Source organism: Lolium perenne, chromosome 3 (assembly GCF_019359855.2).
Source record: "Lolium perenne isolate Kyuss_39 chromosome 3, Kyuss_2.0, whole genome shotgun sequence".
NCBI lineage: Eukaryota > Viridiplantae > Streptophyta > Magnoliopsida > Poales > Poaceae > Lolium > Lolium perenne.
In genome coordinates, this window is record NC_067246.2 from 41,970,758 (window position 1) to 42,247,360 (window position 276,603).

Genomic DNA, 276,603 nt, shown 5'->3' on the forward strand with positions numbered 1-276,603 from the left:
ACCGCTTCTGGACGAGCAGAACTAAGCTTGGGGATGCTGATACGTCTCCGACGTATCGATAATTTCTTATGTTCCATGCCACATTATTGATGTTATCTACATGTTTTATGCACACTTTATGTCATATTCGTGCATTTTCTGGAACTAACCTATTAACAAGATGCCGAAGTGCCAGTTCCTGTTTTCTGCTGTTTTTGGTTTCAGAAATCCTAGTAACGAAATATTCTCGGAATTGGACGAAATCAACGCCCAGGTTCCTATTTTCACCGGAAGCATCCAGAACACACGAGAAGGACCAGAGGGGGGGCACTGGGCCCCCAGACCATAGGCCGGCGCGGCCCAGGCCCTGGCCGCGCCGCCATATGGTGTGGCCACCCCTTCGACCCTCCTGTGCCGCCTCTTCGCCTATTTAAAGCCTCCGTCATGAAAACCCTGATGCGTTCGACGAAACCCACAGAAACCTTCCAGAGCCGCCGCCATCGCGAAGCCAAGATCTGGGGGACAGGAGTCTCTGTTCCGGCACGCCGCCGGAACGGGGAAGTGCCCCCGGAAGGCTTCTCCATCGACACCGCTGCCATCTCCACCGCCATCTTCATCACCGCTGCTGCTCCCATGAGGAGGGAGTAGTTCTCCATCGAGGCTCGGGGCTGTACCGGTAGCTATGTGGTTCATCTCTCCCATGTACCTCAATACAATAATCTCATGAGCTGCTTTACATGATTGAGAGTCATATGAGTTTTGTATCACAATTTATCTATGTGCTACTCTAGTGATGTTATTAAAGTAGTTTTATTCCTCCTGCACGATGTAATGGTGACAGTGTGTGCATCCGTGTTAGTACTTGGTTTATGCTATGATCATGATCTCTTGTAGATTGCGAAGTTAACTATTGCTATGATAGTATTGATGTGATCTATTCCTCCTACATATGCATGAAGGTGACAGTGTGCATGCTATGTTAGTACTTGGTTTAGTCTTTTGATCTATCTTACACTATAAGGTTACTAAAATATGAACATTAATTGTGGAGCTTGTTAACTCCGGCATTGAGGGTTCGTGTAATCCTACGCAATGTGTTCATCATCCAACAAGAGTGTAGAGTATGCATTTATCTATTCTGTTATGTGATCAATGTTGAGAGTGTCCACTAGTGAAAGTGTAATCCCTAGGCCTTGTTCCTAAATACTGCTATCGCTGCTTGTTTATCGTTTCTTTGCGTTACTACGCTGCAATACTACCACCATCAACTACACTTGACAAGCTATTTTCTGGCACCGTTGCTACTGCTCATATATATTCATACCACCTGTATTTCACTATCTCTTCGCCGAACTAGTGCACCTATTAGGTGTGTTGGGGACACAAGAGACTTCTTGCTTTGTGGTTGCAGGGTTGCATGAGAGGGATATCTTTGACCTCTTCCTCCCTGAGTTCGATAAACCTTGGGTGATCCACTTAAGGGAAACTTGCTGCTGTTCTACAAACCTCTGCTCTTGGAGGCCCAACACTGTCTACAGGAAAGGAGGGGGAAAGTAGACATCAGTGCACTAGTTCGGCGAAGAGATAGTGAAATACAAGTAATATGGATGATTGTAAGTTGTAATTGCAATCTGAAATAAAGATGGCAGCAAGCAAACATGTAACAGAACTTGTTGGAAACGGTGTTTCAATGCTTAGAAACAAGGCCTAGGGATCATACTTTCACTAGTGGACACTCTCAACCTTGATCACATAACTGAATAAATAAATGCTACTTTCTACACTCTCTTGTTGGATAACAAACACCATTCATTGTGTATGGCTACAAAAGCACACCTCAAGCCGGAGTAAACAAGCTCCACAACATCCGGAGTTCATATTAGAGTAACCTCTAGAGTGCATAACAGACCGTTGCAATTTAGACCGGGTACTAACATAGCATACACACTGTCAACAATAGCTATGAAAAGGGGAATAGATTGCATCAATACTATCATAGTAATAGTTAACTTCATAATCTACAAGAGATTACAATCATAACCTACGCCAAGTACTACATGATGCACACACTGTCAACATTACATCATGGAGGAGGAATAGACTACTTTAATAACATCACTAGAGTAGCACATAGATTAATAGTGATACAAAGCTCATGATCACATAAAGATCACACCATGGGAGAGAGAGATGAACCACATAGCTACCGGTAGAGCCCTCAGCCTCGGGGGAGAACTACTCCCTCCTCATCATAGGAGACAACAACGGCGATGAAGATGGCGGTGGTGTCGATGGAGATGACTCCGGGGGCAATTCCCCGTCCCGGTGGCATGCCGGAACAGAGATTCTGTCCCCCGAAACTTGTCTTCGCGATGGCGGCGGCTACGGAACTCTTCGTGGAATATGACTTGATTTTTTAGGGTTTTCGCGACGGGGAGAATATATAGGCGAAGGGGCGATGTCGGTGGAGCCAGGGGGCTCCCTCCCCATAGGTCGGCGCGGCCAGGGGGCCACCCGCGCCGCCATATGGTGTGGGTCCCCTGCTGCCCTTCCTCGACTCCTCTTCGGTGTTCTGGAAGACTCCGTGGAAAATAGGGCCGTGGGCTTTTGTTTCGTCCAATTCCGAGAATATTTCCTGTGTAGGATTTCTGAAACCAAAAACAGCAGAAAACAGGAACTGGCGCTTCGGCATCTTGTTAATAGGTTAGTACCGGAAAATGCATCAAAACATTATAAAGTGTGAATAAAACATGTAGGTATTGTCATAAAACTAGCATGAAACATCAGAAATTATAGATACGTTGGAGACGTATCAAGCATCCCCAAGCTTAGTTCCTACTCGCCCTCGAGTAGGTAAACGATAAAAAGAATAATTTCTGAAGTGACATGCTACCAACATAATCTTGATCAATACTATTGTAAAGCATATGAGATGAATGAAGTGATTCAAAGCAATGGTAAAGATGATGATTAAACAACTAAATCATATAGCAAAGACTTTTCATGAATAGTACTTTCAAGACAAGCATCAATAAGACTTGCATAGGAGTTAACTCATAAAGCAATAAATTCTTAGTAGAAAGTTTTGAAGCAACACAAAGGAAGATATAAGTTTCAGCAGTTGCTTTCAACTTCAACATGTATATCTCATGGATAATTGTCAACACAAAGTAATATGATGAATGCAAATAAGCAAGTATGTAGGAATCAACGCACACAGTTGACACAAGTGTTTGCTTCTAAGATAGAAAGAAGTAGGTAAACTGACTCAACCTAAAGTAAAAGAAAGGCCCTTCGCAGAGGGAAGCATGGATTACTATTTTTGTGCTAGAGCTTTTATTTTGAAAACATAGAAACAATTTTGTCAACGGTAGTAATAATTCATATGTGTTATGCATAAGACATCCTATAAGTTGCAAGCCTCATGCATAGAATACCAATAGTGCTCGCACCTTGTCCTAATTAGCTTGGATTTCCATGGATTATCATTGCATTACATATGTTTCAACCAAGTGTCACAAAGGGGTACCTCTATGCCGCCTGTACAAAAGTCCAAGGAGATAGATCGCATTTGATTTCTCGTTTTTGATAGATCTCAACTAAGGACATCCATACCGGGACAACATAGAAAACAGATAATGGACTCCTCTTTAATGCATAAGCATTCAACAACAGATAATATTCTCATAAGAGATTGAGGATTAATGTCCAAACTGAAACTTCCACCATGATACATGGCTTCGGTTAGCGGCCCAACGTTCTTCTCTAACAATATGCATACTCAAACCATTTGATCATGATAAATCACCCTTACTTCAGACAAGACGAACATGCATAGCAACTCACATGATATTCAACAAAGGTGTAACAGTTCATGGCGTCCCCAGAAACATGGTTACCGCTCAACAAGCAACTTATAAGAAATAAGATACATAAGCTACATATTCTTTACCGCAATAGTTTTTAAGGCTATTTTCCCATGAGCTATATATTGCAAAGACAAGGAATGAAATTTTAAAGGTTGCACTCAAGTAATTTTCTTTGGAATGGCAGAGAAATACCACATAGTAGGTAGGTATGGTGGACACAAATGGCATAGGTTTTGGCTCAAGGATTTGGATGCACGAGAAGTATTCCCTCTCAGTACAAGTCTTTGGCTAGCAAGGTTGTTTGAAGCAAACACAAGTATGAACCGGTACAACAAAACTTACATAAGAACATATTGCAAGCATTATAAGACTCTACACTATCTCCTTGTTGCTCAAACACTTTTACCAGAAAATATCTAGACCTTAGAGAGACCAATCATGCAAACCAAATTTCAACAAGCTCTACAGTAGTTCTCCACTAATAGGTTTAAACTACATGATGCAAGAGCTTAAACATGATCTATGAGAGCTCAAAACAATTGCCAAGTATCAAATTATTCAAGACCATATACCATTTACCACATGAAGCATTTTCTGTTTCCAACCAAATAGCAATCAACGAAGCGGTTTTCAACTCCGCCATTGAACATTAAAAGTAAAAGCGAAGAACACTAGTGTTCATATGAAAAAGCGGAGCGTGTCTCTCTCCCACACAAGGTATGATCCAATTTATTCAGAGAACTAAGATAACAAAAAGAAAATAAAAGCACACAGACGCTCCAAGTAAAGTACATAAGATGTGACGGAATAAAAATATAGTTTCACTAGAGGTGACCTGATAAGTTGTCGATGAGAAGGGGATGCCTTGGGCATCCCCAAGCTTAGATGCTTGAGTCTTTTTGAAATATGCAGGGATGAACCACGGGGGCATCCCCCAGCTTAGACCTTTCACTCTTCTTGATCATATATCATCCTCCTCTCTTGATCCTTGAAAACTTCCTCCACACCAAACTCAAAACAAACTCATTAGAGGGTTAGTGAATAATCAAAAATTCACATATTCAGAGGTGACATAATCATTCTTAACACTTCTGGACATTGCCCAAAGTTACTGAAAGTTAATGGAACAAAGAAATCGATTCAACATAGCAAAAGAGGCAATGCGAAATAAAAGGCAGAATCTATCAAAACAGAACAGTCCGTTAAGACGAATTTTTCAGAGGCCCTTAACAGGCTCAGATGACAACTCTGAAAACTAATGAAAGTTGCGTACATATCTGAGGATCACGCATGTAAATTGGCAGATTTTTTTGATTCTTCTACAGAGAGATCTACTCAAATTCGTGACATGTAGAAATCTGTTTCTCCGCAGCAATCCAAATCTAATATCAGCTTTACTATTAGAGACTTTACTTGGCACAACAATGCAATAAAGTAAAGATAAGGAGAGGTTGCTACAGTAGTAACAACTTCCAAGACGCAACAAAACAGTAGCAAAATAAAACATGGGTTATCTCCCAAGAAGTGCTTTCTTTATAGCCATTAAGATGGGCTCGGTAATTTTAATGATGCTCGCGCAAGAAATAAGAGTTGAAGCAAAAGAGAGCATCAAAAGCAAATAAGAAACACTTTTAAGTCTAACCCACTTCCTATGAAAAGGAATCTTGTAAGTAAACAAGTCATGTAAGCATAATGCAACAAGCATAGAAAGGCAACACAAGCGCAACTTCAAGATTCTCAACATAAAGAGGGGAAACTTAATATTATTAAGATGCATATAACCATGTTTCCCTCTCTCATAATAACTTTCAGTAGCATCATTGATGAAATCCACAATATACCCATCACTTAAAACATTCTTATCATGGTTCATATGCATAAAAGTATCATTAATTTTGGCATAAGAAAAACTCTTCTCATTAATAATAATTGAAACAGGATCATTATCAAGAATTTGAACATTGTAAACAAGTTGCATACTAAGGGAATGGTTTTTGGCAATCCCAACATAACTATTACAAGTTTCATAAGGATAATTATAACTTGTGTCATAGCATTCTTTATAATAATTGTCAAATATTGGAGGCATAGTGTCATCATAAGAAATAGAATAGTTATCTTCCACAGTATGTTCATCTGTAACTATACCATCATTGTTACTAGAAGGAGATGTATCAAACATATAATCATCAGTAGCAAAAGGATTTTCAAACACCTCATCCCCAAGCTTAGAGCTTTCTACATCATTATGGGAAGAAGCATGGATAGTACTAATATTATGGCAATTATTAACATCATCATTTTCAGAATTAGTTTCCCAGAGATTTTCAATATCAAAAGTAGTGTGCCCTTTCAAATCATGATCACTAATGTAGGTAAAGGGCATAGGAAGATCATTGTACTCAGATTCATTATCATAATAATCATTAGGAGCAACATACTTACGGTTACCTATCATTATCTCATACACGCGGGGATATGATGTTACCTCTTTCTTTTTATTCCCCCTCTTATTCTTCTTCGTTCCCTTCTTCTTCTTCTTCTTCTCCTTCTCCTCGTTCCCTTCTTTAGGAGGGAGAGGCTTGATGGGAGGCTTCTCCACATAACCTGATTTATTTCCAGAAACAATAGAAGAAACTTGGGAGGATTCCTCCTTTTCATTAATAAGTTCAAAACACACAGCGGTCCTATCATATTTTGGCAAAGTGTCATCTTCTAAAATATTTTGTATGTAAGTGTTTGTATGGCAATTATCAATGCAATAAGAAAGACACCCATGCAGGACACTATTAATATCAAGATCATTCATATCTAACAAAGAAAATTTTCTTGATAACTCTTCACACCACAAAAATAAAGTAAGTTCATCATGCTGATTAGGAGTAATTTCATCATCACAATACAAATTTGCAGCACTCATGAGGTTCGAATTATCATTGGAGGAGCATTGAAAATTAAAATGACCCACTCTATGGCAAAGTTCACAAATAAAAGGATAGAGGGCACAAAATTTTTCACCAAGATCATCTAGAGCCCTAGACCACTTTCTAGTTCTTTCATTCCTATGATGGATACAATATTCATCTTCAATTTGATTAATTGCACAAGGTCTATGCATTCCACAAAAATTAACATGCTTATAAGAAATAGTATTTTCAGAAGTTTGGGCATGTTTATTGCAATCATTAACAACAATTTCATTTTCCATGCAAGTGTCTTTAAAAGGTTCATGATACATGTACCCATTTTCTTTAGGAACATTAATATGAGAAGAAAAGGCTTTATAGCAATCGACCATAATTTGAGGATCAAGACCATATTTAGCACTAAGCTCTTGAAAATCAACAGTTTCAATGAAAGACTTAATGCATTCATATTCATAGTTTATACCTGATTCTCTACCTTTGTCGTTCTCCCAATCTTCAGCGTTCTCCTGAATCCGATCAAGAAGGTCCCATTTAAACTCTTCTTTGTTGCACGTGAATGATCCAGAACAAGTAGTATCCAGCAAGGTTTTATCTTGAAAAGAAAGTCTTGCATAGAAATTATCAATGATGATATTACCAGGAAGCTCATGAACGGGGCATTTGAGCATTAAAGACTTCAATCTCTCCCAAGCTTGGGCAATACTCTCTCCATCATGAGGCCAGAAATTATATATGCGGTTTCGGTCTTTGTGAATTTCACTTGGAGGATAGAATTTAGAATAAAATAGAGGCACAATATCCTTCCAATCAAGAGAATGCCCATCCTTCAGCAGTTTATACCAATGCGCCGCTTTACCGGACAATGACATAGAGAATAATTTCTTCCTAACTTCATCCATAGAAATACCTGCACACTTGAATAACCCGCATAATTCATGTAGAAACAGTAAATGATCTCCAGGATGAACAGTTTCATCCCCTTCATAGCGGTTATCCACAACAAGTTCAATAATTTTCATAGGTATCTTGAAAGGAATATTTTCAGTAGGTGGATTTAAAATATCACAAGCATCATTAGAGTTATCACATATGGGAGATAAAGTATTATCAGAGCAAATTTTCTCCCCTAAAGCTGGAAAGCTACAAAGATCATAAAATCTAGCTTCCCCAAGCTTAGCTTTTCCATAGCATTAGCAGTAATTGCGTTCATACTAATAACATTGCTACTAGCATGCAAATAAGGTTCCATAGGTTTTTTTAATTTTCGCATCACATAATTCATGTCTTATTTCAGGAAATAGATTAAAAAGCTCACTGTTGTTTTCCATTATGCCTAACTAGTGAAAAATAAAAAGAAGAAACAAAAAGATATAATTGCAGGATCTAAAGGAAATAGCTTCGAGCACTCACACACCGGCAACAGTGCTAGGAAATAGCTTAGTAGTCAGAGGATGTGAATACCTTTTACCTTACCTCCCCGGCAACGGCACCAGAAAATAGCATGCTGGCGTGCAGTTGACGTGGGAGATAGAAATCTTTGTGGTGTAACTTTTCTTCAGGTCCCCGGCAACGGCGCCAGAAAATAGCTTGATGTCTACGCACGCTTCTATTCTTGTAGACAGTGTTGGGCCTCCAAGAGTAGAGGTTTGTAGAACAGCAGCAAGTTTCCCTTAAGTGAATCACCCAAGGTTTATCAAACTCAGGGAGGTAGAGGTCAGAGATATCCCTCTCAAGCAACCCTGCAATTAAGATACAAGAAGTCTCTTGTGTCCCCAACACACCTAATACATTTGTCAGATGTATAGGTGCACTAGTTCGGCGAAGAGATAGTGAAATACAAGTAATATGGATGATTGTAAGTTGTAATTGCAATCTGAAATAAAGATGGCAGCAAGCAAACATGTAACAGAACTTGTTGGAAACGGTGTTTCAATGCTTAGAAACAAGGCCTAGGGATCATACTTTCACTAGTGGACACTCTCAACATTGATCACATAACTGAATAAATAAATGCTGCTTTCTACACTCTCTTGTTGGATAACAAACACCATTCATTGTGTAGGGCTAGAAAAGCACACATCAAGCCGGAGTAAACAAGCTCCACAACATCCGGAGTTCATATTAGAGTAACCTCTAGAGTGCATAATAGACCGTTGCAATTTAGACCGAGTACTAACATAGCATACACACTGTCAACAATAGATATGAAAGGGGGAATAGATCGCATCAATACTATCATAGTAATAGTTAACTTCATAATCTACAAGAGATTACAATCATAACCTACGCCAAGTACTACATGATGCATACACTGTCAACATTACATCATGGAGGAGGAATAGACTACTTTAATAACATCACTAGAGTAGCACATAGATTAATAGTGATACAAAGCTCATGATCACATAAAGATCACACCATGGGAGAGAGAGATGAACCACATAGCTACCGGTAGAGCCCTCAGCCTCGGGGGAGAACTACTCCCTCCTCATCATAGGAGACAGCAACGGCGATGAAGATGGCGGTGGTGTCGATGGATATGACTCCAGGGGCAATTCCCCGTCCTGGCGGCGTGCCGGAACAGAGATTCTGTCCCCCGAAACTTGTCTTCGCGATGGCGGCGGCTACGGAACTCTTCGTGGAATATGACTTGATTTTTTAGGGTTTTCACGATGGGGAGAATATATAGGCGAAGGGGCGATGTCGGTGGAGCCAGGGGGCTCCCTCCCCATAGGTCGGCGCGGCCAGGGGGCCACCCGCGCCGCCATATGGTGTGGGTCCCCTGCTGCCCTTCCTCGACTCCTCTTCGGTGTTCTGGAAGACTCCGTGGAAAATAGGGCCGTGGGCTTTTGTTTCGTCCAATTCCGAGAATATTTCCTGTGTAGGATTTCTGAAACCAAAAACAGCAGAAAACAGGAACTGGCGCTTCGGCATCTTGTTAATAGGTTAGTACCGGAAAATGCATCAAAACATTATAAAGTGTGAATAAAACATGTAGGTATTGTCATAAAACTAGCATGAAACATCAGAAATTATAGATACGTTGGAGACGTATCACATACCTAAGGCTTCAGGTAGTTGGAGTCCTACTCTACACTTTGCTAGTACCGTACCATCATAGTACATGTACTTCATCACTCGGATCTGGGGATCACACCCAAATTCGAGTAATATAGCACGAAGTATGTCCGCAAGTCCTCCGTCCTAGTCATCCAAAGTGGATTCCTTCACCTTAACGTTGCGTACGGAACGTGAACTGGCCATAGTTGGCTGTAGATAAGAATGCATAGAATCTTAGTAATAATGCATCATAATAGTTATAATAAAGAATTATCACACTAAAAGATATGAATGTATTATTCTCAAGTGAATAGACATCATATTTTTAGAGAATCCTTTACTACTCATATTTGACTCCTACAGGTTCTCCCATTAACTAGGTTCCAACCTAAGGTCAAAACTTTTGCTCTGATACCAACTGTGGTGACCCTGCATACCACTGCATGTTGTAGTATGCCAGTCGTTGACATAAGATATGTGAAGTACCAATCTGCAAATATTACATCCCTTAGAGTAGTACAATAGAAGCATAGCTAGTCTTTATTTCAGTCACATAAGATTACAAACCATATATATACATCACATTGGAGCTCCTCCTGGGTCCATAGAGGATCACTCCTAGGTTCTAGGTGAACCCTACTTAAATTACACCATATAAGTCTTAGAAGGCTTAACACCATTCTACTCGAGCAGCTAAATGCTATAGAGTTCGTGCTGCTCGACTACTACTACTACTCGTGTTTCTTAAGCGTGGTCTTCTTCTGGAACCTCCCCGGTTCCGTACACGATCAGGTAATCAACCCCCTCTACTCCTCCAGAGAGGTCTGGTTCTTCATAGCAGATCCTATCTGCTCCTTCTTGTCCTTCAATAGCCTCCTCCAGGTGATTCAGACAATCTAAGCATGGGATTATAAGAGGTATGAGTACGAGCGTACTCAACAAGTTCATTATAGGAAAGAGGTGTTTAATGCACTAACTATAGTATTAGATCAGGAAATCTAATACCAATGCAGGATTTCATAAGCATTTCTTCAAAAGGTTGCTTTTATTCCGAAGATCTATGTCCGCCAGCCTTCACCGGGTGTCTAGAACTTCATGGAGTTCCTTTCCGGCCGCATTCGTAGTTCCAAAACCCGGAACAGAGAGTGATAGGTCACGATTCATTACACTCTGCAGAGGTGTGTTGCTTTACCCATAAGATATCTTAACCTTGGTGCCAACCGGGCAGCTTTCTCGTCCACACTTCCATGGTGTGAGGCCCAGTATAAGGTCCTAGTCCAACATTGCATTCCTCCACAACCTCGCACACCCACCCTTTGTTGCAATTCCGACCTTGGGTCCTCGCCGGTCAGCGTATCCACTGGATACCATCCGACCTCGACTACTATCAGGTTTCGCGACCTTGATACCTTCGCCGGTCGTTGCAACCCCTCATAGATCGCATTACCGTGGGGAATCAGAATGGGATCCCCACCCACCGGTTGTTCTCGCAATACGCAACTGCTATGGTAAGCGCATCCGTTGATGTACGAGAGGAAGAAATACAACCGACTACTCCATCCCACTCTAGATCTTATGGTTAACACGGGTATTACGACACAAGAATCACTGGACGACATTTGTTGTTAATCCTAGATGGATACAAACCCTTTGGCATGGAACCTCCACCATACTCATACCATGGTGTCATTGCCCACCACATAGTCATATTCATAGTTATGAAAGTAGCATTCTTGCTTTTCATGTAAGAGTGATAAGTATAGTACTTTGCAAGTAATTTGGTAAAAATACTCAAATTGACATGAGCAAGCGATGAACTTGCCTGGTGACTGCAAGGTAGTGCAGTTGGATTGTTTGGACTGACCCTGGTCCTCTGTTTCTGAAAGATAGCACCATTGTCCGATAAGGGCAATGTTTAAAGATTCAAATATGCATGTTTTTGAATTTTAGGGTTAGTTTCCCCCCTTCCCGATGCTTAATTATTTAATGTCAGAGGTGTCGAATAAGAACAATTAATTATACTCCTTAAGAGTGAAAATAATTTCTTGGAATAACTCCAAGATTTATTTTACTCCAAAATAATTTATGGACTTATTTAATTGTAAAAAAATATGAAGTTTATTTTAGTATTTTTTATTAATGCATTATTCTTTGGATTTAATAATGATTAATATTCACTTGGTTCAAATATTCTATTCAATATTTATTTACGATAGAGAATCAAGTTTTAAGTGATTTTCATATTTTACTCTATTTTTTAGAGTCATTTACAATTTATGGATTTACGTCAAAGTTGTTGTTTAAATTAAATTGTGAAAAGACTATTTTGCCCCTGGGCCCACCTGTCAGGTGCACCCAGAGGGTTAGGTCGGACCAGCTCGGCCTGGTCTGGCCCACTCGGTCACACACACCCACCTCCCTCGCTCGCGTCTAACCCTAACCTCTCTCTCTCTCTCTTCCGCGACGCTGTGGTCGCCATTGCCGTCGTAGATTTACTCCGGCCATCTCCGGCGGTCTCCGGCGATGAGATCGGTCGGATTCGTCTCGCCTCTCGATGGCGCACCCGTTGGTCCGCGTCGATCTTGGCAGCCTCCTCCGCTCGCCCCCAACCCTTCTGCTCCTAGGGTTTGCGCGGTGCGGGCGGCGAGTTGCTGCACGGCGGCGTTCCTGGACGCCGTGGTGCTGCCGTGCGCCTCTCTGGTGCGATGCTGGAGCTCCCGTGCCCGGTGAACACCTTGCTTGGCTGCGGCTTGGCGTTGTCGTGGCCAGGCTGTGCCACCGTGCCACCACGGTGACGCTGTGGTGCTTCTGCTCCAGGTAGGTGCTTGTGTTGTGCCATGGCTACCGCTCTTGTGCTAATGTTGTGTTGGTGCTCTAGTGCTTGGCCCACTGCTGCTGTTCATGCTAACCTAGTACTGCTATACTTGCTCTAGTTCTTGACCTACTGCTGCTGTTCATGCTATGCTCTTACTGCTACTGTAATACTCATGTCCTTGCTATTCTAGTGTTACTACTGAGATTCTCATGCTCATGAGCATGCTGTGATGCTCATGGCCATGCCATGTTGCTCCAGTTGCTGCTGTTTACTGTATCTGCATGTATATCTAGGTTTTACCTCTCTGGCTTGATTGCCTTCAGCAATCCTTGCATGTGCAAGTGCCAGGGATGTGTGCTAGCTGCTGATGTGCCCTCCTTGTGTGGTTTGATTCAGTGGTACATCATTTCCTTGATGTGCTTCTGGATATAATTATAAATTTATATACTTTATCTCTGCGTATTCAGTTATGGCTTGGTTACATTAATTCAATAACTAGCATGAGTTACTGATGCTATGCTTGGCCCTAGCAGGCTCTAGCAAGCTCTGATGATCATGTGATCATCAGTTTCTTGATGGTTGCTTACTGTACTCCTGTTTATGCTTTGATGGTGATGATCATGTGCTTGTGTAGCACCTCACCATGTGCTGGTGGTTGCTAGTGCTTGATAAAGCACAAGCTATGCTTGCAGTGATCTACTGGATCGTTTGCAAGTGTTTCTGTTTCTGGTTGCTTGCTTACTTCATTTATCTGAATATCTTAACATGTATTTGTTGGATAAATGAGATGAACTGCTTGCAGTGATGAATCTTATGAGTTAAATGATTGAGCTAGAGGGATGCCAACTGTTGTTGGGTACCCTAGCTCCTCTTTGAACCCTCCTGGTTGATGATACAAGTATTTGGCTTGATGGTTTTGTGGTTGAGGTGACCTTAGCAGTAATCATCTGTTGTTTTGGTAGCTCCCATCTCTGTTGGCTTGCTGTGTATGGATAGATGCTTGCTGGGTGATCAAATTTGATTGCCAGCAGTTTTTGATGTTGAAATCAAATGCAACAGGACTTGTGATTCTCTTGCTTGTTATTAAACACCATATCGTTGCGGATAAGCCACAAACCCCAGCAAGCTGCAAATCTTCTAATCAATGGTGGGCCAATAATGATTTTTTTTGCATATGTATTAAGACGCTCGGCCTGATGAGAGATTTCTTAAGCCCCCTACCTTTGCTTTATGACTGGAAGATCTCCCATATTTTATGTCCCAGGTTGGAATAGGGATTCAGTATCCAATCTAATAGGAACTGGGCGCAACTTATTAAGTAGTTTGTATATCTATCTAATGGTTTAACTAACCATCTATTGCTAGGTGAGTTTGGCTAGGCTAGTTGTAGATCAAATCCTTGTTGGATTCATTTGGTTGATTTAGTGGTGATTCACTTGGCTTGACCAATATTCCCTACGATTGATTTCTACTGGCTTATCCCATATTTTGCCAGCATCACATGGTTTAGCACCAAATGATGATTCAAACAGGGTAACCTTACCCTATGGCTTGTGTGTGTGACACACATGCTTGTATTATGAGTAAAACCAGTGCTTGCTCATGGATTTGGGGTATACCTCACTCCATCTCCTAGAATTTGTGTTGCTATAGAGGTTTTGCTTAAGCTATGTGCTCTTAGTGTTGTGATTTCCCTTCTCCTCCTCTGGCCAGTGATCAACTGTGAGCTTCTACACCACTTTCTTGATCAACAGCTATCTATTCCTGGTGGAATGGATGCTGGTAGGTTCTGGCTACTGTGTGTTCTTCCTGTTCTTGTTGTTCTTACAGTTCTTACCTTGCTGGTGGTTGTGTCGATGGATTCTAGGGTTTTGGTGGCTGAAAAGGTTATATACCACCCCCTGGTTACTTCCTTGCTCGACAGCAAGGTGTTGTGTTGTGGTGACTCCCCCTTGTGTGTGTGTTGGTGAGCATGCACCTCACCTTGTGAGGTGCTTGCACTGCTCATGGTTGGTACTTGTGTGAGCTGAGGATCAGCTCGGCCTGGTTGATATTATCCTCTATTTACCAATTTTCTTACTGATCTGCCAAGTGGCTTTGCCACTTGGCATAATGTGGTGTTTTCTGTTTTGTTTTTGGTTTATGCAGGGTTCAAGATGATCAAGGATGACTCCCTCAACTTGTTGATCATGAAGATCAAGAAGATGAAGAATTCTAGTTTAGCTAGTTCTTTTATACTTTGTAATTTTCCTTTTCTTTTTCATTTATCAATTTCTGAAATGTGTTATGTAATAATTATTTCATCTGAATATTGTAAAGACAATGTATTTATTGTGTGATGATCAATAAAGCTCAAGTTTTCTCTAATGAGCATTTTGTGTTGTTTTTGTATTCTTTTCTTATTCATATAATCCAATTATACTATTATTATATGAATTATTAATTGTTTAAATTAAATATTGTCTTAGTGTTGTTTGAGTTTGAATTTCCAATTCAAACTTGTTTCAAATTCAATCATACAACTTAAAATATGAGATGCAATTGTTTCCCTCTTCTCAAAACCCTAATTTCAGAAGAGATCGTGTCCAAGTTTGTCGCACTCTCGAAACCCTAACCCTAGCTGGTGTCGAGAGAGAAACTTGTTCCCTCTTAGGTTTTACGCAATTAAGCGCGAAATTTTCCCTTGTTTTGCGATGCAATGCACAACCCTTTTCTAATTCTACCCCGCAATCGTCTCGAATCCTGTGATATTACAGGTGAGCTCACCCACGGCCTACTGGAGCAGTTGCCTCCTTCATCCGAGCGTCGGGGATGGAACCGCCGCGTCGCCCACATCCTCCGGTTCTAGTAGTAGATTGTGGGGTGCATTTGTGGTCTCCGGTTCTTGGGGGGCTACCATCCCCCACAAGCGGACAAACGCTCCGGTAGCCCCAATCGTGTACGGACACGATTTGGACAATGCGACTAGAGATGGGCTCACCATGCCATTGCTTCGGGTGCAGCCACGGCCTAACCAACCCCAGGTGCCTAGTTAGGTAGGCTCTGTTGGCGACATCGATCACCCCATCTGCAGATCACAATCGGCGATCACCCCATCTGCAGATCACAATCGGCGTGCGGACTTAATCGACTAAGTCCCCTTGTGTCGCCCTTGAGGTGATAGGATGGGGTGTCGTTGCCCTTATAACCATTCAATTACAGGTTGGTTCTTTGTTAAGCTCTTCTTTATACGTAGGATTATATGACTTAAGTCGAGGAAGAAGCCCGATGTAACTCTACTCCAGCTGTGGTAATGTGGTGGCCGGTCAATCAGGTTGAAAGTTAAAGTTGCAAAATTCAAAATAAAATCTGAAATTCAAAAGAAAAGTTAAGGTTGATCAAAAGTTCCAGAATGCTCTGTGGTACTTTGTGTGTGAGCGTTAAATAAACTGTGCTGGCCTTTGCAAATCTTTCGAGCCTGGTGTACAACGTATTATAGCCATGAACTCATCAAGGTTCAGGTATAAACCATGTGGCATTAGCCATTTATAGAGTTCCACAAGCCCACGTACACACCCAGTCAAGTCTGAAAATGGCATGCTACACCACCTTTGAATCACCTTTATCCTCTTCAGGTAGACTTTTGTGGCCTAAACCACACATGACCCAAGTGTAGTCTGGTGTAAAGGAAACATGAAGAGCATGGTATTGGGATTGTTCATCATTTGGCCCATCACATAACAGCTAAGAGAAGTAACTTCATTTCTACTAAGATGTATTTACAATGATGAAGCACTCTTTGCTATTTTTACAACTCCCAGCGCACCAGGTTCTTCAATGTTCGAATACAGAAAATTCGTGTGGGGGTCTCTACAGGAAATACGACAGCAGACAGTACGGCACACCTATCAGGATATCACCATGACGCATGTTATGCGCACTCTAAAGAATAGATACAGATGAATATACATTAGCTAGAACGATCTACTTGAAGAAGAGGCCCTTTTTCCTTCCTCTCCTCTTCTCCACAGCCTGCAAAATGCACACGCTCCACATTAGGGTTGAAGGAACAGAGCATAGAGATGACAAATAATAGAATATTGACAGCAATGTATTCCTTCAAACCATTTGTGGCTACTAAAATCACACTTTCTTCGAATAGGGTTGTAGCTGGTAGTACTAGATAAGATACCACTCTAACAGGCAGAGTCATCAACAATATGCGCTATGATGCAGGCTCTACGACCTTAACCATGAATTTGGTAACCAAGCTTAATATCAATCTAGCTACCTTGAATATCAGCATAGCAGTAGTGGGAAGAATCAAGAGCTTTACAGTTAACTTCAAAGAAAAAGATGCTAAGACTATCAGTGGGAAGATGACAGTAAAATTAAGATTAAAAATACCAGCTAATGTGGTCCATCAAACATGCTAAATGTCACATAGTGCTCAGTTATGAACTTGAGTAAAGTGGGACCATCACTTCATGATGACCCACTGGATGTTGTCATGGAAATATCAGATAATTAAAGGGATGGTCATATGTAATGTCTTCGCAGAAGATAAAGAGATCATACCATACTTCTGAACAATCTTAACACTAGAACAATCGTATCCCGAGGTCTGCAAAATTGGAATAGACAGTAAAATAAGCGGTATATAGTATATGTTCAGCATGACAGTGTATAACCTCGTCAGTAATAAATATAAACACGACGGCACCAGTCATACTGGCAGATAATTCTCAAAGCCAAGGATGCGGTGTTCAATTCAAGTTTAGTTTAAATTTCCAGACAGATAAGGAATTCGATCATACTTCTGATTGTATTAGACAAGTATTTTTTGTTTAAAGAAGTGATATCTAGGATGGTTTACTAAGGACAACCAGTACTAGACTACTAGTCCATGCTGCAAAAATATATGAAGGGATTTTTAGTTTAACTTTGCACCAAATCTATAATGAAGCAAAAAAGTAACTCAGTTTGGTACTTACGGCGTGTTTTCTGCTGGCTGGAGATTATATTCATTACCATCAGCAGACACAATCACAAATTCTGTTGCACGCTCGTCTCCCCAAGGAATATTAATCTGGAAAACGCAGTGTAAACAAAAGAATGATTACAGGACCAAATAAATTACTCCCTCCGATCCATAATAAGTGTAGGAGTTTTAGTTCAAATTTGGACTAAACTGAACTTAAGCCCCAACGTACTCCCTCCGATCCATGATAAGTGTCGGAAACTTAGTACAAGTGTCGGAAACTTAGTACAGAAGATCACTTACTATGGATCGGAGGAAGTAGTTAATTTGTCCACAAACATAATTCTGTACAGTTAAATAGCCTACCAGTTTGATAGGAATGAAGTGCTATGGGAAGGTTTCAAAACTCATCAGTCGTCACAACTAGGGAACTAATACTACTGTCAAGCGTAACTTGAAGAGAAATCCTATAAGCTAGAACAGAACTCACTACCTACCAGAAAAGTTCCAGAAACAGCCAGTTTGCAGTGGAATCTATAGAGTTGCTTTCTTCATAGTTTACATGTATAGTAAGAGACATACCTAAGTCTGTACAGATTGAATGTAACATGGTCATATCTTTGGATTTTGGACTGATTAGTCTGAAATACTGAAGCATCTGGGATTCGAAATCATTTTGCTTGCCAGATTTATTTCAAAGTAATTACTGGTGACACCTACATACCACTGGTTTACCTTCACCCCATTTTCGGGAAAATGAACGTGCTACTTAGGTATCGAAGGAACTAACAGAATCCATTGTTAGTCTTGTTAGTTCACAGGCAGTGTGTGAGAAGTGGTCTGTTTGTGTGATGCTGCCAAAAGCTACTGCAGCTTGTATTGCATAGTGCTATTTATAGGATACAAGCTAGGTACAACAGCTAGGTTTCTAAAGTCTTTTGGAGCTTTCTACTGTTCACCTTCTACGGCTTTCTATTGCTAACCAGAGTTTGCTATGCCTAAGGATTACATATGAATAGTACAACTGAAACATACTAGAACATACTAACACCTAAGCAAGGATTACTCTCACAGTTATCCATCTAATCCTTGCTCTTCATGCTTGACTTGATCTGGACCATTCCAATTCTAGCACGCAGCTCCTGAGACTTTACTCGCCCAAGCGATTTTGTCAAAATGTCAGCGAGCTGATCTGAAGTGTTAATGAAGCTGGCGCTGATGCTTCCATCTTCCAAGCAGCCTCTGATGAAGTGGTACCGAATATCGATATATTTGCTGCGCTCATGGAAGACGATTTTGCCTAATGCCAGGGCAGACTTGCTGTCCACCATAGCTCAACTGTCTCAGCTATTCTTCCTTGAAATTCTCCAAGAAGTCGAGCCAGCCAAATTCCTTGAGTTGCTGCAGTTGTGGCTGCGACATACTCTGCCTCACAAGAAGACTGAGCAACCACCCTCTGCTTGAGAGATTGCCAACTCACCAAGCAGTTGCTGAAGAAGAATAGAGTGCCGCTCATGCTCTTCCTGGTGTCGATGTCGCCAGCTAGGTCACCATCACTGTGACCAATCAGCCGTGCCTCCTTTGTCTTCCGCCGGTAGTGAAGACCATAGTGGGTCCTGCCAACGACGTAGCGAAGAATTCTCTTCACAGCCATCATGTGCTCCTCCGTGGGTCGTTTCATGAGAGGAGGACGAGCAGGCACGCAGGTGGTCAGCGATGCGGCCGCCCAGGGAGGGCAACGATTCAGGCCTCACGCACACCACCAGGCGGGCCCAAGTTTGAAGAATGCGGACGCTCGGCGCGTCCGTGCTGTGTCAGCGCCGACGCGTCCGCGGCAAAATTTGGGCCACGAATGTGTCGGCACGGACAGACCGGTCACTTTGCGTCGGGCCGTTGACCTGGGGGCAAAATTGCGTCGGGCCGCTGGAGATGCCCTAAGGCTATGAATAGTACAACTGGAACATACTAGAACATACTAACACCTAAGCAAAGATTACTCTCACATCCATTGCCAATCCTATATTTAGATCCCCTTTCTGAAAAGAAAAAAATACTGCTAAAGAAAGAGTAGGGACATACAGCAGATGCTTGCTGGAATTTTTCAGTGAGGACAACACCACGCTGCCCGTTACATTTAATGCTGTAACCTTCCCTCTTTATTGCCAAAACAGCTGGTTCCCACATGTCTAAGAATCTCACCTGCTGTTACAAGATTTAACGTTTTAAATAGTTGTGTGGTATCACAAAGAAGTAGCAAGAATGCTATTGATGGATAATTGTAAAGTACAGTAAACATACAGGTAGCAGGACTTGATAAGACACATGCCCAGCTTCAAGAGTTTTCTTAATAAGTTCCTTTGTTTCAGGATCTGCAACAAAGATGGTTATCAAGTTATGAAGCGTTTCAAATTGTGCAAAGCACTACTACAGTACAATTTATCAGTATTGCAGTCACACAATCACATGTCTTGCACCAAAACAACAGTTGTACCGAGGTTTGGGTTTTTGGGAGTTAAGGATATGTAGAGAGGTCAAATATAGAAATGTTGAACCACACTTAAAAGTTCCTTCAAGTCGCACCAGATTTCAAGCTGGTTCAACCTGTCTATGGGATTCTTCATTGCAAAATGTGGTACAGTGTTGCCATACTTAATTTGGTTTCAACAGGTCATTATTTTACTAATGCATGGTGCATAGTGGAATTTAACATCGTGGGATACATCATATAACCCATCATCAGAGTGATTTTGGATAAACCATTCTACACACTTTCTATTGTAAAGGCCTTCCGTTTTGCACACTGGCTAATATAATGTTAGTTTGGCATACAAATTTAATGCTGATAAACTGTATGAGCATACTGACTCGATACACATAAGTTGTCCACAGCAGGTGTGTATGTCTATTCAAATTGTGTTTTAATATCACTGATCCTCTGCAACAGTTAACTGGATTTTTATCTTTGAAAGTTCTCTTGCAATATAGCACTCTTCTGCTAGGGTAGTAACTCAACATTCTATGCAAACTATGATGCTCATAAGTGAAAGCAGTATGTGGCTTTGGACCTGACATTAGCCTATATTGATTTAGCATTTCACAGTTCCTATTTTCTGAACTATTTTTGATTTGCAAGCATACTTTTCCTGTTTTGCAGTTAGGAATATGCTGACCTCTCATTCACATGTAAACTGGTGAGTTATCAGCTATTTTACAAGCACAAACTGTCTACTATTAGCCCAGCTATATTTTGGACAATAGATACACTTAGAACCAACAAAAAATTAAAACAAGAAGATACAGGTAAGAAAAGGCTAAAATGAAAATGCAAGAGCATGTTAACAATTTCAATACTCACCGCAAGTAATTTTTGCTTGGTCGTTAGCATAAACCTTGACAACCTCACCCTATAATAGGAAACAGGAAGGTTTCAAAACAAAACCAAACATTTTAACAGTGTAAGTAATAGTACCAACTAGCAAATCATTTCTGACAGAAATTTAACGATGTAGCAGATCTCATCCATCTAAGATTATACTAACATCGCAACTAGTTGATTTCAATATTTCATCATTTGAAGAAAGACTTAAGAAAAAAAAAGGGTCGGATTTTGTCTCAAGCTGACGAGACTGTCTGGGCATTCTGAATCTCTACAAAAAAATATAAGAAAAGAAAGAAGAGTATCTGTATTATTTAATGGAAACTATCTAGTTATCTAGTAACCGATCTGAGATCTAAGAAATCAGAACAGGGAAATGATAATTAATCATTAAAAAACCTGTGTCATTCCAAAAGGAGTAGAAAAATAGATAGCCCCAAGATTCCCCAGAGTGTTAGAAAAATACAGCAGTATAGCATAAAGATCAGCACATGGAAAACTGATTACCTTTCTTTTTCTTTCATCTAGGGGTTGGACTTCAATGACTAGTAAAGTGTCCACATCATCGGCAGTAACTAAATAGTTAGGTTGCCTTGCTCCTATCCCAAAAAAATTAACCCATAGTAGTGACATCATGATATGAGTAACAAGGGCCCAAACCTTAAATTCATTTATTATGCATCACACACAAAAAAAATAGTACCTTCTATGAATCTTACAGAGCCATCTTCTAAATGCCGCACCCACTGAACATGCATAAAGAGTTGCAAAACTGAAAGTCTGAACTAAACAGATATAATGTGATAGAAAAGTATTTTTAAAATTCAAAATATGTATCTATCAAGCGCACCTCAAAATTACAAGTTGTTGTTCCATCAATGGAGAACCCACTTGCTTGAAGTTCTCTCCCAGGAAAAGCTTCACCCGTAATTCGAAGGTCTTTTATGCCTGGCAATGGATCATCCTCTGCAGCTGCATATCCACAAAAAGCGTCTACTTTGAAATTAAATGAAATGGTAAATATGATTATAGGAACTTAACCCTATAGTAACTACCTTCAGAGAAAGAGGAACCAGGCTCCTCAGGAACGGTAGGAAGATAGGGATATGAAGGAGTTGCTTCCTCGAGGCCAGATGCTAAATTAGGTGAGTCTCCAGGACCCCATTGATCAGAAGTTTCTCGCACATGTTGGGGTTCAGCACCCACAGAACCATCCAAGACATCGCTTCTACTAAGGCCCTTGAATGGTGGGTTTTGGCTCTGGGTATCGAAATCAAACTGGACAGGATGAGAATCATATTGAGATGCTTCAGCAGAAACGTCGTTCCTAAATTGGTTGCTGCGAACATAAATTGATAGTCATATTTAGTACTCTAGTTATGCCTAAATAATTAAATATAGTAGGAACAATTACAGACGAACAGGCATAGTTTGCTAATCTTTCCACGACAACAATTTGAGTATACAAAAATAATGAAATGGTGATATGAACGAGAAAGAAAAATCTGCAAAAATACATAAACATTTATACGTTACCCAACAAATTGAATAACTCTTTTATGTCTCTTTTTTGCTTATTTGCCCCCTTTGGTTGCCTCCAAATTTATAGCCACAAAAAAAAACATTGCTAACTTAAGCATGCAAAATAACACTGTTAAAGAGCAAAAGGTAACTTAGGAAGGTAAACTGTCAAGCTCCAAAACGATAGGCACTACCTGCTTGAAAGAGATGTCCTTTCTCTGTAATCATGATCAATATTTCTTGCAGGAACCTCACTTGGAATTACATGACGGTTTTTGTTTGCTAATACCCTCCAATCACCTCTACCTTGAACAGGGGAAGACATTGGAGATTGTACATGAGGATATGGTGTCTGGGGCACGATATCAAGACTGTTTTTGCTCTGGGGAAGTAAAGAGTTAGAGAAAGTATTTGTCACAAGAGTAATCAAAAAAGTATAGAGCTATAGCAAAGTCACCAATGCTTTTCCAAGAGGATTGTTAGGTGACTGTACAGGAAGACTGGACTTATTTGGCAATTCAGTTTGCCATGGGGTTATCTGGTACTGGGACTCCTGAACTTTCTCCTGCATCATCCAAGATTGCATGAAAGGCAACTTCAAAGTTCTGTAAGAAGAATATCAGCAGTAAGCTCTGCAAGCATGACAAGCTTACTACTGACTATAGAATGCGCGCACTGCAGTTCTAAAGTTAATGCACATTTACTGTAGCTTCATGTTGCTTACCTCGCTAATCATAAGTTGCTCCTGCAAATGCCTAAACAAAACCTACAGGGCAAGGAAGACACATTCAGCAAAAGGTTCACTCAGATCCCGGCCACTTCAAACTCAGTTCAGAACATAAACAGAAGCAGCTTGATCACATGTTCTGAATTTAAACTGTGTTATGTTGCTTTTCTCCATCAAAAGTTATTTCATGTTCCCTAGTCACACTAATATCATTGCATTTTACCCTTTGGCCCGTGTACTGCAAAAAAATATTTAGGTCCTAGCTACTTAATGATGGTGCCCTACCAAAACGTCAGGAAACAGGACATACCTTCAAATTACTAACAATGGACTGAGCATCGAGGACAGGCGGTCGCAGGTTTTCATATTCTGACAGAAGAGGCACCAAAGAAGATATGAAAGTTGATCTTTCTTGATGTGCAGCCTATACAGTAACACAAGAAAGATCAGTATCATTTCAATTTCTTCAATACTACAGTACTGCATCTAACAATGAACGCCCGATAAAAAAAACTTATATCAACAGTTTGTACAGAAGAATTGACTAAGATACACAGAAAAGCTAACATAACAAAACAAATGTAAGTCATATCTAACTCCAAGAAGTGAAATATCTTACGATAAAACCTTCATCTCTCCAAATGTTAAATGTATTCCAACAGAACCAATTGGTAGTCTGGTTACCTTACCCTCAGTCAAGTAGTCTCATCAAGTAGCTGTTTCTAAATGGCATGTTCATAAGTCATAACTATATCCAACTAATAAAACTGAGCTGCATACATTTTTTAAGGCGAAAAGATTCCATCGGTTATAGAAATTACGGTTATGTGTTGCATTCCCACATCAAATTTGAAATTTTCTTAAGGCACAAGCTGAAGTAAGCATAACAGACATACTCATAAACTTAATGCAGGATATGATCACCTATAGATGATTGTACACACACTTGGATCTTCTACAGTAAGATGGTAAAGTGATATGAATGGAAAGCTGCATATGAAACTTCAGCTTCATAGAATACAAATAACCAAATTAAATTTGAAAGGGTGTATGGGTATCAAAATCATAACCAATTTGAAATGATTTCAACCTGAGGATGCAAAGATAGAACATCTGATAAGTGGTAACCATTCAGAACAAGCATATATAAGCCATGAACGTTCCAATAATAGAAAACTACCTGCAATGCATATGTTAGACGGACGTTTTCCTCAACAATATCTTGTCTATACGATAAAGCCTTTGATGCTGCGTCAATTAAGTCTTGTTGCTGTTGATCAAATGCCTGAAAAAGAAAATCATCTTAAAGATAATTCGGTATACTCAATCCAAGGGACTAAAGAATCTTTGATAAGCAATATCTTACCGCGCGCATATAAGAGATGCGTTTTTCCAACGTACATTTCTCATTGAGTATTTTTGCTTCCTGTGAGCAATAGTTCGCTGTCAGGTACAAGATAGAAAGGGAATAGACAGCAGGAATGAAATGCCTTTTCTTTGTATAAAGTAGTCACCTTCACTGCGTAATTACCAAGATGCTCTCTTAACCGTGTGATCTCTTCTTCGCGCTCTTTGACCTTAACGGCAAGGTCCTGTGTAGGGACAAAACTTTTGTCAGGAAAAATAGGTCATATAATAAGCATTACATATGGTGTTGCAAGGAAATCAAGCTGACCTGCTTCCAGGATACGTTTGAGTTCATCTCCGAAACAGGCAGTAACCCCTGTCCAGCTAAGTTGATTCTTGTATCATAATCACCTTTTCTAGGCCTGCAGGGAAGGGACTTTTAGTTTATATATCCGGTTCTGCTACCAAAACGCGTTTCCAGGGCAGGTTACTTAGCTGACACCAATTGTGCTTTGTTACCTGGTGGGAGAAAGTGAACGAGATGACGGAGTGGAGAACTGTGACGGTCCGCCATTGTCCACAGCAGCCGGTTCCCCTGACGATCTTCTAAACGCTCCATTAGCGTGGCCGCTGTCAGGGTAGTTTTGGTTGATTCGATCATGCGTCTGAGGCTCTCCTCCACTTCCCGAGATCCCGTTCTGATGAAGGATAGAGGTGCCCTGGGCATTTGTCGAAGAAGCGTGGGGTTCTTGACTCACTCCACCGAAGGAACCTTGGGAGGTAGCGTCCTCGCTCTGGAACCAAATAAAAACGAAAAAATAAACTGAGTACATCAAAAAAAAGAGTATGCATTCCTCTAGCTGTACTGTACTGTACTAGCAAGTAGCAACACCACAGCAACAAGTTCTGCCACGCCCAGCCACGAAGAGGGATGCGAATTAACCCACAATCATCTGCAGCTGCCGCGTCTTGCGCATCAGCTCGTCCTTGAGGCGGTTGTTCTCTTCCAGCTAAGATCAGATACAAGGAACCGGAATCAGCTGCGTTTACATGGAGCAAATCACGTGCCTGCCTAGCTTGTTATGAAGTGCAGCTTGTGCAAAGTTTTTTTTTTTTTTTTTTGCCTAACTGACAAAGAGGAGCTCACAGTAAGAAGCTAAATTAAAACAAAATCATGTGGACATATCAACTGCTAGTAATATAAATTTGGAAGCTCATACGGGAGAGAACAGGACATAGACGGCCTTGCTGGTTTGGCCATTTCTACCTTATATAGGTGAGTGATTCAGCGGCACGGAAGAGCAGCCGAGAGGGGTCGCGGCAGCGAATGAATTCCAACAGACGACAGGACGACTAGGGGTAGGGAGGAGGGGGCTGACCTGGTCGCGGATGGTGCCCTCGGCGCGCTCGACGGCGCGTATGACGTCGATGAGGTTGCCGTCGCCGCCCCTCCCCGCAGCGGCGGCGGAGGGGTCGTCGGAGGAGAGGGAGGCCGCGGCGAGCCTGCCGGCGAGGTGGTCCATGCGCGTGGCGTAGGGTTCGGGGCGGGGACTGACCGGAGCGGGGGAGGAGACTGACTGGAGTCCACCTGGCCGGGAGCTGAGCAGCGAGTGGAATTGGAAATTTGGGAAGCGAATCGTGGAATTGGTCAGTCACGGGGTGGGGGATGGAAATGAAGGCGACGGGTAGGTGGCGCGGGCCGCCACCGCCACGGCGTGGGGCAGGAAATTATGAATCCAATCGAATGCATCCTATTCGATTTGAATCGCACTTACTAGCGCATAGGTGTACATATATGTAAACCCATGTTTTTATCTGGCTCCGCCCATGTATACATTGTAGAACCCTCGGGTAAGATTCTTGAAGATACTAAATTGGCAACAATGAGATATAAAGAAACTATAGTGCATCTAAGCGGTACAAATTAGTATGCATGATGTCAAAATCTCTATGATTTTCTTAGATTTAGGGTGAAACTAGTTTAGCATGCCGAAAGTTTCAGCATTAGCATAATCTCCCAGGGTTCTACTTTTGTGGCGGTGGATATGTGCAACAATGGACTCTAAAAATGATGCTACCACTACACTTGTTCAAGCTAATATTTCTGTATACAGCACACACAAATACTACTTGAGTTTGTGTATAAAAAATATAAATTTGCAAATACTACTTAATTAAGATTTAATAATGATATAATGTAAACAAGTAAGAACGTTTAATATAAATACTCGTTTGTGTTGTTTTGTCTTGTCTTGGCAAACAATAATACAGAGGACAAGCTACGTCAAAACTGTTGTTGTTACCACTCTTTAGATATTCTTTCGAAAAGATCTATAGTATGTTTTGTTTGAGGCGGACAATATGCCTGCGTAAAGGTACTTCCTGGACCATGCCTGAAATGTTTGCACAACTTTATTTGGTCAGGCTAGCTTGGTCATATGGGTTTAGTTACTATTAGCTCACTTTTTCGTAAGGTTATACTGCATATATTTATCAATTGTCGTTTCATCAACACCTTTTCACATTATCGAATCAATCATGAAATTATGATTTCATATTGCACGCATTTGATATGGGAAATGATTATGTTTCCTCAGAGGTTGCGTAGCTCGCAACCTTTGGGTGGAGCACCGCCAAATGGGGCCCTAATCATGTGGAGGTGTACGTTCACTTCCGGCAGTGTGGGTCTAGATGTTTTATCTCTCTCATGGACATTCCCGTCCACAAAATAGTTCCCAAATCACACGTCATGGCTAGCCAGTGAAGCTCGTCGTGACGAAAAGCGTTGCTACCTTCGTCCTCCCGTGACGGCTGGCCTCGATGGAGCGCTCCATCCCCTGCCACACCCTCCTTTCCCCGCGACAGCTGGCCTCGACGGAGCGGGCCGTTGCCTCCTTACCCGGCGACGGCCGCAGGCCTCCATCCCGCGCCGCCGCATCCTTTCCCCGCGATGGCTAGCCTCGATGGAGCGTGTCGGCGTCTCTTTCTCTCAGGACAGACACAGGCCTCCATCCCGTCTACCGCCGCCATCGTTCGCCTCGATGGTCGATACCTCCATCCCGTGCGCCTCTCCCTCCGCCCCCTATGATGTATGAACACCTCCCTCCCAAACGCCGTCGAGGCTCGACTCCATCCCGTAACGCATGGATGTTGCCCCCATGGCATGCATCGATCCGCTTGCCACGGCGTGGGGCACGAAATTATGAATCGAATCGAATGCATCTATCCTAGTATTTTATTTGAATCGCACTTACTAGCGCCAGGTTGTTTTTCATTTTGAGATAAGATTGGTTTATTACCTAATTTTTTTGTAAGGTTATGCTCCTAAAAAATTGAGACACTTATTTTCAGATGGAGTTAGTACTGCACATATTTATCGATTTTCGTTTCATCAGGACATTTTCAAATTATCGAAGCAATCATGAAATTATAATTTCGTATTGCACGCACTTGATACTGTAGGACCTTAACGTATCCTTTTATCTATTTGCTCAACCAAATCTGATGTATGGAGTAATTTGAAGTATGGGAGTATATTCTTGAGCCGTGATGCTTGAACATGTTGTTGAAGTTTAGTTTAAATTTTGCAATTATTATTGTCGATATTATATTTGGCTGATTACGTTGCCCGTGTTACATGTTCATGGTATGGGTGTGATCTCACCACCTCAACGAAAAAAGGTCATCACAATACTATCCATCTCTCAAGCCGGTTGTCTTTCCAACCAAAAGCAAAATTGGCCCATCCAAACTGAACCGAATATGAAACGTGGCTAGTCAGGCCGTTGGATGCCCGCAACAAATCCACCCTATCACCCAAAGCAATCACATTCTTAGTATACACACGTTCACGGGTGGAGCCAGATTTTATAATACCTCTGTCCTAGTTTATAGGGCTTGCGTATATCTTTAAGTTCTCAATTTAGCCAACATAATATTAATTGTACAACCAAAAATTATATCATTAGAAAGTAGAATATATAAGCTTTCTAATGATATATATTTTTTAATACATGTTTCATATTATTATTGTCAAATTTACGATGTAGGGATACGCGCGAGCCCTATGGACCGGGTGATGCGATTCGTAGCATAGAAAACAAAAAAATTCCTAGCGCGAGAACGCAATCGAAGCCAAGATGCAATCTAGAAGATGGTAGCAATGAGAGGATGAACGAGACTAACCCTTGAAGATTTCCAAAGCCTACGAGATTAGATCTCGTTGTTGCAGAAGATGATCACTTGTCGCTTTCAAAAGCGCGTAGAAGATCTTGATGGTGCCACAATCGGGCAGCACCTCCGTACTCGGTCACACGTACGGTGTTGATGAAGACGACGTCATTCTCCCCGTTCCAGCGGGCAGCGGAAGTAGTAGATCCTCCTTGGAATTCCGGCAGCACGACGGCGTGGTGGCGGTGGTGGTGGAGAACTCCGGCAGGGCTTCGCCTATGCGCTGCAGGAGTAGTATGTGGAGGAGGGGCGCTAGGGTTTGGGAAGAGAGAGGGGAGTAGGGCGCCGGCCATGGGCAGCCCTAGGTGGTGCGGCCAAGAGTGGCTGCCCCCCTCCCTCTTCTCCTCATTATATAGGTGGAAATTCCCAAGAATTGTAGTCCAAGTCTTCGAATAAGACCCCAACAACAAAACCTCACATAGGTGGGAAACCTACTCAAGGAGGGAGTCCTACCCAAGGTGGGACTCCCACCTTTCCTTTAGGTGGGGTGGCCGGCCACCTATGGTGGAGTCCACCTGGGACTCCACCCTTTAGGGTTTGGCTGGCCATGCAAGGTGGAGTCCCTCCGGGACTCCACTTTCCATGGTGATTTCTTCCGGACTTTTCTAGAACTTTCTAGAACCTGCCATAAATGCACCGGATCATTTCCAAACTTGGAATATGACTTCCTATATATGAATCTTATTCTCCGGACCATTCCGGACCTTCTCGTGATGTCCTGGATCCCATCCGAGACTCCGAACAAAACTTCGAACTCCATTCCATATTCCATATCTACTTAAACGACATCAAACCTTAAGTGTGTCACCCTACGGTTCGCGAACTATGTAGACATGGTTGAGACCTCTCTCTGACCAATAACCAATAGCGGGATCTGGAGATCCATAATGGCTCCCACATATTCAACGATGACTTTAGTGATCGACTGAACCATTCACATACGATACTGATTCCCTTTGTCACGCGATATTTTACTTGTCCGAGGTTTGATCATCGGTATCTCTATACCTCGTTCAACCTCGTCTCCTAACAAGTACTCTTTACTCGTACCGTGGTATGTGGTCTCTTATGAACCATTCATATGCTTGCAAGCTAATTAGACGACATTCCACCGAGAGGGCCCAGAGTATATCTATCCGTCATCGGGATGGACAAATCCCACTGTTGATCCATATGCCTCAACTCATACTTTCCGGATACTTAGTCCCACCTTTATAACCACCCATTTACGCAGTGGCGTTTGATGTAATCAAAGTAACCTTCCGACATAAGTGATTTACATGATCTCATGGTCGAAAGGACTAGGGAACTATGTATCGAAAGCTTATAGCAAATAACTTAATGACGTGATCTTATGCTACGCTTAATTTGGGTGTGTCCATTACATCATTCATTAATGACATAACCTTGTTATTAATAACATCCAATGTTCATGATCACGAAACCATGATCATCTATTAATCAACAAGCTAGGTATACAAGAGGCTTTACTAGGGACTCCTTGTTGTTTACATAACACACATGTATCAATGTTTCGGTTAATACAATTATAGCATGGTATGTAAACATTATCATAAACACAAAGATATATTATAATAACCATTTATTATTGCCTCTTGGGCATATTTCCAACAGTCTCCCACTTGCACTAGAGTCAATAATATAGTTTACATATGCAAAGATATAACACCTTGGCCTTCCGGTGCTTTACCATGTTTTGCTCACGGGAGAAGTTTTAGTCAATGGATCTGACACGCTCATAAACGTATGTATTTTGCAATTCATTTGCGTCTTAACGCATCACTCATTTTCCAAATTATTCGGCATTAAATATGTTTGGTCTTCTGGTGGAACCTTAATTCCGCGGTCTGAAATATGTCACTAATATTGTCATACACAATATAGCTTCAAAGTTCTGACACTATCGGAACTACACCAAGTTCTCCAAGAACTCTTCGACTTAAACATCCTCAGTTATTGTCAAAACAATGACATACTATGCCTTCGTTTGTAGAATCCGTTACAATATTTAGAACTCTTCTAAATCTAGCATTGTGTTACCTTTTAAACAACACTTAGCCTAATTGAGATTTGAATTTCATTTTTATATGTGACCAAACAAATATCGGTGCAACACCTTACAGCAATTTGTTTGTCATTACCCCATATAAAAATATGTATGTATCCTCGGTTCTTCTAAAGCACACAGGGATATTCTTACTGTTTGTCCAATGATCATTGATAACCCACAAGTATAGGGGATCGCAGCAGTCTTCGCGGGTAGTAAAACCCAATTTATTGATTCGACACAAGGGGAGACAAAGAATACTTGAAAGCCTTAACAGCGGAGTTGTCAATTCAGCTGCACCTAGAAACAGACTTGCTCGCAAGAGTTTATCAGTAGTAACAGTTTTATAGCAGTAGCAGTAGTGAAATAACAGCAGCAGAGTAACAGAGACAGCAGTGGTGATTATAGTAAACAGCAGGATTAAAATACTGTAGGCACGGGGACGGATAACGGGCGTTGCATGGATGAGAGAAACTCATGTAACAATCAAGCAGGGCATTTGCAGATAATAATAAAATGGTGTCTAAGTACAAAGCAATCAATAGGCATGTGTTCCAATTACAGTCGTACGTGCTCGCAATGAGAAACTTGCACAACATCTTTTGTCCTACCAGCCGGTGGCAGCCGGGCCTCAAGGGAATCTACTGGATATTAAGGTACTCCTTTTAATAGAGTACTGGAGCAAAGCATTAACACTCCGTGAACACATGTGATCCTCACATCACTACCATCCCCTCCGGTTGTCCCGATTTCTGTCACTTCGGGGCCATTGGTTCCAGGACAATGACATGTGTATACAACTTGCAGGTAAGACCATAAACAATGAATATCATGATGAAATAATAACATGTTCAGATCTGAGATCATGGCACTCGGGCCCTAGTGACAAGCATTAAGCATAACAAGTTGCAACAATATCATCAAAGTACCAATTACGGACACTAGGCACTATGCCCTAACAATCTTATACTATTACATGACCAATCTCATCCAATCCCTACCATCCCCTTCAGCCTACAGCGGGGGAATTACTCACACATGGATGGGGGAAACATGGCTGGTCGATGGAGAGGCGTCGGTGGTGATGGTGGCGATGATCTCCTCCAATTCCCCGTCCCGGCGGAGTGCCAGAACGGAGACTTCTGGCTCCCGAGACGGATTTTCGCGATGTGGCGGCGTTCTGGAGGGTTTCTGGCGACTTCGACTTCTCCCCGTGCGTTTTTAGGTCGAGGGCGATAAGTGGTCCGAAGGAGGGCGTCGGAGGCTGATGTCTACGTTCCCCCTCCTTTCCTGTAGACAGTGTTGGGCCTCCAAGAGCAGAGGTTTGTAGAACAGCAGCAAGTTTCCCTTAAGTGGATACCCAAGGTTTATCGAACTCAGGGAGGAAGAGGTCAAAGATATCCCTCTCATGCAACCCTGCAACCACAAAGCAAGAAGTCTCTTGTGTCCCCAACACACCAAATAGGTGCACTAGTTCGGCGAAGAGATAGTGAAATACAGGTGGTATGAATAAGTATGAGCAGTAGCAACGGTGCGTAAAAATAGCTCGGGCGTGTAGTCGATGGTGGTAGAATTGCAGCAGTAGTAACACAAGAAACAAGAAACAAGCAGCGATAGCAGTATTTAGGAACAAGGCCTAGGGATTACACTTTCACTAGTGGACACTCTCAACATTGATCACATAACAGAATAGATAAATGCATACTCTACACTTTTGTTGGATGATGAACACATTGCGTAGGATTACACGAACCCTCAATGCCGGAGTTAACAAGCTCCACAATTTGTTCATATTTAAGTAACCTTATAGTGTAAGATAGACCAACGCTACTAAACCAAGTACTAACATAGCATGCACACTGTCACCTTCATGCATATGTAGGAGGAATAGATCACATCAATATTATCATAGCAATAGTTAACTTCGCAATCTACAAGAGATCATGATCATAGCATAAACCAAGTACTAACACGGTGCACACACTGTCACCTTTACACACGTGCAGGAGGAATAGAACTACTTTAATAACTTTGCTAGAGTAGCACATAGATAGTAGTGATACAAAACTCATATGAATCTCAATCATGTAAAGCAGCTCATGAGATCATTGTATTGAGGTACATGGGAGAGAGATGAACCACATAGCTACAGCGGAGCCCTCAGCCTCGGGGGTGGATTACTCCCTCCTCATCATGGAGGCAGCGATGGCGGTGAAGATGGCGGTGAAGACGGCGGTGGAGATGGCTCCGGGGGCAATTCCCCGTCCGGCAGGGTGCCGGAACAGAGAGTTCTGTCCCCCGAATTGGAGTTTCGCGATGGCGGCAGCGCCCCTGGAGTCTTTCTGGAGTTTCGTCAATCGGTACTGCGTTTTTCTGATCCAGGGGCTTCTTATAGGCGAAGAGGCGGTGCAGGAAGGTCGAAGGGGGGCCCACACCCTAGGGGGGCGCGCCCCCCCCCTAGGCCGCGCCGGGGTGTGGTGTGGTGGCCCTGCCTCCCTTCTCTGGCGGTTCTCGTGTGTTCTGGATGCTTCCGGGTAAAATAGGAACACGGGCGTTGATTTCGTCCGATTCCGAGAATATTTCGTTACTAGGATTTACGAAACCAAAAACAGCAGAAACAGAACGGCACTTCGGCATCTTGTTAATAGGTTAGTTCCAGAAAATGCTCGAATATGACATAAAGTGTGCATAAAACATGTAGATAACATCAATAATGTGGCATGGAACATAAGAAATTATCGATACGTCGGAGACGTATCAGCATCCCCAAGCTTAGTTCTGCTCGTCCCGAGCAGGTAAAACGATAACACAGATAATTTCTGGAGTGACATGCCATCATAATCTTGATCATACTATTTGTAAAGCATATGTAGTGAATGCAGCGATCAAAACAATGTGTATGACATGAGTAAACAAGTGAATCATATAGCAAAGACTTTTCATGAATAGCACTTCAAGACAAGCATCAATAAGTCTTGCATAAGAGTTAACTCATAAAGCAATAATTCAAAGTAAAGGCATTGAAACAACACAAAGGAAGATTAAGTTTTAGCGGTTGCTTTCAACTTATAACATGTATATCTCATGGATAGTTGTCAATGCAAAGCAATATAACAAGTGCAATATGCAAGTATGTAAGAATCAATGCACAGTTCACACAAGTGTTTGCTTCTTAAGGTGGAGAGAAATAGGTGAACTGACTCAACATTGAAAAGTAGAAGAATGGTCCTCCATAGAGGAAAAGCATCAATTGCTATATTTGTGCTAGAGCTTTGATTTTGAAAACATGAAACAATTTTGTCAACGGTAGTAATAAAGCATATGCATCATGTAAATTATATCTTATAAGTTGCAAGCCTCATGCATAGTGTACCAATAGTGCCCGCACCTTGTCCTAATTAGCTTGGACTACCTGGATTATCACCGCAATACATATGCTTTAACCAAGTATCACAAAGGGGTACCTCTATGCCGCCTGTACAAAGGTCTAAGGAGAAAGCTCGCATTTGGATTTCTCGCTTTTGATTATTCTCAACTTAGACATCCATACCGGGACAACATAGACAACAGATAATGGACTCCTCTTTTAATGCTTTAAGCATTCAACAACAATTAATTCTTTTCTCATTAGAGATTTGAGGATGTTTGTCCAAAACTGAAACTTCCACCATGGATCATGGCTTTAGTTAGCGGCCCAATGTTCTTCTCTCACAATATGCATGCTCAAACCATTCAACTCAGTGTAGATCGCCCTTACTTCAGACAAGACGAACATGCATAGCAACTCACATGAAATTCAACAATGAATAGTTGATGGCGTCCCCAGTGAACATGGTTATCGCACAACAAGCAACTTAATAAGAGATAAAGTGCATAATTACATATTCAATACCACAATAGTTTTTAAGCTATTTGTCCCATGAGCTATATATTGCAAAGGTGAATGATGGAATTTTAAAGGTAGCACTCAAGCAATTTACTTTGGAATGGCGGAAAATACCATGTAGTAGGTAGGTATGGTGGACACAAATGGCATAGTGTTGTTTGGCTCAAGGATTTGGATGCATGAGAAGTAATCCCTCTCGATACAAGGTTTAGGCTAGCAAGGTTGTTTGAAACAAACACAAGGATGAACCGGTGCAGCAAAACTCACATAAAAGACATATTGAAAACATTATAAGACTCTACACCGTCTTCCTTGTTGTTCAAACTCAATACTAGAAATTATCTAGACCTTAGAGAAACCAAATATGCAAACCAAATTTTAGCATGCTCTATGTATTTCTTCATTAATAGGTGCAAAGTATATGATGCAAGAGCTTAAACATGAGCACAACAATTGCCAAGTATCACATTACCCAAGACATTATAGCAAATTACTACATGTATCATTTTCCAATTCCAACCATATAACAATTTAACGAAGAAGAAAACTTCGCCATGAATATTATGAGCTAAGAACACATGTGTTCATACGAACCAGCGGAGCATGTCTCTCTCCCACACAAGCATTTATTCAAACAAAAACAAAAAATAGAAACAAACAAACAGACGCTCCAAGAAAAGCACATAAGATGTGATGGAATAAAAATATAGTTTCAGGGGAGGAACCTGATAATTTGTCGATGAAGAAGGGGATGCCTTGGGCATCCCCAAGCTTAGATGCTTGAGTCTTCTTGAAATATGCAGGGATGAACCACCGGGTGCATCCCCAAGCTTAGAGCTTTCACTCTTCTTGATCATAGTATATCATCCTCCTCTCTTGACCCTTGAAAACTTCCTCCACACCAAACTCGAAACAACTCATTAGAGGGTTAGTGCACAATAAAAATTAACATATTCAGAGGTGACACAATCATTCTTAACACTTCTGGACATTGCATAATGCTACTGGACATTAGTGAATCAAAGAAATTCATCCAACATAGCAAAAGAGGCAATGCGAAATAAAAGGCAGAATCTGTCAAAACAGAACAGTTCGTATTGACGAATTTTAAAATGGCACCAGACTTGCTCAAATGAAAATGCTCAAATTGAATGAAAGTTGCGTACATATCTGAGAATCATGCACGTAAATTGGCTTAATTTTCTGAGCTACCTACAGGGAGGTGGACCCAGATTCGTGACAGCAAAGAAATCTGGAACTGCGCAGTAATCCAAATCTAGTACTTACTTTTCTATCAACGGCTTTACTTGGCACAACAAAACACAAAACTAAGGTAAGGAGAGGTTGCTACAGTAGTAAACAACTTCCAAGACACAAAATAAAAACAAAGTACTGTAGGTAAAATAACACATGGGTTATCTCCCAAGAAGTTCTTTCTTTATAGCCATTAAGATGGGCTCAGCAGTTTTAATGATGCACTCGCAAGAAATAGTATTTGAAGCAAAAGAGGGCATCAAGAGGCAAATACAAAACACATTTAAGTCTAACATGCTTCCTATGCATAGGAATCTTGTAAATAAACAAGTTCATGAAGAGCAAAGTAACAAGCATAGGAAGATAAAACAAGTGTAGCTTCAAAAATTTCAGCACATAGAGAGGTGTTTTAGTAACATGAAAATTTCTACAACCATATTTTCCTCTCTCATAATAACTTTCAGTAGCAACATGAGCAAACTCAACAATATAACTATCACATAAAGCATTCTTATCATGAGTCTCATGCATAAAATTATTACTCTCCACATAAGCATAATCAATTTTATTAGTTGTAGTGGGAGCAAATTCAACAAAGTAGCTATCATCATTATTCTCATCAAGTGTAGGAGGCATAGTATAATCACAACAAAATTTACTCTCCGTAGGAGGTGGCATCAAAAGACCACTATCATTATCATCATAAATAGGAGGCAAAGTATCATCAAAGAAAATTTTCTCCTCAATGCTTGGGGGACTAAAAATATCATGAAAACCAACTTCCCCAAGCTTAGAACTTTCTATATCATTATCAACAATGGTGTTCAAAGCGTTCATACTAATATTACTACCAGCATGCAAACAAGATTTCATAGGTTTTTTAATTTTCGCATCAAACAATCCATGTTTTAAATCAGGAAATAGAATAAGAAGCTCACTGTTGTCCATTATGCCAAACTAGTGTAAACAAGAAACAACAAGATGCAATTGCAGGATCTAAAGGAAATAGCTTCGAGCACACACACGACGGCGCCAGAAAAATACTTTACCTGGAACCGGAGTATGAGTGCCTTTTACCTTTCCTCCTGCAAGAACGGCGCCTTTAAAAGTGCTTGATGTCTACGTTCCCCCTCCTTTCCTGTAGACAGTGTTGGGCCTCCAAGAGCAGAGGTTTGTAGAACAGCAGCAAGTTTCCCTTAAGTGGATACCCAAGGTTTATCGAACTCAGGGAGGAAGAGGTCAAAGATATCCCTCTCATGCAACCCTGCAACCACAAAGCAAGAAGTCTCTTGTGTCCCCAACACACCAAATAGGTGCACTAGTTCGGCGAAGAGATAGTGAAATACAGGTGGTATGAATAAGTATGAGCAGTAGCAACGGTGCCAGAAAATAGCTCGCTGGCGTGTAGTCGATGGTGGTAGAATTGCAGCAGTAGTAACACAAGAAACAAAGAAACAAGCAGCGATAGCAGTATTTAGGAACAAGGCCTAGGGATTACACTTTCACTAGTGGACACTCTCAACATTGATCACATAACAGAATAGATAAATGCATACTCTACACTTTTGTTGGATGATGAACACATTGCGTAGGATTACACGAACCCTCAATGCCGGAGTTAACAAGCTCCACAATTTGTTCATATTTAAGTAACCTTATAGTGTAAGATAGACCAACGCTACTAAACCAAGTACTAACATAGCATGCACACTGTCACCTTCATGCATATGTAGGAGGAATAGATCACATCAATATTATCATAGCAATAGTTAACTTCGCAATCTACAAGAGATCATGATCATAGCATAAACCAAGTACTAACACGGTGCACACACTGTCACCTTTACACACGTGCAGGAGGAATAGAACTACTTTAATAACTTTGCTAGAGTAGCACATAGATAGTAGTGATACAAAACTCATATGAATCTCAATCATGTAAAGCAGCTCATGAGATCATTGTATTGAGGTACATGGGAGAGAGATGAACCACATAGCTACAGCGGAGCCCTCAGCCTCGGGGGTGGATTACTCCCTCCTCATCATGGAGGCAGCGATGGCGGTGAAGATGGCGGTGAAGACGGCGGTGGAGATGGCTCCGGGGGCAATTCCCCGTCCGGCAGGGTGCCGGAACAGAGAGTTCTGTCCCCCGAATTGGAGTTTCGCGATGGCGGCAGCGCCCCTGGAGTCTTTCTGGAGTTTCGTCAATCGGTACTGCGTTTTTCTGATCCAGGGGCTTCTTATAGGCGAAGAGGCGGTGCAGGAAGGTCGAAGGGGGGCCCACACCCTAGGGGGGCGCGCCCCCCCCCCTAGGCCGCGCCGGGGTGTGGTGTGGTGGCCCTGCCTCCCTTCTCTGGCGGTTCTCGTGTGTTCTGGATGCTTCCGGGTAAAATAGGAACCTGGGCGTTGATTTCGTCCGATTCCGAGAATATTTCGTTACTAGGATTTCTGAAACCAAAAACAGCAGAAAACAGGAACTGGCACTTCGGCATCTTGTTAATAGGTTAGTTCCAGAAAATGCTCGAATATGACATAAAGTGTGCATAAAACATGTAGATAACATCAATAATGTGGCATGGAACATAAGAAATTATCGATACGTCGGAGACGTATCAGAGGCCTACCGAGGGGGCCACACGCTAGGGCCGCGCGCCCCCCTCCTGGGCCGCGCCGCCCTAGGGTGTGGGGCCCTCGGGCCTCCACCTGACTTGCCCTTCTGGCTCCGTGAGTCTTCTGGGAAAATAGGGCCTTTTGTCTAAATTCCGAGGTTTTTCCTGAAAGTTGGATTTCTGCACAAAAACGAGACACCAGAACAGTTCTGCTGAAAATAGCGTTAGTCCATGTTAGTTGCATCCAAAACACACAAATTAGAGGCAAAACAATAGCAAAAGTGTTCGGGAAAGTAGATACGTTTTGGACGTATCAACTCCCCCCAAGCTTAGCTTATTGTTTGTCCTCAAGAAATTCAGTTAACAACTGAGCGATAAAAGAACTTTCATGAACACATTTGTTCATATGATGTAAATATTCTCATGATATGGCAAGCACTTAAGCAGTTCATAATAAGATACATGCAAATAAAATCATCTAATAGCTATGTCAATCATGGAAAGGTACCAACAATTAATAATAAGCATCATGAATCATGTATATAAGCAGGATTGCAATGTTCATAAAAGAGTATAATAGAGTGGTATCTCGCTTGCCCATATTTGATCAGCAAAACATAAATGCTCAGGCACCTCTAAAGTTCATAGAAAGACTAGAAATAGTGATTGTCAAAGATAAAAGCATCAAAGTTATACTACAATCAATCATATTTTGAGACAAGCATATTACACTAAGAATGACAGTTGTGCTCTCAAGAAAGTGCTTAAAGAAAGGATGGAGACTCAATATAAAAGTAAAAGATTGACCCTTCGCAGAGGGAAGCAGGGATTAACATGCGCTAGAGCTTTTCATTTGTAAAGCAGGAGTAAAATTGTTTTGAGAGGTGTTTGTTGTTGTCAACGAATGGTAATGGGTACACCAACTACCTCGCCAACCGGACTTCCAAGAGCGGCTACCATGAAGGACGTTATCTCTATCAGTAAGGTAGATCATCCCTCTTCTCTTTTGTTTACACACGTATTTTAGTTTTATTATGGATGACACTCCCCCCCCCCAACCTTTGCTTACACAAGCCATGGCTAACCGAATCCTCGGGTGCCTTCCATCAATCACATACCATGGAGGAGTGTCTTTTTGCAAAATTAAGTTGCTTACTGATGAATCAGAGCAAAACATGTGAAGAGAATTATTGGTGTAAGTTGATTAATTGGGGCTGGGAACCCCATTGCCAGCTCTTTTTGCAAAATTATTGGATAAGCGGATGTGCCACTAGTCCATATGAAAGTCCGTCAAGAGTAAATGACAAGGTTGAAAGTTAAACACCACATACTTCCTCATGAGCTATGAAACATTAACACAAATTGAGAAGCATTTTGAAGGTTTAAAGGTAGCGCATGAGAATTTACTTGGAATGGTTTGAAATGCCATGCATAGGTATTTATGGTGGACACTCTGGAATAACTTGGTTTTCATGTGTTTGGAAGCACGAGCAGCGTTCCCGCTCAGTACAAGTGAAGGCTAGCAAAAGACTAGGGAGCGACAAATCAAGAGAGCAGTAACTGTCATAATCATGCTTGCGGCAAAATAAATTAACTGAGGCATAAAAGTGATACCAGAACTCTGAAGCAATGTAAATCATTGAGGATTAATTGACTCTTGTTCAGTCATATGCATACGTGAGCATGTGCCAAGTTAATTCAAATGAATTATTCAGAGGGGGATACCACAATATCATACCTATCTATGAATAAAACAATGCAAGCAAACATCCATGACATGCTACTCATATTAATAAATTGGAGCTAAACATGAGAGATCATGAACTACTAGACTTTCTTAAATGACATATACCTCACATGAACCAACTAAGCATGCTCACATGGATGAGTATATGTACAAAAATGAAAACAAATAGAGTTCATACCAGCCTCTCACCACAATCAGATTGTCGTAGATCGTCATTATTGCCTTTTCACTTGTGTAGCTTGGATAATATGAAATGAAAACAACGCTCCAGCCACCGAAGACCATTGAACGCATAATGAACCTTACAAACCAAAGAAGAACAGCAAATATTTTTGGTGTTTTCGAATTTGAGAACAAGAACAAAAGGAAACAAGCAAACAAAGCAAAATCTTTTTGGGTTTTCTTATAGCAAACTAGCAATAGCAAATAAAGCGAAACAAATGCAAGAAACCAAAGTAAACAAGTGGTGAAGAGAAACAACAGAAATATTTTTGGTATTTTTGTGTTTTAGGAAAGAAACAAAGCAAAAGCAAGAAATGGCAAACTAAAAGAAACACAGAAAAGCGAGATGGCAGAAATCTGCCAAAACCTGACAGCAGTACAGAAATCGATTTTTACAAAAATCTTCCGTTGCTCAGATCGAAAAGTGTTCAACTAATGGAAGTTAGATAACAACCCGGGGAACATGCACAAAAATTGGCAGCTCAAAATAACGTTCTGGCTGTGTGCACGAATTTTTCTAGTGACAGTCCAGAATCTGTTTTTCAGGCAGCACTTCCCCAAATATCATCTCCCTCTAATTAGAAAACCACTCAAAGAAACTAAACAAGTATGTACAAGTATCCAGCAACCATAATATGCAAAGAATGAGTGATGCCGGTATACCTCCCCCCAAGCTTAGGCTTTTGGCCTAAGTGGAGATCAACCCCATCGAGGATCTGGGTTCCATGCCGGTGGATCGTACATGGAGTAGTCATAATAAGGCACCGATGCAGAAGAAAAGCGTGGAGGCTCCTCATGCCCAACTTGTTGATGCGAAGAACTTGCTGCATCTGATGACGAGTCGAGGTGTTCCTCGACCTCATCCGTGTTGTCTCTTGCATGATGGCCATCTCTCTCTATGTATGCCTTCAGTTCACCTTCCGTGATTGACCAATCCTCCCTGGAATCAAGGTTAAACGGAGCAGGTGCAGGCAATCCTACTAATTTTTCAGTTTTCTTAGTTATTGTCCAAGATTTCTTGTAAAATGTTATTCTGTAGGACAGGTTGCTCAAATTAGACGAATCAGAAACAAATTCATGCTTAATCATGGAGACTATGTCAAGTTTCTCTATGGGGAGCTGAATATCAAGATGGTGAGGTTCTACATTATGCATAGCTAATAAGCGAGAGGCGATGAGACCTCCACAAATTTCTCCCTTCTCACGGTTAGTAGCAAGTCTGTTGGCTATCAAAGCACCCAAGTTATAAGTCCTATTACCTTGTAATGCAGCAGCTAGAAAGGCTAGATCCTGGATAGATATTTTACTTCCATTCTTTCTTGCTAGAACGCACTTGGTAATGAAATAAGCAAAGTAACGAATAGCTGGGAAATGAATGCTACTGATTTTACCACCATCCTCTGAGAAGCTTCTTCCATGACAAATCATCTTGAAGAGGTCCAAGAACTCTTGCGGCGATCCCTTTATCTTCTCGCATGATCCCCATTGCGGTACTTTGATTGCTGCACAAAAATCATTGAATGGCAAGTTGATAGTTTTATTATAAATTTTGTATTGGACCATGGGGTTAGATCGTGACCAATTGAATTTAAAATCCTGCACTACTGACATAGTCAGTTTTGCATATTGGCATGGTTCACCATCAACAAAATCACCCAACCCTGCACGAGAGATTAGACTTTGAACATCCTGCAAGATCCCTGCATTTCTCATAAAATCCACGCACGGGTAGTAAGTGGGGTATACTCTTTCTTCTCGGTGAACTCTCATGACCTGTTGCACCTCCAATTCCTGTTGGTTGAGTTGGTGCCTACCTCCTTCCATTTTCCGAAATTTTTCAACAAACAATATAAAACTTGATTTGGTGACATATAATTGAGGGAAACTACCATAGGAACTTGCTAGAGTACTAATCATGCATCAAAACTAGTTTCTACCACTTAGAACAAGCATGCAAGCTCACTAAACATGTTACCTACAGCAGTAAAATATGCAAGATATACTCCACCAAACAAAATTCTACTTGGATAATCGAAGGAGTCACATACCGAAGAGAAAATGTGCCAAATTTCAGACAGAAATCTGGGCTGAGCAAAGAGATCGAGAAATCTGGAGTTCTTGAGCAAAAACACGAGTGAGAGGAAGCTGGTGTCGATTTTTTCGGGAGAGAGAAGAGTGTGGGAGGAAGAGATGCTAAAGTGGGGTAAAGGGGGGCCCACACACCAGGGTGGCGCGCCCCCCTTGCTGGCCGCGCCAGCCTGTGGGGTGCCACCCTGGGGTGCCCCACTGGTCATCCCCAGGTGCTCCCAGGTGCCTCGTCGAAAAATAGGACCAACGGTATAATTTTTGCGAATTTTTGAAAACTTTGAAAAATGCACATTTCTGGGTATTAAGTTTATTATTACTGGCCAGGAAAAATTTTGAAATCTCTAATTAACTAAGGAACTTTGAAAAATAAAAGTGCTACAGCAACTAGAGCAAGTGGAGGAAGAAAGAGATGTTGTTTACCTCCTCTATGCATATAAAAAAGTATTTGTTAACAAGGTTGATCAAGTCTTGCCACCAAATAAATTTTACATAGCATAAGAAGAAATAAACCTCAAATCAATCATGTTACCTTGAATTGTATTGATATGGATCCAATCACAAGAGTTTGATATTCTTCTTTAGGCTCATATATAGGACAATCGATAGTTCCAACTTTGATAGTTCTCACATTAGAAATAGTATTAACTCCGCATGCTTTTTCAATCCTCTTGGGGAAATAGACGGTGTGCTCCCCATCATCAACATTGAAAGTAACCTTTCCTTTATTGCAATCAATAACAGCCCCTGCGGTGTTAAGAAAAGGTCTCCCAAGAATAATAGACATATTATCATCTTCAGGCATTTCCAACACAACAAAATCCGTTAATATCAAGCAGTTATTAGTAACTTGAACAGGAACATCCTCACATATACCAACAGGAATAGCAGTAGATTTATCAGCCATTTGCAAAGATATATCAGTAGGTATCAACTTATCTAAGTAAAGTCTCTTATAAAGAGAAAAAGGCATAACACTAACACCGGCTCCCAAGTCACATAGAGCAGTTTTAACATAATTATTCTTAATAGAACAAGGAATAGTAGGTATACCTGGGTTGCCAAGCTTCTTTGGAACCTTACCATTAAAAGAGTAATTAGCAAGCATAGTGGAAATTTCCTCATTGGGGATTCTCCTTTTGTTAGTAACAATATCTTTCATATACTTTGAATAAGGAGGCAATTTAATAGCATCAGTCAAAGGGATTTGCAAGAATAAAGGTTTCATCCAATCACAAAATTTATTATAGTGTTCTTCTTCCTTCGATTTTAGTTTCTTAGCAGGAAAAGGCATTTGCTTTTGCACCCAAGGTTCTCTTTCATTACCATGTTTCTTAGCAATAAAATCTTCTTTAGTATACTTTTTATTTTTATCTTGCTTTTCAGGTTCATCTTCAACTTCTTCTTTATCAGAAACATCATTCTTATCATTATCATTATTATTATCATGTTCATTACCACTTTCAGTTTTAGCATCAGAAATAGAAATACTATTAGGATCATTAGCAGGTTCAGAGGATTCTACAACATTTTTATGTTTCTTCTTCTTTTTCTTAGAAGGAGCACTAGGTTCAATGCGTTGAGAATCTTGTTCAATTCTTTTGGGATGCCCTTCAGGATATAGAGGATCCTGGGTAGAGACACCACCTCTAGTTGTTACTTCATAAGCATGTTTCTCTTTAGAATTATTTTGTAATAAGTCATTTTGCACTTTAGTGAGTTGATCAATTTGAGTTTGAACCATTTGAAAATGTTTAACAAGCATCTTAACATCATTGGAGGTTCTCTCCACAATATCATGCAAATTGCTAATAGCTTGAGAATTTTCCATTAGATGATTCTCTACTCTCATATTAAAATTTTCTTGCTTAACAATATAATTATCAAACTCATCTAAGCATTGCGCAGGAGGTTTTGAATACGGAATATCTTCCCTAGTAAAGCGCTAAAGGGAGTTTACCTCAATCATGGATGAAGGGGGAATTATCTCACATATATCTTCTATGGGAGGTAGATTCTTCACATCTTCAGATTTAATACCTTTCTCCTTGAGAGACTTCTTGGCTTCCCTCATATCTTCATCATTCAATTTAATTAAACCCCTCTTCTTCAATATTGGCGTTGTAGTTGGTTCAGGCGTAGTCCAATCATCATGATTCCGGCCTATTTTAGCCAATAATTCTTCAGCTTCATCTGGAGTTCTTTTCCTGAAAACACAACCAGCACAACTATCCAGGTATACCCTAGACTCAATGGTTAGTCCACTATAAAATATATCAAGTAGATCATTCTTTTCTAAATCATGCCCAGGTCGAGCTCTGATAAGAGAACAAAATCTTGCCCAAGCCTCAGGCAATTTCTCTTCATCTCCCTGGTCAAATCTATAAATTCTCTGTAAAGCAATATGTTGAGCACTAGTAGGAAAAGTATTTTCGAAAGAAAACATCACGCAAATCAGTTGGATTTTTAATAGAACCAGGAGGCAAATTATTATACCAAGTTTTAGCATCATCCTTTAATGAGAAAGGAAAAATTTTAGCGACAAAATAAGTATGCATCTTGATATCATCAGAAAACAAGCTACTCATAGAAGAAAGTTCAATCATGTGTTCTACAGCACTTTCTTTTTCAGTACCACAAAAGGGTGCTTTCTCTACAATAGCTATATGGGATAGATCAAGAGAAAATCATAATCTTTATCCTTAATGCATATAGGAGATGTGGCAAATTTAGGATCAGGAGATAACTTATGTCTAACAGTATATTGTGTGAGAAACTTTTTAATTTTACTTGCATCAGCAGTAGCATTGCATCTATTAATAAGATCATCATTAAGCTCCACATAATCTTCATCAGGATCATCACTAGAATAATCAAGTTCAGGTGAATTAACAGGTGTAGTAGCATTTTCATTAGGAGTTTTAGCATTTTCAATTTGTCTAGACCTAGCAATTGTAGCATCTAGAAAGGATCCCAATGAACCACTATCATCAAGCACAGCAGAAACGTTATCAATATTATGAGAATTTTCAGATTCAGCAGAAGTACCAGTAAATGAAGCTTGCGGCGGTGAAACAAGTTGACTTATCACAGATGGTGAATCAAGAGTAGCAGAGGTACTCAGAGTTGTACCTTTTCTTGTAGTGGATGGTAATATGGCGACTTTAGGATCGCGAGTTTTACCCATGGTGGAGAATTTGCAGCGAACAATATCAATCCAAGTGAATCTGGGCTTGATAACCCACAAGTATAGGGGATTGCAGCAGTCTTCGCGGGTAGTAAAACCCAATTTATTGTTTCGACACAAGGGGAGACAAAGAATACTTGAAAGCCTTAACAGCGGAGTTGTCAATTCAGCTGCACCTGGAAACAGACTTGCTCGCAAGAGTTTATCAGTAATGCTTTTATAGCAAGATAGCAGTAGTGAAATAACAAAGAAGAGTAACAGAGACAGCAGTAGTGATTATAGTAAACAGCAGGATTAAAATACTGTAGGCACGGGGACGGATAACGGGCGTTGCATGGATGAGAGAAACTCATGTAACAATCAAGCAGGGCATTTGCAGATAATAATAAAATGGTGTCTAAGTACAAAGCAATCAATAGGCATGTGTTCCAATTATAGTCGTACGTGCTCGCAATGAGAAACTTGCACAACATCTTTTGTCCTACCAGCCGGTGGCAGCCGGGCCTCAAGGGAATCTACTGGATATTAAGGTACTCCTTTTAATAGAGTACCGGAGCAAAGCATTTACACTCCGTGAACACATGTGATCCTCACATCACTACCATCCCCTCCGGTTGTCCCGATTTCTGTCACTTCGGGGCCATTGGTTCCGGACAGCGACATATGTATACAACTTGCAGGTAAGACTGATACGTCTCCGACGTATCGATAATTTCTTATGTTCCATGCCACATTATTGATGTTATCTACATGTTTTATGCACACTTTATGTCATATTCGTGCATTTTCTGGAACTAACCTATTAACAAGATGCCGAAGTGCCGATTCTTTGTTTTCATTGTTTTTGGTTTCAGAAATCCTAGTAAGGAAATATTCTCGGAATTGGACGAAATCAACGCCCAGGGGCCTATTTTTCCACGAAGCTTCCAGAAGTCCGAAGACGAAACGAAGTGGGGCCACAGGGTGCCCAAACCCTAGGGCGGCGCGGCCCACCCCCTGGCCGCGCCGGCCTGTGGTGTGGGGCCCCTGTGCCCCCTCCTGACTTGCCCTTCCGCCTACTTAAAGCCTCCGTGACGAAACCCCCAGTACCGAGAACCACGATACGGAAAACCTTCCAGAGACACCGCCAACGCCGATCCCATCTCGGGGGATCCAGGAGATCACCTCCGGCACCCTGCCGGAGAGGGGAATCATCTCCCGGAGGACTCTACGCCGCCATGGTCGCCTCCGGTGTGATGTGTGAGTAGTCTACCCCTGGACTATGGGTCCATAGCAGTAGCTAGATGGTTGTCTTCTCCCCATTGTGCTATCATTGTCGGATCTTGTGAGCTGCCTAACATGATCAAGATCATCTATCTGTAATTCTATATGTTGCGTTTGTTGGGATCCGATGAATAGAGAATACTTGTTATGTTGATTATCAAAGTTATATCTATGTGTTGTTTATGATCTTGCATGCTTTCCGTTACTAGTAGATGCTCTGGCCAAGTAGATGCTTGTAACTTCAAGAGGGAGTATTTATGCTCGATAGTGGGTTCATGCCTGCATTGACACCTGGGATAGTGACAGAAAGTTCTAAGGTTGTGTTGTGCTGTTGCCACTAGGGATAAAACATTGATGCTATGTCTAAGGATGTAGTTGTTGATTACATTACGCACCATACTTAATGCAATTGTCTGTTGCTTTGCAACTTAATACTGGAAGGGGTTCGGATGATAACCTGAAGGTGGACTTTTTAGGCATAGATGCAGTTGGATGGCGGTCTATGTACTTTGTCGTAATGCCCAATTAAATCTCACTATACTCATCATGATATGTATGTGCATGGTCATGCCCTCTTTATTTGTCAATTTCCCAACTGTAATTTGTTCACCCAACATGCTGTTTATCTTATGGGAGAGACACCTCTAGTGAACTGTGGACCCCGGTCCAATTCTCTTTACTGAAATACAATCTACTGCAATACTTGTTCTACTGTTTTCTGCAAACAATCATCTTCCACACAATACGGTTAATCCTTTGTTACAGCAAGCCGGTGAGATTGACAACCTCACTGTTTCGTTGGGGCAAAGTACTTTGGTTGTGTTGTGCAGGTTCCACGTTGGCGCCGGAATCCCTGGTGTTGCGCCGCACTACATCCCGCCGCCATCAACCTTCAACGTGCTTCTTGACTCCTACTGGTTCGATAAACCTTGGTTTCTTACTGAGGGAAACTTGCTGCTGTACGCATCACACCTTCCACTTGGGGTTCCCAACGAGCGTGTGCTTTACGCGTCATCAAAGACCATAAACAATGAATATCATGATGAAATAATAACATGTTCAGATCTGAGATCATGGCACTCGGGCCCTAGTGACAAGCATTAAGCATAACAAGTTGCAACAATATCATCAAAGTACCAATTACGGACACTAGGCACTATGCCCTAACAATCTTATACTATTACATGACCAATCTCATCCAATACCTACCATCCCCTTCAGCCTACAGCGGGGGAATTACTCACACATGGATGGGGGAAACATGGCTGGTCGATGGAGAGGCGTCGGTGGTGATGGTGGCGATGATCTCCTCCAATTCCCCATCCTGGCGGAGTGCCAGAACGGAGACTTCTGGCTCCCGAGACGGAGTTTCACGATGTGGCGGCGTTCTGGAGGGTTTCTGGCGACTTCGACTTCTCCCCGTGCGTTTTTAGGTCGAGGGCGATAAGTAGTCCGAAGGAGGGCGTCGGAGGCCTACCGAGGGGGCCACACGCTAGGGCCGCGCGCCCCCCTCCTGGGCCGCGCCGCCCTAGGGTGTGGGGCCCTCGGGCCTCCACCTGACTTGCCCTTCTGGCTCCGTGAGTCTTCTGGGAAAATAGGGCCTTCTGTCTAAATTCCGAGGTTTTTCCTGAAAGTTGGATTTCTGCACAAAAACGAGACACCAGAACAGTTCTGCTGAAAACAGCGTTAGTCCGTGTTAGTTGCATCCAAAACACACAAATTAGAGGCAAAACAATAGCAAAAGTGTTCGGGAAAGTAGATACGTTTTGGACGTATCAATCATCACATGAATCATTCTGGTATATGCTCCTAACTTTTTAGAGCATATGACATCTGATTTTGTACATATTATTCGTGATCTAAAATCACTCATGTGTTTTTACTCATCGAGTGTCAATTACACTCAAGTCTTGTTAAACCTTCGCATGAAAAAGAACACCTTCTTAATATTTCTATATTGAACTACTTCAATATCCATTCTATGTACTTTGACTTAAACTTATTGTGTGTTTTAATCTATCTTCATAGATCTTGACACTAAATATGTTTCAGTCCATATCCTTTCATTAAAGTTAATTCTCAATGAAACCTTTTAATCAAGTATATATAATTACATCATTTATAACCAACTATATGTCATCTACATAAAGTATTATAAATATGTCTCAGCGCTCCCACTTAATTTCTTGCAAATGCAAGCCTCTTCATCGTCTCTGATGAAATCAAAAACTCTTTGACTATTTCATCTGGTGAAGATTCCAACTCCGCGATACTCACTTCTTCCAATTGAAATTTGTATACCTATCTAGTATTCCACGGACTAGCAAAACTCTTGGTTGTATCTTGCATACACCTTTAATACACACTTCTGATAAGTAATGTATTTTGCCATCCTACTATCATATCTCATAAAAGAAATATGTAGTGATTAATAGAATAATCCACATAGACTATAAGCATTGCTACGGAAGATCTAATCTTATCGTAGTCAACTCTTTGAACTTTGTCGTAAACAACTTTTCGACAAGTCGAGCTTCTTCAAGGATATTCCATCCAAGTCCATCAATTTTATAGATCCATTTACTTTCAAAAAATATTCATCTATCATGGATTTCATGGCGCATGGCCATTTTAACGGAGTCGGGGCCCATCATAACTTCTTTGTTTGTAGTTGGTTTATCATTGTTCAAAATCAATCCTTTGTCCACAAATCATTTATTTGATCACAAAGTAAACCATACCTACAAGGTTCAATAAGTACTTCGATCTCCATGGCTAAAACACTTTGTAGTCATGGAAGCCATGATCGTCGTGGCCGCTTCCGGAACCAATTTCTGATGCTGCGCTACTTTGTGTTCATAAACCTTATCAAGTTCTATTGTCCTCCCACTCAAATACTTCGCTAGAAAACAATTTCTTGGAATAAGCAAGTAACATTAACAAACACTTTTGTCTTTTACTTCATAGTGGAAAGAATTCCCAATCAATTCTTTGGGATAACCAGCAAAGACATTTATCTGATTTTGGTTGTAAATTCTTAGACCAAATTTTAAAGAAAGGACTATTAGGGTTTATACCCATGCCATAACTTGTATGGTGTCATTTCAACGGATCATGATGATGCTCTATTTAGTGTAAAAGCGGTAGTCTCTAAAGAATAATCCACAAAAACATAATGGCATCATTAATATTTTATCTCATCATTAATCCAACAAGATTTGGATACATCTCTCGGATACTATATCATCATTATGATACTCCAAAAAAATGTGAGTTGTAGAACAATTTCATGACTCTCTTAGATGTTCGCTAAAACTCGTAATTCAAATATTTCCACCATGATCCAATCATAGATATTTGACTTTTCTATTACGATGATATCCACTTCATGCTGAAATTTATTTGAATCTATTCAAATATTTCAAACTTCTTCCTTATCGAATATATCCACATATATATATACTCAATTCATTGTTGAAAGTTTTTTGCACAAGAATGTTGGGACTACATATGTCCACAGAGAACAAGAAATCTTTCAGTACATGAAGCTTTTTATGACATCAGAGACAAACTAAATCTTCCTTTCTCAATGGATATCATCATTTTAGCAGCCTGGGGTATATGGAATATCAGGAATAACAAGATTTTCAAGAATCAAAGACCTACATTTCAATCCTGGAAATTCTTATTTCATCAAGAGCTACACATGCTACAATACAGAATGAAGAAAAAAAATGTTCAATCCTTCAAAGAGTGGTTGCAATCTCAAGTGGCTTAGTTTGGTTATTTTTTTTAGCTTTGTTTTTTTCTTTCTTTTTAGTTTTTGATAGCCGAGGCTATCTTCTGTTGTATAAACTATGTACCTTTTTTTAATTATATAAAAATTGCAGTGGGGTTTTACCCCACTGTTTCACCCTTCAAAAAAAATTGTTGAAAGTTTTCATGAAGTAGAAGAATCTCCCGCACACAACTATGCCCAGTGAACCAGATACATCATTATGCATGTTTCCACTAAGTTAGTTTCCCGTTCAACTCTTGGCCTATGAACGGTATTTCAGTCATTACTTTTAGAAAAGATTTTGCAAGCGCCTAAATGATTCAAAAATCAAATGACTCCAAAAATCCATTTGCATGGAGTTCCTTCATGCGTTCCTTTCTAACATGACCTAAATGGCGGTTCCACAAAAAAGTGGAATTCAAATCATTTTCCTTATGGCATTTTAGCGTCAGTGTTATGTTTGTGTGTTTCACCATTAAGATTTATAATAACTTATCCATCGTACATGGAGTAATGTCATAATTTGAACAACTTATTGTTTTCATTTGACTAGAGCATAATAACAATTATTAAGTTCTTTATTATAAATTCTAAGGGCTAGATACAATGCCAACGATGAACATAATAACACTTTATTTTTGTTCCAGACGTGCATTCCTATCATATTCCTTGTTAGTCACTCAGGCCATTGTATTCTTGTATTGTGTTGTTTTGTATGACACTTCATACCAACCAATATGGTACAAATACCCAAGAATTTCATTATGTGACCAAACGAGGAATACATCCATAACATGTATATCATTTATATACACCTGAGCTAGACTTTCTAGTCTTTTCTTTCTTTCTGCCAATAATCTTTTTGTAGTTTCTCTGTTAGCTTTCCTCATTATTCAGAAAAACACTTCAACATCAATAACTTCTAGGTTTGTTGGTCAAATACCAATAACTTTGAGGTTCTTACTTTGAAGTTGATCATCATATGACAAGTGTTCTGGATTTCACTATTAGTATCCTTGTAATATGATGAACAATTTCACTCATAATTTTATCCATTGTATCATGATGACTTTCCGAGACCATGTCTGTACATGCTAGGCTCGTAAAGTTTAACCTCAGTATTCGCATGTGCAAATCTGACTTGCACCCGTTGCATACACTCGTAGAATCTATAACACCCGATCATCATGAGATGCTTCGAAACGACGAGTCTTAGCAACGGTGCATACTAAGGACGATCACTTCATAGATATGCGAATATCTTTAGTGTCCAACTTAGTTGGAGGATTGGGACGTCGGGCGTCTTCAACCTTCGTACATTCCCATAAAACTTATGAGTTTATGTAGTCTCACTAGATTATATTCTATCATCTTGCAATAAGGTCTTAGATATCACATATATCTTATACCTTGCTTATTTCTGAAAACTAAATTTCCAGCTCCTTACTTTTTCAAACAGATTTGAACTTCAAGTTTCATGGAGACAAGATAACTTTAGGTACTAATTGAAACCACAACTCTTTGAATCAACAATGTGAGGTTTACTAAAAGTTTGCAATAGGACTTAATCAATTCTTGATTCTTTAACAATACGGTACCAATCCGTAAAGTTTCTTGTCAGACTTAACAGTATTTCTATCTCAATTACAAGACTAGCGCATCGTAGAAAACGGATGCCAATACTACAAAATTAATTCAAAATACTACTCAGACTATGTTCATGATAATTAGTTCATGTTTTAATCTAATTACTAATGAACTCCCACTTAATACAACATCCCTCATAGTTGTTAAGTGGTACACGATCCAAATCCACTACACCAAAACCGATCATCACGTGAGATAATGTAGCTTCAATGGTGAACATCAACATGTTGATCATATCATCCATATGACTCGTGCTCAACCTTTCGATTTCCTGTGTTCCGAGGCCATGTCTGTACATGCTAGGCTCGTCAATCAAACCCAAGAATTCCGCGTGTGCAACATGGCTTACACCCGTTGTATGTAATCGTTGAGTCTATCACATCCGATCATCACGAGATGCTTTGAAACAACGAACTATATCAACGGTGCATACGAGGGGAGAACACTTTATTATCTTGATATTAATGTGAGGGATCATCTTATAATGCTACCGTCGCGTTCTAAGCAAAATAAGATGCATAAAGGATTAACATCACATGCAATTCATATGTGATATGATATGGCCCTTTAGTCTTTGCGCCTTCAATCTTCATCTCCAAAGCACGGACATGATCTCCATCATCAACGGGCATAATCTCCATCATCGTCGGCTTAGCGTCAAGGTCCATGGCGCCGTCTTCATGGTTGTTCACCTCATGTAGCAACTATTACAACTACTTTGAAATACTACTCAACATGAAATTTAAAGACAACCATAAGGCTCCTGCCGGTTGCCACAATACAATAATGATCATCTCATACATATTCATCATCACATCATGGCCATATCACATCACCAAACCCTGCAAAAACAAGTTAGACGTCTCTAATTTGGTTTTCATATTTTACGTGGTTTAGGGTTTTCGAGTAAGATCCAATCTACCTACGAACATGAACCACAACGGTGATACTAGTGTTGTCAATAGAAAGAGTAAATTGAATCTTCACTATGGTGGGAGAGACAGACACCCGCAAAGCCACTTATGCAATACAACTTGCATGTCGAACGTGGAGCAAGTCTCATGAACACGGTCATGTAAAGTTAGCCCGAGCCGCTTCATCCCACCATACCACAAAGATGCAAAGTACTCAAACTAAAGACAACAAAGCATCAACGCCCACAAAACAATTGTGTTCTACTCGTGCATGCATCTATGCATAGACACGGCTCTGATACCACTGATGGGATTCGTAGCATAGAAAACAAAAAAATTCCTACCGCGATAACGCAATCCAAGACAAGATGCAATTTAGAAGATGGTAGCAACGAGAGGATGAACGAGACTAACCCTTGAAGATTTCCAAAGCCTACGAGATTAGATCTCGTTGTTGCAGAAGATGATCACTTGCCGCTTTCAAAAGCGCGTAGAAGATCTTGACGGTGCCACAATCGGGCAGCACCTTGATACGTCTCAAATGTATCTATAATTTCTTATGTTCCATGCTACTTTTATGATAATACTCACATGTTTTATACACATTATATGTCATATTTATGCATTTTCTGGCACTAACCTATTGACGAGATGCCGAAGAGCCAGTTGTTGTTTTCTGTTGTTTTTGGTTTCAGAAATCCTAGTAAGGAAATATTCTCAGAATTGGACGAAATCAACGCCCAGGGTCCTATTTTTGCACGAAGCTTCCAGAAGTCCGGAGAGGAAATGAAGTGGGGCCACGGGGCGCCGCCACAGTAGGGCGGCACGGCCAACAGGGGGCCCGCGCGGCCCTATTGTGTGGGGCCCCCGTGACGCGCCTTGACCTGCCCTTCCGCCTACTTAAGGTCTTCATCGCGAAACCCCCAGTACCGAGAGCCACGATACGGAAAACCTTCCAGAGACGCCGCCGCCGCCAATCCCATCTCGGGGGGATTCAGGAGATCGCCTCTGGCACCCTGTCGGAGAGGGGAATCATCTCCCGGAGGTCTCTTCGTCGCCATGATCGCCTCCGGATCGATGTGTGAGTAGTTCACCCCTGGACTATGGGTCCATAGCAGTAGCTAGATGGTTGTCTTCTCCTCATTGTGCTATCATGTTAGATCTTGTGAGCTGCCTATCATGATCAAGATCATCTATTTGTAATCCTTCATGTTGTGTTTGTTAGGATCCGATGAATATTGAATACTATGTCAAGTTGATTATCAATCTATCATATATGTTATTTATGTTCTTGCATGCTCTCCGTTGCTAGTAGAGGCTCTGGCCAAGTTGATACTTGTGACTCCAAGAGGGGGTATTTATGCTCGATAGTGGGTTCATGCCTCCATTAAATCTGGGACAGTGACAGAAAGTTCTAAGGTTGTGGATGTGCTGTTGCCACTAGGGATAAAACATCGATGCTTTGTCTAAGGATATTTGTGTTGATTACATTACGCACCATACTTAATGCAATTGTCTGTTGTTTGCAACTTAATACTGGAGGGGGTTCGGATGATAACCTGAAGGTGGACTTTTTAGGCATAGATGCATGCTGGATAGCGGTCTATGTACTTTGTCGTAATGCCCTGATTAAATCTCATATTACTCATCATGATATATGTATGTGCATTGTTATGCCTTCTTTATTTGTCAATTGCCCAACTGTAATTTGTTCACCCAACATCTGCTTATCTTATGGGAGAGACACCACTAGTGAACTGTGGACCCCGGTCCAATTCTTTACATCTGAAATACAATCTACTGCAATTGTTCTTTACTGTTCTTCGCAAACAATCATCATCTTCCACACAATACGTTTAATCCTTTGTTTATAGCAAGCCGGTGAGATTGACAACCTCACTGTTACGTTGGGGCAAAGTTCTGTGATTGTGTTGTGAAGGTTCCACGTTGGCGCCGGAATCCCTGGTGTTGCGCCGCACTACACTCCGCCGCCATCAACCTTCAACGTGCTTCTTGGCTCCTACTGGTTCGATAAACCTTGGTTTCTTTCTGAGGGAAAACTTGCTACTGTACGCATCACACCTTCCTCTTGGGATTTCCAACGGACGTGTGTTAACTGCACGCATCAAGCTCTTTTTCTGACGTCGTTGCCGGGGAGATCAAGACACGCTGCAAGGATTGAATTTTTCTTCGCGGAACCTATTGGATTCAGCTGCTGGAGGTACCTTTATGTCCATTACTTTGGGGGCGGCAACAAAGCTTCTTGATGATATGATGATAAATTACTCTGAATGGCACACGGAAAGAGCTCCACAAGGTAAGAAGGTAAATTCTGTTGAAGAAACCTCCTCCTTGAGTGATAAGATTGATGCTATTATGTCTATGCTTGTGAATGGTAGATCTAATGTTGATCCTAATAATGTTCCTTTAGCTTCATTGGTTGCCCAAGAAGAACATGTTGATGTGAACTTCATTAAAAATAATAATTTCAACAACAATGCTTATAGGAATAATTCTAATAACAACTATAGGCCATATCCTGCTGCTAATGGTAATTCTTATGGGAATTCTTACAACAATAATAGGAGTGTACCCCCTGGTCTTGAAGCCATGCTTAAAGAATTTATTAGTACACAAACTGCTTTTAACAAATCTGTTGAGGAAAAGCTCAATAAAATTGATACTCTTGCTTCTAAGGTTGATAGACTAGCCTCTGATGTTGATCTTTTAAAATTAAAAGTTATGCCTAATAAGGATAATGAAAATAAAATTGTTACTACAGCAAATGCCATCCAAGTTCGAATTAATGAGAATATTAGATTGATGGCTGAATTGCATGCTAGGTGGGAAAGAGAAGAAAACGAAAAACTAGCTAAAGAGAATAATGTAGCTAAAGTTTGGACTATTACCACCACTAGTAATGTTAATGATTCACATGTTGCTACACCTCCTACTATCAATGGTAAAATAATTGGTGTTAGCAATGTTACTACTCCTAGTGCAAAGCGTGCAAAATTGCCTGAAACTGCTAAAACTGCTGAAATTGATAAAACTGCTGAAATTTTTCAAAATATTGGGGACAATGATCCCATTGCTGTAGATCATAATGGTTTAGATTTTGATGATTGTCACATCTCTGAAGTCATAAAGTTCTTACAAAAACTTGCTAAAAGTCCCAATGCTAGCGCTATAAATTTGGCCTTTACAAAACATATTACAAATGCTCTCATAAAAGCTAGAGAAGAGAAACTAAAACTTGAAACCTCTATTCCTAGGAAGTTGGAAGATGGTTGGGAGCCCATCATTAAGATGAGGGTCAATGATTTTGATTGTAATGCTTTATGTGATCTTGGTGCAAGTATTTCTGTTATGCCTAAGAAAATTTATGATATGCTTGACTTGCCACCATTGAAAAATTGTTATTTGGATGTTAATCTTGTTGATAATGCTATAAAGAAACCTTTGGGGAGGATTGATAATGTTCGTATTATGGTTAACAATAACCTTGTCCCCGTTGATTTTGTTGTCTTGGATATTGAATGCAATGCATCTTGTCCCATTATATTGGGAAGACCTTTTCTTCGAATTGTTGGTGCCACCATTGGTATGGAGGAAGGTAATATTAAATATCAATTTCCTCTCAATAAAGGTATGGAACACTTCCCTAGAAAGAGAATGAAGTTACCTTATGATTCTATTATTAGAACAAATTATGATGCTGATGCTTCATCTCTCGACAGTACTTGATGCACACTTTCTGCGCCTAGCTGAAAGGCGTTAAAGAAAGGGTCCTTAGTTGTGCTCAGTTTTCCCCAGCTCCTTAGTTTTTCCTCAGTTTTACCCAAGCGTTTGTCTGAAACCATCACACGTGATGTAACGCCCGGTTGCCCGACGGTTGACCGTTATCTTCTGACTAGTGGGGCCACGTAGAGCCTGCAAAGACACGTTAGACCATCCATCTTTGTTTGACCGTAAGCATCGCTGTATCCCTGACCAAAACGCGAACGAGTGGGGCTTCGCTATATCAAATGACAAGTGGGGCCATGGCGCTGATACAAGGGGCAATACACGGGTAGGATTAGATTTTTAAACGGAGCTCTACAGCGATGGCACGGAGGAGGTGGCCTGCGGAGTGCCGAGATGAGATCGACGTCCACAAAGAACTGCATGAGGCGAGACCAGACGCATTAGATAGATATGAACTAGACGCGTTTAACCATGCAAAGAAGAGAAGAAATGGTCAACGACATCGACGACTACCTCAAAACTTTGACTGACCGTGTCCGACACGAACGCGAGCAATGTAGAGAAAACTAGTGTCTCTCCTTTCTGGCGTGTATAGATGGGTGCTAGAAGAGTGTGGTGGCGAAGGGAAAGACCTCGCGGTGGTCTGTGGCGTCCAACATAGCGGGGCGGCGTGGCCGTGCCCACATCGGCGTGGATGCATGTTCGGCATTGGCATCAGCATGTACGTTCGGCATTGGCCTCGGTGGTATCTCTGGTGTGTCAGTGATCGAATGAGGGGACGGGATTGAGGGTGCATCCCGACGGTGACCTAGCAGTGGCGTCGAGCATAGCCGTTCTGACCATGCCGATATCGGCATCGGCAAAGTTTGGAGGCTGTGGTGCTCGAATCAAGGAGGGATTTGTTTCTTGTACGCCAAAAGTGATTTGAAACAAGTTTCGTGTTGAAGGTTAGGTAACGAAAGTTTGTAAGTAAGCCCAAAATTATACTAGCGCCATGGTGAGGTTCTTTTTGATAGAGCTATACGGTTGGGCAAACTTTTTTGACACTTTTTAGATAGGGTTCCTTGTTGTTACACGTATGGCATCATGTATGGCAAATTTGGGATCATTTGGAGATGTTCGAAAAAATCACTTTGCTTAAACGCATGCCGTTTCGTCTCACTTTGAAACCAGCTTTTCTAACAAGGTGATTTATTCTACCTCCTCTAAATGACCTCAAATTTCATACAGCTGATCTTCTATACATAGATAGATAGAGTGTTTCGTTTTTATATTTTTTGAACTTTTTATTTCCCTTTATAATATCCATTTGATTTTCGGTCAAAACCTCGAAAAATGGCATCATGTATGGCATCATTTTCGCCATAAATTTCAAATTTTGTGAAACTTTCCCTTTTAGATATTCCTTGTTGTTATAGATATGGCATAATGTATGCCAAATTTGGTTAGGTCTCACTGAAACCAGCTTTTGTAACAAGTTAGGTTTTTTCGACCTTCTCAAAAGGGATTTTTTTCTACCTTCTCTAAATGACCTCAAAATCATACAGACGATCTTCTATACAAAGATAGGTAGATTGTTTTGTTTTTACATTTTTTTGAACTTTTATTTCACTTTATAATACACATTTGTTTTCAGATCAAAACCTCGAAAGTTAACATAACTAGATGGTGAACCCTTCCAAATTTCAAATACGAGAGATAGATAGATTGGTTCGTTTATCATTTTTACCGTGAATAGTAATGGCTACAAGAAATCGGTGATGGTCTATCATTTTTTGCGTGAAAAGTAATGGCTACAACAAATCGGTGATGGTTTATCATTTGGGATTTTCGTGAAAATTAATGGCTACAACAAATCGGTGACGGTTTATCATTTTTTGCGTGAAAATTTATGGCTACAACAAATCGGTGATGGTTTATCATTTTTTGCGTGAAAAGTAATGCCTAAAAGAGTTTATAATTTTTAGCGCGTGAAAATAAATACGAGAAAACCGCCATTTAGCAAACTTAGAGAGTGGAAGGTAACCGCCGACGAGAGAGAGGGAGGGGTTATCCTGCCCGTTAGATCATACGATCAACGGTCGGCGGGCACGATCCGCGTGACATGGGCTAGACCAATCAGGGCAATGTTGCACGTGTGAGAGAATTTGTGGAGGGAGAGGGCAAAGCGAGTAGTATCAAGAAACCAAGGGCACCTATGTAATAAACAGACTAAGGGATTCAAATATGAGATTTAAAAAATGAAAAATGCGTGTTTTGTAGAATAAAACCCATCTTGGCCTATCTCAAACTATTTGCAATACAAATATACATGAGTGTGAGAATTGTGGCCTCATTTAGACAAAGTATGTTTTGGGGAAAGCTGTTTTGGGAAGGGCTTATTGTGGAAAACCATGCACCTTCATAGCTACTAGGTGATTTGAGAAGGCCTTTGAGAAGTGGCAATTTGTGGTAAAACTTGATTTATCTATGACTTATCTATGTTTTGAGAACTGGAAATTTGTGGTAAAGACTCCATGAGTATGTGCCACTATTTTTCGGAATTTTTTGCACATTAAATGACTCATTTAACTAGTTAATCCCATTTGTTGACCTGTCTGTTGACCAGCTACTTGAGGGTAAAACTGAGCATATTGCACTAGCCGGTACTAGCACTCAAGGGGAAAACTGAGCACACAAAAAATGCTAGTATAATGCTCGAGGTTATAACCGAGTATATCTAAATTTTCAGGGTTAGACTCGAGGACGCGTGTTGCGGTGCAGAAATGAAAGACGTGCAATATTTGACGCGTAGACGCGGTCGCGGTGCAGAAGTCGAAGACGTGCAATCGTGGACGCGTGGCGCATTGCGAAGTCCAAGACGTGCAGACGTGCAGCGGTGGACGCGTAGGACGCGGGTCGCATTAACCACCACTAGCCTTTATAGACGCCTCCTCCCACTATCTCTGTCACTCTCACTCGCCTACGCAACGCCGCCACTCTCACGTCCCATCATCTTCTCCAAAGCAAAAAACCCTCTCCCTCTCCCTCTCCTCTGCCGGCGAGATGGACAAGGAGAATGCCAATCCCATCGTCCACGGCGCCGTCGGCTCCAAGCGCGACGCCTCCTCTTCGACGCCGTCCCTCAACGGACGTCGCCGCCGTCCCCTCAACGGACGTCGCCGCCGCCTCCGCCGGTGCATCGGAGGCTGCCGCCGCCGGTCGCGGTCAGATCCCACCGGGATGGGACCCCTACGAGCCGGTGCCGTACGTCCCGCCCCCGAACCGCTACGACACCTCCATAGAGGACCCATGGAACGAGGTAATAACTACGGTTTGCTTCCTTTTTGTTCCCCATTCCTTTTTGAACCCTATTTGTGCTGGTGTAGATGGATCTGTGGATGGATGAGTATTGGGCTAATATTTGCGCCGATTTTATTCCATTTTGCTTTGATCCCTCCTTGATTTCGTTCAAGATTTGGGTTTCGGCCGTTCGGTTAATTTATGCAAGTAATAATGGGATCTCAATCAGTTAATTTATGCAAGTAATCATAGGATCTCAATCAGTTATTTTATGCACGAATCAAAAGATATCAACTGTTTAATTTTGCAAATAATCTGGAATGTGTTCAAGTTCAGATCTGGAATCTGTTTCTTTGCCTATGATGAATCGGTGGGCATGATTTTTACAGGGAGGGTTCAGCGAACCATTTTACGTGTACAAATCTGTTGTGCATGAGCTTTGGTTCGCTTACACCGTCCCTGTAGACATATAATCGTGTCCACTCTAACCGAGGCTGCCTCTGTTTTTCCTAACTTTGTTATCATGCACGTTTGCAACTCATTCACTAATAAATTCCCGTTTGATATGGATCAGGCTGTTCGGCAGCGACGTCGGCGGCGACGAGCACCATGACGTCAAGACTCGCCAGTCTTTGCGGAGGCTGCAGGTCGGCCAGTATGTCTCCTACCTCGACGTCGCCAAGGGTGTCTACAGGTGCCCCTTCGCACTAGGAGGCTCGGCGGCACGACTTCAGCTGCGTCCTCACGCATGCCGAGAACATCGGCCACACCAACCCCAAGGTCGGCGCGTCGGTGAACCCCAACTCCTTCCGCGCCAAGCACTTGGCGCTCGGCATGCACCTCCGCAGCATCCAGCGGGTGGAGATCTCCGGCGGGCGCATGCCTCCGCTCAAGCCCAAGGCTCCCAAGGGGAGCAACAAGTGGAGGCAGAGGCGAGATGGGGTAGGCGGAGTCTGGACGTGTCTTTGCCGCCTCCTCCATTTTGTTGTTGGGATCCCTTTGTTGTTAGTTAGGGATCCCTCGTTGTTATGTTGTTAGTATGATGGTCTTTGTCTTGCTGTGAAGAACCTCGAACCCTACTATGTTTGGCTGCTGAATGCAGCTTATTATCTATATTATCTATCCCTATTCTACTATATGACCTTGTGAATTTATCGTACATTCCCTGTAGATTTGCTTCTAGATTTAACTACATACATATGGACCAGATGGAGTACTAGATTGGGCTCCCTACTAGATTTGCTGCCATATTGGGAAAACAACCAGGGCCAAAAGGCACAAATAATAATTGAAGAAAGACAGAAATGCAAGCTTCTCTAGATTTGATACTAATTATGTGAAAAAAGGCAGAGAGAAGGAGGCAGAAAAGGTACTCTTAAAAGGGAAATGCCAATGGCCGAGAGAGACAAAACCCAGCTCCTGCTCACGTGCAACCAAACGCAATCTCGTCCTGTCCCACGCGGTCCCTTTCTACCAGCCCCACGCGACGCGGGCCCACACGACGCGGCCCCACACGTCAGAACGGAGCGGTCAACTTAACGGGAATCCTGCCGTCTGAGCTGCCTTCTGCGGGTTTCAAACAAGGACTTGGGGAAAAGTGAGGAAAAACTAAGGGGCTGGGGAAAACTGAGTACAACTAAGGAACCGAGGGCACGAAAATAGAAATCCCTTAAAGAAAAGCGCTTATGGGAGACAACCCATTATTTTATTTCTGCACTTTATTTTATATTTGAGTCTTGGAAGTTGTTACTACTGTAGCAACCTCTCCTTATCTTTATTTTATTGTATTGTTGTGCCAAGTAAAGTTTTGATAGTAAAGCCAATACTAGATTTGGATCGCTGCGCAGGAACAGATTTCTTGCTATCACGAATTTGAGCAGTAGTCTCTGTATAAAAATTAAAAAAATCTGCCAATTTACGTGTGTGATCCTCAGATATGTACGCAACTTTCATTCAATTTGGGCATTTTCATATGAGCAAGTCTGGTGCCTCTTTAAAATTCGTCTTTACGAACTGTTCCGTTTTCACAGATTCTGCCTTTTATTTCGCATTGCATGTTTTGCTATGATTGATGGATTTCTTTGTTCCATTAACTTTCAGTAGCTTTGTGCAATGTCCAGAAGTGTTAAGAATGATTATGTCACCTCTGAATATATGAATTATGCACTGGCCCTCTAATGAGTTTGTTTCGAGTTTGGTGTGGAGGAAGTTTTCAAGGGTAAAGAGAGGAGGATGATACAATATGATCAAGAAGAGTGAAAAGTCAAAGCTTGGGGATGCCCCCGTGGTTCATCCCTGCATATTTTAAGAAGACTCAAGCGTCTAAGCTTGGGGATGCCCAAGGCATTCCTTCTTCATTGACAACTTATCAGGTTCCTCTAGTGAAACTATATTTTTATTCCGTCACATCTTATGTGCTTTACTTGGAGCGTCTGTTTGTTTTTGTTTTTGTTTTTGTTTGAATAAAATCGGTGTTATCACCAGAATTTGACCAAGTCAGAGGTGGGCCACGATCAAGATGGGCTTAAAGATTATATACGGAAGAAATACGTGGATCGGCCTTATATGCAAAGTTGGGCTAGATTGCCCATATATCTGTAATATAGTAGATCGTATCTTAGAGAGAGTTTTACCCGTGCACGGTTAGGTGCACGCCTAAGTTAGAAAGTCCCCTGGACTATAAATATGTATCTAGGGTTTATGGAATAAACAACAACCAACGTTCAACCAACAAATCAATCTCGGCGCATCGCCAACTCCTTCGTCTCGAGGGTTTCTACCGGTAAGCATCATGCTGCCTAGATCGCATCTTGCGATCTAGGCAGCAGAAGCTTCATGTTGTTCATGCGTTGCTCGTACTGAAGCCTTTTTGATAGCGAGCAACGTAGTTATCATAGATGTGTTAGGGTTAGCATTGTTCTTCGTGTTACATGCTATCGTAGTGCAACCCTTGCATATCTAGCCGCCCTTACACCTATCTTAGGTGTAGGGGCGGCACCCCGCTTGATCATTATTTAGTGGATCCGATCTGTTACGGTTGCTCCTTGTTTTCCAAGGATTAGTTTAATATCTGCAATAGTTAGGCCTTACAAAGGGTTGGAGGATCCAGCGGCACGTAGGGTGTCGTTTGCTAGTCCTAGACAGGATGTTCCGGGGATCAAGCTCGTGTTGGTTTTTAGGCCTTGTCTAGGAGCGGCTTACGATCACCGTGCGTGGCCGCGAGGCCCAATCGTGAGTAGGATGATCCGATTATGCGGTGAAAACCCTAAATCGTCGTAGATCGCTTTAGCTTTATCTTGATCAAGCAGGACCACCATATATTCGTGCACCTCGTACGAATCATGGGTGGATCGGCTCCTTGAGCCGATTCACAGGATAACCTGAGAGCCGATCGAGGCTCGTATTTAATGTTTACGTGTATGCCATGCAGGAAACTAAGCGAGGCATCTCCATCACCTTCCTGACCAGGTATAGGTCAGGTGGCACGCCCTTGCATCAGCATCGGACGTGTGTACCAGAGGCTTTGCGGGCCGTCGCTCGGAGGGACCAGGGCCAGCCGCAGCCCTAAGTTGTTCCCGGCTCTACTGTGTTGCCCGTCGCTGCTCGCCGGTGGGTTTTGACCACAACACATTCTGGCACGCTCGGTGGGACAAGCTTCTACATCAACCACATCGCCATCTACATCTGAGATGGCGGACGGCACTCCAGTCACGTACGAGGATCTGACCAACGAGCTCAAGAAGAAGTATGACGAGGTCAAAGCCATCCTCGAAGCCAACCTCATCGGCTCTTTTCACAGAACCCGTTCACATGGCATCAGGTGGAAGGGGTTCTCGCCTGATGGTGCACTCGATGGGATAGACCTCTCTGCCCCGTCAGAAGAACGCACCAGGTCCCTGCGGCAGGAGATCAACTACTTGGTGGCTCACTCGCTACACCGCCACTCTGAGAACCTGGTAAACACGTTGGAGCGTGTCGCTCTTCGGGTGATCCAGGAGATCATGGGGCACCAGTACTCGCCGTCAGGACCAGCTCTTGGGACGCATCAAGGAGAGTTGCCACTCCAGTCCCGTCCACCGCTGCCATTTGCATTGGCAGCACCAGAAGTGCCGTATTCACCGGCATTCGTCGTCTACAAGATCGGTGGTGACCCTAGTGACTGCCAGTTCTTGCACGAGGTGCCTAAGGAGATCCCTCACGGGTACACGTGCACATATGTGCCAGATTGCGGTAACTGGGCGCTCACAAACCAGGCCACAACATCAGGGACTTCTGGGAAAACAGGAGGGACGTCAGCGACAGATCTTGAGAAGCAGACGTGGCTAACTAAGTACGCCACCCCGACGAACCTCCAGAGCTCAGCTCCTGCAGTTGGCTCAGAGCTGGAAAAGCAAACATGGCTGGCTAAGTACGCTACCCCGGCGAATCTTCAGAGTTCAACTCCTGCAGCCAGCACAGCGGATCAGATCAGTACCATACTGAGAGACCAGTTCGGCATGGTGCCGAAAAGGAGGGCAATTGGCTATTCCAAGCCGTACCCCGACGACTACGAATTGATCCCGCTACCACCTAAATATCGGCTCCCTGATTTCTCCAAATTCAGTGGATCAGATGGTTCCAGCTCCATCGAGCATGTGGGCCGATATTTGGCACAGCTAGGAACGGCCTCAGTTTCGGATTCACTACGCGTGAGGTTCTTCTCACAGTCCCTCACGGGATCGGCTTTCGGGTGGTACACCTCGTTGCCACCAGACTCGATCCGGACTTGGAAGCAGTTGGAAGAACAGTTCCATATGCAGTACCACTCAGAGGCTTCCGAGTCTGGCATTGCCGATCTAGCACAAATACGTCAGAAGCGTGGAGAAACTGTGACAGAATACATCCAGCGCTTCAGGAATCTTAGGAACCGATGTTATTCGGTTCGTGTGACTGAAAAGGAAGCAGTCGAGTTGGCAGTGGTGGGCCTCGAAACACCGCTCAAGGACATGGCCTCCCAAGCAGACTACCCCTCACTGGCGCACATGGTTCAGAAACTGTCGGCATATGAACAGCGCCACCCGGACCTGTACCAGGATAAATTCAAGCGTGCAGTAGTCCTGGTCGAGGCAGAGGAAGACGAAGTTTCTGCGGGAGATCAAGAGGTAGCAGTGGCTGAATGGACTCGGGGGGCAAACCCCGTGTCCTGCAAATGGGTAAAGCCACCAGGCCCGCCCAGGGGGTTTGATTTTGACGTGACCAAAACTGAGCAAATCTTCGACCTCCTGCTCAAGGAGAAGCAGTTGACGATTCCCGAAGGTCTCAAATTCCCCACGGTACAAGAGCTGAACGGAAAGCCATACTGCAAATGGCATAACTCGCTCTCCCATGCCACCAACGACTGCAGGGTGTGGCGTCAGCAGATCCAAATGGCGATAGCACAAGGACGTCTGATTTTCAACCAGTACGCCATGAAGGTCGACACCCAACCTTTCCCCGCCGTTAACATGGTGGAATGCACTTACCCTGAAGGTTGCCAGCCAGGATCATCGTTCAGCATCAACATGGTAGGACTTGGACACCACGCTGGCAAGGATGGAGACGAGGGCAGCTGCTCTCGTAGCAAGGACACAGAGGAGGCCGCTCCACGCGATCGGCTCCGTCATGATGGCAAGCGCTACGTCACAGAGGGAGAAGTGAAAAACATAAGATATCAGCGACCCCTCTCCGATCACCTCCTCAACAAGTATGTGAGTCAGTATGACCAACGCCAACGATCCAGCGATGATGATGAAAGAGGTTGTCTGGCTAGAGAAGCCAGAAGACATCGTCGGCATGATCGCGATGAGGAGGAGCACGAGTGCTGTACCATAGGAAAATCAAGGGAGCAAGACGACAACGATAGGCACTGGGACTGCCCCTTCTTCAGACACTGCTGGGATTCAGGAATGAGCCGATTGCCCACAATCGGCAATTGCCCAGAATGCAACCAGAAGAAGAAGGAGGCAGCCAACGTGTCCGTGTTCAAGCGCCTAGGGCCTCTCCCACAAAGCAAACACGCTGAGTCCCCTCGGTGGGAAGATCTCGAGGATTCAGAAGACGAGGGACAAGAAGAAGAAGAAGACAGGTACCACCGGCCAAGGTGGTGCCCTGATGGACTCAGCCGTTCCCAAAAGCGTAGGGTTCAGCGATTGCGCGGCTTAGAGGAAGCCGAAAGGTTATACTTGCATACGCTAAGGAAGGCGCGGCCTGATCTGGCCGCGAAAATTCAGCGAACCCTGGACGAAGAGGGTCATCCACGGAAAATGGAGTGGCGCCCCAAGCAAAGGAAAGCCGATGATGAAACATCGGCTGGCACAAACATGGTGTTCATCCTTCCTTCGGAGTTCAGTGCTCCAGGATTAGACGAGGCACCTGTGGCACAACTTGACTGCGGCCCATGGCCGGTTATCTTTGAGAAGCCACGAGAAAGAAGCTATAGACATCTGAAGGCCCTGTACTTGCGAGGTTATATCGATGGGAGGCCTGTCAATAAGATGCTAGTGGACACCGGAGCGGCAGTCAACATTATGCCATACTCTATGCTACGTCGGTTAGGACGCTCTAGCTCAGATCTCATCAAGACCAACGTGACATTGAGCGATTTCAACGGCCGGCATGAACGCTTGGGAAGCAGCAGGCCAAGAGCCACTCTCAGGTATCAATTTGGACGACTGCGAGCGCATCGACGTGACGAAGGGAAGGGTTAAGCTGGTTTTATGCACTGGCCTGACCATGTAGCTGAAGCACAGCAATGAGCAAAGGTGGCAAGGCTGATCCTTGTGATCGGCCCCAAAAATCTATGAAGGGGCATTACAGAACCTTCAGTCAGCTCTTCAATCGATATGGAGGCCGATTCCAGCAATCGGCCAAAATTATCTTCACCACATGTTCTGCTTGTGTTCAACACCAATCTACTGGGCAGCGGTCACGTCGGCGGATGAAGGTCAACACGAATCCTCGCGGAGCTGACGTGCAAGTACAGTGCCTTGGCTAACCACAAAGCCGATATCTGCAGTCACCTGGCAGATTCGGCTCGGGGGGCATATAGTCAGATGAGCATGCGCAGATAAACATGTGTAAACATGTGTGCAGTAAAACATTGGGAGCCGATTAGAAAAAATCGGCCAGTAAAAAAAAAATTACATGGCTTACAGCCGATGCAAGGGCATCGACTTTAGAGCTGAGAGACGAAGCCGATGCGCAGCCATCGACTCTAGTGCAATTATACGAGGTTTACCGGATCTCCACCAAATCCAGTTCAGCTGTGGGGCCCTCTGCTTCTTCGCGGGAGTAAAACAATGAGAACTTCTTCAGCTGCTTTGAGCCGATCCGGGTTCCTGAACCTTCTTGTCGAGGATTTTCAACCCTTGGTACTAGTTCAGCAGTATTGACAGAAGGGGTATATCGGCTTTCTAAGGAAGAAAGGTGATCGGCTTTGGTGCATCTTCTCTGACATTCTCGCCTCGAGTAAGGCTCGGGGGGCAGCAGGCCTGGTGGATGTTCTGTTCAGGAGCCGATTGGGGTACCATCGGCTGATCTTTCGTCGCAACCTTCTTCACAAAATGATGAGTGTTTAAAGAAGACCATTAGGTTTGGTTGGAAGAATTCAAAGGCTTCCCTGAAGATTTTACATTATCCACCAGATTTCAAAATCATCAGTTGAAGAATGGAAGGGTGAATTTTAAGGGACCGATGCGTTGCTATCGGCCCATTACGCATTGGCAAAGGGGACAAATCGGCAAGATCAGTATGAGAGGAAATCGGCTAAATTAAGCTCAAAGGAAATCGGCAAAATCAAATTGGGAAAAGTTCTTCATTGATAGGCGAGATTTCTTACATAAAGAGCTGATTACTCTCAAAAGGAAGTACTAGGGTATACATTGCCCCATCTACTGCTACTGGTCCTATACTAAAGGTCCTATCTACGGGCCGTCGCTGCCCTCGTCGTCGCCGTCGTCGCCGCTGTCGGCGCTGCTCCCGGCGGGCTCGTCGTCGCTCCAATGGCCGCCGACCGGGCCCTCATTGTCCTCGTCCTCTTCGTCAGCGTCATCGTCGTCGCTGTCGAAGTCACTGAGGTTCCCCGGCCAGGGGCAGAACCGCTTGGCCGGCGGCTCGTCGGAGGAGGTGTCGTCCTCCTCCTCCTCCTCCTCTTCTTCCTCCTCCTCCTCCTCGGGAGAGGTGAAGTCACAGGAGAAGCGGTCGTCGTCGCTCTCCTCCTCCGTTTCCCCGTCGGCGAGGAAGCGGAGGTCGCTTTCCCCGTCGGTCAGGGACTTGTCGTCCTCCGACCAGATGGAGAAGTCATGGCTAGGCTCCTCCCCGGCCTCAATGGCGCGGCGGGTATTGGCTGCGTGGACCTCCGCCGGGTTCGGCTCCGGCGTCGGCTCGCGAGAGAAAGAGGACTGGGTGGAAAGATCCGATGAAGCAGAGGAGGAAGAAGACATGGTGGCGCAGGAGGGCTTTTGGAGTGCTAATGCGAAGAAGATGCGGAAATAAACTGTGCGGAGCGGTTAAATAAAAGGGGATATAGTGGAAATTCAATGCCACAACAGTTTCCGAGGAGGCGGTACCCAAAGACAACGGTCAAATCACGCGGAATAGTTGAGAAGACAGGGCATCAGGATGAAGAATGCTGCGACGGTTCTGCTCTGCCATGACATGACCCGACGAAGAAAAAACGGAGTGATTTTGGAATTATCAATTCCAAAACCAGGGGGGCATGTGTTATCACCAGAATTTGACCAAGTCAGAGGTGGGCCACGATCAAGATGGGCTTAAAGATTATATACGGAAGAAATACGTGGATCGGCCTTATATGCAAAGTTGGGCTAGATTGCCCATATATATGTAATATAGTAGATCGTATCTTAGAGAGAGTTTTACCCGTGCACGGTTAGGTGCACGCCTAAGTTAGAAAGTCCCCTGGACTATAAATATGTATCTAGGGTTTATGGAATAAACAACAACCAACGTTCAACCAACAAATCAATCTCGGCGCATCGCCAACTCCTTCTTCTCGAGGGTTTCTACCGGTAAGCATCATGCTGCCTAGATCGCATCTTGCGATCTAGGCAGCAGAAGCTTCATGTTGTTCATGCGTTGCTCGTACTGAAGCCTTTTTGATGGCGAGCAACGTAGTTATCATAGATGTGTTAGGGTTAGCATTGTTCTTCGTGTTACATGCTATCGTAGTGCAACCCTTGCATATCTAGCCACCCTTACACCTATCTTAGGTGTAGGGGCGGCACCCCGCTTGATCATTATTTAGTGGATCCGATCCGTTACGGTTGCTCCTTGTTTTCCAAGGATTAGTTTAATATCTGCAATAGTTAGGCCTTACAAAGGGTTGGAGGATCCAGCGGCACGTAGGGTGTCGTTTGCTAGTCCTAGACAGGATGTTCCGGGGATCAACCTCGTGTTGGTTTTTAGGCCTTGTCTAGGAGCGGCTTACGATCACCGTGCGTGGCCGCGAGGCCCAATCGTGAGTAGGATGATCCGATTATGCGGTGAAAACCCTAAATCGTCGTAGATCGCTTTAGCTTTATCTTGATCAAGCAGGACCACCATATATTCGTGCACCTCGTACGAATCATGGGTGGATCGGCTCCTTGAGCCGATTCACAGGATAACCTGAGAGCCGATCGAGGCTCGTATTTAATGTTTACGTGTATGCCATGCAGGAAACTAAGCGAGGCATCTCCATCACCTTCCTGACCAGGTATAGGTCAGGTGGCACGCCCTTGCATCAGCATCGAACGTGTGTACCAGAGGCTTTGCGGGCCGTCGCTCGGAGGGACCAGGGCCAGCCGCAGCCCTAAGTTGTTCCCGGCTCTACTGTGTTGCCCGTCGCGCCCGCCGGTGGGTTTTGACCGCAACAATCGGATCCTAGCATTCTTTGTTTGGGAGAGAGACACGCTCCGCTATTTCGTATGAACAAATATGTTCTTAGCTTTATCTTTAATGTTCATTGCGAAAGTTGAACTACTTCATTCATTGTTATATGGTTGGAAACGGAAAATGCCGCATGTGGTAAATGGTATAATGTCTTGAATAATTTGATACTCGGCAATTGTTGTGCTCATATAGATCTTGTTTAAGCTCTTGCATCATGTACCTTGTACCCATTAATGAAGAACTACATAGAGCTTGTTAAAATTTGGTTTGCATGATTGATCTCTAGAGTCTAGATATTTTCTGGTTGAGGTGTTTGAACAACAAGGAGACAATGTAAAGTCTTATAATAGTTACAATATGTTCATATGTGAGCTTTGCTGCACCTTTTATACTTGAGTTTGCTTCAAACAACCTTGCTAGCCTAGCCTTGTATTGAGAGGAATTCTTCTCGTGCATCCAAATCCTTGAGCCAAAAACTATGCCATTTGTGTCCACCATACCTACCTACTACATGGTATTTCTCCGCCATTCCAAAGTAAATTACTTGAGTGCTACCTTTAAAAATTCTATTCTTTGTCTTTGCAATATATAGCTCATGGGACAAAATAGCCTTAAAAATTATTGTGGTGAAGAATATGTACTTATGTGTCTTATTTCTTAATAAGTTGCTTGTTGAGCGGTAACCATGTTTTCTGGGGACGCCATCAACTTTACCTTTGTTGAATATCATGTGAGTTGCTATGCATGTTCGTCTTGTCTGAAGTAAGAGCGATTTTCATGATCAAATGGTTTGAGTATGCATACTGTTAGAGAAGAACATTGGGCCGCTAACTAAAGCCATGATTCATGGTGGAAGTTTCAGTGTGGACAACTAATCCTCAATCTCTTATGAGAATTTTAATTGTTGTTGAATGCTTATGCATTAAAGAGGAGTCCATTATCTGTTGTCTATGTTGTCCCGGTATGGATGTCTAAGTTGAGAATAATCAAAAGCGAGAAATCCAATGCGAGCTTTCTCCTTAGACCTTTGTACAGGCGGCATAGAGGTACCCCTTTGTGACACTTGGTTGAAACATATGCAATGCAATGATAATCCGTGTTAATCCAAGCTAATTAGGACAAGGTGCGAGCACTATTGGTATACTATGCATGAGGCTTGCAACTTATAGGATATCTTATACATAACACATATGCTTTATTACTACCGTTGACAAAATTGTTTCTTGTTTTCAAAATGAAAAGCTCTAGCATAAATATAGTAATCAATGCTTCCCTCTGCGAAGGGCCTATCTTCTACTTTATTGTTGAGTCAGTTTGCCTATTCCTTCTATCCTAGAAGCAAACACTTGTATCAACTGTGTGCATTGATTCTTACATGTTTACCTATTGCACTTGTTATATTACTTTGTGTTGACAATTATCCATGAGATATACATGTTAAAGTTGAAAGCAACCGCTGAAACTTATATCTTCCTTTGTGTTGCTTCAATGCCTTTACTTTGAATCTATTGATTTATGAGTAACTCTTATGCAAGTCTTATTGATGCTTGTCTTGAAAGTATTATTCATGAAAAGTCTTTGCTATATGATTCATTTGTTTACTCATTATCTTCATCATTGCTTCAAATCGCTGCATTCATCTCACATGCTTTACAATAGTATGATCAAGATTATGATAGCATGTCACTTCAGAAATTATCTTTGTTATCGTTTACCTACTCGAGGGCGAGTAGGAACTAAGCTTGGGGATGCTTGATACGTCTCAAACGTATCTATAATTTCTTATGTTCCATGCTACTTTTATGATGATACTCACATGTTTTATACACATTATATGTCATATTTATGCATTTTCCGGTACTAACCTATTGACGAGATGCCGAAGAGCCAGTTGCTGTTTTCTGTTGTTTTTGGTTTCAGAAATCCTAGTAAGGAAATATTCTCGGAATTGGACGAAATCAACGCCCAGGGTCCTATTTTTGCACGAAGCTTCCAGAATTCCGGAGAGGAAACGAAGTGGGGCCACGGGGCGCCGCCACAGTAGGGCGGCGCGGCCAACAGGGGGCCCGCGCGGCCCTGTTGTGTGGGCCCCCCGTGACGCCCCTTGACCTGCCCTTCCGCCTACTTAAGGTCTTCGTCGCGAAACCCCCAGTACCGAGAGCCACGATACGGAAAACCTTCCAGAGATGCCGCCGCTGCCAATCCCATCTCGGGGGATTCAGGAGATCGCCTCCGGCACCCTGCCGGAGCGGGGAATCATCTCCCGGAGGTCTCTTCATCGCCATGATCGCCTCCGGATCGATGTGTGAGTAGTTCACCCCTGGACTATGGGTCCATAGCAGTAGCTAGATGGTTGTCTTCTCCTCATTGTGCTATCATGTTAGATCTTGTGAGCTGCCTATCATGATCAAGATCATCTATTTGTAATCCTTCATGTTGTGTGTGTTGGGATCCGATGAATATTGAATACTATGTCAAGTTGATTATCAATCTATCATATATGTTATTTATGTTCTTGCATGCTCTCCGTTGCTAGTAGAGGCTCTGGCCAAGTTGATACTTGTGACTCCAAGAGGGGGTATTTATGCTCGATAGTGGGTTCATGCCTCCATTAAATGCAGGACGATGACAAAAAGTTCTAAGGTTGTGGATGTGCTGTTGCCACTAGGGATAAAACATCGATGCTTTGTCTAAGGATATTTGTGTTGATTACATTACGCACCATACTTAATGCAATTGTCTGTTGTTTGCAACTTAATACTGGAGGGGGTTCGGATGATAACCTGAAGGTGGACTTTTTAGGCATAGATGCATGCTGGATAGCGGTCTATGTACTTTGTCGTAATGCCCTGATTAAATCTCATAGTACTCATCATGATATATGTATGTGCATTGTTATGCCTTCTTTATTTGTCAATTGCCCAACTGTAATTTGTTCACCCAACATCTGCTTATCTTATGGGAGAGACACCACTAGTGAACTGTGGACCCAGGTCCAATTCTTTACATCTGAAATACAATCTACTGCAATTGTTCTTTACTGTTCTTCGCAAACAATCATCATCTTCCATACAATACGTTTAATCCTTTGTTTACAGCAAGCCGGTGAGATTGACAACCTCACTGTTACGTTGGGGCAAAGTTCTGTGATTGTGTTGTGCAGGTTCCACGTTGGCGCCGGAATCCCTGGTGTTGCGCCGCACTACACTCCGCCGCCATCAACCTTCAACGTGCTTCTTGGCTCCTACTGGTTCGATAAACCTTGGTTTCTTTTCTGAGGGAAAACTTGCAACTGTACGCATCACACCTTCCTCTTGGGGTTCCCAACGGACGTGTGTTAACTGCACGCATCACACCTCCGTACTCGGTCACACGTACGGTGTTGATGAAGACGACGTCCTTCTCCCCGTTCCAGCGGGCAGCGGAAGTAGTAGATCCTCCTTGGAATCCCGGCAGCACGACGGCGTGGTGGTGGTGGTGGTGGTGGAGAACTCCGGCAGGGCTTCGCCTATGCGCTGCGGGAGTAATATGTAGAGGAGGGGCGCTAGGGTTTGGGAGAGAGAGAGGGGAGTAGGGTGCCGGCCATGGGCAGCCCTAGGTGGTGCGGCCAAGAGTGGCTGCCCCTCCCTCTTCTCCTCATTATATAGGTGGAAATCCCCAAGAGTTGTAGTCCAAGTCTTCGAATAAGACCCCAACAACAAAACCTCCCATAGGTGGGAAACCTACTCAAGGAGGGAGTCCTACCCAAGGTGGGACTCCCACCTTTCCTTTAGGTGGGGTGGCCGGCCACCTATGGTGGAGTCCACCTGGGACTCCACCCTTTAGGGTTTGGATGGCCATGCAAGGTGGAGTCCCTCCGGGACTCCACTTTCCATGGTGATTTCTTCCGGACTTTTCTAGAACTTTCTAGAACCTGCCATAAATGCACCGGATCATTTCCAAACTTGGAATATGACTTCCTATATATGAATCTTATTCTCTGGACCATTCCGGACCTCCTCGTGATGTCCTGGATCCCATCCGAGACTCCGAACAAAACTTCGAACTCCATTCCATATTTCATATCTACTTAAACGACATCAAACCTTAAGTGTGTCACCCTACGGTTCGCGAACTATGCAGATATGGTTGAGACCTCTCTCTGACCAATAACCAATAGCGGGATCTAGAGATCCATAATGGCTCCCACATATTCAACGATGACTTTAGTGATCGACTGAACCATTCACATACGATACCGATTCCCTTTGCCACGCGATATTTTACTTGTCCGAGGTTTGATCATCGGTATCTCTATACCTCGTTCAACCTCGTCTCCTGACAAGTACTCTTTACTCGTACCGTGGTATGTGGTCTCTTATGAACCATTCATATGCTTGCAAGCTAATTAGACGACATTCCACCGAGAGTGCCCAGAGTATATCTATCCGTCATCGGGATGGACAAATCCCACTGTTGATCCATATGCCTCAACTCATACTTTCCGGATACTTAATCCCACCTTTATAACCACCCATTTACGCAGTGGCGTTTGATGTAATCAAAGTAACCTTCCGACATAAGTGATTTACATGATCTCATGGTCGAAAGGACTAGGTAACTATGTATCAAAAGCTTATAGCAAATAACTTAATGACGTGATCTTATGCTACGCTTAATTTGGGTGTGTCCATTACATCATTCATTAATGACATAACCTTATTATTAATAACATCCACGAAACCATGATCATCTATTAATCAACAAGCTAGTTATACAAGAGGCTTTACTAGGGACTCCTTGTTGTTTACATAACACACATGTATCAATGTTTCGGTTAATACAATTATAGCATGGTATGTAAACATTATCATAAACACAAAGATATATTATAATAACCATTTATTATTGCCTCTTGGGCATATCTCCAACACCGGGACGGGGGAATATAACCAGTCTACATAGATACAAAAATAGTCAAAGTTCGGATTTATCATAAATATATTGTAAGTACATACTTAATATAGAGGTAAAGCTTTTCCCCAAAAATAATAAGGTGTACACATGTAAACCCATGTACATATCTGGCTCCATCCATGCATACATTGTAGAACCCTCGAGTAAGATTCTTGAAGATACTAAATTGACAACAAGGAATTTATAAAGAAACTATAGTGCATCTAAGCGGTACAAATTAGTATCTATGATGTCAAAATTTCTATGATTTTCTTAGATTTAGGGTGAAACTAGTTTAGCATGCCGAAAGTTTCAACATTAGCATAATCTCTCAGGGTTCTACTTTTGTAACGTTGTATATGCCGCAACAATGGACTCTAGAAATGATGTTACCACTACACTTGTTCGGCTAATATTTTTGTATACAACACAAACAGATACTACTTGAATTTGTGTGTAAAACATATAAATTTGTAAATACTCCTTAATTAAGATTTAATAACTATATAATGTAAACAAGTAAGGATGTTTAATATAAATATTTGAGAATCATTTGTGTTGTTTTGTCGTGACTTACTAAATGATAATGCCGAGGACAAGTTACATCAAAGAAACCGTGTAGGGATGAGGTGAAGATGAATATTGATGAGGCATTCACTTCTGATCCGCTGAATAAGTGTTGGGGTTTCGTTGTGCGTGACCATGACGGTAAGGCTGTAGGAGCACGGGCAGGCCTTTTGCAGTTCCCGCAGAGTGCGATTTATACAGAGGCGGAAGCCTGCATTCAGAGGCTGACGACAGCGATGAACTGGGGCATGTCCCGCAAAGTCATAGAGTCGGACTGCCAAGGACTGGTGCAGGCTCTCAACAGCAATGGCTACAACCGTTCGCCAATTGGTGTACTCATGAGGGATGCTAAGATGCTCGCTACACTGAATTTCACGTCAGTTTCATTTGTTTTATGTCGTTGTGTGTGTAATAAAGCAGCACAAGCTATGGCAGCACTGGGAGCCTTGGGTAATGCTGGTAATGGCCTCCTATGGATGTACCAAACAATGTAAGTGTGATTGTGGCTAGAGATTTGGCTATGCCTCTAGTTTAATGGAATGCAGGGTTCCATGTCAAGTTGTTGTTACCACTACTCAGATTTCTTCGAAAAGATCTAGTTACTCGTAGTATATTTCTTCTCCTTTGGGTTCTTCGGCAGTTTCCTCTTCGGACTTCACATACTTCGGAAAGTGGAATTGGAAATTTTGGAAGCGAATCATGGAATTGGTGGGAGGTCACGAGGTGGGGGATGGAAATGAAGGCGACAGGTAGGTGGCGTGGCGCTGGCCGCCACTGCCACGGCGTGGGGCATGAATCCAATCGAATGCATCCTATTTGATTTGAATCGCACTTACTAGCGCCAGGTTGTTTTTTCGGGTAAAAGAGCAAGATTAGTTCAATTAGCTCACTTTTTCGGAAGGTTAGTACGAAGTACCTCCATTCAAAGTTTAAAATAAGCATCTTAACCCGCAAAAAAATGTGTTTTAGTTTTGTCTAGGTTTGGATGTCTCTACACAAATTTCAGTTGTAACATTTATATCTATGAAAAAATAAAACACTTATCTTTGGATGATGGGAGTAGTACATATACTCGCTCTATCCATAAATAGATGTCGGAGGTTTATCTAAAATCGGATGTATCTATATACTACATCAAAAAATTAAATAAACTTGTGACATCTTTTTTTTATTACGACATTTTCTCATATCAAGTCGATATTATCAATTCAATTATGAAAATTATTTTCATATTGCACGCATTTGGTATTGTAGATTTGCGTATTTTTTCCTATATACCTAACCAAATCTGTTATATGGAAATATTGTAGACTTACATTTTTTTCCTACATACCTAAACAAGTCTAGCATATGGGAATATGTTCGGACATGATTTTTGAAGTTTAGCTTAAATTTCGTATCTAGCTGGTTACTTTGTCAATGTTACATGCTATTGGTGTGATCTCACCACGTCAACAAAAAGGTCACCACACCACAACACTATCCATCTCTCAAGCAACAACCAAATACAGTGGTGGTCAACCTCTTAGAGCACGTGGATGTCATGAAGATAAAGATATACTTTTAGTACTAGATTCAAAATCATCGATTTAAGAGAACAATATTATATGATCAAGATCTTGATATTTTGATTTCAAGAGATGAATTCAAGTTATGGCTCTAAGCCGGTGTCATGATAGTCTCATGAGTTGAGCTATGATTGACTAAGGTTTAGTGCATGCAATCAAATTAAGAGTTCTTTATGTGCCTCAAGATATTATGATAGAGCATGGGGAGATACAAGGTTGACCAAAACTAAGAGTGAAGATTGAATTCAAGTTGGTCAACACATGAAGAAGAAAGGTTGTACCACTTTTGATCATGTGATCTTGTGGTAGGGTAAGCTTTGTCATTTATGCTTTATGAACTAACCTATTATATATGTGTGTTTGTGTTGTCTATGTGGGTTAGGTATTTCGTAAACTTATTGATGAGTTCATATTTGAAGAATATTTACCTCTTGTTTTTGCTTAAGTAGACATATGATTTTGGTATACACTACATCAAAATTTAGACAAACTCGCGACATCTTTTTTTATAGATAGAGCTATTATTACGACTTTTTTATCATATCAAGTCGATATTATTAAATCGATTATGAAAATTATTTCACATTGCACGCATTTGGTATTGTACACTTGCATATTTTTTTTCCTATATACCTAACCAAATCTGTCATATGGAAATATTGTAGACTTACATTTTTTCTATATACCTAACAAATCTGATATATGGGAATATTTTCGGACATGATGTTGAAGTTTAGCTTAAATTTCACATGTGGTTGGTTACTTTGTCAATGTTACATGCTATGGGTGTGATCTCACCAGGTTAACAAAAAGGTCACACAACACTATTCATCTCTCAAGCCACACCCAAATATGGTGGTCAACCTCTTATTGTCTTCCCAATCAAACAAAAAATTGGCTCATCGAGCACCAACCAAATATAAAACGTTCACATCGAGTGGTGAAGCCAGATTTTATAAAATGAGTTTACATGGATCCAAGAAAAAAACTTAAACATTCTGATTATCATAAATATATTGTCAAGTATATACGTAATATAGAGGTAAACTTGTTCAAAGAAGTAGTAGGTGTACATATATATGTAAACCCATGTATATATCTGGCTCCGCCTATGAATACATTGTAGAACCACCGAGTAAGATTCTTGAAGATACTAAATTGACATTTTTTTTATATAAAAAGACACTATAGTGCCCCTAATTAAGTGGTAGAAATTAGTATGTATGATGCCAAAATTTCTATGATTTTCTTAGATTTAGTGTGAAACTAGTTTAGCATACCAAAAAAAGTTAACATTAGCATAATATCCGAGGGTTCTACTTTTGTAACGAATGTATTTGGGCAACAATGGACTCTAGGAATGATGCTACCATGGCACTTTTGCAATTAATATTTTTTGATACAACACAAACAAATACTACTTGAGATCGTGTGTAAGGATATAAAATCTCCACATACTAGTCATCTAAGATCTAGTGACAATACAATTAAATAAGTAATAATATTTAATATAAATAGTTGAGAGTCATTTGTGTTGGTTCGTCTTATCTCGCTAAACGATAATACCGGGGACAGGATACATCAAAGCCCTCGTTGTTGCCACTATGAAGAAATTAATGTGGAATCATCAGGATTGGGTTGCTCACCTTCTACGAAATAAAACGAAATAAATTAATCGAAACAAAATTGTGTCCACCTCTCACTTGAAAATTGAAGGACAAAATAAGATAGCTTTTATGGGATGTCCCATAAGCCCCATAATATTTTTTCTAATTAGTCCAACTAGTTTTAATACAACAAGTAGTCATTTATACATTACATCAATGATTCATTACGTTGTTGCATGAAGCATCTTCAAACTACGCCTGATCACGACGTCTGCACCCTATCACGATCCCATGAACTAGCTCCTCGCATTCACTCTCTCGACCCTGCATCCATCCTCTATGCACCATGTGAACTCACATGTTCTTACACTCTCATTTGTACCTGATTGTGGCGCATGTATACGCGAGCTCCCCACCACATCTACGCCTTATTGCATCATCTACTTCTAAGCATAACCCACCTTCCTTCCACAATATGGTTCAATATGGTCGGTTGCCGCTACTAGCTACCACTAGTGTCACATGCTATGTGCTCTCCTCTAATCTTGGGGGAGATCCTAGTGTTACTCGCACTATACCCTGGTAAGCCCCAGTCCAATGTGGGGGAGGTCATGACAAGCGTGATAGACCATCCCAATCAACCACCCTCTCCCGTATTCTGCTCCTTATCTCGTCATGGTCGTTCAAATCGTTTTAGTAACAGTGAAGACAAGCACAAGATTTCGGTGTCGTGCCCACTCGATTCTTGTGTGATTGGATTCATATTGAATTGTGTCTGATTGCACCAAACACAAGGAATTATTTTCGAAAAGCTTTGTGTAGATGGAAAAGTTTATTTTAAATTACAGTGCAAAGTAATCTTTCGAAAAATTCCTATGGACTCCAACTTATAATTAAATAGATAACAAATAAAAGTTTCAAAAAGGTTAGTTTCCTACATATGGGAAATTCAAAACTCAAAACGGAGGTCGAACTAAATGTGGCCATTTATTTTCAATCACTCGGAAATATTTTAAATTTTTAAAAAATATGACACAAAATTCTAGAGGTAGCCATTTATGTAGACTACAAACATGCAAAATCTCAATACAAAATACTTTGTATTCTAAACTACATAAAAATAATAAAATCTGACAAATTTTATAGTGAACAATGCACATTTCAACGGTATAACATTTCAACACTATAATTTGTCATAATTTGTCATTTTTGTGTAGACTAAAATATTGAAAAGTTCATATTGAGATTTCGTAGTTTTGTAGTGTACATCATTAGCTACTTAAAGTTCATATTGAGATTTCGTAGTTTTGTAGTGTACATCATTAGCTACTTATAATTTTTTCCTAGATTTTTTTAAAACTTTAAAATATGAATTTTGAATGTTTGATAATAAAGAGCTACATGTAGCTCAATCTCCATTTGTCCACTCCCTCCTACATATCTCATACTAAAATATTTTGAATCAAAGAGACCTCGGCATCTTACTAGATGGCATTCAGGCATTCGACCATTTATTTTGAAAAACAAGAGGACGGATATGTCCTAACTAGTCAAAATAGTTGTGAAAATCGCTTTAGTCAAAATTTTCGATTTTTTTTTCTGTGATGAAGTCACCGTGCTGTCCAAGCCTATCAAACCAACAAGAAACGAATGTTAGATCAAATATTGTTGTACACATCATGTATGGACCAGGTACAACATATGGTGTAATACACCAACAACTATATTCCAACGGTCACATATATGATTGTCTCCTTTCCTTTCCTTGCCTTACCATATGTAATCTGCTTCCTTGTATATGCCACAGATGGAGCTTTTCCATCTCTATATAACATGCAACCGATGTTCCCAAAGGGGTAAGATCGTTTTCCTCCAAACGTCAACAACGAAACGTTTGGATAGCCCACGACCAAACTACCACGAGTGAGAATAGCTCACGTGGACTTTGTGCAAAATGGCATCGCTCCTTTATCTGATCGGTATGACTGACTAACTCAAGCGAGCTTCGGATTGAAGGTTACTCATCTTCTCGTCTCAATTGCCAATGACCATATGAGTCTTTTTATGAGCTGGAAATAAAGGTTTCTAGAGCATAATGTTGCATGGCTTTCATGGAAACGTGAAACCTACGCCATACCAATTAGTCATGCAGCGTCCCTACGAGCTACACGTACCAGCTTTCGATCTGTACGTAGCAAGCGTATGCAGGCATGGCAAAGGAGATGATCCTTCATGCATTGTGGCCTCGTGGGCATGGGCCAACATCATCAAAGATCTCACCAAAAGGCATCACGTACTATTCACTATCTTCCGTTAGTGCAAGAATGGAGGAAGAGGAAGCAACGGTGAGGCGGGACGCAACGTTGCCGGATTAAGGCTGCGTCGGCGGGTCTGATTTCAAACTTAAAAATCTATGAACTTCATGTGAAATGATTAAATGAATCATGTACACCGGTTGTTAGTTTGTTACAATATTCTTCCTGGAGTTAAGTACTACATTTATTACATTTATTATGAAAAAGCTTTTGTTTTGCGAGGAGTATTATAACTTTTTAATAAAAATATCATCTCACTTGCGATTTAGGCTCAAATTGAGGTTGTTGAACTATATGTTTGGCTACGATTATAATTTATTATTTAACAATATACGCAAAATAAGCGAAAGCAGGTCAAACAAACACTACAATAGGCAAAAACAAGAGTAACCGTAATATGCCAAACGCACCCTTAAACTTGCACAAATTTGCAGCCCAACCGGTAAGCAAATCCTAGCGGCTGCCACTCGCCTTCCCATCTTAGAACTCTCCTTGGCACTGATGATGCTAGTGAACCGTTGGGCAAAGCCCGTGTCGTTGCGGCAGTCGGCCACCCTCCTTGGCGGTTTCGATGGGAATTCGATGAGCGGTAAAGGAAGGTGCTTCCAGGCCATTGTATATGTTTCATACAACTCACTGCTAGCACCGCCCTCCCCCTTTGGCATCGCCAACATCAGTCGGTGGAGAACATCTCTCACAATCTGTTTTGTGTGTTTGATGTCAATGTATGTGATACACTAATGTTTGATGAAGTGGTGCAGGGATTATATAGATACATGTATACGAGTGACTTGTGTGGAAAAACGAGTCAAAAGGAAGCTGAAACAGAATCACCAGGCCGGATAATCCGGGCCGGATATTTCCCAAAATTTGGCTAAGGACCAGAGGCGTCGCGGCTCAGTACTTCCCTGGCATGGGGCCGGACTTTTGGCCGGACATTTGGCCGGTTTTTCTCCAGGGCCGGATTTTTCCGGGGGGCCGGATTAGCCGGCCCCAACTCAGGCCGGATTATCCGGCCCTCGAAAGTCACCAACGGCTGGATTTTGAGAGGGGGTATTTATACCCCCCTTCTTCTACCTTCCTCTTTGCTCAATCATTGCACAAAATTCTGCCAAGTCTCACCACCATTAGAGCCACCTCAAGAACTCAAGATTTGCAAGATCTCCTCCCTCATCCAACCAAAGCTCTTGATCTTTGGAGATTCGAAGGAGAAGACACCGATCTACATCCTCACCGAAGCGATTTACATTTCACCCTCATATGCTTGAGGGCCCTCTTGCTAGTGTTCCCCTTTGGATCCCTAGTTGATTGTTGTTGATGTATTGTTGTTGATTGTTGTGTTGTTACAGATTTGGGAGCCTCCAATTTGGTTGTGGATGTGTGCCCCAAGAACCTTGTAAAGGCCCGGTTTCCGCCTCGAGGAAATCCCTTAGTGGAAGTGGGCTAGGCCTTCGTGGCGTTGCTCACAGGAGATCACATGAGATCTGAGTGAAGCCTTCGTGGTTGTTGGTTTTGTTGAAATATTGGGCCCACTTTTAGTGGCCCAAATTAGATTTCAGTTTTTCCTATAAATCTCAAAGCCCACATAGTGGCAGCCTTGTGAGTTTGAGCCCAAGTTGGTGGCAGCTCACTAGGGAGTGGCAAGAGGTGGGAAGTTTAGTCCCACATGGAAAGTTGGGAGGAAGTTAGACCACCTTATAAGGTGGGTTGTTCCACCACTAGTAAGTGAGTGAGAATAGGAGTGCTACACGCGCGCTCCTCCTCCTCCTCGCTCGCTCGTCTCGTCTCGACTCGACTCGACTCGACACGTCACGACGCGCGCCGCGCTCGTGGTGAGTGGATTGAGCCTCGAGCCGAGACTTTCCTTACTTTTTGCAGCTCAGGAAAACGAACAGAGTCCTAGACGGACGCGTCGCAGTTAGTCGGTTCGGGTCGCTCCCGGATCGTGGGCTATCTGTAACCGACTCGAAACGTTCGTGCGACGTGGGCGTGGCCCACGTTGCCTAGGGTTTCCCGAGCCTATATAATCTCCTGCCCGGCTACCGCAGAAAGACATCCAATACACGAGTTAGGGTTTCCACCTCTCTCTGCTTGCGCCGCCATCGTAGCCTACTCCATCCCGCGCGCCGACGTGCATCGGCGAACGGGAGAGCAGGTCTCCGGAACCGCTCGTCCTTGCGATCCTGTACGGGAGAGGGCGAATTAGGTTTTTGGGAAGCGCTCTGCGCGACTGCTCAAGCTCTCCATCACGGGTCGCCTTCCGTCCAAGTCGGGCGGTGCTGCCTACCGTCGTCTTCAGCGCCATCTACTTCGACCCGTCGTCCCCGTCGTCAACAACGTTGTCATCAACAACGTTACTGCTGCGACATCATCTGCTACACCTCCACCGCCACCTCCACCAGATCGGTACGTGCGACATATCTCGATCTGTTTAGCGATGGATGCTTTACCGTTTGCGCTGCTGCTACTCATGTTGATTAATGCATCTAGTATGTTTGAGTTTCACATGTTAGTACTTGCTGCCATCATGTTTTATATTCTGGAATTAATCATGGAAATTGTGCCTAATTATCCAACAATCCAAAAACCTAATTGTAGGCAATTTCCTGAGTTAACAATGGCTGGTTTTTCCGATGCACTGAGGCCGGATAAGTTTACCGGTGTGCACTTTAAGAGATGGCAGTATAAGGCCATGCTCTGGCTTACTCATCTGAAAGTGTTCGATGTTACTGATGGTTTACCTGAAGGAACTATATCTGATCAAGATCAGAACAAGTTCAAGGAAAACAATACTCTCTTTGTCGGATGCGTTCTGAGCATTCTTGCTGATCGTCTGTGTGATGTGTACATGCACATAACAGATGGTAAAGAGCTCTGGGAGGCACTGAATGCTAAGTTCGGTGCAACCGATGCAGGCAGTGAACTGTACATCATGGAGAACTTCCATGACATCAGGATGGTTAACAACCGTTCTGTAGTCGAACAAGCTCATGAGATACAGTGCATTGCGAAAGAGCTTGAGCTCCTTAAGTGTGCCCTACCTGACAAGTTTGTGGCTGGATGCATCATCGCTAAGTTGCCCCCTTCATGGAGGAACTTTGCCACAACTCTCAAACACAAGAGACAGGAGATATTAGTTGAAAATCTGATAGCATCTCTTGATGTTGAGGAGAAAGCTCGGGCTAAGGATAATACTGAGAAAGGAGAGGGTCAGTCTAGCGCCAACATGGTGCAGAAGAAACCCTACAGCAAGAACAAAGGGAATAACAAGCCCTCCTTCAATAAGCCTATGAAGACTACAACCTTCAAGAAGAAGAAGATGATAAACAAAGCAGATCTGAGCTGCTTTACATGTGGAGAGACTGGCCACTTTTCTAAGGACTGTCCAGAGGGCAGACCGCAAGAAAAAGGCGAGGCAAGTCAACACGGTGACCGCTAGCAATGCTGATGGGTACGGTAATCTCTTTCTTGTTCTTTCGGTACTTCAATCTCCATGTTGGTGGATTGATACAGGTGCTAATGTTCATGTGTGTGCTTGACATATCCATGTTCACTTCTTACCAGGTCGCCCGGGATTCTTCCGTCTTGATGGGGAATGGGTCACATGCTTCGTTCGTGGTGTTGGCACGGTAGATGCGAAGTTCACTTCGGGAAGATCGTGCGGTGAAGAACGTGCAGCATGTCCCTACTATGAACAAGAATCTCGTTAGCGGATCCCTTCTATGCAGAGATGGATTTAAGGTTGTTTTAGAGTCGAATAAAGTAGTTGTTTCCAAGTTTGGACAATTTATTGGTAAAGGCTATGAGTGCGGAGGCTTGTTCCGCTTTTTGCTTTCTGATTTCAGTAATAAGTCTGTGAACCATATATGTGGCAATGTTAGTGATGATACCAGTGTTTGGCATTCTCGTTTATGTCACATTAATTTTGGTTTAATGTCTCGGCTATCAGGTTTAAGTTTAATTCCGAATTTCACCATTGCCCAAGGTTCTACGTTCCCTGGTTGTGTGCAATCAAAGCGACCTCGGAAGCCTCTCTAGGGGGCCGAGGAGAGAAACCCGGCACCTCTAGAACTCATACATTACGATCTATGCGAGATGAATGGTGTGTTGACAAAAGGTGGAAAGAGATATTTCATGACATTGATTGATGATGCGACTAGATTTTGCTATGTTTATTTGTTGCGAACTAAAGATGAAGCTTTAGACTACTTTAAAATTTATAAGGCTGAAGTTGAAAATCAACTAGAGAGAAAGATCAAGCGTCTTAGGTCGGATCGTGGTGGCGAATATTTTCCTAAAATCTTTGATGAATTCTGTGAGGAACATGGCATTATTCATGAGAGGACGCCTCCCTATTCGCCCCAATCAAACGGGGTTGCCGAGAGGAAAAACCGCACGCTGACTGACTTGGTGAATTCCATGTTAGCCACTGCTGGTTTATCAAAGGCATGGTGGGGGGAGGCTTTATTGACTTCATGTCATGTCCTGAATAGAGTTCCTAACAAGAATAAAGATAAAACCCCTTACGAGGAGTGGTCTGGGAGAAAACCATCACTTTCGTATTTGCGCACATGGGGATGTTTGGCGAAAGTCAATATTCCAATTACTAAGAAGCGCAAACTCGGACCAAAGACAGTGGATTGTATCTTTCTAGGTTATGCTCCGCGGAGTGTAGGCTATAGATTTTTAGTAGTTCAATCTGAAGTACCTGATATGCATGTTGATACTATTATGGAATCTCGTGATGCAACATTTTTTGAGAATATGTTTCCTATGAAAGATATGCATAGCATTGCTAGAATTTCTACTGAGATAATTCCTGAGTCCAGTACATCTAATGAGTATTTTGAACAATCACATGAGAATGTTACTGAGAAGAATAACAATGAAGCTCCTAAACGGAGCAAGAGACGAAGGATTGAAAAATCCTTTGGTGATGATTTCATTGTGTACCTTGTGGATGATACTCCCACGTCCATTGCAGAGGCATATGCATCTCCGTGATGCAGATGACTGGAAAGAAGCTGTCCATAATGAGATGGACTCGATTCTTTCTAATGGAACTTGGGAGTTGTCAGAACGACCCCACGGATGCAAGCCTGTAGGCTGCAAATGGGTGTTCAAGAAGAAGCTAAGACCTGATGGTACTATTGAAAAGTACAAGGCGCGGCTTGTAGCGAAAGGCTACACACAGAGAGAAGGCGAAGATTACTTCGACACCTATTCAATTGTCGCTAGACTTACCACCATTCGAGTACTACTATCCATGGCTGCCTCCTATGGTCTTATCGTTCATCAAATGGACGTAAAGACAGCTTTCCTTAATGGAGAGTTGGAAGAGGAAATCTATATGGATCAGCCTGATGGGTTTGTAGTAAAAGGTGCAGAAAGAAAGGTGTGCAAGTTGCTGAAATCTTTATATGGCACGAAACAAGCACCTAAGCAATGGCATGAGAAGTTTGTGAACTTTGACTTCGTAGGCTTTGTTGTCAATGAGGCTGACAAGTGCGTTTACTATCGCCATGGTGGGGGCGAAGGTGTTATACTATGTTTGTATGTGGATGATATTCTGATCTTTGGTACAAACATGAAAGTAATACACGAGGTCAAGTCTTTCTTGTCAAAGAGCTTTGATATGAAAGATCTGGGAGAAGTCGATGTGATTACGAACATCAAGCTGATTAAGAACGAGTGGGATTACTCTAACGCAATCCCATTATGTTGAGAAGATCTTGAGCCGGTTCGGCTATATTGATAGCAAGCCTTCCTCAACACCTTATGATCCTGGGTGACAAAGACGCAAGAACCGGAGGATTGCCATAGATCAATTGAGATATTCTCAGATCGTTGGCTCACTCATGTACTTAGCGAGCGCGACTAGACCCGACATCTCTTTTGCTGTTAGCAAGTTGAGTAGGTTCATGTCAAACCCGGGTACTGATCATTGGCATGCACTTGATAGGGTCATGCGCTACCTATGTGGTGCAATGAGTTATGGGATTCACTATTCAGGGCACCCAGCTGTGCTTGAAGGATATAGTGATTCGAATTGGATCTCAGATGTAGCTGATCTGTATGCCACAAGTGGGTATGTATTTACTTTTGGAGGTGGCGCAGTGTCATGGAGATCTTGTAAGCAAACCATATTGACGAGGTCAACTATGGAAGCAGAACTTACTGCTTTGGACACAACCACTGTTGAATCAGAATGGTTGCGTGAGCTCTTGATGGACTTGCCTGTGGTTGAAAAACTTGTTCCGGCAATCCTTTTGAATTGTGACAATCAAACTGTAATTGTCAAAGTGAACAATTCTAAGGCTAACGCGAAGTCATCAAGACACGTCAAGAGACGTTTGAAGTCACAATCGGGGAAATTGCGAAACTCCGGAGTAATAACTGTTACATATATTCAAACAGACAAAAACCTGGCAGATCCCTTTACAAAGGGACTATCACGTAATGTGATAGAAAGTGCATCGAGGGAGATGGGTTTAAGACCCGTTGATGTTACGCCATAGTGGTAACCCAACCTTTGTGATCGGAGATCCCGTGAATTAGGACCTGGGAAGAACAAACTATTGGTTTAATTGAGGAGAGTATTATGTAACCCTCTCTATGTGAAGATGCACAACTCTCAGTTGCTGTAAGGCAGGTTGGCAACAAGCCTTAATGTGTTTATGTTGGCTATTTTAGCAAAGATCTTTGTCCTCTGAGCATTCTTGAAATAACACACCTATATGAGTCCGATTGTTAAACGTCGCAATCTATGAGATTTGGGTGATCTCTAGTAAACTCATGAAGAGACCATGAAGTATGACGCATATGCTTCACCCGCGGGTAGGCTACCGGCAGCCATGTCTTGGTCATGGCTTTGAGTGAAACCCTGTTCACGCCACACGTGCAATTCACCGCTTCGTCCAATGGTCAAGTGTGAGTGGAGGTCGCTTACGGTTCGAGGCGGAAGTTCAACTTAACAGTCTCACTGAAACACCGGTATATAAACAAGCAATGAGTATTGGTAAATCTCTAAATGGGGATTTGAGATCTGGTGGGGGATTGTTGAAATATTGGGCCCACTTTTAGTGGCCCAAATTAGATTTCAGTTTTTCCTATAAATCTCAAAGCCCACATAGTGGCAGCCTTGTGAGTTTGAGCCCAAGTTGGTGGCAGCTCACTAGGGAGTGGCAAGAGGTGGGAAGTTTAGTCCCATATGGAAAGTTGGGAGGAAGTTAGACCACCTTATAAGGTGGGTTGTTCCACCACTAGTAAGTGAGTGAGAATAGGAGTGCTACACGCGCGCTCCTCCTCCTCCTCGCTCGCTCGTCTCGTCTCGACTCGACTCGACACGTCACGTCACGTCACGACGCGCGCCGCGCTCGTGGTGAGTGGATTGAGCCTCGAGCCGAGACTTTCCTTACTTTTTGCAGCTCAGGAAAACGAACAGAGTCCTAGACGGACGCGTCGCAGTTAGTCGGTTCGGGTCGCTCCCGGATCGTGGGCTATCTGTAACCGACTCGAAACGTTCGTGCGACGTGGGCGTGGCCCACGTTGCCTAGGGTTTCCCGAGCCTATATAATCTCCTGCCCGGCTACCGCAGAAAGACATCCAATACACGAGTTAGGGTTTCCACCTCTCTCTGCTTGCGCCGCCATCGTAGCCTACTCCATCCCGCGCGCCGACGTGCATCGGCGAACGGGAGAGCAGGTCTCCGGAACCGCTCGTCCTTGCGATCCTGTACGGGAGAGGGCGAATTAGGTTTTTGGGAAGCGCTCTGCGCGACTGCTCAAGCTCTCCATCACGGGTCGCCTTCCGTCCAAGTCGGGCGGTGCTGCCTACCGTCGTCTTCAGCGCCATCTACTTCGACCCGTCGTCCCCGTCGTCAACAACGTTGTCATCAACAACGTTACTGCTGCGACATCATCTGCTACACCTCCACCGCCACCTCCACCAGATCGGTACGTGCGACATATCTCGATCTGTTTAGCGATGGATGCTTTACCGTTTGCGCTGCAGCTACTCATGTTGATTAATGCATCTAGTATGTTTGAGTTTCACATGTTAGTACTTGCTGCCATCATGTTTTATATTCTGGAATTAATCATGGAAATTGTGCCTAATTATCCAACAGGTTTGGCTTTCGTAGCAACCACACTCCTCCAAACGTAGACGTACCTTCTTGCAAAGGAAGGGAACTACGGGAATCATCTCCGTGTCTCCGCGTGCTCCACTCTCGGTTACCTCTATCCTATTCTATCTCCTATATATTGCGTAGCTATATCGTGCTTAGTTGTTAGCTTTGTTATATAGGTAAATTCACTTAGTTGCATATCTAGAGAATTTACCTTTGTGTCAAGCCTAAATTGAAAAAGAACTAAAAATTGGTTAGCACCTATTCACCCCCCTCTAGGTGCGACATACGATCCTTTCAGTGGGCCACTCTTCTATTGGAGGCGGTCAGCTTGGTGGTTTTTTTCATCTTTGGATGATCTCTCGAAGGTGATGTGGCGATGCGGCTCATGTGTTTTCATCACTCATCAAAGACATTCCCACGAGGCTATCCATATCGAAGTGGCGTCACCCTCTACGCTTCGATGATCGAGCAAGAATCATCTTATGAGAAGACTATCAATCTTGCTTGATCTATGATCTAGGCTAGGTTTGGGAACCTTCTTGTGTGCGCTTTGCGGCTATCTCTGGATGACATCACGAATGTTCTGGGAAGAGTGGTAGCACAACTCTCGGAAGATCGATGGTCAAAATGGTGACAAGTACACCACCTCACGTGTTAGGTGAAAACTCGTGATCTGACCTAAACTAGTTGGATCAAACAACAACACACTTATATCGTCACCTTGGTGAAGATGTCGTCTTTGTGACGTTTTGTTCTAGCCGTGGTTGATTAGACCAACACCATAGATGAAAATTTATGTTCCACGGCGGGAGTTGACAACGTCGACTTAGGTCTGTTCTTCGTTCTTAAAGTGTTGCATCGAAAGAATGGCGACTTAGTTGTAGTTTTTTTTCTTTGTTTTTTTGGAGGGGCTTGATTTTCTTTCATTGAAAACAAAAAGTACACAGTATTATCACATACAATATCTTTTTGATGGCTGCCAGTGAGCAACTGGTAAAAAAAACTAGAAGTCCATGCTTGTAGTTCGCGAGTTAGTTTTTCGAGGATTTAAATGAATTTTGAACCATCGGTTGCGTCAGTTGTACTATTCTTCGACAAAAATTGTCTCGGATATATACTTCTATCGTGTCTTACCTAGATCACATCTTAACGGTCTTGCTAAATTCTCGGACAATTTTTAGCAGCTGAAGATATTGATTTCCCAAAAAAAAAAAAGCTTGAGACATCGACTTAAATACAAATTTGAACTAAACTTAACTACACTTTATTTATTTTTGAGATGCACTTAACCACACTTTTGTCTTTTGTTGCAGTAACTACACTTGTTTCTTTCTCACCTTTCTCACCAGCAAAGCAAGCAAAGCTACCTGTGTCCCGCAGCGGCCGGCCGACTACCTCAGCCTCAGGGGAGGAGGAGGCTCACCGGCCCCTCCCGATCGCCACTTCCCAATCAAATCGCGCGACCTTATCTATCCCCTCTCTCTCCTCTTTCTCTCTCTCTACCCCGCGCCCCCACCACACCAATCCCCATGCCCGCCGCCTGCGCCACGCCGGCGGCGGCGCGGCCGCCCCTCCCGGTCTCCCGCCGCCTCCCGCCGCCCTCCGCCGCGCACGTGCTCTCCCGCCGCGCCGTCTCCTCCTCCACCACCGCCTGCCGCTGCACCACCGCCTCCGCGTCCCCCTCCGCCTGGGACTGGACCCGCTGGAGCCGCCACTTCGCCGAGGTCGACCAGGCCGAGAGCTACGCCTCCGTCCTCAGCTTCCAGCTCGAGGAGGCCGTCGACACCGAGGACTTCGCCGAGGCCGCCACCCTCAAGCGCGCCATCCTCGAGGCCTCCGCCGACGACGCCGTCGCGCACGTCATGGCAGAGCTCAAGGTTACCCACCGAACCTACCTCCCCCTCGCCCTTACCTCCTGCTTACCTCGATTCCGCGATCGCACCCGCCGATTTCGGGTTCAGATGCGTATCGGCTCCCATCTTCTATTGCTACCTAGGTTTATTCTTCCCCTATTTTATTTTGTCTCCCTCACTCGTTTCGGTCCTCGTAGAGCGCTATAGAGGAACAGCGCTACCAGGACGCGTCCAGGCTGACGAAGCTCGCCGGAACCAGCTTGGTAAGTCACACTATTGCATCTCCATACTTTTTGTTACTCCATGGATTAGAGGAATCATGTGTACGACCTGTCATACTGAAAAACAGCTAATACGCATGGCAAATCACCATCCCCGACTAGCAAGCTATTGGTCCTAATAACAGTCATGGCTAATGATAGCACCCTTGCTTGCCGATTCTTATACATACAAAAAGGGACCGAGATGGCTGCTCCAAAATTAGCCAAATACTGATTTTCGACAATCCTTAAAGGGGTTGTTGGTCAAAGGTCATTCTGATTCCATCCAACTAAAAGTGTTGTGGTCGCCTGGTAGGGACAGATTCTAATATACATGGTAGGGCCTGTCATGTACTCATGTTGAAAAAAAAAACTAATATACATAACAAATCACCATCGCCAAGTAGCAAGTTGTTGGTCCTAATTAATCATGGCTAAGATGATTTTCTTGCCCGACGATTATTTTATGCAAAAGGAACCAAGTTGATTCCAAAATTAGCCAAAAACTTCAGTATATTCAGTAGTCTGTTAAGGGATTGTTGGTCAAGGCCCTTTTGATTCCATCGGACACCATGTGCAGTGGTTGCCCTGGTCGGCACCGGTTCTAACAATTTCTTTTTCAGGTAGGTTGGTGGGTGGGATATGCCAAGGACACTGATGACTCGATTGGGAGAATTGTGCGGATAAGCCCTGGTGTTGGGAGATATGTTGCTAAGAGCTACAGCCCAAGGTCCGCTTCTTCCATTTTGCAACTTTTGTTACAATCCAGCAAGTCTCCCGATAATCTTCAACTGTTATTCAATACTTAATATGTTGCAGGCAATTGGTCACTGCATCTTCAGGGTCTCCATTATTTGAGATATTCCTTGTCAGAGACGAAGACGAGACGTATACAATGAAGGTGCGCTGATATATTATGATCTTTAGGCAGTTAAGAGAAACAACCTCTGTTGTGTCCAGATGTGATATTTGTATTTACAAAAAATTAGACAGGTAGTACACTTGCGACCAACAAAAGGAACTTCAAGTACATCGTCCATATCATCCACAGCTACAGAAGACCCAGTTAAGGTGGAGAGTGGAAGTTCACTGGAAAGTAGTGCTTTACCTGAAGGTATTACAGAGGAAGCAAATACAGATACTACGCTAAAAGGAACTGAAGACGTCGAGGAGAAAGTACAAGATGTTGGAAGAACCAAGGAAAGTGGCGTTGAAGGGTTGAAAAGTGTTCTGAATTTTTTCAAGTCTCGAATCCCCGAGTTCAAAGTTCAAGTAATAAATGTAGATGTGCCTGAGGAAACTGAATTAGTCGCAGATTCATCAGAAGAATTAGTGCAAGATGATGTGAAGAGCACATCAGAGAGTTCATTGGAAGAGCCTAGCACTGAGGAATTTCAGGAGGAAGATGCTTCTGATGAAGATTCAGACTCGAATGATGACAAGAGTCCAGAAGTGAAGCTTTTCATTAGTGGAGTAGTTCACAATAAAGATGATGCTGGAGCAAAATCCTATGTTCGAGTTCCTGCTGAAATTAATAACTTGGAAAGGGACTCCTTTGAACTGTACATTCCTGGAAAAGGTTCTGATCGGGATCTGGCTGAAACAAAGGCTGCAAAACAGAAAGTCGCGGATATGGCTGCTAAATTAGCATCAGAGCTCATGCCCTCTGATGTTGCAAAGGCGTTATGGGGTACCACCAAGAGTTCTTCAAAGGTAAGAATGGCACTAATTTAGCTGTACATGGCAGGTACTTATAGAGTGAACTTGAGATATGCTTGAAAAGTTTGTTCAGTTTCATGAAATCACATAATATTAATATTTTGTTAAAGCATTAATGGGACATCTGTCATTTGCTATTTGTTTTGTACTTTGTATTTACTACATCTGCTTATTTAGGAACTAGGAAAAAGTCGCTGATACAATGGACTGCTATGTCAGTATGTTGTATACCTCCTTGCTTTCAGTCAAAGCGAATTGTGCCCTTTCCCTGGTGGAAAAAGGTCAGGTGGGAAGATATTTAGCTTGGGGGCTCCAAGGACTTGTACTAGCCTAGCGCTGCCAAACTGGTGGTCTCTGGATTTTGACTTTTTTTTTTGCAAAATAAATAAAATATGGAGTTCTAGTTAATTCTGTCTGCATCGTTTAGGGCTTAACATATTTTTCTCCTTGGATAGCGGCGGTACTGTCAGAGGTTATTTGCTTCAGAATGGGTCATTACTCAGGAAACTGTTCAGTTTCATCCATTCTATCCCAAATTTGACTTGTCTGGCCCATGTTCATGTGTGCTGTGGTAGTAGCTGTCTATTGCCCACCAGTTCTGTAAACCATATTCCTGCTCAACTAGTCATGTCAATTGAGAAATGATGTACTCACTGCAGATAAATAAAGAAGTTCAGGAGCTTTTAAAGCTTACGTTGAGCAAGGCCAGAGTCAAGCTGACTGAAAATACCATTTTTAATCGGATCACTACGGACTCAAATGGCTCAGATCCATTTAATGGTAAAGTTTGCTCAGTTAAGTTGATGTCCTGCTGCTTCTTAGACTGACAGGTGGATTCCTTGTCTACATTTAGGTCTCTATGTAGGAGCATTTAGTCCATATGGACCTGAAGTTGTGCAGCTCCGTCGAAAGTTCGGTCACTGGAATAGTACTGATGAAGTGGGGTTTTTCGAGTATGTTGAAGCAGTTAAGTTGACTGGTGATCTTAGTGTCCCTGCTGGACAGGTTAGCAACCATTCATTTGGTTTATACTTTTGTAAACAGTCTTGCGTTGTTATTTAACTCATCAAATGTGTTACAGATAACGTTCCGTGCTAAGGTTGGGAAGGGCAGCCGCCTTGAGAATCGTGGTGCATATCCAGAAGAGTTTGGTGTGGTAAGCCTAGTTATGCAATTAATGTGTCTATTTTGGATGTTTGTCTATATGACATGTATTCTATGATGATTCAGCTTGGATTCTGTCAAGTGAAACTCATTTTCTTTAGGTTTAATTTTCAGATCCGTCCAAGCACATTAGCATAGTGCTCCTGAGCATAGATGTATATATGTTGCATGCAATATATTTTTTTTTTGCGAAATATATGTTGCATGCAATATATTTTTATTCTAAATCCATTTGTAAAATTTCAGACTGCCAGTTATAAAGGCCAAGGGAGAATAGCACAACCTGGATTCAAAAACCCGCGATGGGTGGATGGTGAGCTATTGGTGCTCAATGGGAAGGTAAAATAAATACCTGACACTTTCGTTTTGTATGTGCAGCACCACGCTGAAATAATTGTACTATTTAGAAGCTGTCAAAATACTGATGTTTTAATGAGTTATATCACCAGCAAACAAGCTTGTTTGCTGAGTGAAGAGCATTTTTTCCGAAGTAAGATTCATTTCATGAACAGTATTTGATTATTTTGGGCTCAGCTTTGGATCCGTTGAATTTTCTATTCAACTGGAGGAAAATGAACAAGTCATAAGAACACTATACCTTTTGAAAAGATAAGATTAGTCCATCTGTGATTGCAAAACATTGTTTTTCTTGCTGATGGAACAAAATGTGCTAGCCTTGAATGGTTAGAACTGACTAACTCCAAGTACCCAGAATTTTATCTGGTGTTACCGTCAAGTCCAATTTGCATAGGCTAAGGTGTTCGGATAGTCATATGAAGGAGGGTACAGCTCCCTGCCAGTGCGTTTTACTTTCTTTTCTTGAACCACTAGTGCAGCTCTTGTCCAACTTAGTTCACAACAATGATTTTGTTATGGAATAACATCGCCCTTGACATTTTGTTTGGCTTCCTTTGCAGAGTGCGATCCCACATCTCGGTGGCGCAGAGCTCGGTTTCCTGTACAGCGTGCCTGAGCAGAGCTTCTTGGTTCTGTTTGACCGCCTTACACTTCCAGAGTGATGAGATTGTGTCGAAATGAACCGATTGTCACATGCAGATTGCGTGAACACAAGTCGGAGAGGCTCGTCCGATTTCGGGCGATCAAATAGGGCACATGCGGCTTTCTCTGTCATCATAAGCGCTCCCTGGGACAGTTGGATCCTCGTCCTACCTGACAGGAACCAATCGGTTAGACATTCTTGAGGTTATAGAGAAAGCTGACATGTTCGTTCCTGGGAATGTGGTGTATTGAGCTGTCATATGATATACACAACCTTAGGCTCCAAATGATGTGGTATAGATACAACCTGGCATGACCTTTTCATGGGTTTCTTTGTTTGTTCATTTGAATGATAGGTTGGAAACCAGTTTTGGTATTGTCCTGATGCTACAACAAATAAAGTTTATATTCATCGAATAATAAATCTGTGATCAACAATGGCTCAAGGGTTGTCCAAGTGTTGATCTTGTCCATTCAAATGATGTGGTATAGATACAACCTGGCATGACCTTTTCATGGGTTTCTTTGTTTGTTCATTTGAATGATAGGTTGGAAACCAGTTTTGGTATTGTCCTGATGCTACAACAAATAAAGTTTATATTCATCGAATAATAAATCTGTGATCAACAATGGCTCAAGGGTTGTCCAAATGTTGATCTTGTGCTGTGCAGAAGACCATCGAGTTACTTATCTAAAGAGATCATGCATTTCTCTTGACAAAAAGAAGATAGTGCATAGGCTGCGACGTTAAAAAAATGGCAAAAATTCCGTCGCCGGGACTTGAACCCGGGTCTCTCGGGTGAGAGCCGAGTATCCTAACCACCTAGACTACGACGGAGTTGTTATCCATCTCGGTAGGAATTTTAACTACCCACATAAATACGAAAAAAACTGGTCAGTGCAGTGATAAAATAGGAAAATTTTGGCTATACAAACAGGATTATCATTGGTCAGCTCACATTTATACTATGGATGGATCATACTCCAGTACTAGCTAATTAGCTATCAAGCTGGTCCCTCGTCTTGAGCATAACCTACGCAAATGTCAATGTTCTATTTTCTGATCAATAACCATGTTAAGGTCCCCTGTCTGATTCGACCTTTTCTTAAAAAAAAAAGGATTCGACCTATGCACATGTCAAATGTCCTGTTGCCTTATCAGATCTCAACTCGGTTTCTCTTTCCTTTTCTTTGAAGACAAGGATCTGAATTCAGCGCCTTCTCTCAGGTACTAGACTAGCATCCTAACAAAACCCTTATCAGAAAGTGTATGTCTAGCTACTCCTAAATAGCATCTAGATATATCTAAAATTTAACAAATCTTAGCCAACTTTCGTGGAATGGAGGGAGTACTATATTTGGTCCTGATTTACCCTGCTAAACCAAACCTAACCTAGCCTAGCTAGTAGTTTTCTTGTAGGTGTAAACTTGGAAGTAATCGTGCTTCATCCTTTGTATCGATGTGCCCACTTTTTTGCTTGTCAATTTAGGTACCTGAATTCTAGTCCTATGTTCTAAAGATACCAAGTCAGTGTCCTCCCTGCACCGTGTCTGTAAGCATACTTGTACTATCTTTCGTCCCGAATAACTACCACTTTATCATGGTAAATTTAGGTGTGTGCTATGTGATGTGAGTAATAAATTGTGGCAAGCCACCACTATGACAACTAACGAAGCACTCGCTGCAAACCTAAACTTAGGTATGGCAAACTTAGGGCCTCTTTGTTTCTAGGAATTCTATAGAAATATTGGAGGATTCCATTCCTTTTTTTTTTTTCCTTTAGAGTTTTTTTAGGTTTGTAAGATTGAATCACTATGGTCTATGTATGCAATTCAAAATAAAAAAAAATTCATCGAGTCAAGCCTCTTTTAAATTTTCTTTGTTTTTATGCTAACTATGTATGCATCTAAATCCTTTAGGAGAAATTCCAACATATAACCAAATAACTTTTATTATAGATGATTTTTTAAAATTTATTTCCGGTTCAATGTAGCCCGATATTCACTAATGAGCAACACGATTTAAATAAGCATAGATAAACATAACACATTTCACATTCCACATTCTTTTGTCTACCTGTTACGATGTCAAACATAAGATGTTGCCGAACAGAGTTACTTACTGAGACTGCACAAATTGCACATCTAGATCGCTACACGATGGTTGTCCAACGGCAAGTGCCTGGGCTGATCAGCGACCAATCCATCACCAAAACAACAAGAATACATCGAAGCCATCACCCCCGCAAAAGCTGACTATTGGAGTGAGTACCCTCTGACGTTCACAATCTCTAAACTGTAACCACCCCCTCTCCCCAGGACCTATGCAGGCTAACCCCAAAAATCCCTACTAACAGGGCCAAAAACTAGTTCTGCCTAAAGCGCAGATTTCAAGTAGATATCCGTTCCAGGATCCGCACATCATAAGCCGCGATAGCGCCATACAGACTCCACTCGCTGATCACCTGCGCTCCTGAGTCCTGGTACTTGACGGCCTCCTCCATCTCCTTGCCAAGATCAAGGCAATAAGTGGAAGCATAGACGAAGTATACCTTGGCTGGATTTCGGTCCAAATTCTCCTGTAATGAACATGGGCTCATTTCATCTAGTACCTGCCCTTCGGCGGCTACTATGAGATCTTTTATGTTTCCGGTGTCTTCTGGCTTCATGTAGGCGCTGAGTAAGAAATGAAGTCCTGAGAACAGCTTTGGTGCCTGCAAGCACCATTTTCTCATCATGCAGGTGTAATGATACACTTCTCAGGAGATGAGTAGCAGCTATAATTGGGAAGACATATAGCAGTAGAAATGCATTCGATATATTACTTTTATTAGATAATTGAAGTGCACTCATAATAATGATTTTTTAAGATAAATGAAGTGGGCACAAAATAAACACTAACACATTATGATTTGTCGTACTCTAGTACACAACATTTGGGATGTCACTCCGAAATAGAATTTGTAAATTATTTTGCTGGATGTAGATGCAACCAAAATATGTAAATCTGTTTAGCACCCAACTTATAAAAAAGGTTGTTGGTAATATATCGTGCATAAACACCTTTTTTTTTTTTTGCTAGAGATCCACTTTAAGCCTTCGACATTAAAAAAGCCTCTCTATAAACACTTCAATAGATTTTGCCCAAAAAATGATAAACCAATTCCCCGAACTTATGCATATGGCAAACTGCAATCTGTTTTCACTTTTTAGTAATATATTCGTCTCTATACTGATGACAGAAACAGAGATCTACACATACCATTTCAGTTGCTTCAGCTCTTCCTTTCTTTGGTCCATCAATCGATGTCACCTCGTAAGAAATTTCTGGACCTGGAATTGGCTCTGCCAAGCAAGTTTTTGGACGTGGAATCGGCTCCACTAAGCAATCCACAATCCCTGACACAGGAACATGACCCAAACTGCTTCAGTGAAGGGATAAATAATATTCTATGCGGAGCTACAATAAGTGTGATTAGACCAGCATCTTATTACAGATGTAAGATAGATTAACACTAACATCCAGCTGTAACAACCCATTTCCCAGAGAGTGTTGCCATCAGGACCTCATATGATTCATTTAGAGATTTACTATCAGCACCTCTACCCACAATAACATGAGTCACATTTTTGTCCCATTCCTCAACCAAGGTTGAATTGGTCAAGGAAGCAAATTCCTTGAGGGAATCCTGCGACAAACATAAACAATTTTTTCACAACATGGTATAGAACAGAAATTATTTCGAAAACTAGCAAATCATCTATAATTTAAATTTGACCATAAAGTAGGATTGCTCCCAGAAACATTATTTTTCCATGAACATGTTTGCCAGTGATCTTCAGATATATCAAAATGCTCCAAGAAGCAGGTATGGTTTGCTGTTATATCATCTATGCTACCTTCTCCGATGCACTTAAAACTGAACCGAGTAGGACCCATTGATTCACAGGGGTTCTAGAGTGCTTCGTTTGTTTTTCTTCTCTCTGGTAATCGGCAGAAATTCCTTCTATGTCCGAATATTGACTGTAATGATGAAAAACAATGCAAATTATAGAAGAAAATTAAATAATAACGGTAATAGGCAGAAAATATTTCTTTGTCTGGACATTGACTGTAATGGAGAAATACAATGCAAATTTAGAAGAATATATTAATGAACATTTGTTTCATATCTGATCAGTATCCTCTGCACATCTCCCAAGAAAGCTAATAAAGACAGCATACCCCTGAGGCAAGGAAGAACTCGAAGTGTTCAGCTGATCTACTTGTTGATCTTCCCTTCTATAAATGACATGCATTACTTGTTTATCTAAATATTGACTAGAACAACAAAATAAAAGGAATCAATGAGAAGATGAAAGATTGATGGTTAATCAAACAAACAGGCCCATCTCCAATATGGGTAAAGAAAGATAACCTACCCGAGCAAAGAAGAATATAATATAACAAGTGGATTTATTTGTTTATCATCCATATGGCGATTGATGAAAATTTGTTCTTTCGCTAGACAGTGTCTTGAATGACTAAATATACATCACTTAATTATAAATGAAGAATTATTCAATTAAGATGGAGACTGAAAAAAAATCACATACTTCCGAAGGATGGGCGAAGAAATGTTACTTTCCATTATTGGTGAGCTCTCATCACCTGGTAATGGATCGGATTTATGCTTGGGGCACAGAACATTGAGATATTTCTTCAACATGAAAGATAGACATGTCAAAATATCACGATTTATATAAATGGACCAATGACAAAGTATACTCAGAAGCTTACAACATCCCAACGGCATTTTGGTACCATCATCCTTGCACATGGAACATGATAAGTTTGACCGCACGGTTCATTATAACAACCAAGAGCTGCTCCTGGGAGGTTGCATCTGCTGCATTTCAATCTTGAAGCACGACTGATTTCCTTCTCCATGTTAACAATAATATCACCATTGAGATATACTCTTGGGGCCCTTCACAAGTATAAGTAGTGAAGGCAAAATATTAAATATTATATCAAACAAAAAGTATACTGTGAGATTAATAATATCATGCGAAGAATGAGAATGATTGATGAAAACTGTGTGATGATTCTAAATAGATAAAATTTAAATAGTTAAATATTTCCCATAAAGAAACTTACCAGTACATGCACTTTTTATGGACATAAATGGTATTGGTTGGGTTGCCCTCATTGGTAGACACAATCCTTCCATTCTGATATTGTACCATCGGACCATGAAACTAAATAAGGAAAAGTGAATATTTTGGGGCCAGTAAGAAATAAGAAGACTTCAAAGGATACTTTTACTTGAGATATGCATATGGTGTGCAGCACATTACCTCCTCACTAGTTCTAAATGAATGGCAGAAAACACATTCATCTTCAAATAAGTTGATTGGTGTTGGCGGTCTCAATCCAGTAGTACCTTCATTGACTTCAAACTTGCCATCTTTCCCCAAACTATTGCGTATTTTAGTGTTACTTGCATTAACACCTGGTGACGCATTGTTCTATAACAAAAAAGCTATTCGCTCAGAATGTTGAATGCAAAATTTTACTCTATGTAATTTATCAATGAATGGACTGTCAATTCTATTAAATGGTAGCTATCTCCAGCCCTTATATATGTGTAATAGCATAAAAATGCACCAGCCACTAGCGTGAAAGCTATGTTATACTTTTCTATGCATAAGTAATGCTAGAACCTGCCAGGATTTGGGCAAAGAACTATGTTGAAAAAAGAACATATTTGTTTCAAAAAAATAAAAGAATGAACAAAGTACCCCAGCAAGACTTGGTTTGGTCTGACAGCTGCTTTGACTAGCCATTGCCTCGTTCTGCATCTGTCTTTGTTGCAGGACCTCAAGATTGCCATCGTCAGTTTCTGTTTTTATGTTGACCATTGTGCTGGTACGAGTAGCTGACTTGGTATCTACAAGCATGGAAGTGGTGACTAAGATGAAGCTGAAAGAAACTACTGAACAGCCGAACAGGGCTTGTTTGATCATAATTGTAAGTAATAACTATCTAAAGGAACTGAATAATGACATGATATTTTTGCAAACAACAGTTCGTTGACCAAACTAAACTTAGGTTGCTAGTAGACGGGTTGTTGTGTTTGTACAAGTGTTATTTTTTTTTTTTCCTTCCTTTTTTTTAGTCATCCGGCCACATCATGGCATTGTTCTTAATAAAAAGATACACAAGCTTACACATGTTCTAGGAACAACAAAGAAAGAAAAAAGATGACTCGAGCTCTAAGACGGGTTACATGTCATCAAGGCCATTTGAAAAAAAAAAATACTTCGGCAGATATAATGAACGCTAGTACTACTCGGACTCGGACACGGGTGTCCGAATCACACTCTGATTCGGATGTACGATTCTACAAAGCTATTGGGACATGTCAAACAACACTCTGGATTTAGGGTGTTTGATGCGGCAGAAAATTCCAGCACTAGCTAGCTAATAACACGCGCATTCCTTAGTAGAAAAATCCAGCTGTGTCGTTACAATGCAGCCTGTATTTATACACAGATCAGTAGGAAACTAGCAATCATGCTTTACCATTCTCAGCGAGAGTTTTGCACACATCGAATTCCGGAGAAAACCTAGCGCTCTCGCGCCGCTCCCGCGAGCGGCCGGGAGCCCGTGGCGTCGCCCCTCCCCGAGGCCCCCCTTCCCCTTCCCCTCCGTCTCGCCGCCGCCAGAGGGCGTCGCCGGGCAAAGCCCGTGCGGCGCCGGCGGCGGCGGGGCCCCTTCCCCTCGCGCGGTGGTGGCGGCGCGGGCCACCCACGGCCGGTGAGGGCGCCGCGCTAGGCGTCGGGCGCGGCGGCGCGGATCCTCGGCGTCGGCGTGGAGACGGCGCATCCCTGGCGTGCTCGTGGCGGCGGTCGCCTGGCGGAGCGGCCCCGGCAGCTCCGGCGGCTGCTGGTTTCGGGCGGCACGAGCTCCTCTCTCGGCGGGCTCAGGAGGACGAACGTGGTCGCCCCGTCGGCGTGCTGGTGGCCCCCTTGGCCGGCGACGACCCTGTGTGCCGCCCCAGGATGGGATCTGGCGCCTCGCCCAGATCCAGCCCCGATTCGTTCGGGATCTCCGTTTCGGTGGGTGCGTGCAGTGGTCAGGTGCGGTGTGCTGCCGTGGTTGCAGGCTTGGCCGGCGGCGGTGGCCTGCCGGTGTTGGTGAGGGTGCTTAGAGGCGTGTTGGCTTTCCCACGGACCGGCAGGGGCCTGGTGCCATGTGAAGCCATCGCCTTTCGTCCAGATCTGGTGTTGCCGGCAGCCACGGGGGCTGTTGGTCTACCGATCCTCCAGAAGGGCTCTCTCCAGTCAGGTTCGATGCTTCCAGGCAGGGGGTCCGGTGTTCGCGCTGCGAAGGTCTACTCGTTCTCTTCCTTTTCTCCGTTGAGCTCTGAGCTGGGACGCCGGGGCGGCGGCCCTGGAAGGTGGGAGTCATGTTGGTTGGCGGGCGAGCCAATGACTCTGGTGCTGGCTGGTTACCACGGCCGTGAGGGCGGCGTGGTGGTCGGCGAGTCGAGTGCTGTGGGGTGTAGTTGGTGGTGATGTTGCCAAAGGGAAACCTTTGCCCCTCGGGCCACGGCGGCGGCGTCCGCGGACGGCGTTCCCTTGTTGAAGGCGCCGTGAGGCCAATATCCGATCCTCTACTGCGTCCGGGTGAAAACCCAAGATCCTCGGATCGGGCGGTGGCGGCACTCCGGTGTCGTGCTCTTCTTGAAGACACCGTCTTGGAACCCACAACGCGAGGCTCACCGATGGTTGTGACGGAGGTGATTCTTCGGCGATCTTCGGCAAGGCTTGCTCCGTGCCCCTTCCCTTGTCGAGCTTCCTTGGCGCTGCTGTTCGGTTTGTGCGCAACGAGGGTTGGCCCCCGGTGGTGGTCGGCTTCCGGTGGCGTTTCTGCGACGGAGGAGGTCTGTTGAGGCGCGCGTGAAAATGGCTCGCTCTCGAGTGAGCTTTGGCTGAGCTCGCTGTTCACGCTTCCGGGTGTAGCTTCTTCGGTAGTTCGTGTGGGTGTGTGGTGTCGTTCTGTAAGCTGGGTTCAACACTTTGTACCGTTCTCGCCGTTGGTGGCTTTGTTAATTCAAAGTTGGGCACTCGAGTGCCTTTTATCTAAAAAAAAAAAAAACCATTCTCAGCGAATAATTTACCTGCCTTGGAATTCGTCGAGGGATAGAAACAACAGGTAAACTGTGACGAGGGCGGCAAGTTTGGCGCCTCAAACCGATCTTCGGCGAGTAAATACTATATAATAAAGGCTGCCTATAATAATAAGTTGGGTAAAACGAAGATGTTGAAAAGAACTTGGTTCAAACGAGGAGCACTCAAGGCAATACTCAGGATCACGCCGCCGAGGCCAAGAGACTAGAGAGCTTGTGTAGTCTAGTCGGATGCATAATGTGGTAGCGGCGTACCGCATCTGAAAGTAGCAGTCTGAGGGGTTTGGGGAGAACTGGGAACACGGCTTTCAGCGGAGGAAGGAATAGGAGACCGATAACGTACTCTGCCACCGCAACAGACGCGAGAGCCGGCCGGAAGCAAGAAACTAGATCGAGGCGGGGAGGAGAGAGCAAACCTCGGAAATCTGCGCCAAGTGGCCGCCAGCCGGCCGCGGCCGGACCGAACCCCGGGGGTGGCCTCCCTCCGCCGCAGCTCATCACGTCTCCGTCGGTCTGCACGTACGCCCCGCGGCTACGACGACGACAGTCTCATCGGGATGCTGCGACGAGGGGAGAGGCAGTAAATGGTGAACTGGAGGCGGGTACGGCGAGGAGGAAGAGAGCGCGGCGCTGGGTCGTGGGCGCGCGGGGAGCGAGGCGACGAGTGATTTGACACCTGACAGAGGAGGGGGATGAGAGGGGCAGACGCGCAATGTCAAAAAGCTTTGCATCTTTGCTTGCGAGAGGATGCCTCTCCTTGGTACGTCTCCTACGGGTACTATTTTTTTACTCCCTCTCCCATAAAAAGTATCTTAATTTTCGTTTCAAAAAAAAGTATCTTAATTTTATGTATTAAAATTTGGATATAACTATTTAATAGGTAGATACATCTAAATTTTGATAGATTTGAGACACTTTTGGTGAAATGGAGGGAGTACTACAATTTAGTGAAGGTAAGTGAGGATGATTCTCAAAAACTCTAAATCTCTAATTATTACTAAAAGCATGTTTGACACTAAAGTATAACGAAGTTTAATCTCCGCTTATATCCATTTTTTTCTAAATTTTAGTGAATTTTTCTCGATTCCAATACTCTACCCCTAACTAGTGGACCGTGGATGTGATTTTGTGGGGTTGAGGGAAGGTAGAAATTTTCACCCAATACTCTAAGCAATTATCCCCACTAATCCGCACAAAAAATCTAGTACCAAACAAGGTCTTAGTGGAGATAATTTGAGTATTAGGTGAAACCCATACCTTCATCTAATCTTCAGAAAATAATATCTCAAATTCACTAGGTACGGATAGCGTATTGAAATTGAGAAAAATACACTAACATTTAGAGAAAAATAGAAATTAAACTCGCTCAAAACTCTAGTACCAAACATATTTTTAGAAAAGATTGCGGATTTGGAGTTCGGAGTTTGGTGGGGATTATTCCCACTAATCCCCATAAAAAACTGTAGTGCCAAACAAGCCCTATGAGGGTGTCTCCAGCGGCCCACATATGTGTGTCCGTTTCGGTCTGTGTGGACAAAAATGGGAAAACTCTAGCCTAGGTGTTCGACGCAAAGTGACCGACACGTTGGCTTCCTGATGTCGATGATGGTCTTGATCTTTTTGTGTTGACTTCAATACCACGATGCAAAACAATGAAGCCAAGGAGTTTTCTGATTGAAACTCAAAGACGCACTTCGTTGGATTCAACATCATCTTGTATTTCTAGAGATTTGTGAAAGTTTCCTCCACGTCGCTTATAAGGTCGTTTCCTTTCCGGCTCGTTACCACAATATCGTCGACTAGGTAGGGAGATAATAACATACACTAAGATTTAGAAAAAAGTGAAAATTAAACTTGCTCAATACTCTAGTACTAAAGGTGCTTTTAGAAAAGAGTGGAGATTTGGAGTTTGGTGGGGATTATTTCCACTAATCCCCATAAACACTGTAGTGCCAAGCAAGCCCTACGAGGGCATCTCCGGCGGCCCACAGTCCAGTGTCCGTTTCGGGCCGTGTGGACAAAAAATGGGAAAACTCTAGCCTAGGTGTTCCACGAGTCATGTCCGTATCGACGCATTTGTGAACCAAATTTTGGCTCGAAATGCGTCGGTGTGGCAGCAAGAGCGTCCCCGTTCGTCCCCTCCTCTACTTACATGGCTCGTCCACCAGTCATACAGAAACCACTTCTCTCATGCCACGCAAACTTTGAAATTCGTCGGCGCCAAACCCTTCTTGCTAAGGACGTCGTCACCGCCATGGACGTTGACCATGCCGCCCCAAACCCACCCGCAAATCGCGTCGTTGGAGGTAAACAGAAGGCCATGGTGCCAAATAAAGAGATGGTTGCGATGGAGAGGGTGCTGCAGACCAAGAAACTCACTGACCGGCACACTGTGGTGAGGGCGAGAAAAGCCTAGTCCGTTATCGGTGTCGTAGCAAGGACAGATGCTCAAATGGCCACGGGCAGGCCAAAGCCAACGCCCAAGTTGGGTTCTCTCACGCCATCACGTCCTCATGTTAAAGGAGGAGGCGCTCGACGGCCATGTCGCATTGTCGGTGAGCTCTATAAGTTTCCAGGCCGCACGAGCAACTCTACAACGACGACCATAACATTTGCTGCTACATGGATGCCGCCTAGAGAGGGCATTGCCTTTTCGCCAAGGCGGCTAACAAACCGGCTAACAGCTGCTGCGTAACATGTGAGCCGTTGAATGTCCTTCAAGCATGTTGGCTTGCTGATGTCGAGGATGGCCTTGATCTTTTCAGGTTGACTTCAATGCGGCGATGCAAAACAATGAAACCAAGGAGATTTTTGGCTAGAACCCCGAAGATGCACTTCGTTGGATTCAACATCATCTTGTATTTCTAGAGATTTGTGAAGGTTTCCTCCACGTCGCTTATACGGTTGTTTCCTTTTCGGCTCATCACCACTATGTCGTCGAAGTACGCGTGTACGTTCCGGCCAATTTGGTCGTGGAGGCAGGGCTACATTGTGCTCTGATAAGTGGCAGTTGCGGTTTTCAAACCAAAGGGCATGGTGATATAGCAGTATGATTCGTAGTGCGTGATGAACAAAGTCGCCAATTGGTCGGACTTTCGCATCTTAATCTGGTGGTACCTAAAATATGCATGTAAGAAAACATATAAATTCCGACCCAGCCGTCGAGTCAATGACTTTATCAGTGTGAGGCAAAAGCGAACGTATCCTTCAGACAATGCTTGTTCAAGTCGGTGTAATCCACGCACATTCTTAATATCTTAGTATTCTTTTTGGGTACAAGCACTTGATTAGCTACCTAGTTGGTATGAATCACTTCTTTTGTAAAACCTGCTTCTAAAGTTTAGCTAGTTCCTTTTCTATGACGCGACGTTTCTCATCTCCAAAGCGTTGTAGAGGTTGTTTTAGTGCTTGGCTCCTAGGTTGATGTTGAGTGTGCTTGGCGACTTCTCTAGGTACCTCGGTTCCATGTCAGAGGGCTTCCATGCGAAGATATCATTATTTTTTCGAAGAAACTCGACGAACGCGCTTTCCTATTTAGGATCAAGGCGAGCTCCAATGACAATGGTCTGGGAGGCATCGCCATCAAATAGGCCCACTGTCTTTGTGGCATCTGCAACTTTGAAGGCAGGGACGGAGGCGGAAACCTGCTCCTTAGTCGGGGGCATCACAGTCGGATAGCTTTCCTAGCAACAAACTCTACAAGTTCATACAGAGAACCATCATGGTCCAGCAAGGGAGGATATAAGCAAATGGTGAAAGGTTTAACCTATCTATAAAAGATAAACTGGTAAAACCTCCAACCTCGAAAATGCAACAATTTTTTCATGCAAAATTCGTTTTCAAGAAACTAGAGCTTGTCATGAGAATAAACACAAGCTCTAAAATATCACATGGATAAGAACTAACTAACAACTAAGAAAGATGATGCAAGTATGCAAATGTTTGAGCTTTCTTTGAACGGTACGCTCGAGTTACTCACTCAAGAGCCCTCTTGATAGTACGGCCAACTATCTTATAAACCGATCTCCCAAATACACCACGAGACCGGTAGAAAAGAAAAACCTTTCAAAAGCAAACCTCTTCCTTGCGCATTTCACTTAGACTAGATTTGCAACCTTTTCCACACATGTGAGCTAATATACAATCATAAAGAAGTTGCAGTTCCATGTTTAAGCAGATAAGTTAATCAGACATCTATCCAACTACATTTTCATACTAACGTTCCTGAAAGTGACGGTACAAACAAACATTGGAAAATCAACCATATGTATACATTATTATTGCTCGATCGGTCCAAAAACCTATGAAACAAAGGAAATAAAAAGCAACAGAAACGAAATATGCAACTACACGTGCTCAATCAAACATCTCCCGGATAAATTTATAGAACTCACGTTTCTCAACATAACAATACAAAAGAACATTGGAAATTAACAATTATTATTATCACTAGTTGGCGAGTTTGATCCAGATATAGGATATTAATGTTTGTGTCTGTTGCAATATACTTTTACGACGGTGTATTTTGGTTGTAATCTAGTGATTTTTTCGCTTCATATCTGTAGGATTCCATGGAAAAGTTTAGCCACTTCATTTCTAATTGTTTGCTTAGAGAGTATTGTTCCCTCTTCATCTTATTTTTATTCTCATATCCTGGATACCATAATCTTTAATTATCCGATTTAAGAACATAGTTCTTGCCTGCTGGTGCTATACTTGTTTTTTTTCTATAGAGCAAAGTGATTTGTCCCTAGTCCTAGTGTATTGTTTCCTGGACCCTGTAGGAATCTTAACGGCTTAGGATGGTCTGAACAATGTAACACTATGGACAGTAACCATATCATATAAGTTTGTTTGATGATTGATTTTTTTAGTGCCCTATTAGGAGTCATATAACACATATTTGTTTACTGATCGATTTGGTAGTGACCTCTTAGCCCATAACATCATAGTCTTAAATCTTGTTTGAAATAACAGGGATTATTTTTTTTATTTTCAGGTGAAGAACCAAAAACTGAGAGACATATAAGTGATGAAGAAGATGCCATTGGTGCTCCAACAGCGGAGCACGCTGATTTTAAGGCTCCAACAACAAATCACACTACTTATTCCATCCCTGCCAACCAGATGGTAAGAAAAGGTATGTACATTTCGCATGGAGGAGGAGGGGGGGGGGGGCAATTGTCCCCCCACACCCCCACCACCGCCCCGAAGATCCGTCCGAGCTTCTCTTATTTACCGCTTATTGCACAAAATATAATGCCTCCCCTAACCCTCCATGGCTTCACCTATTATGCTAGACCAACCTATTCCTCCATTTTGGGACAATGATACATTTAGTTGCTATTGAATCTATCGATACTAAACCCATCCATATTTCTCACTTATCTCTGGAGTAACTTGTGGAGAGCTATTTTATGATGCTTCATTTATTGTAGGCTCGCCCTTCTGCTACTACTTTCTTTAAATAAATCATTGCTAGAGTGCAAGTCAAGAGGATCTTGCTATTTTTGGACTATGATGGGACCCTCGCGCGGATCGTGGAAGATCCTATGAAAGCGATCATAACTCCAGAGGTAAATAAACACACTCAGTATTACATGTTACGTTGATATTCATTTGGCATTGCTTAACCACACTGACTCATGGTAATGTATATAATAATTAGATGCGCCGAACCCTTGGAGCCGCTGCCGAGCAGTTCTCCACGTCAATCGTGACTGAGAGAGATGTTCCTAAGGTATTATCGTATTTTCCAGCCTTTTTATTTGAGCATTTATTATCATCCTTGAGTGTTATTAGGTTGTGCTGCTATACGCTGTTTATTAGCCATGATTTTGTTGCGATCTGATGATAAATCAACGACTAGAATGAACTGACATTCTTCTTGAGAAAAATAAAGAATACCGGTGCACTGTATATGCAAGCTGGGTTACTGCATTTGTTAAACTTAGGTGTGATTCATCAAAGCAAGCCAAACAGATATTGACGCCCAAGGAGCTCGTAAAAACTCACAAAAAGAAAGATCGCAAGAATCCAAATTTGCTGAGCCACTAGCAGAGTGACCAACATGACGAATGTTCATATCTGTACCATTAGCAGTGTGGGTTTGCTCGTTTCCATTGTAGCGGTCCCTCACGTGCAGCTTGTCAAGCTCACTCGTAATGTCATTAGTAGCTCTAGAGTCGGAGTATCAATTGGTGTCAACACCAGATGATCAGCTACGCCCGCTGTTTTTTCAGTACCTTGATAGATTTTCTGGAACCTTTTCCAACAATTCATCGCAATATGTCCTTCCTTGCCGCACACTTGATAGGTGGGCCTTGGACGTTGATTACCACCGCCATAGTTTGGCCGACGGTACCCACCATGACCATCGTTGCCGCGGTCGTTTCCACGATAGTCATTGCCACGGTCATATCCACCACGGGAATCATAGTTGCGCTGATCATAGCCGCGCTGCTCGTAGTTGCGCTCGTCTAAGTAACCACCACGGCCACCATTGCGCCCACCACGGTATCCTCCGCGCCCGCTGCGCGTGGCAGTATTCATCGACGACCCGTCGGTGGAGTTCTGATCCTCTAACCAAGCTTCATAGGATATGAGTTGGGTGTATAGATCAGTCAAACTGATGAACTTCTCAATTTTTATCAAGGCAGTGACTGCAGTAATGAATCCGTTGTAGGTTTCATCATTCAGACCAGAGAGAACATATGATATGACATCTTCATTGTACAGAGGCTTGCCCACGGTTGCCATCTCATCTGCCGGCGTCTTGATCTGGTTGAAAAACACCGCAGCGCTCTTGTTCTCCTTCGTATGGTTGATTTGTGTGCGGAGGTGCACCACACGAGCTCTGGACTGGGACGAGAACATCTCAGTAATCGTTATCCAGGCACCGGTTGAGCTAGTCTCCATCGATTGATCATTGGCGATCCACCGTGCATACTTAGGGTTCGGGACTTTCACGTCTTTACCGATGGTGTCCTTGCCCTTCACTTTCTTCTCGGGCGCCGGCGTAGATCCGTCCAGGTACCCGTACAGTTGGGCACCATGGATGTCTGGCAAAATCTGCACTTGCCACATGAGGAAATTGTCCCTCGTGAGCTTCTCGGAGACCGATGCATTGAGCGATGACTTGTCCTTCATCTAGGAAGAGGATGATCCTAGCAACATGGCGTCTAGGATTGGCGACAGCGGGGGCTGGAGTTTTTAGGCTAGATGCGATTTGGAAAGTACATGCTCTGATACCATATCAAAATGTTATGGGAGCGATACCCTAAACCAGATAGCTGATCTTGCTTATATATGGAAGGAACTTACATATGGTTACAATACGGTGATACACCCATATATAAGAAAAACTCTACACAAGAGCTATACAGCTAGATTACAATGTTTAACAATCTTGACCTTTGATGTCTACGCCCCCCTCCTTTTCCTGTAGACAGTGTTGGGCCTCCAAGAGCAGAGGTTTGTAGAACAGCAGCAAATTTCCCTTAAGTGGGTCACCCAAGGTTTATCGAACTCATGGAGGAAGAGGTCAAGATATCCCTCTCATGCAACCCTGCAACCACAAAGCAAGAAGTCTCTTGTGTCCCCAACACACCTAATAGGTGCACTAGTTCGGCGAAGAGATAGTGAAATACAGGTGGTATGAATATATATGAGCAGTGACAACGGCACCAGAAAAGTGCTTTGCCCAGGACAGTAAACAAGCAGTAGTAACGCAGCAGTAGTAACGCAGTAAAACAGTAAACAAGCAGCGATAGCAGTATTTAGGAACAAGGCCTAGGGATTACACTTTCACTAGTGGACACTCTCAACTTTGATCACATAACAGAATAGATAAATGCATACCCTACACTCTTTTGTTGGATGATGAACACATTGCGTAGGATTACACGAACCCTCAATGCCGGAGTTAACAAGCTCCACAATTCAATGTTCATATTTAAATAACCTTAGAGTGCATGAAAGATCAACACAACTAAACCAAGTACTAACGTAGCATGCACACTGTCACCTTCATGCTAAGAAAGGAGGCATAGATCACATCAATACCATCATAGCAATAGTTAACTTCATAATCTACAAGAGATCATAATCATAGCCTACGCCAAGTACTAACACGGATGCACACACTGTCACCATTACACCGTGCAGGAGGAATAAAACTATTTTAATAACATCACTAGAGTAGCACATAGATAAATTGTGATACAAAACACATTGCAATCATAAAGAGATATAAATAAGCACTTCACTATGCCATTCATAACAGTGAATAAGTATTCTGTGAAATATAGCCTAAGAGACCCACACGGTGCACACACTGTCACCTTTACACACGTGAGACAAGGAGTCTCCGGAGATCACATAAGTAAAATTCACTTGACTAGCATAACGACATCTAGATTACAAGCATCATCATATGAATCTCAATCATGTAAGGCAACTCATGAGATTATTGTATTGAAGTACATAGGAGAGAGATGAACCACATAGCTACCGGTACAGCCCCGAGCCTCGATGGAGAACTACTCCCTCCTCATGGGAGACAGCAGCGTTGATGAAGATGGCGGTGGTGTTGATGGAGAAGCCTTCCGGGGGCACTTCCCCGTCCCGGCGGCGTGCCGGAACAGACTCTGTCCCCAGATCTTGGCTTCGCGATGGCGGCGGCTCTGGAAGGTTTTCTCTGGTTTCGTCGAACGTGGTAGGGTTTTCGCGACGGAGACTTTAAGTAGGCGAAAGGGCAAGGTCGGTGGAGTCCTGGTGGGGCCACACACTAGGCCGGCGCGGCCAGGGCTTGGGCCGCGCCGCCCTACTGTGTCCCCACCTCGTGGCCCCACTTCGTTTCCCCTTCGGACTTCTGGAAGCTTCGTGGAAAAATAGGACCCTGGGCGTTGATTTCGTCCGATTCCGAGAATATTTCCTTAATAGGATTTCTGAAACCAAAAACAGCAGAAAACAGGAACTGGCACTTCGGCATCTCGTCAATAGGTTAGTTCCAGAAAACGCATAAATATGACATATAATGTGTATAAAACATGTAGATATCATCAATAATGTGGCATGGAACATAAGAAATTATCGATACGTCGGAGACGTATCAGCATCCCCAAGCTTAGTTCCTGCTCGTCCCGAGCAGGTAAACGATAACAAAGATAATTTCTGGAGTGACATGCCATCATAACCTTGATCATACTATTGTAAGCATATGTAATGAATGCAGCGATCAAAACAATAGTAATGACATGAGTAAACAAATGAATCATAAAGCAAAGACTTTTCATGAATAGTACTTTCAAGACAAGCATCAATAAGTCTTGAATAAGAGTTAACTCATAAAGCAATAATTCAAAGTAGAGGTATTGAAGCAACACAAAGGAAGATTAAGTTTCAGCGGTTGCTTTCAACTTATAACATGTATATCTCATGGATATTGTCAATGTAAAGTAATATAACAAGTGCAATATGCAAGTATGTAGGAATCAATGCACAGTTCACACAAGTGTTTGCTTCTTGAGGTGGAAAGAGATAGGTGAACTGACTCAACATAAAAGTAAAAGAAAGGCCTGATACGTCCAAAACGTATCTACTTTCCCGAACACTTTTGCTATTGTTTTGCCTCTAATTTGTGTATTTTGGATGCAACTAACACGGACTAACGCTGTTTTCAGCAGAACTGCTCTGGTGTCTCGTTTTTGTGCAGAAATCCAACTTTCGGGAAAAACCTCGGAATTTATGCAGAAGGCCCTATTTTCCCAGGAAACTAACGGAGCCAGAAGGGCAATTGAAGTGGAGGCCCGAGGGCCCCACACCATGGGGCGGCGCGGCCCAGGGGGGGCCCGCGTGGCCCTGTGGTGTGGCCCCCTCGGCCGGCCTCCGACGCCCTCTTTCGGACTACTTATTCGCTTCGACCTAAAAACACCAGGGGAGAAGTCGAAGTCGCCAGAAACCCTCCAGAACGCCGCCACATCGCGAAACTCCGTCGCGGGAGCCAGAAGTCTCCGTTCTGGCACTCCGCCGGGACGGGGAATTGGAGGAGATCATCGCCGCCATCACCGCCATCACCTCTACATCAACCAGCCATGTTTCCCCCATCCATGTGTGAGTAATTCCCCCGCTGTAGGCCGAAGGGGATGGTAGGGATTGGATGAGATTGGTCATGTAATAGCATAAGATTGTTAGGGCATAGTGCCTAGTGTCCGTTATTGGTACTTTGATGATATTGTTGCAACTTGTTATGCTTAATGCTTGTCACTAGGGCCCGAGTGCCATGATCTCAGATCTGAACATGTTATTGTTTCATGAAGATAATCATTGTTTATGGTCTTATCTATAAGTTGTATACACATGTCGCTGTCCGGAACCGATGGCCCCGAAGTGACAGAAATCGGGACAACCGGAGGGAATGGTAGCGATGTGAGGATCACATGTGTTCACGGAGTGTTAATGCTTTGCTCCGGTACTTTATTAAAAGGAGTACCTTAATATCCAGTAGTTTCCCTTGAGGCCGGCTGCCACCGGCTGGTAGGACAAAAGATGTTGTGCAAGTTTCTCATTGCGAGCACGCACGACTATATATGGAACACATGCCTATTGATTGCTTTGTACTTGGACACCGTTTTATTATTATCTGCAAATGCCCTGCTATGATTGTTACATGAGTTTCTCTCATTCATGCAACGCCCGTCATCCGTCCCCGTGCCTACAGTATTTTAATCCTGCTGTTTACTATAATCACTACTGCTTGTCTCTGTTACTCGCTGTTATTTCACTATCTATCGCTATAAAACTGTTACTGCGATAAACTCTTGCGAGCAAGTCTGTTTCAGGTGCAACTGAATTGACAACTCCGTTGTTAAGGCTTCCAAGTGTTCTTTGTCTCCCTTGTGTCGAATCAATAAATTGGGTTTTACTTCCTCGAAGATCATTGCGATCCCCTATACTTGTGGGTCATCAAGACTATTTTCTGGCGTCGTTGCCGGGGAGCATAGCTTTATTTGGAAGTTCACTTGGATTAATATTGTTCGCTGCAAATTCTCCATCATGGGTAAACCTCGCGATACTAAGATCGCCATATTACCATCCACTACAAGAAAAGGTACAATTCAGTACCTCCGCTACACTTGATTCACCATCTGTGATTGATAAACTTGTTTCACCGCCACATGCTTCGCATGTGGGTACATCTCGCTGAATCTGAACACTCTCATAATATTGATAATGTTTCGCCGTGCTTGATGATAGTGGTTCATTGGGATCCTTTCTAGATGCTACAATTGCTAGGTCTAGACAAATTGAAAATCTTGAAACTCCTAATGCTACTACACCTGTTAGTTCACCTGAACTTGGTTATTTTAGTGATGATCCTGAGGAAGATTATGTGGAGCTTGATGATGATTTTATTGAAAAATGCAATGCTACTACTGATGCAAGAAAAATTAAAAAGTTGCTTGCAGAACATACTGTTAGATATAAACTGTCTCCGATCCTAAATTTGCCACATCTCCTATAAACATTAGGGATAAAGATTATGATTTTTCTCTTGATCTATCTCATATAGCTATTGTTGAGAAAACACCTTTCGTGGTACTGAAAAAGAAAGTGCTGTTGAACACATGACTGAGTTATCTACTTTGAGTAGCTTGTTTTCTCGATGACGTTAAGAAGCGTACTTACTTTGTTGCTAAAATATTTCCATTCTCATTGAAGGATGACGCTAAAACTTGGTATAATAATTTGCCACCTAGTTCTATTAAAAGTCCAAAAGAATTGCTTGCTGTTTTCTTTCGGAAATATTTTCCTGCTAGTGCTCAACATGTCGCTTTGCAGAGAGTTTATAGTTTTGATCAGGGAGATGAAGAGAAATTGCCTGAGGCTTGGGCGAGATTTTGCTCTCTTATTAGAGCTTTGCCTGACCATGATTTAGAAAAGCATGAATTACTTGATATATTTTATAGTGGACTAACCATTGATTCTAGGGCATACCTGGATAGTTGTGCTGGTTGTGTTTTCAGGAAAAGAACTCAGCAATATTTGAAGAATTATTGGCTAAAATAGGCCTGAATTATGATGATTTGAATACGCTGAACCAACTCCAACGCCAATAGTGAAGAAGAGGGGTTTAATTAAATTGAATGATGAAGATATGAGGGAAGCCAAGAAGTCTCTCAAGGAGAAAGGTATTAAATCTGAAGATGTGAAGAATCTACCTCCTATTGAAGATATATGTGAGATAATTCCCCCTTCGCCATGATTGAGGTAAACTCCTTCAACGCTTTACTAGGGAAGATATTCCGTATTCGAAACCTCCTGCACAATGCTTAGATGAGTTTGATAATTATATTGTTAAGCAAGAAAATTTTAATATGAGGGTAGAGAATCATTTAATGGAAAATTCTCAAGCTATTAGTGAATTGCATGGTATTGTGGAGAGAACCTCCAATGATGTTAAGATGCTTGTTAAACATTTTCAAATGATTCAAACTCAAATTGATCAACTCACTAAAGTGCAAAATGACTTGTTAGGGAATAATTCTAAAGAGAAACATGCTTATGAAGTAACAACTAGAGGTGGTGTCTCTACCCAGGATCCTCTATATCCTGAAGGGCATCCCAAAAGAGTTGAACAAGATTCTCAACGCATTGAACCTAGTGCTCATTCTAGGAAGAAAAAGAAGAAGAAACATAAAAATGTTGTAGAATCCTCTGAACCTGCTAATGATCCTAATAGTATTTCTATTTACGATGCTGAAACTGAAAGTGGTAATGAACATGATAATGATAAAGATAATGATAAGAATGATACTCCTGATAAAGAAGAGGCTGAAGAAGAACCTGAGAAGCATGCTAAAAATAAAAAGTATACTAAAGAAGACTTTATTGCTGAGAAACATGGTAATGAAAGAGAACCTTGGGTGCAAAAGCAAATGCCTTTTCCTGCTAAGAAACTAAAATCAAAGGAAGAAGAACACTATAATAAATTTTGCGAATGGATGAAACCTTTATTCTTGCAAATCCCTTTGACTGATGCCATTAAATTGCCTCCTTATTCAAAGTATATGAAAGATATTGTTACTAACAAAAGGAAAATCCCCAATGAGGAAATTTCCACTATGCTTGCTAATTACTCTTTCAATGGCAAAATTCCAAAGAAGTTGGGCGACCTGTATACCTACTATTCCTTGTTCTATTAAGAATAATTATGTTAAAACTGCTCTATGTGACTTGGGAGCCGGTGTTAGTGTTATGCCTTTTTCTCTTTATAAGAGACTTTACCTAGATAAGTTGATACCTACTGATATATCTTTGCAAATGGCTGATAAATCTACTGCTATTCCTGTTGGTATATGTGAGAATGTTCCTGTTCAAGTTACTACTAACTGCTTGATATTAACTGATTTTGTTGTGTTGGAAATGCCTGAAGATGATAATATGTCTATTATTCTTGGGAGACCTTTTCTTAACACCGCAGTTGCTTTTATTGATTGCAATAAAGGAAAGGTTACTTTCAATGTTGATGATAGGGAGCATACCGTTTATTTTCCCAAGAGGATTGAGAAGGCATGTGGAGTTAATACTATTTCTAATGTGAGAACTATCAAAGTGGGAACTATTGATTGTCCTATATATGAGCCTAAGGAAGAATATCACACTCTCGTGATTGGATCCATATCAATACAATTCAAGGTAACATGATTGATTTGAGGTTTATTTCTTCTTATGCTATGAAAAAGTTATTTGGTGACAAGACTTGATCAACCTTGTTAACGGATACTTTTTATATGCATGGAGAGGGTAAACAACATCTCTTTCTTCCTCCACTTGCTCTAGTTGCTGTAGCACTTTTAATTTGCAAAGTTTTTGAGTTATTCGAAGATTTCAAAATTTTTCCTGGCCAGTAATAATAAACTTAATACCCAGAAAATATGCATTTTTCAAAGTTTTCAAAAATTCGCGAAAATTATACCGTTGGTCCTATTTTTCGACGAGGCACCTGGGAGTACCAGAGGATGACCTGTGGGGCACCAGAGGGCGCCACACCACTGGCCGGCGCGGCCAAGGAGGTGGCCGCGCCACCATGTGGTGTGGGACCCCCTCTGCCCCACTTTGTCATCTCTTTCGCCTAACAGTCTCTCTCCCGAAAAAACTCGTACCAAGTTCCTCTCACTCGCGTTTTTGCTCCAGAACTCCAGATTTTTCGATCTCTTTACTCAGCCCAGATTTCTGTCTGAAATTTGGCACATTTGCTCTTCGGTATGTGACTCCTCCACCCATCCAAGTAGAATTTCGTTTGGTTGAGTATATCTTGAATATTTTGCTGCTGTAGGTAACATGTTTAGTGAGTTTGCATGCTTGTTCTAAGTGGTAGAAACTAGTTTTGATGCATGATTAGTACTCTAGCAAGTTCCTATGGTAGTTTCCCCCAATTATTTGTCACCAAATCAAATTTCTATATTGGTTGTTGAAATTTCAGAAAATGGAGTGGAATAGATATCACTTGAACCAGCAAGAATTGGAAGTCCAACAAGTTATGATGGTCAATCGTGAAGAGGGAGTATACCCCTCTTACTACCCATGTGCGGATTTCATGAGAAGCGCAGGGATATTTGAAGATGTTCAAACTCTAATTTCTCATGCAGGGCTGAGTGACTTTGTTGAAGGAGAGCCAAGACAATATGTAAAATTAACTATGGCTTTTGTGCAGGACTTCAAGTTTAATTGGTCGCAATCTAACCCCACGGTCCAGTATAAAATTTACAATAAAACTGTCAACTTGCCATTTAGTGCTTTTTGTGCAGCGATTAGAGTACCGCAATGGGGATCATGTGAGAAGATAAAGGGATCGCCGCAAGAACTCTCGGATCTCTACAAGATGATTTGCGATGGAAGGAGTTTCTCAGGTGAAAGTGGTAAAATCACTAGTATTCAGCTCCCGGCTATCCGCTACTTTGCCTATTTTATTACCAAGTGCGTTCTCGCTAAAAGGATTGGTGGTAAACTTTCTATCCCGGATTTGGCTTTTCTAGCTGCAGCACTGCAAAATAATAGGTCTTATAATTTGGGGGCATTAATAGCTTATAGACTTGCTACTAACCGTGAGAAAGGTGGAATTTGTGGAGGTCTCATCGCCTCCCGTTTACTAGCTTTTCATGATGTAGAACCTCATCATTTTGATATTCCGTTCCCCATAGAAAAACTTGATATAGCCTCTATGATTAAACATGAATTTGTTTCAGATTCCTCCAACTTGGGTAACCTGTATTATAAGATGATATTTTATAACAAAGTTTGGAGAATAACTAAGAAAACTGAGAAACTAGTAAGATTGCCTGCGCCTGTTTTGTCTAACCTTGATTCCAGGGGAGATTGGTCGGTTACAGAAGGTGCACTGGATGCACACATAGAGAGAGGAGGTCAACATGCAAGAGACGACATGGAGGTCGAGGAGCACCTCGACTCATCATCCGATGCAGCAAGTTCCTCGCATCAACACGGTGGTTATGCGGAGCCTCCACGCTTTTCTTCTGCGCAGGAGCTTTATTACGACTACTCCATGGACTACCCACCGGCAAGAAACAATGACCCTCGTTGGGGTTGAACTCCACTTAGGCCAAAAGCCTAAGCTTGGGGGGAGGTATACCGGCATCACTCATTCTTTGCATATTATGATTGCTGGATACTTGCACATACTTGTTTTGTTCGTTTGAGTGGTTTTCTAATGAGAGGAAGATGATATTTGGGGAAGTGCTGCCTGAAAACAGATTCTGGAACGTTACTGTAAAAATCGTCAAAAATAGCCAGAGCGTCATTTTGAGCTGCAAATTTTTGTGTAGGTTCCCCAGGTTGTTATCTAACTTTCATTAGTTGAACACTTTTCGATCTGAGCAACGTAAGATTTTTGTAAAAATCGATTTCTGTACTGCTGTCAGGTTTTGGCAGATTTCTGTCATCCTGCTTTTCTGTGTTTCTTTTAGTTCGCTATTTCTTGTTTTTGTTTTGTTTCCTTCCCAAAACACAAAAAGACCAAAAATATTTCTGTTGTTTCTCTTCACCATTTGTTTGCTTTGGTTTCTTGCATTTGTTTCACTTTATTTGCTATTGCTAGTTTGCTATAAGAAAACCCAAAAAGATTTTGCTTTGTTTGTTTGTTTCCTCTTGTTCTTATTTGCAAATTGAAAACACCAAAAATATTTGCTGTTCTTCTTTGGTTTGTAAAGTTCTTTTTGAGTTCAATGGTCTTCGGTGGCTGGAGCGTGGTTTTCATTTCATATTATCCAAGCTGCACAAGTGAAAAGGCAATAATGACGATCTACGACAATCTGATTGTGGTGAGAGGCTGGTATGAACTCTATTTGTTTTCATTTTTGTACATATACTCATCCATGTGAGCATGCTTAGTTGGTTCATGTGAGGTATATGTTATTTGAGAAAGTCTAGTAGTTCATGATCTCTCATGTTTAGCTTCAATTTATTAATATGAGTAGCATGTCATGTATGTTTGTCTGCATTTTTTTTATTCATAAGTAAGTATGGCATTGTGGTATCCTCCTCTGAATAATTCATTTATATCGACTTGGCACATGCTCACGCATGCATATGACTGAACAAAAAGTCAATTAAGCCTCGATGATCTATATTGCTTCAGAGTTCTTGTATCACTTTTATGCCTCCGTTAATTTATTTTGCCGCCAGCATGATTATGATGATTCTTTGCTCTCTTGATTTGTCGCTCCCTAGTCTTTTGCTAGCCTTCACTTGTACTGAGCGGGAACGCTGCTCGTGCTTCCAAACACATGAAAACCAAGTTATTCCAGAGTGTCCACCATAAATACCTATGCATGGCATTTCAAACCATTCCAAGTAAATTCTCATGCGCTACCTTTAAAACCTTCAAAATGCTTCTCAATTTGTGTTTATGTTTCATAGCTCATGAGGAAGTATGTGGTGTTTAGCTTTCAACCTTGTCATTTACTTTTGACGGACTCTCATATGGACTAGTGGCACATCCGCTTATCCAATAATTTTGCAAAAAGAGCTGGCAATGGGATTCCCAGTCCCGAATTAATTAACTTAAATAGACACTCCTCCATGGTTTGTGATTGTTGGACGGCACCCGAAGGATTCGGTTAGCCATGGCTTGTGTAAGCAAAGGTTGGGGGGAGTGTCATCATCATAATAAAAATAAAATAAAAAGGCACTCCTTCATGGTATGAGATTGTTGGCAGGCACCCGAGGATTCGGTTAGCCATGGTTTGTGAAAGAAAGGTTGGAAGGAGTGCCAAATAAATATGCAATAATTCATGGGAGCCGCTCTTGAAAGTCCGGTTGGCGAGGTAGTTAGTGTACCCATTACCATTCGTTGACAACAACAAACACCTCTCAAAATAATTTTACTCCTGACTTTATAAAAATGAAAAGCTCTAGCGCATGTTAATCCCTCGCTTCCCTCTCGCGAAGGGTCAATCTTTTACTTTTATGTTGTGTCTCCATTATTTCTTTGAGCACTATCTTGAGAGCACAACTGTCATTCTTAGTATAATATGCTTGTCTCAAAATATGATTGATTGTGGTATAACTTTGATGCATTTATCTTTTGACAATCACTACTTCTAGTCTTTCTATGAACTCCCGAGGTGCCCGGGCATTTATGTTTTGCCAACCAAATACAGGCAAGCGAGATACCACTTTATCATGCTCTCTTATGAACATTACAATTCTGCTTATATACATGATTCATGATGCTTATTATTAATTGTTGGTGCTTCTCCATGATTGACATAGCTGTTAGATGATCTTATTTGCATGTATCTCATTATGAACTGCTTAAGTATTAGCCATACCATGAGAATATATACATCATATGAGCAAATGTGTTCGTGAAAGTTCTTTTATCGCTCAGTTGTTAACTGAATTGCTTGAGGACAAGCAATAAGCTAAGCTTGGGGGGAGTTGATACGTCCAAAACGTATCTACTTTCCCGAACACTTTTGCTATTGTTTTGCCTCTAATTTGTGTATTTTGGATGCAACTAACACGGACTAACGCTGTTTTCAGCAGAACTGCTCTGGTGTCTCGTTTTTGTGCAGAAATCCAACTTTCGGGAAAAACCTCGGAATTTATGCGAAGGCCCTATTTTCCCAGAAACTAACGGAGCCGTAAGGGCAATTGAAGTGGAGGCCCGAGGGCCCCACACCATGGGGCGGCGCGGCCCTGGGGGGCCCGCGCGGCCCCGTGGTGTGCCCCCTCGGCCGGCCTCCGACGCCCTCGTTCGGACTACTTATTCGCTTCGACCTAAAAACACCGGGGGAGAAGTCGAAGTCGCCGAGAAACCCTCCGAACGCCGCCACATCGCGAAACTCCGTCGCGGGAGCCGAAGTCTCCGTTACGGCACTCCGCCGGGACGGGGAATTGGAGGAGATCATCGCCGCCATCACCGCCATCACCTCTACATCAACCAGCCATGTTTCCCCCATCCATGTGTGAGTAATTCCCCCGCTGTAGGCCGAAGGGGATGGTAGGGATTGGATGAGATTGGTCATGTAATAGCATAAGATTGTTAGGGCATAGTGCCTAGTGTCCGTTATTGGTACTTTGATGATATTGTTGCAACTTGTTATGCTTAATGCTTGTCACTAGGGCCCGAGTGCCATGATCTCAGATCTGAACATGTTATTGTTTCATGAAGATAATCATTGTTTATGGTCTTATCTATAAGTTGTATACACATGTCGCTGTCCGGAACCGATGGCCCCGAAGTGACAGAAATCGGGACAACCGGAGGGAATGGTAGCGATGTGAGGATCACATGTGTTCACGGAGTGTTAATGCTTTGCTCCGGTACTTTATTAAAAGGAGTACCTTAATATCCAGTAGTTTCCCTTGAGGCCCGGCTGCCACCGGCTGGTAGGACAAAAGATGTTGTGCAAGTTTCTCATTGCGAGCACGCACGACTATATATGGAACACATGCCTATTGATTGCTTTGTACTTGGACACCGTTTTATTATTATCTGCAAATGCCCTGCTATGATTGTTACATGAGTTTCTCTCATCCATGCAACGCCCGTCATCCGTCCCCGTGCCTACAGTATTTTAATCCTGCTGTTTACTATAATCACTACTGCTGTCTCTGTTACTCTGCTGCTGTTATTTCACTACTGCTATTGCTATAAAACTGTTACTACTGATAAACTCTTGCGAGCAAGTCTGTTTCCAGGTGCAACTGAATTGACAACTCCGTTGTTAAGGCTTCCAAGTGTTCTTTGTCTCCCCTTGTGTCGAATCAATAAATTGGGTTTTACTTCCCTCGAAGACTGTTGCGATCCCCTATACTTGTGGGTCATCAAGGCCCTTCAAAGAGGAAAGCATTGATTGCTATATTTGTGCTAGAGCTTTTATTTTGAAAACATGAAACAATTTTGTCAACGGTAGTAATAAAGCATATGTATCATGTAAATTATATCTTACAAGTTGCAAGCCTCATGCATAGTATACTAGTAGTGCCCGCACCTTGTCCTAATTAGGTTGGGTTAACACTGATTATCATTGCATAACATATGTTTCAACCAAGTGTCACAAATGTTGGAGATATGCCCAAGAGGCAATAATAAAGTAGTTATTATATATCTTTATGTTTATGATAAATGTTTATATATCATGCTATAATTGTATTAACCGAAACATTAGTACATGTGTGATATGTAGACAAACAAGAAGTCCCTAGTATGCCTCTTAAACTAGCTTGTTGATTAATGGATGATTAGTTTCATAATCATGAACATTGGATGTTATTAATAACAAGGTTATATCATTATATGAATGATGTAATGGACACACCCAATTAAGCGTAGCATAAGATCTCGTCATTAAGTTATTTGCTATAAGCTTTCGATACATAGTTACCTAGTCCTTATGACCATGAGATCATGTAAATCACTTATACCGGAAAGGTACTTTGATTACATCAAACGCCACTGCGTAAATGGGTGGTTATAAAGGTGGGATTAAGTATCCAGAAAGTATGAGTTGAGGCATATGGATCAACAGTGGGATTTGTCCATCCCGATGACGGATAGATATACTCTGGGCCCTCTCGGTGGAATGTCGTCTAATGTCTTGCAAGCATATGAATAAGTTCACAAGAGACCACATACCACGGTATGAGTAAAGAGTACTTGTCAGGAGACGAGGTTGAACAAGGTATAAAGTGATACCGAAGATCAAACCTCGGACAAGTAAAATATCGTGTGACAAAGGGAATTGGTATTGTATGTGAATGGTTCATTCGATCACTAAAGTCATCGTTGAATATGTGGGAGCCATTATGGATCTCCAGATCCCGCTATTGGTTATTGGTCGGAGTGAGTACTCAACCATGTCCGCATAGTTCACGAACCGTAGGGTGACACACTTAAAGTTGGATGTTGAAATGGTAGAACTTGAATATGGAATGGAGTTCGAATATTTGTTTGGAGTCCCGGATGAGATCCCGGACATCACGAGGAGTTCCGGAATGGTCCGGAGAATAAGATTCATATATAGGATGTCATTTTATGTGAATTAAAATGTCGCGGAAGGTTCTATGGAAGGTTCTAGAAGGTTCTAGAAAAGTCCGGAAGAAACCACCAAGGAAGGTGGAGTCCACATGGGACTCCACCTCCATGGCCGGCCAACCCTAGTGGGGGTGGAGTCCCAAGTGGACTCCCCCTTAGGGGGCCGGCCACCCCCCCATATGGGAGGTGGAACTCCCACCTCTAGTGGAGTCCTAACTTGGGTAGGTTTTCCCACCATATGGAAGGTTTTTGGTTCGGGTCTTATTCGAAGACTTGGAGACCAACTCTTGGGAATCCACCTATATAATGAGGGGCCAAGGGAGGGGGCCGGCCACACCAAGACCACAAGCTGGCCGCCCCATTGAAGTGGCCGGCCACCCCCTCCCAAACCCTAGCCGCCCCCCTTCTCCTCCATATCTCCCGCGTAGCTTTAGCGAAGCTCCGCCGGAGTTCTCCACCACCACCGACACCACGCCGTCGTGCTGTCGGATTCAAGAGGAGCTACTACTTCCGCTGCCCGCTGGAACGGGGAGGTGGACATCGTCTTCATCAACAACCGAACGTGTGACCGAGTACGGAGGTGCTGCCCGTTCGTGGCGCCGGAACCGATCGTGATCAAGATCTTCTACACGCTTTTGCAAGCGGCAAGTGAACGTCTACCGCAGCAACAAGAGCCTCCTCTTGTAGGCTTTGGAATCTCTTCAAGGGTGAGACTCGATAATCCCCTCGTTGCTACCGTCTTCTAGATTGCATCTTGGCTTGGATTTCGTGTTCGCGGTAGGAAATTTTTTTATTTTCTATGCAACATTATCCTACAGTGGTATCAGAGCCGTGTCTATGCATAGATGGTTGCACGAGTAGAACACAATGGTTTGTGGGCGTTGATGCTTTTGTTATCTTTAGTTGAGTACTTTGCATCTTTATGGCATAGTGGGATGAAGCGGCTCGGGCTAACTTTACATGACCGCGTTCATGAGATTTGCTCCACGCTCGACATGCAACTTGTATTGCATAAGTGGCTTTGCGGGTGTCTGTCTCTCCTACTATAGTAAAGATTCAATTTACTCTTCTATTGACAACACTAGTATCACCGTTGTGGTTCATGTTCGTAGGTAGATTGGATCTTACTCGAAAACCCTAAACCACGTAAAATATGCAAACCAAATTAGAGGACGTCTAACTTGTTTTTGCAGGGTTTGGTGATGTGATATGGCCATAATGTGATGATGACTATGTATGAGATGATCATTATTGTATTGTGGCAACCGGCAGGAGCCTTATGGTTGTTTTTAAATTTCATGTTGAGTAGTATTTCAAAGTAGTTGTAATAGTTGCTACATGGAGGACAATCATGAAGACGGCGCCATTGACCTTGGTGCTTCACCGACGATGATGGAGATCATGCCTGTTGATGATGGAGATCATGTCCGTGCTTTGGAGATGAAGATCAAAGGCGCAAAGACAAAAGGGCCATATCATATCACATATGAACTGCATGTGATGTTAATCCTTTTATGCATCTTATTTTGCTTAGATCGCGACGGTAGCATTATAAGATGATCCCTCTCACTAAAATATCAAGATAATAAAGTGTTCATCCTTAGTAGCACCGTTGCCAAGACTTGTCGTTTCGAAGCATCTCGTGATGATCGGGTGAGATAGAATCAACAAGTGCATACAACGGGTGCAAGACAGTTTTGCACATGCGGATACTAAGGTGGCCTTGACGAGCCTAGCATGTACAGACATGGTCTCGGAACACGTGATACCGAAAGGTAGAGCATGAATCATATGATTGATATGATGAACACTTTGAATGTTCGCCATTGAAATCACACCTTGTCTCGTGATGATCGGACTTAGGTGCGGTGGATTTGGTTCGTGTGATCACTAAGACAATGCGAGGGATATTGTTTTGAGTGGGAGTTCACCTAGTTTTTAATTATATTGAATTAAAATTTGAACTCAATTTGTCATAAACATTAGTCTAAACTATTGCAAATATGTTGTAGATATGGCGTCCCCAATCAATTTTAACCAGTTCCTAGAGAAAGAAAAGCTTAAGAGCAACGGTAGCAACTTCACCGACTGGTTCCGTCATGTGAGGATTTTCCTCAATGGCGGAAATCTGCAATATGTACTTGATGCACCGCTAGGTGACCCTCTATGAAACTGAAACCGATGAAGTAAAAGCTGTTTACGCAACTCGGAAAACTCGGTACTCTCAAGTTCAGTGTGCCATCTTATGCAGTCTAGAAGCCGATCTTCAAAAACATTTTGAGCACCACGATCCACATGATTTAATCAATGAGTTGAAGACTATATTTGAGACTCATGCGGCCGTGGAATGATATGAAGCATCGAAACACTTCTTCAGCTGCATGATGGAAGAAGGCAGCTCCATTAGTGAGCACATGCTCGCCATGACCGGGCATGCGAAGAAACTCAGTGACTTGGGAATAGTGATTCCTAATAGACTGAGGATTAATCGTGTCCTTCAATCACTGCCACCTAGTTACAAGAACTTTGTGATGAACTACAATATGCAGAACATGAACAAAGAGTTACCTGAACTCTTCTCCATGCTGAAATCTGCTGAGATTGAGATCAAGAAAGAGCACCAAGTGTTGATGGTCAACAAGACCACCAGCTTCAAGAAACAGGGCAAGTCTAAAGGCAAGAACAAGAAGAGTGGCAAGAAAGCTGCCACGCCTCCTGTGAAACCTAAGACTGGCCCTAAGCCTGATGCTGAGTGCTATTACTGCAAGGAGAAGGGACACTGGAAGCGTAATTGCTCCAAGTATTAGGCGTATCTGAAGAGCGGCCTTGTCAAGAAGAAGAAAGAAGGTATATCAGATATACATGTTATAGATGTTTATCTTCTTGGTTCTCGTACTAGTACTGGTATTTGATACTGGTTCGGTTGCTCATATTTGTAACTCGAAACAGGAACTAAAGAATAAACGAAGACTACTAAAGGATGAAGTGACCATGCGCGTTGGAAATGGATCCAAAGTCGATGTGATCGCTGTCGGCACACTTCCTCTACATCTACCTTCGGGATTAGTTTTAAGCCTCAATAATTGTTATTTTGTACCCGCGTTGAGCATGAACATTATATCTGGATCTTGTTTAATGCAAGACGGTTATTCATTCAAGTCTGAGAATAATGGTTGTTCTATTTTTATGAATAATATCTTTTATGGTCGAGCACCACAAAAGAATGGCTTATTTCTGTTAGATCTCGATAGTAGTGATACACATATACATAACATTGATGCTAAGCGAATTAAATTGAATGATAATTCTACTTATATGTGGCACTGTCGTCTTGGTCATATTGGAGTGAAACGCATGAAGAAACTCCATACCGATGGATTACTTGAATCACTTGACTTTGAGTCACTTGATAGATGCGAAGCATGTCTAATGGGAAAAATGACTAAGACTCCATTCTCTGGTATTATGGAGCGAGCTACTGACTTATTGGAAATCATACATACCGATGTGTGCGGACCAATGAGTGTAGCATCGCGCGGTGGTTATCGTTATGTTCTAACCTTCACAGATGATCTGAGTAGATATGGGTATATCTATTTCATGAAACATAAATCCGAAACTTTTGAGAAGTTTAAAGAATTCCAAAGTGAAGTAGAAAATCAACGTAACAAGAAGATTAAATTTCTACGATCTGATCGCGGAGGTGAATATCTGAGTTATGAGTTTGGCATGCATTTAAAGAAATGCGGAATACTTTCACAATTGACACCTGGAACACCACAACGAAACGGTGTGTCCGAACGTCGTAATCGAACTCTCTTAGATATGGTTCGTTCTATGATGTCTCTTACTGATTTGCCGTTATCATTTTGGAGTTATGCATTAGAGACAGCCGCATTCACTTTAAATAGAGCACCATCAAAATCTGTTGAAACGACGCCGTATGAATTATGGTTTAATAAGAAACCTAAGCTGTCGTTCCTGAAAGTTTGGGGTTGCGAAGCCTATGTAAAAAAGTTACAACCGGACAAGCTAGAACCCAAAGCGGAGAAATGCGTCTTCATAGGATACCCTAAGGAAACTATAGGGTACACCTTCTATCACAGATCCGAAGGCAAGATCTTTGTTGCTAAGAATGGAACCTTTCTTGAGAAAGAATTTCTCACTAAAGAAGTGACTGGAAGAAAAGTAGAACTCGATGAGATTGAAGAATCTCTGCTCGTTGATCAGAGTAGCGCAGTACCGGAAGATGTTTCTGTACCGCCTACACCAGCAACAGAGGAAGCTAATGATAATGATCATGAAACTTCAAACGAGATAGCTACTGAACCTCGCAGATCGACAAGGGAACGTGCCACTCCAGACTGGTATGATCCTTGTCTAAATGTCATGATTGTGGACAACAATGATGAAGACCCTGCGACATATGAAGAAGCGATGATGAGCCCAGATTCCAACAAATGGCAAGAAGCCATGAAATCCGAAATGGGATCCATGTATGATAACAAAGTATGGACTTTGGTAGACTTACCTGATAGCCGCAAGGCTGTCGAGAATAAATGGATCTTCAAGAGAAAAACAGATGCTGATGGTAATATTACTGTCTATAAAGCTCGACTTGTCGCAAAGGGTTTCCGACAAATTCAAGGTGTTGACTACGATGAGACTTTCTCACCTGTAGCGAAGCTAAAATCTGTAAGGATTTTGTTAGCAATAGCTGCATTTTTCGATTATGAGATTTGGCAGATGGATGTCAAAACGGCGTTCCTTAATGGAGACATTGAGGAAGAGTTGTATATGGTACAACCCAAAGGTTTTGTCGATCCTAAAAATGCTGACAAAGTATGCAAACTTCAGCGTTCAATTTATGGACTGAAGCAAGCATCAAGAAGTTGGAACCGACGCTTTGATAAGGTGATCAAAGACTTCGAGTTTATACAGTGTCATGGAGAGGCCCGTATTTACAAGAAAGTGAGTGGGAGCTCTGTAGCATTCCTGATATTATATGTAGATGACATATTATTGATTGGGAATGATATAGAACTATTAAGTAGTGTAAAGGGTTATTTGAATAATAGTTTTTCAATGAAAGACCTTGGTGAAGCATCATATATATTATGCATCAAGATTTATAGAGATAGATCAAGACGTCTAATAGGGCTATCACAGAGTACATACCTGGACAAGATTCTAAAGAAGTTTAGAATGGACGAAAGTAAGAAAGGATTCTTACCTATGTTACCAGGCAAGGTCTTGAGTAAGACTCAAGGTCCGGCTACGGCAGAAGAAAGAGAAAGGATGAGTCAGATCCCCTATGCCTCGGCAGTAGGCTCTATCATGTATGCCATGCTATGTACAAGACCGGATATAGCACATGCTGTTAGTTTGACTAGCAGATATCAAAGTGATCCAGGAATGGAACACTGGACAGCGGTCAAGAATATCCTGAAGTACTTGAAAAGAACTAAGGATATGTTTCTTTGTTATGGAGGTGACCAAGAGCTCGTTGTAACAAGTTACACTGATGCAAGTTGGAACACTGATCCTGATGACTCTAAGTCACAATCTGGGTACGTGTTTATATTGAATGGTGCTGCAGTAAGCTGGGCAAGCTCGAAGCAGTGCACGGTGGCGAAATCCTCAACAGAATCGGAGTACATAGCGGCTTCAGAGGCTTCATCAGAAGCGGTATGGATGAAGAGGTTCATTATAGAGCTCGGTGTGGTTCCTAGTGCATTGGACCCACTAGTCATCTATTGTGACAACATGGGTGCCATCGCCAATGCACAAGAACCAAGGTCACACAAGAGGCTAAAGCATATCAAGCTGCGTTACCACTCGATTCGCGAGTACATCGAAGATGGAGAAGTAAAGATTTGCAAAGTACACACTGATCTGAATGTAGCAGATCCGTTGACTAAAGCTCTCCCTAGGGCAAAGCATGATCAACACCAGAATGCCATGGGTGTTAGGTATATTACAATGTAATCTAGATTATTGACTCTAGTGCAAGTGGGAGACTGTTGGAGATATGCCCAAGAGGCAATAATAAAGTAGTTATTATATATCTTTATGTTTATGATAAATTTTTATATATCATGCTATAATTGTATTAACCGAAACATTAGTACATGTGTGATATGTAGACAAACAAGAAGTCCCTAGTATGCCTCTTAAACTAGCTTGTTGATTAATGGATGATTAGTTTCATAATCATGAACATTGGATGTTATTAATAACAAGGTTATATCATTATATGAATGATGTAATGGACACACCCAATTAAGCGTAGCATAAGATCTCGTCATTAAGTTATTTGCTATAAGCTTTCGATACATAGTTACCTAGTCCTTATGACCATGAGATCATGTAAATCACTTATACCGGAAAGGTACTTTGATTACATCAAACGCCACTGCGTAAATGGGTGGTTATAAAGGTGGGATTAAGTATCCGGAAAGTATGAGTTGAGGCATATGGATCAACAGTGGGATTTGTCCATCCCGATGACGGATAGATATACTCTGGGCCCTCTCGGTGGAATGTCGTCTAATGTCTTGCAAGCATATGAATAAGTTCATAAGAGACCACATACCACGGTACGAGTAAAGAGTACTTGTCAGGAGACGAGGTTGAACAAGGTATAAAGTGATACCGAAGATCAAACCTCGGACAAGTAAAATATCGCGTGACAAAGGGAATTGGTATTGTATGTGAATGGTTCATTCGATCACTAAAGTCATCGTTGAATATGTGGGAGCCATTATGGATCTCCAGATCCCGCTATTGGTTATTGGTCGGAGTGAGTACTCAACCATGTCCGCATAGTTCACGAACCGTAGGGTGACACACTTAAAGTTGGATGTTGAAATGGTAGAACTTGAATATGGAATGGAGTTCGAATATTTGTTTGGAGTCCCGGATGAGATCCCGGACATCACGAGGAGTTCCGGAATGGTCCGGAGAATAAGATTCATATATAGGATGTCATTTTATGTGAATTAAAATGTCGCGGAAGGTTCTATGGAAGGTTCTAGAAGGTTCTAGAAAAGTCCGGAAGAAACCACCAAGGAAGGTGGAGTCCACATGGGACTCCACCTCCATGGCCGGCCAACCCTAGTGGGGGTGGAGTCCCAAGTGGACTCCCCTTTAGGGGGCCGGCCACCCCCCCCCCCCATATGGGAGGTGGAACTCCCACCTCTAGTGGAGTCCTAACTTGGGTAGGTTTTCCCACCATATGGAAGGTTTTGGTTCGGGTCTTATTCGAAGACTTGGAGACCAACTCTTGGGAATCCACCTATATAATGAGGGGCCAAGGGAGGGGGCCGGCCACACCAAGACCACAAGCTGGCCGCCCCATTGAAGTGGCCGGCCACCCCCTCCCAAACCCTAGCCGCCCCCCTTCTCCTCCATATCTCCCGCGTAGCTTTAGCGAAGCTCCGCCGGAGTTCTCCACCACCACCGACACCACGCCGTCGTGCTGTCGGATTCAAGAGGAGCTACTACTTCCGCTGCCCGCTGGAACGGGGAGGTGGACGTCGTCTTCATCAACAACCGAACGTGTGACCGAGTACGGAGGTGCTGCCCGTTCGTGGCGCCAGAACCGATCGTGATCAAGATCTTCTACGCGCTTTTGCAAGCGGCAAGTGAACGTCTACCGCAGCAACAAGAGCCTCCTCTTGTAGGCTTTGGAATCTTTTCAAGGGTGAGACTCGATAATCCTCTCGTTGCTACCGTCTTCTAGATTGCATCTTGGCTTGGATTTCGTGTTCGCGGTAGGAATTTTTTTGTTTTCTATGCAACGTTATCCTACAACAAAGGGGTACCTCTATGCCGCCTGTACAAGGGTCTAAGGAGAAATTTCGCATTGGATTTCTCGCTTTTGATCATTCTTCAACTTAGACACCCATACCGGGACAACATAGACAACAGATAATGGACTCCTCTTTTAATGCTTAAGCATTCAACAACAGTTAATATTCTCATAAGAGATTGAGGTTTTATGTCCAAACTGAAACTTCCACCATGATTCATGGCTTTAGTTAGCGGCCCAATGTTCTTCTCTAACAGTATGCATACTCAAACCATTTGATTGTGAAAACCGCCCTTACTTCAGACAAGACGAACATGCATAGCAACTCACATGATATTCAACAAAGAGTTGATGGCGTCCCCAGGAACATGGTTATCGCTCAACAAACAACTTAATAAGAGATAAAGTGCATAAGTACATATTCAATACCACAATAGTTTTTAAGGCTATTTTGTCCCATGAGCTATATATTGCAAAGGCGAATGATGGAAATTTAAAGGTAGCACTCAAGCAATTTACTTTGGAATGGCGGAGAAATACCATGTAGTAGGTAGATATGGTGGACACAAATGGCATAGTGGTTGGCTCAAGGATTTTGGATGCATGAGAAGTATTCCCTCTCGATACAAGGTTTAGGCTAGCAAGGTTTATTTGAAACAAACACAAGGATGAAACGGTGCAGCAAAACTCACATAAAAGACATATTGTAAACATTATAAGACTCTACACCGTCTTCCTTGTTGTTCAAACTCTTTACTAGAAATTATCTAGACCTTAGAGAGACCAATTATGCAAACCAAATTTTAGCAAGCTCTATGTATTTCTTCATTAATGGGTGCAAAGTATATGATGCAAGAGCTTAAACATGAGCACAACAATTGCCAAGTATCAAATTATCCAAGACATTTTATCAATTACTACATGTAGCATTTCCCGTTTCCAACCATATAACAATTAACGAAGCAGTTTCAACCTTCGCCATGAACATTAAAAGCTAAGAACACATGTGTTCATATGAACCAGCGGAGCGTGTCTCTCTCCCATGATACGTCTCCGACGTATCGATAATTTCTTATGTTCCATGCCACATTATTGATGTTATCTACATGTTTTATGCACACTTTATGTCATATTCGTGCATTTTCTGGAACTAACCTATTAACAAGATGCCGAAGTGCCGATTCTTTGTTTCTGCTGTTTTTGGTTTCAGAAATCCTAGTAAGGAAATATTCTCGGAATTGGACGAAATCAAAGCCCAGGGGCCTATTTTCTCACGAAGCTTCCAGAAGTCCGAAGGAGAGACGAAGAGGGGCCACGGAGGGGCCACACTATAGGGCGGCGCGGCCCCCCCCTTGGCCGCGCGGCCCTGTGGTGTGGGGCCCCCGTGCCGCCTCTTGACCTGCCCTTCCGCCTACAAATAGCCTCCGTGACGAAACCCCCAGTACCGAGAGCCACGATACGGAAAACCTTCCAGAGACGCCGCCGCCGCCGATCCCATCTCGGGGGATCCAGGAGATCGCCTCCGGCACCCTGCCGGAGAGGGGAATCATCTCCCGGAGGACTCTACGCCGCCATGGTCGCCTCCGGTGTGATGTGTGAGTAGTCTACCCCTGGACTATGGGTCCGTAGCAGTAGCTAGATGGTTGTCTTCTCCCCATTGTGCTATCATTGTCGGATCTTGTGAGCTGCCTAACATGATCAAGATCATCTATCTGTAATTCTATATGTTGCGTTTGTTGGGATCCGATGAATAGAGAATACTTGTTATGTTGATTATCAAAGTTATATCTATGTGTTGTTTATGATCTTGCATGCTCTCCGTTATTAGTAGATGCTCTGGCCAAGTTGATGCTAGTAACTCCAAGAGGGAGTATTTATGCTCGATAGTGGGTTCATGTCTCTGTGAATCTGGAGGGGTGACAAGAACCTCTAAGGTTATGGATGTGCTGTTGCCACTAGGGATAAAACATTAGTGCTATGTTCAAGGATGTAGTCACTAGTTACATTACGCGCAATACTTAATGCAATTGTCTGTTGTTAGCAACTTAATACTGGAGGGGGTTCGGATGATAACCTGAAGGTGGACTTTTTAGGCATAGATGCAGTTGGATGGCGGTCTATGTACTTTGTCGTAATGCCCAATTAAATCTCACTATACTCATCATGATATGTATGTGCATTGTCATGCTCTCTTTATTTGTCAATTGCCCAACTGTAATTTGTTCACCCAACATGCTGTTCGTCTTATGGGAGAGACACCTCTAGTGAACTGTGGACCCCGGTCCAATTCTCTTTACTGAAATACAATCTACTGCAATACTTGTTCTCTTGTTTTACGCAAACAATCATCTTCCACACAATACGGTTAATCCTTTGTTACAGCAAGCCGGTGAGATTGACAACCTCACTGTTTCATTGGGGCAAAGTACTTTGGTTGTGTTGTGCAGGTTCCACGTTGGCGCCGGAATCCCTGGTGTTGCGCCGCACTACATCTCGCCACCATCAACCTTCAACGTGCTTCTTGACTCCTACTGGTCCGATTAAACCTTGGTTTCTTACTGAGGGAAACTTGCCGCTGTGCGCATCACACCTTCCTCTTGGGGTTCCCAACGGACGTGCTGACCACACGCATCAAGCAAATTTCTGGCGCCGTTGCCGGGGAGATCAAGACACGCTGCAAGGGGAGTCTCCACTTCTCAATCTCTTTACTTTGTTTTTGTCTTGCTTAGTTTTATTTACTACTTTGTTTGCTGCACTAAATCAAAATACAAAAAAAATTAGTTGCTAGTTTTACTTTACTTGTTATCTTGTTTGCTATATCAAAAACACAAAAAAATTAGTTACTTGCATTTACTTTACTTATTTCATCATGTTTCCTTTTAATTTTACCACAAAAGACATACCGGTAGGACGTGGGTCAATAGTTGGGAGAAATAATATAGAAGAATTCTTCAACCATGTTAGTACTATTGAAAATTTTGAAGATAGACACTTGGTAGACCTTGCGCCTACTTATGAAATTGCTGCTGCGCATTTAGTTCGCCTGTTGGAAACTAAATTTGTTAATCTTAATCCTATAATCCAACACATGTTTTTCACACTTGGCGATATGGAAGAAGGGGAAAAGAAAGATTTTGTATTAGAAACCCTTCTTAGAGAATTTGGTGGTCTAGCAAGAGAAGCTAGAAAGGTGTTTGCTAAATTTAATATGCTTGGTTCTCCTACTAATTTTGTTAGTCTTCTTGAAAAGATGGATATAGATAGAATAAGATACACTAATAATATTGACGATGGAGGGGAGATCAAAGCACCAATACCCTGTAAGCTCCTAGCTATGAATGATGCACTAGAAAATAACTATGCTTGGCTTGTTCCTGAAAATTTGTTTGATGAGAGTAGCACGCCTAAGACTAATGAAAAGGGAGATGCTAAAACTTATGTATCTAATATACTATGCCTGGTTGAGAAAAGCTCACACCCCGCTGTAGAAGTACCACCCTCCGATAATACTTGATATACACTTTCTGCGCCTAGCTGAAAGGCGTTAAAGAAAAGCGCTTATGGGAGACAACCCATGTTTTTACCTATAGTACTTTGTTTTTATTTTGTGTCTTGGAAGTTGTTTACTACTGTAGCAACCTCTCCTTATCTTAGTTTTGTGTTTTGTTGTGCCAAGTTAAGCCGTTGATAGAAAAGTAAGTACTAGATTTGGATTACTGCACAGTTCCAGATTTCTTTGCTGTCACGAATCTGGGTCCACCTCCCTGTAGGAAGCTCAGAAAATTAAGCCAATTTACGTGCATGATCCTCAGATATGTACGCAACTTTCATTCAATTTGAGCATTTTCATTTGAGCAAGTCTGGTGCCATTTTAAAATTCGTCAATACGAACTGTTCTGTTTTGACAGATTCTGCCTTTTATTTCGCATTGCCTCTTTCGCTATGTTGGATGAATTTCTTTGATCCATTAATGTCCAGTAGCATTATGCAATGTCCAGAAGTGTTAAGAATGATTGTGTCACCTCTGAATATGTCAATTTATATTGTGCACTAACCCTCTAATGAGTTGTTTCGAGTTTGGTGTGGAGGAAGTTTTCAAGGATCAAGAGAGGAGTATGATGCAACATGATCAAGGAGAGTGAAAGCTCTAAGCTTGGGGATGCACCCGGTGGTTCACCCCTGCATATATCAAGAAGACTCAAGCGTCTAAGCTTGGGGATGCCCAAGGCATCCCCTTCTTCATCGACAACATTATCAGGTTCCTCCCCTGAAACTATATTTTTATTCCATCACATCTTATGTGCTTTTTCTTGGAGCGTTGGTTTGTTTTTGTTTTTGTTTTGTTTGAATAAAATGGATCCTAGCATTCACTATATGGGAGAGAGACACGCTCCGCTGTAGCATATGGACAAGTATGTCCTTGGTTTCTACTCATAGTATTCATGGCGAAGTTTCTCCTTCGTTAAATTGTTATATGGTTGGAATTGGAAAATGATACATGTAGTAATTGCTATAAATGTCTTGGGTAATGTGATACTTGGCAATTGTTGTGCTCATGTTTAAGCTCTTGCATCATATGCTTTGCACCCATTAATGAAGAAATACATAGAGCATGCTATAATTTGGTTTGCATATTTGGTTTCTCTAAGGTCTAGATAATTTCTAGTATTGAGTTTGAACAACAAGGAAGACGGTGTAGAGTCTTATAATGTTTTCAATATGTCTTTTATGTGAGTTTTGCTGCACCGGTTCATCCTTGTGTTTGTTTCAAATAAGCCTTGCTAGCCTAAACCTTGTATCGAGAGGGAATACTTCTCATGCATCCAAAATACTTGAGCCAACCACTATGCCATTTGTGTCCACCATACCTACCTATACTACATGGTATTTTCCCGCCATTCCAAAGTAAATTGCTTGAGTGCTACCTTTAAAATTCCATCATTCACCTTTGCAATATATAGCTCATGGGACAAATAGCTTAAAAACTATTGTGGTATTGAATATGTAATTATGCACTTTATCTCTTATTAAGTTGCTTGTTGTGCGATAACCATGTTCACTGGGGACGCCATCAACTATTCATTGTTGAATTTCATGTGAGTTGCTATGCATGTTCGTCTTGTCTGAAGCAAGAGAGATCTACCACCATATGGTTAAGCATGCATATGTTAGAGAAGAACATTGGGCCGCTAACTAAAGCCATGCTCCATGGTGGAAGTTTCAGTTTTGGACAACAATCCTCAAATCTCAAATGATAAAATTATTAATTGTTGCTACATGCTTATGCATAAAAGAGGAGTCCATTATCTGTTGTCTATGTTGTCCCGGTATGGATGTCTAAGTTGAAGAATAATCAATAGCGAGAAATCCAATGCGAGCTTTCTCCTTAGACCTTTGTACAAAGCGGCATAGAGGTACCCCTTTGTGACACTTGGTAAAAACAATGCATTGTGATGATCCGGTAGTCCAAGCTAATTAGGACAAGGTGCGGGCACTATTAGTACACTATGCATGAGGCTTGCAACTTATAAGATATAATTTACATGATGCATATGCTTTATTACTACCGTTGACAAAATTGTTTCATGTTTTCAAAATCAAAGCTCTAGCACAAATATAGCAATCGATGCTTTTCCTCTATGGAGGACCATTCTTTTACTTTCAATGTTGAGTCAGTTCACCTATTTCTCTCCACCTCAAGAAGCAAACACTTGTGTGAATTGTGCATTGATTCCTACATACTTGCTTATTGCACTTATTATATTACTCTATGTTGACAATATCCATGAGATATACATGTTACAAGTTGAAAGCAACCGCTGAAACTTAATCTTCTTTTGTGTTGTTTCAATGCCTTTACTTTGAATTATTGCTTTATGAGTTAACTCTTATGCAAGACTTATTGATGCTTGTCTTGAAGTGCTATTCATGAAAAGTCTTTGCTATATGATTCACTTGTTTACTCATGTCATATACATTGTTTTGATCGCTGCATTCACTACATATGCTTTACAAATAGTATGATCAAGATTATGATGGCATGTCACTCCAGAAATTATCTGTGTTATCGTTTTACCTGCTCGGGACGAGCAGAACTAAGCTTGGGGATGCTGATACGTCTCCGACGTATCGATAATTTCTTATGTTCCATGCCACATTATTGATGTTATCTACATGTTTTATGCACACTTTATGTCATATTCGTGCATTTTACGGAACTAACCTATTAACAAGATGCCGAAGTGCCGATTCTTTGTTTTCTGCTGTTTTTGGTTTCAGAAATCCTAGTAAGGAAATATTCTCGGAATTGGACGAAATCAAAGCCCAGGGGCCTATTTTCTCACGAAGCTTCCAGAAGTCCGAAGGAGAGACGAAGAGGGGCCACGGAGGGGCCACACTATAGGGCGGCGCGGCCCCCCTTGGCCGCGCGGCCTGTGGTGTGGGGCCCCGTGCCGCCTCTTGACCTGCCCTTCCGCCTACAAATAGCCTCCGTGACGAAACCTCCGCATCCGAGAGCCACGATACGGAAAACCTTCCGAGAGACGCCGCCGCCGCCGATCCCATCTCGGGGGATCCAGGAGATCGCCTCCGGCACCTGCCGGAGAGGGGAATCATCTCCGGAGGACTCTACGCCGCCATGGTCGCCTCCGGTGTGATGTGTGAGTAGTCTACCCCTGGACTATGGGTCCATAGCAGTAGCTAGATGGTTGTCTTCTCCCCATTGTGCTATCATTGTCGGATCTTGTGAGCTGCCTAACATGATCAAGATCATCTATCTGTAATTCTATATGTTGCGTTTGTTGGGATCCGATGAATAGAGAATACTTGTTATGTTGATTATCAAAGTTATATCTATGTGTTGTTTATGATCTTGCATGCTCTCCGTTATTAGTAGATGCTCTGGCCAAGTTGATGCTAGTAACTCCAAGAGGGAGTATTTATGCTCGATAGTGGGTTCATGTCTCTGTGAATCTGGAGGGGTGACAAGAACCTCTAAGGTTATGGATGTGCTGTTGCCACTAGGGATAAAACATTAGTGCTATGTTCAAGGATGTAGTCACTAGTTACATTACGCGCAATACTTAATGCAATTGTCTGTTGTTAGCAACTTAATACTGGAGGGGGTTCGGATGATAACCTGAAGGTGGACTTTTTAGGCATAGATGCAGTTGGATGGCGGTCTATGTACTTTGTCGTAATGCCCAATTAAATCTCACTATACTCATCATGATATGTATGTGCATTGTCATGCTCTCTTTATTTGTCAATTGCCCAACTGTAATTTGTTCACCCAACATGCTGTTCGTCTTATGGGAGAGACACCTCTAGTGAACTGTGGACCCCGGTCCAATTCTCTTTACTGAAATACAATCTACTGCAATACTTGTTCTCTTGTTTTCGCAAACAATCATCTTCCACACAATACGGTTAATCCTTTGTTACAGCAAGCCGGTGAGATTGACAACCTCACTGTTTCGTTGGGGCAAAGTACTTTGGTTGTGTTGTGCAGGTTCCACGTTGGCGCCGGAATCCCTGGTGTTGCGCCGCACTACATCTCGCCGCCATCAACCTTCAACGTGCTTCTTGACTCCTACTGGTCCGATTAAACCTTGGTTTCTTACTGAGGGAAACTTGCCGCTGTGCGCATCACACCTTCCTCTTGGGGTTCCCAACGGACGTGCTGACCACACGCATCATCCCACACAAGCATTTATTCAAACAAAAACAAAAACAAAAACAAACAGACGCTCCAAGTAAAGTACATAAGATGTGACGGAATAAAAATATAGTTTCAGGGGAGGAACCTGATAATGTTGTTGATGAAGAAGGGGATGCCTTGGGCATCCCCAAGCTTAGATGCTTGAGTCTTCTCGAAATATGCAGGGATGAACCACCGGGGCATCCCCAAGCTTAGACTTTTCACTCTTCTTGATCATAGTATATCATCCTCCTCTCTTGACCCTTGAAAACTTCCTCCACACCAAACTCGAAGCAAACTCATTAGAGGGTTAGTGCATAATAAAAATTCACATGTTCAGAGGTGACACAATCATTCTTAACACTTCTGGACATTGCCCAAAGCTACTGGAAGTCAATGGAACAAAGAAATCCATCCAACACAGCAAAAGAAGCAATGCGAAATAAAAGGCAGAATCTGTTAAAACAGAACAGTCCGTAAAGACGAATTTTATTGAGGCACCAGACTTGCTCAAATGAAAATGCTCAAATTGAATGAAAATTGCATACATATCTGAGGATCACTCACGTAAATTGGCATAATTTTCTGAGTTACCTACAGAGAAGTTTGCCCAGATTCGTGACAGCAAAGAAATCTGTTTCTGCGCAGTAATCCAAATCTAGTATCAACCCTACTATCAAAGACTTTACTTGGCACAACAATGCAATAAAATTAAGATAAGGAGAGGTTGCTACAGTATTAACAACTTCCAAGACACAAATATAAAATAGAGGTACTGTAGCAAAATAAACACATGGGTTATCTCCCAAGAAGTGCTTTCTTTATAGCCATTAAGATGGGCTCAGCAGTTTTAATGATGCACTCGCAAGAAATAGTAGTTGAAGCAAAAGAGAGCATCAAGTGGAAAATTCAAAACAAATTTAAGTCTAACATGCTTCCTATGAAAAGGAATCTTATAAATAAACAAATTCATGAAGCATGATGCAACAAGCATAGAAAGATAAAACAAGTGTAGCTTCAAAAATTTCAGCATATAGAGAGGTGTTTTAGTAACATGAAAATTTCTACAACCATATTTTCCTCTCTCATAATAACTTCCAGTAGCAACATGAGCAAACTCAACAATATAACTATCACATAAAGCATTCTTATCATGAGTCTCATGCATAAAATTATTACTCTCAACATAAGCATAATCAATTTTATTAGTTGTAGTGGGAGCAAATTCAACAAAGTAGCTATCATTATTATTCTCATTATCAAGTATAGGAGGCATATTGTAATCATAATCAAATTTATCCTCCATAACAGGCGGTACTAAAAGACTACTATCATTATAATCATCATAAATATGAGGCAAAGTATCATCAAAGTAAATTTTCTCCTCAATGCTTGGGGGACTCAAAATATCATGCTCATCAAAGCCAGCTTCCCCAAGCTTAGAATTTTCCATATCATTAGCAACAATGGTGTTCAAAGTGTTCATACTAATATGTTCCATAGGTTATTTCCGCATCAAACCATCCATGTCTTAAATCAGGAAATAGAATAAGAAGCTCATTGTTGTCCATTATGCCTAACTAGTGTAAACAAGAAACAAAAGATGCAATTGCAGGATCTAAAGGAAATAGCTTCGAGCAAACACACAACGGCAACAGAAAAGTACTTTACCTGGGACCGGAGTATGAGTGCCTTTTACCTTTCCTCCCCGGCAACGGCGCCAGAAAATAGCTTGATGTCTACGCCCCCCTCCTTTTCCTATAGACAGTGTTGGGCCTCCAAGAGCAGAGGTTTGTAGAACAGCAGCAAATTTCCCTTAAGTGGATCACCCAAGGTTTATCGAACTCAGGGAGGAAGAGGTCAAAGATATCCCTCTCATGCAACCCTGCAACCACAAAGCAAGAAGTCTCTTGTGTCCCCAACACACCTAATAGGTGCACTAGTTCGGCGAAGAGATAGTGAAATACAGGTGGTATGAATATATATGAGCAGTGGCAACGGCACCAGAAAAGTGCTTTGCCCAGGGACAAGAAACAAGCGTAGTAACGCAGCGGTAGTAACGCAAAGAAACAAGAAACAAGCGATAGCAGTATTTAGGAACAAGGCCTAGGGATTACACTTTCACTAGTGGACACTCTCAACTTTGATCACATAACAGAATAGATAAATGCATACCCTACACTCTTTTGTTGGATGATGAACACATTGCGTAGGATTACACGAACCCTCAATGCCGGAGTTAACAAGCTCCACAATTCAATGTTCATATTTAAATAACCTTAGAGTGCATGAAAGATCAACACAACTAAACCAAGTACTAACGTAGCATGCACACTGTCACCTTCATGCTAAGAAAGGAGGCATAGATCACATCAATACCATCATAGCAATAGTTAACTTCATAATCTACAAGAGATCATAATCATAGCCTACGCCAAGTACTAACACGGATGCACACACTGTCACCATTACACCGTGCAGGAGGAATAAAACTACTTTAATAACATCACTAGAGTAGCACATAGATAAATTATGATACAAAACACATTGCAATCATAAAGAGATATAAATAAGCACTTCACTATGCCATTCATAACAGTGAATAAGTATTCTGTGAAATATAGCCTAAGAGACCCACACGGTGCACACACTGTCACCTTTACACACGTGGGACAAGGAGTCTCCGGAGATCACATAAGTAAAATTCACTTGACTAGCATAACGACATCTAGATTACAAGCATCATCATATGAATCTCAATCATGTAAGGCAGCTCATGAGATTATTGTATTGAAGTACATAGGAGAGAGATGAACCACATAGCTACCGGTACAGCCCCGAGCCTCGATGGAGAACTACTCCCTCCTCATGGGAGACAGCAGCGTTGATGAAGATGGCGGTGGTGTTGATGGAGAAGCCTTCCGGGGGCACTTCCCCGTCCCGGCGGCGTGCCGGAACAGAGACTCCTGTCCCCCAGATCTTGGCTTCGCGATGGCGGCGGCTCTGGAAGGTTTTCTCTGGTTTCGTCGAACGTGGTAGGGTTTTCGCGACGGAGACTTTAAGTAGGCGGAAGGGCAAGGTCGGTGGAGTCCTGGTGGGGCCACACACTAGGCCGGCGCGGCCAGGGCTTGGGCCGCGCCGCCCTACTGTGTCCCCACCTCGTGGCCCCACTTCGTTTCCCCTTCGGACTTCTGGAAGCTTCGTGGAAAAATAGGACCCTGGGCGTTGATTTCGTCCGATTCCGAGAATATTTCCTTACTAGGATTTCTGAAACCAAAAACAGCAGAAAACAGGAACTGGCACTTCGGCATCTCGTCAATAGGTTAGTTCCAGAAAACGCATAAATATGACATATAATGTGTATAAAACATGTAGATATCATCAATAATGTGGCATGGAACATAAGAAATTATCGATACGTCGGAGACGTATCAACCTTACGCCGATGGCGACGAGCTTGGCGAGCACGCGACACAATCGTGGTCTCCTACCTGAAGTGCATCCAGTCATCGGTGGAGCCGGAGGATGGAGACTTCGGGCGCGCGCGAAGGGCGGCTGGTGGCAAAGGGTTAACTTTGTCAATGCCCATTATGATGGACTTGTCAGTAGCCCCCGAGATTTTACTCGAGTCGCAGACTCAGCTTGAATCTCAAAACCTTCGATTCCTTGTTTCCTCAACTTATTCTCGTTAACTTCTTCTTTCTTATAAAGTAACATCTTATTATTTCCAATGTAAGTAAAAAATTATGATCGTAGGAATATTGGTAAAGCAGCCTGATGCATCCGAATGGATCAGGAATCAGTTAACTGCCTGGGCAAATGCGGGGAACCTACTTCAAACTCGCGTCCTCGGAAACAAATTCGGAAACATGTCTTAACTCAGCTCGGGCCACGGAGAACTTATCGAGTTCTAAGTTCCAAGATAAGAATTTTACCTAACGCGTCCGTCAGGAGTTTTCATCACATTGCTGGATATTTCTAGCAGAGCGTAGCTAGTGACGGTACTAGGCCTTATAGGACATGGCATCTGAAAAGCTTACAACGACGCGGCTCAGGCTTTTGTATTTATTTATTTATTCATCGAATGTCAAGTTTGGCTGTTGGATTACCCGAAATTATCGGGTTAAAATTTCTTCTTGATGCATGCACTCCCGATGGGAGTAAATGACGAAGAAATGTTCGTTAAGTGTTTATCGGGGCCGGTGCTTTGCCATCGCAACGGACGCGAGAAACGCGAGAGCCAGCCGGAAGCAAGAAACTAGATCGAGGCGGGGAGGAGAGAGCAAACCTCCGAAATCTGCCCCAAGTGGCCGCCAGCCGGCCGCGGCGGGACCGAACCCCGGGGGTTGCCTCCCTCCGCCGCAGCTCATCACGTCTCCGTGGGTCTGCACGCCCCGCGGCTACGACGATGACGATGGTCTCATCGGGATGCTGCGACGAGGGGAGAGGCGAACTGGAGGGCACGGCGAGGAGGAAGAGAGAGCGGCGCTGGGGCGTGGGCGCGCGGGGAGCGAGGCGACGAGTGATTTGACACCTGACAGAGGATGAGAGGGGTAGACGCGCGATGTCAAAAAGGCTTTGCATCTTTGCTTGCGCGAGGATGCCTCTCCTCGGTACATCTCCTACGGGTACTATTTTTTTTACTCCCTCTCCCACAAAAAATTTCTTAATTTTATGTATTAAAATTTGAATATAACTATTTAATAGGTAGATACATCTAAAATTTTGATAAATTTAAGACACTTTTGGTGAAATTGAGTACTACAATTTAGTGAAGGTAAGTGAGGATAATTCTCAAAAACTGTAAATCTCTAATTATTACTAAAAGCATGTTTGGTATAACGAAGTTTAATCTCCGCTTATATCAATTTTTTTCTAAATTTTAGTGAATTTTTCTCGATCTCAATACTCTGTCCCTAACTAGTGGACTGGGATGCGATTTTGTGGGGGTTGGGGGAAGGTAGAAATTTCACCCAAAACTCTATCCCTAACTAGTGGACTGGTATGACCCAGCCAAAATAGATGCCATCAACAAGAAAGTATGGCTTGTCATATTCATTTACATTGATCTCGTAGCTCACCTGAGAAGATTTGCCTTTCATAAGCTGGTTGAAAACCGGAGAGCAGTGTAGCATATTGATGTCATTGTTGGAACCGACCATGCCAAAAAATGAATGCCAAATCCACAATCTTGCGATTCACTACCTCAAAAATTACAGTGCATCCCTCAGAATGGCCGCTAAACTGATCCTGCTATTCAAATGAATAGTTCTTTCACCCCGAGTGCATGCAATCTATGCTGCCAATCATGCCCAGGAACCATCTAGACTCGTTGAGATAGAAACAACCATCTTGTGTCCTCAACAGTTGGCTCCCTCAAGTAATATTCTCCGAACACGACAATTACGGCTCAACAAAATTGGTGCATGTTACCTCCATCCCAAAGCTTAAAGCTTATATTATTTTTAGAAAGTCAAACTATGTCAAGTTTAACTAAGTTTTTACCAAAAATCATTAACATGCAAAATACAAAATCAATATCATTAGATAGATAATGAAATATATTTTATGTATGGTATCTACAGATTATTATATTTGTTGATATATTCTTCTAAAAGTTTGGTCAAACTTTACTTGGTTTGACTTTTCAAAAGATACTAGTACAAATGCCCGTGCGTTGTCACGGGTCTTCAAATTTCATTTCTCGATGCACATATATAACTCACAACTCACTACTAAAATTCAAAACAAATCAGAAATTTCATAACGTACTGTAACATGATAATACCGAACACAACAACAAGACATACCATGACTATTGCAATGACGAGGCTTAAATAAGCCGGCCTGCTAATAGGTCCTTATATCCAGCAAAAATGAGATGATGTCTGAGATTGAAGTACAACGAATGCGTGCACAAAGCCCTACAATGTGTGGATAAATAAATGAACTCCAGTTTGTTTATCACACAACTAAAATGATGTAATACTATCCAACTCAAATCTTGTACATACGTCTAGTAACAACAAATAAGAGGTGACTACATATTATGCCTGATTGAGAAGATCTAAGAAACAACCCGGTCTGTCAAAGCAATCCTAAAATAATCTTCAGAATAAATATGGAATGAAATAAAATAAAAATATGGTTGGACTGGTGTAGAAAAATCTTGATACGGTACGTCCCCATCGATTACATGCATGTTGCATGCGTCTTGCCTCAGCGCTGGCGGGTATAGAAAAATCTAGTACTGAGCAGCCGGAGAAGTCAGAGAGAGATAAATAAAGGGTCAACGAGATTCACTGGTTCTCTTTGCCTCAACGCGCACACATGCCTATGGAGCGCCACCGGATCGCCGTCTCCTACTGCCAATGACACCGAACGGCCTCCACCGCCGCCTAATTTCCCCTGCCTCCCGCTCCTCTCTTCCCAGCATCTCGCCCCCACCCCTCATCGCCACAAGCCGCATGTCCTCGCCAACGACAAACTTGTCCCACTCCTCATGTCCCTCACGCAAAGCCTCGCGATGCTCCTCCCCTTTTACTCCATCAGTGAACTGTGCAGGAGTCAAAGACAAATGAAAGAGTCATAAAGCTAATGAGAGATAAATTCATGGCGACCATATGATGTAGAATCATATGCTAATACTATTCTGGTTGGTTCCAATTGTGCTATAACTTTTTATCGGAGGGCAATCATAGCGTTGACACAAATTGTAGTCTACATAAGAAAATTTTATATCATAAGAAAATTTTATATCATACTAACATTGTATGTACAAGGAACGAAGGTGTGTTTTTTTTGACAACTAACGAAGGTGTGTTTTCTCTTGCAAGTTGAATCCAGTACAGTCCAACTGCGAGCAGAATATAAGCTACTTAATAATTTGCATTAAGGTCAGTCATTGTGTTCGGCATATGCTGATGCACATGTTTGAGATGTCACAGTAATCCCATCTTGCCAGCAAAAGGAAAACAAACATGTAACGGCTATAGGTTTTAAATTGTAGGTGAGAAATCAAACTTGCAAAATATTTTGACATTGTGTCGAGCCAAAAGAAGCCCATTGTTGTCGTTATTTATTCCCAAATTATGTGGAGCCAAAACAGGTCCCTTGAGCTGATGTCTACCTCTTTTGTAATGATTCTACAATGTGCACACATATATTGCTTGCAAATATTTTGATATTTTTGTAACACTTATATGTGGACTGCTGTTGAACTCGCCTGCAATTAGCCATATGATGTTGTGAACAGAATAGTGCGACTTTGGAGGGTTTCAGGATGCTTCAAAAGAATAAAAGCTAATGAGATATGCACATTTACCTATGATATTGCACAATTTGGCTTCTGGAAATTTTCCTCCACCGAGATGCGTGGCTTCTGAAATTTTTGTCCCCCCCAAGAGGGTTTCAGGTTGCAAGAAAGAAAGTTGTTGCTAGAGTATGAAAATTTTCTTGCTGAAGCTTCAGGTATGCCTTTGGGAGTTCACGCAATATGATCTAGGCAAACGAACTTGAATGTCCGATAAGGCTGCAGAAGATAATTCTTGAATGTCCCATACAAAATGAATCTAGTCATCTATTTCTAATGTAAGTTCAAGAACTTAAGCTGGTTTGATGCACTCAGAGAGAAGAAACCCAAATAACAGGTGGTTCTCAACTACCTATACTTAGAGAGAAGCGCAGGTTTTAATTGTGCTGGCCCACGTGGACGACGAAGCACGACGATGATGCGACCAAGGGAACGCTGAAAGGCTTGACGTAGTGGGAGAATAGGGAATAACGTGCTTGATGTACGTCAAGTTCCATGAAAATAAAAATAAAAATGAATAGGGAGAATACTACTGGTTCGCACATATAATAATACAAACTTACTTGATTTACATGTATTTTATAAATGACAACGTTAATAGTATAGATACCTGATCTCATGCCATAAAGTCTAGACCATGCGCATGATAAGATATGTCATCCTCATAAAGTTCCAACACTGTATAGTCCCTGCAGAATGCAAGCCCCGGTAGATCAAGAATAATATGTTGAGATATCTAAACCAAAATACACATAATATAACTCTATTAAGTAGAATTGAGTATTTCATTGGAGTCACAGAAAAGTGAAGGTATCCAAATCTGAAGGTTTACTTGTTCATCAAGGCGATGGAAAAGAAAAGACAAAACTCTCCTCAGTAATGAAGGTAAATATATTATGGCTCTTGTCTACGACCTAAGTTTTGAGGGATACTCCAGTTCAGGTAGAAGCAAATAAAATGGGAAAGTAACTAAATACCAATGCAATTTATGTTGGACGTTGTTCATTTTCTAAAAATAAATACATTGCCATCTAAAAATAAATATCAATTTCCAGGTAAGGTCAAGAATCAAGCTGGTAATGATGAATCTGCACCCGTCAAGTTATCAACATTTAAAAAGAATGTAATTAGGCATTGAGTTAGAAACAACAAAATACAACAAAAGACACATTGTGTAAATCAATGGTGAAGTTCTCTGGAAAACCCGTTTTCACTCCGCAGCAAAGTTTAGCTGCCTTGAACTGGCATAATTTTATTAAAAATAAGATAATGAACTTTTGATGACCCCAAGTTGCTGTTTTTTTATCACTTGTTATTACTTGCCTGTGACAACTTTCCTTGGATATCATGTCTATAAAAATATTGCAGAGAAGAAAAGAAACGTAGCCAATCTTAATTACCAATAGCCCAAAATTACATAAATCCATCCAATCAAAGCCATTTGGAGATCTAGGCATAATACCAGGTGGCGCTTTTCTCTACTGCCTGTAGACCAACACACTGTTTATAGTACTAACTTTCCAACTCACCTTGTGGCACTGATCGGTCTATGGACACTATTATTATAACCATGACATCACACACTCCGATCCACTAATGGAAATCCCAGTAAACATCATTGTCAGCCTTTCTAAGTTCCTAGAAAATAAATTGGTCTGTAGTGGTATAGAGGAATTTTTTTTAAGAGGGAGTTCTAATTTCCAACAGTACCAAATGATTGGGAATAAGGTTATAACCACACAACCTCAGCCAGAGATTTTGATGTCAACTGCATCAAAAAGATTGGCAGTGAAATTCTAACCATGTAGAATGGTAGTTCAACTTCCAACAACTCCGCAAATGAAGTAGGTCGCAACACCTTCGATGAATTTTCACTAATAAGCACAAATCAACTATTTGGTCAACTCAATAATTACCCCTGTTTTTCAAACTGACATCACAACGATTTCAAAATATACACCCGTATACGGCAAGATATCTTTCTCACCTTGTGGTCACTCTGGTTCTTTCCATCCATTTTATCCATATGCAACTCTTGCTCATCCCCCGGATTGCAGGATCAGGTCTCTACTCCACCTAGCTGATGAAGTATCAGAGTGCTGCAAAATGCAGTGCAGCCTTGAAAGGAAGTATAGGTAAAATAAATAAAAAATTAGCAACAATGAGAAGTGACCACACGTATATGGCGTGCAGATTGCACTACACATTCTCTCTATCTCTTTCTCTCTCTTGTATGTTGACTTTCCATTTCTTTCCTTGTTATAATGAATCACCTATTATCGCTAAGAGTTCTTCGATCCCCGAAATGCTAGCGAACAAAATTAAATTGGACAATAAATCTGGTGCTACCAACATGCCTAAATGAACAAGAGCAAATCATATAGGTTGGTGTACCACTAAAACATCATCATATATAAATCTCCGAGGCCAATCTCCGGAGCACTATAAATTTTAAGACTAAATAAAATCTGCAAATCTCCTGAGCAGTATAAATTTTAAGACCAAAGAAAAGTCGCACCTTGAAATTATCATGGTTGTGGGGTGTGGCCCGGCTAATTCTCCACCAACGATTCATCGAGCGGCAATGGCCTCGCCCTATCCCCTTCCTCCCTGCCATCCGCGGCCGTGTCTGCCAATTGACGATTGGCGTGCTCCGGCTCCCTTAGGCGCTGGGTTATCGATCAGTACGGGCAGTATCATCAAAGCAGCTCTATGTTGGCGCTGCAAAATAGAGATACAATGTTATTATATAACTGCAGATATAGCTGCTAACTATTCTTTTGAAAAAAGTATTTATTAAAATTCAGTTTGGATATTTGTAATTGATAAAACATGACAAAAGAATATTTTGCTGTTGCTGCATAGAAAATAGTCATAGCTGAATCAAAATTAAATACTCAAAAAGATGCATGTGGGGAATGGGATGGAATAGATGATCACAGACCTTTTTAGACAACAGTGGCTAAGTTAGGTGATGGATTCTCCAGATTCTTGATGCCCAGCTATCGGGTACATAGATACCAAAGTCTGCCAAAAATTAAAATACAGATAGATCTGAAGTTTTAGTTGCAGATCAAATGAATCACTTTGTGAAGCATGAAAGAAATAGCACATGAACAAATAATGGGATCGAGAAGTACATATAGTAATTCGAGAAATATGTAGCCAGTGAGATGGAAGTCCGGTGCTGAAGAAAAATACAAGAGGAAAACTTACCAAACCAACTTTGTCCACCCCTTTGGCAGTATGACTGCTGTGTGCGTGAGGACATAGAAAAATAGAAAGTCGTCTCTCCTCCTTGATCTCTTCTTAAATCCATATCTTGGGTGCTGAGAAACAATGGAGGCCAACGATTCATTTGAATCAAGAAACATTGGAGGCCAACGATTACCGCCGAGGATTTGCTCACCGTCGTCCCTGACTTCCAGATCTCACTGGCTTGGTATGGGGCGGATGTGCTTGTACGGCATCGTGGTGGTGCGATTGCGAGGAGCAGGGCTGGCGGCACGATTAGGAGAGGCATCTGACTCCAACAGCTCATCTCCGGGTGACGGTAGGGGAGAACTTGCGAGGTGGATGTTCTTGTAGAGCATGGCGGCGGCGGGATTGGGAGAATGGAAGGGTTGGCGGCGCGATTTGGGGAGGAAGAAACTGGAGATGAGATCCATCGATGGTCTGGTCTTGTTTTTTTTTGGCTGAGGCTTGGCCCATTTGTAGACGTGAAGGGGCAAGTGCGGCCCAGGCGGGTCCGTGCGGGGCGTCGACGAAGCCTAAGAGCATCCCCACTCCTTGGCGCTCCCCATGCCCAAATCCGGCGAAATTTTCGTCCGAATTGGAGGAAGATTTGGCGTGGGGAGGAGTAGTTTCCCAGTCGTGTGCTCCCCAAGCGGCGTTTCTCGGGGAAAAAGAGGATGGCTCGGGGAATCCGGACGAAAGAGGAGACACGTGGGCGTGAGCGGTTGGTTTAGCTTCATCCGGAGTCCCCGGGAGACCCTCGGGAAACCGAGGATGGCACGGGGAGTCCGGACGAAAATAGGCTCAAATCCGGACCAAAACGAGGAACCGGAGGCCTGACTGGGCCGTTTTTCGCCGTCCGGATGAAAAAAAGTGGCCGTGGGGGGCTCTGTGGGGAGACGAGTGGAGATGCTCTAACGACGAAATTGTTGGTCGTAGTGAGAGGTAGGCAGAATAGGGAAGATGTTCCTCCTTTTTAAGTAGTGTATAGATAGAAAAGTCTTAAGTTTTGGGATGGAGGTAGTAGAGTCAAGGCAGGTGCTCTCGCTCATTCACATATATTCATATCAACAACCATTCCATACGATAGCATGCGAATAGTTGCGGAACTGGTAAGAGGTAAAGCCCAACGCACTTGTGGCATCAGGCTTGCATTGGAAGTACGAGTCGTAGTATGTGACGCCCCGTAGAATGACCAAGAACATGTCCGTCGGAACAATTTTTTGGGAACACCGGATTGGTGCGGTTGAAGTAGTCTTCATAGAGTCAGAGGTGCCCACCGACTCTGTTGCGCGCCAGGTTTCTTTTGCGGCCCTTCACAAAGCCCATATGGCTGACATTGTGCTCGTGGAGGATGAAGACCGCAACAACCATGACCTACGTCATCTTGTCCGACTCATCGTTAGGCGAGGAGTCAATGACCTCATCGTGGAACTTCTCGAGCGACTGCCACATGTCCATCTATGTGGGCACCAACAGATGATCAATGGTGGCCAATAGTGGCGCCAAACATGAATTCAGGAACTTACCGGCGCAATTGACTGAACAGGTCCTGGGCGGCGAGGCCGGTCGGCGCACCCAACGGATGTGTGGACACCAAAAACGCGATAGAGGCGGTCAAGGGGTTGGAGATTCTACCCCGTCGTCGATCATGTAATCTGGCGCGGCGAGGCCCGAACAAACGTTCGGTACTATGGTGGCGCGGTAGGGTGGGGTGGGGGTGGCGGCGTTGCCTTAGGGTTGCAAAGAACGGGAGGGGGAAGCAAATCCGCGCGGTCGATTTCGCTGTCCCTGATGTGCGGTGCTGGGTTGGAATAAAAGATCACTCGGCGCGACCACGCAATGTCCCTAATGTGCGATGTTGGGTTGGAATAAAATTGGATATAACTATTTAATAGGTAGATACATCTAAATTTTGATAAATTTGAGATCCTTTTGGTGAAATGGAGTACTAAAATTTAGTGAAGGTAAGTGAGGATAATTCTCAAAAACTCTAAATCTCTAATTATTACTAAAAGCATGTTTGGTACTAAAGTATAACGAAGTTTAATCTCCGCTTATATCTATTTTTTTCTAAATTTTAGTGTATTTTCCTCGATCTCAATACTCTACCCCTAACTAGTGGACCGGGATGTGATTTTGTGGGGGTTGGGGAAGGTAGAAATTTCACCCAATACTCTAAGCAACTATCCCCACTAATTCGCACAAAAACTCTAGTGCCAAACAAGGTCTTAGTGGAGATCATTCGAGTATTAGGTGAAACCCCTACCTTCATCTAATCTTCACAAAATAATATCCCAAATTCACTAGTTAGGGATAAAGTATTGAATAATACACTAACATTTAGAGAAAAGTGAGAAAAAGTGGAAATTAAACTCGCTCAAAACTCTAGTACCAAGCATATTTTTAGAAAAGATTGCCGATTTGGGGTTCGGAGCTTGGTGGGGATTATTCCCACTAATCCCCATAAAAAATTGTAGTGCCAAACAAGCCCTATGAGGGTGTCTCCAGCGGCCCACATCTGTGTGTCCCTTTCGGTCTGTGTGGACAAAAATGGGAAAACTCTAACCTAGGTGTTCGACGCAAAGTGACCGACACGTTGGCTTCCTGATGTCGATGATGGTCTTGATCTTTTTGTGTTGACTTCAATACCACGATGCAAAACAATGAAGCCAAGGAGTTTTCTGGCTGAAACTCAAAGACGCACTTCGTTGGATTCAACATCATCTTGTATTTCTAGAGATTTGTGAAAGTTTCCTCCACATCGCTTATAAGGTCATTTCCTTTCCGGCTCATTACCACAATATTGTCGACTAGGTAGGGAGATAGTAACATACACTAAGATTTAGAAAAAAAGTGAAAATTAAACTTGCTCAATACTCTAGTACTAAAGGTGCTTTTAGAAAAGAGTGGAGATTTGGAGTTTGGTGGGGATTATTTCCACTAGTCCCCATAAACATTGTAGTGCCAAACAAGTCCTACGAGGGCATCTCCGGCGGCCCACAGTCGAGTGTCCGTTCCGGGCTGTGTGGACAAAAAATGGGAAAACTCTAGCCTAGGTGTTCCACGAGTCATGTCCGTATCGACGTATTTGTGACCCAAATTTTGGCTCGAAATGCGTCGGTGCGGCAGCAAGAGCGTCCCCGTTCGCCCCCCTCCTCTACCTACATGGCTCGTCCACCAGTCATACAGAAACCACTTCTCTCATGCCACACAAAATTTGAAATTCGTCGGCGCCAAACCCTTCTTGCTAAGGACGTCGTTGCCGCCATGGACGTTGACCATGCCGCCCCAAACCCACCCGCAAATCGCATCGTTGTACGTAAATAGAAGGCCATGGTGCCAAATAAAGAGATGGTTGCGATGGAGAGGGTGCTGTAGACCAAGAAACTCACTGACCGGCACACTGTGGTGAGGGCGAGAAAAGCCTAGTCCGTTGTCGGTGTCGTAGCAAGGACAGATGCTCAAATGGCCACGGGCAGGCCAAAGCCAACGCCCAAGTTGGGCTCTCTCACGCCGTCACATCCTTATGTTAAAGGAGGAGGCGCTCGACGACCATGTCGCATTGTTGGTGAGATCTATAAGTTTCCAGGCCGCACAACCAACTCTACCACGACGACCATCACATTTGCTGCTACATGGATGCCGCCTAGAGAGGCCATTGCCTTTTCGCCAATGAGGCTAACAAACCGGCTAACAGCTGCTACGCAACATGTGAGCCGTTGAATGTCCTTCAAGCATGTTGGCTTCCTGATGTCGAGGATGGCCTTGATCTTTTCCAGGTTGACTTCAATGCGGCGATGCAAAACAATGAAGCCAAGGAGATTTTCGGCTAGAACCCCGAAGATGCACTTCGTTGGATTCAACATCATCTTGTATTTCTAGAGATTTGTGAAGGTTTCCTCCATGTCGCTTATACGGTTGTTTCCTTTTCGGCTCATCACCACTATGTCGTCAAAGTACACGTGTGTACGTTCCGGCCAATTTGGTCGTGGAGGCAGGGCTACATTGTGCTCTGATAGGTGGCAGTTTGCGGTTTTCAAATTGGTGATATAACAGTATGATTCGTAGTGCGTGATGAACAAAGTCGCCAATTGGTCGGACTTTCGCATCTTAATCTGGTGGTACCTGAAATATGCATGTAAGAAAACATATAAATTCCAACCCAGCCGTCGAGTCAATGACTTGATCAGTGTGAGGCAAAAGCGAACGTATCCTTCAGACAATGCTTATTCAAGTCGGTGTAATCCACGCACGTTCTTAATATCTTAGTATTCTTTTTGGGTACAAGCACTTGATTAGCTACCTAGTCGGTATGAATCACTTCTTTTGTAAAACCTGCTTCTAAAGTTTAGCTAGTTTCTTTTCTATGACGCGACGTTTCTCATCTCCAAAGCGTTGTAGAGGTTGTTTTAGTGCTTGGCTCCTAGGTTGATGTTGAGTGTGCTCGGCGACTTCTCTAGGTACCTCGGTTCCATGTCAGAGGGCTTCCATGCGAAGATATCATTATTGTTTTCGAAGGAACTCGATGAACGCGATTTCCTATTTAGGATCAAGGCGAGCTCCAATGACAATGGTCTGGGAGGCATCGCCATCAAATAGGTCCACTGTCTTTGTGGCATCTGCAACTTTGAAGGCAGGGACGGAGGCGGAAACCTGCTCCTTAGTCGGGGGCATCACAGTCGGATAGCTTTCCTAGCAACAAACTCTACAAGTTCATACAGAGAACCATCATGGTCCAGCAAGGGATGATATAAGCAAATGGTGAAAGGTTTAACCTATCTATAAAAGATAAACCGGTAAAACTTCCAACCTCGAAAATGCACCAATTTTTTCATGCAAAATTCGTTTTCAAGGAACTGGAACTTGTCATGAGAATAACACAAGCTCTAAAATATCACATGGATAAGAACTACCTAACAACCAAGAAAGATGATGCAGGTATGCAAATGTTTGAGCTTTCTTTGAACGGTACGATCGAGTTACTCACTCGAGAGCCCTCTTGATAGTACGGCCAACTATCTTATAAACCGATCTCCCAACTACACCACGAGACCGGTAGAAAAGAAAAACCTTTCAAAAGCAAACCTCATCCTTGCACGTTTCACTTAGACTAGATTTGCAACCTTTTCCACACATGTGAGCTAATATACAATCATAAATAAGTTGCAGTTCCATGTTTAAGCAGTTAAGTTAATCAGACATCTATCCAACTACATTTTCATACTAACGTTCCTGAAAGTGACGGTACAAACAAACATTGGAAAATCAACCATATGTATACATTATTATTGCTCGATCAGTCCAAAAACCTATGAAACAAAGGAAATAAAAAGCAACAGAAACGAAATATGCAGCTACACGTGCTCAATCAAACATCTACCAGATAAATTTATAGAACTCACGTTTCTCAACATAACAATACACAAGAACATTGGAAATTAACAATTATTATTATCACTAGTTGGCGAGTTTGATCCAGATATAGGAGATTAATGTTTGTGTCTGTTGCAATATACTTTTACGACGGTGTATTTTGGTTGTAATCTAGTGATTTTTTCGCTTCATATCTGTAGGATTCCATGTAAAAGTTTAGCCACTTCATTTCTAATTGTTTGCTTAGAGAGTATTGTTCCCTCTTCATCTTATTTTTATTCTCATATCCTGGATACCATAATCTTTAATTATCCGATTTAAGAACATAGTTCTTGCCTGCTGGTGCTATACTTGTTTTTTTTTATAGAGCAAAGTGATCTGTCCCTAGTCCTAGTGTATTGTTTCCTGGACCCCGTAGGAATCTTAACGGCTTAGGATGGTCTGAACAATGTAACACTATGGACAGTAACCATATCATATAAGTTTGTTTGATGATTGATTTTTTTAGTGCCCTATTAGGAGTCATATAACACATATTTGTTTACTGATCGATTTGGTAGTGACCTCTTAGCCCATAACATCATAGTCTTAAATCTTGTTTGAAATAACTGGGATTATTTTTTATTTTCAGGTGAAGAACCAAAAACTGAGAGACATATAAGTGATGAAGAAGATGCCATTGGTGCTCCAACAGCGGAGCACGCTGATTTTAAGGCTCCAACAACAAATCACACTACTTATTCCATCCCTGCCAACCAGATGGTAAGAAAAGGTATGTACATTTCGCATGGAGGAGGAGGAGGAGGAGGGGGGGGGCAATTGTCCCCCACACCCCCACCACCGCCCCGAAGATCCGTCCGAGCTTCTCTTATTTACCGCTTATTGCACAAAATATAATGCCTCCCCTAACCCTCCATGGCTTCACCTATTATGCTAGACCAACCTATTCCTCCATTTTGGGACAATGATACATTTAGTTGCTATTGAATCTATCGATACTAAACCCATCCATATTTCTCACTTATCTCTGGAGTAACTTGTGGAGAGCTATTTTATGATGCTTCATTTATTGTAGGCTCGCCCTTCTGCTACTACTTTCTTTAAATAAATCATTGCTAGAGCACAAGTCAAGAGGATCTTGCTATTTTTGGACTATGATGGGACCCTCGCGCGGATCGTGGAAGATCCTATGAAAGCGATCATAACTCCAGAGGTAAATAAACACACTCAGTATTACATGTTACGTTGATATTCATTTGGCATTGCTTAACCACACTGACTCATGGTAATGTATATAATAATTAGATGCGCCGAACCCTTGGAGCCGCTGCCGAGCAGTTCTCCACGTCAATCGTGGCTGAGAGAGATGTTCATAAGGTATTATCGTATTTTCCAGCCTTTTTATTTGAGCATTTATTATCATCCTTGAGTGTTATTAGGTTGTGCTGCTATACGCTGTTTATTAGCCATGGTTTTGTTGCGATCTGATGATAAATCAATGACTAGAATGAGCTGACATTCTTCTTGAGAAAAATAAAGAATACCGGTGCACTGTATATGCAAGCTGGGTTACTGCATTTGTTAAACTTACGTGTGATTCATCAAAGCAAGCCAAACAGATATTGACGCCCAAGGAGCTCGTAAAAACTCACAAAAAGAAAGATCGCAAGAATCCAAATTTGCTGAGCCATTAGCAGAGTGACCAACATGACGAATATTCATATCTGTACCACTAGCGGTGTGGGTTTGCTCGTTTCCATTGTAGCGGTCCCTCACGTGCAGCTTGTCAAGCTCACTCGTAATGTCATTAGTAGCTCTAGAGTCGGAGTATCAATTGGTGTCAACACCAGATGATCAGCTGCGCCCCCTGTTTTTTCAGTACCTTGATAGATTTTCTGGAACATTTTCCAACAATTCAGCGCAATATGTCCTTCCTTCCCGCACACTTGATAGGTGGGCCTTGGACATTGATTACCACCGCCATAGTTCGGCCGACGGTATCCACCATGACCACCGTTGCCGCGGTCGTTTCCACGATAGTCATTGCCACGGTCATATCCACCACGGGAATCATAGTTGCGCTGATCATAGCCGCGCTGCTCGTAGTTGCGCTCGTCTAAGTAACCACCACGGCCACCATTGCGCCCACCTCGGTATCCTCCGCGCCCGCTGCGCGTGGCAGTATTCATCGACGACCCGTCGGTGGAGTTCTGATCCTCTAACCAAGCTTCATAGGATATGAGTTGGGTGTATAGATCAGTCAAACTGACGAACTTCTCAATTTTTATCAAGGCAGTGACTGCAGCAATGAATCCGTTGTAGGTTTCATCTTTCAGACCAGAGAGAACATATGATATGACATCTTCATTGTCCAGAGGCTTGCCCACGGTTGCCATCTCATCTGCCGGCGTCTTGATCTGGTTGAAAAACACCCGCAGCGCTCTTGTTCTCCTTCTTCGTATGGTTGATTTGTGTGCGGAGGTGCACCACACGAGCCCTGAACTGTGACGAGAACATCTCAGTAATCGTTATCCAGGCACCGGTTGAGCTAGTCTCCATCGATTGATCATTGGCGATCCACCGTGCATACTCAGGGTTCGGGACTTTCACTTCTTTACCGATGGCGTCCTTGCCCTTCACTTTCTTCTCGGGCGCCGGCGTAGATCCGTCCAGGTACCCGTACAGTTGGGCACCATGAATGTCCGGCAAAATCTGCACTTGCCACATGAGGAAATTGTCCCTCGTGAGCTTCTCGGAGACCGATGCAATGAGCGATGACTTGTCCTTCATCTAGGAAGAGGATGATCCTAGCAACATGGCGTCTAGGATTGGCGACGGCGGGGGCTGGAGTTTTTAGGCTAGATGCGATTTGGAAAGTACCTGTTCTGATACCATATCAAAATGTTATGGGAGCGACACCCTAAACCGGATAGCTGATCTTGCTTATATATGGAAGGAACTTACATATGGTTACAATACGGTGATACACCCGTATACAAGAAAAACTCTACACAAGAGCTATACAGCTAGATTACAATGTTTAACAATCTTGACCTTACGCCGATGGCAACGAGCTTGGCGAGCACGCGACACAATCGTGGTCTCCTACCTGAAGTGCATCCAGTCATCGGTGGAGCCGGAGGATGGAGACTTCGGGCGCGCGCGAAGGGCGGCTGGTGACAAAGGGTTAACTTTGTCAATGCCCATTATGATGGACTTGTGTATTAGGAAGGAGGATGTCGGTGAATCAACAGACCGGTCAACCAAACTTAGGCAGCCGACGAATATTACTATCGTGGGCTTCTATATTCCCTCCTAGGCTTTGCACTAGGGATATCAATGATGCGGATCCGATATGGCATGCCCATGTCAGTAGCCCCCGATATTTTACTCGAGTCGCAGACTCAGCTTGAATCTCAAAACCTTCGATTCCTTCTTTCCTCAACTTCTTCTCGTTAACTTCTTCTTTCTTATAAAGTAACATCTTATTATTTCAAATGTAAGTAAAAAATAATGATCGTAGGAATATTGGTAAAGCAGCCTGATGCATCCGAACGGATCAGGAATCGGAATCAGTTAATTGCCTGAGCAAATGCGGGGAACCTACTTCAAACTCGCGTCCTCGGAAACGAATTTGTAAACATGTCTTAACTCAGCTCGGGCCACGAAGAACTTATCGAGTTCTAAGTTCCAAGATAAGAATTTTACCTAACGCGTCCGTCAGGAGTTTTCATCACATTGCTGACAATGCGGATATTTCTAGCAGAACGTAGTCAGTGACGGTACTAGGCCTTATAGGACATGGCATCTGAAAAGCTTACAACGACGCGGCTCATGCTTTTGTATTTATTTATTTATTCATCGAATGTCAAGTTTGGCTGTTGGATTACCCAAAATTATCGGGTTAAAATTTCTTCTTGATGCATGCACTCCCGATGGGAGTAAATGACGAAGAAATGTTCGTTAAGTGTTTACCCCTTGAACATGTATTCATAGCTTTACGTTGGATCTCCACTCAACTTGAATGTTCGTAAAGTGTTTACCACTTGAACATGTATTTTGAGGGATTTTTTACCCTTTTTGTTTCCTATCGGGTGCGCGTTCAGTGCTCCCAATGAGAGTAGCCGCCGAGACTATTCTCGAGTACTTGTGGTTGGGTATAGGCTTGAAGTATCGTCATTTTAATATATAGCTTCGAAGTTTCATCAGGTGCGCGACCAGTGCTCCCGATGGGAGTAGCCACCGAAGGTATACTCGAATACTTTTGGTTGAGTATAGGCTCAAAGAGTCCTGCACAAAAATGTAACTATGATGTAAATAAAAGGCTTACTTGTTCCTCCTTGATGATGCACATTCTATCAGGTGCGCGCTCAGCGCTCCCGATGGGACTAGCCCCCGAGGCTATGGTCGAGTGTGAATACTCGAGCATAGGCTCAAAGATACTTCTGCGAGGTTTTTTGTTTCTAAACTTGCGATAAGGACGATATAAGAACTGCGCCAAAAAATTGTAAGCAATAAAGTTCCGCAATTGCATATCCATAATATAACGTGACTTTATAAACAAAACTTGTGTAACTTTTGTCGACACGTGAGGTCTTTTCGTTTTTATATCGATGTCCTTTTGCTTAAATCGATGTTTTACTACTTAGGCCAAGACGCTATTGAAAAATATCCAGCCCCGAGTTTTTGTGGGTGTCTTTCGTTAGCGAAGCATTGAATCGAAGCCCGAGTATCGGGTGTAAAAATAACAATAGAAATATATGAGAATTTATCTTTATTGATGACGAGAGACAAAGATACAGTATGATCGGTTGGACTCAACCGAAGGCCCATATGATGACGGACCCCATATCATGGCTAAGACGCCTTACTTGTAAATATATAAACTGCTTGGCTGGGAAGCCTGGCCATGGGCCTTATTCATCAATATGAAAGCTAAGTGCTTAAGCGTAGAAGCGATGTAATCCTGGACGTTCCACGGGTTTGGTTCTATCTGACCCGTTTTCTTATCCTTTATCCGGTATGCTCCTCCTGGGATTACTTTTGTAACGATATAGGGCCCGATCCATGGAGACTTGAGGTTTCGATGTATTTCTTGCTTCAGTGGAAGGACTAAGTCACATACCTCAAAATATTGTGGTCTTAGTGGATGACTGTGGTAATTTTGCAGATTCTGCTGATATGTTGTCGCCCGGGCGAGTGCCACATCGCAGGCTTATTCCAGTACATCCACGTCATCTTCGAGTGCTTTGGTTGATGCGACCTCTTCATATTCGGCGACTCGAGGATCATCGTGTGTAATCTCGACTAGAGCACGGCTTCAGCACCATGAACCATAAAGAACGGGGTATCTTGCGCGGCTGTGTTTGGAGTTGTTCTTAAACTCCACAGGACGGAGGGGAGTTGCTCGACCCAAGCGCCCTTGGCCCTCTTTAACAGTGTCAGCAACTGCTTCTTAACGCCACTGCATATGAGCCCATTGGCTTTTTAATCACAAAATTCCTTGAACTCTCCTGAAGTGAAGTTAGAGCCACTATCTGTGATGATACTATGAGGCATGCCGAAACGGAAGACAATTGACTCCACAAAATTTACCGCCTGCCTCCGTTGCCTTGGCTGTTGATGTCTACGCACGCTTCTATTCCTGTAGACAGTGTTGGGCCTCCAAGAGCAGAGGTTTGTAGAACAGCAGCAAGTTTCCCTTAAGTGAATCTGTAACACCCCAAATTTCAAAACAAAGAGAAAATAAATTTCCTTTTTCCAAAAATGAGAACCAACAAAAACTTTTCCTATATATGGTGCTATACTTAGTGCTCCTACCTATTACTTGTGTTTTTGCCATAATGAGTGTAATTATGCTTATGTGATAAACCCTAAAACCCTAAAGTGATCAAGTGAAGATCACAAACCAAATGAAATTAAAAGAGAAAGAAATCAAATAAGAAAAACCCTAAACCCTAACCTTCTCAAAAAAATCATTTGGATCTATTTTGAGAAACCTAAATTAAAGAAAAAGCCATATGGGGGCCTATAGCCCTAATATGTAAATTCTGAATTCTACTTTTCTTACTTTGCTAAAATGGTGGTGAACCATTGCAAAACTTACTAAACCCTAAAACCTCATCCCTCTTGTCATCAATCTTTGAAAAGTAAAATAAAAAGAAAAGATCTTAGTTAAGAAAAAGGCATATGCAAGCCTATGGATACTTTTTGAAAATGATGAGCTTTGCCTTGCCTACCTTGAGTAGATGATTTGAAATACCTCAACACACTCCATAAAGCACTTACCAACCAACTTAAGTGTGAAACCAAAATAAAATCAAACATATGCATAGAGGCATATGTGCCTATGGCTATTTTTGTAACACTTTACCCTAGGCCTTTCTACTTTATTTAGAGGATTGGAAAACCTTCATAAACCTTATCTAGTACTTCTCAAACACAATCCAAAGTGAAACAAAAGATTTTCAAAAGAAAGTAATAATGCCATAGAGGCATATGAGAGCAAAATATGAAATTTGTGAAATTGAGGATCTTGACCCTAAGACTTCCAGTGACTGGTTGGATCACTCCTATATACCATTTCAACACTCAACAACATCAATTGGGTCAAGCCTAGTCAAATTAAAAATCAAATGCCACATATGCATAGAGGCATATGTGACACATAGCCATTTTCACCAATTCTTGTCCTATGCACTTCTACGTTGACCAAATGGTGTGAAACCATCTCTAAACCTAATCTAATACTAAATTGACCCTAACCCATGCCCAAGTAAAGCAAGATGAACAATTTACCAAGAATCATGAAAATTGACACATCACCTCTCATGTATTATGGCCAATTTTACAAATCTTTGAGCAAGACCATTTGGAATGGTTTCAATGGTTTGAAAATGTTTCTAAACTAATAAGAATGACATTAGAGTCAAGAAAAGTCAAATCAAATGGAGAGAAATCAAATAGTGAGATAATTCCATTTTCACTCACATACACATAGGGCCAATTTATCAAATCTTGACCTAGTCACCTCCATTACCTCAAAATGGGTTGCACCTTTCACCTAACTCAATCTAACACCAAATAAACCTCACTCTTGTCAAAATGAAGCAAAGAAAAATAAAAAGAATAAAAGTTAGAAAATCACAAAACCCTCACATATGGCTTATGCCATTTTTATAAATTTTGACCCTAGACCATTTTGATCTTCACCATTAGTTGAATAATGTTACTAAACACTTATTACAACTTTTGGAATCAAAGAAACACAATTCCAATCAAATCCAAACTCAAAATTGGCTCACATGTGATATTGGTCAAATCTGCCAATCTTAGTCTGATCACTACTTTGAGCCTCTCTATTTCAAGTTTTTCAAACTAAACTTTCCCAACTCTTGGCATGTCATCCAAGAGCACATCAAGGTGAACAACTTTGGTGAAGAGCACCAGGCCAAAATCATTCTTGATCAATAGCTATGCTCCTCCAAAGTTGCAACATTTTAACAAGAGTAACAATCTCACACTTGTCAATTTTTGCAATTCTTTGCATTCAACCATTCCACCACCACAACTCATCTTCTCTGGTCAAATACAACTCAACTCAACACACACTTTTCTTTTTGATCAACTTTTAGAATTCAATCAAATTTGGGCCAAATTCACAATTTCCAATTAGGGCACTATGTGACACTATTCTAAATAGTGATCTACCCAAACCCTATTACCCCAAATCACTCTCTCTGGTTCCCTTGACCACTCTCACCCTAGCACACCCACAGTAACCCTGGGAGGAGCTAGCCATGCTAGCATGGCATGGCCATGCCGGCCATGGCCATGATCCCTCCCCTCTCCTCTCTTCTCTCCACAGCAGCCTCGACCACCTTGCCAAAACAGCTCCCCTTGGTCCCCTGAGCCTGCCGGTAGTCGCCGTTCGTCGAGAGATGGACCACCACGCCCTGGCCAGGACGCGCCCGCGACGCCCACGTGCGACAGGAGCGGCATGGCCATGCCGTGCCTGTCGGGCGACGCGCACGCCACAGACACGCGCCGCCTCGCAGCATCTCTCCCTCTCTGGACCCCCTCGCTGCACGACGAGCTTCGCCACCTCGCCAGGACCCCGCTAGACACGCGCCGTGCCCCGCGCGAGCGCCGTCGCCGACGACCAGGTCCCCGTTTTCCCGCAACCCTGCCGCCAGAACGCCGCCGTCGCGCGCACACACTAGACCGTCCCCCACCTCGCCAGTAGGCTCCATAGCTTCGCCTCGACCTCACCTACCTAGCACCACCCTCGCCTAGCCCAACACCTCGCCGGAATCGCCGCGAGCGTGTCGACCTCGCCCCTGCCCCGCAGCACCCTCGCGTTACTATAAAAGGGGACCTCCCCTGGACAGTCCAAGCACACCACCGAACTCACCACCCTCCACTGCCTCTCAACCACCCCACCGTTCATCTGATTCACGCCGGAGAAGGGCCAATTGCAAGATCGCCGCCGCGGAAGCCCTGCAGAGATTGACGGCGAACCTGACCACCTCGAGCTCCGCCGCCAGTACCAGGAGAACCGCCGTCTTCCACATCTACCCCGAGCACACTGCCATCCCTCGCTGGAGCCGCCGTAAGCCCTCCGACCCCCTACCTGAGCCGCCGGCGAGCCCCTCTCTCGCCGTCGGGACGATGACCCTCGGCCGTTGGATTAGATTCTAATCCAACGCGCCGCAGCAGCCCGTACCGCTTCGCCTTTAAAGAGAGGCTGACGCGCGGACCCCACCCTATCAGCGCGCCGTGCGTCTGTGGACCGTGGCTGGGCTGGACTGTGCTAGAGTGGGCCGTTTTAATTCGAATCGGCCCAGTTTCGTTTTCCCGCCAGCCCAATAATTCAAAACCAGTTTAATTCAATTCAAATAATTTCAATACTGAACCCCACTTTGAAATTCAATAGAATCTGTTTGGCTTGGCCAAATTTAACAAATTTTATATTGTTAGAAAGCTATGAAAAAGATCTACAATATGCCACTGGTCCCATGGCCAGATTCTTTGTGGAATTAATGTGATAAAAATAACAAGACAGGGACTTTTCCCTATTCAAATAATTCTTAAAATTCAACCAAAATAGATATTAAGTTAATTTCAACTCTAATAGCTCACATTTGACTTACACTAATTGTTTATGTAATAAAATGGTGTGGTCACTTTGTATGATCATGCCATAGTTTAATGAATGGATATTATGGCTAGTTTAACTAGTTGATATTGTCCAAAACTATTAAAGTAAATTATGTGGAGTTTTACACTTCATTTAAACTTGTCTCACATGAATTCATGGGATGTTTGGACCCCTGGTCCCAAACTCTCTTATATGAATTACTTGAGATTTAAATCAAATGTAGTGTTATTTAAATTGTATGAGGTGCTTCACCTCATTTAAATCATTTTCTTAAATGATGAGAAGGAGGAGGTGGACTTAGTCAACCTCGGTCATATATTATTCATGAGAGAAATTAAATATTAATAATATAATAAAAGGAAATTATTTCTCTAAGTAATTAAAAGTAACACCTTAATTAGTATGAGAGGAAATTATTTTTCTTAAATAAGAAAACAACACCTCTATCCAATTAATAGTAATGGGTGATGCTAGTTTAATTTGTGTAAATTATATGAGGTGTTTCACTTCATTTAAATCTTGTCCCAAGTACCTTCATATGAAGTTTGGACCCCTGGTCAAAAACTCTCACATGAAATACATGGAGATTTTAAATCATAATAGGCATTATTAAATTGTATGAGGTATTATATCTCATTTAAATTATTTTTTCTCAAATGTTGATGATGAATGGTTGACTTAGGTCAACATGATTTCATGTATGATTGTTTGAGGAAGTTAAATCTTAAGAAGATTCAATGAGAGGAAATTATTCCTCAAAAACTAAATGGAAACTATCGTTTACAAATTATAATGAGAGGAAATTATTTTTCTTTAAAATAAAACAAAGTAAATCACCATGCTAATGAGATGTGATGCTAGCATAGGCTTGTGTGAATCTTTGGTGTGTTTAGTCTAGCATGCAAGTTTTGTGTGGTGATTGTATCCTCGTATTCGTTTATAGACGCTAGTACCGAAGGAGACGACGAGAACATCTACGGAAAAGAAGGAGGAACATTTTGATCCATACACCAACCAAGGCAAGCTATTATTCTTGCAAAGTGCAAAGCCCCTTGGGGCAAGGCACCATGATTCTTATCTTTTCTTACATGAACCTATCCCAAGTTTTTGCTTTACAAGTTTTTACTTGTTTTCTAAATGAGTTACTTTTATAGTTAACTTTGGTCAAAGTACAAGTGGGTTACTAGAGTAGTGAGTTAGTCTCTTCCAAGCAAAGCAAGATAGCACCCCTCATGGATTAGAGCTAGTGCTAATGAACTAAACTTGACTACTCTAGCTGGGAACAATGTGATTTTGAAATGATTTTTAAACCTTGGAATGATGATGCATTCCATTGAATGATTTATAAAGGTGAATGTGAACAAGAGAAGATGGTGATTTTTGATAAAACAATGGTGTTGGTTTGAATGCGATACCTTTCCAATTATTAAGTACCCCCACAATACCTGATTATGGGTAGGGCTTAACTGGAAGTTTATGCGTCTTAGTATGGGTTCCCTCTAAACAAGCATCATCGGGGTTATGCCGAAAGCTGCCTCTACAACAAAAGAAATGATATGATATGATGCGAAATGAGGTGAATGTCCGGCCCAAGCCCTGTGCGATTCCCGGGTTGACATTGGTCTTCACTGGGAGGCCAAGCTCATGGGGAGAGGTGCTCATACTAGGATTTGTAAGTGAAAGGTTATGGTTGATGATCCGCGTACTGTGTTACGATGATTCGGGGAAATCCCGACGGATGAAATCAAATGTTGTGGCACAAGTGTGCAACCTCTGCAGAGTGTAAACCTATTCGAATAGCCGCGTCCACGGTTACGGACGGTTGGAAAGGCTATACAGTTTCCGATGCCATATCTTTGAAAATGATGTTGAAAGATGATGGTGAAATGACTTGTGGTGGATTGAATTGAAATCACCACTTGAATGGTGGGAATGACACTAATGTTCCCACTTGAGTTAGTTAGCACATGAAGAGTTGTTTACAAAAATGTTTGTGAACTAAAATTGGCTTTATGCAAAATAAACTAGAGCTTAGCACCCCTTACTAGAATTGTTAGCACTTACATTAGTATTAGTTTGCGAGTACTTTAAAGTACTCACGGCTGTGTCCCTGGCTATTCAAATGGCCAGACTATGAAGAGGAGCAGAACTATCAAGAGGACGACCGGCAGGACGCCTACGACAACTAGGGAATCTTCTGACGTCAGACGTTGGCCTGTGGACTAGAGAGTCCCTTCTATTTACGCTTCCGCTATGAAACTATGAACTTTGTGTATGTTGATCAATAGATCAACTATTTGTGTAATATGGATCATGTGATCTCTATTTGTAAGACGACTATGGTATGTAATGAATGATGACTTATGATATTCAACTGTTATGTCTCGCAACAACAATATTCCTGGGATTGCGATGTATGGCATAACAGGCATCTGGACTTAAAAATCTGGGTGTTGACAAGTTGGTATCAGAGCCATTGTTTGACCTTAGGAGACCCTAGTTAGAATGGACGTCTGAAAAACTTAGTTTCCAAAACAAATGAAGGGAATATTTATGAAAACTTATTCTCACTCTTAGCTTTGAGATCTTTTTGAAATAAGAAGCCATGCTCTTCCTTATGAATCTACATAAAATTTTATCACACTTGTTCACATCTCCGACTTACTCATCCAATTCTCTTTCAGATGGCGTTGCCCCACAACACCAAGTTTTACCGGTTGGGGAATGGTGGCAACATGAGCTTCGAGCAGGACTTAGACGATTTGTCTGAGTATCTCGGACGCCCGCACCCGGAGTTCCTTGGAACTCAAATGGACCATCAGCCCGGAAGGGAACTGCAGTGGGTTATCACTGCGGATCTCAGAGGCAAGAAGGAGTCTCCTATTTCTATGAGGATCCAGTTCTCTGTCATGGAAAGCAACTGGCTAGATGGACTAGCTAGAGCCATGCAGGAAGCACTTGCCCGTCTGTGTGGGCAGCATGTGACTGCGCTTTATGGGACTCGCTTTGCTCACTTTGCAAGGCATGACTCCATTGGAGGACCCAGGGCACTGTCACCCCACCCGGAGCTGAAATATCACGTGGAGCACCTGGATACTATGCTGCACGACACCCAGAAGGAGCTGGACAACTATCGCGTCTATGCCAACCAGATTCGCGCCCACTGATGCTGTCCAGGACTGGCGCGTGGTTGACGTGGGAGGTTTGATGGCGATTGACGGGCTTGATGGAGTGTCTTGATTCGTTCCCCGGCAACGGCGCCAGAAAATAGCTTGATGTCTACGCCCCCTCTTTTTCCTGTAGACAGTGTTGGGCCTCCAAGAGCAGAGGTTTGTAGAACAGCAGCAAGTTTCCCTTAAGTGGATCACCCAAGGTTTATTGAACTTAGGGAGGAAGAGGTCAAAGATATCCCTCTCATGCAACCCCGCAACCACAAAGCAAGAAGTCTCTTGTGTCCCCAACACACCTAATAGGTGCACTAGTTCGGCGAAGAGATAGTGAAATACAGGTGGTATAAATAAGCAGTAGCAACGGCACCAGAAAAGTGCTTTGCCCAGGACAGTAAACAAGCAGTAGTAACGCAGTAAAACAGTAAACAAGCAGCGATAGCAGTATTTAGGAACAAGGCCTAGGAATCATACTTTCACTAGTGGACACTCTCAACTTTGATCACATAACAGAATAGATAAATGCATACTCTACACTCTTTTGTTGGATGATGAACACATTGCGTAGGATTACACGAACCCACAATGCCGGAGTTAACAAGCTCCACAATAATGTTCATATTTAAATAACCTTAGAGTGCAAGATAGATCAACACAACTAAACCAAGTACTAACATAGCATGCACACCGTAACCTTCACACTATGAAAGGAGGAATAGATCGCATCAATACCATCATAGTAATAGTTAACTTCACAATCTACAAGAGATCACGATCATAGCATACGCCAAGTACTACACGGTGCACACACTGTCCACATTACACCGTACAGGAGGAATAGACTACTTTAATAACATCACTAGAGTAGCACATAGATGAATTGTGATACAAAACTCATATGAATCTCAATCATGTAAAGCAGCTCATGAGATCATTGTATTGAAGTACATAGGAGAGAGATTAACCACATAGCTACCGGTACAGCCCCGAGCCTCGATGGAGAACTACTCCCTCCTCATGGGAGACAGCAGCATTGATGAAGATGGCGGTGGAGATGGCAGCGGTGTCGATGGAGAAACCTTCCGGGGGCACTTCCCCGTCCCGGCGGCGTGCCAGAATGGAGACTCCTGTCCCCCAGATCTTGGCTTCGCGATGGCGGCAGCTCTGGAAGGTTTCTCGTACCTTGGCTTTTCGTGTCGAGGTTTTAGGTCTGGGACCTTTATATAGGCGAAGAGGCGGCGTCAGAAGGTCGAAGGGGTGACGACACCATAGGGCCGCGCGGCCAGGGGGTGGGCCGCGCCACCCTATCATCTGGGGGCCCTGTGGCCCCCCTCTGGCGGCTCTCGGGTGTTCTGGATGCTTCCGGTGAAAATAGGAACCTGGGCGTTGATTTCGTCCAATTCCGAGAATATTTCGTTACTAGGATTTCTGAAACCAAAAACAGCAGAAAATAGCAACTGGCCTTTCGGCATCTCGTCAATAGGTTAGTTCCAGAAAACGCATAAATATGACATAAAATGTGCATATAACATGTAGATATCATCAATAATGTGGCATGGAACATAAGAAATTATCGATACGTCGGAGACGTATCAGCATCCCCAAGCTTAGTTTTGCTCGTCCCGAGCAGGTAAAACGATAACAAAGATAATTTCTGGAGTGACATGCCATCATAACCTTGATCATACTATTTGTAAACATATGTAATGAATGCAGCGATCAAAACAATGGAAATGACATGAGTAAACAAGTGAATCATAAAGCAAAGACTTTTCATGAATAGCACTTCAAGACAAGCATCAATAAGTCTTGCATAAGAGTTACTCATAAAGCAATAAATTCTTAGTAAAGGTATTGAAGCAACACAATGGAAGATTAAGTTTCAGCGGTTGCTTTCAACTTGTAACATGTATATCTCATGGATAATTGTCAATGCAAAGCAATATAACAAATGCAATATGCAAATATGTAAGAATCAATGCAAAGTTCACACAAGTGTTTGCTTCTTGAGGTGGAGAGAAATAGGTGAACTGACTCAACAATAAAAGTAAAAGAATGGTCCTTCAAAGAGGAAAGCATCGATTGCTATATTTGTACTAGAGCTTTGATTTTGAAAACATAAAGAGAGCATAAAAATAAAGTTTTGAGAGGTGTATGTTGTTGTCAATGAATGGTAGCGGGTACTCTAACCCCCTTGCCAGACAAACCTTCAAAGAGCGGCTCCCATTTTATTTTATTTTTGGGTGGCACTCCTTCCAACCTTTCTTTCACAAACCATGGCTAACCGAATCCTCGGGTGCCTACCAACAATCTCATACCATGAAGGAGTGCCTTTTTATTTTAGTTTTATTATGATGACACTCCTCCCAACCTTTGCTTACACAAGCCATGGCTAACCGAATCCTTCGGGTGCCGTCCAACAATCACATACCATGGAGGAGTGTCTATTTTTGTTAATTAATTTGGGACTGGGAATCCCATTGCCAGCTCTTTTTGCAAAATTATTGGATAAGCGGATGAAGCCACTAGTCCATTGGTGAAAGTTGCCCAACAAGATTGAAAGATAAACACCACATACTTCCTCACGAGCTATAAAACATTGACACAAATCAGAGGTGATAAATTTTGAATTGTTTAAAGGTAGCACTCAAGCAATTTACTTTGGAATGGCAGGAAATACCATGTAGTAGGTAGGTATGGTGGACACAAATGGCATAGTGTTGTTTGGCTCAAGGATTTGGATGCATGAGAAGTATTCCCTCTCGATACAAGGTTTAGGCTAGCAAGGTTGTTTGAAGCAAACACAAGTATGAACTAGTACAGCAAAACTCACTTAAAAGACATATTACAAGCATTATAAGACTATACATCGTCTTCCTTGTTGTTCAAACACCTTACTAGAAATTATCTAGACCTTAGAGAGACCAATTATGCAAACCAAATTTTAGCATACTCTATGTATTTCTTCACTAATAGGTGCAAAGTATATGATGCAAGAGCTTAAACATGAGCACAACAATTGCCAAGTATCACATTACCCAAGACATTATAGCAATTACTACATGTAGCATTTTCCAATTCCAACCATATAACAATTTAACGAAGAGGAAACTTCGCCATGAATATTATGAGCTAAGAACACATGTGTTCATACGAACCAGCGGAGCGTGTCTCTCTCCCACATAAGCATGATGTAATCCAATTTATTCAAACACAAACAAAAACAAAAGCACAAAGACGCTCCAAGTAAAGTACATAAGATGTGACCGAATAAAAATATAGTTTCAAGGGAGGAACCTGATAAGTTGTTGATGAAGAAGGGGATGCCTTGGGTATCCCCAAGCTTAGATGCTCGAGTCTTCTTGAAATATGCAGGGATGAACCACCGGGGCATCCCCAAGCTTAGACTCTTCACTCTTCTTGATCATAGTATATCATCCTCCTCTCTTGACCCTTGAAAACTTCCTCCACACCAAACTCGAAACAAACTCATTAGAGGGTTAGTGCATAATCAAAAACTCACATGTTCAGAGGTGACAAAATCATTCTTAACACTTCTGGACATTGCCCAAAGCTACTGGAAGGTAATGGAACAAAGAAATCCACCCAACACAGCGAAAGAAGCAATGCGAAATAAAAAGGCAGAATCTGTCAAAACAGAACTGTCCGTAAAGACGAATTTTAAAATGGCACCAGACTTACTCAGATGAAAAAGCCCAAATTGAATGAAAGTTGCGTACATATCTGAGGATCAAGCACGTAAATTGGCAGATTTTTCTGAGTTACCTACAGAGAGGCAGGTCGAAATTCGTGACAGAAAGAAATCTGTTTCTGCGCAGTAATCCAAAATCTAGTATCAACCTTGCTATCAACGACTTTACTTGGCACAACAATGCAACAAAATTAAGATAAGGAGAGGTTGCTACAGTAGTAAACAACTTCCAAGACACAAATATAAAACAAAGTAATGTAGCAAAATAACACATGGGTTATCTTCCAAGAAGTTCTTTCTTTATAGCCATTAAGATGGGCTCAGCAGTTTTAATGATGCACTCGCAAGAAATAGTATTTGAAGCAAAAAGAGAGCATCAAGAGGCAAATTCAAAACACATTTAAGTCTAACATGCTTCCTATGCAAAGGAATCTTGTACACAAATAAATTCATGAAGAGCAAAGTAACAAGCATAGGAAGATAAAACAAGTGTAGCTTCAAAAATTTCAGCACATAGAGAGGTGTTTTAGTAACATGAAAATTTCTACAACCATATTTTCCTCTCTCATAATAACTTTCAGTAGCATCATGAGCAAACTCAACAATATAACTATCACATAAAGCATTCTTATCATGAGTCTCATGTATAAAATTATTACTCTCCACATAAGCATAATCAATTTTAGTAGTTGTAGTGGGAGCAAATTCAACAAAGTAGCTATCATTATTATTCTCATCATCAAATATAGGAGGCATATTATAATCATAATCAAATTTATCCTCCATAACAGGTGGCAACAAAAGACTACTATCATTATAATCATCATAAATAGGAGGCAAAGTATCATCAAAGTAAATTTCCTCATCAATGCTTGGGGGACTAAAAAGATCATGCTCAACAAAACCAGCTTCCCCAAGCTTAGAATTTTCCATAGCATTAGCAACAATAGTGTTCAAAGCATTCATATTAATAACATTCCCATTAGCATGCATATAAAGTTCCATGGGTTTTTTAATTCTCTCTTCAAACACATCATGTCCTAATTCAAGATAAAGTTCATAAAGATTTCTCATATTTTTGTTGTTTTCCATTATGCCTAACTAGTGTAAACAAGAAACAAAAAGATGCAATTGCAGGATCTAAAGGAAATAGCTTCGAGCACAAACACAATGGCGCCAGAAAAGTACCGTTACCTGGAACCGGAGTATGAGTGCCTTTTACCTTTCCTCCCCGGCAACGGCGCCAGAAAATACTTGATGCTGTCCAGGACTGGCGCGTGGTTGACGTGGGAGGTTTGATGGCGATTGACGGGCTTGATGGAGTGTCTTGATTCGTTCCCCGGCAACGGCGCCAGAAAATAGCTTGATGTCTACGCCCCCTCCTTTTCCTGTAGACAGTGTTGGGCCTCCAAGAGCAGAGGTTTGTAGAACAGCAGCAAGTTTCCCTTAAGTGGATCACCCAAGGTTTATCGAACTTAGGGAGGAAGAGGTCAAAGATATCCCTCTCATGCAACCCTGCAACCACAAAGCAAGAAGTCTCTTGTGTCCCCAACACACCTAATAGGTGCACTAGTTCGGCGAAGAGATAGTGAAATACAGGTGGTATAAATAAGCAGTAGCAACGGCACCAGAAAATTGCTTTGCCCAGGACAGTAAACAAGCAGTAGTAACGCAAAGAAACAAGAACAAGCGATAGCAGTATTTCGGAACAAGGCCTAGGAATCATACTTTCACTAGTGGACACTCTCAACTTTGATCACATAACAGAATAGATAAATGCATACTCTACACTCTTTTGTTGGATGATGAACACATTGCGTAGGATTACACGAACCCTCAATGCCGGAGTTAACAAGCTCCACAATAATGTTCATATTTAAATAACCTTAGAGTGCAAGATAGATCAACACAACTAAACCAAGTACTAACATAGCATGCACACCGTAACCTTCACACTATGAAAGGAGGAATAGATCGCATCAATACCATCATAGTAATAGTTAACTTCACAATCTACAAGAGATCACGATCATAGCATACGCCAAGTACTACACGGTGCACACACTGTCCACATTACACCGTACATGAGGAATAGACTACTTTAATAACATCACTAGAGTAGCACATATATGAATTGTGATACAAAACTCATATGAATCTCAATCATGTAAAGCAGCTCATGAGATCATTGTATTGAAGTACATAGGAGAGAGATTAACCACATAGCTACCGGTACAGCCCCGAGCATCGATGGAGAACTACTCCCTCCTCATGGGAGACAGCAGCATTGATGAAGATGGCGGTGGAGATGGCAGCGGTGTCGATGGAGAAGCCTTCCGGGGGCACTTCCCCGTCCCGGCGGCGTGCCGGAACAGAGACTCCTGTCCCCCAGATCTTGGCTTCGCGATGGCGGCGGCTCTGGAAGGTTTCTCGTACCGTGGCTTTTCGTGTCGAGGTTTTAGGTCTGGGACCTTTATATAGGCGAAGAGGCGGCGTCAGAAGGTCGAAGGGGCGACGACACCATAGGGCCGCGCGGCCAGGGGGTGGGCCGCGCCACCCTATCATCTGGGGGCCCTGTGGCCCCCCTCTGGCGGCTCTCGGGTGTTCTGGATGCTTCCGGTGAAAATAGGAACCTGGGCGTTGATTTCGTCCAATTCCGAGAATATTTCGTTACTAGGATTTCTGAAACCAAAAACAGCAGAAAACAGCAACTGGCCTTTCGGCATCTCGTCAATAGGTTAGTTCCAGAAAACGCATAAATATGACATAAAATGTGCATATAACATGTAGATATCATCAATAATGTGGCATGGAACATAAGAAATTATCGATACGTCGGAGACGTATCACCCACCTAGCGCGGAAGACTGATACCGTCAGGATCCTTGCCTATGAGCGCAAGATACTTCGCAAGCAGCGTGTCAAGAAGGATGCTACCATTGCGCACCTCCGCGCAAAGATAGTCTCCTTGGAGGCCACTGTCAAGGCCCAAGAGGACCAGCTGAATGAGATGGAAGAGGAAGATGAAGACCTTCAGGGAGAAGAAGCCTTCATGAGTGATGGCGAGGAATTTGAGGAAGATGAGAACACTGATCTGGAAGACTACGAGTTTCTGGAAGCCGGAGAAGATAACCCCACCCCGATAGATGTGGATAGTGAGTAGTAGTTTCACTTGAGCACATATGTAGGTATAAGTTTGTATTAGGATCCCCTTGTATCGTAGAGCGATGAATGGTTCTTAAAACCAACGGTGTGTTAGCTTTGTAATGTGTGATGCTTGGTATGAATAAAAAAAAAGTGTTGTTGGTTTTACCCCCTCAACACTACTCAAGTTTTCAAGTTTTGAACTTTTTAAACTTAACCCAAACAAACCATAGAAATTTCCCTCTTATCTTATGATCTACCTCATTGTTCAGATGGCCCCTCCTACCCGCAACAACTCCCGTGCCCAGACCAACCAGCTGCACATTGAGCACGTCAAGATGACTGACACCATCAACATGCTTGCAATGGAGCGCAAGGCACTTCGCCATCAGCATGCCAAGAAGGACTACCTCATTGCTCGCCTCCGCGTGAGGATAGCAACCCTGGAGCAGCTCATCCCAATACCCAACCATGCCCCCAGAGACAAGTCCACGGTGACTTGCTATGCATGTGGTGTTACTGGTCATTACTCTAAAAAGTGCCCGATGAAAGCCGCCAACAATGCCCCAAGGACTGGAAGCAATGCTGTACCCATTGCCCAAAAGGACAAGTCAACGGTAACCTGCTATGAATGTGGAACTGTGGGTCATTACTCCAATGAATACCCCAAGAAGCTTGCCAAGATTGCCGCCAACACCGCTGCACCTGCCCAGCAACAGCATCGTTTTGCAGCTGGAGGGAAGTTTGCCCCAAACTACCCGAACAACCGCAACGGTTGTTACTACCGCATGAGTGCAGCAGAAGCACCAGAAGCACCTCAGGCCATGCAGAGTATGTTTTCCTGCTAAATCATATCGCCCAATCTCTCTTAGTAACCTAACTTTTCTTAAAATCTCGGGACAAGATTTGTTTAAGGGGGAAGGGTTTGTAACACCCCAAATTTCAAAACAAAGAGAAAATAAATTCCCTTTTTCCAAAAATGAGAACCAACAAAAACTTTTCCTATATATGGTGCTATGCTTAGTGCTCCTACCTATTACTTGTGTTTTTGCCATAATGAGTGTTATTATGCTTATGTGATAAACCCTAAAACCCTTAAGTGATCAAGTGAAGATCACAAACCAAATGAAATTAAAAGAGAAAGAAATCAAATAAGAAAAACCCTAAACCCTAACCTTCTCAAAAAAATCATTTGGATCTATTTTGAGAAACCTAAATTAAAGAAAAAGCCATATGGGGGCCTATAGCCCTAATATGTAAATTCTGAATTCTACTTTTCTTACTTTGCTAAAATGGTGGTGAACCATTGCAAAACTTACTAAACCCTGAAACCTCATCCCTCTTGTCATCAATCTTTGAAAAGTAAAATAAAAAGAAAAGATCTTAGTTAAGAAAAAGGCATATGCAAGCCTATGGATACTTTTTGAAAATGATGAGCTTTGCCTTGCCTACCTTGAGTAGATGATTTGAAATACCTCAACACACTCCATAAAGCACTTACCAACCAACTTAAGTGTGAAACCAAAATAAAATCAAACATATGCATAGAGGCATATGTGCCTATGGCTATTTTTGTAACACTTTACCCTAGGCCTTTCTACTTTATTTAGAGGATTGGAAAACCTTCATAAACCTTATCTAGTACTTCTCAAACACAATCCAAAGTGAAACAAAAGATTTTGAAAAGAAAGTAATAATGCCATAGAGGCATATGAGAGCAAAATATGAAATTTGTGAAATTGAGGATCTTGACCCTAAGACTTCCAGTGACTGGTTGGATCACTCCTATATACCATTTCAACACTCAACAACATCAATTGGGTCAAGCCTAGTCAAATTAAAAATCAAATGCCACATATGCATAGAGGCATATGTGACACATAGCCATTTTCACCAATTCTTGTCCTATGCACTTCTACGTTGACCAAATGGTGTGAAACCATCTCTAAACCTAATCTAATACTAAATTGACCCTAACCCATGCCCAAGTAAAGCAAGATGAACAATTTACCAAGAATCATGAAAATTGACACATCACCTCTCATGTATTATGGCCAATTTTACAAATCTTTGAGCAAGACCATTTGGAATGGTTTCAATGGTTTGAAAATGTTTCTAAACTAATAAGAATGACATTAGAGTCAAGAAAAGTCAAATCAAATGGAGAGAAATCAAATAGTGAGATAATTCCATTTTCACTCACATACACATAGGGCCAATTTATCAAATCTTGACCTAGTCACCTCCATTACCTCAAAATGGGTTGCACCTTTCACCTAACTCAATCTAATACCAAATAAACCTCACTCTTGTCAAAATGAAGCAAAGAAAAATAAAAAGAATAAAAGTTAGAAAATCACAAAATCCTCACATATGGCTTATGCCATTTTTATAAATTTTGACCCTAGACCATTTTGATCTTCACCATTAGTTGAATAATGTTACTAAACACTTATTACAACTTTTGGAATCAAAGAAACACAATTCCAATCAAATCCAAACTCAAAATTGGCTCACATGTGATATTGGTCAAATCTGCCAATCTTAGTCTGATCACTACTTTGAGCCTCTCTATTTCAAGTTTTTCAAACTAAACTTTCCCAACTCTTGGCATGTCATCCAAGAGCACATCAAGGTGAACAACTTTGGTGAAGAGCACCAGGCCAAAATCATTCTTGATCAATAGCTATGCTCCTCCAAAGTTGCAACATTTTAACAAGAGTAACAATCTCACACTTGTCAATTTTTGCAATTCTTTGCATTCAACCATTCCACCACCACAACTCATCTTCTCTGGTCAAATACAACTCAACTCAACACACACTTTTCTTTTTGATCAACTTTTAGAATTCAATCAAATTTGGGCCAAATTCACAATTTCCAATTAGGGCACTATGTGACACTATTCTAAATAGTGATCTACCCAAACCCTATTACCCCAAATCACTCTCTCTGGTTCCCTTGACCACTCTCACCCTAGCACACCCACAGTAACCCTGGGAGGAGCTAGCCATGCTAGCATGGCATGGCCATGCCGGCCATGGCCATGATCCCTCCCCTCTCCTCTCTTCTCTCCACAGCAGCCTCGACCACCTTGCCAAAACAGCTCCCCTTGGTCCCCTGAGCCTGCCGGTAGTCGCCGTTCGTCGAGAGATGGACCACCACGCCCTGGCCAGGACGCGCCCGCGACGCCCACATGCGACAGGAGCGGCATGGCCATGTCGTGCCTGTCGGGCGACGCGCACGCCACAGACACGCGCCGCCTCGCAGCATCTCTCCCTCTCTGGACCCCCTCGCTGCACGACGAGCTCCGCCACCTCGCCAGGACCCCACCAGACACGCGCCGTGCCCCGCGCGAGCGCCGTCGCCGACGACCAGGTCCCCATTTTCCCGCAACCCTGCCGCCAGAACGCCGCCATCGCGCGCACACACCAGACCGTCCCCCACCTCGCCAGTAGGCTCCATAGCTTCGCCTCGACCTCACCTACCTAGCGCCACCCTCGCCTAGCCCAACACCTCGCCGGAATCGCCGCGAGCGTGTCGACCTCGCCCCTGCCCCGCAGCACCCTCGCGTTACTATAAAAGGGGACCTCCCCTGGACAGTCCAAGCACACCACCGAACTCACCACCCTCCACTGCCTCTCAACCACCCCACCGTTCATCTGATTCACGCCGGAGAAGGGCCAATTGCAAGATCGCCGCCGCGGAAGCCCTGCAGAGATTGATGGCGAACCTGACCACCTCGAGCTCCGCCGCCAGTACCAGGAGAACCGCCGTCTTCCACATCTACCCCGAGCACACTGCCATCCCTCGCTGGAGCCGCCGTAAGCCCTCCGACCCCCTACCTGAGCCGCCGGCGAGCCCCTCTCTCGCCGTCGGGACGATGACCCTCGGCCGTTGGATTAGATTCTAATCCAACGCGCCACAGCAGCCCGTACCGCTTCGCCTTTAAAGAGAGGCTGACGCGCGGACCCCACCCTGTCAGCGCGCCGCGCGTCTGTGGACCGTGGCTGGGCTGGACTGGGCTGGAGTGGATCGTGGCTGGGCTGGACTGGGCTGGAGTGGGCCGTTTTAATTCGAATCGGCCCAGTTTCGTTTTCCCGCCAGCCCAATAATTCAAAACCAGTTTAATTCAATTCAAATAATTTCAATACTGAACCCCACTTTGAAATTCAATAGAATCTGTTTGGCTTGGCCAAATTTAAGAAATTTTATATTGTTAGAAAGCTATGAAAAAGATCTACAATATGCCACTGGTCCCATGGCCAGATTCTTTGTAGAATTAATGTGATAAAAATAACAAGACAGGGACTTTTCCCTATTCAAATAATTTTTAAAATTCAACCAAAATAGATATTAAGTTAATTTCAACTCTAATAGCTCACATTTGACTTACACTAATTGTTTATGTAATAAAATGGTGTGGTCACTTTGTATGATCATGCCATAGTTTAATGAATGGATATTATGGCTAGTTTAACTAGTTGATATTGTCCAAAACTATTAAAGTAAATTATGTGGAGTTTTACACTTCATTTAAACTTGTCTCACATGAATTCATGGGATGTTTGGACCCCTGGTCCCAAACTCTCTTATATGAATTACTTGAGATTTAAATCAAATGTAGTGTTATTTAAATTGTATGAGGTGCTTCACCTCATTTAAATCATTTTCTTAAATGATGAGAAGGAGGAGGTGGACTTAGTCAACCTCGGTCATATATTATTCATGAGAGAAATTAAATATTAATAATATAATAAAAGGAAATTATTTCTCTAAGTAATTAAAAGTAACACCTTAATTAGTATGAGAGGAAATTATTTTTCTTAAATAAGAAAACAACACCTCTATCCAATAAGTACTATATTAAACCTTAACAACTTCGATTTTTCTTACAATTTTGAAGCCTCTCTAGATACGAACATGGTGTTGAAACTTGTTGTTTTCGTTGGTTTGGTTCCCATCGGTAGTTTTCTGTGTATCGACTCGGCGCTCTTTAGCAATTTTAGAAAGCTTTTTTACATGTACAATTTTGTCTGTCTGGTAGAAAGCAGAACCAAACGGGGAGTTATTGCCGTGTGGGTGTAGCCGTGAAGAACCAACAGTCTAAGCGGTGGTAGACATAACTCAACTGCAGCCGCATGTGCGCTCATAGTTTCACTCCAGAATCTTCCCATCCTCTCTCGATTTCTCCACTGAGAGCTGCGAGACGAGGCCGACGAAGATGCAGCCAGGCGGAGGAGTGGAGGACGTGCAGAGGGCGGCCCGTGGAACGGCGTCGCGGTGGTTGCGAGTCGTCGGAGGGAGCCAACGGGCTTCTCTGCCGGCGAGCAACAGCGTTGGAGAACCTTGGAGCTCGCCAAAATCGTGGTGATGGCGGCGGCTTCAGAGAGGAATCGGGAAGGAGACCTTCCTGGTGTCGGCCGGAAAGTAGGTCTCTCTTCCACACCTCCGCCGACGACGGCGACCAGCACCGCCGATGGGATGGATACCCCGCATAGGTGTAGGCGGCGCTCTATGTGTGGACGTCCGAGCCAGAGCTGTGCAGGAGCGGCATAGGATGCTGCTCCGGAGCGCCCACATCTCCTCCCCAACTGGCCCGCTCGCCGCTCCTTGCTTCTTCCCGAGCGTCACGAAGGCCTCGATGGGCTTCGTCCAGCGCGCGCTTGTGATTCGGCGATGCAACCGCCTGTTCCTTCCGCGCGCCCCGCTGTGGACCTCCTTGGGCGCCGCACCGGCAGGGAGTTTCACCAGCGCGCCGCCCCTGACCTCGCGAGCACGCCACTCACGTTCGCGGCCTCACCAACGCGCTGCCCCCGATGTCCACCAGCGCCGCTCTGAATTCCTGAGCGCGTTGTTCCAGACTACCGAGCAAGCCGCTCCGCATCTCCAACGAGGAAGGCTGCCGGAGGGTTCTTCCACGAACGCTGGCCCCAGGTATTCCCTTCCATAGCGAGCTGCCATGCCCGGGTTTCATTGCTCCTGTCTCTCCCCTGCCCAACTCCCTGTGACAGCCGGCCGTGGCGTGGGTTGCTGCATCGTCTCACTTGGACGGCGGCCCCCGCCCACAATGGTTAGTCTGCAGTGTGTGCTCTGGGCAACCAGTGGAACCACCGCCTGCTCTAGATATGGGAGGCATTGTTTCCTAGAAGCCGCCTTCGACCACCAGAAGACGAGCACAAACAGCCCGCGAGTTCGTCGGCACCATAGCGGTGGATACCGTCAGAGCGGCGGCTCGTGGAAAAGGAGTAATGCTGCGGTGCTCTGCCTACTTCCCGTCTTGCTGAAGCTTGACGACGATGTCATCGATTGGATTGGAACGAGTAAAGTTCCCTACCCCGTCCCCCTCCCAGCAATGAGCCTGTTCCTCACTTTTCTTCATTTCGTAGTAGAGGTGAGATTACTCAATTCTCCCATAGTTTACCTTGATGATTTGAACTGAAACTCGAACGCACATGTATGTATTAGATTAAGAATTGGAGCTGTGTGATAGATTTTTCGTCCCACCAATTCTTGGAAATTGAAACATTGTGTTCTTTTCTTTTCGTGCTAACAATAGCATCAATTGGATCTCCTCTGATGTTTAACATATGAACTTGCTATACTGATTATATCCTTGGGTGCAAAAACTTCTTCTGGTACATCATTCTCTTTTCAGTTTTACGTGGACTCTTTTTAGTAGAGAATAAAAGCTGGTTCTCCAATTGTGCTTGGTAGAGTGTTATGCTAATAGAATCAACAACCTATTCGCTGTGTTTAGTATTCCCACCTTCTGAAATATTAGCTGTCGGACTGCTCCTAACAGAACTGGAATTTTCCATTTCAGGTTATAGAACTTTATACGGGAAAACAATTTGATCTAACTGACTCATATTATTGGTCAACATGTGTAGCAATATATCAAACTGTAGCAATATATCAAACTTGTGGCAAATACAACTTTTATTTATAGTGTGTTTTTTTCTTTGTGAAAATTTAGAAATGATCGTATTGGAGCTCATACTTGGACATGGATGCAAGTGGTGGAAGACATTGCTGGAGATTTGGCACTCCCGTTCAATACCAAGGCAATCAAATGGAATATATCTGGTGTGCCTCAAAATAAAAATGTACGTTTTAGTGAACTTACCGAATTATATCATCCAACCTTTTTAGTAACTACTCGAATGATCATTTTACTAATTATGTGCGGTCATTTACTTGCGATTTTTTTTCCATCAAGATCTTCGGAGGAAGAGTCCATTTAATGGTGAGTTTTGTCGATCTCTAAATGACTAGAATTGGTTCTTTATCAACTTATGATTTTTTTTGGTGATAACAGATGTGGGTAGTTGTCTGCGGACTGCGGTATGCGTACGGGTGAACTCCTTGCATTCCGGCAGTTGGATCCAAGGCCCCTGGTAGATTTTCATTCGGCTCACCATCATCAGCGAGACAAGCCTGTGTGCCTGTGTGTGCTCTGTGGTGTTCAGAATTGAGGAAGACTTCTGTGGTTATGCTGAAATTTAGGGTGAGTACAACAAGACTGATTGTTTTCTGTATCATTTAATTTTCCCAGCAGACTAACAATCGACATGATCAATTGACTACTGATTGCTGGATATGTTAGTTCTTCCTGCCGTCCCGAGTGAATTTTGTCAATGATATGTTATATGAGCAGGAGATGAGCTGACGACTGCCTATTCCTTCTCAGAATATGCTATCCTACTTTAGGAACAGTAGGATCAACAAAAATAATGCTAGCAATACATGCACACACCAAAGGGGCATAATTATGCTGTTGTGTCGTTTCCACTTTATCTGCTTAGATAGTGATCTCTGTTTTCTAGAATGTTTTCTTTATGAAAGCAAAAAACAAACATTGCAAGTGATTCTTTGGTTCTTTGTAGATACACCATACAGCACTGCAGTCTGCAGTTGCAGTTCCCCCTTGGTACTTCATCGATTGGAGCCTTACGGCTAGCAAGAGATTAGTCATTGCTTGAAGTTTTGAAGTGGTGTGCATACAGTACAGAAAAATGTATGTATATATGGTTCTTTAATATAAGCAGTATGTTTATTTCGGAATTTTTTATTTGACATTTATCATCCTTTTAGTTGATCAAATAAATGCCAACATGTTTTTTTTCTTTGTTTGATATTTCACGATTAACTGCTTCCTCCCACTGTTTGATGATTGATATAGATGCTCCCACTCCATTTATGTGTTTCTTGCACCTTTTCTAGCTATAGTATGCATGATTGCCGCAATTTCAGCTTCATATGAACTAAATTGTGCATGGAGTAAGGGTCATTACTCACCTAAGCATTTTCATTGGGATAATTAACTTTCAGTTAAAGCAATAAAGCATTTTGTTACATCAGATACAATGAGATGTCAGTATTTTTATTATTTGCATAATTCGTGGATACAAAATTACTCTGATATATCCTTTCTGGTATGGTTGTATTTCAAGGTTTAATAGCGGTCGTCCATTGTCATCGGCCCTGAAATTTGAGAGTGTAAAATTAAGGATTACCCATTAGTGCATAACATTGTTCTTTGATTAACTTATCGAACCAACCATGTCGGTTTGCAGACCGTGGTAGCTGTAGACACACCTGTATTTCCTCACTTCAATTATTAGACTGCGTTTTCCAACATTTACATGGTTTGGACTTTTCAGTTAATTTATCGAGTAATGCTTCTTCAGTAATTGTTTATAGGTTCGCGAGTAATCTATCAACCTGTTATCTCAATAAGGAAGAGACAAGTTTTTAAATTCAACAGTAACCAGAATTGAAGAAATTGAAAGGGCTTGGAGCTGATGGATTGGTTTGTTCATGAAGAAGTATTTGAAAGACCTCCGATGAAGCTCGAAAACTGAGTCGTCTCTACTGTTTTAGCATCACAACCAATTCCAATAAAAAAACGAATGAAGCGAGGAATGCGCCAACATACGCTTTCAGGTGATGCCTAAATGTATTCTGAAAAATAAAATTCAGGTTTGTGATATAAGATTCCTGTCACACATCACTTTACTTTGGCAGTACTGTTTAGAGCTGACAAACTAATCTTAGAACATGCAAGTCCACTGTGCTTCTGCCATACATTTGTAAGCCAATACTTATATATCACATGCAAAAAGGAGGTGGCCCGGGCAAACAGAAAATGTGATTTCTTTCCCTGCTTCTCTTCTGTTCATATGTACAGTGATGAACTGATGATCATGGAGATAGATTGTTCTTTATTAAGCGGATATTTCCTTGATATGTTATATTTTTTCACTACATACTGTCCAACATGAATGTTCAAGTATGCTTATATAAGATCAAATTGTATATTTATTGCAATTTCTTTAGATTATTTATGTTCATTTTACTGCTGATTGTAGCACTACAGTTTAGAGATGCATCAATTCGTTTTTTAGTTAAAAAAATGGGGACTATCTTATAAATCCACTAAGCAAAGTGGAGCTTACAGTTATAGGACTGTCATTAGTTCTGTATGAACAAGAATATACATATATATGGTCTTTTTTTGCTTTCCATTGCGAGATAAATACGGAGAAAGATATATGTTAGAACTCATTGTAGTCTTGCTCCTTTTTTATGATATTCATGCTCCATCTCAGTAAAGACATTTTCTTTCTCAGTAAACACAATTTCCTGTGGGTTGAAACATGTTTCGAGAAATCTAAATCATCATGCCAAGTCCCTATCTAAATGCATTGGTAGGATGGTCTATTCTCTATAATTTGGGGAGTACTATAAATATATTGCAGAAACTCATTTGTTGCTTCCATTTTGGCTACCACCTATGATAGGCATGTCATTCTGTTAAGCAGCAACTAATTTATTTTTCAGTGCCTCTTTGGTTCAAATTGCGGAACCCACATTGCACTGCCTCACTGTTTCAAAATGGTGCACTTATATAGTTACAGTATCCTGTGAAATTAAGTACTTGGCCATTGATGTATGTTCGCCTTAACCATCGGCCATTGTGGTCTGGACCACATGAACCAGCATCTTATCACACGATATTCTTTACCATGTAATCCAGTGAAGATGTCGTTATCCACTTAAGTATCACAACTTATATTATGTTCCTTATCATATTTCTAATGAATTTTCAGAGACACTGATCTTGAAACTGCTGCAATTCAACAGCCTATGAACAATCGAACATACATATGTAACCATACCTTCATGCCTTGGATCTTTCCACTATACAGAACAATAGCCCAGTCATTGTTGATCATCCGTTTACTATTAGACCTCCACATCAGCCTTAATTTAACATGATTTAAAACATCCTTTATTCGGTTTTGAGCATAACAATTCAGTGAAAATAATAATTCAGCTTTGAACATATTTTCCTCTGCAACGTTATGGTGCATATGGTCATTGCGTAATAAAATGTGATTTCAGGGAGTACAATGGCTAGGTGTTCAGGAAATCCTGAGAAGGATTGGAGTACAATCAGATCTTGGAAGATCCTTTGCATGGACAAACACTCAGCTCTTCTAGACAAGAACTTGCTACTTCTGCGGGGACCTCCTGAAGATTGCCTGGACCTGAATCTTCTGCTGTTGGGATCTGTCATTTGAAATCCATCCATCCACCAGTGAATCATGTTGATCGTTGGCGTCAGGAGATTGCCTATGAGAAATTCATTCAGCGAGCACATAAGCTTCAGTTCTAAAAAACTGTAAAATCAAGTTTCCTCTGTAGATTTTCTTATTTCTTCCTTCGTGTACTTGACGGATGAGCTCTGCTAAAAAAAACTGGCACACTTGGGGTTACATTTTAAATGAAACCAGGAGACACGGCCCCTTTAATTCTAAAATAAACATCATTTATTCTTTAACTCCAAGCTGGGTGCCGTCCGTGCATCCTTTAGTATAAACTCTATATGTGTGCTTAATAGGAGCTAATAGTCGTAGCTTATAATTTTTTTTACAAACTATTGATTCCATTGGCTCTGTTTAAGGAGATATACTCCAGACACGATTCGCATCAGGTTTAGACGAAGGTAAAATACCATGTTTTCAAACTAACAGTACCGAAACTCAGTTTGGACTTCTCATTTTAGTAGGTTGTTATAGTTTCTTCACCCTTGTGTTACTTCTTGAAATCAAGTGTTTAGAACTAAGTATGCAGTACGCATAAAAAGAGCTTTAAAATGCTTGAACCTGACACTACCAAGTAATATTGGCCCACATTAATTATCCGTTATCCTGAGCAGAAGTATGAGTGATTGGCAAATAATCTGATACATACCTGTAAGTGGTTAAATACATTGTTTGTACATAACCATCAGCCATGCGGTTTTGTGCATATTATTCTCATACGGTGTACCAATTATCATGACCATCAATTTTTGTTGTCATTTGGTTTATATAAAGATTATAGTGGAACAACTGCATGCTTGGTTGATATGAAATTCTAAATCAGAACTCATAACTAAGCTTGAACTATTTTTGAGTTCGTTCATTGGTACGAAACAATGTATTAGCTAACAAATTTATATGTGGTGGACATGTAGTCTATTTCAACTTAACATACTACTCACCTGAAATTTTTTCAGCATAGCGTAATTTTGTTTTAAATTAGTCCTCTATAAATGGTGATCCCTTTTACCGAGTTGGCACACATGTTTCTGGTTGTTCATTGGCACAGAACTAAGTATTATCTAAAAAATTCATAGGTTGTGGATATGTAGTCTTTTAACTTAGCATGTTACTCCCTTTCAATTTCTTCGCCATTTCTCTTTTTTTTTCCTTTTTTGGTTCTCTATAAAAGGGGATATCTTGCACACATGGTAGCAGATTTTTCTGAACCGTGGTTATGAACCAATGCAAATATCTATCTTTTCTCTCTGTCACACTAAAATATTACTACTGAAACTTCCAAGTATGGTATCCAGACCGTTTTGGTTAATCAGGTTCGTTATACAAATTCTTGACTAACTTCTTCATATTGTCAATTAATCTCTGATCTTGCAATGATTATAATTAGCACACAATACTAGCAGTCTAGACAGTAATGTACCTCCGCCAGCAATTTTAATCCATAAGCAATTGTACCAAAATCTTAGTGACATATTCATGCCATCTCACGCATTTTCAGTTAGCCGCGGCGCGGCGTGCCGCCGTGCCAGCCATTGCTAGTTAATAGTAATGGGTGATGCTAGTTTAATTTGTGTAAATTATATGAGGTGTTTCACTTCATTTAAATCTTGTCCCAAGTACCTTCATATGAAGTTTGGACCCCTGGTCAAAAACTCTCACATGAAATACATGGAGATTTTAAATCATAATAGGCATTATTAAATTGTATGAGGTATTATATCTCATTTAAATTATTTTCTCAAATGATGATGATGAATGGTTGACTTAGGTCAACATGATTTCATGTATGATTGTTTGAGGAAGTTAAATCTTAAGAAGATTCAATGAGAGGAAATTATTCCTCAAAAACTAAATGGAAACTATCGTTTACAAATTATAATGAGAGGAAATTATTTTTCTTTAAAATAAAACAAAGTAAATCACCATGCTAATGAGATGTGATGCTAGCATAGGCTTGTGTGAATCTTTGGTGTGTTTAGTCTAGCATGCAAGTTTTGTGTGGTGATTGTATCCTCGTATTCGTTTATAGACGCTAGTACCGAAGGAGACGACGAGAACATCTACGGAAAAGAAGGAGGAACATTTTGATCCATACACCAACCAAGGCAAGCTATTATTCTTGCAAAGTGCAAAGCCCCTTGGGGCAAGGCACCATGATTCTTATCTTTTCTTACATGAACCTATCCCAAGTTTTTGCTTTATAAGTTTTTACTTGTTTTCTAAATGAGTTACTTTTATAGTTAACTTTGGTCAAAGTACAAGTGGGTTACTAGAGTAGTGAGTTAGTCTCTTCCAAGCAAAGCAAGATAGCACCCCTCATGGATTAGAGCTAGTGCTAATGAACTAAACTTGACTACTCTAGCTGGGAACAATGTGATTTTGAAATGATTTTTAAACCTTGGAATGATGATGCATTCCATTGAATGATTTATAAAGGTGAATGTGAACAAGAGAAGATGGTGATTTTTGATAAAACAATGGTGTTGGTTTGAATGCGATACCTTTCCAATTATTAAGTACCCCCACAATACCTGATTATGGGTAGGGCTTAACTGGAAGTTTATGCGTCTTAGTATGGGTTCCCTCTAAACAAGCGTCATCGGGGTTATGCCGAAAGCTGCCTCTACAACAAAAGAAATGATATGATATGATGCGAAATGAGGTGAATGTCCGGCCCAAGCCCTGTGCAGTTCCCAGGTTGACAGTTGGTCTTCACTGGGAGGCCAAGCTCATGGGGAGAGGTGCTCATACTAGGATTTGTAAGTGAAAGGTTATGGTTGATGATCCGCGTACTGTGTTACGATGATTCGGGGAAATCCCGACGGATGAAATCAAATGTTGTGGCATAAGTGTGCAACCTCTGTAGAGTGTAAACCTATTCGAATAGCCGCGTCCATGGTTACGGACGGTTGGAAAGGCCATACAGTTTCCGATGCCATATCTTTGAAAATGATGTTGAAAGATGATGGTGAAATGACTTGTGGTGGATTGAATTGAAATCACCACTTGAATGGTGGGAATGACACTAATGTTCCCACTTGAGTTAGTTAGCACATGAAGAGTTGTTTACAAAAATGTTTGTGAACTAAAATTGGCTTTATGCAAAATAAACTAGAGCTTAGCACCCCTTACTAGAATTGTTAGCACTTACATTAGTATTAGTTTGCAAGTACTTTAAAGTACTCACGGCTGTGTCCCTGGCTATTCAAATGGCCAGACTATGAAGAGGAGCAGAACTATCAAGAGGATGACCGGCAGGACGCCTACGACAACTAGGGAATCTTCTGACGTCAGACGTTGGCCTGTGGACTAGAGAGTCCCTTCTATTTACGCTTCCGCTATGAAACTATGAACTTTGTGTATGTTGATCAATAGATCAACTATTTGTGTAATATGGATCATGTGATCTCTATTTGTAAGACGACTATGGTATGTAATGAATGATGACTTATGATATTCAACTGTTATGTCTCGCAACAACAATATTCCTGGGATTGCGATGTATGGCATAACAGGCATCTGGACTTAAAAATCCGGGTGTTGACAGAATCACCCAAGGTTTATCGAACTCAGGGAGGTAGAGGTCAAAGATATTCCTCTCAAGCAACCCTGCAATTAAGATACAAGAAGTCTCTTGTGTCCCCAACACACCTAATACACTTGTCAGATGTATAGGTGCACTAGTTCGGCGAAGAGATAGTAAAACACAGGTGGTATAGATGGTGGTAATATTGCGGGAAGTAAAGATGCAGTAAAACAGTAAACAAGCGATGTTTGCAGTATTTGGAAACAAGGCCTAGGGATCATACTTTCACTAGTGGACACTCTCAACATTGATCACATAACTGAATAAACAAATACTACTTTCTCTACACTCTCTTGTTGGATGACAAACACCATTCATTGCGTAGGGCTACAAGAGCTCCCTCAAGCCGGAGTTAACAAGCTCCACAACATTCGGTGTTCATATTTAAGTAACCTTAGAGTGCATAATAGACCATTGCAATTATACCGAGTACTAACATAGCATGCACACTGTCACCTTCAGGCTATGAAAGGGGGAATAGATCGCATCAATACTATCATAGTAATAGTTAACTTCATAATCTACAAGAGATCACAATCATAGCTTATACCAAGTACTACATGATGCACACACCGTCACCTTTACATCATGAAGGAGGAATAGACTACTTTAATAACATCACTAGAGTAGCACATAGATGATATTCAACTAGATCACAAAGCTCATGATCACATAAAGATCACATGGGAGAGAGAGATGAACCACATAGCTACGGTACAGCCCTTAGCCTCGGGGGAGAACTACTCCCTCCTCATCATGGGAGACAGCAGCGTTGATGAAGATGGCGGTGGTGTCGATGGAGATGCCTTCCGGGGGCAATTCCCCGTCCCGGCGGCGTGCCGGAACAGAGACTTCTGTCCCCCAAATCTTGGCTTCGCGATGGCGGCGGCTCTGGAACTTTTCTCGTATTGTGGCTTATTCGTATCGAAGATTTAGGTCAGGGAGGCTTATATAGGCGAAGAGTCGGAGTCGGAAGGGCCACGGGGCCCCCTCACAGTAGGGGGGCGCGCCCCCCCCTTGGTCGCGCCGCCATGTGGGGTGGGGCCCCCTGGCTCTCCTCTGGCCCCTCTTCGGTGCTCTGGAAGCTTCCTTGAAATATAAGATCGTGGGCGTTGATTTCGTCCAATTCCAAGAATATTTCCTTACTAGGATTTCTGAAACCAAAAACAGCAGAAAACAGGAACTGGCACTTCGGCATCTCGTTAATAGGTTAGTTTCGGAAAATGCATCAAAACGATATAAAGTGTGAACAAAACATGTAGGTATTGTCATAAAACTAGCATGGAACATAAGAAATTATAGATACGTTGGGACGTATCAAGCATCCCCAAGCTTAGTTCCTACTCGCCCTCGAGTAGGTAAACGATAACAAGGATAATTTCTTAAGTGACATGCTACCAACATGATCTTGATCAATACTATTGTAAAGCATATGAGATGAATGAAGTGATTCAAAGCAATGGTAAAGATAATGACTAAACAACTGAATCATATAGCAAAGACTTTTCATGAATAGTACTTTCAAGACAAGCATCAATAAGTCTTGCATAGGAGTTAACTCATAAAGCAATAAATTCAAAGTAGAAAGCTTTGAAGCAACACAAAGGAAGATATAAGTTTCAGCGGTTGCTTTCAACTTCAACATGTATATCTCATGGATAATTGCCAACATAAAGCAATATAACAAGTGCAATAGGTAAACATGTAAGAATCAATGCACACAGTTGACACAAGTGTTTGCTTCTAAGATAGAAAGAAGTAGGTAAACTGACTCAACATAAAGTAAAAGAATGGCCCTTCGCAGAGGGAAGCATGGATTACTATTTTTGTGCTAGAGCTTTTATTTTGAAAACATAGAAATAATTTTGTCAACGGTAGTAATAATTCATATGTGTTACGTATAAGACATCCTATAAGTTGCAAGCCTCATGCATAGAATACTAATAGTGCTCGCACCTTGTCCTAATTAGCTTGGATTAACACGGATTATCATTGCATAACATATGTTTCAACCAAGTGTCACAAAGGGGTACCTCTATGCCGCCTGTACAAAGGTCTAAGGAGAAAGTTCGCATTGGATTTCTCCCTTTTGATTATTCTCAACTTAGACATCCATACCGGGACAACATAGACAATAGATAACGGACTCCTCTTTTAATGCTTAAGCATTCAACAACAGATAATATTCTCATAAGAGATTGAGGATTTGTGTCCAAACTGAAACTTCCACCATGATTCATGGCTTTAGTTAGCGGCCCAATGTTCTTCTCTAACAATATGCATACTCAAACCATTTGATCATGAAAATCGCCCTTACTTCAGACAAGACGAACATGCATAGCAACTCACATGATATTAAACAAAGGTGTAAAAGTTGATGGCGTCCCCAGAAACATGGTTACCGCTCAACAAGCAACTTATAAGAAATAAGATACATAGCAACATATTCAATACCACAATAGGTTTTAAGGCTATTTTCCCATGAGCTATATATTGCAAAGACAAAGAATAGAATTTTAAAGGTAGCACTCAAGTAATGTACTTTGGAATGGCAGAGAAATACCATGTAGTAGGTAGGTATGGTGGACACAAATGGCATAGTTTTTGGCTCAAGGATTTGGATGCACGAGAAGTAATCCCTCTCAATACAAGGCTTAGGCTAGAAAGGTTGTTTGAAGCAAACTCAAGTATAAATCGATACAACAAAACTTACATAAGAACACATTGCAAGCATTATAAGACTCTACACTGTCTTCCTTGTTGTTCAAACACCTTAACCAGAAAATATCTAGACTCAGAGAGACCAATCATGCAAACCAAATTTTAACAAGCTCTATGTAGTTCTTCATTAATAGGTGCAAAGTACATGATGCAAGAGCTTAAACATGATCTATATGAGCACAACAATTGCCAAGTATCAAATTATTCAAGACATTATACCAATTACCACATGAAGCATTTTCCGTTTCCAACCATATAGCAATTAACGAAGCGGTTTTCAACTCCGCCATGAACATTAAAAGTAAAGCGAAGAACACTAGTGTTCATATGAAAAAGCGGAGCGTGTCTCTCTCCCACACAAGCATAAATTTATTCAGAGAATGAAAATAACAAAACGAAAATAAAAACACACAGACGCTCCAAGTAAAGCACATAAGATGTGACGGAATAAAAATATAGTTTCACTAGAGGTGACCTGATAAGTTGTCGATGAAGAAGGGGATGCCTTGGGCATCCCCAAGCTTAGATGCTTGAGTATTCTTGAAATATGCAGGGATGAACCACGGGGGCATCCCCAAGCTTAGACTTTTCACTCTTCTCGATCATAGTATATCATCCTCCTCTCTTGACCCTTGAAAACTTCCTCCACACCAAACTCGAAACAAACTCATTAGAGGGTTAGTGCATAATCAAAAATTCACATGTTCAGAGGTGACATAATCATTCTTAACACTTCTGGACATTGCACAAAGCTACTGAAAGTTAATGGAACAAAGAAATCCATCAAACATAGCAAAACAGGCAATGCGAAATAAAAGGCAGAATCTGTCAAAACAGAACAGTCCGTAAAGACGAATTTTTCTGGGGAACTTAACTTGCTTAGATGAAAAAGATCAAATTGAATGAAAGTTGCGTACATATCTGAGGATCACGCACGTAAATTGGCAGATTTTTCTGAGTTACCTACAGACGGGGCTACTCAATTTCGTGACAGTAAGAAATCTGTTTCTGTGCAGTAATCCAAACCTAGTATCAACATTACTATCAAAGACTTTACTTGGCACAACAATGCAATAAAATAAAGATAAGGAGAGGTTGCTACAGTAGTAACAACTTCCAAGACACAACAAAACAGTAGCAAAATAAACACATGGGTTATCTCCCAAGAAGTTCTTTCTTTATAGCCATTAAGATGGGCTCAGTAATTTTAATGATGCTCGCGCAAGAAATAAGAGTTGAAGTAAAAGAGAGCATCAAGAAGCAAATTCAAAACACATTTAAGTCTAACCCACTTCCTATGAAAAGGAATCTTGTACACAAATAAATTCATGAAGAACAAAGTGACAAACATAGGAAGATAAAACAAGAGTAACTTCAAGATTCTCAACATAAAGAGGGAAAACTTAATATTATTAAGATGCATATAACCATGTTTCCCTCTCTCATAATAACTTTCAGTAGCATCATGAACAAACTCAACAATATAACTATCACATGAAACATTCTTATCATGAGCTACATGCATAAAATTATTACTCTCCACATAAGCATAGTCATTACTATTAATTGTAGTGGGAGCAAATTCAATAAGATAGCCTTCATTATTATTCTCATCACCATAATCATCATATATAGGAGGCATATTGTAATCATAATTAATTTTCTCCTCAATAGTAGGTGGACTGAAAATATCATCATAAATTGCAGGCATGGTATAATCATAATTACCTTTATCCTCCATAGTAGGTGGCACCAAAATACCACTATCATTATAATCATCATAAATAGGAGGTAAAGTATCATCAAAGAAAATTTTATCCTCAAAACTTGGGGGACTAAAAATATCATGCTCCTCAAAACCAGCTTCCCCAAGCTTAGAATTTTCCATAGCATTAGCGACAATGGTGTTCAAAGCATTCATACTAATAACATTCCCATTAGCATGCATATAAAGTTCCATGGGTTTTTTAATTCTCTCTTCAAACACATCATGTCCAAATTCAAGATAAAGTTCATAAAGATCTCTCATTTTGTTGTTGTTTTCCATTAAGCCTAACTAGTGAAAACAAGAAACAAAAAGATATAATTGCAGGATCTAAAGGAAATACCTTCGAGCACTCACACACCGGCAACAGTGCTAGGAGATAGCTTAGTAGTCGGAGGATGTGAATACCTTTTACCTTACCTCCCCGGCAACGGCGCCAGAAAATAGCTTGATGTCTACGCACGCTTCTATTCCTGTAGACAGTGTTGGGCCTCCAAGAGCAGAGGTTTGTAAAACAGCAGGAAGTTTCCCTTAAGTGAATCACCCAAGGTTTATCGAACTCAGGGAGGTAGAGGTCAAAGATATTCCTCTCAAGCAACCCTGCAATTAAGATACAAGAAGTCTCTTGTGTCCCCAACACACCTAATACACTTGTCAGATGTATAGGTGCACTAGTTCGGCGAAGAGATAGTAAAACAAAGGTGGTATAGATGGTGGTAATATTGCAGGAAGTAAAGATGCAGTAAAACAGTAAACAAGCGATGTTTGCAATATTTGGAAACAAGGCCTAGGGATCATACTTTCACTAGTGGACACTCTCAACATTGATCACATAACTGAATAAACAAATACTACTTTCTCTACACTCTCTTGTTGGATGACAAACACCATTCATTGCGTAGGGCTACAAGAGCTCCCTCAAGCCGGAGTTAACAAGCTCCACAACATTCGGTGTTCATATTTAAGTAACCTTAGAGTGCATAATAGACCATTGCAATTATACCGAGTACTAACATAGCATGCACACTGTCACCGTCAGGCTATGAAAGGGGGAATAGATCGCATCAATACTATCATAGTAATAGTTAACTTCATAATCTACAAGAGATCACAATCATAGCTTATACCAAGTACTACATGATGCACACACCGTCACCTTTACATCATGAAGGAGGAATAGACTACTTTAATAACATCACTAGAGTAGCACATAGATGATATTCAACTAGATCACAAAGCTCATGATCACATAAAGATCACATGGGAGAGAGAGATGAACCACATAGCTACGGTACAGCCCTTAGCCTCGGGAGAGAACTACTCCCTCCTCATAATGGGAGACAACATCGTTGATGAAGATGGCGGTGGTGTCGATGGAGATGCCTTCTGGGGGCAATTCCCCGTCCCGGCGGCGTGCCGGAACAGAGACTTCTGTCCCCTGAATCTTGGCTTCGCGATGGCGGCGGCTCTGGAACTTTTCTCGTATCGTGGCTTATTCGTATCGAAGATTTAGGCCAGGGAGGCTTATATAGGCGAAGAGTCGGAGTCGGAAGGGCCACGGGGCCCCCTCACAGTAGGGGGGCGCGCCCCCCCTTGGCCGCGCCGCCATGTGGGGTGGGGCCCCCTGACTCTCTTCTGGCCCCTCTTCGGTGCTCTGGAAGCTTCCTTGAAATATAAGATCGTGGGCGTTGATTTTGTCCAATTCCGAGAATATTTCCTTACTAGGATTTCTGAAACCAAAAATAGCAGAAAACAGGAACTGGCACTTCGGCATCTCGTTAATAGGTTAGTTCCGGCAAATGCATCAAAACGATATAAAGTGTGAACAAAACATGTAGGTATTGTCATAAAACTAACATGGAACATAAGAAATTATAGATACGTTGGAGACGTATCAGCTGTTGTAATTGGTTTTGCTTCAATCCATTTTATAAACTTGTCGACTGCTACAAGCATATAAACATGTCCTATAGCCACTACAAGAAAAGTTGCCATGGCCGACGAAGTTGAAGTCACGCCGTGGTTGCTGGTGACCATGGCCGACGATTTTTGGTCTCTCCGTTGTGCATGTCAAAACATTTTTTTCTCGTTTTTGAGGCCACCTAGCCCGACGAAAACGGCCAAAACGTGGCGTATGGTGGCCCGGGACGTGGTGCATCTCGAAATCTCGGGTTCGCCGGCCGAGTCAACGCAAATCCGCACCGCCGAGGGATGTAGGACCCAGATGGCAGCCTCTCTGTTATTGTTTTTTTTCTCGATCGCGCCATCTCGTTCAACGCTCTCCGATTGAGCCGTTTACGATGCAGGATCATGGGTCCCGCATGTCATCCTCTATGAACCAAAATTCTTTCTATTCTTGGATTTTTTTGACCCCCTGATTTCTGGCTACTTCCTTTTTCTTTTGATCCCTTGCCGCCTTGGAAACGTTGAGACCGCCGCTAAATGGGACCCGCATGTCATCCTCTATGTGCAATCAACTTTCTTTTCTTGGAGTTTTTTTTGGCACCTCATATTTGGTCACTTGCCTTTTTCTTTCGATCCCCGCCGCCTCTCAAACGGTGATACCGTCGCTAAATGGGACCCGCATGTCATCCTCTATGTACTGTAAAACTTTCTTTTCTTGAATTATTTTTGGCACCTCATATTTGGTCACTTGCCTTTTTCTTTCGATCCCGTCCCGCCTCTCAAACGGTGATACCGCTGCTGCTAAATGGGACCCGCATGTCATCCTCTATGTACTATAAAACTTTCTTTTCTTGAATTATTTTTGGCTCCTCATATTTGGTCACTTGCCTTTTCCTTTCGATCCCGTGCAGCCTCTCAAACGGTGATACCGCTGCTGCTAAATGGGACCCGCATGTCATCCTCTATGTACTATAAAACTTTCTTTTCTTGAATTATTTTTGGCTCCTCATATTTGGTCACTTGCCTTTTCCTTTCGATCTCATGCCACGTTTGAAACGTTGAGGAACCTGCTGGCTCATGGGACCCGCATGTCATCCTCTATGTACTATAAAAGTTCATTTTCTTGGTTTTTTTTCACCCTCTGATTTTTGGCTATTTCCTTTTTCTTTTGATCCCCTGCCGCCTTTGAAACGTTGAGGACTCTGCTGGCTCATAGGTCCCACATGTCAGCCTCTATGTACAATCAAGTTTCTTTTCTTGAATTATTTTTGGATCCTGATATTTGGTCACTTGCCTTTTTCTTTCGATCTCATGCCACGTTTGAAACGCTGCTGGCTCATGGGACCCACATGTCATCCTCTATGTACAATCAACTTTCTTTTTCTTTTGATCTCAAGCCGCATTTGAAACGTTGAGACCGCTGCTGCTAAATGGGACCCGCATGTCATCCTCTATGTACAATAAAGTTTCTTTTCTTGGATTATCTTTGGCTCGTGATATTTTGTCACTTGCCTTTTTCTTTCGATCTCATGCCGCCTTTGAAACGTTGAGTAAGCTGCTGGCTCATGGGTCCCGCATGTCATCCTCTACGAACAATAAAAGTTTTCTTTCTTGGAGTTATTTTTGACCCCTAATTTCTGGCTATTTTCCTTTTTTCTTTTGATCTCCTGCCCCCTCTGAAACGACGAGGACGCTGTTGGCAGGTCGGTCCCACATGTCATCCTCTATGAACAATAAAAGTTTCCTTTGATGGATTTATTTTGAACCCCTAATGAATTTCTGGATATTTCCCCTGCCGCCTTGGAATCGTTGCGGATGCTGCTGCCTCATGGGTCCCGCATGTCATCCTCTCAGAACGGTAAATGTTTATTTTCTTGGATTTTGTTGACCAAACGATTTTTGGCTTATTTTTTCTTTCGATCACCTGCAGCCTTTAAAACGTTGAGGACGCTGCTGGCTCACGGGTCCCACATGTCAACCTCTATGAACAATAAACGCTGAGGATGCTGCTGCCTCATGGGTCCCGCATGTCATCCTCTCAGAACGAAAATGTTTCTTTTCTTGGATTTTTTACCAACAGATTTTTGGTTTATTTTTTCTTTCCATCCCCTGCCGCCTTTAAAACGTTGACGACGCTGCTGGCGCATAGGTCCCCGATGTCAGCCTCCTCGTACAAGAAACATGTGATATCTTGATTATTTTGCAGACAATAAACAGTGTATTTCGCTCTGAGCTATTGCAAACGGATAAATTAAATCTTTATTTTTACATAAACAAACTTATATGTTGAATCTCCTTGTTTTGTGTTTTTGCGAAGCATAGGACTTTCCTGTTTTTTTTTAGAAAAATCCGAACTTTCCTGTTTTGGAGTGGGCTGAAATTGTATGAGTCAAAAGGCCCAACAAGATAGTTCGAAGGCCCAGATGTCCAGATGCAGCCCAATTGAAATCTTTCTTTTCTTGGATCTTTTTCACCCCCTGATTTCTGGCTACTTCATTTTTCTTTTGGTCCTGTGCCACCTTGAAAACGTTGAGATCGCAGCTGCAAAATGGGACCCGCATGTCATCCTCTATGTAGAATAAAATTTCTTTTCTTGGATTATTTTTGGCTCCTGATATTTGGTCACTTTCCTTTTTCTTTCAATCTCATGCCGACTTTGAAACGTTGAGGAAGCTGCTGGCTCATGGGTCCCGCATGTCATCCTCTGTGAACAATAAAAGTTTCCTTTGTTGGATTTATTTTTTACCCCTAATTTCTGGCTATTTGCCTTTTTCTTTTGATCCCCTGCCCCCTTTGAAACGATGACGCGCAAATGTGCGGTCGGTCCCACATGTCATCCTCTATGAACAATAAAGGTTTCCTTTGATAGATTTATTTTTGACCCTAATTAATTTCTGGCTATTTCCTTTTTTTATTTTGATCCCCTACCGCCTTGGAATAGTTGAGGATGCTGCTGCCTCATGGGTCCCGCATGTCATCCTCTCAGAAAGGTAAATGTTTCATTTCTTGGATTTTGTTTACCAACTGATTTTTGGCTTATTTTTTTTTGTTTCGATCTCCTGCCGCCTTTAAAACGTTGACAACGCTGCTGCCTCATGGGTCCCCAATGTCAGCCTCCCCATACTGCAAATCCTCTTTCTGCAAAGGTTGTATTTCTAGCTAGATAGCTAAGGTGGATTCGAATGCTATAGTGGTTCAGCAGCCTCAGGTAAGCCTTCTTGCACTGATTAATGGAACTAGTGTATAGCAAGGTCAAGACATGTGGCTCGGTGTAATGAATCTATTTGAATCATGTTGTGGATTCAATCTGATAGTTCTCTAACAGGTCAGCCAAAATAGAAATTAAGTTTTTTTCTAAAACGGAAATGCAAATTAAGATGAACACAAACATTAGTTATCATAATAGCTGATCATACATACATACTTGCTAAGAGCAAAAGCTTGCCAGAGTTTTACCACCCATACAATTAATTAGCAGTTCAGATAAGATAACCTTATATAAGTATAACTACAAATGCATTTGCTAAGGGCTCATGGGACAACAAAACTAGACAACCGCAAACTTTATGACCAGCATGTCACAGCGGCATTGAAAGATCTTGACCTTCAACTTTGATCCAATGCGAAGTTTGGCACCGTCAATGAACTTTTTCCACCTGGAAGTAATAGCCAAGCGGCCATCTGTGGGACTGACGGAGTACTGTCCCTCCACGGTGAGACCTTGACTCTCCATGACGAGGGAAATCTTGCCCCTTCGGCCAGCATTGAGATCCTTGGAGATACTTTTAGGCAATTTCTGATTCAAAGCAAGAGATACCACCAAAAATTAGTCAATGGCACCAATGCACTGAAGACTGAACCATGTGAGACTTTGAGTAGGGAAGACATCAAGATAAGAGCAGTTATGCTATCATATACTCACGAACATAGCCTTCAGATGCGTCCTGGTCACCACACGGGTGGCCACAGCAATGAGCTGAGACCTCGGTGATCTGGCTGGGGCAGGTGCAGGAGCCTGGGCTGGTACACGAGCCGGGTGCCGATGCAGAGACTCTGGGCAGGTGCAATAAACGGTGCCTCTAGAGGAACCGGTGCTGATCTGAGGACTGTTGGGAAGGTGCAAGAACGGTGCAGCTAGAGGAACCAAAGGTTGATGCAGGAGCCTCGCCGGGTAGATGCAAGAACGGAGCTGGGTACAGAACCGGTGCCGATGCAGAGAGAGTGGGAAGCCGGTGCCGGTGCTTTGGTGTGGGTGCCTTTGTGACATCCGCTCCTGTTCCATCAGGGGATCTGTAACTTTGATCATGTTAAACCCAGCAAGCTAGAACAGAGGGAATGGTTTAGAACAACTGCTCAGAATGCAGTAATCAAAGGATATGAGTACAAAAAAGTTACATAATATATATTTCGAAGTGTCTCCAACTCTGTAAGCAGTTACGTATATCTGCCCGTTTGAGTTTCTGATCCTCAGCTCGTCGCCCTTCTTCAGACCGTAGTCAAAAGCAAACTTTCTCCAATCATGTCCATACAAATATGTGATGGCCTGCGTCTTGTAGACATACACCTCATAGACCGTGTAGGTGTTCATCAATTTGCTATTGCCATGCATAGTGAAAGACCCTTCATGCGGACACATCTGGTTAATCATTGGACGAAGTTCACAAGGTACAGTCTGCAGGTGAAAATTGATACTAATATATGAAGCAGGAAGACTAAAAACAAGACTTTACTATATGCCAATTCATGCTAAACCACTGAGAATTCATACCTGTAACTCTGTGAAGGAGTTATTAGAAAGGTAGATAGAGCCATAGGAGGTGTTATATGCGGGGTATGTACATGGGCCCGCCATATTCCCGCAAGCTCGGCATCGGGATGGTGAAGGAAACATGGGAGGTACTACTGGTGCGTAGCGCTGAATGTAAGTGGAAGAATTAGGTTGTGTAAAGTGCATAGTTCAGAGCAATGCAAATGTTGACAAGCGAGTGCATAACACTATGTTACAAACTGAACAGTCAAAATTTAGTGTATGATGAATATAAGCATGCTAATTTGGCGTTTCCGAATTCCAAAAAGCATTAGACAGAGCCGGTGATAATATCAGACATAAATCATGGCATGTAAATGTGGCTTAAGAAAATATACCCGAACCCTTGGATGGTTACGGCCCGGCTGGTCCTTGGACTTGAGCTTATATAAGCATCCAGAAGGTGGGGCTGACAGTAACTTGGTGGCAGCCTCTGCAGATGCCTCATCAGCAGCAGTTGCAATCCTTTTGACCAATGAAGGCTTAGCAGGTTTCGATGCATATGAAAATTGAAGAGCAACAGACATCAGCAGTGATATATAAAATGAATCTATGAGACACTGATGCATATAGTGCTGGATGTAAGTGGAAGAATAGGGTTGTGTGTGTTTCTGAACTATTGGTAAGCATTAGACAAAGCCGACAATAAACAGACAAATCAAATCATGTATGAGGATTAAGAAAATATACTTGCTTACTGAAAAGGATACCACCCAGCTGGCCCGTGGCCTTGTGCTTGAGGAGGTTTTCAGAAGATGGTAGCGGCACCATCATCTTCACAGCAGCCTCATCAGGATCATTTTTTTTCCATTTGAGTAGAGGCACAGAAGCTTCATCCTGCATATGAATAGCAACAGAACTCATCATTGATATTTAATAAATCTATGAGATAGACTGATGCAAATAGTGCGGGATGTAAGTGGAAGAATAGGGTTGTGCATAGACAACAGTTGACAACAATGCAAATGATTACAAAAGAAGCCAACGGAACTCAACAGTTTATATACTGGATGAGACAGACTGAAAAGTGAAAAATTAGTGCATGATGATTGTAAGCAAACGCAGTGTTTCTGAACTTTTGGTAAGCATTAGGCAAAGCCAACAGTAATTAAACAGATAATAATAAAATCATGTATGTGGATTAAGAAAATATACCAGGTTCATTAAAAGGTCACCACCCAGCTGGCCCATGGCCTCGTGCTTGTAGAGGTTTTCGGATGATGGTGCCGGCACCATCGTCCTCACTGAGCCTCATTTTGCATCCACTTGAGTAAAGGCGCAGCAGTTTCAGCCTGCATAAGAATGGGAACAGATCTCAGCAGTGATATTGAATGACTCTGAGACAGGCTGATGCATATAGTGCTGGATGTAAGTGGAAGGGTATGGCTGTGTATGGACAACCGTTCACAACAATGCAAGGGTCTGTTCGGTTCTGAAACAGCATGGAATGGAATGGAATGGTTCCATTTCAGAGGAATGGAATGGTTACATTCTTGTTCGGTTGGGAAAAATGGAGAGCAGAACAGGTCGAGGTTAAACTAATCATTTGTCTCAAAATTGTAATTAGCAATTGTAAATGACATTTTAATCTCAAAGTCATAATTAACAGCGCCTAATGGTGCTCTTTTAATCTAAAAATCGTAATTAACATCGTTTTTTGTTGGGTTAGGGGAACTGGAGAGTAGATGAACATTACTGTATGATGATTGTAAGCAAACGAATTTGGTGTTTCTAAACTTTTGGCTTCGAGATCTTATGGGTTTCAACTCTAGCCTACCCCAACTTGTTTGGGACTGAAAGGCTTGGTTGTTGTTGTTGTAAACTTTTGGCAAGCATTAGAAAAAAACGACAATAAACAGAAAAAAATCAAGGCATGTTTTGTGGATTAAGAAAATATACCATATTCATTAAAAGATCACCACCCAGCTGGCGCGTGGCCTTGTGCTTGTAGAGGCATTTAGAAGATGGGGGCGGCATCTACATACTGGCAGCCTGATCAGCCGCAGTTTTGATCTTCCTTTTGAGTAAAGGCCCTAAAGTTTCAGTCTGCATATGAATAGCAAAACAAAAGGCAGACCTCAACAGTGATATTGAATTACTGTATGAGATAGACTGATGCATATAGTGGATGCTCTTAGCCTTTTGTACCATGAACACTAGCTATATGGACAGACAAAAAAAACTAGTTGACTCAGCTTTGTCTAGATACCTCCATCCCAAAGCTTAAGGCTTATTTATTTTTGAGAAATCAAAACAAGTAAAGTTTGACCAAAATTTTAGAATATTCTATCAACAAATATAATATTGTGTAGATACCGTAGGAAAATATATTTCACAACCTATTTAATGATATTAATTTTGTATTTTGCATGTTAATGATTTTTGGTAAAAGCTTAGTCAAACATGGTATAGTTTGACTTTCTAAAAATAATATAAGCCCTAAGCTTTGGGATGGAGGTAGTAGTATCTAGAGCTAAAACACATCTAGATACATCCATATCTACAGATAGTTGAGTCAATTAATTTGGATCTGAGGGAGTATTAGATTCAGACTACATGGTAAGTTGGTTAAAAAAAAATTACCCCTGGGCGGTCCCTACCCAGCTCGGCAGTGGCATTTCGCTTCTTGTGCTGCAGATCTGGCCATGCTCCTGCAGCAGGTGGGGCGCTATCGTTCCCCATAGCCTCAGCACGGAACCTGGAGGTACCAACCTGATACAGAGAATATAGAGCATGGTGTCACAGAGGCTTTACGCACAAACAGCTGAAGACATGTGCTACTTTAAGCATTTTCCAACAGGAACAGATTGAGGATGCAGACAAACGTAGTGGATAAGCAAACGGAGTACCCGCTTTATGGGTCGGGACGCAGCTCAGGCTCAGCCAACTGCCCACATGCGTGGTGGCCTTACGCTCCATTGCCCCCCCACCACCACCACCACCGATCGAGGTCTTCCCTTTCCTGTACAAGCTGACAAAAGATACATTGAGGATCAGCAGAGACTACAAGGGTTGCAAATGTCGACAAATAAAGGAAGAACACCCCAATCCAAGCAAAGGTAGCCCCTGCCCCCACCCCCATCCCCATCTATCACTCCCAGCGCGAGGGTGACCAGAAAGACACCCCTTCGCCCAGAATAGGAAATAGATGCGCAAGATATCGAGGTGAGGAAAAAGGAACCGGTATCGAGAAAGGATAGAACATTACTAGTAGAGTACTACCTAATCTGCTTGGTCTAGATGCAGCTTGCCCCTCCAAGCTGGATGCCTGGACGGTGGAGGCGAAAGGAGGGGATCGAGCTAGCGGCTTGCATCCGTCGGCTGTCGGCACTCGATCGGGAGAGACAAGGGGGGCTACATAAAGGGGAGGGGTAACATATTTTATTACACAGTGAACTTACTGATGTGACTAGTCATTACATGTCTCACTGAAACTGGGGCCCATAGTGTGGCACCCCAAATTTACTTGAACCTCCCCGGCGGGACACATTGGCGCGTCAACAAACCCCCCGAATTGTAGCGGGGAAATGAAACATTTCATGAAAATTCGAAATTCAAGCACACTGCCACGCGCCAAGCACGCGGGCTGTTCCTTCCTCTTCCTCGGTTCCTCCTCCCCTATCCGAAAAAATCCCAAATCCCAAGCTCAAACAACAACAAAAAAAACCAAATCCCCTAGCCGCCATGCATGTTCTCGTTAACCCGCTGGAGATCGTTCCGGGACGAGGCGGACCCCCCGCCCTGAGATCCCGAGTTCGTCCATTCCGTCCACCTCGAGGCACTGCGTGCTGTCTCACAGCGGCGGCTTGAGGGCGCTGCAGAGGAAGTTCCGCCGGAAAGTGCTCATGGCAACCGTGCAAGCTCACCGGCGTGCCGTATCCCGAGAGGAACTGGTCAAAGCTTTGCTATTTGCAAAAAAAAAACGGGCCAAGATCTGGTCAAAGCTTCGTCGATGGCTTGCCGCGAGAGGCTTGGAGTCCAGAGTCAATAAACTAGCGGCTCAAGGACTTGGGCGGTTTACACCGATTCATATTAACTGACTCAAGTTTGTTAGTCTAGTTAACAAATGCATCTAGATACATCCATATCTAGACAAAATTGAGTCAATTAATATGAATCAGAGGGGAGTGCCTGAAAGTGTTTCATGCTACCAATTAATGCGGCCGGGCAGATCTGGCTGTAGAAGTAATTGTGCTACTACTCATACGATGAACTGATTGTGTGGGTGTCAAATTTTGCAACGCGATCATCCACTGAATGCTTAATTATAGTTCTAGCGCCAAAGGTGTACAAATCATAACAAAGATAGTACATACTACAGCACCAGAACATAAGAGTACGAATCATAAAGTAGCTCAACATTTTGCATCAGGGCTGGGTGGTCCTGAGACTACCGGGACGCCCCTGATGATCTCCGGGCGTGCATCCACTTCAACGCAAAACTGTGTACTCGGTCCACGGCCTCCTTCTGTAGGCTGGATAATCTCAGGTGCAGGACCTTCGTCTATGAAAGGCTCGTCATCAGTACCATCCACAGGTGCATCAGGGCTGGGTGGTCTTGAGACTACCCGGACGCCCCTGATGATCTCTGGGCGTGCATCCACTTCAATGCATAGCTGTGTACTCGGTCCACGGCCTCCTTCTGTAGGCTGGATAATCTCAGGTGCAGGACCTTCGTCTATGAAAGGCTCGTCATCAGTACCATCCACAAGTGCATCAAACTGAGATTCATCTTCAAATCTCCCATCAAACTGAGAGACCTCTTCAACTCTATGCTTCTGCAATTAGTACATCAACAGATTAGACAAACATCTAAGGGATGCAACCTGAACAAATGTCGTTTTACATATTTACCTTCTCATCTGGCACAGCACATGTCCCAGAGCTGAAACCTGTTTCCTGAAGCAAGCGCTTTTTCTCTCCTTCCCGTCCATCCATCTGCAACAAGTTAAATTTGAGTACAGAACCTTGCACAGCAATGCAAACTATTGATCGAAACAGCGGCATCATCAATATAAATAATTAACTACATATGCCAAAGACACGTACGGTGTGAGCAAGATCTGCTTCTCCCATCAAGGATCATTATATGGTTCACCATGATAAACCCACCTAACATATGTGCGGTCCATCCCAAAAATGTGTAAATGATCTTCCACTACATGGTGAGGCCTCTTCTCACCATTCATACTTGTGCAGCGCGGGCATACACGTCCAGGTTGTGACCTTCATGAGCTCTAATAAACCCCATAAAGGGTTGAACACCATTTATATATGAAGGGGAACATAAGTGTCCATGCAGTATCCAAGTTCTGTCCATCTGTTTAATTATGAGATATAATGGTTGGTGATTAATTTTTAAGGCGAAGTAGGAAATGTATATCCATCGAGTACAAAACTATACTACACGATTATGCATTTCAGCAATCATGTCGAGTACAAAACAAAAAATGCCCATCGACATTTCAGCAAACAGATCGTGTACAAAACTCTGCCATGGCATTTCAGCAAATTAACGGATCGAGTGCAGAAATGACTCTATATGCCCACGCAAATGAACAAATTGATCGAGGACAAATCGAGCGGAAAACTATAAAGTGCCAATTAGTTCGAGCATACTGATGATTTTTTTAGCAGCATCAAGAAAATATAAATCGTTAGGCCGTCTTGCCCGATGCATGATTGAGCTAGAGATAGCAGCCCTACCGTGGATCAACTTGATCGCCGGTGCGTCTCGAGAAGAACGACGGGGAGGGGAAGCTTCTTCTTCGCACGGACGGGACGGGGAGGGGAAGCTCTTCGCACGGACAGGGATAAGTTGTGTAGGGGTGGGTGGGGGGTCATGCGGCCGGGCCGCCCGGTAGGTGGTGTTTAATGGAGTTGCGTGTGTAATTTGCCGTGCACAAGGTTGAGGAATAGGTGGTTCCCTTTGCCGCGCGCACAATTCAAACTATCCCGCCCATGTAGTTTAAATTCGCCCTATTTTCGTTAAATCGACATAAAGTCATGTGAGTGGGTGGAAATTAGCAAAGTTGCTTGAAAAATAGTAAAACTCTGGAATTGTCCTTTAAATATGCTCTACTTTGTGTGAAAATTGGGGTGTGGAGGCATGTTGAGCTGTTTTATTTGTACTTTCTTCATTGAAACTCCCATTTTATGCACTTTGGATGGAAAGAAATCATTTGTACATAAATTTTGACAACGCCATTTGCAAACATTAATTGTTTTACATGCCAAGATGCACCCATCCATCAAATATGGGGCAAAAGTTTATCACAATCTAGATATATATGTATAATTAGTGAGGGACCCCTTTTGATTTTGTGCAATTTCCACTAATTAGCTAGAGAGAAGGGGTCAATTAATTAGGCCATGCATGTTAGGGACTATGTGTTTTAGATTAGGGTTGTGTGGATTCAAATACAACTTATTTATTTGTGTGCTATGATTAATCAAAACTAGATCGATCGAATGCGCACACATTATTAGAGGCACATGCCTTTGCGCGCACAAAGTGCAGGTTAGGGTTTAGGGTTTAGTGTTTAGGGTGTAGTGTTTAGGGTTTCGGGTCTAGGGTTTAGGGTTTAGTGTTTAGGGTGTTTAGGGTGTACGTTTAGGGTATAATTCGGGATTAGGGATATTAGGGTTTTAGGGTTTAAGGTTTAGGGATCATCGATCGAGTGCACACACACATTATTAGACGCACCCGCGCCTTTGCGCATAAAGTGCATGCGTATATAAAAGTGTGTGTTTTGGCCACCAACGATATATAGATCGAGAGAGAGAGATTAAAAAAATATATATCCCCAAGAATATGTTCAGATATATATTGAAATATATGCACGAATGATATGCGCAAGGTATGACATGCGCGCATGCACACACTAATTGTATATATATATATATTATGAGGCAACTTAATCAAATGTGTTTTCATATATTCGAGAGAACTTGTCAAAATTCAAGTTAATTAATTTATCAGCACTAATTAGTTGGTCGCCTTCTTGATGCGCAATGAAGTGTCGTTGGCCTATATATATATATGTAGGGTTTATTAGGGTTTAGGGTTATCTAGCTAGGGTTTTAGGGTTAGGGTTAGAGTTAATTAGGGTTTAGGGTTTAGGGTTGAGGATTTGGGGTTTAGTTTTAGGGTTTAGGGTTTAGGGTGTAGTGTTTAGGGTTTAGGTCTAGGGTTTAGGGTTTAGTGTTTAGGGTGTTTAGGGTGTACGTTTAGGGTATAATTAGGGATTGGGGATTAGGGTTTTAGGGTTTAAGGTTTAGGGATCATCGATCGAGTGCACACACACATTATTAGAGGCACCCGCGCCTTTGCGCATAAATTAAGTGCATGCGTATATAAGTGTGTTTTTTGGCCACCAACGATATATAGATCGAGAGAGAGAGATTGAAATATATATATATCCCCAAGAATATGTTCAGATATATATTGAAATATATGCACGAATGATATGTGCAAGGTATGACATGCGCGCATGCACACTAATTGTATATATATTATGAGTCAACTTAATCAAATGTGTTTTCATTCGAGAGAACTTGTCAAAAATCAAGTTAATTAATTTATCAGCGATAATTAGTTGGTCGCCTGCTTGATGCGTAGTGAAGTGTCGGTTGGCCTATATATATGTAGGGTTTAATTAGGGTTTAGGGTTTAGGGTTATCTAGCTAGGGTTTTAGGGTTAGGGTTAGGGTTAATTAGGGTTTAGGGTTTAGGGTTTGGGGTTTAGGGTTTAGGGTCTAGGGTTAGGGTTTAGGGTTTAGTGTTTAGTGTTTAGGGTTTAGGGTGTAGTGTTTAGGGTTTAGGGTCTAGGGTTTAGGGTTTAGTGTTTAGAGTGTTTAGGGTGTACGTTTAGGGTATAATTAGGGATTAGGGATTAGGGTGTTAGGGTTTAAGGTTTAGGGATCATCGATCGAGTGCACACACACATTATTAGAGGCACCCGCGCCTTTGCGCATAAAGTGCATGCGTATATAAGTGTGTGTTTAATTTTGGCCACCAACGATATATAGATCGAGAGAGAGATTGAAATGTATATATATCCCCAAGAATATGTTCAGATATATATTGAAATATATGCACGAATGATATATGCAAGGTATGACATGCGCGCATGCATGCACACTAATTGTATATATATATTATGAGGCAACTAATTAATCAAATGTGTTTTCATTCAAGAGAACTTGTCAAAATTCAAGTTAATTAATTTATCAGCGCTAATTAATTAGTTGGTCGCCTGCTTGATGCGCAATGAAGTGTCGTTGGCCTATATATATGTAGGGTTTAATTAGGGTTTAGGGTTATCTAGCTAGGGTTTTAGGGTGTACGTTAGGGTTAGGGTTAATTAGGGTTTAGGGTCTAGGGTTTAGGGTTTAGGGTTTGGGGTTTAGGGTTTAGGGTTAGGGTTTTGGGTTTAGTGTTTAGTGTTTAGTGTTTAGGGTTTAGGGTTTAGGGTGTAGTGTTTAGGGTCTAGGGTCTAGGGTTTAGGGTTTAAGGGTGTTTAGGGTGTACGTTTAGGGTATAATTAGGGCTTAAGGATTAGGGATTTAGGGTTTAAGGTTTAGGGATCATCGATCGAGTGCACACACACATTATTAGAGGCACCCGCGCCTTCGCGCATAAATTAGTGCACGCGTATATAAGTGTGTTTTTTTGGCCACCAACGATATATAGATCGAGAGAGATTGAAATGTATATATATCCCCAAGAATATGTTTAGATATATATTGAAATATATGCACGAATGATATGTGTGCAAGGTATGACATGCGCGCATGTACACTAATTGTATATATATATTATGAGGCAACTAATTAATCAAATGTGTTTTCATTCGAGAGAACTTATCAAAATTCAAGTTAATTAATTTATCAGCGCTAATTAGTTGGTCGCCTACTTGATGCGCAATGAAGTGTCGTTGGCCTATATATATGTAGGGTATAATTAGGGTTTAGGGTTTAGGGTTATCTCTACCTAGGGTTTTAGGGTTAGGGTTAGGGCTAATTAGGGTTTAGGGTTTAGGGTTTAGGGTTTAGTTTTGGGTTTAGGGTCTAGGGTTTAGGGTTTAGGGTGTATAGTGTTTAGGGCTTAGGGTCTAGGGTTTAGGGTTTAGGGTTTAGGGTGTATAGTGTTTAGGGTTTAGGGTTTAGGGTGTAGTGTTTAGGGTGTAGGGTCTAGGGTTTAGGGTTTAGTGTTTAGGGTGTTTCGGGTATACGTTTAGGGTATAATTAGGGATTAGGGACTAGGGTTTTAGGGTTTAAAGGTTTAGGGATCATCAATCGAGTGCAGACACACATTATTAGAGGCACCCGCGCCTTTGCGCATAAAGTGCATGCGTATATAAGTGTGTTTTTTGGCCACCAACGATATATAGATCGAGAGAGAGATTGAAATGTGTATATATATATATCCCCAAGAATATGTTCAGATATATATTGAAATATATGCACGAATGATATGTGGAAGGTATGACATGCGCGCATGCACACTAATTGTATATATATTATGAGGCAACTTAATCAAATGTATTTTCATTCGAGAGAACTTGTCAAAATTCAAGTTAATTAATTAAGCAGCGCTAATTAGTTGGTCGCCTGCTTGATGCGCAATGAAGTGTCGTTGGCCTATATTTATATGTAGGGTTTAATTAGGGTTTAGGGTGTAGTACGTGGTTTAGGATTTAGGGTGTACTGTTTAGGGTTTAGGGTCTAGGGTTTAGGGTTTAGTGTTTAGGGTGTTTAGGGTGTACGTTTAGGGTATAATTAGGGATTAGGGATTAGGGTTTTAGGGTTGAAGGTTTAGGGATCAACGATCGATCGAGTGCACACACACATTATTAGAGGCACCCGCGCCTTTGCGCATAAAGTGCATGCGTATATAAGTGTGTTTTTTGGCCACCAACGATATATAGATCGAGAGAGAGATTGAAATGTATATATATCCCCAAGAATATGTTCAGATATATATTGAAATATATGCACGAATGATATGTGCAAGGTATGACATGCACGCATGCACACTAATTGTATATATATTATGAGGCAACTTAATCAAATGAGTTTTCATTCGAGAGAACTTGTCAAAATTCAAGTTAATTAATTTATCAGCGCTAATTAGTTGGTCGCCTGCTTGATGCGCAATGAAGTGTCGTTGGCCTATATATATGTTGGGTTTAATTAGGGTTTTGGGTTTAGGGTTATCTAGCTAGGGTTTTAGGGTTAGGGTTAATTAGGGTTTAGGGTTTAGGGTTTAGGGTTTGGGGTTTAGTTTTAGGGTTTAGGGTCTAGGGTTTAGGGTTTAGGGTGTTTAGTGTTTAGGGTTTAGGGTTTAGGGTGTAGTGTTTAGGGTGTAGGGTGTAGGGTTTAGGGTTTAGTGTTTAGGGTGTTTCGGGTGTACGTTTAGGGTATAATTAGGGATTAGGGACTAGGGTTTTAGGGTTTAAAGGTTTAGGGATCATCGATCGAGTGCACACACACATTATTAGAGGCACCCGCGCCTTTGCGCATAAAGTGCATGCGTATATAAGTGTGCTTTTTGGCCACCAACGATATATAGATCGAGAGAGAGATTGAAATGTGTATATATATATATCCCCAAGAATATGTTCAGATATATATTGAAATATATGCACGAATGATATGTGCAAGGTATGACATGCGCGCATGCACACTAATTGTATATATATTAATTATGAGGCAACTTAATCAAATGTATTTTCATTCGAGAGAACTTGTCAAAATTCAAGTTAATTAATTTATCAGCGCTAATTAGTTGGTCGCCTGCTTGATGCGCAATGAAGTGTCGTTGGCCTATATTTATATGTAGGGTTTAATTAGGGTTTAGGGTTTAGGGTGTAGTGGTTTAGGTTTAGGGTGTAGTGTTTAGGGTTTAGGGTCTAGGGTTTAGGGTTTAGTGTTTAGGGTGTTTAGGGTATACGTTTAGGGTATAATTAGGGATTAGGGATTAGGGTTTTAGGGTTTAAGGTTTAGGGATCATCGATCGAGTGCACACACACATTATTAGAGGCACCCGCGCCTTTGCGCATAAAGTGCATGCGTATATAAGTGTGTTTTTTGGCCACCAACGATATATAGATCGAGAGAGAGAGATTGAAATGTATATATATCCCCAAGAATATGTTCAGATATATATTGAAATATATGCACGAATGATATGTGCAAGGTATGACATGCGCGCATGCACACTAATTGTATATATATTATGAGGCAACTTAATCAAATGTGTTTTCATTCGAGAGAACTTGTCAAAATTCAAGTTAATTAATTTACCAGCGCTAATTAGTTGGTCGCCTGCTTGATGCGCAATGAAGTGTCGTTGGCCTATATATATGTTGGGTTTAATTAGGGTTTTGGGTTTAGGGTTATCTAGCTAGGGTTTTAGGGTTAGGGTTAATTAGGGTTTAGGGTTTAGGGTCTAGGGTTTAGGGTTTAGGGTTTGGGGTTTCGGGTTTAGGGTTTAGGGTTTAGGGTCTAGGGTTAGGGTTTAGGGTTTAGTGTTTAGTGTTTAGGGTTTAGGGTTTAGGGTTTTGGGTGTAGTGTTTAGGGTTTAGGGTCTAGGGTTTAGGGTTTAGTGTTTAGGGTGTACATTTGGGGTATAATTAGGGATTAGGGATTAGGGATTAGGGTTTTAGGGTTTAAGGTTTAGGGATCATCGATCGAGTGCACACATATTAGTGGCACCCGCGCCTTTGCGCATAAAGTGCATGCGTATATAAGTGTGTTTTTTGGCCACCAACGATATATAGATCGAGAGAGAGATTGAAATATATATATTCCCAAGAATATATTCAGATATATATTGAAATATATGCACGAATGATATGTGCAAGGTATGACATGCGCGCATGCACACTAATTGTATATATATTACGAGGCAACTTAATCAAATGTGTTTTCATTCGAGAGAACTTGTCAAAATTAAAGTTAATTAATTTATCAGCGCTAATTAGTTGGTCGCCTGCTTGATACGCAATGAAGTGTCGTTGGCCTATATATATATGTAGGGTTTAATTAGGGTTTAGGGTTATCTAGCTAGGGTTTTAGGGTTAGGGTTAGGGTTAATTAGGGTTTAGGGTCTAGGGTTTAGGGTTTGGGGTTTGGGGTTTAGTGTTTAGGGTCTAGGGTTAGGGTTTAGGGTTTAGGGTTTAGGGTGTAGTGTTTAGGGTTTAGGGTCTAGGGTTTAGGGTTTAGTGTTTAGGGTGTTTAGGGTGTATGTTTAGGGTATAATTAGGGATTATGGTTTTAGGGTTTAAGGTTTAGGGATCATCGATCGAGTGCACACACACATTATTAGAGGCACCCGCGCCTTTGCGCATAAAGTGCATGCGTATATATATAAGTGTGTTTCTTGGCCACCAACGATATATAGATCGAGAGATAGAGATTGAAATCCCCAAGAATATGTTCAACTATACGCACACACATGAATTACTAGAGGCACCCGCGCCTTTGCGCATAAAGTGCATGCATATGTGTGTTGTTCTGGCCACCAACGATAGATCGAGAGAGAGAGAGAGATTGAAATCCCCAAGAATTAGAGGACCCCCTTGCACAAGTGTTGGCCATCTATATATATTATGAATCCCAATAATGTTCATACATGATAGGGCATATGTGTGAAGCAATTTTTTTCTGAGAACTTGTAAAGATTCAAATTTATCAGTGCAAATGGAAACTAGTGCACATTAGAGGACCCCCTTGCACACGTGTTGTCCATCTATGTATAGTTTGAATCCCAATAATGTTCATACATGATAGGCTATATGTGAATCAATTTTTTCTTCCAAGAACTTGTCAAGATTCAAATTTATCGGTGCTAATGGAAACTAGTGCGCACTAGACGATCCCCTTGCGCAAGTGCTGGCCATTACATATAGTAGTTTAAATCTTAAGAATGTTCATACATGATAGGCCATATGTGCAAAGAATTTTTTTTCCCGTGAACTTGTCAAAATTCAAGTTTATCGTTGCAAATGGAAACTAGTCCAAAAAATTACATAGAGGTCCAAAAGAACTAGACAATAACTAATAGGACCTGCAACTTTACAAAAAGGACCCCAAAACATATAGAAGAAAATCAATCGAGTCCTTCTGGACCGCACATCAGATCTCTCGCTTCCGCATCCTTTCCAAAGCAACTACGTCGCTGGGACGCACCACTTGGGACGGTGTCGCCGGTAGTCGCCAGACGAAGGAGAAGAATGGCCTCAAAGAACGGCATATTGGCTCTGAGAAGGGCCGCTGAAAGGCCAAGATGGTCACGGGCAAGACGGATGACGCCGTCGTATGCCCCGAGCTTGTGAACGTTAGCCTTGACTTCCCCGTTGGCCGATCTCGAAGCACTGACCAAAGCAAGCCTCACCGTTAGCGCCATCACCTTGATGGCACCAGATCGGGGTTTGGCCGGCAAGATCCGCCAGATCTGATCCGCCAGATTCACCATAGGCCAGATCTGAAGCCGATGACGAGATCCCCGACTCCATTGCGCCATTCTGCTCATGGGAAACACTGGATCTAAGCTTACAACAACACTAACTCCCTCGGATCCAAATTAGCTGACTCAACTTTGCTTATCTAAATATGGATGTATCCACACATGTTTTTACTCTAGATACATACATGTCTAAGGAAAGTTGAATCAATTAATTTAGTTCGGAGGGTGTACGATATACAGAGAGAAGTCGGCCTCGTCTCCGGCCGATGAGGCCGCCAGAGAGAAGGGGGAGAGGAGCCGGGGGAGTGAGAGAGACTCGAGAGAGAAAGAGAAGAGGAGAGCTCCCTGGGGAAGAACATTATTTTTGTCGTTCTGCTCGTAGCTTGAAACTGAAAATTTCGGCCCCGCGCCAAATCATCCCGCCGAATCCATTCAAAAATCCCGTGACTAGTTTTACCCTTTTAACCCTGGTCCGGAAGTTACAACCCACCGACCATGGAGGGCTCATTCGGTAACAATGAAATATCTTGCCTAGATCCCGAACCCTCCCCACAGGCCCACACCCACCCACCAACCATTCGCCCCCATTAGCTCAAAAATACTCTCACACGCCAAAGCTCTGACTCTCTACAGTACTAGATCTGCTTCGCCGCCGGCATACGCCTCCACAGCGTAGCCTTATCGTGTTGGCTGTCCACCCACCTGATCCGCTCCCCCGCCGCCCTCGCCACCGACGGATCTGCTTCACCGCCGACCTCGCCACCGACGGATCTGCTTCAACGCCGACCTCGCCACCGACGGATCTGCTTCACCGCCGACCTCATCCACAGCATAGCAATCAACGCCTTTTCCTGTCGACGCACCGGATCCTCTCCAACGGAACCGGGTCTACTTCACCGCGGCCCCCCCCTCCACAGAAGCCGATCTATTCCACCGACTAGCTCGGCGCACCGGCTGTATCAACTTCACCGAATCCCTTGCCAGCCAACCAGATCTGCTTCACTAACGCCCGCTTCTACTAAAACAGGGTCGACTCATCGTCTCCCGCGTTCGCCGCCACTGGAATGCAAGTTGCCGCCCCCGTCCACCCCGCTGCAGCTTGGTTAGTACGCTGGCCCGTTAGATCGCGGTGTTTCTTTAGCCATGTTTTGTGTAGTTATTTGCAGATCTCATATGCCATTAACTTTCTTTATTTGTTACTTCGCATGAAGTTCGTTTAAATATTGTACAGTACAAAAGCATTATCCGGTCGCTACCATCCTGTTCATTCTACTGACACCTGTGTGCATCCACATACTTATAGCCTTATACCCATTCATTTGTCGCCAACTTGTTTTTGTACTGCATGCTATTCCTTTTATAGTCATGCTATGGGCATTTCCAATCTGGTTGTTCTTATACCACGTCATTAGCTCACCGCTAGCCGCTAGCTGTTTTCTCGTGCCTGCTATTCTCACACTGCTTTTATAATCATGCTATGTGCATTTCCAATCTGCTTGCTCTTATACCTCGTCTTTAGCTTATAGCTATTTTTTTCCATGAATGCTCCTGTCGCACAGCTTGTATAGTTATTGCTGCGTGCATGTCTGGTCTTTGTATTATCGTAGACTAACCTGTCAATGTTATTTTTCCTAGGGATTGATCATGCGAACCACTTATTAGAATATCCAACATTAACAGCGGGGACGCTAGGGAAGGTTGGAATCTGAGTTCTTGGTTGGTAATTTTGGCAGTTTACTTCCGTCATTATCTATAACCTATATGCATTGTTCCTTATGCAAGAGATTAACACTTGGAACCCTGCCATAGCAATGCCCTTCATGCTTTACTATGTTTCTACCTATTTGATATGCTTGTCTTGGAGCAACTGCGAAGGTGATTTGAACCTGACATTTGGTCATTCTTAATGCCAGTTTACTTTATGTGGAAAACCTTGGCATTACCCTACTCTAAATCTGAATGTCTGAAATTCGTATCTCATGAAAAGCAACATATAGTTGGTTTTAATCGATATCTGGTAAATATTGGCTTATTCATTTGGCAGCTCATGTTTTTTGTTATTTGAAACCAGTGACTTGGTCTTAAATGTGATATCTAAACTGATTAAGGACAATGGAGCAGGAGGATTAGCATTTCACTTGATGGCTGAACCTAAAATGACAGGCATGTCGACCACGACTAGTGCACGCAAGAGAAGGACCTGCAACGAGCCAGTATGTGCTTCGTACATGCATCTTATCTTATCTTGTGCTTATTTCTGCTACATGCTGTTATCTGATCTCTACATTGTGTAATACATGTTTGAATAGTTAATTGTTGTAACTATGTTTGCAATATTACCAGAATGCAGTTTTAATGAAGCAGTCATCATTAGAAGATAGTCGCCAAAGCGACCCTGTGCAACATTATGATGTAAGTCTGTGCTTAGTACAAGTTCCATACATTGTCTTATTTATGCAACTTGTTATTATCTTATATCTACATTGCATAATAAATGTTTGAATAGTTCACTGTTGTAACTATGTTGCAATATTACTAGAATGCAGGTGTAATGAAGAAGTCCTTAGTAGAAGATAGAGCGCAAAAAGGTTCCGGGTGAGCCTATGCAACGATATAATGTAAGTCTCGTGCTCGTACTTGTGACTATCTCATATCGACAATGCTTAATACATGTTTGCATAGTTCATCGTTTAACTCTTTTTGCATTATTATCGAATGCGGTTGTGATGAAGCAATCTTCATCGAAGAGAGGCCCACAAAAGTTCTGATCTTTCTTCTGATGCATCCTCTCATAGCCGTCAACCTAGACCATTCCTTTCATCAAACAGTAAATATCTCAAGGCTGTACTTTATAAAAGACATGGTATTGCTGCCTTAAGATCTGTAGCTGATATGTTGACCAAGAGTACACAAGATTCAATCAAGGCGATTGCCAAATGTCAACGTGTTATTGATGATGCTAATAGAAGTCCTCAATGATTCTATGTGATTTTTTTATTTGGGCACATTAATTGCCTTGTAATTTTCCTAGTTATTTTATTTGTGTATGTAATTGTGTGTATCATTGATACCAGATTTTAGGCTCATGAAATTTAATGCAAGTTGACTAGTCAAACAACCAGGGCCCTACAACTGATTGGGCCGGCCCACTTACAGTAGTGTGGGACCCACTTTCATTTTGGGTCGGCCCACCTACTTATTGGGCCGGCCCGTTAACTGGGAAGTGGGCCCCACCAGCTTATTGGGCCGGCCCACTATCTTGTTGGGCCAGTCCACTTGCTATATTGTGGACCCCACATACTAAATGGGCCGGCCCTTCAACAGGAAAGTGGGACCCACCTGTGTTTTTGGCCGGGCCCACTATCTTGCTGGGCCGGCCCACTTGCTATATGGTGGACCCCACATACTAAATGGGCCGACCCTTTAACAGAAAAGTGGGACCCACCTGTGTTTTTGGCCCGGCCCACTATCTTGTTGGGCCAGCCCAATTGCTATATGGTGGACCCCACATACTAAATGGGCCGGCCTTTAATCGGAAATTGGGACCCACTGTGTTTTTGGCCCGGCCCACTATCTTGTCGGAGCCCACTTGCTATATGGTGGACCCCACATACTAAATGGGCCGGCCCTTTAACTGGAAAGTGGGACCCACCTGTGTTTTTGGCCCGGCCCACTTTCTTGTTGGGCCAGCCCATTTGATCTATTGTGGACCCCACGTACTAAATGGGCCGGCCCGATAGCAGGAAAGTGGGACCCACATGCTAATTGGGCCGGCCCAATAACTTCTTGGGCCGGCCCAGTTGTTTTAAGGTGGACCCCACTAGGTAAATGGGCCGGCCCGATAACAGGAAAGTGGGTCCCACGTGTCTTGTGGGCCGGCCCTTTTGCCTGTTGACTGGTCAAACGAGTGCATTCGGCCCGGCCCACATGCTTAGTGGGCCGGCCCATTAAAGTTTTGACCAGTCAACCTTACAGGTTAGGCCCGGCCCACGTAACTAATGGACCAGCCCAGCTATATAGTTGACCGGTCAAACTAAGTCAGCTGGCCCGGCCCGCAAACTTAATGGGCCGGCCCGCTTAAGACGTGGCAGGCCACGTGTGGGCCTACCATCTACCACGGGGTTTCGTTAACGCCGTTAACCGCGGTTAACTGCGTCGCCACGTGGCGCTTTGCATGACGTCGCAGATCAACGGGCTCCCGGAAACACTTGCGCAACGGTCCGATTTTCCGTGGCGGAAGGGCGCCCAAGCGCGACGGACCGAAAAAATCGTCGTAGGACTTTGCCTGACGCAGTTTCCACAACAGAACCCATATCGTCGGGTTAGGCCCATAGGCGACGAAAAATACCCCTTAGCGGACGATTTTGAGACGTTGTCTATCAGAACTTTTCTTGTAGTGAGCCGAAGATTTGTGTAATTTTCTAACCATATCCAAACCCCACTCGGCAAAGGGCCATGCTAAAGGTATCGACGTCATCTCTGCCGCCGGTGCTTGAGGTTTCTTGGCAAATATCTGGCATCCTTCGCAAGTTTTAGCGATCTCTTTAGCATCTTCTGCAACAGTTAACCAGTAGAATTCTGCTCTAAAAGCCTTGACTGTTATTGCTCGAGAACTTACGTGATGACCACATACCCCTTCATGTATGTCCTTGAGAATAGCTTGCCCTTCCGTGGGTGTGACGTACACCATTGAAGGACGCATGTGATGCTTCTTTTTATAACTCACCTTTCACCACCCGAAAAGCTTTAGAGCGTCGCGCTTGCAATCCTTCGTGCTTCAACTTGGTTGTCTGGCAACTCTTTATTGGTCATATATGCTAAGTATGGTCGCATCCGTGTAACTTCCACCATCATGACGTCCCTTGCTCCTTCTGTCGCGGTTGTGTCCACTTCCATATCATCGGGTGCGGCCGTAGCCCCCGAGTCCCGAGTTCTTTTTCCCTTTCGCCTTTTCACCTTTAGACTTCTCTACCTCTGCTGGTTTCTTTTCTTTGGTTGAGCGCTCCTTGGTTTCTTCCCAAAATACTCCAGGTAGAATTTGTAAACACTTCGATCCGATGTTTGCAAGCATATCGGTTTCCTCGTTGCTTGATCTACTGATGTGTGATGCTTCCCAACCATCAAATGATCCTTCGAGATTGTTGTATATATCTGACTTGCTTGACTGCGGGGTTGGAATCACCGAATTTTTTGAGGCGAGTGGCACCGCACGCTTTGGACATACGCATGCTGTGCAACAAGGCCCCGTACTCTGATTCATTGTCAGATGCGTTTGCAAAGCTCATCCGTGAAACGTATCGTATCTTGTCCCCTTGCGGTGATACCAGTACCACACTAGCTCCTGCGCCTTCCAAACGTTTGGTTCCATCGAAGTACATTGTCCAAGCACTCGATAAATCTGGTGGTCATATGCTTTGGAGTTCCATCCATTCCACCATAAAGTCCGGTAACACTTGTGATTTAATGGCCTTGCGCTTCTCGTATGTGATATCCCGAGGGGAAAGTTCAATTCCCTAAAGGGAGACACGTCTAATCGCTTCTGGATTATTCAGTATATTTACAAAGGTGCCTCATTGACCACGACAACCGGGTGCTCCGAAAAGTAGTGGTGCAACTTCATTGATATCATGAATACCCCATATGCTATCTTCTGATACTGTGGGTACCGCTGCTTCGAAGGCGATAACACCTCACTCAGGAAGTATACGGGTCTTTGGACCCCATGGACTTTCCCTTCCTCTGGTTGTTCGACTACCAGGGTTGTACTAACCACCTGGTTTGTAGTCGCGGTGTAAAGATACAATATGTCTTTCTCCTTGGGTGCAACCAGCACTGGTGGCATAGATAGTATCCTCTTCAAATCTTCGAAAGCTTGGTTTGCCTCGTCTGTCCACTTGAATTTGTCTGACTTTTTCATAAGAGCATAAAACGGTAACGCCTTCTCACCCAACCGCGCGATGAATAAGCTCAGGGCTACGGCTCTTCCTTCCAGTTGTTGGATGTTCCTCAAGTTTGTTGGCTTTTCATCGTGGGTATAGCTTGAATCTTTTCGGGATTTGCTTCGATTCCTCGCTCCGAAACCAAGAATCTGAGGAGGTGCCCTGCTAGGACACCAAAGGGAACACTTGTTCGGGTTAAGTTTTAGCGGAACCTATCGATGTTGTCAAATGTTTCGCGTAGATCATCGACTAGTGAAGCTTGTTGTCGTGTGGTGATTAACACATCATCGATATATAATTGTATTTTTCCTGATCTGTTCACCCAGACATTTCTGCATCATCCGTTGGTAGGTAGGTAGCACCCACGTTTTTCAACCCGAAGGGCATTATCTGGTAGCAGTATATATAGACCATAAGGCATGGTGAACGCTGTTTTGTCCTGATCTTCTTCCTTTAGTCGAATCTGATGGTACCCGCAGTACGCATCCAAGAAGGAAAGACAATCACACCCGGGTGTTGCATCGATTATCTAGTCGATTCAAGGGGTGGGAAAGTGATCCTTTGGGCATTGTTTATTGAGATCTGTGAAATCGACGCACATGCGCTCTTCATCAATATTATTATTTGGGACCAGTACTGGGTTAGCCACCAAAGTTTTGTCCACAATCTCGCTGATGAACTTGGCATCTTGCAGTAGATGAAGTTCTTCAATATTTCCTTGCGCTTTGGCTCTAAGAAACGCCGAAGTGACTGCGTGACTGGCCTTGCTCCCGGATGTATGTGTAGCCCATGTTCAGCGAGCTCCTTGGGTACGCCTGGCATGTCCACCGGACGCTAGGCAAACGTTTCCCAACACTCACGGAGAAACTCGAGGAGTGCTTTTTTCCTCTGCAGCATCGAGGCTTGCGGCCACGGACATCGTGTTTGTCGGATCAGAAGGATGGATCTGTACTTGCTTTGTGTCCTTGTATGTGTCGAACGTTTGATCTGGTAAGGCCCGACGTACGTCTGGGGATACCTCATGGTTGAGTGTGCACTGAATTTGTAAGAGTTCCGCGCGCATCCCGAAGGCTTGCGAGATTTTATGGAACTCTCTGTTACACGTGTCGAAACGGGCGAAGTTTCCTTTGACCATGATAACTCCGTTGGGTCATGGCATCTTCAAGAGGAGATATGCATGGTGAGAAACTGCGAACCAGAAATACGCAGGCCTACATAGTATCGTGTGATACTGTGATGGAAAATCCACGACTTTGAACTCTAACTTTTCTCTCCTGAAGTTCTCTATATTCTCGAAGACTATGTCAAGCCAAAGCTTTCCCAAGGAATCTCTAGTTATCCCGGAATTATGCCATGGAACCTTAGCTTTGGCTTCTACGCCTGCCTGCTGGGACTTGGCTCATCCCAATTATTTTCTCGATACATGCTGTTGCGGTAATCGTCTCTTCTATCGTCCTTCCTTGTGAAACCAGCCGCAACTTGCGGAGGCTGACCATAATCGTCGTAGTTCCGCGCCGGTCACCTACGATCGTTTCCTCGCCTTGCCCGATCTTCTTCGGGTGATCATGCTCGTTTATTACTAGCTGCGTCCTCTCCGTTTGCCCATTTGTTTGCTAAATCCATCAGTTTTCCTACTTACCTTGGCTGCACTCTCCCTAGCTCTTCAACAAAGTCTGTGCATCGTAGCCCGTTGTTAAATGCATCGATTTCTCGGTCATCGGAGATGTTTTCGGCTGAGTTCTTGATCGTGCTCCACCTTTGAAGGTAAGAACGCATTTACTCTCTTGTTTTCTGCACGCACTTTTGTAACTCTTCGATTGAAGCTGGACGCTTTAAGGTAGACCTGAAATTTCGGATGAACTGATCCGCAAGTCATCCCAACTCTCTATGGATCTTTCAGGCTGCTTCCGAAGCCAGGATCTCGCGGGTTCGCTCAGGAAAAGTTGTAAGCTTTGCATTGTTGTTGCCTTAGTGCCTCCATGAACTTTGATGGTTTGCAAGTAATCATCTAGCCATGCTTCGGGTTCGTGGACCACTTCATATTTTATCTTCTCCGTATGGAGCTTGAATCCCTTTGGGGTGTCACTATTATGAATACGACGAGAAAAGCATATAGCTCCGCTCAGCTCATCATCGTCCTCTTCTTCTGAATCATTATTGTACTCATCTTCCTCATATCATCGTCGACTTCTTCTTTCAACGCGAGTCCTGTCGACTCTGAAAGGATCGTATGCCGCACCTAGAGGGGGGGGGGTGAATAGGTGCTAACCAATTTTTAGTTCTTTTTCAATTTAGGCTTGACACAAAGGTAAATTCTCTAGATATGCAACTAAGTGAATTTCCCTATATGACAAGGTTATCAACTAAGCAAGATATAGCTACGCAATATATAGGAGATAGAATAGGATAGAGGTAACCGAGAGTGGAGCACGCGATGACTCGAAGATGATTCCCGTAGTTCCCTTCCTTTGCAAGAAGGTACGTGATACGTCTCCAACGTATCGATAATTTCTTATGTTCCATGCCACATTATTGATGTTATCTACATGTTTTATGCACACTTTATGTCATATTCGTGCATTTTCTGGAACTAACCTATTAACAAGATGCCGAAGTGCCGATTCTTTGTTTTCTGCTGTTTTTGGTTTCAGAAATCCTAGTAACGAAATATTCTCGGAATTGGACGAAATCAACGCCCAGGGTCCTATTTTGCCACGAAGCTTCCAGAAGTCCGAAGAGGAGACGAAGAGGGGCCACGAGGGGGCCACACCCTAGGGCGGCGCGGCCGCGCGGCCCTATGGTGTGGGGCCCTCGTGCCGCCTCTTGACCTGCCCTTCCACCTACAAATAGCCTCCGTGACGAAACCCCCAGTACCGAGAGCCACGATACGGAAAACCTTACTGAGACGCCGCCGCTGCCGATCCCATCTCGGGGGATCCAGGAGATCGCCTCCAGCACCCTGCCGGAGAGGGGATTCATCTCCCGGAGGACTCTACACCGCCATGGTCGCCTCCGGAGTGATGTGTGAGTAGTCTACCCCTGGACTATGGGTCCATAGCAGTAGCTAGATGGTTGTCTTCTCCCCATTGTGCTTCATTGTTGGATCTTGTGAGCTGCCTAACATGGTCAAGATCATCTATCTGTAATTCTATATTTTGCGTTTGTTGGGATCCGATGAATAGAGAATACTTGTTATGTTGATTATCAATGCTATGTCTATGTGTTGTTTATGATCTTGCATGCTCTCCGTTATTAGTAGATGCTCTGGCCAAGTTGATGCTAGTAACTCCAAGAGGGAGTATTTATGCTCGATAGTGGGTTCATGTCTCCGTGAATCTGGAGGAGTGACAAGAACCACTAAGGTTACGGATGTGCTGTTGCCACTAGGGATAAAACATTGATGCTATGTCTAAGGATGTAGTTGTTGATTACATTTCGCACCATACTTAATGCAATTGTCTGTTGCTTTGCAACTTAATACTGGAGGGGGTTCGGATGATAACCTGAAGGTGGACTTTTTAGGCATAGATGCAGTTGGATAGCGGTCTATGTACTTTGTCGTAATGCCCAATTAAATCTCATAATACTCATCATAATATGTATGTGCATGGTCATGCCCTCTCTATTTGTCAATTGCCCAACTGTAATTTGTTCACCCAACATGCTATTTATCTTATGGGAGAGACACCTCTAGTGAACTGTGGACCCCGGTCCAATTCTCTTACTGAAATACAATCTACTGCAATACTGTTCTACTGTTTTCTGCAAACAATCATCTTCCACACAATACGGTTAATCCTTTGTTACAGCAAGCCGGTGAGATTGACAACCTCACTGTTTCGTTGGGGCAAAGTACTTTGGTTGTGTTGTGCAGGTTCCACGTTGGCGCCGGAATCTCTGGTGTTGCGCCGCACTACATCCCGCCGCCATCAACCTTCAACGTGCTTCTTGGCTCCTACTAGTTCGATAACCTTGGTTTCATACTGAGGGAAACTTGCCGCTGTACGCATCACACCTTCCTCTTGGGGTTCCCAACGGACGCGTGTTGTACGCGTATCAAGCAGCTTTTTCTGGCGCCGTTGCCGGGGAGATCAAGACACGCTGCAAGGGGAGTCTCCACTTCTCAATCTCTTTACTTTGTTTTTGTCTTGCTTAGTTTTATTTACTACTTTGTTTGCTGCACTAAATCAAAATACAAAAAAATTAGTTGCTAGTTTTACTTTATTTGCTATCTTGTTTGCTATATCAAAAAAAAAACACAAAAAAAAATTAGTTTACTTGCATTTACTTTATCTAGTTTGTTTTATTTACTGTTGCTAAAATGGCCAACCCTGAAAACACTAAGTTGTGTGACTTCACAACCACAAATAATAATGATATCTTATGCACACCTATTGCTCCACCTGCTACTACAGCAGAATTCTTTGAAATTAAACCTGCTTTACTGAATCTTGTTATGCGAGAGCAATTTTCTGGTGTTAGTTCTGATGATGCTGCTGCCCATCTTAATAATTTTGTTGAATTATGTGAAATGCAAAAGTATAAGGATGTAGATGGTGACATTATAAAATTAAAATTGTTCCCTTTCTCATTAAGAGGAAGAGCTAAAGATTGGTTGCTATCTCTGCCTAAGAATAGTATTGATTCATGGACTAAATGCAAGGATGCTTTTATTGGTAGATATTATCCCCCTGCTAAAATTATATCTTTGAGGAGTAGCATAATGAATTTTAAACAATTAGATACTGAACATGTTGCTCAAGCTTGGGAAAGAATGAAATCTTTGGTTAAAAATTGCCCAACACATGGACTGACTACTTGGATGATCATCCAAACCTTTTATGCAGGACTAAATTTTTCTTCGCGGAATTTATTGGATTCAGCTGCTGGAGGTACCTTTATGTCCATCACTCTTGGTGAAGCAACAAAACTTCTTGATAATATGATGATCAACTACTCTGAATGGCACACGGAAAGAGCTCCACAAGGTAAGAAGGTAAATTCTGTCGAAGAAACCTCTTCCTTGAGTGATAAGATTGATGCTATTATGTCTATGCTTGTAAATGATAGGACTAATATTGATCCTAATAATGTTCTGTTAGCTTCATTGGTTGCACAAGAAGAACATGTTGATGTAAACTTCATTAAAAATAATAATTTCAACAACAATGCTTACCGGAACAATTCTAGTAACAACTATAGGCCATATCCTTATAATAATGGCAACGGCTATGGTAATTCTTATGGGAATTCTTACAACAATAATAGGAATTCACCCCCTGGACTTGAAGCCATGCTTAAAGAATTTATTAGTACACAAACTGCTTTTAACAAATCTGTTGAAGAAAAGCTTGGGAAAATTGATATACTTGCTTCTAAAGTCGATAATCTTGCTGCTGATGTTGATCTTTTGAAATCGAAAGTTATGACTAATGAGAATCATCATAATAAAATTACTACTACAGCAAATGCCATCCAAGTTAGAATTAATGAGAATATAAGATTAATGGCTGAACTGCGTGCTAGGTGGGATAGAGAAGAAAATGAAAAACTAGCTAAAGAGAAGAATGTAGCTAAAGTTTGGACTATTACCACCACTAGTAATACTAATGCTACACATGTTGCTGCACCTCCTACTAATACTAATAAAAGAATTGGTGTTAGCAATGTTTCCACTTCTAATGCAAAGCGAGAAACTGCTGAAACTTGCTAAAGCTGCTGAAAGCCCGTGATAAAGCTGCTGAAATTTTTTCCAACATTGGGGATGATGATCCCATTGATTTAGATTATAATGGTTTGGATTTTGATGATTGCCACATCTCTGAAGTTATAAAGTTCTTGCAAAAACTTGCTAAAAGTCCTAATGCTAGTGCTATAAATTTGGCTTTCACACAACATATTACAAATGCTCTCATAAAAGCTAGAGAAGAGAAACTAGAGCGCGAAGCCTCTATTCCTAGAAAGCTAGAGGATGGTTGGGAGCCCATCATTAAGATGAAGGTTAAAGATTTTGATTGTAATGCTTTATGTGATCTTGGTGCAAGTATTTCTGTTATGCCTAAGAAAATTTATAATATGCTTGACTTGCCACCGCTGAAAAATTGTTATTTGGATGTTAGTCTTGCTGATCATTCTACAAAGAAACCTTTGGGGAAAGTTGATAATGTTCGCATTACCGTTAACAATAACCTTGTCCCCGTTGATTTTGTTGTCTTGGATATTGAATGCAATGCATCTTGTCCCATCATATTGGGAAGACCTTTTCTCCGAACTGTTGGTGCTACTATTGATATGAAGGAAGGTAATATAAAATATCAATTTCCTCTCAAGAAAGGTATGGAACACTTCCCTAGAAAGAGAATGAAGTTACCTTTTGATTCCATTATGAGAACAAATTACGATGTTGATGCTTCTTCTCTTGATAATACTTGATACACACTTTCTGCGCCTAGCTGAAAGGCGTTAAAGAAAAGCGCTTATGGGAGACAACCCATGTTTTTACCTACAGTACTTTGTTTTTATTTTGTATCTTGGAAGTTGTTTACTACTGTAGCAACCTCTCCTTATCTTAGTTTAGTGTTTTGTTGTGCCAAGTAAAGTCGTTGATAGAAAAGTTCATAGTAGATTTGGATTACTGCGCAGTTTCAGATTTCTTTGCTGTCACGAATCTGGGCTAAATTCTCTGTAGGTAACTCAGAAAAATATGCCAATTTACCTGAGTGATCCTCAGATATGTACGCAACTTTCATTCAATTTGGGCATTTTCATTTGAGCAAGTCTGGTGCCATTTTAAAATTCGTCAATACGAACTGTTCTGTTTTGACAGATTCTGCCTTTTATTTCGCATTGCCTCTTTTGCTATGTTGGATGAATTTCTTTGATCCATTAATGTCCAGTAGCTTTATGCAATGTCCAGAAGTGTTAAGAATGATTGTGTCACCTCTGAACATGTTAATTTTTATTGTGCACTAACCCTCTAATGAGTTGTTTCGAGTTTGGTGTGGAGGAAGTTTTCAAGGATCAAGAGAGGAGTATGATGCAACATGATCAAGGAGAGTGAAAGCTCTAAGCTTGGGGATGCCCCGGTGGTTCACCCCTGCATATTCTAAGAAGACTCAAGCGTCTAAGCTTGGGGATGCCCAAGGCATCCCCTTCTTCATCGACAACATTATCAGGTTCCTCCCCTGAAACTATATTTTTATTCCATCACATCTTATGTGCTTTGCTTGGAGCGTCGGTTTGTTTTTGTTTTTTGTTTTGTTTGAATAAAATGGATCCTAGCATTCACTTTATGGGAGAGAGACACGCTCCGCTGTAGCATATGGACAAGTATGTCCTTAGCTTCTACTCATAGTATTCATGGCGAAGTTTCTTCTTCGTTAAATTGTTATATTTGGAATTGGAAAATGATACATGTAGTAATTGCTATAAATGTCTTGGGTAATGTGATACTTGGCAATTGTTGTGCTCATGTTTAAGCTCTTGCATCATATGCTTTGCACCCATTAATGAAGAAATACAAAGAGCATGCTAAAATTTGGTTTGCATATTTGCTCTCTCTAAGGTCTAGATAATTTCTAGTATTGAGTTTGAACAACAAGGAAGACGGTGTAGAGTCTTATAATGTTTTCAATATGTCTTTTATGTGAGTTTTGCTGCACCGGTTCATCCTTGTGTTTGTTTCAAATAAGCCTTGCTAGCCTAAACCTTGTATCGAGAGGGAATACTTCTCATGCATCCAAAATACTTGAGCCAACCACTATGCCATTTGTGTCCACCATACCTACCTACTACATGGTATTTTCCGCCATTCCAAAGTAAATTGCTTGAGTGCTACCTTTAAAATTCCATCATTCGCCTTACAATATATAGCTCATGGGACAAATAGCTTAAAAACTATTGTGGTATTGAATATGTAATTATGCACTTTATCTCTTATTAAGTTGCTTGTTGTGCGATAACCATGTTTCTGGGGACGCCATCAACTATTCTTTGTTGAATTTCATGTGAGTTGCTATGCATGTTCGTCTTGTCTGAAGTAAGAGCGATCTACCACCTTATGGTTAAGCATGCATATTGTTAGAGAAGAACATTGGGCCGCTAACTAAAGCCATGATCCATGGTGGAAGTTTCAGTTTTGGACAAATATCCTCAATCTCAAATGAGAAAATTATTAATTGTTGTTACATGCTTATGCATAAAAGAGGAGTCCATTATCTCGTTGTCTATGTTGTCCGGTATGGATGTCTAAGTTGAGAATAATCAATAGCGAGAAATCCAATGCGAGCTTTCTCCTTAGACCTTTGTACAGGCGGCATAGAGGTACCCCATTGTGACACTTGGTTAAAACATGTGCATTGTGATGATCCGGTAGTCCAAGCTGATTAGGACAAGGTGCGGGCACTATTAGTATACTATGCATGAGGCTTGCAACTTGTAAGATATAATTTACATGATACATATGCTTTATTACTACCGTTGACAAAATTGTTTCATGTTTTCAAAATCAAAGCTCTAGCACAAATATAGCAATCGATGCTTTTCCTCTATGGAGGACCATTCTTTTACTTTATTGTTGAGTCAGTTCACCTATTTCTCTCCACCTCAAGAAGCAAACACTTGTGTGAACTGTGTATTGATTCCTACATATTTGCATATTGCACTTATTATATTACTCTATGTTGACAATATCCATGAGATATACATGTTACAAGTTGAAAGCAACCGCTGAAACTTAATCTTCTTTTGTGTTGCTTCAATACCTTTACTTTGAATTATTGCTTTATGAGTTAACTCTTATGCAAGACTTATTGATGCTTGTCTTGAAGTGCTATTCATGAAAAGTCTTTGCTATATGATTCACTTGTTTACTCATGTCATATACATTGTTTTGATCGCTGCATTCACTACATATGCTTTACAAATAGTATGATCAAGATTATGATGGCATGTCACTCCAGAAATTATCTTTGTTATCGTTTTACCTGCTCGGGACAAGCATAACTAAGCTTGGGGATGCTGATACGTCTCCAACGTATCGATAATTTCTTATGTTCCATGCCACATTATTGATGTTATCTACATGTTTTATGCACACTTTATGTCATATTCGTGCATTTTCTAGAACTAACCTATTAACAAGATGCCGAAGTGCCGATTCTTTGTCTGCTGTTTTTGGTTTCAGAAATCCTAGTAACGAAATATTCTCGGAATTGGACGAAATCAACGCCCAGGGTCCTATTTTGCCACGAAGCTTCCAGAAGTCCGAAGAGGAGACGAAGAGGGGCCACGAGGGGGCCACACCCTAGGGCGGCGCGGCCCCCCCTTGGCCGCGCGGCCCTGTGGTGTGGGGCCCTCGTGCCGCCTCTTGACCTGCCCTTCCGCCTACAAATAGCCTCCGTGATGAAACCCCCAGTACCGAGAGCCACGATACGGAAAACCTTACTGAGACGCCGCCGCCGCCGATCCCATCTCGGGGGATCCAGGAGATCGCCTCCGGCACCCTGCCGGAGAGGGGATTCATCTCCCGGAGGACTCTACACCGCCATGGTCGCCTCCGGAGTGATGTGTGAGTAGTCTACCCCTGGACTATGGGTCCATAGCAGTAGCTAGATGGTTGTCTTCTCCCCATTGTGCTTCATTGTCGGATCTTGTGAGCTGCCTATCATGATCAAGATCATCTATCTGTAATTCTATATGTTGCGTTTGTTGGGATCCGATGAATAGAGAATACTTGTTATGTTGATTATCAAAGCTATGTCTATGTGTTGTTTATGATCTTGCATGCTCTCCGTTATTAGTAGATGCTCTGGCCAAGTTGATGCTAGTAACTCCAAGAGGGAGTATTTATGCTCGATAGTGGGTTCATGTCTCCGTGAATCTGGAGGAGTGACAAGAACCACTAAGGTTACGGATGTGCTGTTGCCACTAGGGATAAAACATTGATGCTATGTCTAAGGATGTAGTTGTTGATTACATTACGCACCATACTTAATGCAATTGTCTGTTGCTTTGCAACTTAATACTGGAGGGGGTTCGGATGATAACCTGAAGGTGGACTTTTTAGGCATAGATGCAGTTGGATGGCGGTCTATGTACTTTGTCGTAATGCCCAATTAAATCTCACAATACTCATCATAATATGTATGTGCATGGTCATGCCCTCTCTATTTGTCAATTGCCCAACTGTAATTTGTTCACCCAACATGCTGTTTATCTTATGGGAGAGACACCTCTAGTGAACTGTGGACCCCGGTCCAATTCTCTTACTGAAATACAATCTCTGCAATCTTTGTTCTCATTGTTTTACGCAAACAATCATCTTCCACACAATACGGTTAATCCTTTGTTACAGCAAGCCGGTGAGATTGACAACCTCACTGTTTCGTTGGGGCAAAGTACTTTGGTTGTGTTGTGCAGGTTCCACGTTGGCGCCGGAATCTCTGGTGTTGCGCCGCACTACATCCCGCCGCCATCAACCTTCAACGTGCTTCTTGGCTCCTACTGGTTCGATAACCTTGGTTTCATACTGAGGGAAACTTGCCGCTGTACGCATCACACCTTCCTCTTGGGGTTCCCAATGGACGCGTGTTGTACGCGTATCAGTACGTCTACGTTTGGAGGAGTGTGGTTGCTACGAAAGCCAAACCAACAGCCATGAAGGCTTCACTCAGATCTCCTGTGAGCAACGCCACGAAGGCCTAGCCCACTTCCACTAAGGGATTTCCTCGAGGCGGAAACCTGGCCTTTACAAGGTTCTTGGGGCACACATCCACAACAGAATTGGAGGCTCCCAAGTATGTTACAACACAACAATCAACAACAATACATCAACACAAATCAACTAGGGAACCAAATAGGAACACTAGCATGAGATCCCTCAAACAAATGAGGGGGAAATGAAAAATGCTTCGGTGAGGATGTAGATAGGTGTCTTCTCCTTCGAATCTCCAAAGATCAAGAGCTTTGGTTGGGGGAGGAAGGAGATCTTGTAAATCTTGTGTTCTTGAGGTGGCTCTAATGGTGGTGAAGCTTGGCAGATATTTCTTGCAATGATTGAGCAAAGGAGGAAAGAAGAAGAAGAGGGGTATAAATACCCCTCCCCAAAATCCAGCCGTTGGGGCTTCCGGGGGGCCGGATATTCCGGCCTAAGTAAGGGCCGGATAATCCCCCCCCCCCCCCCCGGATAATCCGGCCTCATGTACAAAACTGGGACAATGTCCGGCCAAATATCCGGCCTCACACCAGACTTGCTTTTCTTCAGATCCTTAGCCATTTTCGAGGGGGGCGGATATTTCCGAAATGTCCGGTCCGGATAATCCGGCCTTGGGACAAAACCGGGACAATATCCGGGCAAATGTCCGGCCCCAAACCAGAAACATACTGAGCCGCAAAACCTCAAGTCCTTAGCCGAAAAACTGGGGGCCGGATATTTTGGAAATATCCGGCCCGGATTATCCGGCCTGATGATCTTTTTGCTGCATCTTTTTGACAGAACTGACCACATCCAACACACATAAAAATGTATCGATATAATCCCTGTACCACTTAAACAAACATTAGTGTATCACATACATTGTCATGAAACACACAAAACATAATATGAGAGATGTTCTTTCAATCTCCCCCTTTTTGGTGTTTGATGACAATATACGGATTTGCAAGAGAATCACTATAGAGACAAGCATGATGGCAAAACATAGAGGCACTCCCCCTACATGTGTGCATATAAGTAATTTGCATTTGAATACAAATACACAACACATAGGAGCGAGGTGCCTCAACACAAGAGGTATCCAACATGAGCTCTAGCAAGAGACATAGACATATATGAAGTTGAGATAGGATGTTCGAAATCATACCCATGTGTAGATATATAATACGGAGATATAGCATCACACATAATATAATAGCCTTGATCTCAACATATAGAATTCCGAAAACCATAACAATGTCTCATACCACATAGCACATAGTTTTAAACGGAACAGAAGCAAACCAAATAGTTCAAATAAGAGGGAACACAAGCAATATAGGAATGATAAACGCGTATGCTTGTGCCCAAACCATGCAAATCCCGAGAGAGTTCCTAATAGAACACTTCTCCCCCTTTGGCATCGAGACGCCAAAAAGGGGACAAGCGTGATGCTACTCGCCCCATGGAGATCACTCGGAGCCATCGTCATTGTCGGACTGGTACTCCTCTTCTTCTTCTTCTTCATTAGTGTCAGGGGCATCCGGATAGCGGTGAGTGAGGTTGGACCTTTGAATGCAATCATCAAGATCACTCCACGGAACCTATGCAGAGTGCCACCCCTGTAACCCGGGTGAACTGGAGGCTGAGGCGGGGGTCCTTGCTCACCACTGAGCTTGTGCAGAATAATCGCCTGAGTATGCTTAATCTCAGAACGCTCTCGGCTGGCCGCATAGTTCTCCTTATGGATCTCAATGTTCATGCAAAGGATGTGACGCTGAAACCAACTAAGCCTGCTCACATGTTTCTTCATAGCCGGGAGATCAGGATGGCGAGCAGGAGCAAAACCACTAGAACGAGCATCACCCATGAAGGAGTCAGGTGCATGAGCAGCAGAAGAGACTGGCTTAAGCTTGTAAGCCTTCTTGACAGAATGCTTCATCAATGGATACCCGCTCAAGTCTTCACCATCCACAGCCACAGAGTTGTTGATGAGGAGTTGGATATATGGTGCATAAGGTATGGTGGTCCGGGAGACCATGGCATCATGAATCTCATTGAAGATGAAGTCCATGACATCAATAGTGTAGTCACGTTCCTCATTAGTATCACGGGCACACGTAAAGCGGAGGTGCATAAGATCCACAAGTGTTCCCCGGAGAGCATCATTGTTACCACCACTTGGAGAGATGGTGGCCCGAAAGAACCGGAGTAACTGACCATAGATGGGAAGCAGCCCCTTGGAAGAACCAACTTTTCCAGCTGAGGTATAGAGATCAAACAGCACATTCTTATCTGCCCTCTGTGGTCCATGGAGACGACGACCTCCTCCTGCAGGAACTCCAAGAATACCAGCAAATCGGCGCAAGGTTGCCCTACAGTGAGTGGAACCAGTCATCCATTCCATAGTGCGGTCCTCATCTTTCTGGATGGCCAAAGTGGCAAAGAATTGCTTCACCAACTCTGGACTATAGTCACATTGAATCTTCATGATATCCTTCAAGCCCATCCTGCCAGCTACCCAGATTGCATCTTCAAAATGATTGTTGACTGCCAGAAGGTCCACATCGATAGCTTGCATGGGTCTCAGATTCTTCATGGGCTCATAAATGTCCTTGTAGATGAACTCCTGCTCCATGCACCAGTATTTCCTGCCCTCTGTCTCTTCATCCCTTGGGAGGTCTTCATACCAGTTCTTCATGCGGATAGCGGAATAAGAGACAGGGTCCATGTTCTTGTAGTTTTCCTTTGAAGCCTTGTTCTTATGCCTAGATGCTGAGGACTTGCGAGGAGCGTTGGGCGTGAACTCATCACTTGACCGATCACCCCTTGGGCGTCTCCGAGCACCCCGAGAAACACGACCTGTGAATAGCAAAGACGGATAGCAAAGAGAAGATAATGCTCATAAGTCATGTATGATACAGTAATATACTCTAGAAACATACTATAAGTCGGTACAAATCTAGACACGATAGATTGAAACCGAACTGCAGCGGCGATGAAGCTCCAGGCCGGATAATCCGGTGTCCCCTGGGGGCGGATAATCCAGCCAGGCCGGATAATCCGGGCTTTGCGAGGGCCGGATAATCCGGCCCTGCGAATCTTGCAGTTCTTCCAATCAAAAACTTGTCTATGACCAGATCGGCCTCACAAGAGGAGTGTACTACACATGATTTGGAACAACTAGACACCATCTTCTCCAAGAAAATAGCACATACAAATCACAACACCTAGGGTTAGGGATTGTGAGTCATACCCGCATCCATTGCGAAAGCCGCTTGGAGGAGAAGGTAGCTAGGTAGGAGGGGCACCCGATCCACCCGAGAACTTCGAGAGGGAGCGGACGGGGCGTCTCCGGCGAGGAGGAGGAGCTCCGGCGACTTGAGGAGGGAGAAGGGGGCGCGTGGGGAGAACTGATTGAACTGGGCAGCCGTTCTCCCCGCGGCCTCCTTAGTCCTCCCGCAAATCGCCCAGGCCGGATAATCCGGCCCAAAGCGAGGGCGGATAATCCGGCCAGGCCGGATATTCCGGGGTGCCAGGGGGCCGGATTATCCGGTTTTCTGGAAAATTCCAGAACACCGGAAATCCTGCCTATCTTTAGTTGGTTATTTGCGAACCCATATGTGGTGCAATAAAATATCACGTCACATATAAGATGCATATTTACCAATAAGATGGGACAACCTAGATCATCCGGTCGAGAAACCTCAAACTCCAAGTTTTTACCAAACATGACAAATGAGCAAGATGGAAGTGGCTTATAGGAGAGTGTAGGCTTAGGTTTACAGGGTACAAACTGTTAATGGTACATGATCACTCAAGTTTGCAAGATATGAGCAAATAAGGCCAAACTAGAGTGATTTCCCATAAGAACATGGAGTTGACAAATAAGAGGCAATAAGATCCAAATAACTCCAACTCTTCACAAAGAAGAGTGTGGCGGCCTAGGCCACCATATATGAGTGTTGTGGGATGGCACCGCGAAGATGTATCTTGGGTCCAAGCCACTACCCATCATTGAAGCTCACATATCAACATATGATATAAAGAGAATGATTCTTAATGTTGGCATTATGGGGGGAGGGATAGCTCAATAATTTAAACCGCACTCCCCCTATTTCCATGCCCACATCTAAACCAAATAAAGTTTTGAGACAAAGGTGTGTTTGCAAGATGGTCAAGCTATACTCCTTGAATCAATGATATTTAGCTCATTCCTCAAATAAGAGAACCTTGCTTCATCAAGAGGCTTCGTGAATATATCGGCAAGTTGATCTTTGGTAGGAACATAGATAAGCTCAATATCACCACGGGCAACATGATCCCTAATGAAATGATTCCGGATCTCAATATGCTTCATTCTTGAATGTTGCACCGGATTATAGGAAATCTTGATGGCACTTTCACTGTCACATAATAGAGGCACTTTGTCACAAATGACACCGTATTCCTTTAAAGTTTGCCTCATCCATAACAATTGAGTGCATCCACTTGCGGCGGCAACATATTCGGCTTCGGCGGTGGAAAGAGATATGCAATTTTGCTTCTTAGAAGACCAACACACCAAGGACCTACCAAGGAATTGGCAAGCCCCGGAAGTTGATTTCCTATCATCCTTGTCACCCGCCCAATCCGCATCGGTATATCCATTGAGAATAAAACTTGAGCCTTTGGGGTACCAAATACCATATCTTGGGGTATCAACCAAATATCGAAAGATTCTTTTGAGAGCCATCATGTGGCTCTCCTTAGGAGAAGCTTGATACCTTGAACACACACCAACGCTCAACACTATGTCCGGTCTAGATGCACAAAGGTAAAGCAAGGATCCAATCATGGAGCGATATACCTTTTGATCCACCTCTTTACCATTGGGATCTAGTGCAAGATGACATTTGGTAACCATAGGAGTGGCCACACCCTTCATCTCGGTCATCTTGAACCTCTTGAGCATGTCTTGGAGATATTTTGCTTGATTGATGAAGGTTCCTTCCCTCAATTGCTTGATCTCAAAACCAAGGAAGAACTTCATCTCTCCCATCATAGCATCTCAAACCTATCGGTCATAAGCTTTGAAAATTCATCATTGAAAGCTTTGTTAGTAGATCCAAAGATAATATCATCAACATATAATTGGCAAACGAAAAGCTCCCCATTGACCCTCTTAGTAAAAAGAGTGGGATCGATTAGCCCAACATCAAACCCACGGTCTACCAACAATTCTTTAAGGTGCTCGTACCAAGCTCTAGGAGCTTGTTTGAGACCATAAAGTGCTTTATCAAGCTTGTAGACATGGTTAGGAAAGTTGAGATCCTCAAACCCCGGGGGTTGCTTAACATAAACCTCTTCATGCAAAGGACCATTAAGAAATGCACTTTTCACATCCAGTTTTCCAACTTAAAGTTATGATGCGATCCATAAGCAAGAAGGATACGGATGGACTCAAGGCGAGCCACGGGAGCATAGGTTTCTCCAAAGTCAATTCCCTCAACTTGAGAGAACCCTTGAGCCACCAATCTTGCCTTGTTCCTCACAATATTTCCAAACTCATCTTGCTTGTTCTTGAAAATCCATTTAGTGCCTATAACATTGCGGCACTCCTTTGGCTTCTTTACTAAGGTCCACACTTTGTTGCGCTTGAAGTTGTTGAGTTCCTCGTGCATAGCTTCCAACCAATCCGAATCTTCAAGGGCTTCAAATACTTTCTTGGGTTCCACTAAGGAGATATAAGCATGATGATTGCTTAAGTTGGCCAATTGCCTTCTTGTGGAAACTTTTGCCCTTACATCACCAAGAACCTTGTCATGAGTGTGTCCACGAAGTTCAAGGTTCCTATCTCTTCTTGCTAGACGACGGGCTTTGATCTCCTCCTTGGTTCTTCTTGGCCTTGGATGTGTCACTTGATCAACTTGATCATTTGGGTCCCCGTCTTGACCTTCAACTTGAGCTTCCTCAATTTCTTGAGGTTGCTCATCCTCATGTGCTTGATCTTGGACATTATCCGGTGAGAGGAGAATGTTGAAAGGACATTCATCGGATCCATCATGAATCCGTGGTTGATCTTGTCCTTGATCTTGTCCTTGATCTTGCACACAAGAGGGAGGGTTTTGTTCTTGTTCTTGGGTTGGTGCATTATTTGCTTCAAGAGATGGGGTTTGTTGATATTGAGAAGATGAGGGCTCCACCGTGGTAGAGCATAGTCCTTCCCGAGACGCCACACCGTGTCCCTCAATGGGGCGGAAAAATCCCACACCCATTCTTACTATGGCATCTTGAGGTATTTCATCACCTGCACATACATCAACTTGCCCCACTTGGGAGCCATCATTTTCTTCGAACCTCACACTACAAGATTCGATGATAATCCCGGAGGCTATATCATAGATTCTATAAGTGTGAGATTCAGCACCGTAACCAACAAATATACCCTCCAAAGCTTTAGGAGCAAATTTAGATAAACGAACTCCTTTGATTTTGTAGAAACACTTACACCCGAAAACTTTGAAGTATGAGATATTTGGCTTGTTCCCGGTGAGTATTTCATATGGAGTCTTGTTCAATCCCTTGCGGAGATAGAGCCGGTTAGAAGAGTGGCAAGCGGCGGAGATGGCTTCGGCCCAAAAGTTATAGCGGGATTTATACTCCGCCATCATAGATCTTGCCATATCCATAAGAGTCCGGTTCTTCCTCTCCGCAACACCATTTTGTTGAGGGGTGTAAGCAGCGGAATATTGATGACGAATCCCCTCATCACTAAGAAAATCATTGAGTGTATAGTTCTTGAACTCGGAGCCGTTGTCACTTCTTATTGCCATAATGAGGAGGTTGTGTTGGCGTTGCACCTCGGTAGCAAAGTCAATGAATATTTGTTGAGTCTCATCTTTCGTCTTGAGAAAGTAGACCCAAGTGTATCTTGAGTAGTCATCAACAATCACCAAGCAATGTTTCTTCGCACCAAGACTTGCATGAGTAACGGGGCCAAAGAGATCCACATGAAGGAGCTCCAAGATCCTCTTGGAAGAGATGATAGTCTTGCTTGGATGCGGAGAGTCATGCATTTTGCCTTCAACACAAGCCCTACAAACACGATCTTTGGCAAAAGACACATTTTCCATTAGTCCCACAATATGGTTCCCCTTGTGAAGACTTTGCAAAGTTCTCATGTTGACATGGGCCAAGCGGCGATGCCACAACCAACCCACATCCGCATTTCCGAATAGGCACATCGCATTTGAAGTGGTGGTCCCCGAAAAGTCCACCACATACAAATTATGTTCGCGATACCCAACGAAAGCGACTTTTAGAGTCTTGCTCCACAAGAGGACCACAATATCATTATCAATAAAGACCGCGAAACCCATCTTGCCAAGGGAGGAAACGGAAAGTAAATTGTAACCAAGGGTTTTGACAAGCATGACATCCACAAGAGTAATGTTGTGTGCAACCACAACCTTGCCAAAACCCAATACCTCGGATGTAGAATTATCACCAAAGGAGACGGTGATGTTGTTTATGTTAGGCCTCAACTCCTTGACGAGGTTCTTGCCGCCGGTCATATGACTTGTACATCCACTATCAAGTACCCATTTTGAACCTCCGGCGGCATAGTCCTACATGAGATCAATTCTTGGATTTAGGTACCCATTTCGCAATGGGTCCTCTTTTGTTAGCAACAAGGGTCTTTGGGACCCAAATATACCAAGCAACATAACCATCATATGGGCCAACATATTTAGCATAAACATCACCATAATAATCTTTAAATAAAACATAGTGAGGGTTAGCAATTCCCGCATCATCATCATTTATGGTTTTGCCCTTGGAGGCTTCACCATTAGTGATGGCTTTCTTCTTCTCTTGTGCGGGCTTGGCCTTTTGCTTGTTTGCCTTCTTTGCCTTGGCATTATAACCAAGGCCCTCCTTCCCATTGTTTGATCTTTGCTTACTCAAAATATCATCCAAGGAAAGTTTACTTTGGGGAGAGGAGGCCTTAGCAAGTTCATCCTTCAACCTAGCATTTTCCTCAATAATATTTGCATGATCACATGAAGGAGTAGAGGTGCTAGGTATGTCATATGAAGCGAGCCTAATTTGAAGTTGCTCATAAGACTTGGAGAGGAGAGAGTATTCACTCTTCAAGGCTTTGTGTGCCTTGTCTAGATCATCTAGATCTCTCACAAGTTTCTCATAATCAACACCAAATTTGGCCTTTTCCTTTGAAAGCACTTTAGACTTAGCTCTAGCAAGATCTCTAGCTTTAGTGAGCTTGTTAATTTTATCTTGAGGATCTCCAAGATTTTCTAACCTCTCTTCAAGAGAAGCTATGGTTTCTTGACTTTCCTCAAGAGCATTTCTAAGAGCATGTAGTTCAAGAGAGTCTTCTCTCTCTATTTGGCTTTTTTTCTCTAGAGTACCATTTAGTTGAGCCATACGAACCATGAGATTTGAAACATGCTTTTTAGTATTACCTTGTAGGTTAAGAATGAAATCATCAAACTCAAGCATTTCTTGTTTCACTTTTAGACTAGCAAGATCAACCCCTAGATCATTTGAAATGTTAGGCGTAGAGGGGTTAGGGGATGATACCTCGGAGGATTTAGCCATGAGGCAACTTTCTTCCTCCACATGAATGACCTCATTGGGGGATTCACTTGGTGATGAAGAGTTAGTGGAGAGGGATGCAAGAGCGACCAATCCATTAGAGATTGCATCTTCTTCATCATCAACATCATCATCTCCGGAGGTATATTCTTCTTGAGTTGATAGCACAATAGATGTGTCCAAGGAGGACCTTGCCATGAAGCAATGTGCATTCTTGATATGAGGATTTTCATTGGGGGATTCAAAGAGAGATGAAGAGGGAATGTTGGTGGTGACAATGGCGGCCAATTCCTTTGAGCTTTCTTCATCTTCATCATCACTAGAGCTTTCAACTTCATCAGAAGAATATTCTTCCCTAGTCACAAGCACAACTTTTGAGGGCCTCTTGCCCTTCTTGGTCTTGTTGTTGCAGAACTTCTTCTTGGGGGCTTTTGAATATTTGCCCTTTGAGTCTTTGCTCTTGCCCTTGGGGATGAGCCTTCCACCATGATTCTCCCTATTCTCATAGGGACACTCGGCAATGAAATGGCGCTTGTCATCACAATTGTAGCAAGATCTTGTCCTTGGGCCCGAACTTGTGAACCCCCTTGAGTTGTTTCTCTTGATGTTGTCTTCCTTGGCCTTGGATGGGTCAACCCAAAAGGAGTTAGCATGGAATGCCATGTGATCATGGTAGTGGTGTTCCAAGTCTTCCGGATAGGACATACTCCAAGATGCCCTATAAGATTCTTGAGGAATCACTTCTTCAACGGAGTTGACCGCCAAGGCAAGGTTGGACCCTTTTGTCATCCCAAGAGATCGATTGCGAGAATCATGAGAGTTTTGCTCAAGCACCTTGAGAGCTTGCATCTCGTGCACGACTTGTTGAGAAGTGAGAGAGGGATAGCATTCTCTACCGACAAGAGTCTTGACGTCAATGGGTACAAACGGCATCATGCATTCAATGTACTTCTCCTTGATCCAAGAGTCATTGATGTGGGTGGCACCAATAAGCCGGAAGGAATCGGCAACGGTGATAAGTCTTCCATACATGACTTCATGATCTTCATCCGGTAGCCTCATGAATCCTTCGGCTCTATTCCGAAGAGCATTATACTTGTTCCTTCTCGTGCTCTCACTTCCAATGCAACTAGCGGCCAAACCATCCCAAGCTTCCTTGGCGGTGGTGTAGTTCCGAACACGAGACAAATCCTTTGTCCCCACACTAGTTTGAATCATGTGCAAGGCGGTGTTGTTGAGTTGACTATCAACCGCTTCTCTTCTAGTCAACTTGTCGGGGTTGTAGGGCTTGAAGCCTTCCACGATGATTCTCCAAAGTTCATTGGAGGCACTGCAAACATGAGAGCGAAACTCAAATTGCCAAGTATCGAAATTATCAACGGAAAACTTAGGTGGGTCGCCCCGAATGTTCATATGAGGATGGGGAACCGGTATATCGGGAGATAGAAAAGGTGGAGCCACTCGATTGTAGCCCTCACCTCCACTAGTTGAGTTATCACCATCCACGGGTTTGGTAGATGAGGGTAATGCCGAAGCACCTCCCTCTTCTAACACACCCGTGTCCTTTACCTCTACGACGGGAGCCCTAGGGAGGACCGGAGTCAAAAGCTCGGAAATCATCTTTCTCATGCTTTCCATTTGAGCTTCCATGGAGGACCTCAACGAATTGATGTCATCCATGGAGACCATCTTAGCGGCCTCTTCCGCAGGCCCATCGTCCGGCATACTCTTAGGCGGTTAAGCCCGAAATAAGAGCCGAGGCTCTGATACCAATTGAAAGGATCGTATGCCGCACCTAGAGGGGGGGGTGAATAGGTGCTAACCAATTTTTAGTTGTTTTTCAATTTAGGCTTGACACAAAGGTAAATTCTCTAGATATGCAACTAAGTGAATTTCCCTATATGACAAGGTTATCAACTAAGCAAGATATAGCTACGCAATATATAGGAGATAGAATAGGATAGAGGTAACCGAGAGTGGAGCACGCGATGACACGGAGATGATTCCCGTAGTTCCCTTCCTTTGCAAGAAGGTACATCTACGTTTGGAGGAGTGTGGTTGCTACGAAAGCCAAACCAACAGCCATGAAGGCTTCACTCAGATATCCTGTGAGCAACGCCACGAAGGCCTAGCCCACTTCCACTAAGGGATTTCCTCGAGGCGGAAACTGGGCCTTTACAAGGTTCTTGGGGCACACATCCACAACCGAATTGGAGGCTCCCAAATCTGTTACAACACAACAATCAACAACAATACATCAACACAAATCAACTAGGGAACCAAATAGGAACACTAGCATGAGATCCCTCAAACAAATGAGGGGGAAATGAAAAACGCTTCGGTGAGGATGTAGATAGGTGTCTTCTCCTTCGAATCTCCAAAGATCAAGAGATTTGGTTGGGGGAGGAAGGAGATCTTGTAAATCTTGTGTTCTTGAGGTGGCTCTAATGGTGGTGAAGCTTGGCAGATATTTCTTGCAATGATTGAGCAAAGGAGGAAAGAAGAAGAAGAGGGGTATAAATACCCCTCCCCAAAATCCAGCCGTTGGGGCTTCCGGGGGGCCGGATATTCCGGCCTAAGTAAGGGCCGGATAATCCGCCCCCCCCCCCCCGATAATCCGGCCTCAGGTACAAAACTGGGACAATGTCCGGCCAAATATCCAGCCTCACACCAGACTTGCTTTTCTTCAGATCCTTAGCCATTTTCGAGGGGACCGGATATTTCCGAAATGTCCGGCCCGGATAATCCGGCCTTGGGACAAAACCGGGACAATATCCGGGCAAATGTCCGGCCCCAAACCAGAAACATACTGAGCCGCAAAACCTCAAGTCCTTAGCCGAAAAACTGGGGGCCGGATATTTTGGAAATATCCGGCCCGGATTATCCGGCCTGATGATCTTTTTGCTGCATCTTTTTGACAGAACTGACCACATCCAACACACATAAAAATGTATCGATATAATCCCTGTACCACTTAAACAAACATTAGTGTATCACATACATTGTCATCAAACACACAAAACATAATATGAGAGATGTTCTTTCAGACTCGACTATCGCTTATGGCGTCACCAGTATTTCTGGTGGTTGTTCGAGGCTGTCACGGAGATCGCGATCGCCGAGGTTCTACGTCTTGTCGAGAACTGTTGTGATGATTTGTTGTTGTCACCTGATGTGTGGGAGCACGTGGCGTGACTACTTCCTGTCGGGTGGAGTTGTTTGGTGCTGCTACTTCATGCCTTCCAGCATTACTTCGACCTGATGGCCCTTCCCGCCAAGGACTTTCGTGACGGAGAGGAATATTTTCTAAGCGCCGCTCGACAATGTTTAGTACTGCAATCAAGGTTCTATGCACTTGTGCTTGCAGACCACTTTCTGGCTGAGTTGCCATGAAAAAAGTTTTAGCTGCTACGATCGCTTCAGGTGTTGTCGTGTGTAAGCTTCCTTGTGGATCATGGGCCATGAACCATGTGTCAAGTTCTCTGATCAACCGGCGTCTTCGTCTTCTGGTATCATGTTTTACCGGGATAAAGTTCGTCGGTTGTTATTTCCCGCTGCTGCTCCTGCGGCTTCTGCAGCTTCTGCGGCCCTTGCGTGTCCTCCTACGCTCTCGCTTCTTGTGGAGCTCCGCTCTCCACGCCGACGGCTAGACGCATTGGCTCTTTCCTTCCTTGCATCAAGTTCTAATCTCAACCTCCTTAGTGTAGGATAACGTTGCATAGAAAACAAAAATATTCCTACCGCGAACACGCAATCCAAGCCAAGATGCAATCTAGAAGACGGTAGCAACGAGGGGGTATCGAGTCTCACCCTTGAAGAGATTCCAAAGCCTACAAGATGAGGCTCTTGTTGCTGCGGTAGACGTTCACTTGCCGCTTGCAAAAGCGCGTAGAAGATCTTGATCACGATCGGTTCCGGCGCCACGAACGGGCAGCACCTCCGTACTCGGTCACACGTTCGGTTGTTGATGAAGACGACGTCCACCTCCCCGTTCCAGCGGGCAGCGGAAGTAGTAGCTCCTCTTGAATCCGACAGCACGACGGCGTGGTGTCGGTAGTGGTGGAGAAGTCCGGCGGAGCTTCGCTAAGCGTGCGGGAAGTAGAGGAGCGGGGCGGCTAGGGTTTGGGGAGAGGGGGGCGCCGGCCACTATGGGGTGCGGCCACCTTGGTGGTGTTTGAGGTGGCCGGCCCCCTCCCCTATGCCCCTCTTTATATAGGTGGATCCCCAAGTGTTGGTGTCCAAGTCTTCGAATAAGACCCGAACCAAAAACCTTCCATATGAGGGGGAAACCTAGCCAAGCTAGGACTCCCACTAGAGGTGGGAGTTCCACCTCCCATATGGGGGGGTTGGCCGGCCCCCTAAGGGGGAGTCCACTTGGGACTCCTCCCCCACTAGGGTTGGCCGGCCATGGAGGTGGAGTCCCATGTGGACTCCACCTTCCTTGGTGGTTTCTTCCGGACTTTTCTAGAACCTTCTAGAACCTTCCATAGAACCTTCCGCGACATTTTAATTCACATAAAATGACATCCTATATATGAATCTTATTCTCCGGACCATTCCGGAACTCCTCGTGATGTCCGGGATCTCATCCGGGACTCCGAACAAATATTCGAACTCCATTCCATATTCAAGTTCTACCATTTCAACATCCAACTTTAAGTGTGTCACCCTACGGTTCGTGAACTATGCGGACATGGTTGAGTACTCACTCCGACCAATAACCAATAGCGGGATCTGGAGATCCATAATGGCTCCCACATATTCAACAATGACTTTAGTGATCGAATGAACCATTCACATACGATACCAATTCCCTTTGTCTCGCGATATTTTACTTGTCCGAGGTTTGATCTTCGGTATCACTCTATACCTTGTTCAACCTCGTCTCCTGACAAGTACTCTTTACTCGTACCGTGGTATGTGGTCTCTTATGAACTCATTCATATGCTTGCAAGACATTAGACGACATTCCACCGAGAGGGCCCAGAGTATATCTATCCGTCATCGGGATGGACAAATCCCACTGTTGATCCATATGCCTCAACTCATACTTTCCGGATACTTAATCCCACCTTTATAGCCACCCATTTACGCAGTGGTGTTTGGTGTAATCAAAGTACCTTTCCGGTATAAGTGATTTACATGATCTCATGGTCATAAGGACTAGGTAACTATGTATCGAAAGCTTATAGCAAATAACTTAATGACGAGATCTTATGCTACGCTTAATTGGGTGTGTCCATTACATCATTCATATAATGATATAACCTTGTTATTAATAACATCCAATGTTCATGATTATGAAACTAATCATCCATTAATCAACAAGCTAGTTTAAGAGGCATACTAGGGACTTCTTGTTTGTCTACATATCACATATGTACTAATGTTTCGGTTAATACAATTATAGCATGATATATAAACATTTATCATAAACATAAAGATATAAATAATAACAACTTTATTATTGCCTCTAGGGCATATCTCCTTCAGTCTCCCACTTGCACTAGAGTCAATAATCTAGATTACATGTAATATACCTAACACCCATGGCATTCTGGTGTTGGTCATGCTTTGCCCTAGGGAGAGCTTTAGTCAACGGATCTGCTACATTCAGATCAGTGTGTACTTTGCAAATCTTTACTTCTCCATCTTCGATGTACTCGCGAATCGAGTGGTAACGCAGCTTGATATGCTTCAGCCTCTTGTGTGACCTTGGTTCTTGTGCATTGGCGATGGCACCCATGTTATCAGAGTATATGATTAATGGGTCCAATGCACTAGGAACCACACCAAGCTCTACAATGAACCTCTTCATCCATACCGCTTCTGATGAAGCCTCTGAAGCCGCTATGTACTCTGATTCTGTTGAAGACTTCACCACCGTGCACTGCTTCGAGCTTGCCCAGCTTACTGCAGCACAATTCAATATAAACACGTACCCAGACTGTGACTTAGAGTCATCAGGATCAGTGTTCCAACTTGTATCGGTGTAACCGTTTACAACGAGCTCTTGGTCACCTCCATAACAAAGAAACATATCCTTAGTTCTTTTCAAGTACTTCAGGATATTCTTGACCGCTGTCTAGTGTTCCATTCCTGGATCACTTTGATATCTGCTAGTCAAACTAACAGCATGTGCTATATCCGGTCTAGTACATAGCATGGCATACATGATAGATCCCATCGCCGAGGCATAGGGGATATTACTCATCCTTTCTCTTTCTTCTGCCGTAGGCTGGTCCTTGAGTCTTACTCAATACCTTGCCTGGTAACATAGGTAAGAACCCTTTCTTACTTTCGTCCATTCTAAACTTCTTTAGAATCTTGTCCAGATATGTACTCTATGATAGCCCTATTAGGCGTCTTGATCTATCTCTATAAATCTTGATGCCTAATATATACGATGCTTCACCAAGGTCTTTCATTGAAAAACTATTATTCAAATAACCTTTAACACTGCTTAATAGTTCTATATCATTTCCGATCAATAATATGTCATCTACATATAATATCAGGAATGCTACAGAGCTCCCACTCACTTTCTTGTAAATACAGGCCTCTCCATGACACTGTATAAACCCGAAGTCTTTGATCACCTTATCAAAACGTCGGTTCCAACTTCTCGATGCTTGCTTCAGTCCATAGATTGAACGCTGAAGTTTGCATACTTTGTCAGCATTTTTAGGATCGACAAAACCTTTGGGTTGTACCATATACAACTCTTCCTCAATGTCTCCATTAAGGAACGCCGTTTTGACATCCATCTGCTAAATCTCATAATCGAAAAATGCAGCTATTGCTAACAAAATCCTCACAGATTTTAGCTTCGCTACAGGTGAGAAAGTCTCATCGTAGTCAACTCCTTGAATTTGTCGGAAACCCTTTGCGACAAAGTCGAGCTTTATAGACAGTAATATTACCATCAGCATCTGTTTTTCTTTTGAAGATCCATTTATTCTCGACAGCCTTTCGGCTATCAGGTAAGTCTACCAAAGTCCATACTTTGTTATCATACATGGATCCCATTTCGGATTTCATGGCTTCTTGCCATTTGTTGGAATCTGGGCTCATCATCGCTTCTTCATACGTCGCAGGGTCCTCATCATTGTTATCCACAATCATGACATTTAGACAAGGATCATACCAATCAGGAGGGGTACGCTCCCTTGTCGATCTGCGAGGTTCAGTAGTTTCCTCGTTCGAAGTTTCATGATCATTATCATTAGCTTCCTCTGTTGCCGGTGTAGGCGGTGCAGTACAATTTCGATCGCACTACTCTGATCAACGAGTATAGATTCATCAATATCATCGAGTTCTACTTTTCTTCCAGTCACTTCTTTAGTGAGAAATTCTTTCTCAAGAAAGGTTCCGTTCTTAGCAACAAAGATTTTGCCTTCGGATTTGTGATAGAAAGTATACCCTATAGTTTCCTTAGGGTATCCTACGAAGACGCATTTCTCCGCTTTGGGTTCTAGCTTGTCCGGTTGTAACTTCTTTACATAGGCTTCGCAACCCCAAACTTTCAGGAACGACAGCTTAGGTTTCTTATTAAACCATAATTCATACGGTGTCGTTTCTACGGATTTTGATGGTGCTCTATTTAAAGTGAATGCGGCTGTCTCTAATGCATAACTCCAAAATGATAACGGCAAATCAGTAAGAGACATCATAGAATGAACCATATCTAAGAGAGTTCGATTACGATGTTCGGACACATCGTTACGTTGAGGTGTTCCCGGTGGTGTCAATTGTGAAAGTATTCCGCATTTCTTTAAATGCATGCCAAACTCATAACTTAGATATTCACCTCCACGATCAGATCGTAAAAATTTAATCTTCTTGTTACGTTGATTTTCTACTTCACTTTGGAATTCCTTAAACTTCTCGAAAGTTTCGGATTTATGTTTCATGAAATAGATATACCCATATCTACTCAGATCATCTGTGAAGGTTAGAACATAACGATAACCACCGCGCGATGCTACGCTCATTGGTCCACACACATCGGTATGTATGATTTCCAATAAGTCAGTAGATCGCTCCATCATACCAGAAAATGGAGTCTTAGTCATTTTTCCCATTAGACATGCTTCGCATCTATCAAGTGACTCAAAGTCAAGTGACTCAAGTAATCCATCAGTATGGAGTTTCTTCATGCGTTTCACTCCAATATGACCAAGACGACAGTGCCACATATAAGTAGAATTATCATTCAATTTAATTCGTTTAGCATTAACGTTATGTATATGCGTATCACTACTATCGAGATCTAACAGAAATAGGCCATTCTTTTGTGGTGCTCGACCATAAAAGATATTATTCATAAAAATAGAACAACCATTATTCTCAGACTTGAATGAATAACCGTCTTGCATTAAACAAGATCCAGATATAATGTTCATGCTCAACGCAGGTACATAATAACAATTATTTAGGCTTAAAACTAATCCCGAAGGTAGATGTAGAGGAAGTGTGCCGACTGCGATCACATTGACCTTGGATCCGTTTCCAACGCGCATCGTCACTTCATCTTTCAGCAGTTGTCGTTTATTCTTTAGTTCCTGTTTCGAGTTACAAATATGAGCAACCGAACCAGTATCAAATACCCAGGTACTAGAACGAGAACCAGTGAAATGAACATCTATAACATGTATATCAGATATACCTTCTTTCTTCTTCTTGACAAGGCCGCTCTTCAGATCAGCCAGATACTTGGAGCAATTACGCTTCCAGTGTCCCTTCTCCTTGCGAATAGCACTCAAGATCGTGCTTAGGGCCGTTCTTAGGTTTCATAGGAGGCGTGGCAGCTTTCTTGCCACCCTTCTTGAATTTTCCCTTAGACTTGCCCTGTTTCTTGAAACTGGTGGTTTTGTTGACCATCAACACTTGGTGCTCTTTCTTGATCTCAATCTCAGCAGCTTTTAGCATGCCAAAGAGTTCAGGTAACTCCTTGTTCATGTTCTGCATATTGTAGTTCATCACAAAGTTCTTGTAACTCGGTGGCAGTGATTGAAGGACACGATTAATCCCCAGTCTGTTAGGAATCACTATTCCCAAGTCACTGAGTTTCTTCGCATGCCCGGTCATGGCGAGCATGTGCTCACTAACAGAGCTGCCTTCTTCCATCATACAGCTGAAGAAATGTTTCGATGCTTCATAGCATTCCACGGCCGCATGAGTCTCGAATATAGCTTTCAGCTCATTCATCAACTCATGAGGATCGTGGTGCTCAAAACGTTTTTGAAGATCGGATTCCAGCATCGCATAGGATGGCACACGAACTTGAGAGTACCGAGTTTTCTGAGTCGCGTAAACAGCTTTTACTTCATCGGTTTCAGTTTCTGCAGGAGGGTCACCTAGCGGTGCATCAAGCACATATTGCAGATTTCCGCCAGAGAGGAAGATCCTCACATGACGGAACCAGTCGGTGAAGTTGCTACCGTTGCTCTTAAGTTTTTCTTTCTCTAGGAACTGGTTAAAATTGATTGGGGACACCATCTCTACAACATATATTTGCAAAAGTTTAGACTAAGTTTATGACAAATTGAGTTCAAATTTTAATTCAACATAATTAAAAACTAGGTGAACTCCCACTCAAAACAATATCCCTCGCATTGTCTTAGTGATCACATGAACCAAATCCACCACACCTAAACCCGATCATCACGAGATAAAGTGTGATTTCAATGGCGAACACTCAATGTGTTCATCATATCAACCATATGATTCATGCTCTACCTTTCAGTATCACGTGTTCCGAGACCATGTCTGTACATGCTAGGCTCGTCAAGGCCACCTTAGTATCCGCATGTGCAAAACTGTCTTGCACCCGTTGTATGTACTTATTGAATCTATCACACCCGATCATCACGAGATGCTTCGAAACGACAAGACTTGGTAACGGTGCTACTAAGGATGAACACTTTATTATCTTGAGATTTTAGTGAGGGATCATCTTATAATGCTACCGTCGCGATCTAAGCAAAATAAGATGCATAAAAGGATTAACATCACATGCAGTTCATATGTGATATGATATGGCCCTTTTGTCTTTGCGCCTTTGATCTTCATCTCCAAAGCACGGACATGATCTCCATCATCTTCGGGCATGATCTCCATCATCGTCGGCGTAGCGTCAAGGTCAATGGCGCCGTCTCCATGATTGTCCTCCATGTAGCAACTATTACAACTACTTTGAAATACTACTCAACATGAAATTTAAAGACAACCATAAGGCTCCTGCCGGTTGCCACAATACAATAATGATCATCTCATACATATTCATCATCACATTATGGCCATATCACATCACCAAACCCTGCAAAAACAAGTTAGACGTCTCTAATTTGGTTTGCATATTTTACGTGGTTTAGGGTTTTCAAGAGAGATCTAATCTACCTACGAACATGAACCACAACGTTGATACTAATGTTTTCAATAGAAGAGTAAATTGAATCTTCACTATAGTAGGAGAGACAGACACCCGCAAAGCCTCTTATGCAATACAAGTTGCATGTCGAACGAGGAACAAGTCTCATGAACGCGGTCATGTAAAGTTAGTCCGAGCCGCTTCATCCCACTATGCCACAAAGATGCAAAGTACTCAAACTAAAGATAACAAGAGCATCAACGCCCACAAACCATTGTGTTCTACTCGTGCAACCATCTATGCATAGACACGGCTCTGATACCACTGTAGGATAACGTTGCATAGAAAACAAAAATATTCCTACCGCGAACACGCAATCCAAGCCAAGATGCAATCTAGAAGACGGTAGCAACGAGGGGGTATCGAGTCTCACCCTTGAAGAGATTCCAAAGCCTACAAGATGAGGCTCTTGTTGCTGCGGTAGACGTTCACTTGCCGCTTGCAAAAGCGCGTAGAAGATCTTGATCACGATCGGTTCCGGCGCCACGAACGGGCAGCACCTCCGTACTCGGTCACACGTTCGGTTGTTGATGAAGACGACGTCCACCTCCCCGTTCCAGTGGGCAGCGGAAGTAGTAGCTCCTCTTGAATCCGACAGCACGACGGCGTGGTGTCGGTGGTGGTGGAGAAGTCCGGCGGAGCTTCGCTAAGCATGCGGGAAGTAGAGGAGCGGGGCGGCTAGGGTTTGGGGAGAGGGGGGCGCCGGCCACTATGGGGTGCGGCCACCTTGGTGGTGTTTGAGGTGGCCAGCCCCCTCCCCTATGCCCCTCTTTATATAGGTGGATCCCCAAGTGTTGGTGTCCAAGTCTTCGAATAAGACCCGAACCAAAAACCTTCCATATGAGGGGGAAACCTAGCCAAGCTAGGACTCCCACTAGAGGTGGGAGTTCCACCTCCCATATGGGGGGGTTGGCCGGCCCCTAAGGCGGAGTCCACTTGGGACTCCTCCCCCACTAGGGTTGGCCGGCCATGGAGGTGGAGTCCCATGTGGACTCCACCTTCCTTGGTGGTTTCTTCCGGACTTTTCTAGAACCTTCTAGAACCTTCCATAGAACCTTCCGCGACATTTTAATTCACATAAAATGACATCCTATATATGAATCTTATTCTCCGGACCATTCCGGAACTCCTCGTGATGTCCGGGATCTCATCCGGGACTCCGAACAAATATTCGAACTCCATTCCATATTCAAGTTCTACCATTTCAACATCCAACTTTAAGTGTGTCACCCTACGGTTCGTGAACTATGCGGACATGGTTGAGTACTCACTCCGACCAATAACCAATAGCGGGATCTGGAGATCCATAATGGCTCCCACATATTCAACGATGACTTTAGTGATCGAATGAACCATTCACATACGATACCAATTCCCTTTGTCTCGCGATATTTTACTTGTCCGAGGTTTGATCTTCGGTATCACTCTATACCTTGTTCAACCTCGTCTCCTGACAAGTACTCTTTACTCGTACCGTGGTATGTGGTCTCTTATGAACTCATTCATATGCTTGCAAGACATTAGACGACATTCCACCGAGAGGGCCCAGAGTATATCTATCCGTCATCGGGATGGACAAATCCCACTGTTGATCCATATGCCTCAACTCATACTTTCCGGATACTTAATCCCACCTTTATAGCCACCCATTTACGCAGTGGTGTTTGGTGTAATCAAAGTACCTTTCCGGTATAAGTGATTTACATGATCTCATGGTCATAAGGACTAGGTAACTATGTATCGAAAGCTTATAGCAAATAACTTAATGACGAGATCTTATGCTACGCTTAATTGGGTGTGTCCATTACATCATTCATATAATGATATAACCTTGTTATTAATAACATCCAATGTTCATGATTATGAAACTAATCATCCATTAATCAACAAGCTAGTTTAAGAGGCATACTAGGGACTTCTTGTTTGTCTACATATCACATATGTACTAATGTTTTGGTTAATACAATTATAGCATGATATATAAACATTTATCATAAACATAAAGATATAAATAATAACAACTTTATTATTGCCTCTAGGGCATATCTCCTTCACTTAGCTCCTTTTTCTCCTTGTGAAGCAATTATCTGAATGCCATCATTTCCTCTCGGGTTGCATCTTCATCCATAAAACCTCCCCGTGCGATAGCAACCTTTGCCTTGTCCCATGCTTCACGTGAAAGTTTTACTAGAGGCATCGCACGCCCGTTTGCCACATTAGCATCTAGAGTCGTTGTTGTGCCTCAGTTGCATCCGTTGCCGACGTTGGCTCCGCCATAGGTGTTGATTGAGGCGAGTAGGGTCAAACTTCGGGTTTCCGTTCTCATCTAGCTCTTCATCGGATGCGTCCTCCAGCTCTCCGTCGACTCGCCTTAACTCCAACATGCACACCTGATAACTCAAAAACTCAGATAGGAGGAGGCTTTCCTAATTCCGGAGTCTGCATTGTCTCCAGTGTCGTCGCCCGCGTTGTTGATGTCCTCGGCCGTCGGGTGCTGAGACACCCGATCCGACGCGTTGCTGCTGGTTATCGATGTCGATCTGAAGGATACCCCGTCGAGTAACTCAACGAGATCTACCAAGCTTGCCACGGATCCGACGTTGCTCCACGCCATCTCGTCCGAACGTTTACCGCCCATGGATCCGATGGGCGATGCTGATGAAGACCTTGAAGCCGATGCTCCCGCAGTCGACTCCGAACGGATTGGTTCCGACCGGAGAAAAGTTTCTTGCGTTCCAATGTAGTTCCCGATTGTCGGGTCCTTCCCTCGGCTAAAGTCGCTAGAAGCCGGGAGAAGGGTGGGTGGGTGCGGACGAAATTTTTTCGATTCGAAGCCCACCTGATCCCCCGATCTAGTCGAGTTTTTGCTTGAAGAAGAGGTCGTCGAGTTCGTATTTCCAGCGTCCAAGCTTCCCATAACGGCGCCAATGACAAAGGGTTAACTTCGTCAATGCCCTCTTTGATGGACTTGGGTTTTAGGAAGGAGGATGTCGGCGAATCAACAGACCGGTCAGCCAAACTTAGGCAACCGACAAATATTACTATCAAGGGTGAATCGCCGAGATTACAATATGTGAAAGTGGGGTTACATGGGTGTTTGCTATGGTTCGATCTCCCCTCTCTTGGTGGCTCCTCTCAATCCTTATATAGCGGTTTGGATCCCAGAGTCTACCTCGAGATCGAATTACAGTTTATATCGGTTTACCCGATATGGGCTTAGCTTTCCTAATATAATATCCTTCGAATTCTTCTGAAACTTCTTCGTAGGTTTCAATATTCCCTCCTAGACTTTGCACCAGAGATATCAATGATGTGAATTCGATATAGCATACCCATGTCAGCTGGTGCGGAGACGCGGTGGCAGGGACGGCAACGCAACATGGATACATGTGCGGGGTGTGCGGTCGTTGATTGAGAGAGCTGATTGAGAGAGCGCCCGATCGAAAGGACCATTTAATTGCCCAGAACAAAGTGAATTTTTAGGTGGGCGACGAAGAAATTGGACGAGAGGAATAGAAGCCAAACGCTCTCTTCCTTTTAGTTAGTAGAAGATAGAGATAGAGATTACTACCTTCGTTTTAAGGAATAAATCCTTCTCGTTTTACGTGATTTTTTGTTTAAACAAAAATTACTTCAATCAAATAAATAAAGATTGTTTGTATGAAATTAATACCATTAATTTTTTTAATATGAATCCAACTATACTCATTACATATAATATAATTAATATTTTGTTGCTCAATTTTTATGGTCAAAATTCGTCTCGAAATATGTGTGCGTCTTTATTCCTTAAAACGGAGGTAGTATTTGATTTGATGGGAAGATAAAACGGTCCAAAGAAAATGTTGGGAGGAAAAGAGGAAGTTCCTCTTTTTAAGTAGTATAGAGATTCATTCAATCCAATACAAACTGAACAAATGATTTTAAATGCAACAGATGGTCCTTCAGAACACAATTTGCTAAAGGAAAAATGCAGAAGTGGCAATTCGCTAGCATCGATCAGCTTCAAGTTTCTCATGCCATGTGAACAAGTTGCGGTCAGCCTTATTTATCTTTCAGAACACAACTTGCTGCCAACCTTATTTATCCTGTGTAGGAGGACCAAAATGAATACTCACCGGAGCCCCACAGGAACACACAAAGGAAATAAGCAATGGAAATAACAATAGAATTACACCAGAATTCAACAAACAGAAACATCCCCTCGTCGGACTCCGATTAAACAACTCCGTTGTGCTTCAAGGTGTGACGAATGATTTTGTTTAATCCCTTCAGGTGTTTTTTTTTTGTTTAATCCTTACGCAGCTACGCCTGCAAAAAAAAAGGCTGCGTGTGTTGGTCAATCTGATATTTTGAGCAGCCACGCTGAACAAATCTAATATATGAGTATTGTATCAACTTACCATTATGTCATAATGCGTCCAAGCTGGAGCTAGCTATAAGCCTGCAAGAAGATCAACAGGGTTGAGGGGCACTTTGCTTGGCAATAATGGAAAAAGATTTCAAGTGGACACGAAAATGTCTGCACTATTGGAATTCAAAAAATCAATAATATCAAATTGCAGTAGAAATAGAGCTATTTCTCTCACCTGTTTAAGTGTAGAGAGTTTCATCTGGGAAGATATTACGTCCATCTGCAGCAACATGGAACAGGGCGCCTTGATCTTCTCCCGGAAGACAATCCCTGAACTCTTGGGCACGTGCGCAGTCAATCATGTACACACGTCTTAGCGACCACAGGTTGTTTGCTTGATCCAGCGCTGGGCAGTCCTGTGCAAACAGGTCCTGCAGATTACCCAGGTTGGCGATCTTCCTCAAACATGTGTTATTCTTCACCTTGAGCCACACAACTGCAGGAAGGTTGACAACTTCTTGCAGCTCATGAGCACCTTCAATGTGGATTCTCGTCAGATTTATCAAAAAATCCGGAGGGAGAGCTCTCAGTCTTGGATAATCAAGAAGCAGCAAACGCTGGAGTTTAGGCATCATATACTTTTTAAAGTTGTCCTCCATAATATCACAAGCATTCCCAGTGTCGAGGGACCAATTTTGCAAATTGCACATGCCAATGATGTGAAGGAGTTCAAGCTCTGGGAAAAAGACTGCTGGACTTCCGACTCCTTTACCCAGGAGTTCTGTGCCAATGCTCTCTACGGCATCTGCACCTTTAATCTGAAGAACTAGAAGTTGTGGCATATGGCCTGCTGGTGGAAGCTCTGAACATGATATGCACTCATTCAGGTGCATATGACGCAAATTTGGCATATTATGTTCAGGTTCTGACCATAACCATTCTGGGAACTTTATACCAGGGAACCCAACAATAAAAATATATTCTAGGCTTCGCGATGGTTTGAGTTTCTCGTAGACTTTCTGAATTATCTGAATCTTATCATCCGTGTAAAGAGTTCTGTCATTAGTACTCACGCCCATTGTGCAGCGGAGTCCAAGTTCTATAAGATGATGGCTGTTCTCCAGTACCTTTTGACCCCATGGTGTCGCTTGCTCCAGCTTCGTAACCCACAGACGATGGATATTGGGGAGGCATTGCAGTTCATCCAATCTGAATCCAGTCTCACTCTCAAAAACTCCTCTAAGGTTGTAGAGCTTCTTAAACTTTTCTATCCCTTTTGGAACATGATCAAGTGCAGTATCTTCTAGCTCGAGAAAACTTATATTCCACAATCTCATTAAACTAGCTGGCAGGCTATGGAGCTGGTGGCAACCACGCAAACAGAGGCATTCGAGGCTGATAAGCCTCCCTGTGGACTCTGGAAGTTCCTTAATTTCAGTGTGGCTCAGATCTAGTAACTTCAGTAGTACCAAGTTTCCCACTGATTCTGGTATGTTCTGGATGCTTGTTCCACTGAAAATTAGTACACGGATACGCTGGAGCATTCTGAAAATGTCATCACGAACTGACCTGAAGTTCTGGTTATAAAACACTAGGAGGGTCCTCAAGACCTTGTGCTCTTCTAGAGCAGGTAATTCTTCCACATCAGCACTGATCCATAAGCGGCACAGATTCGGTCGGGCTACACTGTTTTCATCATTCATGAATGTGGAGAGATCATTTTCCACTTTCATGTATAAGGAGTGGTCCTTTATCAGATGTTGTCCAAGTGACCTCAATACATCATGCATCGTTGACACGCCTTGGTCCACGAACTCAGGTTTAGGTTGCAGAAGATTCCTCTTAATCAGTTCATAGTAGTACCCTTCAGCAGTCTTATGTATTGAGCGCCCACGCTCTTTCCTCACAAAACCTTCGGCAACCCACCAGTAAGAGACAGCATCACGATGTATTCCCAAATTTGGAGGCAACAAAGCACACCAGAGAAAGCACTGCTTCAGTTCATCAGGTAGGTTTCTGTAACTTACATACAATGGGCCTCCTACTCCGGGAGGGAGTCCTTCAACGTACCATTCACTATCTCGGACCATCTCCCACTCCCCCAAGGTTCTTCTGGTGGATAGGACACCTGCAACAACCTTGATGGCGAGAGGAAGGCCATCACATCTTCCTACAATCGCACGCCCCAACTCCTGGAATGTACCATCATACGGTTGGAAGGCATTCTTCATAAGCAGCCTCAAGCCATCATCCTCACTCATTCTGTTTACTTGGTGGGTATGTGTTGCATCATTGCTTGCAAAACATCCTGGTTTCTTGTGGTGACAAGGACACATGCATTCAATGCTCCATATAAAGGTGCCTGAAGAAGATTGTTCCAGACATCAGGATTCGGCACATCATCCAATACAAGAAAAACACTCTTTCCTTCGATGGTTTCTTTTAGACGTACTAAAAGTTCACTGGGCTCCAGTTGATCACAGTTTCCTCTCGCCATTCGTATTGCCTGCTTTAGCAACCCAGTTGCGACAAAGGTCTCAGAGATGCACAACCATATATGAATCTGGAATACTTCCTTTATCATCTGATCACAAAATATCTTCTGAGCTAAGGTTGTCTTGCCAATGCCTCCCATACCTTCAATCCCAAAAACACTTGGCTCATTTTTATTGAACACACCGACAACAATATCTTGTACCATGGAATCAACATCACGAGTGATAGCTGTTCCAACAATCCCTGGTTCAACTATAGGAGCTGTATCCACAGTTGTTATCTGTTGCTGTGGAGATCTGGGTCTCCCCAGGGTGTACATGTTTACTTTCCTGCTAATATCATCAAGCTCTAAGTTTATGCTCTTGATTCTTATACCAACCCTGTGATCATCTAGAAGCTTTGTGAAACAAGAGAACATGGAGCAACATGGCGACGATATGTGCCGCATATTTGAATGAACCATAAAAAGATCTATGACATCATCAACATTGAACATAACATCACTGATGCGCTTCCACCATAAATTGATCACTTCATCTCTCATGGCTACAGCTTCGGCATCCCGACGAACTGCCCTGAAGCCTTCCAGATTTTGCTTGAGCCTCTTGATATCCCTCCCACAGATAATGTCATCACAACCTCATCCTCGACAAGCTGGCCCAACTTTCTCAAGGAGATCGAAACGAGTCCATCCAAAACCGTCGCCATAGTGCCTAAACCTGTGGCTGACGATTCTCACTCAATGGCCTGCCGAAGTGGTTGGCAAGACATTTGGTTGGTAAGAGCACTAAACCAAGTATAGGCTGCTTCCCAAGCGGTAGTAAGCCAGTCTGCCTCCAGTTCCCACAAATCACATGAAGGGATGCCCTTCTCTGCAAATATTATCAAGTGACAAAATTTTAGATCCAGATCATTATTACAATTTAAATAAATTAGTTTCAGAAAAGAATACAATCTGTTTAATCAGGCCAAGGAAGAAAATTGTTACATCAGAAAGAGCTCAATAAGCTCACTTAAGATAACAATAATTCCTATAGGCATAAGCACTGAGAAAAAGAGGAATTTATTTAAAGTTAGTAGTCTCTGACAGATTCGAACAACTGCAGGTAAGAAAATAATTTACTCTGGAAAATAGCATAAAGAGCAACTAAATGGAAGCTCCCTGTGACAGGAAACAAGTAAAACTAAAGAAAACTTGGAAACCAAGACATGCCACTCCATTTGTAAATCTACCGTAATTTCAGATACGAGAAGGGGCCAAGCGGTGACACCATGGTGGTTTCTTGCAGGGATAATGAGGAAAGGGTTCTTCCAAGTCAGGAGCTCAGGACAATGATGTATATGCGATTCAGGCTCACAAGAAATAAGAACAGGCCTCAATGCAGATGAGCAGCGGCTACCCTGCTCCCATTGCCTGTGTGATGCTTTGTTTACTCAGTTGATGTGAGAAGAGAGAAAATGTGGGTATCTGCCGATGAAAGACAAATGCAGAATTGACACCTAATCAATTTCTTAAAATATAGAAGTTGATTACTTTAATAATAAGGAATTATAAGGAAAAAGACAATCATTGCTGCACTTGCAAGTCTTTCAGCCTGTCTATTGATTCAGCTAATAACATTTCAGCCATAATATACTATGATTGTGCTTATCTACTTGCACTGTCATGGCCTCAGTTAGGTGAAGAATCAGTAGACAACATGTGCCAACTTGGCTTGTCTCCTACCAAGTTCAATATCTTAAGTAGGATCAACAAATTTTTACTCCAAAAATGAGGAGCAGTGAGTGAAATTAGGAAGCGCACATGAGCATTTTGTCAAACAGCTCATATGCATCCACTCATTTGTTGCTGCAGTGCCAGCAAAGAGTATCCAATCATTTTCATTACTTTCCTTGTGCCTCAGTGTCACCAAAATATTAGCATTTGATTCCTTCAATATGAAATGTCGACAAATGGACAAATATTGCTGCACTTGCAAGTCTTTCAGTCTGTTTATTTAGCTAGCTAGTAGCATTTTAGGGAGTACTCCCTCCATGTCAAATATAATATAATGCATGCTAGTTTTTCCTAAGTCAAACTAAACCTTGAACGACTTTATAGAGAAAACATCAACATCTAGAATACCAAATCAATATGATCAGATCCATCATGAAATATATTTTCATAATTTTTCTACAAACTTGTTCAAACTGAGGACAAAACTAATATGGTCTATATTTTGACATGGACAGAGTAATACAGTATGTCTGTCCTCATCTACTTGCACTGGCAAGACCGAAGATAGGTGCAGAATAAGTATATAACATGTGCCAATTTGGCTTGTCTTCTTGCAAGTTGCAATATTTTAATTAGGACCAACGAATTATTTTACCCAAAAATGGGATCAGAGGTGAAATTAGGAAAGCATATATGAGCATTTTTCGGAATAATGATATCAATCTACTCATTGGGTTCAGTAGTGTACGTTCTCAAACAAAATTTCAATTGAAGAGTACAGAATCACTGCAGACTTGAAAGTTTTAGATCCAGATCCTTACTACATGGTACACACGATACAATTCATTTTATTAGTTTGCTAATATACATTTATTTACTAGGCGTTCGAGGCAAAAAAAACATCACAGAGAGCTCATGATGCTCCCTTAAAACAAAAAATCCTGTAGGTAAAAACCCAGGGGAAAAGATAAATTTCTTTTACAGCTCGGAATAACTAGAGTTAACAAGTAGAATTTTCTTAACAGCTTGGAATAACAAGAGAAAAAAGTAGAATTTACTCTGGAAAATAACATTCAAAGCATCTAAATAGAAGCTCGCAATGCCAGATAGAAGACAAAACAGAAGAAAGCATGGAACTCGGACATGATACTCCATTTCTAAAGAAAAAAGGGAGTACCTTTCAACTGTAGTGACAAATGCGAGAGGAGCCAACAAAAAAAGCAGTGGTGTCTCTCGTTGGGATAATGAGGAAATGATTATTTCACGCCAGGAGCCCAGGACGATGTACTTAATGCAATTCAGGATCGCAAGAAAGAAGAACTGGCCCCAGCGTACAAGAGTGGCTTGCTCCTGTAGGGAAGCGGGAGAACGGGAATCTCTAGCTAGTTCTTTTTGGATGGTTGCTCCAGAGTCACAACCTAAGCCTCTCCTTCTGCCTGCATAGTTGCATCGTTTACTCAGTTGATGGGAGAAGAGAGCAGATGTTGGCATCTGCCTCTCCAAAGTCAAATGCAAAATGGGTACCTACTCAATTTCTTACAATATCTGCAGTTGATTCCTTCAATTATATGGAATTATCAAGAATAGGACAATCATTGTCGCACTTGCAAGTCTTTCAGTCAGTTTATCATCCAATAACGTTTCAGCCATAATATAGTATGGCTGTCCTCATCTACTTGCACTGGCATGACCTGAGGTATGTGTAGAATCAGTATACAGCTTGTGCCAACTGGGCTTGTCTACTGCAAAGTTGCAAGGTTTTAATTAGGATCAACTATTTTTTCACACCCCAAAAAAGGGGAGCAACGAGTATAATTAGGAACGACACATGAGCATTTTGTCAAACAAGTGATACGCGCCCACTCATTTGTAGCAGTAATGCTAGTTATTGAACAAAATTCAAATCACAGAGCATCCAATCATTTCTGTTACTCTCCCTGCGCCTCACGCGTCACCAACCATGTTAGCATCTGATTTCTTTAATACAAAATTAACAAGAAATGGACAATCATTTCTGCAAATCTTGCAGCCTGTTTGTTTAGTCAGCCAATAACATTGCAGCAGTATATGTCTGTCCTCATGTACTTGCACTGGCACGGCCTCATCTAGGTGCATAATCATTATACACATGTGTCAACTTGGCTTGTGTCTCCTACCATGTTGCAAGATTTTAATTAGGATAAGAACTTGATTCCAAAAGAAGAGGAGCAGCGAGTGAAACTAGGATACGCACATGAGCATTTCGTCGAACACTACATATGCATCCACTATTTATTTGTAGATGCACCCACTCATTTGTTGCAGTAGTGCTCATCCTCAAACAAAAGTTTCAGTCAAACGCAAAGAGTATTGAAGCAGTGCTAGAAGGGCTTACGGCGTTAAAGAAGGGAAGCCCAATGGTGTTAGAGCCTCGCTCTTCCCGGCGCGTGCGACGCTCAAGAGGTCACAAAGACATCGATGCGTCCTTGGAGCGGGCGGGCGGAGAAGAGAAGGCCGAGGCCGAGGCGCAGGGGCTCGTCGAGGAAAGGCGGGCTCTTGTCGTGCGCCATCTCCCCACGCCTCCCGCCGCCAGCTGCACGGAGGCGGAGACAGGGATATACGGCGGGGGCGCGGTAGGCAGCGAAAACGGCATAACTGGCACACATTTTCTTTTCCTATTTTTACGAAAAAGCAGAAAAACAGATAGAGTAGAGAAGTTTCAGAATTCTGGGGCAAATGTTATCGTTCCTTCCATTGTTTATTTTCTTTATGTGTGTTCCTCTGGGGTTCAACTGAATATTCACTTGGGCCGCTTACAGAGGATAAATAGGGTCACATCAACAATGGTATATATGACAAACTCTAAGCTAACTCTTGCCAGTTACCATTGCTGTATTTTTACTCCATCATTAGGTTGTGCGATCCATCGCCTTTTTTTTATTTTGAAACGAGGGCAAAAGACTTGCCCTATTCGATTAATTAAGGAGAAAGTTTATAAGGTTGTAATGGAACCTTATTACAATACGCATTACTCTACCGACACTAAATTACTCATACGTCTCAGCCTGCCAACATCCAAAGCCAACTCTTTTAATCCTTTTGAGAATGACCGGAGGGGGAGCGTGTTTGTGCTTGAAGATGGAGCATTTAGTTCATTCCAAAATTACCAATAAACAAGAAGGGTTATCGAAGCCTCATCCTTGTGTTTCGTCATGATGTCCCACCATTGGTGAATCGAAAGAGTTGGCCAAGCAAGTGGATTGATGAAGTGAATACCCAACCGTCCTTTGATGAGCCCCAAAGCTTTATTGTGGATGTTTTCTAAAAAATTCAGACGGACGGATCAATTAATCCATGCTGACTAGCAATTCTACGAAAGATCACATAATAATCTTTTTTTTTCTGAGAATACATCCTATAAGGTGTATTAATCATATATAAAAAGAAAAAAAGGTAAGAGACATGTACAACACTGCACGGGCGGCCACTTTCCACTTTGCTGACAACATGAGACGACATCTCCTCACAACTCATCAGGTCCTAATCTCGTACCTGCAACCAAAGGGGCAACGGCCCTGGAAAGCAAAAAAACATCACTACAGAACAACCTAACTAACGGCCATCCTCTTCCTTGATATTCGACTTGATTTTCCAGGCTGCTGATGTAGGTCTGCCAAAGGTCACGACGTAAGTTAGTGGAACTTAACTTGGCCGTTCACCAATGCATCACCTCGAAGTCAGGCAGAGGCATTCACTAAAGACGACGATTCGGTGTCTTCACACTATTGACTTGAGCGGGACTCCTTTCCCGTAGATCCTTATTTTGTGTTCCTGCAAACTTTGTTACTGGGTCTGTTTGTATGTTTTTGGGTCCGGTGGTGGCCCTTATTGTCGTTTGAACTATTCGTATTCTGTGTCGTGTGTCGGTTGTGTTGCCATGTGATGCTTTATTAATTTAAAGCTGGGTTTAGGCCTTAAGTTTAAATATAACCTAGTTACAGTGGGTGTTGAATCTTCACTTAGGGCGATTTGGAAAGCATGAGTTTCCAGGCATTTTCCCTAACCTCGCATCGTTTATATGTTTCGAAATTGTCGGAACGAACGTTTTACTTGATAAATTATCCACACAAATTCAGAAAACTGAAAATTTGCCATTTTGGACATGCTTGACACTTGAGGAGGCGCACAACGTCACCGCCTATGACCCACGCCAAGCGCGGCATGTCCTTGGCCGCGGTGGATCGTCGGCGCCGGCTTCCCCTGACCCACAGAACGCTCTCACAGCTACCCGTCTCCCAAGTACCTCGACCCGCCGGACGTGTCGTGGTCCTCTCCGTCTCCATCTTCGTCACCGCCTCCGCGCAGCTGACAATGGGAGGCGTGAGACATGGTGCACGGCAAGGACGGCGGCGCCTTTTCACGGCGAGGCCACCTCTTCGCCGCCGCCTGATACAAGGACGGCAGCTCCTCCCTGTGCCACACCGAGCGAGATCTTTAGAGCGTCGCAGGCATCGGCACTTTGCATTGTTGAGCTGCCGCCGGTGGTTTCTGCTTTAACATCGTAAGCCCCTTCTACTATATTGCTTCCGTCGTCTTGTGCTGACTGGCTGGCTGATATGATGTATGCTCTTTGATTGAAATTTTGTTTGAGAATGGCTACTGGAACAAATGAGTGGATGCATGTGACCTGTTCGACGAAATGTGTCCATGTGCACTTCCTAATTTCAATCGCTGCTCACTTCTATACTGATTCTACACCTAACTTGAGCCTAATTAAAATGTTGCAACAACGTACGAGACAAGCCAAGTTAGCGCATGTTATATACTGATTCTACACCTAACTTGCGCCATGACTGCAAGTAGATGAGAACAGCCAGGTGGCCGAAACGTTAGTGGTTGAATTAAAAAACAGACCGAAAGACTTGCCAGTGCAGCAATGGTTATCCTAGTATTGATAGGTACATAGTATTATTAAAGGAATCAGCTGCAAATATTTTAAGAAATTGATGAGGTGCCCATTCTGCGTTTGACTTTGAATTGGCAGTGCTAACATCTGCTTTCTTCTCAATGAAGCAACTATGCAGGCGGAAGGAGAGGCTTAGCTTGCGACTCAATGAGCATGAGCAACCGTCCAACAATAGCTAGCTTGATCCAACTCCCCCCTTCTACCATTTCTCACCAGGAGCAGAGCCGCCGCTTGTCTACATCAAGGCTGGTTCTTCTTTCTTGTGAGTCGGATTGTGTATACTACATTGTCCTGGGCTCCTAGCTTGCAAGAATCTGAGTAAGGAATCATGTGTGCCCTACTACAATATATGTGCTCTTAATTAAACACTCTGCTGTATCGTTCATGTAGCTTATCGTCGTTATGGAGAAAGCTCTTTGAACATGCAGCTCTGAAAACTCAATCGAAACCCAAGAAAAGGAGCTTCGTTGTTCAAATTTCTTACTGACAAGGGGATGGATAGAAAAGGAGGAATATGGAATGGGCCAGGTCTGCAACAACAGTGGTCTTTTTTTATATATAATAAGCGTTGATAATTTATAAGGTGGAAAGAAAATGCCAAAAAAGTGTATTTAATTCCAATAAAATGTGTTTTATTAGGTGGCTATGACAGGGGATGGACAGGTCTTTAAGGCAAAGCCTGATGCGAGCCAAATTGGCTGGTCTTCCCACATTACAAGTAAACGAAGCAACCATAAGGTGTGAGCAAGCATCCAGCGAGCTAGTTTGTGCAGCCAAGCTAAATCTCCTTCCGCTTCCCAGCGAGAACAAGCCCACCAGCGAGGTATGACAGCTTCATCTTCCATTTGTGCCTGAATTCCACATATCTCATGGGGTCCAGACTTGAGATACCTTCTTGTATGGTTCATCCTTCATTCATCCAGATTCCTTCTTAGTCGCCACATCGCCGGCTTCGACAACGAAATTCTAGACTATCCCGCCACTGCCTCCTCAGTTACTTCGTTCATCTTTCACTTTCATTACAGTAGAAAGGTACAACCTTTAGTTTCGGTTTGTTCCCTGTGAGGCTGTGACTGAGCTCTTCTCTCGTTGCTCCCAAGACCCTGACTTTGAAAATTTGTTATTGATATAGAAAAATCTGACATATAAGTTTCACCTTTGTGGCCGGTTGATGGCTTCGTTAATTCAAAGCCGGGCTCATTTCGAGCCTTATGTTTAAAAGTTTCACCTTTGTAAATTAGAGAAAATTTGTTTGGAATGTGACAAGGGTATCTACTTTAAAAAAGAACTACAGGGTGTCCCTGGAATATTTCCATTGTTTTTGCTTGTTGGATGTTATGTCTTCAAGGGTTTCTTGAGCTTGTTGTGATAAAGTAAATTTCCACTGACTTATGCAGAGAAGAGCATTAAATAGGAGGGCAGAACTCACACAGCACAACAAGGCTCACAAAACACCAAAGCAGGAATACTTGAGTCAAAGTCAGAACCCATAGGTTTGGACACTATGGGCACCATTCTGGATGCTCTCACTTCGAAATTTTTGACAAAGCTGGTTCAACTTATTGAAAATGAGGTTGTAATGATGCTAAGCATCAAAAAGGATATCAAGAGGCTGAAGAAAAATCTGGAACACTTCAGCGCTGTTCGTGAGGATGCCGAAGCTCTGGCCATGGAAGATAGACGGATAGAGGCATGGTGGAAGAACATGAGCGATGTTATGTTTGATGTTGATGTCATCATAGATCTTGTTATGGTTCATTCACAGAAGCTTTTGCTACCAGCTAGATCGGTATGTTGCAATCAGTCTATGGTATCTTGTTTGGGAAAGCTTTCATTTGACCCCAAGGTGGCTAGAAGAATTAAGGACATAAATGATAAGCTTGATGAGATTAAAATGAACACAGAGATGTTCAACCTGGGTAGAACAAGTTGTCAACAATTTCAAGTATCAATTGTGGATAGAAATAAGACATCTCCTGTTGATGAACTAGAGGTTGTCGGAAAACAGATCAAACAGTCCGTTGATGACATGGTACAAATTATTGTCAGTAGGTTCCACGAGAATAGGTCAAGCGTTTTGGGGATCCAAGGGATGGGAGGCATCGGTAAGACGACACTAGCTCAGAAGATATATAATGAGCAGGTGATAAGAGAGGTATTCCAAGTTCATATATGGTTATGCATTTCTCAGAGCTATACAGAGACCGGGTTGTTAAAGCAGGCAATACGAATGGCTGGAGAAAAGTGTGATCAATTAGAGACCAAAACCGAGCTTCTGCCACTTTTACTGGACACTATCAAAGGAAAGAGTGTATTTCTTGTGCTGGATGATGTGTGGAAATCTGATGTCTGGATTGATCTTCTTCGATCGCCTTTCATGAGAGCCTCGAATTGCCATGTCCTTGTCACCACAAGAAACCATGATGTTTTGGCAGAAATGCATGCAACACATACTCACCAAGTAAACACAATGAATTATGATGATGGCTTAGAGCTGCTTATGAAGAAGTCCTTTCAGCCTTACGAGCAAATAAGTGAACTCAAGAAAGTTGGGTATGAAATTGTAAAGAAATGTGATGGTCTTCCTCTTGCTATCAAGGTTGTTGCAGGTGTCCTATCTACCAAAAGAACAACTCCGGAATGGAAGAACATCCGAGATAGCAAATGGTCCATTCATGGACTCCCAGAGGAACTCGCAGGCTCCCTGTATTTAAGTTACAGCAACTTACCCCCTGAACTTAAACAGTGCTTTCTCTGGTGTGCATTGCTGCCTCCTAATTTTGAAATCCGTCGTGATGCTGTATCTTCCTGGTGGGTGGCCGAAGGTTTTGTGAGGAAAGAGCATGAGTTATCAATGCATGAAATTGCTGAAGAGTATTACCTTGAGCTAGTTAGGAGGAATCTTCTTCAACCAATACCAGTGTTCGTGGACAAGGGTGTGTCAACGATGCACGGTCTATTGAGGTCACTTGGACAATTTCTAACAAAGGACCACTCCCTTTTCATGAATGTACAAAGTAATGGTGCCATGTCAAATCTGCGCCGCTTAGGTATCAGTGACGCTGTAGAAGAAATACCCTCTCTAGAAGAGCACAAGTGCTTGAGGAGCCTCCTACTTTTTAATAACAAGAACTTCAAGTCAGTTGACAAGGACATTTTCAGAAAGCTTCAGCATATCCGTGTCTTAGTTCTCAGTCGAACAAGCATCCAAAACATACCAGAGTCACTGGGAAGATTGGTGCTATTAAGGTTGTTAGATCTGAGCTATACGGAAATTAACAAACTTCCAGATTCCACAGGTAGCCTCATCAGCCTTGAATACCTCTCGTTGCTTGGTTGCCGCCAATTGGATAGCCTACCAGCAGGTCTGATGAGACTGTCTAAACTAAGTTTTTTGTGGCTAGAACATACTGCAATTGATCATGTTCCAAAAGGCATTGCAAAGTTTCAGCAGCTCTACGGCCTAAAAGGAGTTTTCGAGAGTGGAACTGGATTCAAATTAGATGAGTTGCGATGCCTTCCCAATATCCAACGTCTGTGGATCGAGAAGCTAGAGAAAGCTGCACCAGGAGGTGATCTTGTACTTAAGGACAGCCATAATCTTAAAGAACTGGGACTGTGCTGCACAGTGGCTAGTACTCAAGAGATAATTCGGTACCAGATTGATGAGGTTGAGAGAATTCAGCAAGTTTATGATATGCTTATTCCATCACCAAGCCTAGAATATATTTTTGTTGTTGCGTTCCCTGGTACAATGTTCCCAGGATGGCTAGGTTCAAAACCAGAGCTTACTATGCCCAATTTGGGTCATATGCACCTGAATGTGTGCATATCATGTTTAGAGCTTCCACCCGCAGGCCAGATGCCACACCTACAAGTTTTTCAGATTGAAGGTGCAGATTCTGTAGAGAGCATTGGCACAGAATTCCTGGGTAGAGGAGTCGGAAGTCCAGCAGTCTTTTTCCCAGAGCTTGAACTACTTCACATCACTCGCATGTGCAGTTTGAAAAGTTGGTCCCTCGACACTGGGAATCCCTGTGATATTATGGAGGGCAATCTTCCAGAGTCTCTGATGCCTAAACTTAAGCGGCTGCTACTCGTATTCAGACAACGGGAGGTGTCTGTTGGTTGAATTCTGGAGTGTGATGTCATTGTTCTTTCCATCGCTTAGAATTCTGGAGTGTGATGTTATTGTTCTTTCCATCGCTTATTTCCTACTCCCTCCGTTCTCTTTTAATTAACTCAAATTTAGTATAAATTTATACTAAATTCGAGTCAATTAAAAAAGAACGGAGGGAGTATGTGCCTGTTCATTTGGGGTTCAGGTTAGTATTCACTTGGGCTGCCTACAGAGGATAGATAAGGTAGTCAGCAAAAAATGGCATGGTAAACTTGAAGCTGATGCTAGCCAGTTGCAATTGCTGCATTTTTATTCCATCAGCAAGTTGTGTTCGGAAGGATGATCAATTGATTTTCAATTCATTTATCACTTAACTGTTTGGATTTGTTTGATTAATAATAATGCTCTGCTTGTGGTTTATTTTCTGATGTTTCGGCCGGATGCCATAGATTGGAACCTCGCCAATGATGGTCAATACTCCTTTAAATCCGCTTACAAGGCCCAATCTTTTGGGGCAACCGCTTTGGCCGCTAGCGCCTCGTTTTGGAAGATATGACCCCTCCCAAAGTGAAGTTCTTCGCATGGCTTGCCATTTAAAATAGGCTTTGAATCACCGACCATTTAGAGAAAAGAGGGTGGCCGAATTGTGCCGTTTGTCCACTTTGCGAGTGTGCTACAGATTAAGCTCTGGGGATGGGCTTGGCCTTCACTTCATCGATCACCAAGCTTGGCCAACACTTTCAATCCATATCAATGGTGGGAAATAATCACAAAGCGCAAAGACCTTTTGCAAGTTGTAATCTTTTACTTTCTTGTAAAACTCCTATCTTAATCAGTTTAATGGGCAAAACTAGCAAATTCGGCCAACATTGTTTGCTAATTACTGATGATTTTTATCTTCCAAATTGTTCCACTGAAACTAGCAAACAATGTTATCTGACACTCTTCATTCCGTATTTGAGATGGAAGCCAGATCAGACATGAGAAAACGTCCATCCTGCTCCATTCATCTGCAAGCACATTAGTTGCGATGATTCATGAAAAGAAGGCGTCAATAGGAGCAAGTAACTTGTTCACATGGATGTTTGGAACTTAAAATTCACACGGAAGGAAGGTGCGTCATACACAGGAGAGGTAATGGCATACATATATGCTTGTTGCTGATAGTTTTACGCACTGTTAATATGACGCGGTTAATCGATAATCCGTAAAAAGTCAACTCTGTGACATTATGGATACGAACATACTGGCCGACTTACACTGGAATTAGCTAGGGATGTAAATGGTACGGATAATTTCCGCTCCGAATCCGCATCCATATCCATTTTTGAGGATATGGTATGCATTTTTAGAAATCCGCCGGATATGGATACGGATGCGGATAGTGATCAAGCGGATATCCGGCGGATATGGTAGAGGATATGGTATTGATACTATCCAACGGATACGGATTATCCGCCATTTTTTGCGGATTATCCGAGGTCTACAAAGAGGATAATCCGAAAAAATTAGCCCAACCCTAAATATTTAGACAATATAGTTAGTTCATCGACCAAAATATGTATGCTATTAGTACACAAATTGCTATGTTGTACGAAATAGAGTGTACATTTTGCTATATTCTATAATTACAAGCATATTTTACATAGAAAGCATACTTCTATTTTCTTTTGCGTATATTTTCTTAATAATCCGTTTCCGATCCGAGTTCGGTCCGAATCCGATATAATCCGCATCCGAATCCGCATCCGACCATTATCCGCTCCGATCCGAATCCGTTACAAAAATATGGTAAAGGATATGGTAAGAGCAATATCCGATCCGATCCGTTTACATCCCTAGAATTAGCACACGCTTCGGTTCACTACGGGAAAACGTCAATGTGCCGGTTGCCAGGATCTGTGGCCGTCGGCCGTTGGCACACGCTCGGTCTGGCTATCGACACAGGGGTCTCCGCTGTGACGGTGAGGTGATTTTTTTTTTCGAAATGGGGGAAATATCGCCCCAGCTTCTGCATCCAAAGGATGTACACGACTTTTTTTATTAGATTATTCACGAACCTTACAAGAAACAATACAAAAGATCAAACTCGAAGCAACCTTACTATACCTACAGTGGGATGAAGAGGGTGACAATACACCAACTCACATCATCCAAAACTAAATGCCTTCCCAAACCAACCAATAGCAGGTGAGAAACACATCCAGTCAAACAGACTCTCAGCGCACGCCAACACACACGCCACAGGAGTTGCTCCCGCCGTCTTCCTCGACTCCATCTTCAAGAGAGATCATCGCATTAACCTTGCAAGACCTGCCGTCGATGCCACCATGACGCCAGACGGCTCCACCCTCCTGCACGTATACATCATCCCGCATGTGTCGTCGATACCCTACAGCACCATGCCACTGAGACTCAACGCCAACAAAGCGGTAGATGAACACCACTCCACCGAAATCCGCCAACATCCAGCAGCTGCTCCAAAAATGATGCCCCAAGAGGTAGAACGACGCAGGGCGCGCCGCCATCGTCCGATCCGGGAGACCCGGACCTAGGGTTTCCCCCGGAGCAGCACGAGTGAGAAACCGCAGACTGCGTCGACGATGCCTTCAAGAAGGTAGCGGCGCGACACGTCGCCATCGTCCGCCAACCGAGGTCGGAACACGGTTTTCACCGGCAGCCGCGCTTCCCCAACTCGCCGAGTGTAGTGCCAAGACGGGCAAAGATGACGCCTTCGACAAGGTAACGACGTCGACCGATGTCGCCATCATCCGCCAAGACCGAAGTCGAGGCTCAGTTTTCACCGGCCGCCATGACACCCCGGACTAGATCACCATCGCTGGAGACCTGTGTGAGATCCCATGATCCCCCACACAGGACTACCAGCCTGGCCGACCACCTCCGACGAAGAAGAAGGCCGCCTCCACCGTCGAACCCGAGGCTGCTGCCCCGGGCGTCCTCGAGCCGCGGGAGAAACCCAAGGTCACCGCCCCGCACCGGCGAGAAGCGGAGGAGATGGATCAAACCGTCCCACCCAGCCACCACCGGTGTGCCACCGACGTGAGGCAAGGGAGGCTGCAGCACACCGCCGCCGCCCCTCCTTCCTCCGACCGTCGCCGCCCCGCCATCACACGGGAGGCAAAAGGTCTACCGCCGCCGCCGTCGAGGTGGGCACCCAGCCGCCGTCCCATCCACGCACGGGGGAAGCCCGCCGCCGCCGCCACGCCCTGCGGCCTTTGCCCGGCGGCGCTGCCGGCGGCGGCGGTGGGAGGATTAGTCTAGGGTTTCGGGAGGAGTTGGGTGCGGGCAGTTGTTTTCTTCCCCTCTAGCCCTATGCCGAGGACTTTTAAATTTTGACTTTTTTTTTTGCAAAACAGTTTTATTTCTTGGTAAAATGACATTATCTTTTGCATATGAAAAGTTACATCGGGTTTCAATGGGAAAAAATGTATAACCTATCAAGATGATCGTCTCAAAAAGTTACATCCGGTTTCAATGGCCTTTGGTAGTTTGCAATTTTTTATCATTGTCAAAATTCCAAAGGGAAATATGAAAGGAACATTTTTGCCAGATGTTTTTTAAAAAAAAAAAAATTATGCATAAAGATTAGTATTACTCAATCATTGATGTATATTCAAATAATTGTTTGAAATTCAAAATAATTTAGAGTTGTGATATCATGGTCTACGGGTAAATAGAATTGATATGGTAGTATTATTAACAAGATTTCATTTCTTTCATGGAAGCTCAACCAGAAAGAGTGAGAAAGTTAAGCGTGCAACTTAACCTAAAATTAAGTGTAGTTAAAGTAAAAATAATATTCATATGAGATATTAGAAAAAGAAAAAAATTAAAAGAATTCGATCCAGAATTGTCAAAGGGCTATTAGTTCTATGCCAATGGCTTTGCCATCGACACAAGATGCTATGCCGACGACAAATAAACATGTGCCGAAACCATATTATGCCATCGGCGTCTTGTCCATTTTCACGTAGTGGTTGTATCATGATTAGAAGGAACAAGAGGGATCAAGGAATCCATGCTAACAAACAATTCTAGAGTATTTTAGTATGTTGCAAGAAAGCAAATCGTGAACAAAGCGTGGGGTGAGCCATAAGCATCAATTCCATGGCATTTCGGGAAGTCCATCTTAGGCATCCACTCGCATCACTGTTCGTGATCTTTCCCCGTGGAACTCTTATAATTCATTTTCAAAGTTGAAAAAAATCTGAAACAAAATTCTATAGGCAGTTAACGATGTATGCTACAATGGTGTAAAATCTTAATGTAAACTAATTTATACTCTAGGATACACAAAATTAATAAAATATGACAACTTTTATAGTCTTTAAATATGCACAATTCACTATAAAATTTGTCAGAATTTATTATTTTTGTATCACCTAGAATATAAAGTAGTTTGTATTGAGATTTTACACTATTATAGTATACAACATTGGCTATTTCTAAAATTTTGTTTCAAAATTTTAAAACTTTGAAATACGAACTTTCACTGTTTGTAAATAAAGGCATACACGTATTTTGGCCTCCAATTTAAGTTTTCTCAACCTTATTTTCTTACACATATAAATATTAGAGTTAGGGCATCTCCAGCGCCTACACATATTTTGAACACGAAAAGTGTCAGTTTGAGTCGGTTCGCGGACACCGAAATGGCCAGTTTTGAGCGCTTGTACATTTGTGTCGTGATCTGTCCAGCGGCGTGACACATTTTTTAAATAATATTTTTTAGTAGTAGAAAGTAATTTACATAGTGCAAAAAAATGGAAAAAGCTTAAAATTAAGACCCTAGCTAAGGTTCGCGCCATGGACGCCTACTCTTCGTCGTAAGTGTCGTCGAGGTCGATGAAGACCGGAGGTGTCGGGCCAGTACAGAGCTGGCTGTGGCGCCGACATGTGTTGGAGGAGGTGGTGGAGGCGCTGTGGTGGCAGCGCACGCGCCTGACTGCACGTAGGGGATGACCGGAGGGGTCACCGGCCTTCCCTAAGCGAGAACGGAGTCTCGTAGTTGGCGATGGCCAGATTGATTGCCTGTTCCTCCATATGGTCCGTTGGCTCGACCTCCGGGTTCACGCCAGATGGGCAGAGCAGGTGCACCGCCATTATCGAGAAGGTCGTCATCGTGGCTCCCTTTAGTCCTCCTCCTCGTCGTCCAAGCCGATGCCTCGCTCTCGGTTGAAGAATCCCACGTGGCTGAGGTATCCCGCTCGGCGGTGTGGATCAAACTCCCAGGCCTCAAAGAGGTTAGGAGTCAATGGCGAAAGCCGGATCCTCATGCAGATCCGGCGGGAGGATGAAGCGACACCGATGGATCTCGTCGCGTCACTCGCGTGGCACCAGAGGCACCAACACCCACCGCGAGTTGAGGAGTGAACCCGCCGGCAGGTTGACATCTGATCATGGCACTGAGCGACCCTCGTGGAACATCCGCCACGCGTGGTTCACCGGGACGTAGCGACGGTCCCATTCCTTCTTCTTGCCACTGTGAGATGAGCTGGCCTTGTGGTGGTGCTTAGTACTGTAGAAGGGTCATCCTTTGCACATGGCACCGGCGTAGAAAAGCCCTCAGCTACGCGGCCCACCAGTACTGGCTCGCAGTAGTCGAAGCAAATGGGGACACGCGCGCTGACCGCGGACCGCGGTATGCCTATAGTGATGCATTTGGGACCCAAATTTGGGTTGCGAATGGGTCGTCGCGGACAAGACGGTCATTATGCGTCAGGTCGGTTGGCTGGAGTCTTGGCCTCATCGTGCCGTTTTGACACAAACGGACACCATCAATTCATTTCCGTCTGGCCGCTGGAGACGCACTTAGAGTATTGATGATCCATCTTACCCTACAGTTCATCTAACACTCTTTATATCCACTTTGTCTTAGTGATACTGTTTTTGTACTTCTAGTTTTCCTTTTTGGTACACTGATGTTAACTTATGTGGCCGTGGTTTTTTAAGGGGAGTGATGTGGCATAATTATTGTATTTAGTTATGTTAGTTTCGAATCAACGCGCTCACATTCAACTTATATTACCTAAAATGTGTGCCAACTATTATTGTAGTTTCAGTACTATAAGATCAGTTGTGTTCTAATTTCTTCCTAAGTTGTATTTGCCTTTGATGAAATATTCTCTTATTATGCGAGCATAGGTCATATGACTGGATTTTATTTTATTAGCTTCATAGTAATGCGATGACATTCAACAAGTAGTATTGCCAATATTTTGAGATCAATTCTTGCCCAATGTCAGCTAAAGTTTTCTGTGCAAATATTATTTTATTCTACATGCATAAAAGTGAGCCCATGAGAACCCCTTTCGCTATAAGACTAGTCACAGTGGAAAGCATCATATAGTACTATCGTGGATATGATACTAGTGTATTGTACTATTTTTGATAATGCATAATATCATGTATAGACTAATTATATTAAGTGGTTTGTAGAATCTTAATGCAAAACTGTGTACTCCCTCTCTCACAGTTTATTGGGCGTGCGTGTACTCCTAGGTTGCAAATTTGATCAAGTTAGCATTAGTTATATGTTATAAATATTATATCATTAGAAAGTTTAGATGTTCTAGTTTCTAATGATATAATTTTTACATTATGTAATTTAAATTATATAGATTAAATTAACGACCTAGATACACATGCACGCCTAGTAAACTGAGAGAGTGGGAGTACAAGATTTATTTAGCATTAATTTTTCTAGTTTTACGTGCTATGATACGGTATCTACTTATGATGCCACTATCATATTTTTTATCATTAATTGATGTGATACATCATCTTTTTGCATGCATGTAGTGCATGATAGTATCTATGATATTTTTATTGTGGGTAGTATAAGTTAGGTAATACTCCACTTCAAATGAAAATGTACTCTATGATTCTACTTGCAAGTAAATTACTCTAGATTATCTATAAAAGAACTCCTTTGTGCATGTGTTAAACATCTAAAAAAGCATAGACCTGACAGATGACTAGTGATTTGGTGTTTATTTTGCTTTGCAAGTAATCTAGAGCAAAGAAGGAAGGATTCAAAAAGAGTACAAGGAGCTCGTTGGAAGCCTTCTGAATATAGTCTACATACAATTGAAAGAATATGGAAAATAGCACGGTCCCATGACCAGATTGCACGAGGGCAAGCAACTAATGTCTCAAGAAAAAAATAAAGGTAGAGTTGGTCGTAAGAGGAATGATCTGGTAATCTCAAGGATATGGACAATCCCACTAAACAAAAGGAGGACAATTCGAGCTCTAGCAAGGTCTCTCGGTGTTTGTCGCTCAACCTTACACACTAGGTTCAAGTTTGGTGAGTTGGAATGCCACACTAGTAGCTTGAAGTCGTTGATGACACCAACTAATAAAATTCAAAGATAGATGTTTTGCTTCTCTATGCTCTAAGAACTAGTTGACATCTTCCTGGCCTATCTTCAATGAAATGGACAAGATGGTCCACATCGACGAGAAATGGTTTGATATGACTAGGGCGAAGAACATATACTTTCTACTCCCCAAAGAGCCCGAACCTTGCGCACCGTGCAGAACAAGAACACCATTGGGAAAGCTATGTTCCTAAGATTTGTGGCCAAGCGAAGATACTGTGAAGGTGGCGTTGTCACATTCGATGGCAAGATTGTCACTTGGGCCTTCATCATCTCTTAAAAAGGGTCTAAGCAAAAAAAGTTGACCTTGGGAAAAATTAAGTAATCACAAATTGTACTAAAATTTTATGCTTTATAGAAATTATTTTTTGCATGCTACATTATAATTTTATACTATTTATGTAGCGTACTTAAGAACATATCAATGATATTAAATAATAGGTATATAGTTTTCATTATACAGTTTTGATGTACGTCTTCAAATAAAATTCCATTGTCCAATATCTAAAAATTCATTTTATGACATAAGTTTCTTCTTTGATGTGTTTAAATAATTTCATAAATTGTATAATGTATATGTATTTACACAAAGGATCTCCGAGGATATATAAATATCATAATAGTGGTTTCAAGTTCATTACTAGGTAACCATATTTATAATAACTTCTGGAGTGTAAATTGAATCATTAGCATTATTCTAAACTTAGTATTTTAAATATCATGACTTACATTGTAATCAACAATAATAATAATAAAATTAGCGTGTGTATTGTTCACATATTAGAGTATGTGCTTTATACTTTTATACCTTGAATTACTACGTGTGGCACCGATATTGAGTAGTACTCCAATCGGTACCCCCTCTCTCTGTACGATGCCTGCGATGGAGCTTTCCTCGCTAATATAACATGCAACCGAGATCGAGTCCAAGGTATCGTTTCAGCCAGAACATCAATATATATCCCACCATACAACTTATTTTATTTTCTTGCATGCAATGTGCTTGTTATCATCTAGCACATACTATTACCCCTGCTACTTTCTGGAATTAAATTCTTGTACAAAATAAAACATCAAAAACTAGATAGAATTAGATTTTTAATGTAAATTTGTAGTCGTGATCATATTGGTTTGTTCCTGGCACACCTTGCACTATCTGGACGTTTTCCTACAAATTGTGAATCTTTATTTATTTTCGTGTACTCAACCATAATGGCTTGTATGCAATATATAATGTTATAGTGGTTACTAATTTACATTAGCATTTGGTGCTCTCCTCCTATCATAGCAGGACAGTGGCCCTGGTACAATAACCCCTACCGTGCATATGGGCTAACGTTAATTAGCCAACATTAGGGAGGGCAAACGAGAAAGAGGACTGGGGAAGGCAAATCGCGCGAGGGATTGACACGTGACGGCTAGGGTTTTGACTGGGCTGAGACACCTTTTATACCAAGCGGTGAAAGAAAAACACACGAACTAGATTCGTAGGAGGCATGGTCAGACGGTCAAGAGGCTGAAATCACTGTAAGGTGCCCATGGGGTTGCATCTATTAGTTTTAAGATAATAACCCTGAGAGCAAGTCAGAAAATTAAAGCAAAGTATAAGAGATTTAACTTATTTCATAAAAAAGACACGACTAAATTAATAATAACTAAATATTATTTGTCGCAACTAGTCTCTCTGATCTCTAATAAATAGACAATGTGGAAGCTAGCGGTGGGCAGCACGCCGGCCGTTCCCCGTAACAAACTGCCAACTCTTCGAGGAGGTTGGGCCGCGATTCTCCCCAGCAGCGAGGGCAGGGAGCACCGGGGATCCGGTAAGTGAAGGGAAGACGGACGACGCCTGAGCCTGCAGGCAGAGGTTGAGTGTATCGACGGTCAGGCCACCGCTGACGCTGGAGGAGTGCAGATTGATTTTTTTCCATTTTTTTCTCAGTTGCTATTTGGAGGGAACATAGCTACAAGCACAGATGGTGTCTGCATATATTGACGTTGATTACATGTAGTTCTGATCTCTGCTTTCAAATTCTGGAATTTCGAAGCTCATAGTACGTCAAGAAATTATATGAATTTTATATGTGTGCATTGTTGTGTTATACTCCGCATCAATTTAATAGTTACAAAATTAATAATACGCAGGTT

The 276,603-nt window shown here is 42.6% G+C and overlaps 5 protein-coding genes, 1 long non-coding RNA gene, 1 other non-coding gene and 1 pseudogene across 21 annotated transcripts; 3 read left to right on the forward strand and 5 right to left on the reverse strand.

Annotated features, from left to right (window-relative positions):
• Positions 1–16,367: 16,367 nt before the first annotated feature.
• Positions 16,368–26,210, reverse strand: LOC127340673 (uncharacterized). 4 transcript variants are annotated; one of them, XM_051366426.2, is made up of 21 exons: positions 25,961–26,210; positions 25,529–25,591; positions 25,101–25,375; positions 24,910–25,003; positions 24,749–24,826; positions 24,601–24,660; positions 24,415–24,519; positions 23,545–23,658; positions 23,232–23,273; positions 23,001–23,072; positions 22,702–22,889; positions 22,042–22,325; positions 21,837–21,979; positions 21,690–21,732; positions 21,494–21,585; positions 20,966–21,014; positions 19,909–19,979; positions 19,690–19,812; positions 17,624–17,718; positions 17,208–17,253; positions 16,368–16,661 (listed from the first exon to the last, which is right to left on the reverse strand). In XM_051366426.2, the coding sequence occupies exons 1-21, from the start codon at positions 26,102–26,104 to the stop codon at positions 16,614–16,616; spliced, it is 2,229 nt and encodes a 742-aa protein (XP_051222386.1). In that variant the 5' UTR covers positions 26,105–26,210; the 3' UTR covers positions 16,368–16,613. The 4 variants fall into 4 exon arrangements, with proteins under 4 accessions (XP_051222386.1, XP_051222380.1, XP_051222382.1 ...); XM_051366420.2 differs by having other exon boundaries at positions 22,965–23,072; positions 25,961–26,208; XM_051366422.2 differs by having other exon boundaries at positions 21,837–21,958; positions 22,965–23,072; positions 25,961–26,206.
• Positions 26,211–90,954: 64,744 nt separating this feature from the next.
• On the forward strand, positions 90,955–95,965 carry LOC127340672 (protein EXECUTER 2, chloroplastic). Its single transcript, XM_051366409.2, has 10 exons — positions 90,955–91,409; positions 91,583–91,648; positions 92,269–92,375; positions 92,465–92,546; positions 92,639–93,358; positions 94,024–94,144; positions 94,218–94,369; positions 94,446–94,520; positions 94,775–94,867; positions 95,446–95,965. The coding sequence occupies exons 1-10, from the start codon at positions 91,062–91,064 to the stop codon at positions 95,545–95,547; spliced, it is 1,866 nt and encodes a 621-aa protein (XP_051222369.1). The 5' UTR covers positions 90,955–91,061; the 3' UTR covers positions 95,548–95,965.
• A 327-nt stretch (positions 95,966–96,292) lies between these two features.
• Positions 96,293–96,365, reverse strand: TRNAE-CUC (transfer RNA glutamic acid (anticodon CUC)). The gene has a single exon. It is a non-coding gene; the product is annotated as a tRNA-Glu (tRNA).
• A 1,189-nt stretch (positions 96,366–97,554) lies between these two features.
• Positions 97,555–144,223, reverse strand: LOC127340671 (protein BREAST CANCER SUSCEPTIBILITY 1 homolog). 4 transcript variants are annotated; one of them, XM_051366406.1, is made up of 11 exons: positions 144,068–144,223; positions 101,312–101,460; positions 100,868–101,038; positions 100,668–100,768; positions 100,308–100,497; positions 100,124–100,227; positions 99,753–99,848; positions 99,428–99,551; positions 99,048–99,216; positions 98,790–98,926; positions 97,555–98,241 (listed from the first exon to the last, which is right to left on the reverse strand). In XM_051366406.1, exons 1-11 carry the CDS (start codon positions 144,147–144,149, stop codon positions 97,918–97,920), a joined length of 1,647 nt encoding a protein of 548 aa, XP_051222366.1. In that variant the 5' UTR covers positions 144,150–144,223; the 3' UTR covers positions 97,555–97,917. The 4 variants fall into 4 exon arrangements, with proteins under 4 accessions (XP_051222366.1, XP_051222367.1, XP_051222365.1 ...); XM_051366407.2 differs by lacking the exon at positions 144,068–144,223 and adding an exon at positions 104,121–104,419 and having other exon boundaries at positions 100,668–100,741; XM_051366405.2 differs by lacking the exon at positions 144,068–144,223 and adding an exon at positions 104,121–104,418.
• A 2,771-nt stretch (positions 144,224–146,994) lies between these two features.
• LOC127340670 (uncharacterized) lies at positions 146,995–150,769 on the reverse strand. 2 transcript variants are annotated; one of them, XR_007874715.2, is made up of 6 exons: positions 150,308–150,769; positions 150,036–150,118; positions 149,610–149,812; positions 149,079–149,190; positions 147,702–147,780; positions 146,995–147,566 (listed from the first exon to the last, which is right to left on the reverse strand). It is a non-coding gene; the product is annotated as an uncharacterized lncRNA (long non-coding RNA). The 2 variants fall into 2 exon arrangements; XR_007874714.2 differs by having other exon boundaries at positions 146,995–147,780.
• Positions 150,770–179,996: 29,227 nt separating this feature from the next.
• Positions 179,997–185,728, forward strand: LOC127340669 (uncharacterized). 8 transcript variants are annotated; one of them, XM_071827889.1, is made up of 8 exons: positions 179,997–180,821; positions 180,963–181,207; positions 181,864–181,993; positions 182,107–182,133; positions 182,206–182,394; positions 182,774–182,904; positions 183,591–183,869; positions 185,295–185,728. In XM_071827889.1, exons 1-4 carry the CDS (start codon positions 180,364–180,366, stop codon positions 182,129–182,131), a joined length of 858 nt encoding a protein of 285 aa, XP_071683990.1. In that variant the 5' UTR covers positions 179,997–180,363; the 3' UTR covers positions 182,132–182,133; positions 182,206–182,394; positions 182,774–182,904; positions 183,591–183,869; positions 185,295–185,728. The 8 variants fall into 8 exon arrangements, 7 of the variants coding, with proteins under 7 accessions (XP_071683990.1, XP_071683991.1, XP_071683989.1 ...); XM_071827890.1 differs by having other exon boundaries at positions 183,591–183,833; XM_071827888.1 differs by having other exon boundaries at positions 183,578–185,728.
• Positions 185,729–253,309: 67,581 nt separating this feature from the next.
• On the reverse strand, positions 253,310–260,627 carry LOC127340668 (putative disease resistance protein RGA3; annotated as a pseudogene).
• Positions 260,628–262,426: 1,799 nt separating this feature from the next.
• On the forward strand, positions 262,427–267,426 carry LOC127340666 (putative disease resistance protein RGA3). Its single transcript, XM_051366402.2, has 4 exons — positions 262,427–262,527; positions 263,040–263,460; positions 263,572–263,755; positions 264,330–267,426. Exon 4 carries the CDS (start codon positions 264,437–264,439, stop codon positions 267,062–267,064), a length of 2,628 nt encoding a protein of 875 aa, XP_051222362.1. The 5' UTR covers positions 262,427–262,527; positions 263,040–263,460; positions 263,572–263,755; positions 264,330–264,436; the 3' UTR covers positions 267,065–267,426.
• Positions 267,427–276,603: the final 9,177 nt, after the last annotated feature.

Bases quoted from the DNA above. Each gene is read 5' to 3' on its own strand.
- LOC127340673 (XM_051366420.2), bottom strand. From the start codon at position 26,104: ATGGACCACCTCGCCGGCAGGCTCGCCGCGGCCTCCCTCTCCTCCGAC. The intron at 21,980-22,041 runs GTAGTTACTATA...ATTTCAAAGTAG, and splicing joins TGGTTCCTCTTTCTCTGAAG to ACGCTTTTTGTGGATATGCA. The intron at 21,733-21,836 runs GTGCGCTTGATA...ATGCATGTTCAG, and splicing joins CAACAACTTGTAATTTTGAG to TGGGTGCGGCATTTAGAAGA.
- LOC127340672 (XM_051366409.2), top strand. From the start codon at position 91,062: ATGCCCGCCGCCTGCGCCACGCCGGCGGCGGCGCGGCCGCCCCTCCCG. The intron at 91,410-91,582 runs GTTACCCACCGA...CGGTCCTCGTAG, and splicing joins ACGTCATGGCAGAGCTCAAG to AGCGCTATAGAGGAACAGCG. The intron at 91,649-92,268 runs GTAAGTCACACT...TTTCTTTTTCAG, and splicing joins AGCTCGCCGGAACCAGCTTG to GTAGGTTGGTGGGTGGGATA.
- LOC127340671 (XM_051366406.1), bottom strand. From the start codon at position 144,149: ATGAGCTGCGGCGGAGGGAGGCAACCCCCGGGGTTCGGTCCCGCCGCG. The intron at 99,849-100,123 runs GTATGTGATTTT...TTGTTGTTCTAG, and splicing joins TCTTCGCCCATCCTTCGGAA to TCAATATTTAGATAAACAAG. The intron at 98,242-98,789 runs GTATGTGTAGAT...TGGTGCTTGCAG, and splicing joins GAGCTGAAGCAACTGAAATG to GCACCAAAGCTGTTCTCAGG.
- LOC127340669 (XM_071827888.1), top strand. From the start codon at position 180,364: ATGGGATGGATACCCCGCATAGGTGTAGGCGGCGCTCTATGTGTGGAC. The intron at 180,822-180,962 runs GTATTCCCTTCC...CACAATGGTTAG, and splicing joins TCCACGAACGCTGGCCCCAG to TCTGCAGTGTGTGCTCTGGG. The intron at 181,208-181,863 runs GTAAAGTTCCCT...GTGAAAATTTAG, and splicing joins CATCGATTGGATTGGAACGA to AAATGATCGTATTGGAGCTC.
- LOC127340666 (XM_051366402.2), top strand. From the start codon at position 264,437: ATGGGCACCATTCTGGATGCTCTCACTTCGAAATTTTTGACAAAGCTG.